At 48.2% G+C, this 244,637-nt stretch overlaps 8 protein-coding genes and 1 pseudogene across 35 annotated transcripts in view; 3 read left to right on the top strand and 6 right to left on the bottom strand.

The window, feature by feature from the left end:
* Window positions 1–9,273: 9,273 nt before the first annotated feature.
* Window positions 9,274–24,620, top strand: LOC116874183 (trehalase-like). Of its 3 annotated transcripts, none has more exons than XR_004383945.1 (15): window positions 9,274–9,371; window positions 19,545–19,645; window positions 19,781–19,925; window positions 20,006–20,093; window positions 20,861–20,961; window positions 21,106–21,198; window positions 21,317–21,433; window positions 21,541–21,663; window positions 21,873–21,922; window positions 22,020–22,214; window positions 22,775–22,992; window positions 23,267–23,373; window positions 23,771–23,883; window positions 24,149–24,202; window positions 24,447–24,509. XR_004383945.1 is itself a non-coding variant. In XM_032868657.1 (15 exons), exons 1-15 carry the CDS (start codon window positions 9,289–9,291, stop codon window positions 24,609–24,611), a joined length of 1,758 nt encoding a protein of 585 aa, XP_032724548.1. In that variant the 5' UTR covers window positions 9,274–9,288; the 3' UTR covers window positions 24,612–24,620. The 3 variants fall into 3 exon arrangements, 2 of the variants coding, with proteins under 2 accessions (XP_032724548.1, XP_032724549.1); XM_032868657.1 differs by having other exon boundaries at window positions 23,262–23,373; window positions 24,447–24,620; XM_032868658.1 differs by lacking the exon at window positions 9,274–9,371 and having other exon boundaries at window positions 19,843–19,925; window positions 23,262–23,373; window positions 24,447–24,620.
* A 236-nt stretch (window positions 24,621–24,856) lies between these two features.
* PHLDB1 (pleckstrin homology like domain family B member 1) lies at window positions 24,857–69,860 on the bottom strand. Of its 16 annotated transcripts, XM_032868642.1 has the most exons (28): window positions 69,734–69,860; window positions 69,125–69,193; window positions 62,912–62,992; window positions 62,164–62,287; window positions 61,048–61,218; window positions 53,899–54,024; window positions 51,103–52,451; window positions 48,359–48,631; window positions 47,797–47,937; window positions 47,545–47,682; window positions 44,800–44,928; window positions 44,280–44,435; window positions 40,951–41,061; window positions 40,681–40,770; window positions 39,964–40,107; window positions 38,211–38,381; window positions 37,656–37,796; window positions 35,729–35,869; window positions 35,472–35,574; window positions 34,992–35,036; window positions 34,125–34,419; window positions 33,954–34,044; window positions 32,200–32,346; window positions 30,262–30,378; window positions 29,901–30,003; window positions 27,086–27,171; window positions 26,920–26,952; window positions 24,857–26,220 (listed from the first exon to the last, which is right to left on the bottom strand). In XM_032868642.1, the coding sequence occupies exons 2-28, from the start codon at window positions 69,173–69,175 to the stop codon at window positions 26,080–26,082; spliced, it is 4,698 nt and encodes a 1,565-aa protein (XP_032724533.1). In that variant the 5' UTR covers window positions 69,176–69,193; window positions 69,734–69,860; the 3' UTR covers window positions 24,857–26,079. The 16 variants fall into 16 exon arrangements, with proteins under 16 accessions (XP_032724533.1, XP_032724531.1, XP_032724532.1 ...); XM_032868640.1 differs by lacking the exons at window positions 69,125–69,193; window positions 69,734–69,860 and adding an exon at window positions 68,543–68,638; XM_032868641.1 differs by lacking the exons at window positions 69,125–69,193; window positions 69,734–69,860 and adding an exon at window positions 68,543–68,638 and having other exon boundaries at window positions 51,103–52,448.
* Window positions 69,861–73,612: 3,752 nt separating this feature from the next.
* Window positions 73,613–98,461, bottom strand: ARCN1 (archain 1). Its single transcript, XM_032868659.1, has 10 exons — window positions 98,310–98,461; window positions 90,634–90,897; window positions 89,944–90,123; window positions 89,608–89,813; window positions 88,591–88,755; window positions 83,719–83,884; window positions 80,565–80,712; window positions 79,946–80,054; window positions 77,301–77,505; window positions 73,613–74,879 (listed from the first exon to the last, which is right to left on the bottom strand). Exons 1-10 carry the CDS (start codon window positions 98,310–98,312, stop codon window positions 74,790–74,792), a joined length of 1,536 nt encoding a protein of 511 aa, XP_032724550.1. The 5' UTR covers window positions 98,313–98,461; the 3' UTR covers window positions 73,613–74,789.
* A 2,859-nt stretch (window positions 98,462–101,320) lies between these two features.
* On the top strand, window positions 101,321–102,122 carry LOC116874319 (annotated as a pseudogene).
* A 1,981-nt stretch (window positions 102,123–104,103) lies between these two features.
* IFT46 (intraflagellar transport 46) lies at window positions 104,104–119,764 on the top strand. The gene is made up of 12 exons (XM_032868639.1): window positions 104,104–104,259; window positions 104,940–105,036; window positions 107,848–107,927; window positions 112,163–112,287; window positions 114,478–114,552; window positions 114,698–114,791; window positions 115,228–115,356; window positions 116,800–116,921; window positions 117,255–117,321; window positions 118,727–118,787; window positions 119,050–119,135; window positions 119,608–119,764. The coding sequence occupies exons 3-12, from the start codon at window positions 107,883–107,885 to the stop codon at window positions 119,701–119,703; spliced, it is 900 nt and encodes a 299-aa protein (XP_032724530.1). The 5' UTR covers window positions 104,104–104,259; window positions 104,940–105,036; window positions 107,848–107,882; the 3' UTR covers window positions 119,704–119,764.
* Window positions 119,765–129,052: 9,288 nt separating this feature from the next.
* TMEM25 (transmembrane protein 25) lies at window positions 129,053–133,361 on the bottom strand. 2 transcript variants are annotated; one of them, XM_032868637.1, is made up of 9 exons: window positions 133,183–133,361; window positions 132,974–133,067; window positions 132,392–132,703; window positions 131,659–131,949; window positions 131,327–131,458; window positions 130,985–131,015; window positions 130,731–130,831; window positions 130,512–130,601; window positions 129,053–130,385 (listed from the first exon to the last, which is right to left on the bottom strand). In XM_032868637.1, the coding sequence occupies exons 2-9, from the start codon at window positions 133,041–133,043 to the stop codon at window positions 130,312–130,314; spliced, it is 1,101 nt and encodes a 366-aa protein (XP_032724528.1). In that variant the 5' UTR covers window positions 133,044–133,067; window positions 133,183–133,361; the 3' UTR covers window positions 129,053–130,311. The 2 variants fall into 2 exon arrangements, with proteins under 2 accessions (XP_032724528.1, XP_032724529.1); XM_032868638.1 differs by having other exon boundaries at window positions 130,512–130,598.
* A 436-nt stretch (window positions 133,362–133,797) lies between these two features.
* Window positions 133,798–138,272, bottom strand: TTC36 (tetratricopeptide repeat domain 36). Its single transcript, XM_032869009.1, has 3 exons — window positions 138,059–138,272; window positions 136,739–136,927; window positions 133,798–134,092 (listed from the first exon to the last, which is right to left on the bottom strand). Exons 1-3 carry the CDS (start codon window positions 138,171–138,173, stop codon window positions 133,830–133,832), a joined length of 567 nt encoding a protein of 188 aa, XP_032724900.1. The 5' UTR covers window positions 138,174–138,272; the 3' UTR covers window positions 133,798–133,829.
* A 2,375-nt stretch (window positions 138,273–140,647) lies between these two features.
* On the bottom strand, window positions 140,648–215,984 carry KMT2A (lysine methyltransferase 2A). 10 transcript variants are annotated; one of them, XM_032868634.1, is made up of 38 exons: window positions 215,538–215,984; window positions 213,331–213,429; window positions 188,369–188,438; window positions 183,102–185,755; window positions 181,101–181,278; window positions 179,973–180,207; window positions 178,333–178,397; window positions 177,540–177,917; window positions 177,114–177,187; window positions 175,797–175,928; window positions 175,114–175,227; window positions 171,392–171,538; window positions 170,625–170,720; window positions 170,272–170,392; window positions 169,037–169,159; window positions 168,228–168,412; window positions 166,915–167,088; window positions 165,886–165,996; window positions 165,513–165,586; window positions 164,711–164,904; window positions 164,282–164,388; window positions 163,017–163,154; window positions 161,823–161,981; window positions 161,457–161,574; window positions 161,272–161,350; window positions 160,072–160,232; window positions 159,691–159,873; window positions 156,882–159,481; window positions 155,239–156,083; window positions 154,062–154,142; window positions 153,175–153,233; window positions 151,754–151,924; window positions 149,655–149,729; window positions 145,743–145,917; window positions 145,469–145,576; window positions 144,948–145,031; window positions 144,375–144,504; window positions 140,648–143,868 (listed from the first exon to the last, which is right to left on the bottom strand). In XM_032868634.1, exons 1-38 carry the CDS (start codon window positions 215,967–215,969, stop codon window positions 143,593–143,595), a joined length of 11,205 nt encoding a protein of 3,734 aa, XP_032724525.1. In that variant the 5' UTR covers window positions 215,970–215,984; the 3' UTR covers window positions 140,648–143,592. The 10 variants fall into 10 exon arrangements, with proteins under 10 accessions (XP_032724525.1, XP_032724517.1, XP_032724519.1 ...); XM_032868626.1 differs by having other exon boundaries at window positions 155,239–159,481; XM_032868628.1 differs by having other exon boundaries at window positions 155,239–159,481; window positions 169,046–169,159.
* Window positions 215,985–242,639: 26,655 nt separating this feature from the next.
* Window positions 242,640–244,637, bottom strand: part of ATP5MG (ATP synthase membrane subunit g) — a 7,182-nt gene continuing 5,184 nt past the window's right edge. The window contains exons 2-3 of the mRNA XM_032868625.1: window positions 244,090–244,250; window positions 242,640–242,842 (exon numbers count right to left, since the gene is read on the bottom strand). Of these exons, the coding sequence (XP_032724516.1) occupies window positions 242,744–242,842; window positions 244,090–244,250 (260 nt within the window). The 3' untranslated portion in view covers window positions 242,640–242,743. The remainder of the gene's footprint in view (window positions 242,843–244,089; window positions 244,251–244,637) is intronic.

Genomic DNA, 244,637 nt, shown 5'->3' with positions numbered 1-244,637 from the left:
GACAGCTGCAGTAGGATAGTGTTGGGGCCTTCTGTCTAAACCAAAGCCATGAATTACTGAACTTTGCAGAAATCGTGCTGGGCTGTTTTTGAAGGCTGCCTATGAAAGGTGCCTGGTTTGACTATGACCTTGAACACAGAAGGACTTGGGACTTTTACCCATTCAGGCACACCTCTTTTGGGGACAACTACTCCTGGGTGTCGTGGACACTGGAGGTGAGGTGGGTAAGGTGAGGGGGGTAGCAGAGCAGGCTGGTATAGAGGACAAACTGCTCTCTCCTAAGTCTGAGCTAGCGACCTCTGGCAAGTGACAGCCAACACCCTCCTTTACCCCTGGGTCTGAGCCTGCTGGTCCCGCCGAAGCCACCAGGGGGCAGCTGTGAGCCAAGAATAGAAAGCCCAGGAATGGGGACATCTGGCTGGAGGAGGGCCAGATGTCTCATGGAGCCCGCCCCCCACAGTCCTAGAAATGTCTGAAACCTCCTAGAACAGCCAGATCTTGACCTACCAATGCAGGATTCTGCCCTCTCCGAAGACAGGCCAGCAGGACTTCCCCAATGCCTGGGCCCCCCTGCACGACCTGGTCATCAGAGGTAGGGAGTAGGGAGGCAGGGATGGGGCTTATCCCAGGACCTCCCCCCCCCCCCCCCCCCCGCTTGCATCTGGTCAGCCTGGAGGGTCAGCCTCCTGGTGCGGGGGAGGTGTGAACAAAGCAGGTGGGGTCTTTCTCTGGCTCTTCTGGTTTCTCAGCTCCCCACTCAGCAGACATGTGTGTCCACCCCCACCTGTCAGGGGAACCAGCCCTCCTTTCTCCCTCCAAACCCAGGCCCTGGGGAAGGAGCACGCTCGCTGGCTTTTCACAAGGCTCATGATGGAGGTCTTAAGGCCCAGACCTCTTTCCCTCCCTGAGGAGAGTAAGGCTCAGGCATCTGCTCCCCTTGGGATGGGGACTTAGGAGATTCAGGGTCCTGCCTGGGCGGGGGGGCGCATCTAGGTCTGGCCAAGTCTCCTTCACCTCGGGCCCAGGAAGTGGCTTTCCAGCTGGCTCAGAATTGGATCCGAACCAACTTTGAGGTCTACTCCCAAAAGTCAGCCATGTTTGAGAAGGTGAGCTGCTCCTGAGGACAGAGCCTCCTGGGCTCTTCCCCATGGTGGGCTGGGGGGGGGGGGGGGGGGGGCAGGGATGAGTGCCAGGCTTTGCCAAGCCCAGGGACAGTGGTGACGCCCGGTGGCCATTCTTGGGCACTGCAGGGGTCAGAGCTGCAGGCCAGAGCAGCCTCTCCCAAAGGGGCTCTCATCTCTTGCTCCCCTGGAGGGCTGAAGTAGGGAGCCTGGGGTAGTGCCCCCTGAGAGCCTGTGCTTTTGTTCCCAGTATGACATCAGCAATGGTGGGCAGCCAGGTGGAGGAGGGGAGTATGAAGTTCAGGTGAGTGGGCCCACACCCTACTGGGAATGACAGGGCTGTGTTGTCCCCACACCTGGCCATGACCTTCCCTGCCTAGGCCTGTGTTTTCTCCCATGGATGTGGGTCCACGGGAGGCTGACTGGAGCTCCTCTGCAGCCCTGGGGCTAGGCAGTTCTAGAGCCTCTGGGTGGAGATCTCACAGCCCCTAAAAGGCTGTGGGGCCTTTCCCCAGAGATCCTGGTCCACTGGTCCTGTCTCTCTCCAGGAGGGCTTTGGCTGGACCAATGGAGTGGTCCTGATGCTCCTGGACCGCTACGGTGACCGGCTGACCTCGGGGACCCAGACAGCTTTCCTGGAGCCCCACTGCCTCACAGCTGCCCTCCTGCTCAGCCTCCTGCTCAGCCTCCTGCCGCAGTGATGGGCCTCCCTGCCCAGTCTGCCTCATTAAACTTCTGTGTGAGTCCCTACCTTCTCCATTGCTTCTTCATCCCCCACCCCCAGCCAGTCCTTGGAGTGGGGTCAGAGTAGGGACCTAGAAGTCATGGGTTGGGCCCTTGTGCCTCCTGGAACATCAATGAGGAGGAAATCCTGTTTTGTGGGGACACAGTCCCATACCCCATGTGACCTGGCCTCCCAGAAATGTACTCCAAATGGTTTATTATTCTGTTAAGATGCTTACAAATACTGAAAATCACCTGGTCCTGGTTTCCCAGCTACAGTGGGCCCCAAGTGCTGTGAAGGAGTGCAGGGAAGTGGGATCAAACACTGCCTCTGTGAGCTATCCTTTCAAAAAAGTCCAAATTTGAATGTATTAGTCTAGATCATTTTATGCCCCTGAGCACTTTTGAAAACAATACAGTAATACTGGCACTTACTTTGTGAGCTTTGTGTGCTCAGAGAGGAAGGGAGCCCTGCCAAGACCACTGTCATCCCGGGGTGAAAGTATAAAATTTGACAGAATTGAAGGAACAGGAGTTCTGTGTTAATAGTTGGAGGCTTCCGTGCCACTTTTATGGATAGAACATCTAGACAGAAGATCATAAAGGAAATAGAAGATAACACCATAAAACAATTAGACCTAATATATATAGAACTCCATACCCAACAACAGTAGAATACACATTCTTTTCAAGTGCACAGGGAACATTCGTCAGGATAAATCCTATGTTAGGCCACAAGATAAGTCTTAGTAAATTTTAAAAGATTGAAATTATAGAAAGTATCTTCTCCGACCATAATATAATGAAGCTAGTAATAACAGAAGGAAGGCTGGAAAATGTGGAAATTGACATTTAAACAACCAAAGAGTCAAAGAAGAAATCACAAAGAAGGGAAATTAGAAAATACTTACAGGTGAATGAAAACAAGGAAACAACATACCAAAATTTATAGGAGCAAGTGTCTACGTTACAAAAGATCTTAAATCAATAACTGATTTTATACTTTGAGGAATTAGAAGAAAGCAAGCAAACCCAAAACTAGAAGAGTAAATAAAGATTGAGCATAAGGAAATAATATAGAGAATAGAAAATCAAGAGAGAAAATCAAGCCAGAAGTTTCTTCAAAAAAAAAAAAAAAACAAGAAAATAGATCTTTATTTTTTAAATTTCTTTTTTAAAAATTTATTTAGTTATTTGACAGCATAAGCAGAGGGAGCAGTAGGTAGAGGGAGGGGTAGAGGCAGATCATGACCTGAGCTGAAGGCAGACGCTTAACTGAGCCACCCAGGCACCCCAGGAAAATAGATCTTTAGCTATGGAAAAAAAAATGACAAAATCAAAAAGAAGATACAAACAACTAAAATCAGAAATGAAAATGGAGACACTACTATAGACCTTACAAAAATAGAGAAAACTGTGAACATTATATGCCAACAATTGGATAACCACTATGAAATGGACAAATTCCTAGAAACACACAAATTGCCCAAAATGATGCAAGAAGAAATAGAGAATCTCAACAGGTTTATAACAGGTAAAGAGATTATAATAAAAAACCACCCAACAATGAAAACTCCATGATGGTTAATTGTATGCATCAGCTTGGCTAGGCCAAGCTACCCCAGTATTCAGTCAAAAATTATTCTAGGGGCACCTGGGTGGCTCAGCCGTTAAGCATCTGCCATTGGCTCAGGTCATGAGCCCAGGGTCCTGGGATCAAGCCCCACATTGGGCTCCCTATTTGACAGGAAGCCTGCTTCCCCCTCTTCCACCTCCCCACTTGTGTCCCCTCTCTCGCTGTGTGTGTGTGTCTCTCTCTCTCTCAAATAATAAAATCTTCAAAAAAATTATTCTAGATGTTTCTAGGAAGGTATTTTTAGATGAGATTAACCTTTAAGTCAGGAGACTTTAAATTAATCTTGTGAGCCTTAATAAAAAGAGCCAATTAGCTTACAAGAAAATGAGTTTATTTGGAAATAACAGAGGAATTGCAGTTCAGGGCATGCAAACCAGAGGCAAGTCCAGACAATAAAGGAGGAGGAGTGTTCTTTTATAGAAGAAAGAAGGAAGTTGAGAGGGGCAGTTTGGAATGAGACTCCATTCCAAATAGAGCAAGAATTCATGGTTGTAGGGACTTTCCGTTGGCTGAGCTGTGATGGTTCTCATTGGCTGGGCTGCTGGACAAAGAGAAAAACCTTTCCTCCTGCTGGGATGTGGAAAGTTAGCTTTGAAGAGTGGCACCTCTGTGAACATGCCCCCTTCAGGACTGCCCAACTGTATTTTGAAATGAGATTTTCCTTTATTCATTTCATACCCTCCATACTATAAGTGGTCTTCGTCCGATCAGTTGAAGGCCTTAACAGAAAAACACTGACCTCCCCAGAAGACGAGGGGATTCTGCCCAACAGACTGCCTTTAGACTCCTCTGGGTCTCTGGCTCACAGATTATGGACTTGCGAGCCTCCGCAATCACGCAAGCAAAAATTTAAAGATAAACCAAATCCAACAGCATAATAAAAGGATTATACACCATGTAAGTGAGATTTATCCTAAGAATGCAAGGATGGTTCAGCTTAAGAAAATCAATACAATGCACTGCATTAATAAAACAAAGGAAAAAAAAACCCTGCATGATGATTGATGTAGAAAAGATATTTGACTAAACCCAACACCCTTCTATGATAAAAACATTCTAAAAACTAGGAATAAAAGGGAAGTTTTTCAGAGCAATTTAAGGAATATATGAAAAAACTTACATGTAGTATCACACTTGATGGTGAAAGACTGAAAGCTTTCTCCTTAAAATCAGGAATGAGACAAGGATGTCTACTTTCACCTCTGCTCTTCCACACTCTACCAGACGTTCTAGCTAAAGTAACAGGACAAGAAAAAGAAAAGGCATTTAAATGGGAAAGGAAGAATTTATCTATTTACAGATGACATGATTTTATACATAGAAAATTCCAGAAGATCCACAGCAAAGCTGCTAGGTCTGGTAAACAGGTTGAGCAAAGCTGCGGGCCGAAGATTAATACTCAGAAATCCGTTGCACTTGTATACACCTGCCGAGAACAATCTGAAAATGAAACCGAAGAAGCCATCACACGTGCAGACATCTGAGAAATCAAATTCCTAGGAATAAACTTATCCAAAGAGATGAAAGACTTCTACACTGAATGCTGCAAAAGTCACAGGAGGACACAAATTGTAGGATTCCGCTTACGTGAGGTATCTAGACTAGGTGAATTCATACACACAGAGGAGTGGTTTCCAGGGGCCATGGGGAGAGATGACTGAGGACTTACTGCTTGATGTTATAGAATGTATCTTTGGAATGATAAAAGTTGTGATGGTGTGCCTGGGTGCTGCAGTTCATTAAGCATCCATCTGACTCTTGGTTTTGGCTCAGGTAGTGATCTTAAGGTAATGAGATTGAGCCCCTCATCAGGTTCTGTACCAGCAGAGCCTTCTTAGGATTCTTTATTCTCACTCTGCCCCCGCACTTGTGTGCATGTGCTCTCTACCCACCCCCATTCCTCTCTCTCTAAAATAAATAAGCCTTTTTTTTTTAGAACATTTTATTTATTTATTTGACAGAGATCACAAGTAGGCAGAGAGTCAGGCAGAGAGAGGGGGGAAGCAGGCTCCCTGCTGAGCAGAGAACCTGGTGCGGGGCTGGATCCCAGGACCCCAGAATCATGACCTCAGCCAAAGGCAAAGGCTTTTAACAACTCAGCCACCCTGGCACCCCTAAAATAAATAAATCTTTTTAAATTTTTTTTTGAAAATAGATAGTGGTGATAGTTGGGAAATATTGTGAATATAATGTAAATTGAATTCTGTTCTTTAAAATGGTTGAAATGGCAGATTTTATGTGATCTCTATTTAACCACAAGAAAAATATTTTTACGGGGCGCCTGGGTAGCTCAGTTGTTAAGTCCTGGGATCGAGCTCCATGTCGGGCTGCCTGCTCAGCGGAAAGCCTGCTTCTCCCTCTCTCACACCCTTTGGTTGTGTTCCTTCTCTCACTGTGTCTCTGTCAAATAAGTAAAATCTTTAAAAAAGAAAAATATTTTTAAAAAGGAAGGAAGGATGCTCATGGATTAGAAGAACAAATATTGTTAAAATATTTGTTACCCAGAGCAATCTGCACATTCAGTGCAATCCCTATCAAAATACCATCAACATTTTTCACAGAGCTGGAACAAATAATCCTAAAATTTACATGGAACCAGAAAAGACTCTGAATAGCCAGGGGAATGTTGAAAAAGAAAACCAAAGCTGGCGGCATCACAATTCCAAATTTCCAGCTGTATTACAAAGCTGTAATCATCAAGACAGTATGGTCCTGGCACAAAAATGGACACATAGATCAATGGAACAGAACACAGAGCCCAGAAATGGACCCTCAACTCTCTGGTCAACTCATCTTCGACAAAGCAGGAAAGAATGTCCAGGGGAGAAAAGTCTCTTCAACAAATGGTGTTGGGAAAATTGGACAGCCATGTGCAGAAGAATGAAACTGGACCACTTACACCACACAGAAAAAAAAAAAAAAAAAAAAACGCAAAATGGATGAGCTAGGAATCCATCAAAATCCTAGAGGAGGGGCGCCTGGGTGGCTCAATGGGTTAAGCCTCTGCCTTCGGCTTGGGTCATGATCTCAGGGTCCTGGGATCAAGCCCCACATCGGGCTCTCTACTTGGCAGGGAGCCTGCTTCCTCCTCTCTCTCTGTCTGCCTCTCTGCCTACCTGTGATCTCTCTCTGTCAAATAAATAAAATCTTTAAAAAAAAGTCCTAGAGGAGAACACAGGCAGCTAACCTTTGTGACCTTGGCGGCAGCAACTTCTTGCTAGACACATCTCCAAAGGCAAGGGAAACAAAAGCAAAAATGAACTATTAGTACTTTATCAAGATAAAAAGCTTTTGCACACAAAGGAAACCTCAAAACAGATTTTGTTTTGGAATGGGAAACAGAATGGGAAAAGGTATTTGCAAATGTCTTATCAGATAAAGGTCTGGTATCCAAGATCTATAAAGAGCTTATCAAACTCAAAATCCAAAAAACAAATAATCCAATCAAGAAATGGGCAGAAGACATGAACAGACAATTCTGCAAAGAAGACATCCAGATGGCCAACAGACACATGAAAAAGTGCTCCACATCACTCAGCATTAGGGAAATACAAATCAAAACCACAGTGAGATACCACTCCCACCAGTCAGAATGGCTAAAATTAACCAGTCAGGAAACAACAGATGTTGGCAAGGATGCGGAGAAAGGGGAACCCTCCTACACTGTTGGTGGGAACACAAGCTGGTGCACCCACTCTGGAAAACAGCATGGAGGTTCCTCAAAAAGTTGAAACTAGAGCTACCCTACGACCCAGCAATCGCACTACTGGGTATTTACTATAAGGATACAAATGTAGTGATCTGAAAGGGCACATGCAACTGAATGTTTATAGCAGCAATGTCCACAATAGCCAGACTGTGGAAAGAGCCCAGATGCCCATCAACAGATGAATGGATAAAGAAGATGTGTGTGTGTGTGTGTATACATGTGTGCACACACACACGGACATTAAACGGAATATTACTCAGCCATCAAAAATGAAATCTTCCCATTTGCAACAATGTAGATGGAACTAGAGGGTATTATGCTAAGCAAAATAAGTCAGAGAAAGAATTCTATGACTTCGTTCATATGTAGAATTTTTTTTTAAAGATTTTATTTATTTATTTGACAGAGATCACAAGTAGGCAGAGAGGCAGGCAGAGTGAGAGAGGGGGAAGCAGGCTTACCGCTGAGCAGAGAGCCCGATGTGGGGCTCGATCCCAGGACCCTGAGATCATGACCTGAGCTGAAAGCAGAGGCTTTAACCCACTGAGCCACCCAGGCACCCCTCATATATAGAATTTAAGAAACAAAATGGGATCATAGGGGAAGAGAAGGACAAATAAAATAAGATAAAAATAGGCAAACCATAAGAGATTCTTAACTGTAGCAAAAAACGGTTGCTGGAGGGGAGTGGGGTGAGGGACGGAGTCACTGGGTGATGATGGGCATGCAGAGGAGCACGTGATGGAGTGAGCGCTGGGAGTTACATGCAACTGGTGACTCACTGAACTCTACCTCTGAAACTAATAACACACTATATGTTAAGCAATTGAATTTAGATTTTTAAAAATACACCAAAAAAGGAAGGAAGTGTGTAGCATCTGGAGGCAGGGGTGGCTGGCAGGAGGGGGGCTAACAGGACAGAGGTGACCTGCTGGGGAGGGACAGGGCCATCTTGTCCTGTGGCAGACCGCACTCAGGTGCGGACAACAAGCCTGAGTCCTAAAGGAAAGATCCCAAAGTCACTAATCTCAGGGGGTGACCAGTTCACAGCACACCCTTTACGTGCACACTCTCCACCCCCACTCCTGTGTCATTTCAGGCCTGAGTCATCAGTCCACAAGCATGCGGCGACCTCCTCGAGTGGCCCGGCCTCATGCCACACCTGGGCCAGAATCGTGAGCCATTCTGTCGCTTCCTGATGGCGCACGGGAGAAGAATGAGGCACAAACAAGTCAGCTGCAAGAGAGAGGGAGCAAGGGATAACAGTAGAGAAGACTGTGGCCCCGAACAACTCCTCAGTCCCGCTTTTATTAGATAGAAACAGTAACCAACAGAAGAGCCGAAGAAGGCCAAACATTGGTCATATGCCTTGTAGATAAGAAGGAAGGCAAAATACGTCTGGTCAAGCCGTATAAAGTTTATAGTTGAGCAAGCACATTCAAAGGACTTACCTAATTAGCCGCAGGCGCTCTCGTGGGGGGAGGGGGGAGATAACGGAAAAATGCAGGAAAAATGCAGCAGGCGGCGGCGTTCAGCCCTGAGCGAGCCGGGCCTTCCCAGCTGCTCGGCTTCAAGGCTGTGTATCCGCCTCTCCCCTAGAGGCCTGTGGCCAGTATGTGTTTTTCTTGACGTGCTTGGTAACTAGTAAAATGTCCCATGGGTTATATTTTAAGTAATTCATTGCTCTGAGGAACAGTTACACCATTCTGTTTGAAATGTTAAAGGAAAAGGTAACACTCTGCAGTGGTGATCCTGGGGTCCTCTGGGTCATAGATGTGTGACCTAATTGTGCCCCTGACACTCCTGTGACCGCTGCCCCCACTGCCATCCCACCACATGACTCTGAGGGAAGGGCCTGTGCTGGTGGCCCCTGTGGAGACTAAAAGAGGAGAACAAGGACAAGGTAGGGGGCAGGGGTTGGCCTCTGTGAACTGAGCGCAGAAGCAGGGAGCTTCAGTGCACAGACCTGGCATCCAGCCCCTCGGGCTACCACACCCCACATGTGGACTTTGGCTGCCTCTGGTAAGTGGGTGAGTCAAGCTGCGCCTCAGCGCATAAGAGGTACCAGAGCTGACTCCTGTGCCACGGCCACAGCCATCATGCAGGGGAGGACCCGGGAGCTGTGTCTGCTGCTTCTGTTGGGGCTGGGGTCCCAGGGCACCCTGCCCCCACCCTGTGACAGGTAGGAGTGGGGAAGGCAGCTGGGGCAGGAAGGACAGGGTCTGGAAGTTGGGATCAGATCTCAGGTGCTGGAGTGTCATCCCTGGGGAGGGAAGTGGAGGGAAGAAATTAGCTTTCAGAGGGGTGGGGGGGCAGGCAGGCTCTGTGCCAGACACCACCGGACCTCCAGTGCTGGAGAAGGAGGGGGGCTGCCTCCTGATGCAGGCGCCGGCTGCCCAGCGTCCTCCCTCCCTCCACCCCTGGCTCCAAGCTCCTCCTCAGACCATGCAGGGCTTTCCTCAGATGGTTCTGGGAAACTTTCTGCCAGTTCTCCCGTTTTCCAGTTTCCCCAGCCAGGAGGTAAGAAGCAGTGTCAGGGCCCGAAAGCCCTCCTTAGTTTAACCTCTGACCTCGGTGACCTAGAGCCAAGTCAGACCTCTTTCCAGAGTCATCGTTCCCATCCCCAAATTAGACAGATGAGTGAGCCTGTCCTGCTTCCCAAGCTCACAGGACGTCATCCATTTCTCATCTAAATGGGTTTCTTTAGCTCTCACTGTGTCTCTTGGCCTGTAGCAACAAACAAGAGAAGGTCCCTGTCTTTGGGGACCTTATGTAATTAGCAAGGACAGTACTGACGGAAGCACACCCAGAAGTCAGAAGCAGTGGGGGAGCCACTCGGGGTGAGCAGAGGGGGTATCCGAGGGGATGGAGAGGGATGGTGTCTGAGGAGAAGACATTTGAGCAGAACCGTGGAAGGAACTGTCACCTCTGTGTGGATGTGGGAGACTGTCCAGGCAAGGAGTCAGGGAAATGGCCGTGCAAAGACTCTGAGGTTATGATTCAAGGAAGAAGGCCTCTGTGGCTGGGACAAAGGTGGGAACAGGCCACGGGAGAGAGGAGGCAGGGCTCGGGTGCCAATGGTAGGACCAGACAGGTAACAAGTCATTCAGGATGGGGTATATTTTGCAAAGGGAGCTGATAGGACTCGCTGATGAAGGAGTATAAAGGGAAAGGGATTACTCGGGATGATTCATAGATTTTATTCTGAGAAATTGTAATAAGGATTTCAGGTTGTGTGATCAAGAGTTTTGTCAAGCAGGAGGTCAGTTGCTGACAGGAAAGGCTGCTGTGTCAGGGGTAAGACCACCCGCGGCGCTGGTGATTTGCTACTCACCAAATAGTTATTCCAGTGAAGGGTTACAGATTAAAATCAAGAAAGGTAGAATGCACATAGGGCAGAGTCCAAGAGAGAAGAAACAACAACTCCAGCTGTCTTCTTCCAGTGGATTTATATGAATAGCACCTAACTTTCCCAGCAACCCGTGTGACATCATGCACAAGGTCACCCTGGCCTCACGTTCAGGGTTGTCACCCGGGGCCTGTGACCGAGGCGGGGAGTATCTGTGCGTCCGATCTTACTCAGTCTGCAGGTTTCTAAGCCTGAATGATACTGGGTGGCACTGGGTCCTTCTGTGAGTGGGCGCATTACTGAACCTGACGGGTTTGGGGGAACCTCCCAGTCTGTAGACAGTTGGTCCAAAGTGGGTGTAGCTTGGGGCCCCCCAAACCGGCCCCTGCTAGCTGGACTGAGGGCCATCTTGTGGGGGACTGGGCCGTGGCCTGAGCTCATCGGTTAGTACTGAGTTTGGATTATAGTACTGCGGTGGATGTCAGAAAATGTGTGATTTGCTGGGAGGACCTTGCCTGGTTGGGACATGTGGCTCGGGGAAAGCGAGATGGAAGGACAGGGGATGAGCACCCTTTGGTTCCTGCTTGGCTGAAGGGTCTCCCGTGTTTGGGAGTGGCGGCGGTGTTGTGGTCGGTTCCTGGAGGTGAAAGTTATCAATGGAATTTGGAGATGATGGGTCCATCTCCCAGAGTGTTGGCTCCCTGGATGCCTAAGAAAATGCAGAATAATAAGAAAAAAATCTAAAAATGCAATCCCTGGGTTATGATTGTCCTATAATAGCAAACATGGAAGTGAGAGATGGGCCATGCCTACGTTTTGGCCAGTCCAGACCTCATCCTCTCTTCTTGGGGCCCCTGCCTAAGGAATGTGGGGGACAGGATCCCATTTCTAACTGGCCTGAGGTATGTCCATTAACCTTAGAGCCATTTCCAAAAGAAAAAAAAAAAATTCTAAAACAACAAATAATGAAGCAGGCTAGACCGATTTCCAAGAGAATAGGATAGGCGGAGGGAGCCAATGGACTCATCCCAGCAGGGTAGAATCTTTAAACAGTTATTGAGAAATATGGTCAAAATGTGTTAATGCAGCACTTCTTAGAAATTGAATGGACCACTGGGAGCTCCTGTAGGACCCCCAAATGCAAGGGACCAAAATCTGTTTTATTCACCCTACTTTGGAGGAATTAGGAAAAAACGTTGCAAGGCAAAGATGGTAATGAGAAACCTGACCTCCCACGTCTTGAGGCAGAGGTCCCACAATTTAATCAAGATAAAGATTGGTAGGGCACCTGGGTGGCTCAGTGGGTTAAAGCCTCTGCCTTTCGCTCAGGTCATGATCCCAGGGTCCTGGGATCGAGCCCCACATCGGGCTGTCTGCTCAGCAGGGAGCCTGCTTCCCCCGCTCTCACTCTGCCTGCCTCTCTGCCTACTTGTGATCTCTGTCTGGCAAATAAATAAATAAAATCTTTAAAAAAAAAAAAAAGATTGGTGAAAAGCTTAGAGTCCCTTAGCTGTGTCCCTGCGGGGGGCTCAAAACGTTACGCATATGAGTGGCAAAATGGTCAGAGGATGGAGAAGATTCTTGACTCTGTGCTGTGGGGTCCAGTGCACCGTGGTAGCAGATGCGTGGTTAAAGCTCTGAAACGGGCAACAGTCGGGTTGGGAGGACAGAGAGTGCAAGAGCTGGTGGGTTTTAGGTGCATGTTTGGATGGAAATTGGAATATTTAGATAGACTTGATATCAAGGGGTTTCTCCTTTTCCTGAATGTGTCTCAGACGTGGCTGTCCCGTCTGGCCAGGGATCACTTACCCTTCCTAGTGTTGTAAAACCCAAACCTGTCTGCAAAGCCATGGTTAGGAACACCAGGGTCAAAGGGGCTGAGATGAAAACTGCTTTGGTGTTTGAACACTTTTCTTGTGAAGTGATTGCTTTTACTTTGCCTGAGTGCGTTACAGGGGTGGACATTGTATCCAAGCGAGGAGTGTTTCCAGTCTCTAGTGATATACAACAAAAGGCCTGTGAATTTGCCCATCATGCTCTCGCTTCTTGTATTAATTGGACATTCCAAATGGGCACCAGTAAAATTGCCTGAGGTCACACAGATCACACCCTTCCGTGGAGTGTAGAGGGCGGCTTAGAGCAGAAGCCTCGGGGCCCCTCCCAGTACTCCTGCCAGACTTTGGACTAGAAAAATGTCCATTTGAGAGGCAATTACTAGCTTGTTATCAGACATTGAGACTGCCCCTCTCTGAAGGACATAAGAATATCTTTCTTTTTTTTTTTTAAGTTTTTATTTATTTATTGGCATGAGCCCATGGGGTGGCAGGTGCACAGGGAGAAGGAGAAGTAGGCTCCGTGCTGAGCAGGGAGTCCGGCTCGGGGCTCAGTCCCAGGACCCTGAGATCAGGACCGGAGCCAAAGTCACAGGCTTAACCGACTGAGCCACCCAGGCATCCCAAGACCTAAGATAATCTTAAAACCTGAAACATCCATAATATCTTGGGTGATGTTGGAGAAATGAGCTAAGAGGGAGGGCAGGGCCCAGAAGAGTTCCATAATGCAATGGAAAGGGTTTATCCAGTAGCATGTTGCTGGGAGAATGTAGAGTTAATTCAATGACCTGGATGTGATAGCAGGAGGCTCTGTTCCCTTGAAAAGGTGCTTGGTTCATGGATGGCCGTTCCAAGGTGAACAGATAGCACTGGAGGGCTGCCGCTATGGCCAGGAGGGAGAATACCAGGGCGCCTGGGTGGCTCAGTCAGTTAAGCATCTGACTCTTGATTTCAGCCCAGGTCATGATCTCAGGGTTGTGGGATGGAGCCCCGCATCAGACTGAGCATGGAGTCTGCTGGTTCCTCTGCTCCTCCCCCTGCTCATGCTCTCCCTCTCTCTCTCTCTCTCTCTCTCTCTCAAATAAATAAATAAAATCTTAAAAAAACAAAAAACAAATCAGCTCAGTGGGCTGAACTGCATAGTATTTGCCATTGTGTTGGGGTTTCATCTACTCTTAGTGGCCACCATCCTGGCCATACGGTCAGGCAGAAGGGCGATGGGAAGGTAGTTTGTAGAAACATCGCACGTGTGTGGTACAGTCCTATGGAAGTCACTGGGAATCTGAGAAGTTCATTAAAGGAGAAGACTTTTGTTTTTTGTTTGTTTTTAAAGATTTTATTTATTTATTTGACAGGGAGAGAGAGCACAAGTAGACAGAGCGGCAGGTAAAGGGAGAAGCAGGCTCTCCACTGAACAGGGAACCCGATACAGGGCTTGATCCCAGAACTCTGGGATCATGACCCGAGCCAAAGGCAGCCCCCAAACGAGCCATGCAGGCACCCCAGGTAGAACACATTTGATACCCATCAGAGGAACCCCTGTCCTTGATCAAAAAGTGATTAGAGCCAGCAAGTAGGTATCCCAGTGTGTTCATGTGAGGTGGCCACGTGGGGTCGTGAACCGATGGGATGTTGGGAGGTCGTAGCCATGCAGAGGTGGGCCAGATCTAGATGCACCAGCTGAGGCACAAAATGCCAGTAAGAGCTATTGTGTCAACAAAAGAGATGGGCTACAGGGCAGGTTCCCCAGGGGAGAGGACATGCGTGGAGTTGGCTGGTGAGACCCCGGCGGGAGCAGGTAGTCTGACCTAGGTGTCGCCATGAATGCGGGGTATACTGTTAGAGGACCGGACCAGGAGATGTTGCACCTGTCTGGACCCCTGGGCTGTATCTTGTCACACCAGGGAGCACACTCCCCCTCCGAGCCGCGGTTCCATAGGGAGCTAGAACCGGACCATAACAACACTGGCTGCCTGAAAGGGCAGATGCGGACGTGAAGGGCCGGCTGTAGGGCCGGCTGACACAGCCTCCCAAGTGTGCGCTCACACTCAGGCGTGAGGGGCTCCTGGGATTAGATGGGTCCACCTCTATGGGGGCGGGGCGATCGATGCGGGGGAGGGAGTGGAGGGCAGGCTGGTAGGACCCTGCGGCTCTTCCCACGTGGGAGGAAGACGACGGTAGACCGCACTGTTTTCTTTCTCCCCCAAATCGCTTCAGCCTTTTTTTCCTCTACCCGATGCAGAGATGCTGGGCCCGAGGCAGCAGCCACACGTGGCCGAAGCGGGGATGGTTCCTAGGTAAGAAGGCGGAGCTCTACCCTTAACTGGCTAGGTCTGATCCCCCAGGAGACTGATGCGGCGCATTGTGCCCGCGCCCCATCTGGCCAGATGCAGGGGGTCACTGGAAAGGGCTGTATTCAGGCCTCACGCAGGCCTAGGGGTAGGAATGGCCCGCTTGAAGTGAACCCACGTGGCCCCAGCCCCCGTGAGCGGGAGGGGACCGCGGGGAGGCACTCGCTAGACTAGCGTCGCTGCTGCAGTCTGGCCCAAGCTGGAACAGCTCGGATATAAATGGGGAGAAGGAGAAACAGCAGCTGAAGGTAAAGAACTGAACGCGCGGCTGACGGTCATGTGGCGGGAGAGACCCACTGTTACACTGACGCTCTGAAGGAGGCCCAGAGCTGGAAGGGAGGCCGCCTCTCCGTTTCGCGTGCCCGAAGGGGTGGCCGTATGTGCGGCCAAGACCTCTCCGGCTCTGGAGCCTGGCAAGGGCAGATGGAAGCCGGCAAGCCTGAGTGGCCTCGTCCGGAGAGGTTCTGGCCAGATGAGGCTGGACTAGACTAATCGTGACTGTATGAGACTCTAGAAATTCTGACTCTCCTGTTCCAGCTTATGTCTGCCGTAGTGTGAGATGGTGATACACCGCATGGTCGGTTAGAGAATTATTTTTTAAAAGATTGTATTTATCTGTCAGAGCGCTCATGCGCAAAAGCGGGGGGCGGGAAGCGGCAGCTGGAGGGAGAAGCGGGCTCCCCGCTGAGCAAGGAGTCCACGCGGGACTCCATCCCAGAACCTGGGCGTCATGACCCAAGTCAAAGTCAAGAGTCAGACACTCAACAGACTGAGCCACCGAGGTGCCCCCCGTTTGTGTCTCACCGAGAGGCTTACAGAGCTGCCTAGCGCAGAAGTTCGCTAAACCCAGTCCTTCCTCGGGCCAGTCGTTTCCCGTTGGCCTGACATTCTGAGGGGGCTTTCGCTCTGTCTCCGAACCTATGCAGGCATCAGTTTCCGTTCCCCACATGCCTTATTTACACAGGCTGGTGGAATCATACCCGTAATAGCAGTGTTCGACCTTATCCCGGTGCGGTCATAGTACAGTGGGGTCCGTTACAGAACGGACTGGAAGAGTTCCAGAGCTTCCTCTGCGCCTTCTCCGGGGACTCGATCTTTGCCCTTAGACCAAATATTGTTATAGACGGGTATGGTTACAGGTAGCTATGACTTTATTACTTATTACAACCACCTCCTCCCTAGCGGAGGACACGGTGGTCTTCAGAATAGTTCTGGTCCCTGCCAATTGTACAACAGGGCGTATCTTCTTATGATCTGTTCCCAGAGCAAGGGCAGTCATAGCGCATCAGGCTCAAGTACACGTGTCCACAGAACTCGGTGGGCAGGTCTAGAAGATTCCCACAGCCTTGGCTCTTGAGCCTCAGTCGCTAGTATGGAAGGCCATCGCCCTGTGGCTACTTCGGCTTCAGTCCGCATCAGAACAGTCAGGAGGCTCTGTTGGCTGACGGCGCAGGGCCCTCCCAGTGCTGGACCCTGGCATTCCTCAGCCTTACCTGTTGCCTTGGCCTGACCCATTTCACTAAAGCCTCATCATCCATCCAGCCTGACTCCTAGCCTTTGCCTCTTCTTGGAAGAAAACTCCTTCTAGTCTGATTCTAGCTAGTATTTTTTTTCTCTGAATGCCTCGCCTCATTAAAATCAAATTCAGTTTGTTCCACAATGGGGGACCCATCTCCCGCAAAGCCCCCCTGCCCTTTGTTTGAGGGAGAATGAGAGCACGTGGGAGAGAGGCAAAGGCAGAGGGAGAGAGACTTCTAAGCAGGCTCCATGCTCAGTGCTGAGCCCAACACGAGGCTCAATCTCACGACCCTGAGATCATGACTTGAGCTGAAACCAAGTCGGATGCTTACCTGCCTGCGCCACCCAGCCACCCCACAGCCCTTGTGTGGCTCATGGTCCAGTGCTGCTTAATCTACCATGTATGTTGTTGCCATTAGGTACTAAAAGCCCGAGTGCCTCTGGGAGACGGGTTTGGTGTCCAGAAATGGCAGGTGCCCCCTACTAGGCTGAGATAAGGGGTAGTCACGCCTGGATCCCGTTTACTGTGAGTACGCCGTGAGGCCTCCCATGGCCTTCCTCATCTTACGGTGGGGTTATTCCCCATGGGGATCTGGACGGACTGTATGATGCCTACTGCTTTCGTGCCACAAGAACCCCATTGTTTCTGTGCTGTGGACTAGTTTTCTGTTCTCAGCACTGCACGTGCTGCTGTGTTCTGTCCACTAAAATTGGGAGACGTTGTTTTTAAACCAGGCTCCACATCCAGCATGGAGCCCAACTTGGGGCTTGAACTCACGACCCTGAGATCAAGACCTGAGCTGAGATCAAGAATGAGACACTTGGGGCGCCTGGGTGGCTCGGTCGGGCGGTCATGACATTGAGCCCCGCCTCAGGCTGCGCACTCAGCATGGAGTCTGCTTGAGATTCCCTCTCCCTCTTCCCCCTCCCTGTGTTCGCACTCACGCTCTCTCTCAAAGAAAAAGTCGGGTGCTCAACTGGCCGAGCCTTCCAGGCACCCCAAAATCAGGGGCCTTTCTAAGTATTTGATTTACAAGGTTTATAGTTCCAGGGCAATGAATCTGCCAAGAGTTGTAGACCACCCAGTCCAAAGACCCAGTAGGGAGTAGTTCCAGGAAATTCCTTCCCAAATGACATCTAAAAACTGGAAGTCGAACGACACCGGCCCATCACTAGGGTTGGCTTCAGGCATCAGCAGGTGGCCCAGCTCAGCATCCTGTCCCGAGACCACAGTGTCTCCCAGAGCCGCTCCAGCTCTGTCTGCAGGCTTCCACTCAGTGCTGGCAGGTTCCGGAGGCAGGCTGGGTGCGGCAGGCGCAGGGCCCCACCGTTTCAGGCAACCCGTACGACTGTGCCGAGGACGGCGGTAACCTCTCGCTCTGTCCGGGCACTTGTGGTGCGCCAGATCTCCCATTTTCCTTAAAAACTCTCATATTCCTCTCTCTGCCCTCAGCTGCCATTTCTCCTCTCTGTGTGGCACTGCTCTTCACTCCCCCCTCCCCACTGTGGGCGGGACGTCCGGTTCGGGTACTGTTACCGTCCAGGTCGCCGCCAGCATGTCCAGTTCTGCGAGGGCCTTAGAGGATAGAGTTAGGATAGGGTTACACGGCCCGGAATGAGGGGGGTATTCCTGCCACTGGGCAGCATAGCCGCACTCACTGGGAGCCCCCGCTTAACCATGTGGGCCGTGGGCATACCCTGCCCCACCAGGCCCTTGGGGATTGTGGCATCAGGATTGGAAAAGAGAGCTACAGTCTCTTACTAAAGGAGCATTCATGCTTCTGACACCACGGTGGCAGGTCGGGTCCTAGTAGGACGATGTGGGGAAAAAATTGTGTTGTCCTGCTCTCAGCCTCTCCTCATGTCCCCCAGAAAAGCAGATGAATCTAGCCAGCGGGGACCCTCTTCTTTATATATAGATACCCACCCCGTATTGAGTGTGCGCGCACACTTGTGACACTGTGTAAGCACGCCCCTCATGCTTTCTCTCTGCCCGTTTCAGACCACAGATGTGTCGTTGCCTGTTGCGGGTCTCTATCGAGCCAGTGCTCAGAGGGTGACACAGAGCACGTTGTGTCCATTTGACACGTCTCTTGGCCCATTGTGGGAACCATGGGCTGACCCAGTTGGCACCGTGTCTTCTGTTCCAATATAGTATTTTAAGTGTATTCGTCTACAGTCAGGAATGCCAAACTACCTTATGGACCCCTTGAGTTTCTGGAGTGACTTCCTGAGGTTCATGCCCCATGCGAGCACCCCCTTTCCTAGTCCAGATTTTCCCTGCCCCTGAGTCCATAAACACCCCAACTTGGGTGCCTGGGTGTCTCAGTCAGTTAAGTGTCCGACTCTTGATCTCAGCTCCGGTCATGATCTCAGGGTCGTGGGTTCAAGCCCCATGTTGGGCTCTGTGCTGGGCACGGAGCCTACTTAAAACCAGTGTGGGAGCTTTTCACGTTCAGCGTCCATCGCTGCAAGGGAAAGAGCACACAGTTTAGCCCACTGAGCTGGTCTGTTCTTCCATTGTTCAAAGATTCCCGTCGAGGTACCGTCTGTGCGCCTTGGCAATGCCGTCGATGGCCAAGCAGCTCTGTCAGTCGTGGAGAGCCGCCGCAGGGCTCTCCTGTGGCTCCTGGGGTGCTTCCTGCTGCCCTGTGGGAAGAGGCCCCCTGCCCGTGCGGTCCCCGTGTAGCTGTTCCCGGGTAAACCCTTTCTGTGTATGAAGGAACTCTTTGGGGGCACTGCCTTCTTCATCAGGGACGGTACCCAGGACCCGGTAGGGACTCCGGTTGCAGGAATATTTACTGTGCTCCAGGCACAGAGTTGGTTCCTATAAACACCCAGTAGCAGGCTAGTCACTGCCTCCTGAATGATGTGCATCCCGCGCGGCCTCCTCCGTGGATTTCCCGCTGGAGGTCTCGGCAGCTGCCACTGGGTGTAACCTACAGGCTTTTGCCTTAAGCCCTAGGGTCAGTTTCCCCCAGGGCCGCTGTGCAGAGTCGGTCCCACCCCTTCTGGAGTGTCTCTGATTCAACTGGTCCTTTCCTTTTGTTCACTGGTACTGTGCCAAATTACCAACCAGGGTGGCCTTGGGCCCTTGTTTAGGTCGTCTGCTGCAGAGGGCCCTCCTCATTCTCTCAGCGGGATGTGTCCCCACCCCCCACACGCCCCTGCCACACATGGGCGCACACACATTCCCCGGGCATACTCACACGTAGCCCCAGGCCAAGAAATGTGCCCAGACTCGAGCCTTTCTTCCCCGCTAAGGGTGGTGACCTGAACTGCCCGCCTCCCAACACTGTCCGCAGCCAGATTTACTGCCATGGGGAGCTCTTGCACCAAGTGCAGATGGCCAGACTCTACCGGGATGACAAGCAGTTTGTGGACATGCCACTGTCCTCGGCTCCAGGTAGGGCACCAGGGGACCCCACCGCCTGAAGCTCTTGCACCAAAGATGACAGAGGGCAAGACAAGGCAGAGAAGAGCTTCTATCAGGGCAGGGCTCCTCGGGTCCACCTGACCCCTCCTTGCCGGTGGACCCCAGACCAGGTTCTGCAGGACTTCCGTGAGCTGGCGGCCGCCCACGAGCACCGCATCCCCCCACAGCAGCTGCAGGCATTCATCCAAGAGCACTTCCAGGCCGCGGGGCAGGAGCTGCTGTCCTGGACTCCCGAGGACTGGAAGGACAGGTACCACCTGGACAGGAAACAGGAGGGGGCCTTCGGGCAGGCCTGCCTCCCCGAACCCCACGGGGTCCGTGTTCTTCCAGCCCCCGGTTGCTGCAGAAGATCTCGGACCCCAAGCTGAGAGCCTGGGCAGGGCAGCTCCACCAGCTCTGGAAGAAACTGGGAAAGAAGGTATCCACGTCCTGGATCTCAGCCAGGGGGATAGAGCTGGGAGAAGGGGAGACGAGCTTGGGGCCCCCACTGCCCTTAGATCACAGACTGGAATGCATTTCCTGAGAAGACAGCCCCACACCCACTGGGTCCGTGAATGCAGCTCTCTAGAAAGAATTTCTGAAGGGAGAAAAGGGAACATCTACTTCTACCTTCTTACCTCCCCCTTGAAGCCCTCACCATCCTACGCACCCCACCCCCCTGCCACCCCAACTGCTGCTTATGCAAAACTAACCACCTGCCACCTCCAGGCCACCCACCTAGGCTCTCTCTCCCCAGAGCTAGTCAGGTCAGGATTCTGCCCAGAAACAATTGCCAATGCTGCTAGTGGGCCGTGGTCAGTACAAACTGTTAGACACTTTCTCTCCTTTGAGGCTCAGAGAGGGCAGTGCTTTGCTCAAGGCTGCACAGCACCGTCCTCCCAGAGGATGGGAGCCCTGGGCCTCTGGGGCTGGCGTGGCAGCCGGGATGGGGGAAGGGGAGTGGAGGAAACAGTCTCCGACCTGGTCCTAATACTGGCCACTGCTGGCTGAGGCCCTGCCAAGGCCGGGCTGAGTTAGGGACTCCAGAGGCCGGCATGTGGGGGCCAAGCAGACCTGGCTCCCAGCGGCTCTGGCTTGACCAAGGCCACGGCTGACCAGCAGCAGAGCCCGAACTCGTGCACCCGCTGCCAGGGCATCCACACCGAGGGGCCTGTGGGCTCCCTGTGCCCTCTCTCCCGACTGCAGGTGAAGCCAGAGGTCCTCAGCCACCCCGAGCAGTTCTCTCTCATCTACTCGGCCCACCCCTTCATCGTGCCCGGCGGACGCTTCGTCGAAGTCTACTACTGGTGAGCGGCCAGAGCTACAGGGCAGCAGGCGGGGAGCCGGGCCGGCGGGCTGTCCTGAGCAGAGGGGGCACCCTGACTGGCCCGGTGCGCAGGGCGGGAGAGGGGTGGTGTAGGGGTTGGTGCTCAAGCTGTCCCTTTCCCCAGGGACTCCTACTGGGTGATGGAGGGGCTGCTCCTGTCTGAGATGCCCCAGACGGTGAAGGGCATGCTGCAGAACTTCCTGGACCTGGTGCGGCTGTAAGCGGGGCGGCCCCTCAGGCTGGGGCGGGGAAGCGTGGGCCTGGGGCTTGGCGCTGGGTTGGCCTTGGCCTTGGCCGCTGGGCAGATGCACCTCAGCAGGTGTCCCTCTCGGCAGCTATGGACACGTCCCCAACGGGGCCCGCGTGTACTACCTGCAGAGGAGCCAGCCTCCCCTCCTGACTCTCATGATGGACCGCTACGTGACCCACACCAACGACACTGCCTTCCTCAGGTGGGTCCCCAGTCCCCCTGCTGCCCCGCAGGCCCCCCTACCTGGGCCCTCCCAGGGCGGGACTGAGGGGTGTGCCTGGGCTGAGGCGGTGCCTGGCTCCACCCCAGGGACAACATAGGGACCCTAGCCTTGGAACTGGACTTCTGGATGGAGAACAGGACCATCTCTGTGAGCTCGGGGGGCCAGAGCTACATCCTGAACCACTATGCTGTCCCTTACGGGGGCCCCAGGTAAGGAGCCGCTTCCAGCCTCTCGGTCTCTAGCTCCTCACTCTGGTCTGAGGGCCATGACAGCCCCGCCTCTCGGATGCTGATACTGAAAGCCCTGGGCAATCCAGGGCCCACCAAGGGCAGTCCAGGGGCAGCTGAAGCAGCATGGCTCAGCCTCCAGCTTGGCCGTGGAGCCTCCCGGTGCCAGGATGCCCACTTTCCTCTTCCAGGCCAGAGGCCTACAGCAAGGATTTTGAGCTGGCGGACACGTTGCCAGAGGGTAAGCAGCAACAAGTGCAGGACCTGGGGTGGGGCAGGGAGTCTGGTGTTGGGTGTCAGGTCTTGGCCCCTCATTCCCTGCCCCATTGTCCTCACAGAGGACCGGGTGGCTCTGTGGGCTGAGCTCAAGGCTGGGGCTGAGTCTGGCTGGGACTTCTCTTCACGGTGGCTCGTCGGAGGCCCAAACTCTACATCGCTCAGCAGCATCCGGACCAGCAAATTCGTGCCTGTTGACCTCAATGCCTTTCTGTGCCAGGCAGAGGCGCTGATGAGCAACTTCTACGCCAGGCTGGGTGAGCAGCCCCGTGGGGGGGTGGGGGAGGTGGAGCTCACCCAGCTGGAGTCCTACCTCAGCCTTGGCTGTGGAGCTGGAAGTAGGACCCTGACTGAAGGGCCTCCAACCTCCTGGCTGGCTCCGGACCTCACCTCTAGGGCAAGAGTACAAATGGGCCCCCTTCTCCACACCCCCTCCCTTTCTTACTGGGAGGGACTATGAGGGTATGTGAGAGGACACCTGAGTCCATGCTTTCAAACTCCCTCCATTCTCTTTCCCCAAAAAACTGCCCTCGGACCTCTCGGAGCTAGGGAAATGCACATGGCCGGTGCCCTCCTAGGATGGACCCAGGAGCAGGCAGATGTGGGTCTAGAAAGTCCTACAGGGCCATAGCTCAGGAACTCTTAGCTCCTAGAGGCCAGAAATGTGGGCTCCAGGTCTGCACGTCCCCTTGGTGTCAGGACTTCTAGCCCTCAGGGAGGACAACAGGGGGAGGCCAATTTTGGCCTCTTTCTTGAAGGCATGGGACCCAAGGTCAGGGCCTCCCGGTAGCTCAGCCTAAAGAGAGTTTCACCCCAGGGAATGACATCCAAGCCACAAAGTACAGAAATCTGCAGCAACAGCGCTTGGCTGCCATGAGAGCCATCCTGTGGGATGAAAAGAAAGGGGCCTGGTTTGACTATGACCTTGAGAATGGAAAGAAGAACCTAGAGTTTTACCCATCCAACCTCACTCCTCTCTGGTCTGGCTGTTTCTCTGACCCGGACGCCGTGGACAAGGCTCTGAACTATCTGGAGGTGAGGGGGCAGCAGGGCGGGCGGGTTACTGGGGGCAGCACGACCTGCTCTCTCCCTGCATCAGAGCCAGGGATCTCTGGCAAGTGGCAGCCAACCCTCTCCTCCACTCCCAAGTCTGAGCCCGCGGGTCCCGCTGAAGCCACCAGGGGGCAGCCCTGAGCAAGAAGAGAAAGTCCAGGGCCGGGGACACCTGTCTTGAGGAGGGCCCAGCCTCTTGGCTCCTCATCGAGCCGCCACGCACAGTCCTGAAAATGTCTGAAACCTCCTAGGAGAGCCAGATCTTGACCTACCAGTACGGGATCCCGACCTCTCTCCAGAAGACAGGCCAGCAATGGGACTTCCCCAATGCCTGGGCCCCCCTGCAAGACCTGGTCATCAGAGGTAGGGAGTAGGGAGGCAGGGATGGGGCTTATCCCAGGACCTCCCCCCCCCCCCCCCCCCCGCTTGCATCTGGTCAGCCTGGAGGGTCAGCCTCCTGGTGCGGGGGAGGTGTGAACAAAGCAGGTGGGGTCTTTCTCTGGCTTTTCTGGTTTCTCGGCTCCCCACTCAGCAGACATGTGTGTCCACCCCCACCTGTCAGGGGAACCAGCCCTCCTTTCTCCCTCCAAACCCAGGCCCTGGGGAAGGAGCACGCTGGCTTTTCACGAGGCTCATGATGGAGGTCTTAAGGCCCAGACCTCTTTCCCTCCTTGAGGAGAGTAAGGCTCAGGCATCTGCTCCCCTTGGGATGGGGACTTAGGAGATTCAGGGTCCTGCCTGGGCGGGGGGGCGCATCTAGGTCTGGCCAAGTCTCCTTCACCTCGGGCCCAGGAAGTGGCTTTCCAGCTGGCTCAGAATTGGATCCGAACCAACTTTGAGGTCTACTCCCAAAAGTCAGCCATGTTTGAGAAGGTGAGCTGCTCCTGAGGACAGAGCCTCCTGGGCTCTTCCCCATGGTGGGCTGGGGGGGGGGGGGGGGGGGGCAGGGATGAGTGCCAGGCTTTGCCAAGCCCAGGGACAGTGGTGACGCCCGGTGGCCATTCTTGGGCACTGCAGGGGTCAGAGCTGCAGGCCAGAGCAGCCTCTCCCAAAGGGGCTCTCATCTCTTGCTCCCCTGGAGGGCTGAAGTAGGGAGCCTGGGGTAGTGCCCCCTGAGAGCCTGTGCTTTTGTTCCCAGTATGACATCAGCAATGGTGGGCAGCCAGGTGGAGGAGGGGAGTATGAAGTTCAGGTGAGTGGGCCCACACCCTACTGGGAATGACAGGGCTGTGTTGTCCCCACACCTGGCCATGACCTTCCCTGCCTAGGCCTGTGTTTCCTCCCATGGATGTGGGTCCACGGGAGGCTGACTGGAGCTCCTCTGCAGCCCTGGGGCTAGGCAGTTCTAGAGCCTCTGGGTGGAGATCTCACAGCCCCTAAAAGGCTGTGGGGCCTTTCCCCAGAGATCCTGGTCCACTGGTCCTGTCTCTCTCCAGGAGGGCTTTGGCTGGACCAATGGAGTGGTCCTGATGCTCCTGGACCGCTACGGTGACCGGCTGACCTCGGGGACCCAGACAGCTTTCCTGGAGCCCCACTGCCTCACAGCTGCCCTCCTGCTCAGCCTCCTGCTCAGCCTCCTGCTCAGCCTCCTGCCGCAGTGATGGGCCTCCCTGCCCAGTCTGCCTCATTAAACTTCTGTGTGAGTCCCTACCTTCTCCATTGCTTCTTCATCCCCCACCCCCAGCCAGTCCTTGGAGTGGGGTCAGAGTAGGGACCTAGAAGTCATGGGTTGGGCCCTTGTGCCTCCTGGAACATCAATGAGGAGGAAATCCTGTTTTGTGGGGACATTTGGTCCTCCTCCCCTTGTATCCCAGCCCCATCCCCCACACAGCCTGGCTCCCAAACACATAATCCAAATGGTTTATTATTCTGTTGAGATGCTTACAAATACTGACCATCACCCAGCCCGGGGCCCAGCAGCCATGGCCCAGTGGTGGGCAGGGAGGTGGGCTTAGTGTTAAGGCGTGAAGGGCCGAGGCCAGATAGCTGGTGGCCTGGTCCTCTGCTCTCCATTTCTGTCACCCTTCCAAGGCTGAAGGGAGGGCAGCCAGACCTCAGGGTCCTCTCACTCTGCCTCCTCCTCTCTTGCTCAGGTTCCCCTTGGGGGTGTCTGAGCAGCCCTCCAGCCCTATTAGGAACTCAGCCTGTGCAATCCATCTAGCCGCCTCTCCCATCTGCCTCCCTCCTCCTCCAGTCTGGATGTCCGAGCTTCGTCCCTTCTGGCTCTAAGCAAGGCACGAGTGGAAGGGAGAGGGCTGGACTGGGGGGCCAGAAGGCTGCACACCGGGGCCTGGAGCCACAGGCAGGGGATGGCCGGGGCGGGGATTGGTCCTTCCCCCCGCCCCAGCATGAGATGCACAAGGTCCTGGGCTGGAGAGATGGCAGTACGTACCCTCAGATGGGCCCACGGCTGAAGCATGGGCAGAGCCACAGAGCCGGGGCCATGAGCATGTATGTAACCATGGCGACGAAGCAGTCACTGTGGAGATCAGGGTTTGGGGTCTGCAAAAAGGGGACGGGGTTGGGACCTCAAGGATGACACTTGAGGTCTCTGGCCCTTGAACAAAGTAATAACAAAAATGCAGGAGAGCAGGGTAGAGCGGGGTTTGAGAAGTACACCGCCTGAGCTGTTACCCCACTCCGGATGTGGCTGTCCTCAGCCCCCAAAGCCCCTGCAAAGGGGAGGGGGGCGGAGGCAAGGAGGGATCTTTGGCAGATTCTGGTACCATAATTTGTCCTTTGCGAAGGAGAACTTAGGCTAGGGGAGCGCTGGTGCCAGGTCAGAGCTGGGCCTGCTCTGCCAGCTGCTCAGCCCTGGCAGCCCTGGGGCCGGACCGTGAAGGGTTCTTGCCAGTTCTGAGTCCCCAGTAGCCTCCCCACTTATCTGCTGGCGGGTTCTTCAGGGGCCCTGAGCGCGGACATTCCCAGGACCAGCTCCTTACAGAAAGGTACGAAGTCTTGTACAAGAGCCCTCCCAGGGCCTCTGGGAGCACTGCCGCGCGGCCTGGGGCCCAGAGTGCGACTCTGTCTCCCGGGCAGTGCAGCAGGCCCACGCCGGGACCGGTACGGTCAGTTCATGAACTGTGTGTAGCCCTCGGCTCCGGTGACGATGACATCCATCCAGATGCGCATGGCCTCCGCTGACGGCGCCACCATGTAGTACAGCCGGTCGTGGGTCTTCACACAGAAGGTGAGGGCTGGGTTCGGGCTCTGCCCAGGGAGAGAGGAAGGTCTAAGACAGGGCTCACCTCTGACCTTCCATCTGCCCTTTGCCCCCCACCCCCCGGCTCCAGGGTGCCCTGGAGCTCGAGACTGAGTCCCCATCAGTCAAGGAGGCCCCAGGCCCCCGGGCTGTCCTTGGACCTGGGCAGGGCCATACCCTGCCATGTAGGGGCCCTGTTTCTGGGCAGCCCCAGGCATAAAAGTGAGTAGCAACAGAATCGGACACAGAGGGCCCTGCCCGTGAGGACCAGAGCCTCCGCTCGGCGTCAAAGCGGCAGGTGGAGAGAGCTGTGAGTGGGATGCTGGGCCCAGGACCCCCAGACGAGTAGAGGTCAGAGCTGAGGCGGCACCAGAGGCTTGGGGGAGGCTGATCTGCGTGACGGCAGAGGGCCCAGGCCTCAAATATGTCCCCTTTACTGATCCCCTCAGCCCCACCCCATCCCTGACAACCCCTTCCTCCCCTCCAAGCCATCCGGGCCCGCCCACCTCCCCACAGGGGCCCAGCCTGCTGTCCTCTCAGGAGGGGCCAGCAAGCCCCTTGGGCTCACAGGGGCTCCCTGCAGCCCCTGCCGCTCCTCCCTCGGGCCGGGGGAGGGGGCTGGAGGGGAGAGTGAGGGGTCAGGGACCAGTAAGGGACAGGAGGCATTAATGTGCAGTAGTTCTGGTTAGAGGTCGGGGGAGGGGTACCTCAGTCACCACAGTGAAGCTGAAAAACCTCTTCTGGGAAGGGGAGAGGGAGAGAGGGAAAGAGTTTACACGGAGATCAAGGAAGGGGTCCAGGACTCAAAAAGATGGGCTGGAGGTGGCTGTTCCCAGAAGCCCGCCGCCCCTGGTCCCCGCGGCCCGCCCTCACCTTGGCTGCACTGCGCAGGTGGTCATAGTACACTTCCTCGATGGCCTGGAAGTAGATGACCCCCTTCAGCTTCGTCTCGTGCTTGTCTACAAAGAAAGCAGGGCCGGGCTGAGGAGGCCTGCCGTCCCGCAGGTGAGGCGCCCGCGATGGAAATGGGCAGGTTCCCAGGACTCCAAAACGGAGCCTGGCACGGAGCCCGAAGAGATGGTCGGCGCCCAGCCTTGCTTGGAATTAGAGAACGCAAATTACAGCTGCACAGCCATCAGAAGGGCAAACAGGTGAAAAGGCGACAGCACGCTCTGGGCAAAGCTGGAGAAACAGCTGGTCTGACCGACGACAGGCATACACAGCCTCAGCCCTACAGGAGGATGGGCCGGGTCTACCGCAATGAGGAAAGTGTTTGCCCCCTGAGCCAACGATCCCACTTACGAACAATTACCTCACAACCAACAAACTTACGGGACTGTTCACCACAACCGTGTTCGCAGTTTGGAAACAAACCAAGGGTCCATCAAGTAGATGGATTTATTGGTTAATAAATCAGAGTTTAGCACGTGATGGGACGCTAGACCTCCGTTAATGATACAGAAATGTAGGGCGCCTGGGTGGCTCGTGGGCTTAGCCTCTCCTCTGCCTTCGGCTCAGGTCATGATCTCAGGTCCTGGGATCAAGTCCTGCATGAGGCAAGGGTTCTACAGAGCAGAGGGCAGGACCCCATTCCCAGTAAGGCAGGGCCAGGGAAGCCTTCACAGAGGTTGTATCTGATCTGGACCCTGTGGCAGAGACGGGTTCCACCAAGTCAGTGGGAGGAGGGGCCAGGCCAGGGCAGGAAGAACCACAAGCTCGAAGGCAGGAGCAGCCAAGTCACACTCAGGGCCCTAATGAGGCCCCAGGCCCGTCTCCATCAGACACTTCTGCTTCAGACAAGGACGCAGCCCCACCCCCGCCCCCAGGCCTGGCCATCCCTCCAACAGCGGCTGCTTCCCACCTCTTCCTTCACAGAAAGTCTGAGCTCTGCAGCCCCCCCTTCCTGACCACCTGCCGCTCCTCATCTTGTGCAGTCTGGCTCCTGCCCTGGATGCAGCTCCAATCCCTGGAGGGGCCTCTGGGTCCATGTTGTTCTTGGCCTTTCTGCAGTGTCCCTCATTGCTGGGGACACTCCCTGCCTACAAATGTCTGCTCCTTCGGCTGGCTTCCCTCCCCGTTTCCACCCCTCATCAGGACGTGATCTTCCTTCATTTCAAAAATATTCAGGAAGGTCATGACTGCCCAGCACCAGCCCAGCACCTGGCCTGTGGCTTCCCACTTCCTGCCCGACCCCTTTGCCAGTCCCTCCTCCTACCCCTTCCCCAGCGTACAGCCCTTTCCTTCTTCTCTGCTCTGAAGTCCAACCACCCCAGTTCAGTTTTAGCTCTGGCGCCTCAGCAGCTGTGAGACCTTGGGCAATTTACTTAACCTCTCTGAACCTATGTTCCGTATCTGTAAATGGGTGTAAAATAGTGCTTCCTGCACAAGACGATGAAAAATCAATGAGATGATGCACGCAGAGTGCTTACAGTTCGCGCAGCACTCAGCAGGTATGATCTGCTACAACTGTTACTCCAGCACAGTCAACTTTAACCCTGACCTTTCGCCTAAATGGAGATGGCCCAGGGGCACTTCAACCTCAATATGCCTAAAACGGAGCTCTCCCCCCACCCCCACCGTCTCTCTCTATTGCCCACAAAGTCCCTTCCCAGCTCAGGTGGAAACATGGGGACACATGTGCCTCTGGCCTCTCCTGCCTCCCACACCCAGGGCCCAGGCAATCAGGGAAGGCTTCCTGGAGAGGGTGGCACTTGGTCAGGGACCAGGTTAGACCAGAGGCAGGCACTCTGGGCCTGGGTGTCTCTGCCACCAGACACTTCAGCCCTCTCCTTCCAGGCTCTGAACAGGATTGCTCTTCCCCGCTTTACGGTTGGGCAGAGCTGGGTGACTGGCTGAGCAGCCCCACTAGCGACCTGAGGACAGACCCCAGCCAGGGCATTTAATGCCCATGCAAGGCACAATTAAGCTTCTCTTTACCCTCTGCCACCGTGGCCAGCAACGTTCTAAAAACGCACGCCGTCGAACAAAGGGAACACTGACGCAGAGGGGAGCAGGGCCCCACCGGCCCACAAGGTACACGGACACGTATCGGGCAGGAAAGGAAACTGTGGTTTTGAGCCCCTGGGATCTGAGGACCGGCTGTCCCGCAGCGCAGCCTGGCCTCTCCAGGCCGGTGTGCCACACGGCGTCCTGCACTCAACGTGGGAACCGTCCAGACGGGAACCCCAAGGGCTGGCAGCGACGCTGGAGGCAGCGGGGAGGGAGCAGGACGCACCAGGGGGCCTGTCCCCAGGGCCGTCCCGAGCGCTCCTGGTACCGCTCAGGGGCTCATCAGAGTCTCCGAGGGAACGTGCCCGGGGCAGAATCCACAGGACTCCACATGCCCACGGAGCCTGCGCGGCCCCTACAGCATGTCCATCCTGCCCGGCCTCCCCAGTCTGGCCACTACCTGCCTCCCTGACAGCAGCTGCAGGGACAGCCGCAGCCACCCGGCTAGTCACCAAGGCCTCCGGCAGGGCCCAGAACTCACCCCACGCTCGGGGATGTCGCCACATATGTGAATGACCACGGCTGAAGGCGGACCAGGTGCAGCCTGTGCGCCGTCAGCGAGGGGGGGACAGGCCCCGCTCAGGCCCCCCCACGCCCCCACTGGGAAGCCTGGTGAACACCAGCTGCCCTGGGGGACAGCCCAAGGGTCCCGGCTCCCAGACGTCTGACGGGAACTCACCCACGTAATAGGAAAGGGTGCGCTTGAGCCGGTCGAAGACAAACCAGCGCTTCTTCCACGATTTAATCTTGCCGCCCATCTTGACCAAGTAGCCGCGGCAGACCTGCCAAGGAGCAGGGGTGAGGAAGGACCCAGAGCGAAGCCCCTGGACCCTCTCTTCCTGGAACGGTACCATAAAAGCCATCACCTGTGCCTGGATTCTGGGGGGCTGCAGCCCCCACTGCTTCAGGCCAGCAAGCACGCCCCGGGACGGAGACCTCCAGTGTTAGTGCAGGAACTGGGGCCACTATTCCAAGGGCCCAGGAGGTGTCTAGGCTACAGGGTCCCCTCCCCAGTGCCGGGGGCCCCACAGGCCACACACCTTGCTGCTGAGCACCACGTGCAGACAGGTGTCGACGCCGTGGCCCGAGGACTCGATGTGGGTCTTCAGGTCAAAGTCCTCCTTCCGGATCGGCAGGTAGCGGGTCAGGGGCCGGGCCTGGAAGCAGAGGGCAGTGTCAGCAGTCTTCTCTCTCCCCCATGTCATTGTCCTGTCCAGGTCCCTTGGCTTCAGTCCCAAACCCTCACTGCTGCCATCATGCCTCCCACCCCCGGGGCTACCACTCGGGTTTCACGGTGCTCCTGACAAAAGCAGAGACCTAGCAGGCCGGCATCGAGGCAGCCCCGGCCTGGGCAAACTACTGAGTGGCTCCATGCCTCAGTTTCCCCACCTAGGAGCAAGACGCAGCCGTCCCTGCCTTCTCCCTGCCCCTCGTCTCCCTCCTGGGCTGAGCAGAATAAAGCAAGAGGCCTGAGGTGGGCACGCTCTGGGAAGGAAAGCCCAACAAGCCATCTGGCCTCAGACTCCTCATGGGACCTTGTTTGGATCATGTGGCCTCTCTGGGCCTCCCTTTTCCTTAAAAGTAACACAAGGGCTTTGAACTAGATGATCACTAAGGTCTGTTCCATCTCAAAAATTCTGATACCAGGGGCGCCTGAGTGGCTCAGTGGGTTAAGCCTCTGCCTTCGGCTCAGGTCATGATCTCAGGGTCCTGGGATCGAGCTCCGCATCGGGCTCTCTGCTCAGCAGGGAGCCTGCTTCCCTTCCTGTCTCTCTGCCTACTTGTGATCTCTCTCTCAAATAAATAAATTAAAAAAAAAATTCTGATACCAGCTAGACCCCTCAGTCCACTGGAATTTTTTTCCTACTCTTCCTCTATATTAGAAAGGCCAGAAAAGGAAACACCATAAATTATTTAGAGAAAAAACAAAATGCACAGCTTCCAGGAGATGCCCCCGAAGACAGGCTGGCTGCACCCACTCCCACAGCAGACACCGCTGTCCCTGGAGCAATGTCTGAGCCCCACGGCAGGGGCGAGGGGAGACATACGTGAAGCGGCCACTGAAGAGGCCGGAAAGGGGAACTGGATGCCTGACAGAGATCCCAAGCATGGAGGGAAAACTCAAGAGTTTCTGATTATTTCATCTGTAGTTTTTTTGAGAGAGAGGGAGGGAGTGTGAGGGGGCAGGGGCAGAGGGAGAGCCCCAAGCCAGCTCCACACCCAGCGCGGAGCCCGATGTGGGGCTCAATCTCATGACCCCGAGATCATGACCTGAGCTGAAACTGAGAGTCAGACGCTTAACTGACGGAGCCACCCAGGCACCCCCTGGTTATTTCTTAATTCCCAAACCCAATCCAGGTGGCCTACCCCCTTAGAATTCATGTTGTTGCGTCACAGGATGTCAGGGAGCTGTGTTCACTGGTCGCTGCTGGGGAAGATCCCACCGGACCCCCCACCCTGGAGCGGAGCTTGTAAGACCCAGCAGGAAGGACTAGCCTGTCTGAGTCCCACAGGCTCTCGCAGTCGGGGGCCAGGATCTGAGACCAGAGACAGCGTAGATCTCCCTATACAACCCAACTTCTTCTGCCTTCAACTGTTCTACTCAAACCTTCTGCGTAAAGAAAAAGCTCAGGATTCCCGTCCCAGAACGAGTACAGTTCTCTCCCGGAGAGGCAAACCGGAAGTCAGGGTGACCCCACCTGCTGGGAGCGGGGGCGCCTGGAGCTGCTGAGTCTGGGGCAGCGAGGGCCAGGACAGCCGCGAAATACAGACGCGCACACACACACGCGCGCGCACACACACGCAGGTCTCTGCTCCTGCCGGCTGAACGAGACTCAGAATTCTGCTCGTACGGAGCCAACAGCAATCTTTTCTGGAGGACAAGCTGCATGACCCTGCAGGACCAGCCCAGGGCATCCCCAGCCCTCCACAGCCCCGCCCTCAAGCCAACCACCCAGCACACCCCAGCGCCCACGCACCTGGGAAAACTGTTTCTCCCTCATCTTGACCTCCTTCTCCACCAGCTGCTGCCTCCTAGCGCTCTCGCTCTGCAGCCTCCGTTCCACCTGCTCACGCCGCCTCCGCTCCTCCTCGAGGGCCTGCCTCCGGAGCTCCATCTCCCGCTCCTGCCCCCAAAGCCAGGGGTCAGCGCCCACGGCTGCCCCCTTCCCCCGCCGCCCCTCCTCAGGCTGGGGAAGAGCCACAGGCAGCACACACCTCAGGGGGCAGCCCGGCACCAGAGAGCATCACCCCCAAAACCCACCCTCTGCAGGCACCTCGCCAGTCAGGTTAAATGCTTTGATGTGAAACCTCCTGGCTTTGGGGGCGCATGGGTGGCTCAGTGGGTTAAGCCTCTGCCTTCGGCTCAGGTCATGATCTCAGGGTCCTGGGATCAAGCCCCGCATCAGGCTCTCTGCTCGGCGGGGAGCCTGCTTCCCCCCTCTCTCTTCCTGTCTGCCTACTTGTGATCTTACTCTGTGTCAAGTGAGTAAATAAACAAAATCTTTACCAAAAAAAAAAAAAAGAGAGAGAGAGAGAGAGAGAAAGAAACCTTCTGGCTTCAGATTCAGATCTGCTGCCAGGATGAGCTCTGCAAGCCTGACAAAACCACTTAAACCCCCTTGTCCTCTGCTGTCTCATCTGTAAAATGGGGCCGAGCATACCTCCCTTCAGGGATTAGAGTGACACTTAAACGAGGTCATGTAGCTAAACGCCCATCACAGATGCCAGCAGCACAGAAGCGCCGGATAAACGGGGTTCGTCACGCTTTACCTGAGCTCCTAGCACACACGCGACCTGACTTGCCCTAATATTGAGTATATTCCATAGTCCCTCCCGAACCACTAAGGCCCTTTGAAAGCAAAATACAAACATTCCTAGTTGAACTTTGAAATTTCTGGGGAAAAAAGACACGAACTTACAGAAGCCATTCTTAAAAGGGTTTAAAAGTCATTAGAACAAATCCTCAAACACAGAGCCCGTCCGTGGCGTGCTGTGTCCTCATCAACACTGACGACCTTAGCACCATCCACTCCTGGCTGCCATTTCTCCCCAGCCCCAAACTGACCAGAGTCTCCTTTCTCTCCGTCTGCCAAGCTGCTTGCAAATGTGCCCTCCTTCGATGGGAGTACCACTGAGAGGCCTTCTTTTCTGGCTGGCCCAGTGGAGGCCTCCTGCCCCCAGCCCCACTCACCCCTCCAGAGACACAGAGCGCCCAGCAGGTGAAGACAGAACAGCCTCTGCAGAGACCCCCACAACCCCCTTCCGCAGGCCCAGGCCCCTCAGCCTGGCTGTGCCTGGGACACCGCTCTGGTCCCACCTATAGGCCTGCAGGCAGGAGCCACGGCCTCCCTCTGCCCCACCCCCACCCCTCACACTGCCCACAGACCCTCCACCAACACCCCTGCTCTGGCCTGGACACCTGCCTGCTCTTCTAGTCCGACCCCTCAGGCCCCCATTCCCACCTTTCCTGCCCCTGGGGGAGACCAGAATCAGTTCCCATGGTGGCCAAAACACCCCCGAGCCAAACACACAGGGGCCGGAAGCTGCTGTCCGGGACATGCCTGGCAGTGACCATGCTGCTACCCCTTGTCCTGAGAGCTGGGACACCTGCCATGTGGCCAGGCCTCCTCCACTTGAGGAACGTGAACTTTTAAACCCTTTCTCCCTCAAGGGAAGGTCTCGAGGCGCTGGGGGCAGAGAGGCTGGGGTCGCCGGAGCGGGTCCGCCTCACCCTGGACTCCATGAGCCGGCTCTTCTCGGCATGCGCCTCCTTTAGCATCTTCTCCATCTCCTCGATCTTGGCCACGTCCAGGCCGCTGGCGCTGGAGGGAGAGGGAGAGCGGGGGCATCAGGAAGCTGGAGGCGGCTGGCAGAGGCGGGGCCGGCCCCCGGGGGCAGGTACCTGGACATGGTGTCAGGCGAGCAGGCTGAGTTGCCACCCGTGGAGATGCTGGTCTCCATGCTGTCCGAGCTCTCCAGGCTCAGCGTGTCGTAGGCGTGCTCGCCGTCCTCCCCGCGCTCCCGGCCGGCTGGCAGGTGGTGCAGGATGGAGTGGTGCATGAGCGGGGGGAAGCCGGAGGGGCCTGGCGGGAAGGGGGCCGCCCCGTGCAGGGCGTCCCACTGGCACTGGGCCTCGGCCGCCGCCTTCTGCTTCAGCTCTGCCAGGCGCCGCCGCTGCTCCTCAATCACCTGCTGTCCTGCGGGGGGGGGGGGGCGGTGTCACAGCGGGCCCTCTGGGGGACACGGGCAGCATCACAGAGGGACGAGGTGAGCCCAGCCCTCGGCCCCCACCAGCTTCCCTAAAGCCCCGCCAGCACTGCGGTCGCCTGCACGACTGGACACGGCCACGTCGTGTGGCTTCAGCGCTCCTTCTGCATCCTGGGCCCAGCGGGGCACAGACCCTGCCCGGGCGGTGCCTCCAGCTCACCATCATCACCTGGAGAGCAGGGCAGGACACATGCACCACCCGCCTGCTGGGGAGGGGAAGGGGAGGGGGGCGAGGTCCGTGAGCAGGGTGTCCATGCAGCGCCCGCAGTGACGCACAAGCAAGAGCGACACCAGCAGCGAAGAGGAGACGACGCAGAGCACAGCTGAGGCATGGGCCAGTCCAGCTCAAGGGGTGCGGCCAGCTGGACACCCCATCCCAGCTCAGCCGGGGAGGCCACAGGGGGCCAGGGCGGGGCAGCAAGGACCTGCGCAGGACACGTCATGCAGATGCCCAGGTGGGGCCGCCTGACCAAAGCAATGCCCCCAGTGACCACCGCTCTACCTGCTGGGCTGTCGGCTGGGGGGGGCTCGGCAGGAAGCGACTCGCCTGGTGTGGGGGCCCCGGGCAAAGGGTAGGGTAGAGAGACACAGAGGGGATGAGACGAGGGAGAGGCACAGACATGGGCTTTCAGAACAACCAAGATGCACACAGGCAACCAGGCCTCCTGGGTCCCCAGAGCTGGTATCTCAAAGAACCGGCTCTGGAGGCCATCAGGTACCCCACCCCCATCTCCAGACAGGGTGACGTCCATCCCAGCTCAGGCCGACAAGCATCTCCCTTCTTTGCTGAGCTCTCTGGGAAAGTCTGTACGGCCCCCAGCCCTCAGTCTCTTGATAAATGTCCAGGAAGCTCTTCAGATACTCAATCTAAACGTTTCCTGCGCTTGCCTACAACTCCATTAAAGCAAAGAAACGCCGTGGCAAGTGTGGTGTAGGGGGCTCGGGGCAGATATCCAGGGCCCCTGGGAAAGCAGCCACTCACCCTTCTGCTGCAGGGCAAGCTGGCGCTTGGTCTCGATGTCCTGCAGCGTGGCCGCCAGGTTTCGAGGAAGGCTGCCTGTCCCATTCTGGGCGAGTAGAGCACTCTGGGGGTGGGGGAATGGAGCACTGGGACCCGGCTCTCGGAAGACCCCGCCTCCCAAAGCTTTCCTGGGTGGCCTTGACCTCTCCCCCGTAGCATACCCTCCCCGTCCCTACCCCCGCCATGCCACACAAGGAGCCCACCCAATGTCCTCAGACCTTTGGAGAGGGGCTCCGGCCCAGGGTAGCCACGCTGAGCTGGGAGGAAGAAGAAGAAGAGCCAGAGGAAGAGGGGAGGGGGCCACTGCGGGTCCGGGGCAAGGGGCTGGTGGCCTCACCATCCATCTTGGAGCGGTAAACCTGGAGGGAAGAGATCCTGCCTGGTCAGCTCTGGCTTGCCCACCGGCTGCCAACCCCATGTCACCTAGGCCAGCTGTGATCCAGGTCCTGCCCTGGCACCAGGACTCCCAGGCTGTTTCACTAGACAACGGCATCGAGCTTCTTGGGCCAGCCCAATGGACAGGTGCAACAGGTGGGACAGGTGTTATAGGCAGCCGCCAAGCCTTTTCCAGGCAGCTCCTCTCTGGGCCAATCCCAGGCCCCACCCCAGGTCTGAGAGAAGATCCTTGGGAGGAGGCATTCACATCTGTTGGGCAGGGCTGTGCTGGAGACCAACAGGAGGTCAGGCTTCCTTCAGGTCCTGCCTGGCTGCTAGTAGGCTCTGCGACCTTGGGCTGTGTACCTCCCAGCTCTGGGCCCTGGCTTCCTTATCTGCAAAAGGAGGGAGTGGCACTAGCCGAAGGAACTGCCCAGCTCCCTCCCGGCCTTCACGCCAGCTGAATACGGGGTCTGGAGGCATGAACCCCGACTCCCAGCACCAGCTCTGCCACTTCCTAGTCGTGGGGCCTTGGGGGGGATGACTGACTTCTCCGAGCCCCAGTGTTGGCTCTGTAAAAGCAGAGAGTGAACTGATGGTCACATGAATCAAAACACATACAAATCTCGGGGTTCCTGGGGGGCTCAGTCGGTTGAGCGTCTGCCTTCGTCTCAGGTCATGATCCTGGGGTCCTGGGATCGAGTCCGCATTGGGCTCCCTGCTCAGTGGGGCGCCTGCTTCTCCCTCTGCCTGCCTCTCCCCTCTGCTCATGTTCTCTCTCTCAAATAAATAAAATCTTTAAAAAAACAAACTTCTGGGACGCCTGGGTGGCTCAGTTGGTTAAGCAGCTGCCTTCGGCTCAGGTCATGATCCCAGCGTCCTGGGATCGAGTCCCACATCGGGCTCCTTGCTCGGCGGGGAGCCTGCTTCTCCCTCTGCCTCTGCCTGCCATTCTGTCTGCCTGTGCTCGCTCGCTCTCTCTCTGACAAATAAATAAAATCTTAAAAAAAAAAAAAAAAAAAAAAAAAAAAAAACTTCTAACCAGCTGGACATGAAGTACAGCTGCCCCACACGCTAGAAGAATCCAACTCCTCCTAAAGGGAACATGAAACTCGAGATGAGGCCACAAAGACAGAGTGCAGTGCCTGCACCCCAGGAGGGAATCTTGAGCACTAGGGTCCTGGGCACAACCACAGGTCAGCACCCTGACCCCTTCCCCACCCACCGTCAGCAGCTGGCCACAGGCAGGCCCATGCCCTGCACAGAGATGCTGAGGAGGCCCGGGCACGTCTTCAGGGCTGTCACTTCATTCTCTGCCCCACCAGTACTGCCCCTGCCTGTCACTCATGGGGAGACCCGGAGAGCAAAATGCCGACCACACTAGTTCCAGCTGCAAGAGGCCCAAGAGGGCGTCAGAACCCCTAGACCGAGTGAGAGACTCCTGGCCTGAGGGCAGCCGGGGACAGCAGAGCCACAGTCTGCCCTAGCACGAGGCACCAGAGCCACCCCAACCTGACCGCTGCTCCTGAAGGTCCTTCTGCTGGACTGGCAATCCTGCATCTCGTCCGTGGACTCACAGGCTGGCCCTCCAGCTGCCCAAAGGGCTGGGACGGCTGCCCATGAGGCGATGTCAGGACCCAGAGGCCCCTTGCTGCCCTGACTTGACTGACCACCACCTCCCCACCCCATCTGAGGTGGCGCTGTGTGGCCGCTGGACCAGCAGGAGGTACCCAGAGCAGAGGGAAGCAGGGCTCAGAGAGAGGGGGTTACCTGCAGCTGCCGGGAAGCTTTGGCGGGCAGAGGCGGGGGAGAGGAGCGCGGGGAGGCTGCAGCGGGGCCAGTCCCCAGCCCGGCCATCAGCTCCTGGTACCACTGCTCTAAGTCTACAGCAGGGGGCAGCAGCTCCTCCATCTGGAGTGGGGCGCAGGGGTGGGGGGAGGGGCGTGGAGAACAGTCGAGGAGGGGAAGGGAGGGGAAGGTTGGAGGAGGAGTAAAGGCGGGCCACAATGGGAGGGGGGACAGGAAGGTGAGGGAGAAGGGAAGGGAGGAAGGACAGCGTAAAGAGAAGGAGAAAAACAGTGAGCCAACAGTTGCTGTGAACACGCCAAGGGCAAAGAGAAACAGTCAGGACACAACTCCCAGACCAGAGACTCGTGCTATGCCAACCACGATGCCAGCCAGCAGCGCCCACCGGCACGGAGCACTCCCGGGGGCTGGCCTGGAGCTCAAAGCTGGGAAGCAGGGGTGGGACACAGACACACTCACACTCACACACAGCCACTCCGGCAGCGCGCTGGGCACGGCAGGAACACACAGACCACCAACCTTGGGTGAAGGCGTGAGAGAAGCGGAGGAGGAAGAGGGCAGCACGGGAGGAAGGCAGGTGGTGGGAACCAGGTCCCGGGAGGCAGAGACCCAGAAAGGCAGGCCTGGCGCAGGGGCTGTGGGCACGGGCGAGGAGCCCCACATCGCCTTTAGCTGCTCAAGCGTCACGTACTTGGGGGCAGGCCAGGATGCGGGAGGGAATAGGAGAGGTTAATGGAACTGCGGCCCCAGCCCTGCCCATGGGCAAGGGAAGGTAATCACAGGAAGCACACAGCGGCAGAGGCGCTCCTAGCCCCGCAAGGCAAGTCCTCTCAGTTGGCCTGCCCCGCTTTGAGCCACCAGGAGTTGATGATCCCGAGGCCCCCAGGAAGGGAGGAAACCACTCCCAACCCCCTTATGCCAGCGGCCCTTCTCCCTCACTGCTGAAGAGACCCTGTCGTCCCCCAAGCCCCACCCAGGCCAGAGGCACCATCTGGGCACCCACGAGGAGGCACCAGTGGGCTCCCTCCGTGGCTGGTACCTCACTGTCAGGCAGGGGCTGGGCGAGCGCGCCGGGGGAGGCGGCAGAAGCATGGGGGTCCAAGCGGAAGCACAGCTGGAGAACCTCTGCCAGGCTCACATACTCCTAGGGGGCCCGGTGGGCGGGGGAGGGATGGGCAGAGAAGAGGTTAACAGGGTACAACCAGGTACCCAACACCCAAACTCCATGCCTTAGGGCCATCATTCTAGTCAATGCAAGATCCAGAGCAGGGGCGGGGAGCTCAGTGGCCCACTGTGCCTGGAGACAGCTGTGGCCGGGCGGGGGACCAGAAAAGGGCAGGGGACCAGAAAAGGGCAGGGAGAATGGTCTGAAAGCTCTTCTTGACCTCTACCTTTTGAAGCTGCCTTGGCATCCAGGCCCTGCCCCAGGCAGACCCTGAAGGCCCACCCCTGGGTTTGGTCTGGGCTGGGGACAGGAGAAGCCGAGAGGCCTTCCAAGAGTCCACTGAGGATCAGGACCCAGCCCCCAGACAAGCCTTCTGTCTCTGACACCCTGGGCATCCCCCGTGGGGCACGCACACACACACAGCATGGACACGGCCACCACTCCCAAGCATCTCCTCGCACCCCATCTGCTGGGGCAGGAGCTGGAAGGGGAGGGATGGAGACACCACTAGGGGGTGAGCTAGATGGGCTCTGAGAGAGAGACCTTAGCAGGGAACAGCTCAAAGCCCAAGAAGAAACATGGGCTCAGTGCCCATGGGTTAGTACTTGGAGAGATACTAGCACGTGAGCTTGTGGGGCAGGAGGTCAGGGCCTGGCATAGCCCCCGAGGAGGTCCTCAGCGCCCGGGGCTCCTCTAGGTGCTGCAGGCATGGCAGGCATCCAGAATGCATGCGGAGTGCACGGGAGCCTGAGCCTGCCCTACCCAGAAGGATCCCCAGCCTGGCCTCGCTCCTGAGGGCAATTGTCCTCCAAGGGTCAGGGAAAAGGAAAATGAGCTGGGGGGTCCAGTGGGTTGTGAGAACTGATGAATGGCATGCAGAAGGCATGCAAATTAATACACAAATCGGTGCTCTGGTTTTGCATGGGCTTCCCAGGCCCCCTCCAGAAGAGTGGGATGGCACACTCGCTCAGACTCTCACAAGCTCTGGCCAGAGGGTAACGGCCACAGGCCCTGCAGCCGGGCCCGCGGGAGAAGTTGTAGGCAGGAGCTCGGCAAGCAGGCAGGCAGGCAGTGGGCATGGCAGAGCAGGCAGTCAGCTGTGATTACCTCTTGTGCTCTGGGGCAGAGCTGAATGGAAGCAGGTGGGGTTAGGGGGACAGAGGAGGCCGCAGGCTCTGACGACCCTGGGAAAGGGACCAGAGTCGCAGACCCAGGCCCCATCTCTGAGGCCGCGGAGATGAGCAGTTCAGCCTACAGAGAGGGTACGTGGTGAGGGGCCTCTCCCCTCACACAGCCCAGCCACCCCGCCCCGGGCCTCAGTGGCTCATGCAGGGAGGCGGGGAAAAGAGCTTGGGAACTGGGGCACGTCCTCATTGGGCCTTACACCCCAAGCGTGCAAGGCCTCAGAAAAGAACGGCTTCAGGGATGTCAGTGCCCACTTCTCGGCCAAGAGCCCAGCTCTAGACTGAAGCCCAAGGAGCGCCCAGCTCAGGCCCCCTAGAGTCCTGTGCTCCCCATCAAGGGGATTCTGCCCAGCCCCCGCCCTTACCAAACCTGCCGGCTGCCCAGCCTCCCCAGTCAGGCTGCCTGACTCCTCCAGGTGTATTTAATCCCCCAAATGGTAGTATCAGGAAGATATCTGAAAAGCAGCAGCTGGTAGCCACAGAGGGTCAAATCCCAGACGTCAGGGCCACCCCCACTCAACCTCTCCAGTCTGCGAAAATGTCCCCACACTCAACCCAGGGGCGAAGGTGCCCCCTGTGGCTCCAGAGCCTCCCGAGAGACCCACTGGGCCTGAAGCTAGGGCTGAGCCCAGCTCGTTACCTCTTTGAGAGTGGACGTGGTCTTCGGGAAGGGCCTGCCTCCTGTGAGCGAGTGGTATCTCCCCTCCAACACAGTCAGTCTTTCCTTCTCCTGCAAACCCCAATGGGCAGAGTCAGCACAGGGTGGGAGGGTACTGCGGGCGGGGAGGGGGAAGGCCAAGGAAGGGGGTCCCGCGTGGCCGGCAAAGTGTCCCCCCGTGGCCCCTCCACACCCGTCCCCCACCATCCACCCCAGCCCTGACCCCCCACCCCGCCACCCTGACCGGGGTACCTTCTGCAGCAGCTGCAGAGAGGCGTTCTTGTCCCGCGCCAGGCGCTCGGACTCCTGCACGGCCTGGGCCCGGATCTGGCCCGCCTGGTTGTCCAGGACTGCCAGACGCTCCTAGAGGACAGGGGAGTGGTCGGTCGGGCCTGGGTGACCACAGGGTTGAGCCCACGGGGAGACCCACGTCTTGGGTGGAGGGCACCAACCAGCTCTTGCCCTCGGCTTCAACTCACCCCGGGGAAAACTGGCAACTACAGTCAACTCCTCCCCTCAGTCCTGCCTCAACCAGCGCCACCTGTGCCACTAGGCTCGCCCGCTAGAAGCCGAGTCCCCAGACGCCCCCGCCCCGCCGTCAACAAGTCCAAAACCCAGGGCATACTGAAGAGTTCTCCACAGCCCTCACGCCCACGGCCATCCCCCAAGTCAGCTGCCTCCCCGGCTGGGACCTCTTCACCAGCCTCCTGCTCCCACTCTCGTGACTGTCTGGTGCACCCCCCCACCCCCCACTGCCACAAACACCTTCTTAAAATGGCTTTGGAGCTTTGTTTTTGTTTACTTCTCTAAATTTTCGAACGCTTCTAAAAACATATACGTATTACTTGAAATTTTTTTTTTTTAATCCACACATAAGGTTAGGTCACTCCTCTCCCCAAAATCTTTTGAGTGACCCCTCATTACTCACAGGCCAGAGCAGGGACTCCGAAGCCAGCATTTGAGGGCTCCCGGAACGGGGCCTACACTCTTCAGCCCCCGAGTCCCCCCAGCCTGGCCGTGGGGTACAGTAAGCTGTGCAGCCGCATGCTCTCAGGCCTTCCTAACACCTCCCCCCTCAATGCAGCAGAGCAGCCCCGACTTTCCACCCTCAGAGCTCGCTTAGCTTCCAAGGCCAGCTGAACGCTACCTTCTCTCCCAACACCTTCCTCATCACCACTCAATTTCTTGGCTCCTCCTTCTGTGCTCAGATGACTCTGTAGCGCCCTCTGCCTCATACTACTGGTACTTGTCAACACGTGTCTCCATCACCACCCGGCCCCCTTCTGTCTGATCCAAGGGCAGGGTCACTGTCCCCATATCCCCAGCAGGGCTTAGCCCAGTGCCTGGCTCAACAACCAGGTGCTAAAAGGAAACGAAAAAAGAGAATCACGTGAGAGAGAAGGATGGGGTTGGAAAAAACGGGCTGGGTTAATCCCAGGAGGGCTTCCTGAAAGAAGTGGCCTTAAACCAACACCATTAAGAGTTAAAACCTGGGGGCGCCTGGGTGGCTCAGTGAGTTAAGGCCTCTGCCTTGGGCTCGGGTCACGATCCCAGAGTCCTAGGATCGAGCCCTGCGTTGGGCTCTCTGCTCAGTGGGGAGCCTGTTTCCTTCTCTCTCTTTCTGCCTGCCTCTCTGCCTACTTGTGATCTCTCTGTAAAATAAATAAAATCTTAAAAAAAAATTTTTTTTAATTAAAAAAAAAAAGTTAAAACCTGAACGAGGAGGGAGGGTAGAAGGGAGCTGCCCCAGAACTGGGGTCAGCCCAGGGGGTAATCCCCACAGCAAGATCTGTTGTTTACTGAGAAACTGTTAGTACCCACATGATCTCAGGGTCCTGGCATCGAGCCCCGCATCGGGCTCTCTGTTCAGTGGGGAGCCTGCATTCCCCTCTCCCTCTACCCCTCCCCCCACTTGTGCACACACGTGCCCACACTCTCTCAAATGAATAAATAAAATCTCTAAAAAAAAAAAAAAAAAAAAAGAACACTGATATATTTAGGAGCTAATGAGTGCTAGAGCTGGGATGACACCGAATCTGTTGGGACTCCAAAACCAGTCCTCTGAACCACTCTGCCTCACAGCAGAGATGACAGGGGAGCACCTGACGCCAGGACAGACGGAGTCTGGCATGGGTGGGACACTGGGAGCTGAGGGAGGAGGGGAGGCTGAGTAGGTCAAGAGAAGGCAAAGGGAAGAATGTGACCCCCAGAGTCTCAGTGGCTGAGCTTGGTTCCCAGAAGCCAACATGGGCATGAGGAGGAGAGAACAGGAGTCCAGTCCCACTGACCCCTCCCAAAGTCCCTGGAGCTTTCACCCACCAGGACCTCAAAGGGATGGGATGAGCTGGTCTAGGGCTCCCTGCTGCATCCTCTCCGAAGGGAAGAGGAAGAGGCTGGGGGAGGGCAAGCCCCTGGCCCCAGGGCAGTACAGCGTAAGGAAGAGAGATTTCCAGGCCAGGCAGGTCTGGGATGCTGACTGTGAAGCTTATAAGCTGAGGTGTGGGGCAGACATGGGGCTTCTTGGAGCCCTTGTTTCCTTGTCTATGAAACAAGGATAAGAGCACTGGCCTGTGAGACCACGAGGTTGGCATAAGCTAACCCAAGAAAGCCTCCTGGCACACACCCTTGTGCTCGGGAAATGCTCACTTCCTTCCTTCCTTCCATCTGTCTCCCATCCAGAAGCAGATGCATTTGGAAGGCAGAGAAACTCAGGGACAGGGGCAAGGGATCCGGGCGCAGGGGGAGGTCCAGGAGCTCCCCACATACCACCAGGCTCAAGCTAGCCCTCAAGACGCCAGCCACCACTTTTCGACACCCCTCCCCGATCTCCCTGCCCTCACCTCCCACCCACTCACTTCAGCTGTCTCAGCTTCAGGCATGTGAGCTGCTAACCATCCTCCCTATTCTCCTCCCTGATTTAACAGCTTCCTCCTCCCGAATGTATTATACACACACACACACACACACACACACACACACACACACCCCTGCCCCATCGCCCTGCTCTGGTCTGGCTGAGAGCAGAAGCAGAGGATCACCGCCTCTGGAGCTCCAGAACCCGTGAGGACACCATCCACAATCCCCTTGCTTTCTGGCTCATCAGAGCTAAGGCTGAGCCACAGCTGGAACCTAGGGGATACGCTTCCTAGAACCCCTGGCTGGGTCAGCATCCAGATCCCAGGTCCTTGTATGTTTCCCAGCATGCCCACCAGACAGAGAGACCTGCAAGGGCAGCAGCAAGCCTCCCCCTAGCCTCCTCCTCCCCCGTCTGAACCTCTCATTTCTCTGCCCAGCCAGGGCCAGCTCCGAGCGGGAGCCCCGTCCACTCTCCACTGGGAGCCCACAGTCGCTGACCAGCTGCTGTTGCCCACCCTGCCCGCTACCCTCAGAGCCCGTGCTGTCCCCACACGCTGTCCTGCTGCATTCTCTCCACAGCCTGTTGTTTTGCAGAGAGGGAAACTGAGGCTCAGAAAGGTAAAGTTAGCTTTTACGGGGGATCATCAGCTGGGATCCAGTTCTTTGGCCTCCAACCACCTGGCCCTAAGGTGTCCCTCCCCCCCAGGGGATGGAGCGGGACACACCTTCCTCTTGGTGATGCTGCAGAGAAGCTCGGCCTGGCTCCTGAGCAGCCCCTGGCCCGCCAGCTCCCGCTCCTCCTCCACTCGGCTCTCCCGCTCCAGCTGCTGGAACTCCAAGTCCTCAAACAGTTTTGTCTCCGTCTCCAGGGCCTCGGCCTCCTTGAACGACAGTGACAGAGGGGTTCAGGTGGTGCTCAGGATACGGCTCCAGGCCTGGAAGGCCAGGCCACAGAGGTGGGAGCTCTGAGGGCTGGCCCCAGGGAAATCAGGGAAGGGACCTGCCCCCCCACCCACCCAACCCCCTTTCCTCTGCTTGGCTCTGCCCCTTGCTGGGGTCTCAGCGTCTGGAATAGCAGAAAGGAGAGAAGCACTCCCCCCATCCTGCCCTGTCCCCTCCAAGCCACAGCACCAACCCTGGTGTCCGGCAGGTACTGCAGGGCCCAGGTGGTCCCGTCCCACCGCTCTCCTCTCTTCTGGGTGGGTGGCCCTCGGGGGCCAGGGAAGGGGGGCTGGTGAAACTGACCCTTCTCAGCTGCTCCTGTAACTGTTCCCGCACTGACTCGGGGCAGTTATCGACCTGCGTCTGGAGCTCGGCGTAGAGCGCCTGGCGGGCCTCCAGGTGCCTCCGTCCCGCGGCCAGCTCCGCCCTCTCCTGGTCGGCGGGAGGTGGGGGGAGGGCGGGCACAGGGGAGAAACAGAACACACACTCCTCAACTCCGGCCCGCGGGCTGTGCGGCCGTGGGGGGTGGGGGGTGCGGCTGGGGCAGGAGAGAGAGAGCCAGCAGGGAGAGGGCGGGGGAGGGGGAAGAAGCCAAGGAGGAGCAGAGGAGGATAAGCCAGAGGAGAGAGGAAGAGAGGGGGGAAGGCGCGTGGAAGAGGTGATGAGCGGGAAAGGCCAGGAGCTGCCGTGGGAGACAGGACACTCGCAGGTGCACGGGCCGCGTGAGACAGCCAGAGGAGCGGGTCTCGGGCAGAAATTTTGGTCTCTTGGAGTCCCCTGGACTAAAAACTGTTTGGGGGGGTCCGAGGAAAAGCCCTCTGTTTTCTCTCCAAACCCGTCACAAACACCCAGCCTCTGGCTGCTGTTTCTCCCCCTGCCGCCGCTTGGAGACCAAAATTTCAACCTGGGGCAAAGGGTAGAGCCAGTGAGGGTTAAGTCGTGACTCACAGCGGGAGATGTTAAAGCTTGGGGCAGTGCAGGGCATCAGGGACCCCAGCCCTGGGCCTCCCTGGGCCTCCCTCCCTCCTGCCCAAGGTGGAGGTGGGGGGCTGGGGCACTGCAGGCTGAACTCCAGCGGGATGAGGGTTGCAATTAGTTCGGCCGTTGCCGTGGCAACAGGAGCCCCAGGAGTGGGTACAGAGAGGAGGTACATAGCTCTGTCTGGGGCGAGATGACACCTCTGAGGGCGGGAAGGGGGACGAGGGGTGGATCTGGTGAGTCACCCCTCCGAAGGACAGGCAGAGGAGAAACTATGATTACTGATTCCAAAACCAGAGTGGGGCCATGGGCTGGGGAGGAAAGCCGAGTGAACCTTCCCCACAGCCACTACCTCCTCCCCCTGCCCCCCACCACCACCTCAAATAACTGGGCCCAGGAAGAAGGCAAAGTCCTAGACTCCAGGCAATGCCAGATCAGTGAGACATAAAGTTATGCAGCTTCCCTCGGAAATGCTGAGCTTACTTGAAGTAAGTCCCTCTGTGGGATCCTGCCCCGCCCTCCCAACCCACCCACCCACCCCCCCAACTAGGGAGAGGAGGACCCAATCAGCCCAGTTCCTGGGGTCCAAGCAATTCCCCCTCCTTGGACTCAGCCTTTACAACACCCTATGTTCCAGATGGCTCAGGGGTGGGAGAAGGGGAGAGGCCTACCCGTTCCTTCCCTCTGGCTGGGGTATTTCAATTTGGGAAACCCCAGTGGGGGAAGCTAGGAAGGGCAGCCACGGTGTGGCACAGGGAACCTGTCCAAGCCCTCCACAGGCCACGTTACCCCAGCTGCACCTCCAGACCCTCGGCTGCTCCGGAAGAGAGGGAAGGGAGGCGGATGGCTGGCAGACAGCCAGCTTCTCCCTGCTGTGTAGGAAACCACCCACAGTCTATGGAGGCAGTGCCCAGGGGCTCTTCCAAAGGGGGGCGCTCTTCAGGCTGAGGAGCTCTCAGCCAGGCATTTCCCCCAAGCTTTACCCCTCCTGCCAATGCACCACCAAGTAAAGTTGAGCTGTGCCCCTGTCCATTCCTTTCTGATCAAAACCCTGGAGTCCCACACCAAGAAAGGAAGGAGGCAGAATTAGATGGGGAGAGGTCAAGGGCACAGCGGTGCCCCTGGAGTTAGTACAAAAGCAGGCGTGGCTCAGCCCTGCCTGGGTGGCACTGGCAGTTAGGGGCATGCGGAGAACCCAGGACAGTGATTAGAGGGGGCGTTAGTGCAGGCCTGCTTGGTAAGCATGGAGTTAATTTTGGCACAGAATTTGGGAGTGTGGTTTTGGGGGCCAGAACCAAAGCTCCAAAAAAAAAAAAAAAAAAAAAAAAAGAAAGAAAAAGGAAAATGGGGGAGGGGGCGGTGTCAAAGAATTTTTAAGACTCTCAAAACTGGGATAGGAGGAAGATGCTCTCAAAAAATTCAAAAGGAAAATTAAATCTTGGAAAAAATACTGTCCAGTCCAGAAAGAGGTGACCCCTCTCCACACTCTAGCTTCTGGTACGTGGTTGGGCATCTGGGGCCTGGCGGCAGGGCCGCTATGGGACGGAGCACCCCCTGCAGGCTGGCACGGACTCTGACGGGGCAGGGGCGGGAGCTGGGACCACCTGGGACAGGAGGCTGCAGATCCTGAAGGCTCCGGGGAAGCAGAGACTGAGGGCCATCTCCCAGAGATCACATCCTGAGCACCCAAGGCATGCCCGGAGGGAAATGTTCTCTTGATGGAGGGACCCCATCCCGAACCACTTCCCAGCACCAGTCCCTCAGGCTGTGCTCACTGCCCCAGAAGCGGCTTTGGCACTGCCTAGAAGGGCCACGAAGGACCACAAATGGCAGGTGCCCAGACGTAGCACAGAGACCCAGACAGAGGAGATCCCAGACCCCAGCCCAGCCCCTGACAGTGCCCTTCAAGCTGGTACCTTCCACAGAAGACAAGGCCCCCTGCCCTGGGCAACACAGGGACCACCAGGTCTCCAGGATGGCTGATGAGGGGGGGTAGGAGGCCTAGAGGAGGCACTGCCCCGCTCCCAGGCCGCCGGGAGCCAGCCCTGGGCCAGGCCAGCTGTGCGTTACCTTGTCCCTCTCCTTCTGGATGCCGGTCTCCAACGTCACCAACTTCTCCTGCAGCTGGTCCATTGCCTTCTGCTCCTTCTGCAGCAGCGCCCGCTCCGCCTCCCTCTCCCCCTGCAGCAATGCTCGCTCCATTTCGGCCTGGGGGTGACACGGAGGTCCCCGGCAAGGCCCGTCAGGGCGGGTGGACTCGGACCGCTCCGGAGGCCTTCATGCTGCGTGGGGAGGAGCGCGGCCCGGGCCCTCCTGGCTCACCTCTCGGGCCGACTCCTGCAGCTGCTGCTCCAGCTCCTTCACGCGGACCTTGAGCTGCTCCACGCGCCCCAGCACCTGGGCCCGCTCCTCTTCCAGGGCCAGCACCTCCCCCTGGAGCTTCGTGCCAGGGGCATCTTCATGCTGGGGGGAGGGAAGCCATCAGCTGCGGAAGCCTGGAGCCTTCCCCCATCAGACTCCAGGAATGGAGCCCCATTCCTCAGGGCTCTTGGAAGGGGTAGCTAGACCAAGAAAGGAGGCCAACTCCCCTCCCTGCAAGGAAGCCGTACCCGCTCAGGTAAAGGCAGCGGCGGTTCACCACTGAGGGCCAGGCCTGGAGGACACCCCAAGGAAAGGTGGGTCAGAAAGCATCTCTGTAGCCTGGGAAATGCACCAGGACGGCCTCACTTCTATACCTCTCCTACCCAGTCTCTTCCCAAACCTGCCCCTTTGGTTACCTCCCCCACACTGAGCCTTGGCCTCCACCACTGTGGCCTCCTCTGCCCCCCACGGCCCCCCAGTGGGTCAGACCCAGCCCCTCTCACCAGGTGCCCTTCCGCCCCACCTCCTGCTGGGTGCTCTCCGTGCTGCTACACTCCTCCTTGAGGTTCTCCTCGTCTGACCGCTCCACACACTCCCACAGGCGCTGGGTGGCCACTCCAGGCTCCTCGGCATTCCTCCCAGTGGCCCCTGAAAGGCCCCGGGAGGGCCTCCGGCCTGCCAGCGCCAATGCTGCAGTGGCTTCCCCAATGCTGGGCAGCTCCCCAGCCTCAGGCCCCGCATCGGCCCGGCTGTACTCGGCACACAGGTTCAGGATGGTCTCCAGGCGCTGGCGTTCCTGGGAAGGGTGCACAGAGCAGGGCATGAGAGGGAGGGAAGGAGGGAGGCTGGGTCCTCGCGGAGCTGCAGCCAGGCTCAGCGAGCCATCAGGAGAGAGAACTAGGACTCTAGGTTCTAGGGGCTCAGAAGGAAGTCAAGAGAGCACCAAACCCAAGGCTGGAGGAAGCAAAGGTAAGGAGGGTGTCCCAGGAGCAGGCAGGAGGAACCAGGCCACTGTGCCACCTGCCCACGTGGCTGGCCCCTCCCATCTTCCTGTTTCCTTTCCCTTTTCTTTCTGTCCCCGAGGGGGCTTCCTTGTGGACACCCAGCAACCCAAGCCAGGGAGCAGGCTAAGGACCACAAGGCAATGCTGACAAACAAGCAGGTGCTCGGGCTGACTCGGATCTACAGCCGTCTACACACACAAAGGTACACAGACCCCCCCCCACACACCAGTCCTGACCCACAAGGACACAACACGTGCGTGCTCTGTATATACACTCAGGCAGGCCCACACAGACACCAGCCCTGGCATGCACGGACACACGCCGGCACACACTCACGCAGATAAACACAGTCTAGCGTGCAGACAGGTGGGCACAGACCTAGACGGGGTGGGAAAACAGGCCCACAGGCAGCTGGGGAGCTCAGGTTCCCTCAACGCTGCGCTCAGCCTTTGTACAGCAGGCCAGACAGACCTGGGACATGGTCCTCCTCCTGCCCACCCCAGCTATAAGGCACTCAGGCAGCCCCCCACGTCTTACCAGCCAGGTGAGTTGCTGCCTGCCCTTGAACTCCCAGGCCCAGCCATGAGTGCTCCGAGTGCACCATCCACCCTCACCCCACAAACAGCCCCAGCCGGATACCTCTCAGGGGCCCAAGGGGTCAAGGAGGGACCGTGCAATCATGCTCACGATCTGTGGCTCCCTCTCTCATCCACAGCACTGGAGTTGTGAACTCCACCCCCTCCAGGTGCCCACAGTTCTGCAGGGGACCTCAACCTCAGGGGTCTCTCACTGCACAGTGTGGCCGGGTCCCCAGACACGTACCCAGCTTCCCTCCTGCTGCCTCCTCAGGTCCATATCAAAAACAAAACCAGGAACAGAGCCTCAGCACCCGGGGAGGCAGGGCCAGTGCCCCGCCCCTGCCCCAGGACCCAGATAAGCAGCTGGCTGGAGGTGGGAAGGGCTGGGCTGACAGCCTCCAAGATTTAAAGTGGCAGGTGGGGCAGGTCCCGGCTAGCGATGAGGTGTGCACTGGTGCCTGGGCGTGGGGAGGCTGGGGCCCTCACTCTGCCTTCCCAGACTCACTGCTCCTATTCCATGCTGAGCCCCCAGGGTGGTCCAAGCACCCTCCTCCAGGCCAAGGCATCAACAGTGAAGACGAGATAGAGCGCCAGAAAACACTGGGGATCCGGCCTCATTGATCTCATCTCTTCCCAGACCTGACACAAACACACTGGCCCGCGCCCTCACCTCACCCAAAGCGGTCCCAACCTCTTCTGAAGAGCCCTCCAGACAAACCTCATTTCTGGTTCTCCTCCTCAGACCAATCTCACGGTCGCTGGGCCCCCCCAGCAACCCCGCGCTGCTCACAATCCATTCTCCTGTCCGCGTGTAGAGCCCCCATGAGCTCCCTGCACTATCCGCTATCCGGGGAATCCTGGCCCCCACCCAGCTCAGATGCCGGCTCCAGGACAGCTGCCCAGAGCCACACCCGGCCCCCAAATGCAGCCACATGGCGCACGCCAATGCACATGATCACAATCGCACAGGCCTGGGGCTGCCCTTCCCTGCTTCCCAGATGATCCTGCCTGGGCCACAGTGAGCAGCTCCCACCCATTTGAAAAAAAAACAAAAAGAAGAAAGAAAGAAAGAAAGAAAGAAAGAAAGAAAGAAAGAAAGAAAGAAAGAAAGAAAGAAAGAAAGAAAGAAAGGAGGAAGGAAAGAAAGAAAGAAAGAAAGAAAGAAAGAAATTTTCTAAAGAAAAAGGGGCTTTTCTAAAAAAAAGAAAAATAAAAAAATAAAACAAAAAAAACAAGCCTTGGAAAGACAGGAGATTCCAATTCCCGCTCTGCCAGAACTTGCTGTGTGACCTTGGACACACTTATTCCCCTCTCTGGGCCTCAGCCTCGTCATCATTAAGACCGGCTTCTCAGACTGAGAGGTGCAAGGCCTCACCAGAAATATGGTGCGTTTTCCTATAGCTTTGTCATAGGTCAATAACACAAAATTCAATTTATACATTAAAACAAATGCTGTGTTATCAAAGAAAAGCAAAATTAACAAGAACTTAAAGCCTTTGAGACTGCAAGCAAAACTCTTCAGGGCACCAGACCCTGGAGCTACAGGTCACTAAGGTGCCCCCTGGAAGTAGAAAAGCTGGAGAAGCCCAGGCCCTTCCAAGCAACCCCCAACCGGCCAGCTGGCCTGCCCGCGCCCTGGCAGAGACTCCGCTGTGGACAGTGGTGCCTCCGCGGCATCCGCTCACCAGCCTCTCCATCTCCTGCTCCCAGAGCCGTTCTTGGCGCTGGCGCCGGTGGTACTCCAGGAGGTCGTCCTCATTGTCACTGATCTCCGTGATGCTATTTTTCCGCTCCCGAGTGACAGGCACCCGCAAGTCCCCACTGGACAGCTTCCTCTGGGCGCGGGGGCTCTGGCGGGGCGAGGCCCCTGTCAGAGAGCCCAGACTGTAGGCTGGGCTCAGCCTGCCGCTGAAGCTGCCCTTGCGGGGTGCCAGGGACTCCCCAAGTGTGGGTGAGGGGCTCCGTGTCCTCCGGCCCCGAGCCCCCAGGGTCAGTGAGAAGTCCTCCGGCGAGGCCCCGTGGGCGGCCCAGCGCCGGGGCCGGGGGCTGTCTGCTACTTCTCGGGGGAGCTTGGGATCTGGAGCCGTCCTGGTGGGCATGGGGGAGAGTGCCCGTCGGGACAGAGAGGGGCTCAGCGGAGGGAGCTCTCGCATACTGTCCAGGCCGCGCCGGCCCAGGCGGGGACTCTCGGGAGGCTGCAGGGTGCGGGCGGCTGACCCGTCGGAAAAGGTTCGGCCCACCAGCTGGCGCGAGGGGCTGGTCGTCAACACCCGATCGGTGCCCGGCAGCTCACGGAAAGGGCTGGGAGGGCGGTCCTGGAGTGTGCCAATCTTGTTTCGGGGAGCAGGGACTGGAGGCTGGAACTTGGGGCTGCCAGGAATGCTGGTGGGTTGGCTTCGGGCACCGGAAGCCGGGTACTCACTCAGGCTGATGGCCACCACGGGCAGCTGTCCTCCCAGCCGGGGGCTCTCGGTGGCTCTGCGGGCCTCTGCCAAGACAGTGGCTGCAGGGCTGTCTGTCAGCAGACCTCGGAGGCCAGGACTCGGAGGCCTCTCATGACTCCCCTTCCTGCCCAACCGGGGGCTCTCAGAGGCGCGGGCACCACTCGGCCGGGACTGTGGGGGCTGCAGGGCCAGATGGTAGCTGGAGGAACGGGCGGGAACCAGCGGGGGCATGGAAGGTGCTGGCTCCTGCCCGCTGGGTGAGTGGCTGGCGCAGCTTCCACTGCTGGCCGGTGAGGAGAGTGGAGAGAAGGCTGGAGAGGTGTTCTCATAGCTGGAGCCCACAGACATGGCACCAGGGCTGGTTGGGGGGGACAGCAAGTAGCGCCCACCATTAGCCATGGGCGACAGTGGGGAAGTCGCAGCAGGCTTCTTGCCAGCAGCTCCAGGCTCCTCTAGCACCAGTGAATCCATGATCTCCTGCAGGTCCTTCTCAATAGAGCTCACCAGCGAACTGTGGCTGGCACAGGCGGAGGGTCCCCGGGTTGCAGGCTGTGGGGCGTGGTTCCCATTCACCAGGCTTTCGGACTCTGCTGGTGAGAAATGCAAAGATGCCTCAGACCCTCATCTTCAACTCTGGGGAGCTACAGGTGCACAAGAAGGAGGGCGCTCTCCGACCTCCTCCTAGCAGGGGCCAGGGGAGACAGGTGATCTGGGTGCTTCTCTGCCCCTGACCTGCTGGGCAGCCTTAGATCACCTGCCCTCAGTTCCCCTTTCTATAGAGGAAGGGGATGGGGGCTGTTCTGCTGGCTCCGACATTGCCTGACTCAAGGCAGGGTTGCTAACAGTGCCAGGCACTCCCAGGCCGGTGGTGGTGGGCTCACCCCAAGATGAGGGTCCTCCCTGCCTTGGTTTCCCCAGCCTCCCAACCCTCTCCTTCAGGAAGGGCAGGCGGACATTCTGTAAAGGGGCCGGGGGCACGCTGTGGAGCTGGCCAGAAGTCTGGGGTGGGGGGATCCAGTCTAATGGGACACGAGGGCCTCCCAGAACAGCAGCGGAAACCCAGGGAAAAACACAAATGGAACCTTCGGCGCTGGGCAGGAGGCGTGCCCCACACCCCTCTGTGCAGTCAGAGGGGAAGCCAGGCTGGCCAGCAGATCAGCGCCTGCAATTATCAGCCCGTTAAGCCACGCCAGCAGGAGCCTGACTTTGCCCCGCCCCAGGCCTCGCCAACCAACCAGAAGTCCCTGGAACCGCTGCCCCTAAAGTGGGCGTGGCATGACAAAGGGAGGGTGAGAGCCCGGTAAAGCCAGCCAGGGTGTGGACTGGGAACCCAGGCTCCCAAGGGGCTCACCTGACAGACACAGGTGGACACCTATCCCATTACCACACTGACACTTGCCATCCCACAGCCCTCTGAATGCCCGTGCAGAGTTTTGGGTGCTGGGCTCACTGGCGGTCTCCTGGTCTCCATCCAGCCCCACCCCCTAGGCAGCTGGGTTCAGTGGCGCTGGTCCCCTGCAACAAGCACCAAGTCTCCTCTGAACTTTGGCAATTCACACACCAACTGCAGCCGGTCCGCTGGACAATCGGCTGGCTTGGTCTGGGGGAGGGGCAGGGCCCACAGACCTAATCACCAGCAGGTGGGACCCACCTGCACCTGCACAGGTTCTACCTAAGGCTTCCTTCCTCCCCCTAAGGCCACCGTCAAGGGTGAGGTTCCCGGTGGTGACACAAGAGGCACCTAGTGGTTAGGGTCCCAGACACTGAGGTGGCATCTTCCGGGGCAATGGGGGTGGCAGAGCCCTCTGTCCCTTTGGGCACATGATTCCCCAATCCCAGCCAAGCAGCACTTCTTGGATCTCTCCCAGTAGCCAGACTGCCTGGCATCCTCCTCCAGTGGCCCAATGGCAGGTGGCAGCAAGCCCAGATCGTGGGTATTGTCCTGCCCTGACACCACAAGCATGGCTGGAAGGGGCAGGGAGGAGGACAGTCCAGGAGGACCGCCAACCCAACCCCCGGCCCCAACTGGGCGTCTACCTGAGCCAGGACTGTAGGGGGGCCCTGGGGCCCGGCCCCCTGCCGGAATCATGCTCCTCATCCACTTGGCTTCGGCTGGGTGGTTAAAGCGGAGGAAGGTGGACTGGCCCAGGCACAACATACAGCCTACAGGAAAAGCAAATGCTGAGAAGGGCAGGCAGGGCTGAGGCAGCGTCGCCCCAAAGCACTAGCGGGCTCCGAAGAGCCCCGCCCCCTGCACTGTGCGTGCCACAGTGGCAGTGTGTGGGTCCCATGTCCTAACTCTCGTTGCTAGTGGTGAGATCTTCGGGTGAAGTCACGTCCCCTCCGAGTCCGGTTCTCTCGGTAGGGAAACGAGGACAGTACCATGGACCTTGCAGAGTTAGTAAGACAACGTATGAGAGGGCGTCCTGGGAACGGAGGTTCTTCAGAGAGCACAGATGCCCACATCCCCCCTAAGCTGTACCAATGATCCATCCATCTGCCCCTTGGGTGGAAAAGTCAGTCTGAGAGCAGCAATTTCCAGGATCAAAAAAAGCTCTGAGACAGGGGACAGGGAAAACCCATGAATCAGTTAGATGCCCCCCGAGGAACCAGAATTTGCTTCCTGGCTCCCACTCCTTATCACCCTCCTTATCACTGCATGGCCTAGGGAGAGCCATCACTCTCTTTCTCTCGGACAAAGCACGCTCTGGCCTGACATCTTCCCGCTCCTTGGTCTTCTCTGGAATCCAGCCAAGCCGAGGGCCAATGGGCCCTGCCTCAGCCAAGCACATTCCCAGGCAGCAGACACAAGCCCAGTCCTGCCCAGTAAGTGTGACTCCATGGAGAGGGGAGGGTGTGTGGGCGCCAAAAATGTAGCCAGGGGCACCAAGAGTGTGCACAGCAGCAGGTGTGCCCGCGGGCACCTGAGCCTGGCTCACAGCACTCCTTCTCCTGGACACGCTACAGGATTCCTGCAAAAGATGCTGTGTTGGGAGACACCAGAGCCCAGGGCCCTGTACGACCACCCTCCCAACTTGGCCACACCCATGCCCCCAGCCTACGGACCCAATCTGGTGCCACTTGGCACCCCCGAAGCTTCATGCCAAGTCTACATTCCTGGACGCTGAGACGGTTCCGCTCAGGCAAGCCACAAGGGCAAGGGGCACCCAGGCCAGGTGGCGACCGTGGCAGGCCCCCCACTGAGAAGCTCAGGAGCCCGCCCTCGCTGGTGGGGCAGGCGCCAGCCAGCTGAGCAGTCCCTAGCACATAACCGGACTGGGCAAAGCCACCCACTGCTCCGGCACGCCCAGAGGCTCTCCCAAGCGGGCGGGCACCAACAATTCTAGAGACTGATGGGTGGCTAGGCGAGAGGGGAGCCTTCCCCACCAAGCCGCCCATCAGAGGAGCTGATTCCAGAGTAATCATAATCGGAATAAATAATAGCCAACCACACTTACACCTAATTACAACCACAGCCGTTTCAGAAAGAGCCCTGCTGGCCCCTCCCCCTCCTCTCAGCCCTTTAACAAGGTAATTAATAACGAGTTCTTCGCAGGGTCTAGACAGACCCACTCAATTCTAGATTGACGGGGGTGAGGAGGGATGGGGAGGGGTGGGGAGAGGTAGGGTGGGGCAGGGTGGGGGAAGATATGGGAGCCTGATCACACAGCCCAGTCTGGACACAGGTGTGGAGTCTGAGCGGATTCCGGCCTGTCCTGCCAGGCCCACCCAAGGAGGCGGTGGGCACCCAGGGACCCTCAGCCCTGGCTTCTACAGCTGAGAGCTCCCTGCCCCCTCTTCTGCCCCTCAGCCTCCTGCACTGAGGGGGTGTGGCCTGGCTGCCTCTAGGCTATAAATAGGTGATGTCAGGCAGCAGAGCTGGATCTGTATTAATAGAGCAGGCAGGAGGGCAACAGGCCTCAGAGCAGCTCCCTCCTGCCCAAATTAACTTTCTATTTGAACTCAGGGGCCCCAGGCATGGCCTCAACTCCGGTCTGTCCTGCCCCAAGGGCCTGCCTAGCCTGTTTCTGGAAGGAAACCTCCTTGGGTCCACTCCTGCCCGGCACCTCCAAGGGTCGCCACTCAGGGAACCCCAAGAACCTCTCCTCCCCGTTAAAGTTGAGGTCCAAGCCCCCATCCCCGAAGGGCCCAGCTGTGTGTGTGCAGGTGGGTGGGTGAGAAGCTGCACATCTGGTTGGGGGGGTGGAAACCAGGGCAAAGGAGAGGGCGGATCCTATCTCTGAGAGACACGGAGGGGAAACACCACACACAAACACACTCTCCTACAAGCTCGCACACATACCCGCTGCTAGAAACACCCAGAGAGGCATACCGGCTCCCGCACTCGCGGACTGACAGGCACGGCTCAGCTGCCACACAAACGAATGGACCCGCCAAAGGGAGGCTGGGGTGCGGGGAGATGCGAGGAAGGGCCCCCGCCCTTCCACCAGAGACCCCTCTGGGCCCCAGCACGGGCTTCCCCGTCCCCATCAGGACCCCTCTACCCCTTCCGGAGGCGGGTCCATGGAGGGGACTTCCGAGCACGGAGGGAAGACGAGGTCTGGCTGGCCGAGGGATGGCCCCGAGCCCAGACCTCCCACTCACATGTTCAGGGCACACATGCCACCGAGTCTCACAGCCCCCCAGCTCCCCAAGGTGAGCCGGACCCCCCCACCCGCGGTTGAGTCCCCCCACCGCAGCCCGCAGACGCCCCTCCCAGCCCCCCGCCCAGCCCCTCGGCGCCCGCAGCCCGGGAGAAGCGGCCGGCCGGGCGGAGCACTCACCGGCGAGCCCGGACCTCCGCAGCGCCGGCCCCCCGCTAGCTCGGGCCCTCGGCGCTCCCCACCCGCCCCGGGCCTGCGAGGGGGCGGGCCGACCTCCCGCGCCGCGGGCCCCGGGCTCGGAGCAGCCAGCCGCCAGGCAGCCAGCAGCCGCCAGGGCCCGGGGAGGGGCGGGCCGGCCACCGGCGGGGGAAGGGAGCCAGGGAGGGAGGGACAAAGGAGAGGAGGAGGGGAAGAGGAAGTGATGGAGGAGAGGAGAGGGGAGCGGGATGGAGAGGGCGGGGCGGGAGGGTGCAGGCGGCCAGCCGCCAGGGGACTCCGAGTCGGTGGGTGCGGGAGCAGAAGTGAGACCGGGAGGAAAGGTGCGGGGAGATGAGGCAAGGAAAGGTAAGAGGTAAGTGGAGGCCCGAGGGTGAAGCGTCGTCGGGAGGCAGGAGTGAGGAGAAGCAGGGTCTCACTGAGAGCCCTCTGTGGCTGGCCTCCCAAGAGGCCTGGGAAGGGGCCAGCCCCGAACCCAGCTGGCTGGTCACCTGGGGCCAATCACACCCTCTGGCCCCAGATCCCTTATCTACCAATGGGGAGGTTGTCCTCTTTGACAGCAAAGGTTAAGCTCTGACATTCCATGGCTCCCAGGGCTCCAGCTAGGTCACTAGGTTCAGCTCCTGCACTCCCTGTGCCACTGGGACAAGGTCACTCCTGCGCTGGGAGTTCAGGCCTGCGCTGGGCAGCACTGAGCCTCCCTCCCGTCTCCATCCTAAACACCTCCTCTTCTGCCCCTGCTCCCCACACTCCCAGCAGCTCAGCTCACCCCCAGGCTGGACCAAGGTGCTATCCCTTCCCAGCCAGCCTACTCCCCTGGGGCTCCAGGAGCGAACCTCACCTCCTCCCAACCCCTACCACCAGTTGTGCTAGTCTCCTAGAAGAGCTCTCCCACCCCAGTGAGGCACCCTCCCACCTGGAAAACACAGTGCCACCTGCCTCTGGACACCTCATTGTCTTCCAGAGACCTGCCCTCTGGACACCAGAACCTTAAGGGACACACTGTCTCAGACATACTCTATACGCTCAGAGCTCCCACGCCTCACACACACCAACACACGGACACCACACCTTGGCTGTGCACACTGACACACACAAACACACCATCTCTGACATGTGCTTATTCTCACCCCCATAATACCCCTCTTGGTTACACACTCATTCAGGCACAGACATCCTTTCACTCAGTCCCTGGAGAGACTCTGGAATCAAAAGCCAACCTCCTTAGAGAAAAAAATCATTTCTCCACCCTTGCTAAACACCTACCCACGTTGCCATACTCCACACATGCTCACGCGCACATGCGCACATGTATCTCACTCTCCTGAAGGAAATGGGAGAACCATGTAGGGTTAAATGCAAAATAGGGGGAGGCTTTAAAAAAAAAAAAATTCTCAGGAAGAATGATTCATCGGTCTGGAAACTGTGACAGCCAGCTGGACAGACCCAGACAGACATGGAGGATACCCGCCAGTGAGAAATAGGGCAGGAGGCAGGCACAAAGAAGGGAGCAGCTAGGAGCCTTTGCTCTTTCTCTCCTTCTTTTGATCTTTATCTTCTCGCAGAGCATGGTTGGAAGCTTCACTCCCATTTCACAGAAGGAATGAGAATTGGGTGGGAGAGGAAGAGGCTCAGTGTCCTGGATCCCAGAGAGAGCTGGCTGGATTACCCAGAAAGCCCAGCTCCCCGGCCACATTCCAGGGGGCTTCCCCCCCCACACACACACTTCTGGCCTTCACACAAGCCCCTACCCACCAATGAAGGGCTTAGGGAGTGAAGGAGACATGGAGACTAGGCTGGCAGTGAATGCTGGGAGTGGACAGGGACCTACTGTCTAGACAGCCTGGGCCCCAAGCCGTGTGGCTTTCTGGGTCCTCCCCTGATCCGTCCCCTCCCAGAGCTTTCATGTGGTCTGGCGCTATGGTCCCAGGGTGGGGCAACCTCAGCCCGGTTGAGATTCCTTCTTATTTTCTCGCTCACATTCCCATCTCCAGCTCTTGCTCCGTAAAGAAGAGGGCAGCACGAGGTGTGCCAGAAAACCGGGGTACGGAGGTGGAATCGGGCTTGTCCTCGCTTCCCTCCTGTCATGCTGCAGTGTCCATGGCTTTAGTGAGAGCCAAAGGCCAGCTTCTGCTTTCTGCCTGCCCCCCCCCACCCCCGGGCCCAGGCAAGGTCCTGCTGGAAGAGCCTGTCACCGCCATCTCTACTCCTCCTGACATGTGCCTGTCCAAGTTGCCTCTGGCTGGCACAATGCCCAGAATGATGCACCTATGGACGGCCTGGCCCAGCTAGAATGAGCTCCTTGTTCTTTGTAGGGTAGCCCTCTGTTTTCAAAGAGGAGGGTCCTCCTATGCGCCTGGGTTGGGGAACGAGACAGGGAACCCGATCCTCTTGTACATATGCCCATGGACAGGCACGGGGCCAGCGAGTTCTCAGATCCACCTGGAACTACGTACATGGATACTCTGGTACCCTCAGTCCCGAGTTCACCCCCGTCCCCCACGTGAACACGCTGATCCATAAACACAAGGAAAGGCACAAACAGTGATACACAAGCCCCAAATCACAAACACATCCGGAGATATATAAACACACTCCAGTTACACAGACACACAGAGATAGCACACGCACACAGCCCCCACCACCCAGTTTCCAGGGAAACGCACTCCCAAGAATGTCCGGAGTGGGGCCAGGCAGGGCTGGGCTTGGTGCCTTGCTCCAGAGATGAGACAAGGAAAGCCTCAGCTCCCGGGAGTCCAGGGGAGGGGGAGTGCTAGGGAGAAGAACACCCGTTCCTTTGTGCCTCTGCCTACCCCTCCCGGGGCTGCCAAGCTCCTGAGACAGGCAAGCCCAGACAAGGAGGCTGTGGGAGTGGGAGGGAGCAAAAGGGAAGGGGGTTTAGGGTCAGAAGAGAGTGGGAGGGTACATACTTGGCAGGGTGGAACCTTGGCTGGGGAAGAGTTAGGGGTCACCGGGGCCACAGGAAATGCCTAAGAATTCCATCTTGACCCAGGCGCTCCCTCTTCTCAGGGAGCTAGAGGATGCTCTGGGCAGACTGCCCAAGAGGGCCCTTCAGAGCATCCGTTCCTGCACCCTGCTCACAACACACATGTGCATGCCCATGAATGCGAGGGATCTGGGGCTGGGGGAGTGAGGTCCGGGCTCTCTCTCCAGCCTCCTTGAACTCTGCCCCTCCCTCTCCCTGCTGCCAGACCAGCTCACTTCCACACACCCAATCTTGGGGGAAGATGTTCTCTGGGAGGTTGAAAGGGACTGTCAGGAACCAGACGGCATCACAGCCAAAGCCCCAATTTGTGGGGGTCCCCCCCCTCAGCTGGAGGTGGAGAACTTGAGGCCCTAGAAGAGGCAAGGGCCTGCCACTGCTGCTGGTGGACCTGGGTCCCTGAAGTCACGTGGCCCCCTCACACTCCCAAGGGCAGGAAGAAAGGAGTAGGGCAAGGTTGGGTCTCCTGGGTGAGCTGTGAAGGGAGCAGCATCTAAAGAGAGCTTAAGGGCTATGAACAGAAGGACAGAGGGAAACAAAGGAATGAGGGGGATTTCTACTGCCAAAGAGCTTTCAGCTAGTAAGACAATGGCGGACATTAGTCCTCCCGCTCAGAGTCAGGCTTGGCCCACAGCTCCCATCCTCACGTCAACCCCACCTCTGCCCCCCACCCCAGGCCTGCTCTCTCACTCCCCTAATGTGACAATTTGTTGTATAAATGGATGCCCAGGGCAGACACACCCGGTCTGTCAAAGCACCACCTGCGCCGACCCCTGAACTGCCCAGTCACAAGAACAAGGGGCCCGGTTTTCAGAGCCACCTGACACAACAGAGTGGCCTGTGGCTTTGGGGGACAGGGTGCTAACCATATTCATGACCCCAGAGCTACTGTGGACGCTGTTTTAACGGAGTGGCCATGTCCTCGGATCTCACCTTTGCTCCATCCCCATCCGGTGGGAGCGGCCTCCTTCCCCACCTCCCCACCTCTTTTCAGAGTGACCCCCTCTTGGCATCATGAAACAACCCCATGGTTGTCCTGTCGTTCCAACTGCCCTCCCTTAACCATCTCACTAATGACCTGACCGCTGCACCACTCCATCTGCCCTTTGAATGAGGTCACCAGGACGTCTCCCCTCCCCGCCAAGAAGTGACCAGAGAAGAAAAGCAGGCTGAAGACAAATCGGGATCCTAGAGGAGTTGGGGGGTGTTCTTGAGGCACATGGAGAGGCCCCTGAGCCTCCCACTAGCTCTGTGTTACCATGGCAACCGCCACAGCAGGCTCCCCCTCCACCAACGCCCCTAGCCCAGGCTTTTCAACAGAGACTGTCGCCTCCGCCTCCCGCTGGGGGCAGCACACCTTACCCTGAGTGAGCCGGGTGGGCTGCCGGACAGGGAGCCCATCGATACTGCAGATGTTGCCACAAGGGTGGAGGGTGAGGGTGCCCCGCACATTCTCGATGTAGCAGTGCTCTGGGGCCAGCCCGGGACCCTGCAGGGAGATGTCCCTGGCCGCGGAGCCAATCACCGTCTTCCCTGAAGACAGAGGGCAAACTGAGTCCCAGGCTGGGCCAGGAGGGAGGCCAAGGAGACAGAAGCCCACCTCCTCCTGCACAAAGGATTGCTGCCTACCACCGGCCACCCTTTTTGGGCCCCTTTGGTGTCCCCCTTTGGTGGAGAAGGTCAGGGGGAGAAGCTCTGGGCAGGCAAAGAAAACTGGCTCACAGATTGGGGGGACCCAGAGGACACAGAGCAGCCAGGCTCTACCGACAGAGAAGGGGAACTTCTTTCCTGCAGACCTTCCTTTAGTCCCTCCACCTCCTCATCCCCAAGTCCTCTTCCTCCTTCATCCTGCTCTCCTGCTCCCCATCTCTCCCCCTCCAACTTCTGCATCTGCACCCCTTGCTCTCCCTGGCTCCCCTCCGTGCTAAGGCTTACACAGCTCTCCCCCTGGCAGAGCCCCTGGGACTGGTATTTGGAGAATGTGGGGAATGTAGAATCACCCAGGCAACAAGTGCAGCCAGGGGAGAAGTGAGGAGGCCAAGGAGGCCAGGCAGAAGCCAGCGGGGAAGGGGGCCATGCCAGGGCCTTATCTCAGGAGGTCGTTCCCCCACTTCCCAGCCCTCCATGCTCCACAGGTAGCTGCTCCCACACCAGGCATAGGCCTGGAATGGGGCCCCTTCCTTCTTGGCCACACTGGTTGCTAAGAGCAATGGGCTCTCCTGTTTCAGTGCTCTCCTCCTTGTTTCTAAACTAATCTTTAATCCCAGTCATGGAGCCAGATGATCTACCAAAGGGGGCCAGTCAGTCCAGGGAGGCCAGGACAAGGGGGGCGAGCTGGTGGCGCAGCCTCACATCTGGGGGAGGCGAACATGGCTGACAAAGGGCAGAAGGGCCCCCACGCGTGCCTGGGATCCAGGGCAGGAATGTCTTTAAGGACCAAGGGGTGGTGGGGTGGAGGGGCCGTCCCCCCAGACTTACCTTCCTCCAGAGGCAGAAGGGTGATGGCCGTGCTGAGCCGCCCACTGCCCAGGCTCACCAGATGTGGTTTGTCCGTCTGCACTTTCAGCCCCTTGCCTGTCTCAATCAAGTCCAAGGGCCCCTTCTGCAGGTGGTGGGGGTGAGGGATGAGCATCATGAGACCCTTCAGGCCGGAACCTGAGCACCCGAGCCCCCGTCACACCGGCACTCCCTCCGGCACCCGCCCTCTCCAAAGGGCTCTGAGGGTGTCGAAAATTGAAATGAGATCTGAATCTAGGCCACTAACTCGTCCCACTGGATTTCTCAAGCCTTGGCTTAACTGCCCCCTTTGTCTATTAAGACACAAAAAAGGAGAAAGTGAGAGGAGCAGGTGGGTGCTGGAGAGGAGAAGGGGCTGCTGCGGAGGAGGGCCAATGCAGACTTGTCCGTGGCCATCCCCTTGGCCACTGCTTGCCTCCGTGAAACTGAATCACAGTGGAGGACAGAGCCTGGGATCCAGGAGAGAGACACAGCCCGGGGTCGGTCTGTAAACCGGCTCCTGACTTCCAAAGGGTATATTCTGGGTGAACCAATTAACCTGATTCAGATAACGCCTCAGCTGTTAATAGGCTTGGGACCTGGGGAAGGGTGGAGAGGAGCTGCTGCTCTCATCCCTGGGCTGGGGCCACGACTGGGGCCACGGGTGGGGAGAGGAGCCAAACCCACCCTCTCCAACAGCCTTCTTGCCCCTTGGCCTTGACCTGCTCACCTTTATCATTGCTTGGGTCTTGCATCCGGAGACTCCCTGGTTCCTGTTAAGAGCGTCCATGGTCCTGGGGCTCCACGGCTCCTGGGGACACAGCAGAAGGCAGGTGTTGGCGGGGAGGCGGGGGTGGGGGTGGGGGAGAGAAAGGAATAGGGTCCCAGGGGTGGGGGCGGTACCAGTCACCCTCATTCCCAGCAGGCTCATGCAGAAGAAAAAGTGGAGGCAGCTCAGAGGCAGATACCCAGCACACTGTCCTCACCCTTGCCACCATAAGCCAAAGACCCCTAGAGGCCCCGCCTGTATGTCTATGCTTCCTTGCCTCAGAAATCCAGGAGCTAGTCTTCTGCGGCAGAGGACGCTCAGACATCTGGAGCCAGAGGTAAGGTGGGGAAAATCTACCTCAGTAAGGGAAGCTGGGGTCCAAGAACTCCCCAGGGGACACTGGTAGCCAGAGACACCCCCCCTGGTGGGTGATAGAGCTGAGGCACTCCCTCCCCCGTACCCTCTCTTGCCTTTCCCTTTGTCTCTTTTCCCCAGGGGTCTCCACAGGGTGTCTGCTTAAAGGAGACACCACAGGAAGAACTCAGCCATTCCTGCCTTCTGTATGTCTCAACTCCTACACCTTCTCTTCCCCAGAAAGCAGTCTCACCCCCAGACAATCAGTGAAAAACCCCTCAGTGGTGACTAATAACAGGAGTACAGTTTTCTAGGTTCTTCATCTGATCTGGTGTGGTAGGAAGCTTAGGTCTTTAGAACCAAGGGTAAAATAGATTCAAGAGCCAGAACTGTTTAAGCTCTTTCCACGGATCCCTTTCTCCCTCCCTCACGGTTTTGGTACCTTTGGGTACAAATGTGGGCCTGTGTGCCCGTCCCTTGATCATCTTGTTAAGGTGACAAGCTTCCCATTCGCTGCGGACATGGGGCTGGGGAAAACTGAGTGGCTCCAGGTGGGAGGGAGACCCAGGAAGGCAGGGTTTCCCTCCACTTTCTCTTCCAACCCTCGACCATGGCCTAGTGACCTAGGAAGTAGGGGCAGGAGCCAGCATTCCAAGGAGAGCCTAAGCCCAGCTGTGGGGCCCAAGGGCCTCAGCCTTAGAGAGTTACTAATTTTACCCTCCCAGCTTCCACCCTTCCGGACCTAGACGACATCATGTCCGTCACTGTGTCCACCCAAGCTGGCGGAAGAAAAACCGGAATTCGGCCTGGGGCCCACCCCAGCTCCGCCTGGGAAGAGGGAAGGCAAAGGCAGTTAACCTACACCAAGTTCCAAGCTGGCCTGGCACCTCCCCAGGAGATCTGGCTGTGGGGAAGAATTTCCAGGGTTAGAGCCTGCCTGCTGTCCTGTTTCCTTACACTGGGGGAAAGCCCTCAGCATTCTCCGAGGAAAGGGAGGTGAGAGAGTGGGTTGGGAATGGGGAGTTTACATAAAAGAGGGAGTAAGAAAAGAAAACAAAAAAATAATGGGGAAAGAAACAGCATCACCATTTAGTGGAAAGAGATTTAGGCTGGAATGCAATAGCCTTAAATTCTCACCTTGACTTTATTATTTATTAGCTGCGAGATCTTGGACAAGTTACTTAAATTCTCTGAGTATCAAGTCATTCTTTATAAAAGTGGAATAGTGACTTTTTCACAAAAGATTGTCTGGATTAGTGCTTGCCTGTGGCTAAGGGTAGGATGGAGAGTGACTATAAATGGGCACAAGATTTCTTTTTGGGGTGAGGGAATTGTTCTCAAACAAAACTGTAAATATACTCTAAAAAAATCACTGAATGCGCACTTTAATTAAGTGAATTTTATGATATATATGTTATACCTCAATAAAACTGTTTTTTTTATTTTTTTTAAAGATTTTATTTGTTTATTTGACAGACAGAGATTACAAGTAGGCAGAGAAGTAGGCAGAGAGAGAGGGAAACCAGCTCCCCGCTGAGCAGAGACCCCCATGCGGGACTCAATCCCAGGACCCTGAGATCATGACCTGAGCCAAAGGCAGAGGCTTAACCCACAGAGCCACCCAGGCGCCCTATTTTTTTTTAAAGATTTTATTTACTTGAGAGAGAGAGCGCAAGTGAAAGCATAAGTGGGGTGTGGGGGAGGGGAAGGGAGAAGCAGACTCCCCACCAAGCTGGGAGCCCAAGGCAGGGCTTGATCCCGGAAGGGGAGGATCACAACCCAAGCAGAAGGCAGACACCTAACCAACCGAGCCACCCAGGTGCCCCAATAAAACTGTGCCTTTTCTTTTCTTTAAGATTGGAGAGTCAGCTCTTATATTAAATGACACTGTGTGAAGCACAAAGAAAGCACCGTAAACATGCCAGTTATGAGTATGGGTTTCAAGATCTAGAACAAGTCCCTTCACCCTTTTCTATCAAATTCGTCACCATTACCCTGTTCATGTATTTACACCAAAGAATTTCAAGCGGAGATAAAGATCGTAACGGAACAAGGTTGATGGGGCACAAGCCTGATGCGAGGAGAGGAGGAAATAATATGTGAAGGAGAGGGGGAGACCAGGAGGGGCGTGTGGGGAGAGACGGAGAAGATCGGGAAAGACGGAGAAATCAGCATGTTCGAGGCCGTGGCCCCAGCTCAGAAACCTAACCCAGGTGAAGCGGAAAGCTACACCAGACCGACGCGTCCCAGTCGCACCCGGGCGGCGCTTTGACAAAGGGGCTGTCCCGCGGCCACCTGGGGGCGCGCTCTCCTCGGACCCCACCCGGGGCAGGGATAGCGAAGCGGCGCTGAGCCCGGGCGCCCTCAGCGGCCAACCCGCTTCTGTGGACAGGGCTACCCAGCACCTCCGGCAGTAATTACCCACTCGGAGCGCCCCGCCCGGCCCCGCTGCCAAAAAAAGGCCCCTGCGGCGCAAGGCCGGCTCCCGGGAAGGAGGGACGCGAGGGAGGCGCCGCGGTCAGCCCCGGCTCTCCGGAGCCCTCCCGCACCTCCCGGGGACAGGGCGGCGGAGGCCTGGGAGCTGGGAGCCGCCGTGCAACAGGCGGGGACCCGGTGGCGGGCGAGGCCGGGGCTCCCGCGGGTGACCCCGCTAAGGCCCGGGCCCTCCGTCCTCCTTGCCCGGCGGGGACGCGTGGGCACCGAGGCCACGCGGGATCAGCCTGTCCCCAGACCTCTCCGCCTAATAGGTGTCCAGAGTCACCGCTTGGGGTCTTGGAACCCGAACTAGGGTGAAGGTAGGCCCGAGGAAGGGCCGAAAAGGTCTGTAACCAACAGGCGGGGGAGGAAGTCCAGGCTCCAAATCGGGGCCCTGGCCAGAGGTCCCAGGCGAGTCCCCGAGCGGTGCCCTGCTCCTGCGCTTCCCGGAATCCCGCGGGGCCGCTCCAGCCCTCACCTGTGGCCGGTGGGGCCAGCCGGACCCTCGCCCCAGGCGTCGCATAGCCGTGGCCGGAGGCCTGCGTGGCCGAGCTGGGACCCTCTCCGCCCGCCGCCGCCTTCGCTTTCCCGACGCACATCCGCCCTCAAGGAAGGGCGGCCGGCAGGGGAAGGAGTCGGGACGGGAAGGAAACTGAGGCTGGGAGCCCCGAGGGCGGGGGCCGGGGAAGGGCGTGGAAAGGCCGGGTGGAGAGAAGTGGAGAAGGGGGGATAGGAGGGCTCAGCGGCGGGACCAGGTGGGTAAGGGGAGACGCAGGGATGGAGGGGCGGGATGGAAGACGGAGACTGAGGGATAGAGAGAAAATGAGAGCTGGGGAGATTGTCAGGAGGGGAAGAAGGTGTGGAAACTCTCCGCGGGACTCAGAGCTGGGTGGAGACGGAGGGACAGAGAGGTGGAGGGCCTGGGGGACAAAGAAGGGGATGGCGAGACTGAGAACACGGAGGTCTTCGAGTAAAGGGGACGACGGCCAGGGGCAGCCCTAGAAGGTACAGAGGGCAGTGGAGGGGGAAACGGAGGGACGGGGAGCCAGGGGAAGGGAGGAGCAGGGGGGCTGAGGGCAGCCGCGGCCCTGAAGTTGGGGCGGGACCGCAGGTGGGCGGCAGAGGCTCCAGAGGGCAGAGCCAGGGAGAGGCGGGAGTGTAGAGTGGGGCTCCGGTTCTCCAGGGGAAGAGAAGGGGGTGCTGGCGAGCGCCCCACTCCGAGGTTGCGGGCGGGGTGGGACTGCCGCCGGGGCGCGGCTCCTCGCTGGCCCGGAGCCTGTGCTGCCTAGGGCCGCCAGGTGGGACAAGGCCGCAGTGTTGGGTCGCCCCGCCCGCCGCGCACGCGGGACAAGCGGCCTTTCTTTGGCCGGGCGGGGAGAAGGAGCCGCTTGTTTACGCGGCCGGGGAAAGGGGCGGCCGCTCCCACACCGCCCGCTCCCCGCGGGGCAGCTGCGGGAAGGGGGCCCCGAGGGTGCACGGGAGGTGCGAGTGTGAGCGGCAGGGTGTGCGGACGGGAACTGCGTGAGCGCGGCGGGCCCCGCGTGCGAGCGCCGGCTTCGGGGTGCCGGGAGCGCAGCGCGTGCGGACTGCGGGCGGAGGTCCCGGCGTGCTGGAGGCTGCCCCACGCGCGACGGCCGCCGAGACCCGGGCTGCGCGCGCGGCCGGAGGGCGCGCGCGTGGGTGACACGGGGTGGGGCGCGGTGCGTGTCCGCTGCGTGGGATGCCTGACGTGATGGGGAGCTTCTATTTGTGTGCGAGCGGTCGGATGAGTCAGCCCGGGAGCCTCCGGGACGGTTGAGCTAACGGGACCAGAATGCAGCCCCGCCCCGGCTCCCTGGGTCCCCCGCCGGGCCGCGCGGTCACCCGCCAGTCCAGGCCCCCGCTCATCCCAGCCCCGGCGGAAGCGTCGGCGGGCGCCTCGGCAACCCCGCGCGGGGCGGCCCCTCCCTGGCCCCGCCACCCCCGGCCCCCAGTCCCCGGCCGCCGGCCCGCCCGCACTTCCCCATCCCGGAGGAACCCGAATGGTTGGCTCAGCCCCAGCCTCGGGGAACTCCGCTAGGGATAAGAATCCGGACCCTACGGGCGTGGCCAGAGCCTGAGGCTCCCTCTCCTAAGCGTGCCCCGTCCGTCCTCCCGGACCCCTAAAGATGCGGGGCCTCGGAGGAGAGCTGGGGAGACCCGGGACGTGCCTCCCGTCACCTAAACACACCCAGGGGTGTCTCCCGGATTCCCACCGCCTCCGGGCTGGACTCCACACACATTCCTCGTCCATAGAGGCGGCCTGGCCGGGGCAGGAGCGGAGTTGGCCCAGGAGGGCCCCCTCGCCCGGTGCAGGGCTCTCTGCCTGCAGTCGGCCAGAGAGTGGGAGGAGTGCGGCGCGGGCGGACGAGACTCCGCGAGTATCCCGCCCGGCCCGCCATCTGGGTGCCTGCAGGAGAGTCTGGATGGGGCAAGGACCAGCGTCCCTCCCGGGGAGGAGCGCGAGGGCCCCCTCTGGCGGCTGCGCGGACGGAGGCTCCGGAGGGCAAAAGCAAGCAGCTGGCAAAAAAGCCGCGGAGCCGGCTCCCCACAAAGCCCCTTTCTATCGCCCCCCACCCCACTGCACACACCTGGGGCGCCCCCTCCTCCCACACGGTTTCTTCTGGGCCCTCCAGCCCTGAGCTGATCTGAGGGCTCTCGCCCAGGCCCTGGGACTTCCCCTTATCCAGTCCCAGCAGCGCAGCCAGCGAGACCCACGGGCCTAGTGGGAGAGAGCGTCCTTACCTCGCGCGGGGAGAGGGGGACACCGGTTCCCTCGCCTTGCTCGGCCGCCGCGGCCTGGGGCTCTGGAGGACACTGTTGCTTTTCCCTGGGAGCCCGCTGAGTGGGAGGAGAGCGAGAAGGTCCCGCCCCCAGTCCCCGCCCCCGTCCCCCGTCCCGTCCTGCCAGGCTAGCCAAAGACGCCCTTGTGGAACTGGAGCCCAAGGTCCCCCCACCCCCCCTTTCCCATCGCAGCCCCCCCCCCCAAGGCCCCCCCCACCCCCCGCCTGCACAGCGCCCGCTTTGTTCCTCTCTGCAGCTGGGCTCTCCACTACCATCAACACACGCACACCCCTCCTCCCTCCTGCCCTCCCCTTCCGACTCCCCTAGACCACCCTCCACCCCTAGGCCTTAAGGCTCTTCTGAAAGGGTGTTTTTGACAATTTCTCACTCTCTCCCCCTGCACGCCCCCTTTTTTAAAACCTTAGGTGCCTGAGTCCTCCGTAGCTCCCAGGAAACCTCATGGTCATAGAGCCCTCCAACATGGTCTCAGTATCTCCAGAAAATACCTGCTGAAGGTACCCAGGTACACCGTCTGGTGCTCACCTCCAAGCCCTGCCATGAAGAGCTGTAAATGGGGTTGATAACCCTCCACATCCGGCTTCACAGACTTTTCTGAGAGGTGGAAGACATGTTAAAGTGCCATGGAAAGTGTAAAGCACAGAAACCTGAACTGAATCAGCATCTTGCCCCCATCCATGTAGGTCCATCTTACTACCACCTGCTGACTTACAACTGGGGCGAGGCAAGCTATAGGCAGACAACTGGGCACACCATCCTAGAGCAATTTGGGTCTCTGTAGGAGTAAGGGGTTAATATGGAAGAAAAGGAGGGACTCAGGGCACCTGGGTGGCTCAGTCATTAATTGTCTGCCTTTGGCTCAGGTCATGATCTCAGGGTCCTGGGATGGGGAAGCCTGCTTCTCCCTCTCCCACTCCCCCTGCTTGTGTTCCCTCTCTTGCTGTGTCTCTGTCAAATAAATAAATAAAATCTTTAAAAATAAAGAAAGAGAGAGAGAGAAAGAAAGAAAAAGAAAGAAAGGGAGAGAGGAGGAGGGACTAAAAACCTAAGAGGAGTCTAGAAACTGAGCCTGGTTGAGGTCATTCCTCATCTCAACCCCCACCCCGAAATCCAGCTCGGACAGTGGATCCTCACCTTGCAAAGCCAGCTCTTGCCCCAGGAGACTGACTGGGGAGACCCTAGGGAGCTGACCTCAGCTAGGCTAGACCTCTTCAACCTGCCCTCAAGGGAAGCCCGAGACTCCTCCTCGCTGAATGAGGGAGGAGACTTCTAGCTGGGGCAGAGAGCAGAAAATAATTTGCCCTCTTTGGGATGAACATATCTAGTTCTGACTCAGTGGCTTCAGTTTGTGCCCTCTTTCCCTAACCCTGGAACAGCAGGAGGCTGAACTGCATGGTCTTTGGTCACTCATTGACAGGGCCAGCATTAGCAGGGGGGCCCCCCACTGCTGGAGGCTGGGACTGACTGGAGCCAGGCAGTGGACAGGAGGGGGGAGGGGAAAGGCACTTTGCACTTACCAGCTGTGGCTAACAGAGGTCAAACAAGCAAGGTTCCAGCAGGCATCGTGGGTACCAGGAAGTCTCAGAATTTGGGGGATGGGGAGGAAACCTCTTATTCTTCCTCTCTTCATACTGTTTGAAGCTCATGAAAGTGTTTTGACTCTGGCCACCTTTCATGAGGCAGATAACAACAGTAAGTTTCAGACTATTCTGGTAAAAGAAAAAGAAACAAAACCCAAACTATTGTATCCTAGATGCCAAGACCCGGCATCTGAGGGAAGGGGCTCTGACTGGGGTATCTCAGTCTTCTCACGTAACTGTTTCACAACTCCCCGATCTTTACCATTTCGGTCGGGAGGAATTTCAGGGAAGGATGGAGCCTGCCACAAGGCAGCTGATGCTGAGGAAGGGGGTGAAACAGCACCCACCTTCTCTGTCCTCCCACTCAGGGACCAGCTAACCCCAACGCTCTGTGCAATGTGTCCTCCTGCTGGGTTGAGGCCCTATGTTCCCACAGTTAGAGCACTCAGGGGACCGGGGACCTACCGCCCCACCCTCCACCCCCACCCGCTGCACATCTGGAGCCCATCAAAAAACTCAGTGCTCTCTCACAATTACGCAAGAGGTCGAGCAGCTGGGAGCTCAGGAAAGGGGGAGGAAGAGAGAAGAAAGCAGAAAACAGCTTTCCAAGCATGCTTCAGACTTTCCGAAGTGGAAGCAGCGGGGAGAGGGCAAAGGCTGGGTGTGGAAGGAAGAGTGGGTTTGCAAAGGCTCTGCACTCGGCTATGAATGTCAGGAGTCTTATTTCCACATCCCTCCTGCCTTCGCCTAGGCCCTCTTCCCACCTCTGTCCCTCCTCTCGGACCACGCTCCCTCCAGCCCCAGGAGGAGGCAGCTGTTGCTGATTCCAGCAGGCCAACCCTGTAGAGTCACATCTTCTCAAGTTCTCCTTTCTGGCATCTCTGGGTCCTGAAGTCAGGGAGCATTGGTGTTGATGCGGTGACAGCAATGACGCCAAGTGACTCCTCCCTGCATCAGACTTGGGGAAAAGTTCAAACCTTTCTTCAGCAGGAGGTCTCTCCTAAAAATTGCACAATCCATACTTAGACCCAAAGCTGAGAGACACGGGAGCTGAGTGGGCAGTTTGGGTCATGGGGGAAGACTGTCTCATCTACATCCGTGTAGGCTCAGGACCTTCCTATGAGCTAAATAGAACAAGCACTGATTTGGGCAAAAGAATGGGAAACAAGACCCATTTCCACTTCCCTCATTGCCTTGACATTGTAATGCCTCTTTTTCAACTAGCCCGTTTGGTTAGCAACCTGATCACACCAAGTTCGATTACGGGAGCTTTTGAGAATTGGACTAAGCCCTAAATAACCATTTAGCCCCTGCCCTATGAGCAGCAAGGCAAAAAAATGTGTCTGTGGGGGGCGGCGGGGGTGAGAAGTGACCCGAGCTCCTGAAAACTTGGATTGCCTGACCTCGTGTCTGAGTGGGCAGAAGCTTAGTTTGGAAGGGTACAGTCTTCCTAAGGTCTAGCGCCACGTAAACCCCTAATTCCCGAGGGTAATACGGGAGACCGACACTTGGGGGGAGGCTTTCTAACCTTGGGTAAGAGCAACGTACAGCACGCAACTGCTGTGGAGCTTCTAGAACTTTCAAAGCTCTGTAGCCGCGAACAGATTTACCAAAGGGGGCGTGGGGGGAGGGAATGGAGGGAGAGGATGGTTGCAATGAGATGTGCATAGTAAAGGGGAGTTAATTCGGAGTTTTTACTTTCTTTTGAGAGATTCCTCTGAAGCCTACCAGGCAGACCCCTCCCTATTCCTCACCCTCACTGAGGCCAGCTGTGGTCGGATTCAGCCATTGCTTCCAGTTAGACTTTCATCTTCTTGAGGATAGGAGCTTTTTCTATTTTTCTGTCTTCCTCCAATGAGCCTGACCAGATGTGAACATTTTAAAGAAGCTACTCTGTATCAACCCTAGAAATCTCTCAGGCACTACTCAGTGTGAACAACTTCCCATTAATTGGAGGGCAAAGCTTCCCGAGTCCCAGATGCACGGGCTGATAGATCCAGGGGTTAGAAACTCCTGTGGGTAGATGAATTACAGATCTTTTTAAAAAGGAATTCCTGACCACGAGGTGTGTTCCCTACCTCCTCTGTGTGGAATTAATTAATTCAAAGCAGGAAGCACAAACCTCCTACATTAAACAGAATGCTCAGTCAGATCTAATTATTTTGTTAGTCTCCCTCACAGGAGGCCAACAAGAAGTCCACTGGACGCGGTGGTGGGACTTAGCTACCAGTCAGGGCCGTCGCTCCGCCCTGGTAAGCTTCCCTGGGCTAGGGTTACATTGTCAGAGAGCCACGCCACACTGCAGCGACAGGGACCGGAGACTTTCTTATTTCTCTTAAGGAAAAAAAAAATTCTCTTGGCTTTCACCATGGCGATAAAAACTTCATCATTCCCACTCATTATTCACTACAGAGAGTAATTTGTCTTCCAAAAAATCTGTTGACAGTCAATAGTTCTTTTAAGTTAAATAAAAACAAAGTTAGGATGAAATCTTCCCTGAGGGAATTAGCAAAACTCCCTAAGCATCTATCCCCCCCACCACGGGATCACTTACTTCTTATCACCGTTGCTCTAATGGGGAAGAGAATGCTTTGAGAGATCACCGATCATTGGTATTCTTTAACAGATGAAGCCTCATGTTTCCGACTCTACAAATATCCCTGACAAAATTAAAACCCAAAGTCCCTAAATAGCATCAACTTCAGAAGCTCCAAGGACCAGAGCACACGTGTGTACGTATGTGCGTGTTCAGAGAACACACGCAGAGGCATCGTACCTGTAATGTAGGGGAAGGCAGTGAGTACTCTCGGATAGAGATTCTTTTCTCTTAAAAAAAACATATCATTAATTTTTAAACTTAGATCCCATTACATTATCTCGAATTAGCAAGGAGACGTCAGAGGATGAGACAGCAAGAATCTAATAAACATTCATTTTATAATACTCTTTATTTGATTAAAGAATTTTCCTTCTTTGTGTACACTGGAATGTTATATTCCCTATGTATTTTACAGGGTTACAAAACATCTCTCATTTTAAATATTACCCCAAAAGTAATTTCAGAAAAAAAAATTGTGAAACTAAACAACTTTAAAAAAATCATATGGACAAGCAACTTTCAAACAAAACTGGATTAATAAGATCTCTTGCCTACTTAACTACATGACAGATTTCTTGTCCCAGTCCCCTTCCTCAAAAAAAACCTCACGTGGAAACCAAGCCAGAGATAAGGATTCTTCCCTGATGCAGTTAAGGGAAAGGGAAAGGCCAGAAATTTCTTTGGCAAACAATTCCATCCATGGCCATCTGTGTGTGACTGCTTTGCTTCGAGGACAGTACACTCTTTGCAGGGGAGGCCCGATGTCATCCCAAGTGGGAGTGGTCCTCTCCAGCCAGCTGGAAGTGCAGCAGGTCATCTCGTCATCTGCCTCTCCCCCCCGCCCCCGCCCTGGGGCCGCAGCCTAGCAGTAGCCCCAGCAACCCTACCGAGTGCAATACTGAGTTAGAAAGCCAACGCTGGGCTGCCTGATGCAGCCTTCTCCATTGCACAAGTAATGGATGAGAGGGGACATGAGGACACTCATCAAAGAGGGCTCAAGGGACAAAAATGAAGGACTTCAGAGACAGGAAAAGACAGGAAAGGACTGAGAACACAGAGAAGAGCCAGGAAAAAGGAGGTGGTGAATTCAAGGACATGTGAATGGATTACAAAGACCATGAGTTTTTATGTTTTAGCTGAAGTACCCAGAGTGCAGAGAACCAGAAGCTTGGGTAGCACCAGCAGCAGACAGGATTACCTGCAGATGTGAAAGCCCTCACTGGACATAACGGGGCTGTGCCATCCAAAAGCTGCTTCTCAGTGGTCTTTACTACTGGCACAAGTGGGATTCACAGTACTGTTCTCAACTAGAGGGACACAACTGGAAGGAAAATAACATGCAAAGGAATGGAGGGACGAGTAGACACAGGAAAAGGACAAAGTATACCCTTATCTGTTCACTTCTACACCTCATAACCTTTAAGCAGTTCACCTATATAGTCCAAAGATCGAGGATGGATTAGTTCAACCAGTTCCCAGGAGTGCCAAACAAATACAATGCCGATATGCGATGATCCTAGCACTTGACTGAGGTACAGAAAGAGAAAAACTGAAGGTAAAGGAAAGGAGTAGGAAAGATTAAAATTTGCAGAGAAAAAGAGAAAAAAAAAAAAAGGAAAGAAAATTTGCAGAGAAAACTTTTTAAAAATGAAGTATGAAATGTAACCATATTTAGGGATTAAAACAAAGGAGCAACAATGAGGCAAAGGAAGAGAAGCTGTTTAACTGGGGGGCTTTCTCTGGAAAGCTTGCTTTCCTGCTGGCCAGTAAAATCTGCCAAAGAAATCAGCAGCCTTTCCCTTTATGTTTGTGTCTTTCTTTGCCAAAGAACGTCTCTGTGACACTTGAACACTGAGGGTGAGTTGAGGGTCCTTGCGCGCAGAGAATCGTGCATTGTACCAGAAAAAAAGGGTCTCCAATGGCTTGTAGATTTGGAAAAAACTCTTCAGCCACAGTTGGCTTCTTCTTTATTAATTTGAAAATTTTCTTTTCTGGTTCCCTCTTCTTGGTATTACAGGATTTCATACTTATCCACTAGGAAAGTGGTCTCTGTGGAAAACCTTACGGGGCTGTTTCCATCTACCTGGGTCACTTTGGTAACCTAGGGAAACAAACAAAGAGTGAGGTAAAGCAGCAGGAGAGCGAGTCTCCACGGTGCTGACTATATTCTCAGGACAGAACAAACTCCCTTACAGCAATATTAATAATAACACAAAAACACGAAAAAGTTCAATTCACAATTGTGGCTTACAGCATCACTCTTCCCACCAACAGGAGTAACTTACTTTCGGCAGAAAAGGCAACCGTTTGCATGAGATGTACAGTGCTATCAAGTAAAAGATCTAGAATGAGTGGCCACTACTCAGGTCCTGCCCCAAAGGAAAGTTCACAGACATTTAATTAGGCTGATCGATTAATATTTTGACCCAAAATGCAATATTCTGACTCTTCAACTTCATTTGCCTGATTTGCTCTCCAAGTCTCACTAAGCTGCCCTATCACACTTATTTCTAGACATGGCTGGATCCTTCTATGAGATCTTGTTTTCTCTTTTTCATTGTAAATGTCTAGTTTAATGAATTACCTGTAACACTAGTGCCTGTAATGGCATCAGTACAAGCTTGAACCACTGATTATATTTTCTAATGAGGTTTTCAGAGAGCCCTACTCTTCGAATTGTCCCGAACAGGAAAATGTACCCATTTCTATCTCATGTCTTGGTTTCAAGCCTGTACTCCCAATAATCATGGGCTTATGCCAATAACTGAGAGTGGAGAAGAGAAGTGCTTTTTGGAATTACCCAACACAGGAAGGAAACTGTAATCTCCTAAGCACTTATAGGAGAGATAGAGACCATCTGGGAAGACAAGATAGTGCCACAATCAGCAAATCAACAAGTCAGAGGGGAAAATGAAAACATAAATTGGGTCCTTGTAATGCAACTTCAAAAAAAAAGAGGAGCAATGAGTTAAAAATAATGATCTAAAGAAACAGTTCACAAATATCCATCACTTTGCTTATCTAAAGGACAAGGTCTGCAACAGAACTGGCTCATGATTTTCTGTATTCATGAAACTGCAACATAAATAATCCAAATACTGTTTTGGTTTTTTTTTTTTTTTTCTTAAAGATCTTTATTTATTTATTTGACAGGCAGAGATCAGAAGTAGGCAGAGAGTCAGGCAGAGGGAGAGGGGGAAGCAGGCTCCCCGCTGAGCTGGGAGCCCCATGCGGGGCACGATCCCAGGACCCTGGGATCATGACCTGAGCCGAAGGCAGAGACTTTAGCCCACTGAGCCACCCAGGCGCCCCTATTGTGAGTTTTTTAAAAAAGATTTTCTTTATTTATTTCAGAGAGAGTGCGCGCATGAGCGACGAGGGGAGCAGAGGGAGGGGGCAAAGCAGACTTCATGCTGATCATGGAGACTTGATCCCTAGGACCGAAATTATGACTAGAGCTGAAACCAAGAGCTGGATGCTTAACTGGCTGAGCCACCCAGGTGCCCTGAATAGTCCAAATATTGTATTCATTTGTACTAGAATCATTTTTGCAGGGAAGTAATTTTACCTTCCAAATAAAACACTTTCTTGGGGACGCCTGGTAGCTCAAGTTGTTGAATATCTGCCTTCAGCTCAAGTTGTGATCTCAGGGTCCTGGGATCAAGGCCCAGATCAGGCTCCCTGCTCAGTGGGGTCTGCTTCTCCCTCTCCCTCTGGCCCTCACCCCTGCTCATGCTCTTTCTCTCCCTCTCTCTCTCAAATAAACAAACAAATCTTTAAAATAAATAAATAAACAAATAACAAAATGAAACAAAACTTTCTTTCCATCCTTGGGTTCAAACCAAGCAACATATACAAGACGTTACAAAACAAAGCACAAACAAAAATTTAAAAATTAAAAAATAGGGGTGCCTGGATGGCTCAGATAATGATACCAGGGTCCCAGGATTGAGCCCCACATTGGGCTCCTTACTCCATGGGGAGCCTGCTTCTCCTTGTGCCTGCCACTCCCCTTGCTTGTGCATTCTCTGTCAAATAAATAAATTAAATAATAAATAAATAAATAAAATTTAAAAATAAGAGGCATTATAAAACCATGGGTTGGCTGTTTTGGTAAATAGCTTTTAAAATGCATGAGATTATTTCTTAAAAATAGGCAACTAAGATATACAAATCTTACACAATCCATAAATACTTTTATATGTATTCACATTCAATTTCTTTACCATGTCCAATCTAGAGAAGAAAACGGAGCTAAAGCAGGAAAGGAATTTGACTAAGATCACACAATGAAATTCAGTAATGGAATCCATAGGGAATACCAGCTTTTCTGATTTTTTTTTTTTTAAGAAAAAAAAAAAAAAGCTCTCAGCCCAACACAGGATTTGAACACATGACCTGAGGGTCAAGAGTCACATGCTCTATGGAATGAGCCAGGCAAGCGCCCAGCTTTTCTAACTTTTGATGCCTTCTATTTATCTGGCATCCGTCCTACCATGTGCTCTTGATTAAAAGGGAGTACCTGTATGTTACAGTAGTTTCTTTTAGAGATGAAGGAGACTTGAACAGGGAAGAAGTCGTTGGGCTGCCCAGCAATGCTGAACTCGAGGCTGCCACTCTTATTTTTGGCATCAATCACTGGCAGGCACCACTCCAAGGTGTTTCGTCGGCTGTCGTGTCGATACTCGCCATCAATCTCCCCAATCACTGGGGCACCCACCCCAGATCTGTCATGAGAAACACTTGTGTCACCTTAGCTGTTCAAAGCTAGAAGAACTCTGCCAAGGAAAATCAGCCCTGAATTTGATTATGTTCCTCAAATTCTGCCTATTTTTTTATGGCTCTAGAAAAAAAATGAGGCTCCCTAATAACTTCAAGGACCAAACAAAGTCCTAGCACCTTGGCCAAGGATCTCACTCACTGCCTTTACGGATACAGATACATGCAACCACAGTTAACTGGCAGAGAGATCCATGGGTGGCTCCAGCTTGTGGATTAGATCCAGACCTAGCAGGGGACTAAAACTGACAAATGTGTGAAGTGGGATATATTTTCAAAAATTCTGCACCAAGGGTTTGTTGCCTTGTCAAGAAGGAATTTTACCATACTGCAGCTCTCTTTATTGGTGACCATGGGGGGAAACAGGCTGATAGTAGCAGGGCAAAAAAAATACATCATTATATGGTTAATTAAAATGGAGATGAATTTGGGCTTGTGAGAAGATGTCTTCAAAAGATTTTAGAATGTTTCAAAACCTGCAGATGACGCCAGCGGGTCTGAGTTACAATCCAGTAAGTGGACTTTTATGTGATAAGTGAAAACACAATCAGACCTGCCCAGTATGTGAACATGATGGGAAAAAGAGACACACAGCTGTCCTTAATCTGCCAGAGAACCAGGGCTAGTTAGGATGTACTCTGCACCCTCACATGTGGCTGACAGGCAGTGTCACCCACTCCTACACATTGAAAATTTACCATCTTTTCATTCACCAGTGCCATTCAGTGCTTGTATTAGGGGCAGAGTAAATAAGGAAGACAAAGAGAAGAATTTAACAACATGATCAGCTCTTCCCTTTCAATTCTATGGTCCCAATTGTACATATGTTTCTTCTCTCTGCTGTTCTTCCGATTCCGATCTCTCAAATTTGATCAGTTCTAGACAACAGTTCTAGACAATAGGGTAAAATGTTGTGTAAGGAAGGGTCTCTTCTGGAGACTATTGCAAAAGTAGACTAAGACACAGGAAACCACCATAACCACAATTATAGGGTAGATGGAGAGGCCTAAAAATTGTGGAATCCTAAAAATAGCCTAGTAAAATAAATCTTGACAAAACAAAACCCGCACCTGTTAGCAATGCCCAAGCCCTACAATGGTTCAAGGCAGCCATCTATTGTTCCGAAAGAATAACCAAGCTGTGAAGAATAAGACAGTTACTCCAATCAAGGACAGACTGATAACAGAGCATATTTTTTAACATGGAAAATTATGACGAAAAAACCAGACCTGGCTGTGTAAATGGCTGAATTATCAACAGTGAAACAAAATGACAAATTAATATCATTTTCTCTGCAATAATAATTAAGCAATAGAACAGTAAAGATACACTAAGAATACATTTATTGGGTGTTCATAATTACACCTTGTACTTAATCGTGGGAGGGGCAGGTGCTGAGAGGTGGAAGAAAGGAGCTGGATTCACTGGTGACATAATAACAGGGCCCAGTCACTGGAAGTGCTAGTGAGATAAACTTTAGGGAAAGAGTATTTCCAGATGATCCTAGAAAGTAGGCCATTTAAGCACACCTTAAAAACTTAACTGGAACTAAAAAAAATAATAATAATAAATAAAAACTTATTAGAACTAATCCTCTGGGGGATGTTGGACATTTTCATTATCTTAACAGTGGTAACAGTTTCACAGGTGTATACATGTCAAAACTTATCAAACTGTACAACTTAAATATGTGTAGTTGACTGTATGTCAGTTACATCAATAAAACTGTTAGAAAATTTATGAAAACTAATGTAAATATGTGCTCCAGCAAGAATCAATAGTTCCCTTGAAAACATATTCTCATCTTTAGCTGAAAGTTTAGTGAGCCAAGTGAAAGAGAAAAAATTCAGTCGACAGATTCAATTTCTCAGTTGCAAAACAAAACCAAGACCTTTTTTTTTTGGACTGAGAAGTGGCTCCTCCTTCTGGAAGTCTTCATTACTACAAGAACAAACACAGGCCCAATATCTGGAAACAAAGCTCTACTAAAATGGGCTTTGAGTTGGTTTTAAAACCAGTAGACTCCATTCCTTTTAGCATGTACAGATCAACACACTTTGACAAATGTGTGTAACCTTGTAAATACCATCATAGTCAAATCGCAGAACATTTCCCTGTCCTCGAAAGTTCTCTTGTGCCCTGTTGCAGTCAACTGCCTTCCCCTCCACCTCCTGATTTCTGTTCCAAGAGAAAAACGTTGTCCCAATGTCATAGGAGCATATGGTACTGTGGACTTTTGTAACTGGTTTCTTCTACAACTGGACATTTTAAGAAGCAGATATCTTAGAATGGAAGGCCAACTAAGTGTTGCCTCCAAAACAAGTTCCAAAAGACTATTTCTATGAACTCAGTACAGAAAAAAAAGATTATGTAGGGGATACCACTTACGGGAGCGGGATGGTGATAATCACATCATTCAGTTCTAAATTATCTTCTTGTAACTCATATTCTATGTTGACATCACAGCCATTTCCACTCTCGGAGGGCCAGCAATTAACTGAGAAGAAAAGCAAAGCAGGAATACTCGAATATTAGAAAAAGAGTGGAGAGTGGGGCGCCTGGGTGGCTCAATCGTTAGGCAGCTGCCTTTGGCTCAGGACATGATCCAAGGTCCTGGGATCAAGCCCCACGTCGGTTTCCCTGCTCAGCAGGAAGCCTGCTTCTCCCTCTCCCACAGCCCTTGCTTGTGTTCCCTCTTCCCTGTGTCTCTGTCAGATAGATACATACAATCTTTAAAAAAAAAATGGGGGGGGGAATTAAGATGGCAAATGAAAGCTGACAGCTAACTGCAGGCCTAAACTATTATAAAAAACTTTCAAAATTAAAGCTATTAAAAAATGAAAACTTGTGATTAAAATACACAAAATGCAGCACTGAGCCCATTTTGAAAGAAAGCCATTTCGTCAACAAGAATTTGGCTACAGCAATGAAGATAAGCATGCACAAGGCCAGGCTATTTCTGTTCTCAGTGCAGAACAGCTTAGTGGGACCGACCAGAAGCACTTACTTGTCAGTGGAATAAAGGATTCTTCTGTGGTTTGTAGCCTCCATTTTAGCACTCCTACGTCACTGTTGACTGGAAATGACTTCTCTGGATTCTTCAAGCCAATCAGAGATTCTGCAGTGAAAAGTTTTTTATCTACATTTGGATGGGTCTGAAATGAAGAGTAAAAGAAAAACTTCTGAGTTCAGACATGACAAGATAGGAAACAAACTCCCTCTGGTCCTGCATGGTCCATAATCTAAACATCTAAAATAGAGGACCATGGGGCACCTGGCTGGCTCTGTGGATGGTGGAGCACGCAGCTGCTGATCTCGGGGTTCTGAATTCAAGGTCTGTACTGGATGTAGAGATGACTTAAAAATAAAATCCTGGGGGCTCCTTGGTGGCTCAGTGGGTTAAAGCCTCTGCCTTCAGCTCGGGTCGTGATCTCGGGGTCCTGGGATTGAGCCCTGCATCGGGCTCTCTGCTCTGCAGGGAGCCTGCTTCCTCCTCTCTCTCTCTGCCTGCCTCTCTGCCTACTTGTGATCTCTGTCAAATAAGTAAATAAAATCTTTTAAAAATAAATAAATAAAATCCTGGGGTGCATGGGTGGCTTAGTGGGTTAAAGCCTCTGTCTTCAGCTCAGGTCATGATCCCAGGGTCCTGGGATCAAGCCCCACATTGGGCTCTCTGCTCAGCAAGGAGCCTGTTCCCCCCGCCCCCCACCTACCTCTCTGCCTACTTGTGATCTCTCTCTGTCAAATAAATAAATTTAAAAATCTCAAAAAAAAAAAAATCCTTAAAAAAAAATAGAGTACCTAAAAGAATGTCAATTTCTTTTGATTTAAGAGAGATGTCCCTTCTTTAAAGACTTTTAAAAAGATTTAAGACATTTTGAAAATAGGAACTGGGGGCACCAGAGTGGCTCAGTTCACTGAGTGGTTGACTCTTGATTTCAGCTCTGTTTATGATCTTGGGGTCACGGGATCAGGCCCTGCATCGGGCTCTGTGTTTGACAGGAGTCTGCTTGAGATTCTCTCTCTCCCTGTCCCTTGTCCCCACCCCCACCCTGAACTCTCACAAGTACACTCTCTCTATATAAAATAAATAAATAAAATAAATCTTTTAGGGGCACCTGGATAGCTCAGTTGGTTAAGCATCCGCCTTCAGCTCAGGTCATGATCCCAGGGGCCTGGGACAAAGCTCCACATTGGGCTCCCTGCTCAGTCGCGAGCCTGTTTCTCCCTCTCCTACCCCCTAACTTGTGCTATATCAAATACATAAAATCTTTAAAAAATAAATAAAATAAGTAATCTTTAAAAAAAATAGTAATTTAAAAAAAAGTAACTTCAACTCTAAGGCGTTTTATTTGTAACTGAACAAGTTAATAATTTTGTAATTTAAAAAGCTGAAGACCTGTAACCAAGTCCTTTCTAAAAATACTTCATAGGAAGCAACATCCTGGTAGGGCCAAGCAAGCCAAGTAGAAGACAACTGATCAGATGCCTGGGTCACAGAGCGTCCTGGCCTTACAGTCAGAAGGCAGGAGAGGGAAAAGCTCTGTGGAAAGTTATTTGCAATTCTGTGCACAGCAATAAATTGTTCAACGCAGGCCAACAAGATGGACTAATCTTTTAAAAAGAAGTCAGATTAAGAGAGAAAAGGGAGGGGCGCCCAGGTGGCTCAGTCACTTAAACGTCTGCTCATGTCATGATCCTGGAGTCCCAGGATCAAGTCTAGTGATGGATCCCCACTCAGTGGGGAGTCTGCTTCTCCTTCTTGTACCCACTTGTACCCTCTCTTTCTCTCTGATAAATAAAACCTTTAAAAAAAAAAGAGAGAGAGAGAGAACAACAGACAGACAGACAGAAAAGGGAAAAGAAGTAACTCCTGGACAGTAGCCTATATACACTTTAAGAGCCAGCAAAGCTGTTATCAGAACTATAAAGCAGTACTTCCAAAAGGCAACTTTGTGCTGATTATGGGGAAAAAACAGACAAAAAGATATTCTTCCCTGAAAATGATTTTTGTGACAAGAAATACAAGATCAACCATTTAAATAAAATGTGACAAAACAACTGCAATAATACAAAGAAGCTTCATACATATCCAGGTAGAAGAACATACATATTTATTTTGTAAGGATTTTTATTAACTTTTCAAAAACACCACTAGATATTGCCCTTCAGGGCCACCTGGGTGGCTCATTTGGTTAAGCTTCTGACATCAGCTCAGGTCATGATCTCAGGGTCCTGGGACTGAGACCCAAAGCATGCTCGGCACTCAACAGGGAGTTTGCTTCTCTCCACCTTCCTCTGCCCCTCCCTCTGCTCTCACACGCACTCTCAGTAAATAAATAAATCTAAAAAACTTTGCGATTTTTAAATAACTGTATTTCAAGCAATATCCTGAACTACTTTACTCTTTGCATAACAGTAACAAAAAAGCATCTATCTGTATCTTTCTTAAAGAGTATGAAGTCATTAATTCAATTTCAAAATGACCTTTCATTTATTTCTACTATTAAAAGTGTATTATAATACAACTGTCAGTTGCTCTCAACCCACCTGGTAACAGATATACTGCCTCAAGGTATCCACTGTATATAATAAATTAACTTCTTTCCTAGGCATCTAGAATGGCACTAGCTACCTAAATTAATTTTCTGAGTTCTACGGTTCACTTGAGAAACTCCAGTTGAAAAAGACTATGCTAGGCAAATAAACTGAAGTCGTTGTTTTTTGTTTTTGTTTTAATTTTATTTAAGGCCACCCAGGCAGCTCAGTGGTTAAGCCTCCCCCTTTGCCTCAGGTCATGATCTCAGGGTCCTGGCATTGAGCTTGCATTGGGCTCTCTGCTCAGTGGGGAGCCTGCTTCCCCTCTCTGCCTGCCTCTCCTCTTGTGATTTGTCAAATAAATAAATAAAATCTTAAAAAAAAAAAAAGATTTTATTTACTTATTTGAGAGACAGAGAGACAGCAAGAAAGAGCACAGGTGGGGGGAAGGGCAGAAGGCGAAGGGGAAGCAGACTCCCTGCTGAGCAGGGAATCTGACACAGGGCTGGATCCCAGGGCTCTGAGATCATGACCCGGGCTGAAGGCAGACACTTATTAGCCCGAGCCACCCAGGCATCCCAGACAAACCGAAGTCTTAATACTTATCCCAAGCCTCTACACACCTGTAGCTGCACCCCTTTCTTATCTTCATTTTCCACATGAAGACGAATTCGGCCAAATTTATCATCTGAGATCCTAAGCATGATCATGCCATGCAATTCCATATTCTGCAATCCTCCATCCCGTCCACAAGTCAGTGTGATCTTTTCCTCAATCTTCATGTGCACACTGTAGAGAAAAAGTAATAAATTTGTTCATAAAGGCAGAAACCAGAATTCCCTTTCTCCAGGGTTTAACAGTGATTAGCCATCAACAACTTATTTTAAGGTGCTGTTGCTGTATACCCAGAATTTAAAGCATTAAATGGGGCTCCTGGGTGGCTCAGTGGTTAAAGCCTCTGCCTTCGGCTCAGCTCATGATCCCAGGGTTCTGGGATCGAGCCTCACATCCGGCTCTCTGCTCAGCGGGGAGCCTGCCTCCTCCTCCTCTCTCTCTCTGCCTGCCTCTCTGCCTACTTGTGATCTGTCAAATAAATAAAAATCTTTAAAAAAAATAAATAAATAAAGCATTAAACCTTTGATCCCACGGAAAAGTTCCCACCTGGAAAAGTTCCCACCTGTGCAAACAGTAATAGTTATTCACTGAAGAACTGTTTACAAGAGAAGTTTGGCAACAGATGTCCGTTAATAGGGAGCTGCTAAAATACATAAAGGTATATCCACAAAAATGAATCCTAAGCAGTTGTGAAAAGAGGTTAAAAACTAAAAATGCTTTTCATTTGAAAATAATTTCAAAAACTAAAAAATTAAAATTAAACTAGGAATACATTTATACCTTTTAAAAATGCTATTAACATTTTATCCCACTATTTGTTTTATCATTTGCATACTCTCTGCAACTACTATTTTCTTCCTAATCCACTCACAGGCAGATTATACACCTCTTGGCCCTTTACCCCTGAACACTTCAGAGTACATCCTATGAGAATAGGGATATTCTCTTATGTAACCACAGCACTGTTACTAACTTCGCAAACTGACATCGATACTTTCTCTACTTTACCATCCATATGCCAGTTCTGTCAGTTGACCTAGTAATGTCCTTTAAAGTAGTACAAGATCCCAGGGCGCCTGGACAGCTCAGTCGGTCGAGCGTCCGACTCTTGATTTCGCCTCAGGTCATGATCTCAGGGTCCTGGAATCGAGCCCTGCATTGGGTTCCATGCTCAGTGCAGTCTGCCTGGGATTTTTTCTCTCTCTCTCTCCCTCTGTTCCTCCCCCCACTCAAGCATGTTCAGTGTCTCTATGAGATAAATAAATGGGTAAAAGCTATAATAGGAGAAAAAGCTAAAGTAGTACAAGATCCAATCTAGGATCAAGTATTATTAGATGTCATGTCTTTATAGCTTCAAATAAGAATATTTTCATCTCCAAAATAAGTAAGTGAATAAAGTAATTGGGAAATGCGTCTAGTATGCTACCACTTAGGTATAAAAAAAAAAGAAGAAGAAAACATGTTTTTGTTCACCTACATATAGACTATACTCTCCAAAGAATATACCAAAAAACTAGTTAATACTAGTTGCCTCCAAAAAGAGAAACTTGCCGGGATGGGTGGGAGAAAGACTTTTTGTTGTAATACTTTTTCTCCCCTTAGATTTAATTTAATTAATTTACTTAAATAGGGAGGGGGAGGAGCAGAGGCAGAGGGACCAGCAGACTACATGCTGAGCATAAGCCTGACACGGCACTCAGTCTCACGAGCCTGAGATCACAACCTGAGCCGAAATCAAGAGTTGGACAATTAACAGACTAAGCCACCCAGGGGCCCCTGTAATACTTTTTGAATCTTTTAAATTTTGAACTATATGAATGTATAACCTAATAAAAAATCAGTAAAATGAAAAGTGTTACTGCTCTGGGCAATTACTCAGTACAATCTATCCCTATTTTTTTTTTTACTAAAGCTATTTTTAACTGGGTGAACTGCAGACAAGACACTAAAAAGAACACTCTGGCATCCTACTTCATTCCAACATATAAAAGTCTTCTCAGAAACAAAGGCATGATACATAAGACCACAAAGGAGTGTATCTTTTTTTTTTTGTTTTGGTTTTTTTAGTGAGTAAAGCCGCAGAAGTTTATTAAGTGGAAATACAGAAAAAGCTCTCAAGAGTGAGAGTCATCCCAACAGGACTGCCCCAAAGGAGTGTATCTTAAAACAACGCAGGGTTGGGGCACCTGGGTGGTTCAGTCAGTTGAGCCTCCAACTCTTGGTTTCAGCTCAGGTCATGATCTCAAGGTCATGAGATCGAGCCCCATACTGGGCTCCACATGGACCAGCAAGTCTGCTTACAATTCTGCCCCTCTGTCTCCGCCCCCTCCCCTGCTCACGCACACACAGGATCCCATTTACTTTCACAAGAGTTTGCTCCATGCTCAAGAAACATTTCATCATTCAAAAAGAGTCTCAAGCGGCACCTGGGTGGCTCAGTGGGTTAAGCCTCTGCCTTCGGCTCAGGTCATGATCCCGGAGTCCTGGGATCGAGCCCCGCATGGGGCTCTCTGCTCAGCGGGGAGCCTGCTTCCCTTCCTCTCTCTCTCTGCCTGCCTCTGCCTGCTTGTGATCTCTCTCTGTCAAATAAATAAATAAAAATCTTTAAAAAAATAAATAAAAATAAAAAGAGTCTCAAGCCCTCTCTGATACATGATGGTTTCCAACATTTTTTATTTTTTTTTTTAAGATTTTATTTATTTGACAGACAGAGATCACAAATAGGCAGAGAGAGAGAGAGGAGGAAGCAGCTCTCCCCGCTGAGCAGAGAGCCCAACGCAGGGCTCGATCCCAGGACCCTGAGATCATGACCTGAGCTGAAGGCAGAGGCTTTGACCCACTGAGCCACCCAGGCGCCCCCCAACATCTTTTTTAAACAGTGTCAAGCCTCTGTCTCACTCAAAGCCACTAGGAGCAGCAAGGGGCTGTAATGACTTCAGATGTGTATCCATGCAACCCTGTTCATCTCATACAGAACAGGACATACGAGATAACCCTGCACACATCTGATAAAAGTACCCTCTCAGACTCATCTTTTTTTTTAAGATTTTATTTATTTGAGAGAGAGACAGCCAGGACAAACAGAGCAGTAGGCAGAGGGAGAAGAAGAGGGAGAGGGAGAAGCAGGCTCCCTGGGTAGCCCGACCCCAGGACCTGGGATCACAACCTAAGCTGAAGGCAGCCGCTTAACTGACTGAGGCACCCAGGCGCCCCTCAGACTCATCTTTCACTTGACCCCAAAACTATCAGCAACAGAGAAGCCTGGGCTTCAAGTGAAGAAATCTGAGTCATGAATATGTGAACTTGGTAACTAAATATGTTATGAACCAGTCCTGACATAAGAGACAAATCAAAATATTCTAAACTCAGGATGCCTGGGTAGCTGTCAGTAAAGCATCTGCCTTCTGCTCAGGTCATGTTGGAATCATGGGATTCCTGGGATCGAGTCCTGGGATCGAGTGCTGCATCAGGCTCCTTGTTCAGCAGGGAGCCTGCTTCTCCCTCTGCCTGTCAATCCCCCTGCTTGTCCACTTGCTCTCTATCTCTGACAAATAAAATCTTAAAAAAAAAATTCTCAGGGCACCTGGATGGCTCAGTGGGCTAAGCCTCTGCCTTCAGCTCAGGTCATGATCTCAGGGTCCTGAGATTGAGCCTCACATCGGGCTCTCTGCTCAGCGAGGAGCCTGCTTCCCCCCCACCTCCCTACTTGTGATCTCTCTGTCCAATAAATAAATCTTTTTTTTTTTAAAGATTTTACTTATTTATTTGACAGACAGAGTTCACAAATAGGCAGAGAGGCAGGCAGAAAGAGAGGAGGAAGCAGGCTCCCTGCCGAGCAAAAAGGCCGACACAAGGCTCGATCCCAGGACCCTGGGATCATGACCTGAGCCGAAGGTAGAGGATTCAACCCACTGAGCCACCCAGGCGTCCCCCAATAAATAAATCTTAAAAAAAAAAAAAAAAAAAAATTCTCTACTGCGTTTAAGTACTGAAAAGGCAAAAGATAATGTTAATTTGCTGTTAGAGATATTTATAAATTTTGTATTAAAGACTGGGTCCCCTTAAAGTTTAATTAAAAGAAGACTTGCCAAAATACAGCACAGAGGACACCACAGCTCTAGCGCTCTAATTCAAGTACACTTTAAGAGAACAGGCATACACCTGGCATAAAGACAAATTACTTTTCTTTTTTTAAGTTTTATTTTATTATTTTTTTATCTCAAGTTTTTATTTACATAGTTTTATTTATTTAAGTAATCTCTACACCTAACACGGGGCTCAAACTTACAACCCCGAGATTAAGAGTTGCGTGCTCCACCAACTAAGCCAGCCAGACGCCCCACAACAAGTTACTATTAAATTTACCCAGCACACTTGGGGACCTGGGGTGCTCAGTCGGCTAAGTGTCTGACTCTTGATGTCAGCTCAGGTCATGATATCACGGTCCTGAGATCGAGTCCCACCGTGGCCCCCCATGGGGCTCTGCACTAAGTGCTGAGCCTGCTTGAGAGTCTCTCCTTCTTCCTCTGCCCTTCCCCATGCTTGTGCCCATGAACTCTCTCGCCCATAAAATCTTAAAAAACAATTTCCTTTTCCCTTTGCATTCCTCCATACACATGTCAAAAAAACAAAAACAAAAACTTAGCCAGCAAAGACTTAATGAAAGGTAAGTTCTAAATTCCACAGAAAATAAATAGCTGAGAGCCCCCCAGTCATGGTAATGGGAGTAAAAAAAAAAAAATTCCATGTTAAATCTAGGATATACTCTAAGTCTTTTAAATCAGGAAAAATTAAAAGACACACAAAAAATTTATAATGCACTGAAATAAACATTTTTACACACTATGTGGTATGTTCTTATTGAAAGAGTTCCTGCTTACCTTTCCATATTAATGGGTGGAGCATGCACTTTGGTGGCTTCAGAAGTGCGCTTGCCCATATTGGAGGACATGATAGTTTCACCTTCAGATTTCAATTTGTCCACGAAATTATCTACTTCCTTCCCTTTGGCTCCAAGTTTCAAAGCCTTGCTGGGGCCTGAAGGCCTAGGTGAAATAAGAAGAAATAACAAAATAAGAAAAACATCACAACTAACAAACATTAATTAATAACCCCACAGCATTCATTCAAGGTTTCCCTGAAACTGTTCTTTAAGACGAAAGTGAAGATATTAAAGGAAAAACTCAAGCATCCTAGGGTTTAGTGGAACATTAGACTATTCCCTGCCCAAACTGGCAGCTGAGTCACTATTAATACGTAAGCTTCAGGTGCCTGGGTGGCTCAGTCAGTTAAGCGCCTGCTTTCAGCTCAGGTCATAATCCCAGGGGCCTGGGACTGAGTCCCACACTGGGCTCCCTGCTCAGTGGGAAGCTTGCATCTCCCTCTCCCCTCTGCTCATTCTCCCTCTTTTTCTCTCTCTCCTTCTCTAATAAATAAATTAATAATAAGTTTCAAAGACCTAAAGACCAAAGGTACATTTATAAAAGCATGCATGATTGGATGAAAACTTTGTACTTTCCATCCTGATAAATATACCCGTGCATTAAAAAACTCTTACATATACTTCCAAGTAGTTGACAGATTCTCCCAGAAATCTATTCACACCAAGATTAAAAAATCCATTTTCTATAAACAATTAAATATCCCCTCTTCTCCCAAAATATATAAGCCAACTCTCATGGTATAATCCATAAAGGAAACCTCTTTTACACAAAAAATCCCCCACCACATTCAGATTTCTCCCTTATCCCGTTATTATGTAGCCAAATTTAATATTACATCTTACATCAAGTCACTCATTATTTTCAACTTGCCCAGAAATCAGGTATCACTCCAAAATAGACACATACAGCCTTCATCTGCCTGTCTAGGGTTGCCAGTGATACACTGAATTATACCTGGCTGGTGCAGGTGCCACTTTCGGTTTATCGGTTTCAATGATGGTCTCTGTGATCATGGCAGCTGTGCTGCCTCCAGATACTGCAGAGCTTCCAAATCCTCCAAATCCTGGTGCTTTTTTGCCCTGTCTCTCTGCATCTCTTCTGGCCTGTTGTAATTCTTTCGCTTTACGCCGCATCTCAGCCTTGGCTTCACGTTCTTGGGTCTACAAAAAGAGACATCCGTGGACGTGGCTTTGAGTACAGTCTGGACCAGCAAATGAGAACAGGAAAACAGTAAAGCCTAAAAGAAAGACACACAAACAAGAAGTCCCAAAGAAGACCCTATGTATTTACCTCTCTAACCGCTCTGAACACCTTTTCCTCATGAGAATCCATTTCCGTGAAGGTTCTGATCTGTGCCAGGTTAACATTCTCCCGGTATCCCAGGGCAACAATTTCATCAAAAGCAAAAATTAAATCAAAACAGTGCTCTGATATCTCATTCTCCTCTAAGGCTCGGCAGTACTCCGGGATCTAATTGTGGGCAGTGATGGAAAAGAAACATTTAAGACTTAGTAGCCTTTATGTTTCCTAAGTCTTATCCTTTAAAATACAAAAATTTCGAATAAAATAAAATACACAAATTTCAAAGAACCCAAATAGCAAGTTAGCACGACTTTGGCATAGAGAGAGAGAGAGAGAGAGAGTGTGTGTGTGTGTGTGTGTGTTGTGTCTGTACTAATACGGTTTACCTAATGAATATTATCTAAAAATACGGACAAACAAGTGTCAGAACCACAAAAACAGACTGAAGCAACAGCTTAAGAAATGAAAGGTCAGTTCACACATTCTCTTTTGGGGTACCCTAGCCTAGGAGGACACACAGTGTCTGCTGAACGAATAAACAGCTGTAACAATAAACTGTTGGGGCGGGAAGCATACAGCAGGCAAACTGGTAAGCATCAGCCGCTTGGGGAAAAAAGAGTTTCACAGTGAAAATTTAAAGCAGAAAACTATGACCCACGATTACAAAAAGACTCTTACCACTCTTGAGAAAAGCCTTAGGGTCTCCAGATCTTCTAAGATGTTACTGTTTTTGGTAGTGATCAGCACCATGTATAGCTTCTCCATAGGCTGGTAGACGTATCTTACACTCTCTGTTTCAACAAAGGTATGTTGTTTTCCAGTGTTCATGAGCTTTGGAAAAGCTGCTAATAAGCCCTCAATCCGAGTTCGGGTCATCTCCACAAACTGTCGAGAAACAATAGCCTTTCCTGCTTTTGTGCAGACCGCAGCTGCCAACAGCACCTGCCAGAAACATACGTCTAAGTAAGTACTAATTATTTCTTCACATCTGTTCTCTTTTAGCACCCTCAGATCTTCCAAAGAATGACACACGCAGTTACTTAGTGATATGACTACTAGAATGCTGACTTTCAAACTCTCCTTCATTGCTCTTTTAATTCTAGTACATAATTCATAAAATAAAACTACAGTGAAGCAAAATGGAACTATCAGTCCTATTTTTCAATAACTTACCTTAAGAAAAACCTAGTTTAAAAAAAAAAAAAACTTTTGCCAAGTTTACAAATACATTTGTTAACAGATTTCCGATGACTCAGAAATGGGTTGCTTTCTGCTTTGGCAGACCCATAAAGAATAGTTCTAACTTTTTCTTGGAACAGAAATCTCCACAGCAAAAAAAGAGGTCTGACCAGACAGATTAAAGGTTCATATATAAGCCCCTGATCTTTCCTTTTTTTTTTTCCCTAGAACATGGAACTAATTTAGCATGTCCAAATTTATCTTTTGTTCTTTAATAAACCCCATCCCACTATCTTACTTCTACATATGTAAACAATCTATAAAATGAAAAACTAAGTGACTCAATGTTTCACACAGGTTTTGACACTGGTCAAGGATAAAGATGAACTGCCTTTTTTCTGGCATTTATTAAACAAAACCAAGCACCCGGGGAGCCTGGGCAGCTCAGTCGGTTAAGTGTCTGTCATTGGCTCAGATCATGATCCCAGGGTTCTGCGACTGAGCCCTGCATCAGGATCCCTGCTCGACAGGAAGCCTGCCTCTCCCTCTGCCACTTCCCCTGCTTGTGGGCTCCTGCTCTCTCTTCTCAAATAAAGAAATAAAATCTTTAAAAAAAAAAAAAAAAAAAAAAAAAAAGAAGCACCAAAGGAAGAACAAGAGACCTCAAATGTCATTAGCAAGGGAGTAAGGAAATTAAGTACAGTGTTATCATCTCTGCAGTATAGGATCCCAAGAATTCACAAATACAAGCAACATTTTGGAAGCCTCAATGCTACAATACAACCTCTGAAATATCAACATCTCACTGGTCAGGCTTCTCAGCTATACAGAAACCTGTCCTCTACAGGTGAACAACTGGAAGAAAAAACAAGTTAGTCAATTCAAATATTCTTATAATCTAAGTACATCAAAATAGTTCTATAATAATAATAGGAGAACACGATGTCCTTATCCATCAAGAATAGGTAACCAGGTATTTGGGAGATAACTACCATCATATTTCTTTCCAAGCAGCCATGTAAAAAACAACTTATACCAGGCTGCCTGGGTGGCTCAGTGGGTTAAGCCTCTACCTTCGGCTTGGGTTATGATCTCAGGGTCCTAGGATCGAACCCCACATCTGGCTCTCTGCTCAGCAGGGAGTCTGTTCCCCCTCCACCGCCCAGCCTCTCTCTGCCTACCTCTCTGCCTACTTGTGATCTCTGTCAAATAAATCTTAAAAAAAAAAAAAATTTTATACTGGAAATGTGATCTGTATCTTGTACAAATAATTCCCTCTATCAAATGGGATTTTTATTTTTGCTACTATCAACTCTACACAGAAATTTAATTATCCCAGCTTAAAATTACTTTTATGCTGCATAGAATTAAAACATTTTTAGCTGTTCCCATAAGCGGCCTGAGGTGATCTCTGAAAATGGTTCACTACTCACTTGACCCAGACAACCCTACAAAATCATGGAAATCAATAGGTTCACATCTTTGTGTTCACTTTAAGAACACATGTGAAACCTTTCAAGCCATCAAGGGTATGTGTATCTGAAAGCCACAAAGTACCTGAAGGAAGTCACTTTACAGAAGCAATGTGTGCCATCCCGTCACTATATTGGTGGAGTTGGTAGATGTGCCCAAGCCAAACAGTGGGGCTGAACACAAGGTTGGTGGCCCAAAGAGTGCTGAATTTTTACTGCAAATGCTAAAAATTGCAGAGTAATACTGAACTTAAGGGTTTAGACACAGATTCTCTGGTCACTGAGCACATCCAATGGAACAAAGCCCCCAAGATGCAGCAAGAACTTAGAGAGCCCATGGTCGGATTTACCCAGACATGAGTTCACTCTGCCCCACTGAGATGATCCTTACTGAAAAACAGGAGACTGGGTGCCTCGGTGGCTCAGTGGGCTAAAGCCTCTGCGTTCCGCTCAGGTCATGATCCCAGGGTTCTGGGATGGAGCCCCGTGTTAGGCTCTCTGCTCGGCTGGGAGCCTGCTTCCCCTCTCTCTCTCTTCCTGCCTCTCTGCCTACTTGTGATCTCTGTCTGTCAAATAAATAAATATAAAATCTTAAAAAAAAAAAAAAGAAAAGAAAAGAAACCTAAAGAATTAGGTTTCTGTTCTGCCTCTATCACTGTGTATTGCATAAGTCACTTAACTGCTTCCCCAAAATAGAGATTAGTTCATATGAAATCTAAAGTGATTTCCCGGGGTGCCTGGGTGGCTCAGTGGGTTGGGCCGCTGCCTTCGGCTCAGGTCATGATCTCGGGGTCCTGGGATCGAGTCCCGCATCGGGCTCCCTGCTCGGCGGGGAGCCTGCTTCCTCCTCTCTCTCTGCCTGCCTCTCTGCCTACTTGTGATCTCTGTCTCTCTGTCAAATAAATAAATAAAATCTTTAAAAAAAAAAAAAAAGTGATTTCCCATCTTTATGATTTTACAAGTTAAGCATCTGAAAACTTTACAGCAACTAAAAATGTACAGTACCTCCACTTTACACCCACTGCTCCAGTGGCGACTACTTTGGAACAGTATTTTATATCAATACTAAGCTGCTAAAAGGCAAGTACCTCATCCAAACAAATCATGAGTGTGCACACTAGGTGTGTGAGACAAGCTGCTGTACCATTCCTTCATCCGCACTAGTGACAGATATCCGAAAATAACAGGTAGTAATTCAGCATAAACATGCATAATTCTCTAAAGAAAAAAAGCCAAAGAGTTCCTCGAAGCTCTAAATACGTTCATATTTCTCACTTTCAGATTTAGGCAGTCACTTTTTCCTTTGAAATTCACTGTAATGAGGATATATATATAAATATTGTCATATATATGTATATTCATATATATATGACTCATGATCATATTAAGGGTAGTTTCTATAAGTCATAGAGGACCATTTTGTCTTTCCTTTTTGCATGAGAGCAGAGGGAAAATTACAATAAAATCTAGATCACATACAAAACCTAAAACTTGGAAAGTTACTCAGTGAGAGTTTTAAGCTCATCACAAGTTTCTTGTAGAGAATAAAAATAAAAGGACACTATTCTCAGTTTCTGCAGTAAACTCTCTATTTGGAGAATAAGTAGATGGCAAATCAACGGAAACTCAAGAAACTCAAGAAAATCATTTTCATTCTTTGCTGTTCTCTCAAAAAGAGACAACAATCAAAAAGATACATAAAGAAAACAAAAAGCTGTGCAGCTGCTGTATTATATACAGAAGAAAATAAAAGCAATAATAACCCCCTAATTGGGGACTGCTATTACCATGTAGGATTTCAGTTTCTCCCTCAGTATGTACAGATCACCCACACAAACCCAAATCTAGCTTTCTAATAACTAATGACTTTTGGAACTGAATACTATTATTTATATTGAATGTGTCCACTCTAGTTCATTCACTGTTCTACTGAGTGAATAAGAACAGCATTCTGTAGGTAAGCAAAGATCTTACAGACTGTTGCTACCATGAGACTTCATGTCATTTATTCAAATTTAAATTTATTGGGGCGCCTGGGTGGCTCAGTCGGGTAAGCATCCAACTCTTAATTTCAGCTAAGATAAGATCTTAGGCTAAAGCCAAAGGTAATTTATTTTTCAAAAATCAACATGTATTACATCTGGCTAAATTTTTTTTTTTTTTTTTTTTTTTTTTTTTTTTTTTTAAGATTTATGTATTTAAGGGACACCTGGTGGCTCAATAGGTTAAAGCCTCTGCCTTCAGCTCAGGTCATGATCCCAGGGTCCTGGGATCAAGCCCTACATCGGGCTCTCTGCTCCATGGGGAGCCTGCTTCCTCCTCTCTGCCTGCCTCTCTGCCTACTTGTGATCTCTGTCTGTCAAATAAATAAATAAAATCTTAAAAAAAAAAAAAAGATTTATGTATTTGCAAAAGAGAGAGCACAAGCAGTAGGGAGCAAGAGGAAGAGGGAGAGAGAGTCCCAAGCTGACTCTACAATGAGCACAGAGCCTGACTCAGGGCTCAATCGCAGGACACCAAGATCATGACCCAAGCAGAAACCAAGGGCTGGACACAACCAACCACACCACCCAGGCTCCCCCATTTGAAACTTATGCTATAAGTTATAAATCTGAAATAAGGACACGATATAGCTACAAAACAAAAACCCACACACAACATTTATGTACTGGTATGTGCAATTTACTCTGAAATGCATTTAAAAAAAAAAAAAAGAGAGAGGCTTGGCTGGCTAGATGATTAAATGAGTGATGGAACAACCATAGTGAAATGTTACAGAATCTCGCTACTCCTAATATGGGTGTTCACTGTGAAGTTGTTTCAACTTTTCTAGATGTTTGAAAAATTTAGGGTGCCTGGGTGGCTCAGTCTAAGCGTCTGCCTTCAGTTCAGATCATGATCCTAGGGTGCTGGGATCAAGCCCCACAACCGGCTCCCTGCTCAGCAGGAAGCCTGCTTTTCTCTCTCCCACCCCCCCAGCTTGTGTTCCTGCTCTTGCTATCTCTTTGTCAAATAAATTTTAAAAATCTTTTTAAAAAAATTAAAATTTATGGGACGCCTGGGTGGCTCAGTCGGTTAAGCGGCTGCCTTTGGCTCAGGTCATGATCCCAGCGTCCTGGGATCGAGTCCCACATCGGGCTCCTTGTTCGGCAGGGAGCCTGCTTCTCCCTCTGCCTCTGCTGCCACTCTGTCTGCCTGTGCTCTTGCTCTCTCTCTATCTCTGACAAATGAATAAATAAAATCTTAAAAAATATATATTAAAAAAAAAATTAAAATTTATAATACAATGTTGAGGAAAAATCAACTTTCAGAAGTTTTATTATTATTCTTTTTCTAGGTAGGTTCCACACCCCAATGTGGGGCTTGAATTCACCACCCGAGACTGAGTCGTATGCTCTACCGACTGAGCTAGCCAGGCACCCCAACTTTCAGAAGTTTTCACACAACTTTTAGATCCAAGAAATCTTACAAAATGTCACCCTATTTGGACAATTCCACTATCCAGGGATCTCTCTGTAAAGGAATAAGACCCAAAAACATTACACAGAAATAATACTTAGTAACTTTTAAGACTCAACAGAGCAGAATGTACTAAGTTTTTCTCCAGAATACACCAATCTGGGTATCTGGGTCAAGTCCCATATAATTTCTTAAAAATGCATATTTATATATGACACAACCGTATGTATATGCACAGGTATCCAAATGACATGCAAAACATATTTTATGTTTATCACTTAACAACTACGGCTTTACCATCTCTCAGTTATCAATGAATTAAAAATATTAAGTTTAAGAACTTTTCAACAAACAAGATTTTTGTAAAGATTATATCTGCTTTATATAATACAAGGGTTTAATTTTGCTATTAAAATTATAATATCCTCCAAAATGTACTACAAATACAACCAGGATGTAAACAGAAAAGGAATTAAAAAATCACCATCCAGGGCGCCTGGATGGCTCAGTGGGTTAAAGCCTCTGCCTTCGGCTCAGGTCATGATCCCAGGGTCCTGGGATGGAGCCCCATATCCGGCTCTCTGCTCAGCAGGGAGCCTGCTTCCTCCTCTCTCTGCCTGCCTCTCTGCCTACTTGTGATCTTTGTCTGTCAAATAAATAAATAAAATCTTAAAAAAAAAATAATCACCATCCAAATACTGAGACTCCTAGTGGAAATGAACAAAGGAGTTTTTGGAAAGTTTATGTCCAACAGTAAAGTTTTATGAGGCAAACAGTCTAGATGCAGTTTATTTGCCTGAAGCTGAAAACAAAAACCTTTCAGTGGTTGAAAGACCAAGTTGAAAGACCACCATCCCATCTAGAAAGGTTGTCAGCTGGGGCGCATGGGTGGCTCAGTGGGTTAAAGCCTCTGCCTTCGGCTCAGGTCATGATCTCAGGGTCCTGGGATCGAGCCCTCCACCGGGCTCTCTGTTTGTCGGGGAGCCTGCTTCCCCCTCTCTCTCTCTGCCTGCCTCTCTGCCTACTTGTGATCTCTGTCTGTCAAATAAATAAAATCTTTAAAAAGAAAAAAAAAAGGGGGGGGTGTCAGCAGAACTTAATATGACCGGCACCAAATTACACGTCATCTCAAGTATGTAGGAAGATGCTTTAAATCAACTATTAATCTATTAACTAGAAAATAAGAAAATCCTTCAAAAGATTAAAAGGCATAAAATACACTAAAAAAATAAATTACTGGCTCATTTGAAACCGAAGAATTTCTCCTACTTCATAGATACCCGCAAATTGTGATAAAGCAAGATTTCGTGGAGTCACCACTGTGTTTTGTCGGTCCCATCCTCACACACATTAATTTCTCCCCCTCTACCACAGATGAGAACACAAAGATCACGCATCTGAGGGCAAGTAACAGGTCCCCCGGTATAATCCCTTCTTACTCCTCCTCCTCCTCCTCTCTGAGACTTCTGATAACGATATGCCAACAACACATCTGACTTCACCAGAACCCTAAGTTCCCTGAAAACAGAAAGCCCGTGCTCTCTAGGACTCGCTCACCTTTTCCCGACGCTCCATACACCGCAGATACTAACACTGACAAACGGACACACCTAAATTCTGTAGTAGTGGAAGGTTTCAGGGACACCTGGGTCCTACAGATTCGTGTTAGAAGTTACTCCTTCCTGTTCTACGCCTCCTTTCGAACTTTCCTCTATTTCCCCCTTCCGAGCAAACAAAAGAAGCCCTGAACACCAATGGATTTGGATTTCGAGTATCCCGGGCCTACCAAACACCGGGGATGAGAGGAGAGCGGATTCCCTAAGACAGGGAGCCCCCCCACCCCCACAAGAGAAGCCCAATCGGCCGAGCCCGGCGCCCATAAAACCCGCTGGACACTAGCGTCGAGGTGCGAGGTCTGCAGCGCGAGGGTCCAAGCCACTCCACCAAGAGGTTCTCGAACAGCAAACACCCCGGGCCCAGCAGAGGAGGGTGCCCAGTTGGGTACGGGGTGGGTGGGGAAGGGGTGTGGGAGCAACGGGAAGAGGGACTGCAGGCAGGTCCCTCGGATCTCCCGGGAGGTCGGACACAGGGCGGGGAAGGCCACACTGCTTGCCGATCCCTGAGGGAAGCGCCCGGCTCCAGGCCCTCGGGGCGGGACTCCTTGTCTCCAGCACCAGGCCGTCCGGCAGGCAGAGCGGCCGACCGAAGCCAGATCCTCGGAATTCGGCCTGGCTCGGGTCTTACCATGGTTAGGACGGTGGGGGGTTCACCCGCGCTTCCCGCTCCACTGGGGCTGGGGTCAGGGGAAGGGGAGCACCGGCCGCTCCAGACCTGCTGCCCCCTGTCAAGAGCCGCTACCGCTTTGCCTTTTGCCAAGATGGCGGCCTCGAGCCACGTCTCCAACCGGAAATGGCGCGGGTCAAAGGGCGGAAGGCGGGACTCCGTGGGGTGGGGAATGTGCCGGTACCCGGCTGCTGGGCAGGTTTTGCCGAGGAGGTATGGGGGCTCGCTCTATAGCGGTGGGACCTCATGTTGCTGTCCTTTCACTGTCTGTAATCACCTTCGTTTAATTAGTGACACCTCTTACAGTTTATAAAGCTCTCATAGCCACTATATCACTTAATCTACAAACAAACTGATGTGCCTAAGGGACTAGTATCCAGAATATATAAAGAACTCTTAGAACTCAATAATAAAAAGATAAGGTAATTTTAGGGTGACTGGGTGGCTCAGTGGGTTAAGCGGTTAAGCCTCTGACTCTGGCTAAGGCCATAATGAAAGCCCACTGTGGGGCTTCCCACTGAGCAGGGTGTCTGCTTGTCTCTCCCTTTCCCTACTCATTCTCTCTCTCAAATAAATAAGTAAAATCTTTAAAAAAAAAAAAAAAAAGCTAATTTGAAAATGGGCAAAATAGGAATGTCTGGCTGGCTGGCTGAGTCTGTAGAGTATGTGACTCTTGATTTTATGGTCCTAAGTACAAGCCCCATGTTGGTTGTAGACATTGCATACGTACATACACATATTAAATAAATAAATGAATAAATGGGCAAAATAAACGTGTCTCCAAAGAAAGTATACAAATAACCAAAAAGCACATGAAAAGATGCTCAACATCCTTAGTTCTTTGGGAAATGCAAATCAAAACCACAATGAGATACCACTTCACACCCAATAGGATGGCTATAATAATAAGTGTTCGTGAGAATTTGGAGAAATTAAAACCCTCTCACAATGCTGGTGGAAATGTAAAATAATGCCGATGTTTGGAAAAATAGTTGGGCAGTTTTTCAAAAATTAAACATAGAGTTTCCATATGACCTATCAATTTCACTCCTTGGTATATATCCAAGAGAATTAAAAACATATGTTTATACAGGGGTGCCTGGCTGACTCAGAAGAGTATATGACTCAGGTGGTGAGTTTGAGCCCATGCTGCATGTGGAGATGACTTATAAATAAACTTTTAAAAAACATAGGTTCATACAAAATTTTTACAATGATGTTCCTAGACACATTATTCATAATAGCCAAAAAAGTGAAAACAATGCAAATGTCCATCAATAGATGAAAGGAAGACAAAATGTGGTATATCTGTACAGTGGAGTATCAGTCATAAAAAGATACTGATACATGATACAACATGGATTGTCCTTGAAAATATTATGTTAAGTGAAGGAAGGCAGTCATGAAAGACCATATCTTATATGGGAGGACTTGCTCTGAAACTGTTCATTTCATTTATGTCAACTGTCCACAGTAGGCAAATCCATAAGATAGGAAATAGAGCTTCAAGGCACTAGGAGAGGGAAGGAATGGGGAGTAAGATTTGTTTTTTGAAGTGAAGAAAATGTTCTGCAATTAGAGGTGAGGGTTGCACAACTTTGTGACTATACTAAAAACCACAGATTATACACTTTAAAAGAGTGAATATTTATGGTTTATATCTTTTTTTTAAAGATTTTTAGGGTGTCTGGGTGGCTCAGTCGTTAAGTGTCTGCCTTCGACTCGGGTCATGATCCCAGAGTCCCGGAATTGAGCCCCACATCGGGCTTCCTGCTCTGTGGGAAGCCTGCTTCTCTCTCTTCCACTCCCCCTGCTTGTGTTCCCTCTCTTGCTGTGTCTCTCTCTATCAAATAAATAAAATCTTTAAAATAAAATTAAATTAAAAATAAAGATTTTATTTTTAAATAAACGTAGGGTTTGAACTCACAACCCGGAGATCAAGAGTCATATGCTCTACCAACAGAGCCAGGTAGGTGCTCCTAGACTGAGCCAGGAAGGTGCTCCTAAATTCTATACCTTAAAAAAAAAAAAGGATATTTTATAGATGAAAAAGGTGATGACAAGTTTAAGAAATTTACACAGGTGCCTGACTGGCTCAGTCAGTTAAGTGTCCACCTTCAGCTCAGGTCATAATCCCAGGGTCCTGGATTTGAGCCCTGCATTGGGCTCCCTGATCACTGGGGAGTCTGCTTCTCCCTCTCCCTCTGTCCAGCTCACACTCTCTCTCTCTTGCTCTCTCTCAAATAAATAAATAAAATCTTTATTTTTTAAAAGATTTTATTTATTTTTTTGACAGAGATCACAAGTAGGCAGAGAGGCAACTGGTGGGGGGAAGCAGGCTCCCTGCCCAGCAGAAAGCCGGAATGGGGGCTGGATCCCAGGACCCTGGGATCATGACCTGAGCCGAAGGCAGAGGCTTTAACCCACTGAGCCACCCAGGCTCCCCATTAATAAAATATTCAAAGAAAAGAAATTTACACAAAGTTCTAAGCCAGTTTATAATGGAAATAAAACTCAGATCCAGTTTTCTGATTCTGTTGGCAATTCTCCAAAGCCAAAAGTCAGACTGAATAGACCTGATTAAGCAGTTCTTTCGGACATCCTATATCATTTCATCCCGTACCATTGGCTCGGCTCTACAGCACACATCCACTGCTGAAATGGATAAACAGCATTCTTTTATTGAGTGTTTATTTTGTGTCAGGTACTTTATACGTTATCTCTAACCCTTTATAACAATCCAGATAAGGACACTGAGGATCAAAGAAGTTAAACACCTCTCCAGTCTGTAAATGGTAGGGCCAGGATTCAAAGCCAGCTTTTCTCCTGATGACACTCTTTTTATCTCTTATATATTCCTTAATGCTTACTGAACACTTAAAATGAGTCAGGCATTACTCTAAAGTAATGCATTATCTCATTCATGGATTATCTCATTAGTTCCCCTACAAAACTCCCTCCAGCCATTCAAGATGACAAAAGAAAGGGTGGTTAAGGGGAACAAGGTGGTCCCAGCCCCTGCTGTTGTGAAGAAGCAGGAGGCCAAGAAGGTGGTCAATCCCCTGTTTGAGAAAAGGCCCAATAATTTTGGCATTGGACAGGACATCCCATCCAAAAGGGACCTCACCTGCTTTGTCAAATGGCTCCACTACCTCCGGCTGTAGCAGCAAAGGGCTGCTCTGTAAATGTCTACAAGCGCCTCCTGTGATTAACAAGTTCACCCAGGTGTTAGGCCACCAAACGGCCACTCAATTGCTTAAGCTGGCCCACAAATACAGACCAGAGACAAAGCAAGGAAGAAGCAGAGATTGTTGGCTGGGGCTGAGAAGAAAGCTGTCAGCAAAGGGAATATCCCCACTAAGAGGCTGATTGTCCTTTGAGCTGGGGTTAACACTGTCACCACCTTGGTGGAAAACAGGAAGTCTCAGCTGTTAGTGATTGCATATAGTGTGGATCCCATTGAGCTGGCTGTCTTCCTGCCTGCCCTGTGTCATAGGATGGGGGTTCCTGGCTAGCATTATCAAGGAGAAGGCCAGGCTGGGGCGTCTGGTGGCACAGGAAGACCTGCACCACTATTGCCTTCACACAGGCTAACTCAGAAGACAAAGGATTCTGGCTAAGCTGGTGCAAGCCGTCAGGACAAATGACAGTGACAGATATGACGAGATCTGCCGACACTTGGGAGGCACCGTCCAGGGTGCAACAAAGTTGGTGGCTTGCATTGCCAACTTAGAAAAGGCAAAGGCTAAAGAACTAGCCACCAAACTAGGCTAAGTGGATGCTTTTGAATTTTCTGTACATAAAAGTAACAAAAAGTTTTCTTTCAGTGAGTGTCCCAAAAAAAAAAAAAAAAATCCTCACTAGAACTCTTGGAAATAGGTACCACCAATATCTCTTATTTTACAGGTGGGGAAACCAAGACATAAAGAGGAAACCTAGGGGTATCTGGGTGTCTCAGCTGGGTAAGCATCCGACTCTTGATCTCAGCTCAGGGCTTGACCCAGGGTGGTGAGTGCAAGCCCCAGTTGGGCTCCACAGTAGGCGCAGAGTCTACTTAAAACAAAATGAAAACAAAAACAGAAAGAGGAAAACTTCTATCACAGATGTCAGGGTTACAGAGTAGCAAAGCCAGGATTCAAACAAAGGCTATTCAACTTTAGAACCTGTGCTCTTAAGCACTGCATTATAGAAGCTCATATATTTAAAAACTTGGCATGTCTGGGAGGATATATGTCAAACTGTGTTTTATATTTTTGTTATAAAAACATCTTGTAGGGTGCCTGGGTGGCTTAGTCTGTTAAGTGTCTGCCTTCAGCTCTGGTCATGATCCTAGGGTCCTGAGATGGGAGTCCCACATTCTGCTCCCTGATCAGGGGAGTCTGCTTCTTCCTCTACCCCTCCTCCCTGCTCTCATGCTGATCTGTCATGCTCCCTCTCTCTAATAAATAAATTTTTTAAAATAAAAATATTGTAAAGAAAATACTGTAAAAAAGACAAATTCTTAATTTAAAAAAGTAAAAATCTTGCCTGGAATTATCATTTTTTTGTGGCAGCTTCCAGGGGCCTTTGATATGGACCACCAAAGCTCAGCCAAGACCAACTGATGGTGATTCTTATGAAATAAGACATTAGCTAAATTACACTGCATAAGAACAGCAACCCGTAAGTACTTTCTCACAAGAGCCTTATAGGCGATATGTCATAATGGTTAGAAGCCAAGACTTGGGCATTAGACCTGTGTTGGACTTCCATTTTGCCCACTTACTAGCTGAGTGACTCCAGGCAGGTAACTCTTATCTAATCTGTCAATTGTCAGGAACATATATCCCATAAGGTTGTGAAGTTAGATAATATATTAATAAATAAGATTATATCATCTAAGTGCTCCTGCATAGTAAGTGCTCAACAAGACGTATGCATTATTATTAGCAATAACAGGTGACACAAAAATTTGAAAGTTTTGCAGTTCCATTTTTAACGCGAAATATCTCAAAAGAGGTGTCTCTCGTTTTCCTTTTTAAAGCGACATCCCATTTTCCTCTGGCAGGTTTTCAGGGTTAAATTTCAATACTTTGTTTCTTTGTTTTTGTTTCTCTCTCTCTCTCTGACTCCCCAAATTAACTATGCCTCTAGTTTTGAAATATTTGTTCCTTACATCTTCATTCACTTATTCCCTCATTGCCCCATCCAACAAACATGAAGTGCCTAACTTACGCAAGGCACTGCTGCTACAAAGAACTTAAAAATTAGACACAGACCCTGTCTAGAGAAGCTGTCTTCCTCAGCAAATAAAAATATAGGAAACTAAATTAAATTTAAATCTCAAATAACGAATAATTTCTTGGTATAACATGTACGACATGTCCCAGACAATGAGACAGCGTGAAAGGGACGGACTATAATGTAACAGAAATGCTGTAAAGGGACATACGAAGGGCTGTGGGGATGCTCCCTCGAGAGTCGGCCTAAATTCTGATTGAGGAAAAACTCCCTTATCCTGGGGGAGAAACGTGCACCGCATTTCCCGATCGGAGGGCTTCATCAGCCGGCTTTGCCAAGACGTGGTCGCTAGATGCCGCCACAAACGCATTTCCTGAAACCATAGAAAAACAGGGGACTAGACTGCCCCGAGAGGCTTTATCCAAACGCCGCCAGATCCTCCTCGGATCCCTTTGCCGCTGGAAGGGACGCAAAGCGCGAGTGGAGAAGTCTCACGAGACTGAAAGCAAGTCTCGCGATTTTTTCTTTCTTTCTTTCTTTCTTTTTTTTTTTTTTTTTTTTGCCTAGCGACTGACAACAAGGCCTGTAGCTCCACGTCGAAGCCCCTCAAGTGGCCTAATACTGGAGTGAGACCCCGGCCCTAGGCTGGGGTTCTTCCCATATAGAGGAGACGGATTCAGAGGGGCTACAGGTAATTCGTACTCTCCCTAGCAGAAACAGCACTGCCTTTCTCCCTCCCAAGAGGAATCTTAAGGGACTCCCCTTCCCTCCAACACTCCCCATCTCTTCCCATCTCCTTGACAACCGTTCCTTCTCCTCGTCCTTCACGCCACCAGCAACCGTTCTGCTTCCTTCACTCCCCCAAGAAACTTAAGTGGGATCCGACCCCCAAGACAGGGGGTGGAGATGGGGGTGATGCTCTTGGAGTTTAATGGATGGGACCGAGAGACTGGAGTTCATCCTCTCCTCTGGTAAACAAGGTGACTCCGGAGACAGAACTCTTTCTAGAGCCTCTGCAGCTCCCTCTCACCCCACCGCCAATCCCGAGAAACCCCAGCATCCTTGGGAAAACTGACCGAACCTAAGGAGAGAGCTGCCCTCGAAGACGAATACTGTAGCACCCTTGCGCGTGTATCTACAGCTTTGGGGAGCTGCTGCCTAAGTTAGCTGTCGTTTCCCTCCACGATTCCCTCCTTCCTCAGCCAGCCGGCCGGCAGTTGCTAAATAAGAGCGGCAGCAGAATGGTTTGAATGGGGGGTGAAGGTTACATGTAAAACCAGTGACTTGGGTAAGGAGGAGGAACCAAGGCTGGTCAGGAATCAGCTCATATCCTGTGATATGAGCTATGTAGTCATGTCTCCTTTCATTTAGACCAAGATTGTTGAAAACCAGACGTATGATGAGCGTCTAGAGATTAACGACTCTGAAGAGGTTCCAAGTATTCATACTCCAACCCCAAGACACACAGGTAAGAGAGGAATCAAGAGGAAAGAAGAGAAATGGTTCTCAGAACAAGGAACAGGATGGATCCGTGATAGTTTCCAAGAAGTCCCCATTTTATAATAGCAAATGTTGGCTTTCAGAGTCCAGTTTGGCAAACGCTTGCCATTATTTGTGTTTTCTAACTAGTTAAGGGGGGAGAAAACACAGGCCCCCAGATTCAGGATTTTCCTCCAACCTGACCAGTGTTCCCTGTTACCATTTGCTTCATGATACTCTGCTCACAATCTGCCACGGATTCATGGTTGGTTGGGCTGGTTGATTGGTTGGTTTGAACGTATCAAAACTGTCTTGCTCAGTTTTGAAGATGCTTCAGTAACCTGCCCTTGCAATCCCAATGAAAATCTCAGTAGAATCTTTTAACAGGACTTGACACGGTCATTTATTCAGCAGACATTTCTTGAATACCTACCATGTGTCAGCTTTATGTGTGGCACTAGGTATACAGTATTAAAAGAGACTTTGACCTTGCCATCCTGATATTTGTAAGAGACAAGCATCGATGACAAATGAGTAAACAGACATAATTACAAATGTGGGAAGTGCACTGATGGAGGCAAAGGGTTTGATGTGATGGAGAATAATGGTGAGGCGGGGGATCTACTTTTAATGGGATGGTCAAGGAATATCTGAGGAGGTGACACTTGAGACTGGAAGATAGGAAGGATCCAGACGGACTTTGAGGAGAAGTAGGCCAGGAAAAGGGAGCAGCAGTGAAATGTGAAAAGGACCTCAGGCCAGAAAGAACTTGGGTTCGTTTGAGGACTTTAAAGAGACCAGCATATGGTAGGAAGGAGTGGTATCAAAGGCAGGCAGGCAAGAGGTAGGCAGGAGGCCTAACAAGAGGAGCTTTTGAGGTCACGTTGCTGGTATGTGTGTCTTGGATTGAAAGGTGCAATGATGAAAGTCAGGAGGCAGTTGCAAGCACTGTTGCAATGGCTGGGCTGAGGTGACAGTGACTTGGATATGGTGAGGAGGGTAAGAATAGAGAGTGGAGGCAAATACAAGAAATGTATTTGGGTTGTAAATGGCTGATGGGTTGGGTTTGGCTCTTGAGTTAGGAATCAAGGATGACATCTGGGGTTGCTTGTTTATTGCAGTAAGTATACCCAGCATAAAATTTGCCATTTTACTTATTTCTCAGTGTACAATGCAGTGGCATTAGATGCCTTCATATTGTTGTGTAACTATCTCTACTGTCTATTTCCAGAGCTTTTTCATCATCCTGAACCAAAAGTACTCATTCAACAATAACTCCCCATTCTCCTGTCCCTGGCAGGCCCTGGTAGCCTCTGTTCTCCTTGGTGTCTATGACTTCATCCATTCTGTGCTCCACAAAAGTGGAATCATACAACATTTGTCCTTTTGCCTGGTTTATTTTGCCTGGCTTATCTCACTTAGCATAATGTTTTCATGGTTCATCCATGCTGTAGCCTGTGTTTGTTCCCTTCCTTTTTGTGGCTGAATAATATTCCATTGTATGTATAACCACATTTTGTTTATCCGTTTGTCTGTTGATGGATACTTGGGTTTTTCCACCTTCTGGCTATTGTGACTCTGCTGCTATGAACATGGGCGTACAATCTGTTTGAGTTCCTGCTTTCAGTCTTTTGGGGGAGATACACACACACACACACACACACACACAGAGACAAGGTTTTTGATTTGAGCATGCATATGATCTTGCTGGCCATGGACATTATCATTTGTTTTCAGTTTGGGTAACGTAGTAGGCTGAAAAGTGGTGTTTAATTTGCATTAATTTGATTTAGAATTCATTGAACATGGGGCGCCTGGGTGGCACAATTGGTTGAGTGTCTGACTCTTGGTTTCGGCTCAGGTCATGATCTCGGGATCATGAGATTGAGCCCCAGGTCGGGCTCCACGCTCAGCATGGAGTCTACTTGGGATCGTCTCTCCCTCTCCCTCTGCCCACACCTAAAATAAATAAAATAAGTCTTTTTTGAAAAGTGATCATTGAACATGGTTTTCTTGCAGGTTACTATCTTACATCTGATTATACTTTTAATTGTTCAGAATATTTTTATTCCTCTTATCATATGGATTCAGATTTATACCTGTGACTATTATTTGCCATTTGCTGGGTCAGTTCTTTTCACTTGAGTTTTGTCGTTTGATCCTCATAGCAGTTCTGAGTGATAAATATTAGTGCCTCCCTTCAGATGTGGGAACACTGAGACTCAGGTTAAGTCATTTTGTACATGTCAGAGAATTGTTCTTTTTTTTTAAGATTTTATTTATTTATTTGACAGACAGGGAGAGTGCAAGCAGGCAGAGTGGAAGAGGGAGAAGCAGGTTCCCCGCTGAGCAGGGAGCGCGATGTGGGGCTTGATCCCAGGACCCTGAGATCACGACCCAAGCTGAAGGCAATCGCCTCACTGACTGAGCCACCCAGGCACCCCTAGAGTTATTCTTTAATCCCAGTCTTCTGACCATCAATCCAGCCCTCTTGTCATTTTATTAATTACTAACCTTATCTTACCAATGTGTAAACTAAGGGAAGATTTTATATGATTTATGTAATGGCAGATAATCGATAAGTATAATGTCTAATCTAATGCCTTACGCACAGTAATACTTAGTAAATGTATCCTGAATTGAGTTGACAGAACCATGGTTAGAATTCAGTCTCCTTTCCTTTAACTAGATGTTCTTAAAGACACTGTTCCATAAAACAGAACATAAAATATTATAAACTTAAAAATATTTATCTTTAAAAATCATCTTAATAATCTAATGGGAAAACTTGTCTTCTAAGGACTTCTTCATTCCACTGATCTTCCTAACAAGACTATGGCTGACAACAGCAGTGATGAGTATGAAGAGGAAAACAACAAGGTATAGTACAAGCCACAGCTTCTCGCACTTTCTTGCTTTGAGCTATTGGTAGTTAGTTTGAGATGACAGTCGTTCAGTAGTAAACATTTCTTGGATCCTCACCTCCAGGGGCAGGGTTGGGTACCTTTGAGCTCATGTAGGAAAATCAGGAGCAAAGAGTCTTAAGATTTTGATTACTTCAGGAGTAAAGCCTACTCTTACAGCTAACTTTTTGGTGAGGAATTTCATATAATACAGGCCAGTGTTTTGCAACCTTTACTGGGCATAAGAGTCAAGTAGGATACTTATCTTTAACAATACATTCTCCAGTAGTTCCCACTTGGAACTACTGAATCAGAATCTTGAAAAAGCCTGAGAATTTGTATTTTTAGCAAGCACTCCAAGTAAGTCTTATGGTAAAGCAAGCTTGGAATTATTGGTCTAGCATCTGTTCATTGTCAGCATTTGGGATACTGCCAATATTTTGTGAAAGAGACTTTAATTTTGAAGTTGTCGCTTCATTGTTGTTCTGTGAACCTGGAGGATTACTGAACGAAAGATGGAAAGATGTCTACAGCTCTAGGCAGGCCCTTGAAGCTGTGCACGTGCTCTGTTTAACTGCCACTGTGTTCGGTCTTAGCACGTAATCCGGGGATTACTTTTTTTTTTTTAAGATTTATTTATTTGAGGGGTGCCTGGGTGGCTCAGTGGGTTAAGCCTCTGCCTTCGGCTCAGGTCGTGGTCTCGGGGTCCTGGGATCGAGCCCCGCGTCGGCCTTTCTGTTCGGCGGGGAGCCTGCTTCCTCCTGTCTGCCTGCCTCTCTGCCTACTTGTGATCTCTCTCTGTGTTAAATAAATAAATGAAATATTTAAAAAAAAAAAAAAAAGATTTATTTATTTGAGGGGGAACCTGGGTGGCTCAGTCGTTAAGCGTCTGCCTTTGGCCCAGGTCATCATCCCAGGGTCCTGGGATCAAGCTCCCCATTGGGCTCCTTTTTCTCCCTCTGCCTGCCGCTCCCCCTGCTTTTGCTCTCTCTCTCTGTCAAATAAATAAATAAATAGCATCTTTAAAAAAAAAAAAAGTTTTATTTATTTGAGAGAGGGGGGGTCAGAGGGAAAGGGAGAAGGAGAGAAGCAGACTTCCTGCTCACCAGGGAGCCCTAGACAGGGCTGTATCTCATGACCTTAAGATCATAAACCTGAGATCATGACCTGAGCCTAAGTCAAGAGGTGGAGGCTTAACGGAGACACCCAGGCGCCCCCAATGGTTACATTTTAATTGTCCTTCAACAACAGGAGCTTTGCAAACAAGTGAAGAAGGATATTTGAAGTAGTGCAAAAAGCTGTAGTAATGTAGACTGATAGCATAAAAAGCCTAAAAGGTCACATTTTAAAGTAGTCCCACTTTGGAGTGCCTGCCTGGCTCAGTGGGAAAAGCATGTGACTCCTGATCTCAGTGTCCTGAGTTCGAGCCCCACATTGGGTGTGTAGAGATTACTAAAAAATATAATAAATAAAGTATTTTTAAAAATAGTAGAGACACCTGGGTGGCTCAGTCATTTGCGTGTCAGACTCTTGATTTTGGCTCAGGTCATGATCTCCGGTTTGTGAGATGGAGCCCGGCCTCCACCTCCTTGATCAGCAGAGTCTGCTTCTCTCCGTCTCTCTGCCCACTCCCCACTCATGCATATGCATGTGCACTCTCTCTCAAATAAATAAATAAATCTTTCTTAAGAAGTAAGTGGGGGCACCTGGGTGGCTCAGTTGGTTAACCATTTGCCTTTAGCTCTGGTCATGATCCCGGGTCCTAGTTTTGAGCCCCACATCGGGCTCCCTGCTCAATGGGGAGCCTGCTTCTCCCTCTCCTCCCTGCTTGTGCTCTCTTTCTTGTTCTGTCTCTCAAATAATAAAATCTTTTTTTTTTTTTAGTAAATAAAGTATTCCTCCTTTGTGACTAGTGTGCTGTTTTAACACCTTACCCACAAAGTAATTTTTTAGGCATTAGTCTATGGCATATAAAGCCTTTAGATCAGAGATTTTGCAAAGCACAGTTGTGAAGAAGCAGACAAAAAAAAAAATGAGTTTTCCTAAATTGACCTAATTTTGCATATTCACCCTAAATTTATGTAGTCTGCATCGTGCTGTGGCCAATATTCAAGACTCATTTATCTTTCTAATTCAGTGTGCAACCAGAATCAGCAGAAAGGATATATTTTTGGGTTTTTTTGTGTGTGTTTTCTTTTGTTTTATTAAAGATTTTATTTATTTATTTGTGAGAGAGAGAGAGCGCGCATGAGAGGGGAGAAGGTCAGAGGGAGAAGCAGATTCCCCATGGAGCTGGGAGCCTGATGTGGGACTTGATCCGGACACTCCAGGATCATGACCTGAGCCAAAGGCAGACGCTCAACCAGCTGAGCCACCCAGGCACCCCGAAAGGATATATTTTTGAATGACCTTTAAATTGACCATCAGTATTCTTAAAAAGCTCCCTTTGCCAAACAAGGATAGCTTTGGCAGATTTTGAATTGAGAAAGAACAATTTGGGGCACCTGGGTGGCTCAGTTGGTTAAGCATCAGACTTCATTTTGACTCAGGTCATAATCTCAGGGTGTGAGATCAGAACCCCGGCCACCGCCGCCTGCCCTGCTCTGGGCCCAGGACTGGGCATGGAGTCTACTTAAGAGTCTTTCTCTCCCTTTCCCCGTGCTCCTCCCCACTCTTCCTCTTTAGGGAAAAAAAAAAAAAGGAACACATTAAGAGATTCTTATCAATGTATACCAGTAGGTCATAGTCACTAAATAAATTGTGTAACTTTTTGTCACACACATATTACAGATTAGTTAAAATGTATTTTTATCCATGTATAACAAATCTGTTACGCTTAGAAGAACATGTGACCAAAAGCATTTCTGATGTCCTGTAATGTGTCACATTTTTGAAACATTAAATAATTTTTAAAACTAGAACCAAACGTCTACTAACCTCAGTATAAGTCATATGGTATATGGAAATCAAGCTTTCAAAACCTACTTTTATTTTTTTAATCTTTTGTTTACTTATTTATTTTTAGGTAAGCCCTAAAGAGGGGATTGAACTCACAAACCCGAGACCAAAAGTCCATGCCCTATCAACTGAGCCACCCAGGGGCCCCTCAAAACCTACTTATATTGAAAAAAACAAACCTACTTACAAAGGGGGCCAGTTGGCTATTCTTCAGGTCCTAAGTGAGGGCATGCCACAAGCTCCAGGCCACAGAGGCAAAGACATGGACCCCGTCCCAAAAGCCCCTGCAAGTCCCCAAACCAGACTCCTCATACACTTGAGAGGAGAAGATGGTACTTAGAGACCCAGAAAGGTCAGGATGTAATGCCAAGAATGGAAGAGTCTCTCATCTTGAGATAGAACATGTAGTCACTACATTTAACTGATGGGGCAGGGAAGGGAAACACAGGCAGGGCGGCTTCCCACCAAAGAGAAGTATCACTGAATGGAATAGAAGACTCCCAGGTCCTGGAACTGCTGGTCGGAATTCAGGCACAGGGTTCGTTATGCACCTTCTTCTGAGAGTTATAAGCAGCTAACCCTGGGCTATCTTGCAAATTAAATGCTAGATTTCTTGTGATCCTTGTGAGTGTGAAGTTGTCTTCCAACTTCATGTTCCCCCATCTCCTTCCAAATAACTCATGCCAGGTGCCTTCCTCTTATGCAAAATCCCCTAACTTTTAGAGTTGAAGCTGATTGGACAAGTTACTCCTAAGTAATAGACAAAATGGACAATTGTTGGATAAAATTTATACTGAAGCCTCAAGGAGAAAAATAGAATATGGTTATAGAAAGTGAGGACCGGGATGCCAGGTGGGGGGGGGGGGGTGCTCAGTTGGTTAAGCTGCCCGAGCCTTCGCCTGAGCTTATGATCCCAGGGTCCTGGGATCAAGTCCCACATTGGGGTCCTTCCTCAGTGGAGGAATCTCCCTCTCCCTCTGCCTATCTCCCTCCTTGTGCTCTTTCTCTGACAAGTAAATAAATAAAATCTTAAAAAAAAAAAAAAAAAGAAAGAAAAAGAAAGTGAGGACCCAGTTTGTAGCTAAGCAGGAGTAGACAAAAGTTCTTGCAGCCTTTCTGGGGAGCATGTTTCTCTTTCACTAGAAAGTGGTGCCAGGTGGGAGGGTAGCTGTGGGAGCAGCGGGAGGGACGGGCATAGGTATACTAAGCTTCTCTTCATGTGGCGCCTTCCATGCCTGCCCTGCCCCATCTCAGGAGAAGAAGACCTCGCAGCTGACACCTCAGCGGGCCTTCAGTGAAAATGATGATGACGACGACTCATCTGAGACGGATTCTGATGAAGATGATGATGACGAAGAGCACGGGGCCCCTCTGGAAGGGTGAGGAAAGCCCCCTGGCAGGGAGGAAGACACTGGCCTGGGAGGAGATGAGTTGGGAGTGAAATTCTAGCATCTCTTTTGATCTCCCTTACTTAGGATTTTCAGATGTCTCAGAAACCAACAGAATGAATTTTCCTTCTTTCCTGGCTACACTGCCTCACTGAGTTCTGTGATGTCACTTGCATTATCTGAAATATTTGTGGGCTCGGGGGGGGTTCATGCTGATTTGCTGAATAAATCTAAAAGGTGGTCCCTGCCTTCGGGGAGCTCTTATTTTGGGAAAGGGAAAATAAAATTTATATACATACCCAAGCAATTCTGTTTAGCAAGGAAAACACATGCACAGGGAACATTTCTGCTTTAGGTTCAGCACCTTTTGAGAGAGTGGAGAGTAAGTGCTTCCGGTGCCCCACATGGAGGCAGATGTCCCTGGTGATGCTTTGGTAAAAAAAATCTTACCCAGGTGCCTTGGTGGCTCAGTCAATTAAGCTTCTGCCTTCATCTTAGGTCAAGATCCTGGGGTCCTGGGACTGAGAGCCTTCCCACCCCCACTCATGTTCTCTCTCTCTCTCTCAAATAAATAAAATAAAATCTTTAAAAAAAAAATCTCTGGGATGCCTGGGTGGCTCAGTCAGTTAAGCATCTGCCTTTGGCCTAGGTCATGATCCCAGGACCCTGGGACTGAGCCCTGAGTCAGGCTCCCTACTTCTCCCTCTCTCTATCTCTCTTTCTATCAAATAAATAAATAAATCTTTTAAAAATATCTCCTTAGAGCGCTCAGTCATTGGGCATCTGCCTTCAGCTTGGTTCATTATCCCAATGTCCTGAGATCGAGCCCCACATCGGGCTCCTTGCTCAGCAGGAGGCCTGCTTTTACCTTGCCCACTCCCCCTGCTTGTGTTCCCTCTCTCGCTGTCACTCTGTCAAATAAATAAATAAATAAAATATTTGAAAAAATCTCCTTACCCTGTTCCAGCCCTTGAGCTAGATGAGTCATGACCCACCCCTAGAAGTTGTTTTTTTTTTTTTTAAGATTTTTATTTATTTATTTGACAGACAGAGATCACAAGTAGGCAGAGAAGCAGGCAGAGAGAGAGGGGGAAGCAGGCTCCCTGCTGAGCAGAGAGCCTGATGCGGGGCTCCATCCCAGGACCCTGGGATCATGACCCGAGCCGAAGGCAGAGGCTTAACCCACTGAGCCACCCAGGCGCCCCAAATAAATAGAATCTTAAAAAATAATAATTGTTAGAATTAATGTGTTCTACTATTTTTTTTTACTGCATATATTTCCTGTATCAATACAAATACTCTTTAATAACCATACAGTATCTGGGACTCCTGGCTGGCTCATCAGTACAGTGTGTGACTCTTAACCTCTGGGTTGTGAGTTCAAGCCTCATGCTGGGTGTAGAGCTTACTTAAAAATTAAAAATAATAATAACTATACAGTATTCAATTAATATACCTAACCATCTTTTAAGTATTGGATATTTTGTTTCTAATATTTTACTTTTATAAATACAACTATTAAAAACATTTTTGTAAAAATTCTTATTTCTCTTGAGGCAAACTATTCTCATGTCAGAAATTAAAATCTTGGGGCGCCTGGGTGGCTCAGTGGGTTAAGCCTCTGCCTTCGGCTCAGGTCATGATCTCAGGGTCCTGGGATCGAGCCCCACGTCGGGCTCTCTGCTCAGTGGAGAGCCTGCTTCCCTTCCTGTCTCTCTGCCTGCCTCTCTGTCTACTTGTGATCTATGTCTGTCAAATAAATAAAATCTTTAAAATAAAATAAAATAAAATCTTGGGGTGCCTAAGGGCACCTGGGTGGCTCAGTGGGTTGAGCCTCTGTCTTCAGCTCAGGTCATGATCTCAGGGTCCTGGGATGGAGCCCCGCATCGGGCTCCCTGCTCCATGGAACCCTGCTTCTCCCTCTCCCACTCCCCCTGCTTGTATTCCTTCTCTCACACACTCTCTCTCTCTCTGTGTCAAATTAAAAAAAAAAAAAATCTTTAAAGTTGCCTTGCCAACCACGCAGGAAAGGCAGATGTCGGTGGGACCCAAACCAGGTTCAGAGTCACAGGGTCTGTGGTCAAAGTTCGGCAGTGGGGGGCCACACTGACTGATCCTGAACCTGGGCTTGGCCACATCTGCTCCACCTTGCCACTTTGCCGCACACTTTCCTTTCTCCAGGGCCTATGATCCCGCAGATTATGAGCATTTGCCAGTGTCCGCGGAGATTAAGGAACTTTTCCAGTATATCAGCAGGTGAGCACAAGGCCTTCCTCACGTGACCCGCACCCCTTTCCTACCTCTAGTCTGAAACAAGCCTGTTCTTCCTAGATTTTTTCAGCCTGAGCGGTAAAGTCCACTTCTCTGACTTTCTCTACCTTCCCTTGGCGATGTCTCCTAGGTACACACCTCAGTTGATTGACCTGGACCACAAACTGAAACCTTTCATTCCTGATTTTATCCCTGCTGTTGGGGATATTGACGCATTCTTAAAGGTACAGTTGGCACATCCTAAAAATGACCTCTTAGGTGTTTCTTCTGGCCTGTCTATTACTGTTAACAATCCAACTAATTCCCTTGGCTAGCATTGGTTACCTTTATATATGTTCTTCATTTCATTGGTGTTCTCAATCTGGTTTTCCTGATTCTACTCATTGCTATTTAGGTAATACTTGATTGAATCATTATATATTAAAAACTTGTCATTCATTTACCTCCTAATTATTAGCTTTACATTTAAGGCACTGAGGATCATGTGTTTTTTTGTAGATAGTGCTTTAGTACTGCATGATAGACAAGCATGCCTTTTAATACCAGTAATTAACGATGAGTGGGAAGAGGTCTTCCTCTTTGACTTATTGGAAACAACAGGTCTGACCTTTTTATGTGCCCCCTCCCATTTTTTTCTGTCTCTTCCTTTCTCTTAACCAGGTCCCACGTCCTGATGGAAAGCCTGACAACCTTGGCCTGTTGGTATTGGACGAGCCTTCTACAAAGCAGTCGGACCCCACAGTGCTCTCGCTCTGGTTAACTGAGAATTCCAAACAGCACAACGTCACAGTAAGATAATGGCCCAGGACAGGCTGGTATCTGTGCACTTGACTTCCTGCCCATCAAAAGGGATGGCTGTGGTTTCAGGCCAACCCTATTTTTAAAAAAAAATAGTTCATTGAGATATAATTTACTTACAATGAAGTTTGCCCTTCTAGATTGTACACTTCAGTGATTTTTAGTGTATTCACAGAGCTGTACAAATTATCACTGCTGTCTAATTTAAGAACACTTTCATTATTCCAGAAAGAAATCTCATTAGTAGTCACTCCTCATTCCCCACTCCTCCTAGACCTTGCTAAGTACTTCAGTTCCTTCTTTTTTCTATTTGAGTACAGCTGACATACAATGTTACGGTGGTTCCAGGTGTACAATACAGCGACTGGACAAGTTTGTACCTTGTGCTGTGCTCACCGCAAGCGTAGCTACCGTCTGCCACTGCACAGCGCTATTACAGCACTACCGACTGTAGCCCTTAGGCCGTGCCTTCTACTCCTGTGACTCACTCCATAACTGGAAGGCTGTATTTCTCACTCCCCTTTACCTTTTTTGCCCATCCCTTCCACCCCCTACCCTCTGGTAAACACCAGTTCATTCCCTGTATTTGTAGGTCTGATTCTGCTTTTTGTTTATTCATTTTTTTTAAGATTCCCCATATAAGTAAAATCATACTTCACTCCTTTTTTTATGGCTCACTCATATTCCATTGTGTGGACATACCACAATGTGGCTATCTGGTCTCCAGTTGTTCCCACTTTTACTAACATGCTGCTGTGAGCTTGTGTGTACGTACAAGTTTTTGCTTGGGCATATATTGTTATTTCTCTTGGGTATGTATGTAGGAGAGGGATTGCTGGGCTGCATGCTAACTGCTTAACGCTTTGAGGAACTGCCACACTGTTTTCCAAAGCAGCTGAACCATTTTACAATCCCACCAGCAATGAACGAGAGTGGCAGTTTCGCCAACACTTGTCACTGCCTGTCTTATTTATTCCAGCCATCCTAGTGGTGTGAAATACCATCTTGGTGTGGTCAGTCCTATCCTGTTGAGCTGCCCGCTTTGCATGGCTCCAGAAAATTTAGCAGAGTTTCCTCTCATCTCCATTGGCTGCCATCACGCTTCCCCATTCATCAGCTACCTGCTATATACGAAACAGCAGCAATGATGAGCCATCCCGTTAAAATAAGAGCTACTGGGATGCCTGGGTGGCTCAGTCGGTTGGGCAGCTGCCTTCAGCTCTGATCATGATCCTAGGGTCATGGGACTGAGTCCCGCATCAGGCTCCTTGCTCGGCGGGGAGCCTGCTTCTTCCTCCGCCTCTGCCTGCCGCTTCCCTGGTTGTGCTCTCTCTCTCTCTCTCTCTCTCTGACAAATAAATAAATAAGATCTTTAAAAAAAAATAAGAGAGTTACTTTAATCCCATCAGCCAGGGTTTCCCCTTATTTTTATAGCAACATATGAAAGTAAAGAGCCTAGAAGATGCAGAGAAGAATCCCAAAGCCATTGACACGTGGATCGAGAGCATCTCGGAGTTACACCGTTCTAAGCCCCCTGCGACTGTGCACTATACCAGGTAAGAAGTACTACCCTCCCCACAGTAACCCCCGGAAACCTTCACCACCCGCAGACCCATTGCTTCTGAGAGGAAGGCCCACAGGCAGAGCATATACTGGGTTAACCTGATGTCCTGTCGATCTTGACAGCTACTGGCTGAAATTGCAGACATAAAGATTGTGATTTATCTGGTATTCCTTAACCATTCTTCCAGACCCCCAGACCCTGGATACGTCGGCCCAGTCTGTGTTCTCAGACTGACCACCTCCCTTCATCCTACAATCTCCTGACCCAGAGGTTGCTGATGTCATTGGTCCATGTTTCTTGCTCATACTTACTTCTGTCCATGTAGGCCCATGCCTGATATTGACACGCTGATGCAGGAATGGTCCCCAGAGTTTGAAGAGCTTTTGGGCAAGGTAAGTGGAAGGAGCAGGAGCTAAAAAAAAAAGTGTCATTTACTTGAAGGCCCTGTATTAAAGTTTTTTTTAATTGACCAACTTTAAGTATTTATTTATTTATTTATTTATATTTATTTGAGAGAGTATGTGTGAGCACCAGCACCAAAGCATGAGAAGGGGCAGAGGGAGAGGGAGAGAAGCTGATTCCCCACTGAGTGCGAAGCCTGATGTGGGGCTCAGTCCCATGACCCTGAGATCACGACCTGAGCTAAAACGAAGAGTCCAACACTTAACCAATTGAGCCACCCAGGTGCCCTTTAAGTTTTTCTTTTTTTTAGATTTTATTTTTAAGTAATCTCTATACCCAATGTGGGGCTCAAACTTACAACCCTGAGATCAAGAGTTGCGTACTCTACTGACTAAGCCAGCCAGGTGCCCCTTTTTCCTGTATTCTTATTATCATTTGCTTTTTAATTGTAATATAATTCACGCTCAGAGACACACACACGTTAATTTTCAGCAGCCGGACACCTTTGTATAACAAACACATCAGATCAAAACACAGAACATCACTACCATCTTGGAGGCCCATTCATGCTTCCACCTCCCAACGTAATCACTGTCCTGATTTCTAACAGCCCAGACCAACCTGCCTATTTTGTGTGCTGTCTAAATCTAATCATCCTCTTTTGCATCATATTTCTCTTACTTTTAAGAAAATTAAAAGTCAGAGTGGCTGGGTGGCTCAGTCAGTTAAGCATCTACCTTCAGCTCAGGTCATGATCCCAGGGTCCTGGGATCGAGTCCTGCATTAGGCTCCCTGCTTAGCGGGAAGCCTGCTTCTCCCTCTTCCTCTGCCCCTCGCCCTTCTCGTGTGCACTCTCTCTCTCTCTCTCTTGCTTGCTCTCTCAAGTAAATAAAGAAAAAAAAATTTTTTTAGAAAGAAAGTTAAAAGTCATAGTGGGAAAAATGTGACAATTTAGATTCAAAAATAGAGTTCTAAGTACCAGCAGTTACTGTTAAGCAAACAAAAGAGTGATAGACTGAAAAAAATTATTTAAATATATATGTATATATATATACATATGAAACAATTACTGTCCAAGCAAAGAGCTCTTCAATATCAAGCAAAGGAAACTGATGGAACGCCTGGGTGGCTCAGTGGGTTAAGTGTTTGCCTTCGGCTCAGATAATAATCCTGGGGGCCTGGGATCGAGTCCCTCATCCGACTCCCTGCTCACCAGGGAGCCTGCTTCTCCCTCTGCCTGCCGCTCCCCCTGCTTGTGCGCGCGCTCTCTCTCTCTCACAAATGAATAAAATCTTTGGAAAAAAAAAAGAGAGAGAGAGAGCGAGAAAGACAGAGGTGCTGGCCCCACTGAAACTTCAGTCTTCGAACTCTGGTCTGCCCCGCGTTAACTTCCAGGTGAGCCTACCCACGGCAGAGATCGACTGCAGCCTGGCGGAGTACGTTGACATGATCTGTGGTAAGCTCTTCCGTCCCTTCCTGTCCCCGTCTCTGGGCGAGTACATCGTGGGCTTTTGAAAAAGCTCATTTGCTCTGGGAAGATAGTATCTTGAGTTACACCCCACACTCCAAGCCAGTTTGCTGTTTGGCAGCCCTGAAGGTGTATTTGGGCTTATGCCCCCAGAGTCACAGCGACACATCCCATCTGGGAGGGGCATGGCTTTCCTAAACGTTAGTGCCCAGTTGCATTTGGTTCTGCTCATGCAAGCTCTTGATTTCAGCCATCCTAGACATTCCTGTCTACAAGAGCCGGATTCAGTCCCTGCACCTGCTCTTCTCCCTCTACTCGGAATTCAAGAACTCACAGGTAAGACCAGCACAGAGTGTCTTCCGCTGTAGTGAGCAGCGCTCCAGTCTCCACTCTTCCCAGCCGGCTGGGATTCGTCCTTCGACAAGGAAGGATGTTTCTGGTAACTCACCCTTCCCCGTCATTCAAAGAACAGCAAGCAGGAAGGGTGGGACTTGCACAGGCAGGGAAGCAGAAGAGCTGTGGGCCTTTGGAGGACCAGGCCTGTGAGGGTCCAGCAGGGACATTCCCTCCTGTGGGAGAACCACAGGGCTTAATGAATGGACACAGGGCAGAAGGAAAAAAGGGGCTCATCTCTGAAGGAGGTGGGGCAAATTCCTAGCTGTTTTTCAAAGACAACACCAAGGAATTGTTCTGAAAGTAGAACTGGGAAAATACTGGAGCTGAACGGGTTGTCGAGAGGTTAGTTGTTGCTCAAATATAGCCGCTAGCAAGCCAAAATACTCCAGGACCCTCTCCTCTCTCCTCACAGCATTTTAAAGCTCTTGCTGAAGGCAAGAAAGCGTTTACCCCTCCATCCAACTCTGCTTCCCAAGCTGGAGATGCAGAGACATTAACCTTCAGCTGAGACACGCTGGGTCTCTCTGCTCCAAGGCTGAGCTGGCGCCACTGCCCTGGCTGAGAAGAGATGGTCACCAGCCTCGTGGCAACCGTGCCTGCACCACAGCCTGATCGGACACCGAAGTCCGCTGCCCCCTCTGCCAGAACGTACTGTGCGGCTTCTTTAAACAGCTTCTGCCTGTTTCCGGCTTTCTTCCCATGGGAATACGCATCTACACCGCTGTGGGGACTTGAGTTAGAAGAATAGAAAGACTGGAATGTCTGGGATTCTGGGGTGCTCAGGTTGGGAGGAAAGTTTCAAAGATGTTCTTTTTGAGACAGCCACAGAATTATTTTCTTCCATTCTTAATGTTATTGGTAAAGATTTCACAAATAAAATGCTCTTTCAGGTTGTTGTGCTGTTCTATAATATGAAAGAGACAAGACAGACTGATCCTTATGCAGGCTGAGATAAGGATCGGGCCCAATAATGGCATTAAGTGAATCATATTCTCCCGGAACTGATTTTCCTGGGGTCTCTCACCAGTTACTGCTGCCGCCTTACGGGTTTCCCTGACTGTCTAGCTCCAGACCTGTGTGGTTGTGGTCTCCAGACAGCTGAGCTGGTGCACCATCCGGGTGAGAGGTGATTGTGCCCCGGATGAGGGAGGAAGTAGTGGTGGAGGTAGAGACGGGGCAATTCAGGAAATAATTTGGCGGCTACATCAGCCATGCTCCAGTCAGGAAGTCAGAAATCATGCTAGTCCGTCCGCCCTTCCTTCCTTCCTTCCTTCTTCCTCCTTAACTCCCTCCCTCCCTCCCTTCCTTCTTCTCTCCCTTCCATTTCCTTCTCTTCCCTTCCCTATTCTTCCCTTCCCTTCCTTCTCCCTTCCCTTCTCCCTTCCCTTCCCTTCCCTTTCTTTTCTCTTTTAGAGGGTGGGGAGGAGCAGAGAGAAAGAGAGAGAGAGAATCTGATGCACGCCCCACACCTAGCATGGAGCCCTGTCTCCTGACCCTGAGATCATGACCTGAGCTGAAATCAAGAGTCGGACACTTAACCGACTGTGCCACATAGGCACCCCCATGCTAGTTATTCTTTTTTTTTTTTTTTTAAGATTTTATTTATTTATTTGACAGGGAGAGAGAGCACAAGCAGGCAGAGAGGCAGGCAGACAGAGAGGTGGAAGCAGGCTCCCTGCTGAGCAGAGAGCCCTATGCGGGGCTCGATCCCCGGACCCTGAGATCATGACCCGAGCTGAAGGCAGAGGCTTAACCCACTGAGCCACCCAGGTGCCCCCATGCTAGTTTTTCTACCATGGGGTGTTAAATGTGGGAAATCGGTCACAAAGCGTTGGAAGGGCTGACAGAGCAAAAGGGAGATGGGAAAGTGGACTGCAGGAAGGAGAGGTGCAAGGGGAGGTATCTGCTGCAGGTGCTGGGGCAGAAGGGGTGCTGCAGTGGTCTTGAGTGGCTGAGGGGGTGCCACACCAAGGCACCAAAGTCCACACACCTTCACCCCACTACTATGGCAACTGTGAGTAACAGCTGCTGCTTCCTGTCTCCCACCTTCTCATAGCCTGCTGGCGCCTCCCACTGGCAGAAATCAACAGGTGGCAAGGGGATCTGGAAAACCCAGCAGTAGAAAACAGAAGGGAAGGGAGGGCATGGGGCTGAGAGGCAACAGGTAGATCCACAGACCTTGCTGGTAGACTGGACGCAGGGGACAGAGGAAGGGAATTAGGGATGACACCCAGGTGTTTGGCTGGAGCAGCCAAAGGGGTAAAGGAACCAAGAACGGATGTGGGGGCAAGAAGTGACTGGAAGGGAGAATTACATTACAGTGCTACCCTGTCAGCCTAATCTATGCACAGTAAACACGGAGATGGGAGGGGACTGTTTCCCACAGACTCTTTCACCAGGCGTGAGGGGCCTATCATGCTTCAGTCTGAGGAGCCGGAACATCCACGCTCAGGCCTCACTGGGACATCCCACTGGGACATTTAACTCATAGGGGAGAAGTCAGGCAAAGCACGACAGGAGCTCAAATTCTCCATTCCTTTCTCAGCGAACACTCAGACTGCTTTCTTCAGCTAGAGCCGAGAGTCAGCACTAATAAATACCATTGATTCTCGTTATCCACAGTAGTTGTGCTTCGTTTTGTTTTAACCAGGCTCCACGCCCAATGTGGGGCTTGAACTCACAACCCCGAGATGAGGGGTCACAGTCTCTACGGACCGAGGCCGCCAGGAGCCCCGTTATGCACAGCGGTTCTGTTCTTCCCAGTCACAGCAAACACCCAACCAGCAAACACTGAACCGCTGCTCCTCGGGGAAATGCAAGGTTCGGTTTCTATGAGCCCCTGGTCACACCATGTTCACCAAGCAACCACGGATTCGCTGAACTCAGAACCACCAGCCCTCTGAATCGTGCCGTACCGAAGCTTACCTGACACACGACACGGCCTTATGACATGTAGGAGCGCTGGCCACCACGTCAGCGCTTAGGGGTCATTCTAGTGCACTAAATCACCAGCGATCAGAAAACATAGTAATACATAGAACGTGTTTACAGTAGGAGAGCTGAAACCAGGAGCCAGAATGTCCCTCTTTTTTTAGCCTCAGCAGGGAAGGTAGGTGTCGGGTGACAAATTTTTCACTGCTCTGAGCATGTCTGCAAATAAGTGAAAACACTGGCAGTACTGATTTGGGATAGTAAACACATTTAGTGAGAAAGTGGATTCACAAAGGCAGAGTCTGCACGTCACACAGATCAAGGGTACTTCCTGCCAAAGGCACTGTTAGGCCGCAGCCTTCGCTTACCTCCCTGTTCCAGCACCACCGTCCAGCGACCGACCCAGACACGGCTCGCCTGCACACCTCGCTCCACCTCAACGCCTGTCCTTCCTCCCCGTTGGCTCCTTGCTCTGTGGCCCTAGAAAAAAGCCAATAGCTTCCATACCTCAGTTAACCTAGCTCTGAAACAGTTACAATAAACACTAATTAACTGTGAGGCTCGTCCCATGGGTAAAATTATGTGAAAAGATTAAGTGCCCCAAAATGTCATATGTAGTAATTATATTACTAAGTATAAATTTTCAACTAGGCCTCTGAAGACTGCATTTGGCAACTTTCTCCCTACCTGTAGATCCTCATTTTCCATAATCCCTCAAGGCAAACTGCAAAACCAATCTGTTTGCCAGGCTCTACCCGGGATTCAGGAAGTCCTCCTTCTAACTAAACTTCTATGCTGGCTATTTCCCCAGCTGGAAGTGTCCTCCTCCTTCTCTGCTGATCGTAGGCTCTCAACACTTCGAAATAAACAAACATTGAACATCGTATTTACATCTTCACTCCTTCCTTTAACCCTATACAATGACGATGTAAGGATAATTTTTTAAAAAGATTTTATTTGACAGAGATCACAAGTAGGCAGAGAGAAAGGGAAGCAGGCTCCCTGCTGAGCAGGGAGCCTGATGCGGGGCTCAATCCCAGGACCCTGGGATCGTGACCTGAGCTGAAGGCAGAGGCTTTAACCCACTGAGCCACCCAGGTGCCCCAAGAATAATAATTTTGAAAAAGATACAGACCACCAAGGACAGATAATAGGAAAGGAAATGACAGGAGACTAGGCAGCAACAATTTTGGAAGATAGATAAGTGGTAACTAATTTAAGGGGGTGGGGGTTCTGAAATTTACCTACAGAGGAGAGAGACAGAGAAACTGGTAAGAAGTGAGCCATGTCACACTGCAGAACCCTATCTCTTCTATCCCAACAGAAGATAGTCACCTTTGAACCAGGGAGGCTCTGGACATGAGAACACCAAGACACTATGAGGAAAGCCGTAAGCGGCCATATTTAAAAGAAATGGATAAAACAGAGTGAGCAATGAGACAGTCACCCTTTCCCATGCTTATTTATACCTCCAACGCAGATTATTGCAAAAATCCTCTTGGCAAACGGATCAGCCAAAGAGAAAAGACCTTTAGATATTGACATGGAGTCTTTAAGCATATGTCCAGATCCCAACCTCCCCATCAGCTTCCAATTGGTTTTCTGGTTATCTCATTCTTGTGTTTGTACACCTGTTTGCAACTCTCATTTTAAACATGGATGTACAACCGGGGATCTCTGGACTTTGAAGAAAGCCAGAAAAATAGAGACTAAAACTGGCAGAACAAAGTAAATCAGAGAAACAAAGCAGGTAAGCTAAGGGGGAAAAAAATTAATAATACTCATAGACCAGGGGCGCCTGGGTGGCTCAGTGGGTTAAGCCTCTGCCTTCGGCTCAGGTCATGATCTCAGGGTTCTCCTCGAATCGGGCTCTCCTCTCAGCAGTGAGTCTGCTTCTCCCTCTCCCTCTGTGATCTCTTTTTTGCTCTCTCTCAAATAAACAAATAAAATCTAAAAAAAAAAAAAAAAAAGGCAGAACATGATCTCAGAGTCCTGGGATCGAGTCCTTTATCTCTTATCCCTCCCTGCTAAGCAGGGAGCCTGATTCTCCCTCTCCCTCTACTGCTCCCCCTGCTTGTGCTTGCTCAGTGTGCGTGTCAAATAAAAAAATAAAATAAAAAAGAGAGGTTTCCTTTCTCAGACGACACACCAGACTAATTTAAATCACAATCTCTGCAGGTGGGGTACAGGAATCCATATTTTTCCTCAGCTCTTCAGATTACTTCAATATGCAGACAAATTCGAGAACTGCTGTTACAGATTTCCATGAAATCAGGAGATCTACAAAAAGAACAATGAACACAGCAAGAAGCTATAAAAAGTATAAACATTTACACACCTAATAACAGACCCTCAGAATATATAAAGCAAAAGTTGACAGAATGGAAGGAAGAAATAGTTTTACGATAATAGCTTGGAACTTTAATACCACACTATCAGGACGCCTGGGTGGCTCAGCGGGTTAAGCCTCTGCCTTCAGCTCAGGTCATGATCCCAGGGTTCTGGGATCCAGTCCTGCATCAGGCTCCTTGCTTGACAGGGAGCCTGCTTCTCTCTCTCCCTCTGCCTGCCACTCTGCCTGCTTGTGCTCTTTCTCTCTCTCTGTCAAATAAATAAATAAAATCCTTTAAAAAAAAATACCACACTGTCAAGGGCACCTGGGTGGCTCAGTAGGTTAAAGCCGCTGCCTTCGGCTCAGGTCATGATCCCAGGGTCCTGGGATGGAGCCCAGCATCGGGCTCTCTGTTCAGCAGGGAGCCTGCTTCCTCCTCTCTCTCTCCGCCTGCCTATCTGCCTACTTGTGATCTCTATCTGTCAAATAAATAAATAAAACCTTAAAAAAAAATACCACACTGTCAATAATGGATAGAAAAATGAGACAAAAGGTAAATAAGGAAACAAAGGGCTTAAACAGCAAAGTGAACCAACCAGCTCTGATGGACATGGGCAGAACAACCTGTTCAACAGCGATGGCATACTTCTCAGGTGTACATGGGACATTTTTCAGGACAGATGATATTTTAGGCCACAAGTTAAAGTCGCAATAGATTTTAAAAGGTAGATATCATACAAAGTATCTTCCCTGACCACAATGAGATGAAGTCAGAATCAGTAACAGAAGCAAAATTGAAAAACTCACAAATCTGGGGAAATCAAAGAATACAGTGTTAACCAATGAGTCAAATAGGAAATCACAAGGGAAATTAGCAAATACTTAGGCATAAATGAAAATGAAAACAAAACATACCAAAACTTACAGGATACAGCAAAAGCAGTGCTCAGAGGGGGAATTCGCATTTAAAGAAAAAGAACTCAAATAGGGGTGCATGGGTGGCTCAGCTGGTTGTGCATCTGACTCTTGGTTTCAGCTCAGGTCATGATCTCGGGGTCCTGGGATTGAGCCCTATGTTGGGCTCCCTGCCCAGCAGCAAGTCTGCTTCTCCCTCTCCCTCTGTGATCTCTCTTACTTTCACTCTCTCAAATAAATTAAATCCTTTTTAAAAATTAAAGAAAAAGAGACAAAAAATAACATTTAAAAAAAATTGAAAAGCCTTAGCCAAATTGTCTAAAAAAAAAAAGATTCAAATAACTAAAATCAGAAATGAATGTGGGGATAGTACTATCAATTCCACAGGAATAGAAAATAGAGGAGTGCCTGCGGGTGCCTGGGGGCTCAGTCATAGTCTGCATTTGACTGTGGTCACGATCCCAGGGTCCTGAGATCGAGCCCCACATCGGGGGGAGCCTGCTTCCCCCTCTCCCACTCCTCCCGTTTGTGTTCCCTCTCTCACTCTCTCTCTGTCAAATAAATAAATAAAATCTTAAAAAATAAATAAGAAGTAGAGTACTATGAACAACTGTGTGCCAACAAATTGGATAACCATTGAGTAATGTATAGAATTGTTAAATCAGTATGTCGTATGCCAGAAACTAATATGCCACTCTCTGTTAATTATACTTCAATTTTTTAAAAAAGTACCTAAGGGGGGTGCCTAGGAGGGCTCAGTCAGTTAGGCATCAACTCTTTGATTTCAGCTCAGGTCATGATCTCAGGGTGTGAGGTCAAGCCCTGGTTCAGGCTCCGTGCTCAGCAGTCTGTTCTCTCCCTCTGCCCCTCCCTTCATACTTTTTCTCTCCCTCTCTCTCAAATAAATAATTAAAAATTTTAAAAAAGTACCTAAGTGGGGTACCTGGCTGGCTCAAGTCAGTAATTATGAGACTTTGGATCTCAGGGTTGTTAGTTTGAACCCCACAATGGAGTAGAGTTTATTTTTATTTTTAACTTTTTAAAAAATTTTATTTGAGAGAGACAGAGAGAGAGAGAATACAAGCAGGGGGAGGCACAGAGGGAGAAAGAGAAGCAGGCTCCCCACTGAGCAGGGAGCCTGATGCAGGGTTTGATCCCAGGACCCTGAGATCATGACCTGAGCTGAAGGCAGAAGCTTAACGGACTGACCCACCCAGGTATCCCTATAAATCTTTTTTTTGGATACATCCCAAAGGAAGTTGCAGACATCAATGCACTTTACCCCTAAATACTTTGGCATGCATATAATTACCTGGAATTCAATATTTATGTTTTGTCAGGTGAAATTTATAGTGAAATGTACAAATCAAGTTACCATTGATGACTTTTAAAAAAATATTTTATTTATGGGGTGTCTGGGTGGCTCAGATGATTGGGTGTCTGCCTTTAGCTCAGGTCATGGTCTCCAGGTCCTGGAATTGAGCCCCAATCTGGCTCCCTGCTCCCTTTGTCTCCCCCTCTTCTTGTACTCTCTCTGTCTCTCTTTCAAATGAATAGATGAAATCTTTAAAAATATGTTTTATTTATTTGAGAGAGAGCCAGAGAGCACTAGCGGGGATGGTGCCATGTTGAGGCAGAGGGAGAAACAGACTCCCCACTGACCAGGGAATCCAATGTTGAACTCAATTCCAGGACCCTGGGTCAGGACCTGAACCAAAGGCAGATGTTTTACCAACTGAGCCACCCAGGTGCACCAACCATTTGATGGTTTTTAAAACTACAGCTTTATTGGGGTGCCTAGCTGGCTCAGTTGGTAGAACATGCAATTCCTGACCTCGGGATCATGAGTTTCAAACCCCATGTTGGGGGGTGAGTACACTTAAAAAAAAAGTACAGGGGCATCTGGGTGGCTCAGTTGGTTAGGCATCTGCCTTTGGCTCAGGTCATGATCTCAGGGTCCTGGGATCAAGCCCCGCATCGGGCTCCTGCTTGGTGGGGAGGCTGCTTCTCCCTCTCCCTCTCTCAAATGGATTAAAAAAAAATCCTAAAAAAATTAAAAGATAAAATTTTAAAACAAAGTACAGCTTTATTGAGACATAATTTGTACTTCATAAAGTTCACCCTTATAGAGTGTATAGTTAGTTGGGTGGTTTCTGATCTGTTGATAAACAAGTTATCAACATTGTGCATCAATCACCACTAATTCCAGAACATTTTCATCACCCCCAAAAGAACCCCATATTCATTAGCAGCCATTCCCCATTCTTCCCTCCCTCTAGTCCCAGGCAACATGAACCTATTCTGTCTCTGCAGATTTGCCCATTTTGGGCATTTCACATAAATGGAGTCACAAACGGTCTCCTGGATTTGGCTGCTTTCATTCAGCAAGTTCTCAAGGTTCGCCCAAGTTGTAATTTGTGGGCTTTGACCTGCAGAGTGAGCAGGCCTTCTTCCTCTGCATTTCTCAGAAAGGAGTCTTTACCTTTCATCAAACTCTCCAAGGTGTCCGGGACCCGACAAAGGGACAAGGATTCTGATCTAAGGGAGAACTGGAACACTAGTTTCAAAGTCCACCCCTTTGCAAACAAACACTTGCGAGGATGGATTTGCCCGAAGAACCCACCTTTTTGCTGAAAGGTGGGAGCAGCTGAGAGGAGCACAGGGCTTGTAGCCTTGCCAAAGAACCACCAAGGAAGGGGCTCCAGGACCTCTCAAAGGAAACAGTGGACGACCGTCACCAGAGAGGCACCCTGGCTTCTAAACGTCCTGGGGCCACAAAGCCGCTTACATGCAAAAACCAGTAGAGACTGGGGCAGTGGCCTCGGCCACTTCCATGGAGCAGACACCCTACTGAACAAGAGAGAAGCCAGAGAGCAGGGAAGAAAACCCAGAGCTATGCAAGGCAAGCCGACCTGTTGCTCAGAAAAGGATATAAATTTGTCCTCAAAAATCTCCTCTCGGGGCACCTGGGTGGCGCAGTGAGTTAAGCCTCTGCCTTCAGCTCAGGTCATGATCTCAGGGTCCTGGGATCAAGCCCCTCATAGGGCTCTCTGCTCAGCAGGGAGCCTGCTTCCCTCTCTCTCTCTCTGCCTGCCTCTCTGTCTACTTGTGATCTCTCTCTGTCAAATCAATAAATAAAATCTTAAAAAAAAAAAAATCTCCTCTCGGGGCACCTGTGTGGTGCAGTGGGTTAAGCCTCTGCCTTCAGCTCAGGTCATGATCTCAGGGTCCTGGGATCAAGCCCCACATCGGGCTCTCTGCTCAGCAGGGAGACTGCTTTCCCCTCTCTCTCTGCCTGCCTTTCTGCCTACTTGTGATCTCTCTGTTGAATAAATAAAATCTTTAAAAAAAAAAAAAATCTCATTTCTAGTCTTTTTTTTTCCCCGTATGATTCTCCAGAATTTTTTTTTTTTTTTAAATCACAGCCTAGTCTGAGCCTTCTGTACCTCTAATCCTGCTCTGGCACTCCCGAAAACGAAAACGCCAGCCCTGCCACCGAGAACAGTGTAATTAAAGAAACAGCATTATTCTTTTTTAAAAATAAAAGTTCTGGAGCAAACAAAGTAAAACGAGACGATTCAACAGAATTGAGTAGTGGGTACACAGGTGTTTCCCCTACTTTCTGTAGGATACAAAGATTTTGTTTTAGAACCATCTATGAAGAAATGAAACAGACATATAACATTCACTCAGCCAAGTTTATTAAATTTATTGTGTGCTCAGCACTGTCCTAGGCAGTAACATGAAAAAAACTATAAAACAAGTTATCAACAAGGGAAAAATATACTCTGCACTATAATAATTTGCTATTTCCAAGTTGCTTTCCAAAGAGTTCTTACATTGTTTTGGGGTATGTGGTTCCCCCCTCTTTTTCCATGTTGCCCTAAAAGCTTCTAGCTATGTCAAATAATGGGCCACTATCACCAGCCCCTGAAGAACCAACGGTGGGACAGGAAGAACGGGGCTTCCTGCTGATGAGGCAGTTAGGGGCTGGTCAATGGGGTCCCATGGTGGGGGTTTGTGAAGATAGGTTGAGGGCTCAGGGCACTCACAGTGAATCAGAGGAAGGCCAGACTTGGGGAAACCACAGAGAAGGCCCTGGAGTGCTCCCTAACCCCCTACCTAGGGGATGTGCTTAAAGTGCCAACCAACACCGTAAGAAAAAGATGCATAGCTACGTGCTGCTGGGGGTGCCACTGGACTTCGTGCCTCCCTCTTTTCCTCCTGACTTGTGCTAACACCGGGCCCTGGCACTGCCAGGCTTAGGTCGATGGAGAAGTCCAGCGCCCAGTGGAGAAATGCAGAAGGTCCAAAGTATAATGTACAGTGCCCCAGAGGAGACGAAGACAAGAAAAGGGCAGAGAGGTATGCAGCAAAATTTGTGCTTGGCCCCTGCCCCCGGGCCAGGGGTTGGTTCCCATGCAAAGGGCAGTTTGGTTCGATAAAGCTATCAGGGTCCTAAATTTTCCCTGAGAGAACAAAGCTGCACAGCATGGAGAGGAAACTGAAGACATGCAGGGCCCTCCCTGCCCCCACACCGGGAATGCCCCATGCCTGCTGTACAAAGTGCTACGACTACTGGTGTGTGGCCCAAGCAGGCCCAGGCCAGCAGGGCCAGACCACACTAAGAGGCCAGACCACCGCACACACACCTGCACAAAGAGCTCCAGCTGCCGGGGTGCACGCGCCTGAAGGCCCCCCTACCTGAGGTAGAACAAGGGGCTGAGGTCCAGATGGAGGCTCTGCCAAGACACCTGTGCCCCTGAGGGTCAGATCCCAGTGACAAACGTCATGTGGATGACACAGAGGGTGCTTCAGCCAGGAGGGCAAGCCAAAGCAGCAGGGGCATGACCTCTTCCCAGTGGCAATAGGGCCAGGCAGAGGTGGCCGTTGGGGGGGTGCCCAGGAGCCAAGAAGTTACCCCCCATCTTGCCCCACTCAGAGCCAGATCTCATCACTGCTCACACTGGACACTCGATAGATATAGCCCAGCATGGGGAGCCGGATGAAACCTGCAGGTGCAAAGATGCCCATGAGACGCAGTGAGACTCACCGCCTGGAAGCTGCCCATGGAGACTCAAGAGGCCTCCGGCAGAAGCATCAGGGCTGGGGGTGGGGGCGCGCCCATGTCCCAGTACCTCGGCTGGTGAGGAGGCCGCCAGGCTCCGGGTCCAGCAGCTCCGGCCGGCTGTTATTCGGAGCCATCTGCCGTTCCACTGGCTTCCCTGATGGGTGACACAGGGTGGGTGCCCAGGATGAGGAGTGTGCCTGATAGGGCCTAACCCCTCAAGTACGAGGTTCTCTCTTTGCCTCAGAAGCACCTCTGAAGGTAAAGTTGGGGCAGACAGAGGGTGTACCTCTGAGATCCGGAGTGAGGTCATTGAGCTGAAGGTTGGACGGGAGCGACATGTTCTCCCGTGGCAGCCGCACGTTGTTGAGTTTCAGGTTGTTGGAGTCACTACAGGGCAGACAGAGCCTGGGATGTGCCCTGGCTCCAGCAGGCCCAGATTCCTGCTTTGGGGTCCCTTCCAGAACTAGGGAGACCCGCGGTTTCCAGCTGTCCCCATGCTGTATCTCAGTCCCGCCCAGCCAGCCAGCCCCAGGAAGTTACCTAGAGATCAGGGATGGGCGCCGGGAGGGGCCTAGGGAGAAAGAAACCACACACTTTCTTAGGGAGCCCACCCACTCGGGGCTCTGCCCCATGCCCTTTCACACCCAGGACCCTCAGGCAAGGGATCTCTCCTAGATCTGGGACAGACTGGGTCCCCAGTGCCCAGGCCTGCTCTGAGTTGCATCAGGTTTTCCCCGGGGACATGCCCAGGAAGACCCGTTCTGCCACTCGTCAGAGATGACCTGACTTGCCAAGCCCCACGTGCTGCCCTTGCTGCTTCTCCCTCTCCTTCTCCCTGCTCCTCAGCCACCCTCGCCCCCCACCCCACTGCTTTGGCCCTACCTTTGGTCTTCTTCTCTTTCCTGCAGACCAGGCAGGCCACCAAGGTGCTGAACCCCACCAGGGTGCCCAGCGCAAGCCCTCCAGCCACAACGATGCCTAGCAGTGGCACTTCCACTCGGGTGGCCAGAAGCCCTGCAAGGTGTTCTCTGGTTAGGTTCCAAGTGGGAAGGGGCCCCCACCTCAGAGATGCCACAGGTACCATTCTGTCCTTGCCCGAGGTGGTCAGCACAGCCCGTTCACAAGACTCACCAGAGGGCAACAGTCTTCTCATTTCTGTACTGTGATCATGCCCCACCCGAGGCTGTGTTGGGCCAGTTGCTGGCAATGCTCACCCGGGGCCGGAAGCGAGGCGCTGGTGACACCCACATCATTGGTGGCCACCACAGAGAGGTTGTGGGCCAGGCTTCGGAGCTGCAGCTGCACAGTGTGGTTGGTGAGCCAAGGGTAGTTCTGGGCGTCCAGCACCAGGAAGTCGGAGGCGTTGACAGTCACCGGCCCATCCTGGTCGATCCAGGTCACATTGGCAGGTGGGTTGGCACGCACCAGAGCAAAAAGGACAACCAGGAGGCCTGGACCCTGAGCTTCCTGGTACTTGGCCCCGACCTGGGCAATCTCTGGTTTAACTGGTGCAAAGGAGAAGCCAATATACTTTCACCACAGCCCTCAGACTCCTTGCCCTTTCTTCCCAAACCCAGAAGGGAGCCAGGAGCTTGGATCTCTTCTCAAGGGGGCACTGGGAAACAGGATGGCTGGGTCTCCCTCAGAGGCAGCATTTCACAGTGATTAACAGTAAAATCACTAAAACCGAAATATCTGGATTTGAATCCTGGCTCTGCTTACTAGCTGTAGGACTGCAGACATAATACTTAACCAATCTGTGGCTCAGTTTTCTCCCTTGTAAAATGGGGTTAACCATAATAACTACCTCACAGGAATATCCTGAGGATAATGTGAGTTAATACTTGCAAAGTGCTTATTAAGGGGTCTATCAGACCACCTGCCTGGTGGCTGCTGGGGGTCTTCAGGCAGGGAACCTCTGTCCCTGCCCACCTCAGGGGCACTCACATTGCACATTGAGGATGACGGAGGCATTGGCTGACCGGCCACTGCCGGGGTCCTGCAAGGAGCAATTAAGCTCATGCTGGGCCCTCTGGGCAGTAACGGTGAAGGTGCTGGTGCCTCCGGAGAAGGCCTCCCCGCCCACGCTCAGCAGTCTCGAGGTGCTGGCCTCCTGCAGCTGTCCATCCAGGTACCAGGCCAATCGGGGGATTCCAGGCCCCCCTGCCACCCGGCAGGTGAAGGCGTGCCGCTCGTTCTCCCGAAGTGCCAGCTCGGCCCGGGTCTGACCATCAATTTCCGGTGCCAATTCCCCCCAACCTGGAACACAGCAGGGGGTTCTGGGGAGAGCTGGGGGAGGGGTGGAACTGGTCTGTGACCAGCATGACATCCTGTTACGGAGGGGTGGCTGCCCAAGAGCCGGAGCACCTAGGTTCGCTCACGAGGAACTGGCTGGGCCGTGGGTGGGTGGGTGAGGGGAACCCAGCTCTGGTGCTCTGCGGCCTGAAGTAGGTATCCAAACCCAAGGTGAGGGGAGAGAGAGTGGCTTGCCCCCAGAATGGCTTCGCCAAGGGGTGAACGGGGGTGTACCTGAGCTCAGAAGGGCTGGCAGGAGCAGCAGCGTGTGCGGGAGGGCAGCTGGGCCCGGGGGTAGTGCCATGGTCCCTCAGGCCTAGGCCCCAGGCTGCCGAGACAAGGGGGTGGGCCTGGTGACCGCAGGCAGGCTCGGGCATTCCTCTAGGAATTTTCTCTCCAAAAACAAAAATAAACCGTGCACCGACACACAGATGGAGACTGACCCGCAGTGGCGAAGCCAAGGACGCCCAGGCAAAGGCCGGAGCCCAGCCAGCACACACCGACGGGCGCAGAACCGGGCGCCGTCTCCCGGGGGCAAACAGGCTCCGGCCCGCTGGCGCAGAGACTGCGCGCCGCCGCGCAGCCCGCACCGGGCCCGACACTCGCACGCACACACGCAGACTCGCGGGGCGACGCGCCCCCGCCAAGGGACCGTCTTCCCGGCCAGTCCCTCCCTTGCTCCTTCCCCCTGCCATCCAGCAGCCCCACGCCCGCTTCCCACCCTCCCGGGACCAGGCGGAAGCGGGCCGGAGCAGCGGGGGTCCTGGCGGGGGGGCGGGTGGGGGGGGGAAGCGTGCGGCAGGCCCGCCCCCAGCGCGCCTCACCTTAAGCCCGCCCCGCGCTCAGCACGAGCGACTGCTCAGGTCTGCGGGGCGCTGCGGTTCGCGGCGGGACGGGGCGGTGCCAGGCGGAGCCAATCAACGCCCGAGCCCGGCTGGCCAGCCCCGCCCCCACAGGCACCGCCCCGCCCCCGCCCCCGCCCCTTGTCTGGACCACGGCTGACCAAGGAGTGCGCTGCGGCTGGGGGACCGGCGGCTGGACGCAGACACCAGCGAGAGTCGGGGAGAGCAAGTAGCTTTATTGGTGCGGCTCAGCGGCCGTTGCAGGGCCCGCGCAGCTGCCTCATCACGTCGGCCAGCATGCGGTTGCACAGCGCGGCGTAGGGGTTGAGCAGCACCAGCTGGCGCCGCGCGAACGAGCTGCCCAGCCGCGCCGCCCGCTCGAAGTCCTTGCGGGCGTCGTCGTCCCGGCCCTGCAGCCGCGCCAGGAGCCCGCGCTGCACGAAGCCCTGGCGTGCGGCGCGGCCCCGGCCGCCGCTCAGCGTCACGGCGCGCTCCAGGTCCTCCAGGGCGCCTGCGGGACAGACGGGCGGGAGAGTCAGAACGGCGGCCCCGGGGCTCGGCCACCTCCAGCCCGCCGGCTCTTGCTCCTCAGTATCCTTGCTCCCATCGCACCGATGCAGACTGCAGAAGGTGGCAAGACTTGCCCTGGGCTGCACAGTCTGTCTATAGTGGCAGAGCTGGGACTAAAGTCCCTACTACTTTTCACCACCCAATACACCAAAACACGACGGGTGCTGGGACGGTTCTGAGTGGTCACTGGTTCATGAATCTGGCCCATGGTCCCGCAGTAGCAGGCAGTGTATTCCACTCGTACGCTATTGAGCATCTACCCTGTGCCAGGTGGCTGACTCTGAATCTCAGAGTCTTAAAAAATGATAATGTGCTGATAATCATTTCTCACGAATACAATAAAATTCATTTCTCTTTCTTTTCCTTTTGAAGGCGTTTCTCTCCTTTCATTCATTGTATGCTTTAAACCTGTTCTCCTTCCGACTGCCTTTCCTCATTCATCATCTCCACGATCTTCATTATATTGTATCCAAATTTAGTATTCGGTATTTCATTAAAGGAGCCAGAGTTGGCCCTAGACATGGACATTTTTATGTTTATCATTCTCATAAAATACTTGGATTTGGCATTAGAACTCTGAACTCGATCTCAGGCAGCCAGCTGGTGTGTGTGTAGCTTAGAGCCCAGCAGCAATTTTGGGCTCTGCCTGAGTTCACTCATGCTCTCCTGTTGGAATTGCTGTCAGGGCTCTGGAGGAACTCCAGCATCATCCTACAGAGACACCCATCTCTGTCCTGCCTCTGTGTATTTTGAGCCCAGAACCCAGCAGGGGCTGTGCTCCCCAGGCCACCCAGATGGTTAAGAAGCTCTCTGATGGCAGTGTTCCTGGGGGTCCCTCTGAGGAGCTGGTCTGGAGGAATCGAAAACTCTTTGCAGGAAGTATCAATCACCTCTGTTCCTGTCTGGGGTTTTGTCTGCAGACTGTCCTTGGCTGCTCTTAGAGCCTAGCCTCACCCTGCCCTCACAGCCAGGGAACAAAGCTTGGAAAGGGGGGTCCTTGATTCCCCGCTGTTCCCGGAGTGGAGTCCACTGCCCCTAGGCTGGCATTCCTTCACAGTATTGTCGCCAGCATGGCCGTATCTCATTGTCCCCATTCCAGAGTAACCCAAGAGGAGCAAGTTTGATCCAGTTGCTCCCCAGTTCGAATCCTTTAATGATTTCCCATGTTTTCAAGGCACGGTGCAACCTCTGCCTAACTTTCCAGGTTCTTCACCATCAGGCCCCTATTCACTTCTGCAGGCTCTACGCTACCCTTCACCCTCCCCGTTCCAGCCAGCCTGGAGATCTGAAGTTCCCTGTACCTTTTCACTGGTCTGACTCCATGACTCTTGGTCTCTCTACAGGCTATGCCCTCTCCCACTCTGTCCCCTCCATCCAGCTACCTCCTACTCACTCTTTCAAACTCACCCCTTGGGGTACCTGCGTGTCTCAGTCAGTTAAGTCTCTGCCTTTGGCTCAGGTCCTGATCCTGGGGTCAAGCCCCCCAACAGGCTCCCTGCTCTGCAAGAAGTCTGCTCCGTCTCCCTCTGCCCCTCCCTGTGCTCTCTCTCACTCAAATAAAATAAAATCTTTTTTAAAAATGAAAAATATGGGGCGCCTGGGTGGCTCTGTGGGTTAAAGCCTCTGCCCTCGGCTCAGGTCATGATCTCGGGGTCCTGGGATCGAGCCTCACATCGGGCTCTCTGCTCAGCGGGGAGTCTGCTTCCCCCTCTCTCTCTGCCTGGCTCTCTGCCTACTTATGATCTCTGTCTGTCAAATAAATAAATAAAATCTTTTTTAAAAAATGAAAAATATGAGGCGCCTGGGTGGCTAAGTCAGTCATTAAGCATCTGCCTTCGGCTCAGGTCACGATCTCAGAGTCCTGGGATTGAGTCCGACAACAGGCTCCCTGCTGGGTGGGAGGCCTGCTTCTCCCTCTCCCACTCCCCCTGCTTGTGTTCCCTCCCTCGCTGTGTCTCTCTCTGTCAAATAAATAAATAAAATCTTTAAAAAATTAAAAATAAAATAAAACTCACCCCTCAGGAGTAGATACCATGCTGAACCCTCTCAACTTATTAGACACATAATCAGAGTTATGTGTCTGTCCCACGGCCCCGGATTGTGAGCTTCCTGAGAAGTGGTATCACAGGGCAGTCAGAGCACAGAATCGAGCCCAGCCCTCTGGAGTTCAAATCCCAGAGCTCTGCTCCAGTTTCTTTGTCTGTAAAATGTAGGTTACAACAGCACACACCTTTTGGGGTGGTAGTGAGAATCAACTGAGTTACTATAGCTCATGTGGAAAGTGCTGGATGCCTTGCACGTAGTGCTTGGTCTAAGCAGTCTGTCTTGTATTCTTGTTCTCAAGTGCCTTGTCCACTGCTTACAATAGTAAACTCTCATTAAATGTTTGTTAAATAGACAAATGGAACTCAATCTCTTCTTTCACAATTGCCCCAAGAGATTAGCAGGGCCCATAAGGTGTCTCTTTTTATAAGTAAGAATATAGGTTCTAGAACAGTTTAGGGATTCCCCAGCCCCACAAGGACTTCTGCTCTGGTCTGTGGACTGCAGGGCCCCCCTGCAGAAGCCCTGGACCATCTCCTCTCACCTGCCACATCTCCTTGGAGGCGGCGGGCCTGGGCCCGGTTGTTGTAGGCAGAGGCCCTCTCTGGCAGCAGGCTGATGGCTTGGCCAAACCTCTCCAGGGCTGTGCTGAGGTCGCCAGCCTCCGCAGCCATCACCCCCTGCAGCTCCAGGGCCTTGGACTGCTCCAACTGTGCTCTTGGGAAAACTCCATCTGCGTGGGGGAGGGAGGCAGGAGGGACAGGTAGGCGGTGGAGAGCAAGAAGCCAAAACCCTCTGGGCTTTAGAAAGCTGAGGCCCAAGCTGGAGCCAACAGGGCTGGGATGTGAGTCCCAGCAGGAGTCGGACGCAGTGTCATAGGCAGAGGGAGCTGAGGTCACCAAGGCTGAGAGGTAGCACTAAGTTCCAAAGGAACTTGGGAAAGGGACTTTGGTCGGCTCCTTGCCAAGAGAATGAAGCCCAAACTCAGCCCATGGTTAAATGACTTACTCAAGATCACACAGCTCCTAAACGCACAGCTTGGATTTGAACCCGGGTCTCCCTGGCTCCTTAACCTGGCCCCTTTTTGTTCTACTATACTGCCTCCAACAGGAAGACCACCAAGACATACTTGGGTCAGGAAAATCATGTCCGACATATCCCTCAGCTTTTCAGACTGAAGTTTCCTTAAGACCTAGGCTTCTCTCCTTTAGAAACAAGGGTCATTAAAAACTCCTGATGGGGGTGGGGGGAGGGTGCCTGCCTGGCTGGCTCAGTCGGCAGAGCATGTAACTCTTGATCTCAGGGTCATGAGTTCAAGCCCCATGTTGGGCATAGAGCCTACTTAAAACAAAAACAAAAAACCTCAAAAATTCCTGGTGGGGATATAAGGCCCCATGAGAGACTGAAGGAAGGGCCGGGGAGTGGATTCACTCTGTGGAGGGATTAGGTCCGGGCTGGGCTTGCTTAGGCTCTTCATTCTTAGGTCAGAACCATTCAACCGAAACACCCCTGCCCTTCCATTCTGTGTGGAGTGAAATGCCCTGTTAAGACAAAGATGGGAGTTGAGCATCCCTCCACCCTCTCCCCCAGCACAGCTGAGCTTGGATTACGGGGGGAGTTAAATGGCGAGGTTAAGTTCAGAGATAGGAGGGCTGAAGGACAGACAAACCGCGACTTGCTTCTTTTGGCAGAGTAACTCTTGCCAAGCCTCCACCAGTGCACTACGGGTCAGCAGACCTCTCGCACTCCAGCCTCAATCACCGTCCAGGGGTCATGGAACAAGGGGGCCTTGTGGGACCACCATCCTCTGCCACCCCCCCGAGGCCAGCCAGTGTAGAGTGCTGTAGTCCAAGGTCTAACTCACCGTCATCTATTTCCTCCTCCACCTCCTCTCCCACGTCCAACCCAGTAAGGTCTCCAAATGGGGTGTCAGGGTTGAAGATGGCCTGCAACACTGCCTGGTCATTTGGAGTCCCCATGGTGCTCAACTCCCAAATCCCAGAAGGTGAATCAGGCTAGAGGAGGGAGGAAGAAGGGGTTGGGGCTGAGCCTGGTGGCCAGTTATCTGGAGGGCAGAGGTTCTGTTTGAGGTCCATCCCCTGTGAGGAGTGTCTTCTATTCCTTGGCTGTAGTGCAAACCCAACCTCATTTGGCTCAGGGTTAGCAACCCTGGCTTGGCAGAATATTCAAGAATAGTCCTCAACTGTCTTCCCGCCCCCACCCCAGTGTTAGATGGAACAGAGTAAATGAATCCAATTTCTGCCTCAAGGTGGAGTGAAGCAGAGAGGGTGGTGTTCAGGTTCTCCCTTTAACATATTCCTAGATGAAATCAGTCAGAGGCCTCTTGATGGCCCACAGGATAATAAAAGGGGGAATATGTGGGAGGTGAAGCTGCTTGTCCTCCTGACCCCTTCCTCATATTCAGGATTAATTAGGTCTTGAACACAAACTAGTGATAAGCAGGGGAAGAAGACCTGGTTGGGAGAGTCATTGTGGGGTGGGCCGGGGAGGCGAGGCAGAGTGGTTTAATGATTCCACCTTCAAAGAGAAGGCGTTGGCTAGTGCTGGGCGATCAGGCCACAGACCACTGGCGGCTGCTCCCCCTGCCCTACCCCTTTCTCCACCCTACCCAAAGCCAAAAGAAAGCTTGATGGTGTGCAGCAATAAACTTGACATGTTTATTAATTAAACTATCACTTAAATAAAAAAAAGTGCATAGAAAATAAACATGTTTAAAAACTCCTTTTTTTTTTTTACAACTATGTACACTTTTTACTTTTACATTCAGTCTTTCGTAGAGAGCTTTCAGCATTATTATTTTTTGAACTATTAAAGTATTTTCCTTCATCCCTGTCACAGGGAGTTAACACTGATGGACTTTAGACACATTTTTTCCTTTTTTTTTTTTTCTCTTTTTCTCTAACCAGAAGCTTGGAAGAACACAAGGAAAAAAACCAAAAGATCTGTTATACATGATAAAGTTGTCAAGAAATGTCTTATTTCTAGAAAAGAAGCTTGTCCTCTGTTGAGCTTTTGAAACAATTATTCAACTACCTGTATTTACTAAAGAGACTGTTAAAAGTTCAATAAAAGAAACACCACAAGTCTATTTTCTTGGTTGAAAGACAGAACTAGAGTACCTCAGAACAAGATACCAGGAAAGCACAGAACACAATTTTCCCCTAAATGCAGGTGGTAACCCCAACATTCATAACCAAAAATAGAGAAACAAGGAGTACAGGTACTGACTGGCAACATTCATGGGCAGAAAAAATCCGGGTGACACCACTTACGCGTTCCTCTCTGACCCTGGGAACAGACCGTGTTACCGTCCCTTGCGGTTTGGGTCCCCCCACAACTTCGGAGGATCCGAGGAGCGCCAGACTGATGTTTTCCTGCCACAACTAGCAACTGTAACACAATCCTTATCTATAGTGTTAAGAGAATTAAAAGCCATGGACTGAACTAGGCTTTGTTACATGGTGCATTACTATATTAGTTCCTATATATATCATATTTATATTTATTTGAAAACCAAAACAAAAAAGTTGCAAGTTTTCAGAGTGTGAGACTTGACTGGTATTCATGATTCGGCACAAAACCATCTGCTCAATAACCTTGTATTGCTTTAAAATGAAGGAAATGAAACATAAAATTACACCCAGCCCTTTGCAATGACCCGCTTTTCCTTTAAAAAGAAAAAAACAACAAAGAAACACCCAAACTTGATTTCTAGTTAAAAAAAAAAAAAAAAAAACCCAAATCAAACTTAAGAGTTAACATCTGATAAGGTTTTGACCTTTAGTTATTTTCAGATATTTGATTGAATGTCAGTCCTTTAGAAAGATACATTCATTAAAAGATTTTTTTTTTGTTTTATTTTTTTTTGGCTTTTTTTTGTTTTTTTGTTTGTTTTTTTTTTTTTCCTTAATGTTGTTGTTGTATATTTTAAATCAAGGGAGCTGCATGGTGCTCACTGCATTGGCCGGGGTGGCTGACAGAGGCGAGCGGGGTGGCGGACTGTATCCCGGCAAAGGAATCTGGTTGAAAACTTCTAGAGTATAGCTGCCAGGGCTTCCCCCTTAATTCTGGTGATTGGTCTAAAAACCGGAGGGGCTGTGCTGGAGGTGGTGGACGGTAACAGAGGGAGCCAAGGGACCAAGTTCCGGCCGTAGGGTCAGCGCCATGCAGCTGTTCTGGCTACACAGTTGTCACTGGCCACCAGGAAATGCGGCCACAACAGGTTCTAGCAGCAAAGCTCTCCGGAGCTGGCTCGCTCACGGAGAACTGACCAGGCTTGCAGCTGGGACTCCTTAGGGATTCGGGATGCCCCTTGGGGGATTCCTGGGAATGACCCACCACAGTTCCTCGGTCTGCACTTATGTGCGGAGATTCCCTTGGTCACTTTCAAAACAAACTCAGGTGTTTTGGAGACAGATATGCCGGTTTGTTTTTGTTTTTTTGCCTTCTTTCCCTCTGGTAGGGAAACCTTAGCTTATTTCCCAAGTTGCTGGCAGGTATGCTGAATTTTGGCAATGGACTCAAGGCTGAGCTAGAAGAGGAATTACTCATTTCTATGGTTGACAGGGAGTGAAAAGGCAAGGCAAACCACCTGCAGCTGGAAAGAGAGGGAGAGATGTGGGTCCCTCCCCTGGCCTCAGGGTTCGGGATTGGTAGAAAGAGAATGAGGAGGGGGCTCACAGTACAGCATGGCCTAGCAGGGCAGTAACTAGGTCTATTTAGCTGAGTTTCCCCCACCCCGACTGGCCTTTGGGTCTTTCTCAAGGTGAATTCATGACCCATCAGTGCATTAATCATTTCAGTAACAAATGCAGCTTAAGGTTTTTTTCTTAAAAAAAAAAAAAAAAAAAAAAAAAAAGGAACAGAAGGATTTACAAAAAAACCTCACACAGTGCAATAATAAAGGAAACCAGACACTAGTGGAACCCCTAGGGCCACTGTATCTTGTTCACGGGCAAAGGAGGAAGGGAGTCGAGGTCTGGGTAGAGTGTTTTTCCCCAGTCCCCTGCTGGCACTTCTCCATGATGACAAGGAAGTCTCTGCCATCCTGGCCACAGTGCTGGGCTCCCTGCATGACAGCAAAAACAGTGACAATGTTCCAGCAAAGCCACCAGACACAGTTCTTAAGGTCACGGAAGAACAGGAAGCCCAGGGTGGAAGGCACAGCAGAGCCATGAGTCCTGGGGCAGAGAGCGCAGGGCTGAGTCGTATTGCTTTGCTAGACTTCCATAGGAATGGGCTTCTTGTGGGAGAAAAGGGCGCCCTGCCCTCTACTGGACTGCACTGCTCTGAAACCCAGTGGCCGACAGAGGCAGAGAAGAATCTGCGTTATCATGAGTGGTCAGACTGTGCTTCAGTTTCAACGGGCTGCCCCACGAGAGGGCACGGGGGGATCCGTGGGTTCTTTGCAGATATGAGGACTTGGTGGGCAGAGGGCAAGGGGACGAGGTGACCGATGAGGCAGATGGTGAGGAAAATGTCAGGGTGCCATTCAACTTGGTTGCTATCTCGGAAGTAGGGCAAGATGAGGGAAATGGAGTATACAGCTCTCGCCGCTCCGAGCTAGTCCCAGAAGGGAGGGAAAGAGGGCAGGGACGGAGAGGGGACACTGCTGTGCCAGGATACGACCACAGCCTTCTGAGGAGCTTCAACATGGGAAGGAGGGGAGTGGCCCAGCGGAGTAGGGTGACCTTCCTTGTCCATTTATTGTCAAAGAGCAAACCCAGGACACGTTTATGTCAACAGGGCACAAACAAGCTACACATTAAACAACAAAAGTACACCTTCCAGGGGGAAGTTGGGCAGGAAAAACCAGACTTTGTGTGTACAGCTGAATATTTTTCTCTAACTTCATCCTATGAAAATAAAAAATTATTAAAAACCGATCTTCTTTTAAATTAGGATAATACCGCGGTTTAAAAAATAGCCTCGTCGTAAGTGCTTCTCCCTATGAAGTGCTTCTCATAGAAAAATATACAAAATATATTTACATTTATAAAACCTTAAATAGTAAACTGTAAACAGAACAGAGTAAAATCCAATGACTTAATTTAACAGGTTCAGGACACCATCTTGGGGAAAGGAAGAGAAGAAACATTTGATGCTGTTTTGACCACATCCTAAGGAGTAATCAGGGCAGTAGTGTCATTTAATTTACTTAACCTATGGATTTTGCGCAGGTGGCAGAGGTCCCTCGATACAAGGTGGTCTAGTCCCCAAGTTTTGGGCCTTGAAATCTGATTAGTGTTCTGCCGTCAACTGGACACCGACCATTTAAAAATGAAGTCTTCTTATGTCTTAACAAGGGGAAAATAAAGTTACCATGTCCTGGGATTGGGACCCAGGGGTCATCCTGGTTGTGATACTCTGGTTGTTGCATGATTCAGATCCTATTTAAATAATCTTTCTCCTCCTCTAAAAAAATCATGCTACATATATTTCTTTAAAACTCTCCGTGGAGCTTTAATAAAAACTCCGTATTCTGTCTGGTTATGGCCAATGGCTCCTGTCCACTTCCCCCCGGGCGTGCTCACAGGCTCAGGGGTTGTTCCGCAGGCATAGACGATGCCCGACAGGGAGTGTCCTTGAGCAGGCAGTCACTCCCCTCTACCACCCAGAAAGACGGGAAAGCAGTGGGATGAAACAGGGGAACGAAGAAATTGGAGGGGGGCTGGGGAGGAATGAGAGGGACACCGCTCCTATTGTCAAGAAAGGTAATTGGCTGAGATAAGGCTCATGGGGGCAACACTCCCACTTAAAGCCCACAGGCTCCATGTTTGGTGATTCATTGGCACAACCCCAAGACAGCCTTTTGACACCAAAGGTGCTAAGAATCCTGTCTCCCAACCAGAAGTGAACTCTCAAGTGGGAGGATAGTAGGGAGAACCACCAGACCTTCTCTGTTCAACAGACGGCTACAGCTTGAGCCCGGCTGGCAAACTATCAGGTGTCCAACCAACTCTGAATCAACCGCCCCGGCTGACCCCTCGCCTTATAGTGCTTGAGGAAGGCCCAAGGCGCGGATGGCAACTTCTCTCAGACGAGACACTCAGGCCCCGTCTCCCCGCATGACTAACCCTCTCTAGGATCCTTCCAGGCAAGTCTGCTTGCGACCCCATTTACCACTCTGTAACAGCACACAATCAGAGGGGCCCCGGTACAAAGCCGGTCGCGGATCTTGTCTTCGAGACCCCATCTCTCTCTCCAGGACTAGGATCACATGTGTAATGCGAATACGGGACGTAAGGGAGCGCAGCCGTCACGGAGGCCCCTCAACGGCGCCCGCTCCATCCTGGATCTCCTAGCTGTGGGCACAGGCCCTCGGTGCGGCTCTGGGCGCCCCGTCCCAGCGCTCCCACCCGGGGAAGGGAAGCGGCTCTAGTTGAGGAACTTCCGGCACTTCTTGGCGCCGCAGTTGCAGGGCAGCTTGTTGCTGGCGTCCTCGATGGGGAACTTGTAGTCGTAGGTGAGCTCCTCCCCCCGGTAGATCTTGCGCATGGCGAAGATGACGATGTGCTTCTGCCCGTCGATGTTGATGACCCGCGAGTAGCAGTTGGGCTCGCAGGAGTGGTTGATGAAGCGTGCGGCGTTTCCGTGCATCGTGGCGTCCACCACCTCGGAGTCATCGATGCGGAACATGTAGCAGCCGATGCCCTGCGCGGGGGGAGAGGGAGACCTCGTCACTCGGCACAGCTCAGGCCGGACGACAGCTCCCAGCCTTTCTCTGAGGGGGCCTACAGCTGCTGACGAAAACAGTTTCTTCCAGTAAAACGTCCAGACTTCTCTCAGCTTCCAAGATGCTTCCCTAGGAAATTCCTACATTACAGTGACTAGAGGTTTCTTAATGTCTCCACAGGAAAGAGAAACCTAAGACATTGTGTCATTAGGTGCTTCTGATCCTGGGATGCACTCAGACAAATCTTTCAAAGAGCAGTATCCTTATATACTAATCCTTAGGGTGGATTCTGAGCTGCTCGTGGGCCCACCAATTTTAAAGATGTCGAAACATTATAAAAAAATTTAAAAAAGGGAAAGGGAAAAAAAGTATGCTTGAATTCATAAAATATACTATTTCTTTTGGGATGTGGGGATCATACTTTTAGTTCATGGCCCCTCTGTACAAATACTGTCAGAACCGGGAAAATGAAAGTGAGACTCACCTTGCTGTCATAATACTTCTCTCGCTTGTCAGTCTGGATGGAGCGGATGACGTTGCCAGCATACTCAATCACCATCTCACCTGCATCGATGTTTCTCTTACAAAAAAGACCCCGGCCGTGGATGGGAGACCTAGAACATAAAGAAGGAAAACAGATCAGCCATCGATTTTGCAAATCAGGTTAAACTGTGTGAATACATGAATAAATGAATAAAACCTCCTGCCCTATCAGTTCCCCAGGAAGGACAGACTCTTGGAAAGCAAAGGAAAAAAAAAAAAAAAAAACAAAACCTGGACCCACTTGATTTGAGTATATTACTTACTCTAACAAATGGCCAAGAATGAAAGATTTCTCCAATCGGGAGCCCACCAGAAGTAGCAACATTTTAATGTTTACTATGTTAAATTCCTTGTTCAATGCAAGGAGGGGCAGGATCCTAGGACATCAGGTTCCATTAATAGCAGCTAGAAAAACCTCACTTACTGAATGAAGGAGGTCACTCCATGATTTGGTCCACTTTAATTTGGGAAAACGATTAGATTTCCATAATTCCTTCTGAAATTTTAGCCATACCTGTAGACACCAACTGCCTCCTTGGAAGTCTTTTTTAAGTGCCGGAAACGCATGGGCATTGGCAGGTCCATACTAGTTGCCCTCCTAAAGAGACAAGGTGTATTACTCATGAATTCTCTTCAGGAAATAATCAGTTTTGAGTCGTAGATCAAAGGTTTCTAGAGAATATGACCATAGTATTCCCTTTGTTCGATGCCAAGTATAATAACAAGTGTCTCGTAAAATGAGGCCTATAATAGACACAGTCCTTTCTGACCGCGGTAACTACGGTGGTAGGGATACGTCCAAAGCTGACAGAGTTTAGTTTAGTTAAAGAAAATAAAACCTGCATGTTATAGTTATCTGAATTTCTCCTCTCCTCTGCCAGCCAGCTATTGCTACTTTAATACAAAACCACAGTTCAGTGTTCTTAAATGTGACCCGGGAAATTGTGATCCAAGTGAAACCGCACGGGGGCCTGAACAGCCAGAGCAGAGGGAAGCAAAGAGGGTTCCTAACGACCCCCTCCACTCAAGACTTACCGAGCTGACTTCAGCTGTACCTCCTCCTCTTCCTCATCATTGGGGTTGTATTCAGGAGGCTGCCGGTGTTTGGAAGCCAAGAAGTTAAACATGTCAAATGCTGACTTCCTGGAGCCAAAAGATTGAAGCACGCTTTAATAGAAAGGCTTTGAACAGAAGCAGCGAAGGACAGCTTTGACCCTGGAAATCTCAAAGGTGACGTGGGGAAAATGACTGCGTCATCAGATAATAAAATCGGGACCCAAAGCTGCTTAGGAAAGAGAACGGAACTTGCCTCAGGTGAACTTCAGCCCTGGCTGAGCCATGAGGGTTCAGCGGGGGTTCGTTGGCCTCCTCTGGTTTGTGGAAACGGAATTTGTAATTCCTACAGTGCTTGGCACCAGAGAGCTGCTCAATCAGGAACACGACCGCATCGTGAAGAATCCCCAGCATCCTCAAACCATTAACACCTGTGGGACAGAAGGCACCAGGGTAGCCATCGTGCAGCCAACGGGAAACTGCGTGGTACAAAGAAACGCCTGGGCGAGAGAAGAACTCTGCCAGAGGCTGCTCACGGGGAACCGCATTACTGTGTGGCCAAGAATCAGCAGCAGTGAACCATTAGACGACGTGGACACAGGGCTATCAATATGGAAAATGTTCATGGTAGACTAAAAAACAGCCACATCACCGAACTATTTTCTATGTTCTGTATGCACACAGACAGGCTATACGTATTATTTAATTTCATGGTCACAATGCCCATGTGAGTCAAGAATTACCAGCTTTGTTTTCAGGTCAGTCAACTGAGGCTCAGAGAATTTAAATACCACACCCAAGGTCGCACAGCTGGTGTGACAAGGTTTGAACCTTGGGCTCTGGAGCTCCAGTCATGATCCCATTTTCATTTATAGGTTAATGGGGTATCTGGGCTCTGTAACTTCATACTCACACAGGTACCTCACTAAAATTGAAAAGAATGGTTAGTAAAAACCCCCAGCAAAGAACTCTCTTTTGTGCTGTTACAGTGAATGTGTGGAATAATTCACTCGACAGATGCTGTGTTTTACTCAGTCTCATGCCATTAACGAGCATTTCCGATTCTTTTTTATTTTCTTTTTATTTATTATTATTTTTTAAAGATTTTATTTATTTATTTATTTGTCAGAGAGAGAGAGAGAGAGTGAGACAGAGTGAGAGAGGCAGACAGAGTGGCAGGCAGAGTGGTAGGCAGAGGTAGAGGGAGAAGCAGGCTCCTTGCTGAGCAAGGAGCCCGATGTGGTACTCGATCCCAGGATACTGGGATCAGGACCTGAGCCAAAGGCAGCCGCTTAACCCACTGAGCCACCCAGGCGCCCCTCTTTTTTATTTTCTAAAAATACACTTATGTAAGTTGCTGGCAGAGATGATGAAAGGCTTTCTGAAATGACTGGCTTCTTTCATTAAAGGAATGGGGCATCCCAACAACCGCCAGCCCACTTTGACACTAGAAATAGCAATGTTTGGGGTGCCTGGCTGGCTCAGTGGGTATGGCAAGACTTTATTTGAGAGAGAGCACACGAGCAAGGGGGAAGGGAAGAAGGAGAAGCAGACTCTCTGCTGAGCGGGAAGCCTGATGCAGGGCTCGATCTCAGGACCCTGGAACCATGACCTGAGCCGAAGGCAGAGGCTTTAACCCACTGAGCCACGCAGGTGCCCCTGAAGGCAGATGTTTAACAGACTGAGCCACCTAGGCACCCATCAGGTTCATTTTTAAAAAATTTTTTTGATTTGACTATAGGGTGACACAACAGGTTTATTATTTAATTAATCCTCACCACAAATTCTGGAGGTCACATTTATATATTTATTTTTATTTTTATTTATTAAAAAAATTTTTTTAACTTATTTATTTAACAAACAGACACAGCGAGAGAGGGAAAGCAAGCAGGAGGAGTGGGAGAGGGTGAAGCAGGCTTCCCACCAAGCAGGGAGCCCAATGCAAGGCTCGATCCCTGAACCCTGGGATAATGACCTGAGCTTGAGGCAGACGCTTGATGACTGAGCCAGCCAGGTACCCCTATATATTTCTTTTTAGATAAGGAGACTGAGACTCAGAGAAGTCAATTAACTTGCAGTCAATGTAATATTGATCACAAAGGGCAGAAATGTAGCTTGTACTGTTTTTTCTAACTCCAAAGCTCATAGTTGCTTCAGTAAAGGACATGGATAAATCAAAGAAATTTCTGTCCTGTTGGCAAAAACAAAGGGCGGCTCCTCAGGGCGAGGCTGAGAACACGGAGTTCAGGACACTGGCTTACTCTAGCCGCTGGACTTTACACAAATTATCAGTAATCAGTTCAAAGTGACGACTGGGAAAGGCCATGTATGACTGTTCTTTCTCAGGGCGCCTGGGTGGCTCAGTCGGTTAAGCATCTGCCTTTGGCTCAGGTCATAATCCTAGGGTCGTGGGATCGAGCCCTGAATCGGGATCTACGCTCAGTAGGGAGTCTGCTTCTCCTCCTGCTTTCATTCTCTCTCTGTCAAATAAATAAAATCTAAAAAAAAAAAAACAAAACCCAAAAACAAACAAACAAAAAAAAAACCAACCAGATTATACTTTCTTGTCCCCTAAATATCTCCCTCACCAATCTTAAAAAAAAACAAAAAACAAACAAAACACTATCCAAAGTTAAAAGGCAGTCCTTTTCATCTCTCTGATTAATATCCAGAATATATAGAGAGAACGTCTGAAACTCACCCATAACAACAACAACAACAAAGCCTGATTAAGAAATAGGAAAAGGCCCTGAACAGGTATTTTTCCAAAAATGATCTATGAATGATGAGTAAGCATGTGGAAAGACGCTCAACATCATAAATCATTAGGGAAATGTAAATTAAAACTATAATGAGATACCATCTCACACCCATTTGGAGAGTTTCTATCAAAAAGGCAGGGGATGTGGGGAAATTAGAACCCTTAGCACTGCTGGCAGGGATGTGACATGGTGCAACCACCGTGGGAAACGGTATGGCAGTTCTCAAAAAATCTAAAAATGGAATTACTATTTACCAAAAAAAAAAAAAAAAAAAAAAAAAAAGGAATTATTGCATGATCCAGCAATTCTACTTCTGGGTATCTGCCTCCCCCTCCAGAAATGGAAAGCAGGGTCTTGAGATATCCACACTCACATTCACATGGGAGAATTATTCACGATAGCTAAAATGTGGAAGCAACCCTAGTACCCACTGCTGGATCAATCAATAAGCAAACTGTGGCCTATAATACAATGGGACATTATTCAGCCTTAAAAAGGAAGGAAATTTTGCAAAATGCTACAACATGAATGAACCTGGAGGAAATTATGCTAAGTGAGATGAGCCAGTCCACTTACATGAGGTACTGAAAGTAATCAAAATCATAGAGACAGAAAGAATAAAGGTGGTTGCCAGGGGCTGGAGAAAATGGGGAATAGCGAGTTTTAGTTTTACAAGAGAAAAAAAGAGTTATGGGATGGATGGGTGGTTGGTTGCTCAACAATGTGAATGCATTTAACACCACTGAACTGTATAGTTAAAAATGGTTAGGATGGGGCGCCTGGGTGGCTCAGTGGGTTAAAGCCTCTGCCTTCAGCTCGGGTCATGATCCCAGAGTCCTGGGATCGAGCCCCGCATCGGGCTCTCACTCAGCGGGGAGCCTGCTTCCCTCTCTCTCTGTCTGCCTCTGCCTACTTGTGATCTCTGTCAAATAAATAAATAAAATCTTAAAAAAAAAATTAATCTGTTTAGGAAAAATAAATAAATAAAGTCCCAATGCAATATTACAGCAGATAGGAAACCTGAAAGCATTACGCTGAAGAATCCAGGCACAAAAAGCCCTACATTGTGTGATTCCGTATAAATCCCTAGAGACACAAAGTAGTTTAATGGTGGCCAGGCACTGGGACTGAGGCACGACTGCTAATGAGTGGGGTTTCTTGCAGGGATGATGAAAATGTTCTGGATTATACAATAGTGATGGTTGTACAACTCTGTCAATAGACTAAAAACCACTGAATTGCATGTTTGAAATGGGTTAACTGTGTAAGAATTATAACTCAATAGAGTTGTGAAAAACTATTTCTAAAAAAGGTTGATGCTTTTGTAGAATTAACTCTATAGCTTTAGACCAACAAGCTACCAGACTACTCTGAGACGGGGGTAAAATTACCTCTGTGGCCATTACCTGCAAATGAGAGCTGCTTTAGGCGGGCATTTGACCGAGCTTCCTGGACTTTGTCTGTCAGGGACTTCCAGGCATCTGTGAGGAAAGAAAATAGTCCATCAAATATCTCTAACACCAGTGACAAGCAAAAGCACTGAGCTCAGAATCGCTACAGGGTGAAAACACCCTGCTAAAATGGCTTTGAGTTGTTTTCTTAGTTTCAATGAGTCCATGCTAAGAAAGCAGCTGAGAAGGCGCCTTATCCAACAGTTAGACAGGAGGGTCCCACCTTCTGAAAATGAGCCCTGGATCCCCAAAGTATTCACATCTCTCGATGGAAGTCTGGGTCCCAAACCTGCATGTTGGGTATCACTTCTATTCCTCATGCCCCTGAACAAGACAACACTAACGTGAACGACTTAACCCAGACTGTGGGGAGACCTAACCTCTGTTCCATAAAACTAAGGGGGTGTGACTAGAAAACCTCCACTTCCAGCTCCAACTTAAGACTCTAGGATCTCTACTGTCTGGTGGGCTCGTGACGACCACTTCACACTCACTGTGTGGTATTTGCAACTCATACACTCAATATAGTCTTTTCTTCCCTTACGTATCTTTTTTTTTTTTTTTTTTTTTTTTTTAAAGATTTTATTTATTTATTTATTTGACAGAGAGAGAGAGAGAGCACAAGTAGACAGAGAGGCAGGCAGAGAGAGGGGGAAGCAGGCTCACTGCCGAGCAGAGAACCCGATGCGGGGCTCGATCCCAGGACCCTGAGATCATGACCTGAGCCGAAGGCAGAGGCTTAACCCACTGAGCCACCCAGGTGCCCCATCTTTTTTTTTTTTTTTTTTTTAAGTGAACCAGGCCTGAATCTGCAGTCACTGTGGACTCCTCTCTCCACTCTCCATATCCACACAGTCCTGGAAAGTATTCGTTCCTCCCTTTTCCTGCTGGGAATGGGCTTTATTACCGACCTCTCTACTATAGCTATGCTCTCATTAGTGACCTCTTGTCACCTCAGGTCTCCAATTCAGTCCACCTTAAAAGGAGCTACCACATTAAGGTTCTTGAAATTCTGCCTTTATTCCACTTCCCCAGATTTTCAAAGGCCTCATGGTTCGGCACTGAAGGCCCTTTCAAAGCCAGTGCCCGATCCACCTTCGCAATTTTCTCTCTCACTACTACCTGACTAGGATCTCGATGTCCTCTCCCACCTGAGGACACTCTAAACCCACCACATGCAATTCTGTCTAACTTTGCTGACGTCCCTTTTTAGAAAGTCTTTCTCATTCCTCTTTTCCTAGCACAAATTCTATCAACTCCTTTAATAGAATCATCTATTCTACCATTCTTTCTGGGTTTGATAACCCTAACTGACCCCCAGGAATCTTTCCTTCAAATTCAACAGCTAATGAACACCTGACTGCTTGGGATACAAAGAAGAACAAGAAAATAAAATGCCAACCTTACTAGGAAGTTCTCTATTGAGTAAGACGTAAGAGTAAACAGACATTTATAAAAACAAATTTTAAGCTCTAAGAAAAGCATTTAAGATTCTAAAGCAAACAGAAAGGAGGGAATGGGAGTGCCTATTTGCCTCAGAAGGTCAGGGAAGACTTTCCAAGCTGAACCCTGAGGGACAAGGTAGAGTTCACCAGATAAGGGAGGGTAAAAGAACATTCTGGGCAGAGGGAAGAAACAGGTGAAGGCACAGGAGTGAGAGAGAATGGCATCTGAGGTCCACAAAGAAGTGGCAAAAAATAAGGCCAGAGAGAGAAGACACCCCACGTGCTCTGCTAAGTTATGGACTATTTCTCCAGGAACTCCAACTTCTTGAGGACAAGTTAGATTTTATGTCTAACTGGATGTGTAATGCCACTGAGTATCTTCTGTAACACCAAGCACACAACCGCCCACATCAACGGTACTAATGTAAACAAGCGTGGCTCTGGCTGAGACAGAGCCTGCACTGGCAAGACAATCCCATTTTTTTTTTAAAACTTAAAGTAATCTCTACACCAAATATGGGGCTCGAGCTCATGACCTTGAGATCCAGAGTCAGAAGCTGTACCAACTGAGCCAGCGGGGTGCCTGCCAACCTCATTTAATCCACTCACCTTCGATACTTTCTGCACAGATCTGAAAGCCATCGTCACTTGAAATTTCAAAAACAAGTCCTTTCTTGGGCTTTTTCTCAGCAATGCTTTCCTTCCTCTTCTGTTCTTGCTGGAGCCAAAGCATCAGTGGAGAGCTGAAGTTACTTTCTTCTTCTTCCACTGTTTTAGGTTCTGCGAGGGAGAAGACAGATAGGGCCCAAACTGACTACATTAGCAAACACTTACTGAGCACTGATACATTCTCTCCAAGCCTACCAACATTCCACAGTTGGTATGATTATTCCCATTTACAGGTAACAAAACAGGCTTAGGGCGCCTGGATGGCTCAGTGGGTTGAGACTTTGCCTTCGGCTCAGGTCATGATCTCAGGGTGCTGGGATCGAGTCCCGCATCAGGCTCTCTGCTCAGCAGGGAACCTGCTTCCCCACTTCTCTCTCTGCCTGCCTGTCTGCCTACTTGTGATCTCTCTGTCAAATAAATAAAATTTTTAAGAAAAAGAAACAAAACACGAAACAAAACTGAGGCTCAAAGCCGTGGAACAACTTGCCCTGGGTCACAGCTAGAAAGTGACTAAAACTAGATTTTTTTTTTTTTTTTACCTGAAGTCATGCTATCTCTGTGGTAGTTTCTAGTATGACAATTTGATAGTTTTTCAATAAGCAATTGCCCTCAGTAAGGTCAAAGGTAAAAAATAATGATTAATACGAATGAAGCACTGTACATGAGGCACTTTTCTAGGAACTTCCTGTAAATTAAAGATAAACCTCACAAGGACCAGTGAGGTGTTACTATCACATACACTTCAAAGTGTACATGAAGGTGTGAAACCTGAGGCAGAGAGATGGTAAATTAATTAGCCCAAGTACATACAACCATATGTTCTGACAGAAAGAGGCGCCTCAGTCCTCCTAAGGAATCAGCCAATCAGCAGAAGGTGATTATATCCCAAATGTTACTCCTGAGCCTTTTCTACACCTGCTTCTCTTCTGGGAAGTTACCTTGATGGAAACGGGCGAAACCTATATCCAGATCTCTCTAATCTTGAAGTGGCCAGTTCTTTACTGATCATGTTCAGTAGTCAGATAGAAAGTGCTATGGAGGGGCGCCTGGGGTTGTGACCAGATACGTGGTTTTCTTCAGCGACAACTAAGGGATGAGATCAGGTAACCACTAGCTATGAAGACCACACTGATGTTAAAGCAAGCAGAGCAGCACAATCGACAGATGTCACAGACTATACAGTGGAAGGGTGCAAGACCAGGGAATAGATGCCCTGAGGGTTAGTCTACACCTCTGGCCAATCACTTAACTTCTCTGGAGCTTAAATTTTTAAATTTAGAATATTCGTAGATAACGTAGGCCATTTTTATAGTACTTTTGACTTTAAAATTCTAATGCTAACCTGTTACCCACCCACATACCTGTACTTTCTTGCTCATTTGCTGGATTTTGTGTTGCCTGAATCTCAGGAAGAACTTGCCTAAATGGGAAGAAAACCCAATGTAAGATGTAACATCAGCTACTATTCAATTCAAACATGGAAACTGTCCACAGTCGGCCACAGCGCCGTCGGTTACACAGAACAACTACCAGAAACGGACCATAAGACGTCTTGCGTATAAACTGTTGGATAAACACCACCCTACTGTATGATATGTAACATAAAATGCTCTTCTAGGAGATTCTTTCCCAAATACTGGCATTAAGTTTGGGCTTTGGAGTTTGTAGATTATGTCCTTGAAATTTTTCTCATACCCTCCGTGTTAGAAAAAATTAAAAGGACACTCGTTAGAAGCAGTTCTGGAGTTACTTAAGTAAATTAACTGATTTAACCAAAAGCAAAAGCAAGCTTAAGGAGCCAGTAAACCACCATCAATTTTCATTTTTGAAAATTAAATCATAGAAACAACCCAAATGCATATCAATAAGGGGCTATTTAAATTAAAAAAAAAAGTACAGAACAGTATGTATAGCATTACTCATTTTATATAAAAAAGGAATAGAAATATATATTCATATATACACCGTGTGTATCTGTATTTGTATAAAAATGAGTGAATGGATGAAAACAAATTATTAGCAGCGGTTGTTACTAGGGAACAGAAGGGGAGGAGGGTAGGCAGGATGAACATAGAACCATTTATTATTTAAGTAATTATGCATTAAAAAAGTTACAAGTATGTATTACTTCCATTAAAAAAAAAAACAACTCCGGCAACAAGAACAATGCAAATGAGGAAGAATTATGTTTTAAATGAGGTGGACAGAACTGAGGGCTTAACCTTAGAGAAACGATCTTTCTATTTACCCTGTGGGCTGCCCGCACTCCTTCTGTGATGACTGTTCCACCTTAGCTGTGTCCTGCGGCTCAGCCTCTGCTCCCTGAGACCTGGAAGAAAATCATTGCATCTTTTCAAGAAAAACCACCAGGGACTACGTACTAAAGGTGGAGGACAGAAAAAAAAAAAAAAAAAAAAAAAGACTCTAGACTCTATCAGGATCCGATAAAATTTTACAAGTTGGGAAAACTAATCTATGCTGAACAGGTTAGCGGGTGGTTACCCTGAGGGCATTCTGTCGGAGAAGGCACAAGGAGCCTCCTGGAACACTAGGGATGTTTTATCTCCTGATCTTGATGGGGCTACATGGGTGCACTTCACTTGTGTATTCCAGGCATGTTACACCCAACACTAACTAAAAAGAACTTCGTCAGGATCTATGACAGTTGGCTTTGCGCTCCAGACAGGAATAATCATTGTCCCTCAGTATCCTAAGATTCAGCAAAAAAAAAACCCCAAAGCAACATCAAAACCCCAAAAGCGACAGAGCCAAGACCATTGTTTTACATCAGAGCAAAGGGGGCCTGAGCTTCTGACTCTTGATTTCTGCTCAGGTCATGATCTCAGGGTCGTGAGATGGAGCCCCACGCTATGCTCTGCTCTGGGCATGGAGCCTGCTTGGGATTCTCTGTCCCTCTGCCCCTACCCACCCTCCACTAAAAAAAAAAAAAAAAAAAAAAAAAAAAAAATCAGGGACTCCTGGGTGGCTCAGCTGGTTAAGCGAATGCCTTCGGCTCAGGTCATGATCCAGGCGTCCTGGGATCGAGTCCCACATTGGACTCCTTGCTCAGCAGGGAGCCTGCTTCTCCCTCTGCCTGCCGCTCTGTCTGCCTGTGCTTGCTCTCTCTCTCTCTCTGACAAATAAATAAATAAAATCTTTAAAAAAAAAAAATCAGAGCAAAGAGTAATTAGAGATGTGGCTCTCTCCAAGAGACAAACTGCCCATGGAGGGAACTAAATTTTGCTCTATAAATCACCACTGTGAGGAGGAAAAAAAAAAAAATCAAAGTCAAAACCCGGAACACCCCCGAGTAATGCAACGTGGATGGAAGAGTGTCCTTCCCAGGAAACTGCCAGGCCAGCAGCCTCTCGTTCAGAGCAAAAACAACCCACCTCCCCAGGGTAGCTAGTATTTCAATCTCTCACCCTGTGACTGAGGTCAGGGACGCGGTGTTGGCTTCTCGGTCTGGAATGTGTGCTTCAGAAGAACTGGTCCGCAAATGGGTAACTTTGTGCTTCTTGCCATTCCCTTTGTCCAAAGGCAGCGGAAACCGTTTGATTTTTGGTTTGGTTTTAGTGGGGGCCGGCACTGAGGGGCTGGCTGACGGCTGTCCAGGGGACGGAGAGCCCCCGGGAGAGGCGGAGCTGGCTTGCAGAGCGGAGGATAGAGCCTTGTTCGGCTCCAGCCCCATGCTGTCAGGGGCATCTACTGTCTGGGTGAAGTTGGATCCCTGGGTCCCTGGTGCGGAATCAAGTTCACGCTGGGAAGGGAGAATCCCAGTCTTGCTGGCAAGGAGCTGGTTCACGTGCTGAAGCTGATAGTGTTCTTCCGCTTCCCCAGAAGGCGAAGCAGCTGTCATGCCCGCAGTCTGAGCAGAGGGGAGCACGCAGATGCCAGACGCCGCTGTCATTGTAGCAGCCGGAGCCTGTGAGGTGCCCAGTTGTGGAAACATTCCTGAACTCGGCGGCAAGGCCACAGGCTGCTCCTGCATCCCCAGGCTCTGCTGGCTAGCTTTGATCAGAAGGTTGCTTATTGAGCCGATATCCGGGGTACCGAGCAACCTGGGGTTGGCTAACGCGACATGTCCTGGAACGGACGCGCTACTTGTAGGGGCTGCTGTGGTTTGCATGGATACAACATTCAAGACGGAGGAACCGGCTGCCAGGCCAGACACAGGCCCCGCGGTGAGGTGGCCAGTATCCTGGCTTATTGTAGACGCGCCCGCCGCCGCGGCTGCTGTGCCGCCCACACTCTGTGGTAACAGGGGTGCCTGTTCAAAATACATGATGCCAGATTTAGACCTTTTTATGATGTTGGGGACAGTTCGGTGAGATGAAGTATTAAGTGACCCCAGCTCTAACAGGTTGGGGTGGTTTGGCAGCTGAGAGGGTGTGAAGTTAATCAGGGTCATGTTAGAGACCACATCGGAAGGGGCAATGGTTGAAGGGGTGCTAGAGGGAGCGAGTTTTTTATTCTTTCGGGTGTGTAGACGAGATATGGGTCTTTTCTTGAGTCCAGAGGATGGAGTGGCTACTGTGGTACTGAGGTCTGTCCTCTGGCTGGCTTCTGAAACCAAAAGTTGGGGATCTGGAGGAGGCTGAACCCCAATAAGTAGGCCTGAAGGAGGACTGCTGATGTTAGGTGGGAAACTACTTTGAGCAGCTGCAGGGAAGGAATGTAAGTGCTGGTGATGAGGCATGGGGAGCAATCCTTTGCTAGCAGGAGGGAACAGAGATGGAGAAGTTGGCAAGCTTGGATTTAGTCCCGTGGCTAGGGTGAGACCACTTCCCATGGGCCCCAAGACTGAAGTATTTGTCTCCATCACATTGGGTGTAGAGCTAACAGAAGAGGTCAACTGGATTTTTTGGGTCACTCCATTTGGAAGAGTTTGGAGAACATAAAGTGGCTGCATGTTCTGGTTAACCACAATGAGTTTCTCAGTGGCTGGTTTCAGGTGGGGTGGAGTGGTCTGGACAGCTGCATTAGAAATCTGAGATGGGCCAGGACTCTCGGTAGAATTGGGCACATATTTCTGGTTCTGGATAGGAACAGTAGGGGAAACAGGTACCTGAAGGCCGGGGGTGCTACTGTTTCTAGTTAAATCCTGATTGTTGCCATGACCTTGCTCCACTGAACCACAGGGAGGGCTGGAAATGTGGTCTGCGTCCATGTGTCCTTGGATAAAATGATCGGGAGTCATGTGGCCTTCGGGCGTGGGATCCACTCCTGGACTCAGCAGTGCTGAGTCGCCTTCGGAGGAAGCCACAGACTTCTCTGTGATGGTTACTCTCTTCTCTCCTGAGTCAGAGATCACAGCCAGTCTACTGGGATTCTGGCTGGGGACAGTGGGACTCCGGGTGGTCAGGACAGACAGGTCGGACGGCAGCTCCAGAGGCAGCTCAAACTGCTCCTCTGCCGAGATGGAGGAAGAGACGCTGCTGTCCACGGGCTCTGCTGTCGGCAACTGCTGGGAAAAGACCTCGAAAAGACCCATGTCCTTTTCTCGATTACTGTCGAGACCCAAACCTTCACCCAGATTCAGGAGTTCCGACGAAGAGGACTCTGGGCTCTCGCCCAAAGCCTGCATGGAGGGAGTGTTCTTCAGTACAAAGTCCATAATGTCCGAGGGCAGGATGTTCCCACAGTCGTCACTGTTGTTGTTATCCGAGTCCGACTTCAGGAGCTCAGTATTGTAGGTGTCCAGGAGGTTCTTGTCTGATGGGGTGCTTGTGTGGACCCGGCGGCTTGACTCCAGTGAGCTGAGCTGAGCCTCCAAGGAATCCTGTCCCTGGGTTTTAACTCTGCTTACGGAGTGGCAGTTATCCATCTTTGGCTCGTTTTTGTGGCCAACGGAACTCTTAATGACGTGTTCTTTCTCACTGGGATCTTCAGGTCGCTCGATCTTTAAGTTCTCTGTTCCGTTTTCTTTCCCATTTCTTTTCGGAATCTGGCTGCTCTTCCTCGTGGTGGCCGTGACGCTAGTATCGCTCTCTGTGCCATCATCGACGCCATCCAGCTGGGAAATTTTGGGAAGGTCACACTGCTCCTCCTCCCGAAATAAATTATGGGATGCCAGCCGCTCATCTCCACCTGAGGAAATCACTGTTCTGGTGAAATTATAATAGTACAGGTCATCTTCGTCGGAGGTGCTCAGGTCGTCAGCCCCATCCACCTGTCCTTCGGCTGATCTCTTGCCCCGCTTCTTCCCAGTGGAGCTGCTGTAGAATGGAATGTCTTCTTCACCGTAGGATCTCACTCCGTACAGCGGGGTGAGCCCGAAGAACATGTTGGAGCGTGCCCGGGCACTGCGGCGGGGGTATCTCCTCTTGAAAGCACCGTCCTCCTGAGGTTTGGGACCGTCTGGAAGCATCAGGTTTCTGTCCTGTGCCGGCAGATTCTGGTAGTTGTTACTCTGAGGATCCTGGGATGAGGTGTTCTTGGGGCTTGGCTGGGCCACTGGACCATCTCCCGGACTTTCAGAGGCTGCAACTGGTTCTGTGGGAGAGGCGGACTCTACGTGCAAAGGGGACACGGGGTTCCCTTCCTTCGGTGTATTCTTGGACTGGCCCTCACTTTCCATTTTGAGAGGTGTCAGAGTCACCTTGACTGTGCGCTTCCGGGGTGTCTGTACTTCCTTGGCAGGTCCCTCTACTTGCACGGACGGAGCTTTGGGGACTCCCGGAATGGAGAGGCCTTTGTCTCCAACCTTATCAGAAGAAACGTTATTACATGGCCGTTGCCCCATAAACTCAGGAGTCAAAACCTCATCCATGAACTCCGGCTTTAGGGTTCCCTCTTCACCAGTTGTCACCTGACCCGGTTCCAAAAAAGATTTACTGGAATGTTTTTCTCTGAAAGTTTCTTTGCAAGACTTTTTCCCTTTCTGTCTCCGGTCTCTGGAACTAGATCCCATGTGTTCGTTGATGATGGACGATCTGCTGCTCACTCCAGAGAGCTTCAAGGTTTTGACTCCCGCATCTTCGTCGGGAGGGGGGTTTACCGATTGGTTAGAATCTATGTGTTGGTCCCGATCGTTCCTCTGCCCTCTCAGATGGAGTGGGGGGAAGGAGAGGGCCTCTTTAGAAGAATACGGCCCTGAAGAGAGTTCAGCAAAAGTGCCGATCTGGCTAGCGTTTAGTTCTCCAGGTGCTGTATTATGAACCTGTGGGGCCAGTTTGGGAATGCCGGGATAAGCCCCGGTATGTGCAGACCCATCTGAGCTCTTGGAACTTGGCACTTTGGTCTTCTCTCCTTTCAAAGAGGAGCTCTTGGATCCCAGGTCTGAAGCGCTGGAATGCTTCACTTCAGAAGAGGAAGACCCATCCAAGTGGCTGGTTTTAGTGCCCACTGTAACTACTGTCCTTTGCAAATTTGAAGAGGTGGGAGTGTTTTGCCCTAAATTAGTATTTGAATTCAGTGGTCCTAAGACATGATCAACTGCTTTGGCACTTGACTCAAGATCTGTGGCAGTCCCGATGGTGGAGACTGAGGAAACACTATTCCTGGAGTAAGTACCCCCAGTTCTCATTGGAGACATTATCCGGAGTTTAGACCGCTGGGGTGACAAGGAAGAAGTGCTGTGACGCCTGGAGCCAATGCTTCGGAGTCCAGAGGAGAGTAAAGGGTCACCCACTGTGACTATTTCATGAGTGGTTGGGGTAGGACTTCCTGAACAAGAGAGAAAAAGTAATAAAGTCTATTACGGAGAGAAAGAATGTGGGGTGGCCATTATTTTCAATGACTTGGCAGTGGCTTATAACTGAAAGCTGCAAATCAAGATTTTCAATGAGCAAAGCCACTAAGGCCTGGAAGAATGACAAGCTCATCTCTGAGCTGACCTTTTTGGGGCAAGTTAGTCAATGAGGTAAGTCCTTTACCTGCAGAAGGCAACGGCCGACAGCCAGGGGATCTCTGTGTCGGAGAATAACTAGGTGTTCGAATCCTAGGGACCTTTGAGATGACGTGGTAAAAACAGGAGCCAGAGGTTTGCGAGTGAGGTCGGTCTGGTGAGGAAGGACTTATAATTTCAGCCGTGTTTTGACTTTCTTTAGATGAAATTTCTGTGATAGGAAAGAAAAACTCTTACTTTAAAAAAAAAAAGGTCCAATTAAAGTATCAAATGAACCAATACAAAGCAAGCTGTTAAGTAAAGATCAAAATAGAAACAAATGAGATCTCCCAGAGAGACGACTTTCCCCACCTTCAGTCACAGTATTCTCCCAAATCTAATTCGAGTCCCACCTTGATTAAAGACTCACCTGCAAAAGACGTGGGACTGTGAGCGATGGTCCTGTTTTCATCATGCTCCACGGTGCTGTTGATATCCGGCTCCACCACCGGGGGGCGGCACTCCACGATCTTGCACGTATACACACAGCGCTTGCGAGCGTCCGTGGTGCTCCAGTAAACCCTGGAACACCTGGCAAACAGACCCACACAAATCCCTGTGAGTGACAGGACAGAAGCAGAGACGGACATCTGCCAAAGCCTCTTCTCATCCTGGCTCCCCTGGTCTCCTTGATTTACAGAATTTAGCTTTACATCACCGATTCTTATTCTAGGTCCCCTTGGCTCGGATGTTCCAGGGTTTCTGAAGTTGTTGGTTTTTCCTAGCCTCTCAGAAAACAGCACCAAATCTTTTTTTATTGTAGCGTAAGCAGGAGACAAAAATAGTAAAATATCCTAAAAATGCAGAGAAAGGAAAATACTAACATCTACTGCAAGATATAGTTATTGGCCTTCAGGAAGGGACTACCATCGCCCCCAAGGTGTACACAGAAGGGAAAAAGCAAACCTGAAGTGTCCCCTTTGGGAGAAAAGCCCCATAAGACAAGGGAAGTGTAATTGCTTCTGATCTGCTGGATGCTGACGGAGCCTGGTTTATACAAAGAACTGCCAGCTCGACATACAGACTGTGTTGCCGGAATTGGAATGCAAAATAAACTGGTGTAGAGATAGCAAAATGAGACTCCAAAATGGGAGAGACAAAAAGGGAGTTTTAAATTTACACTGTCAGCCCGCTAGAAGTTTAAGCCATTTGCTTCACGTAGGAGAGAGGATAAATGTTCACTGGACAATATGATCATTATTGTGGGGGGGTTCTATTTTTAGCTTGAGGACCGAGGCCTGAGGTGTTTGATCCACTACAACAATGGGGACCTTTAAATCCAGATACGTGGAACTCCAGTGGAATCTTAAAAGAGACTGACCTTGTGATTTTTTTTTTTAATTTAGGTTTTATTTGGAAATGATTCTGAAAGTATGCCAATAATACATTCCTTTTATAACTGGATTTAGTGGACATAAAAAGATACTTTAGTCCCAATCTACAAAAAAGTAGCAAAAAAGTAGTGAATTTTAGGTGGCGATTAAAAGCAGCTCTCCCTTCAACGAGCTGCTCATTGTTCAGGGTGCCCCAGCTGTGGGGGCTGGTGTCTTGGGTCCATGCTGCTACTTACTGATATCCAATAGGAAAAAGCTTATCTTCACAGTCAGAGAGATCATTCAGGATTCCCAAGCAGTCAATTGTCATGGAGCCTGATCAAGGAAAGAAGAACGGGTGAGAGGAGGTAATGAGAAGGCTCACTTTATACCCAAAGACTAGGAAGTGCCCCAGAGACAGAGCCAGGGGCCCGCATCATACCAATCATCATGTGGATGTTCTCCGGCTCCAAGCCATTGAGAAACTTTCTTCTCAAGCTGATTCCTTCAAAGTCCACAAACACTCTTCTAAAAACTTCAAATCCATTCTCAGGAACCACCTAAAACAAAACCCAGCTGTTAACGACAGCCTATTCCTTGACACATTCCATGTGATACTGACTGTCCCTTAGGGCAAGTGCAAAGCCTCTCAAAATCACCGTGCTGTCTCACAGGAGGACTGCCCTACTTCTCAGAAGGTGATTCCAGGAACACACAGTAGGAAGGTGAAACAAAGCTTACCATCTTGCTGTTTCCAGCCTATTTCCCCTGAGCTCCTATAGAATTTGAAAAGCAATGAAGCTCTCACCTCGCCTTTAATCAGATCCCGATGTCGCTGGCAATACACTTTCTTATCATCCAGGAAGACACAGTTCTTGGCGCGAGAACACATGAAGTGATAGTTGCTGGTGCAGGATGTAAGGCAGCAGCCCACGGTGGCTCCTGGCTTTTGGCAGAACTCACATCGCTAACCATCCAGAGAAAACAGGCCCAAGTCAGACTTTCAAATGTTTTAAGCCACTTTCCTTCTCCTCTGTAGAACTACCCCATTCTGGTTTTCCTACAAGTCATTTTTTTTTTTTATTGGTAATCAGCTGAATTACAGAGAACTAATACGAACCCTAAAGCCTCGTCTACAAATCCTCTCTCTCCCATTGTCCCTGGGGCCCTGTAACTATTAAATGTAAAGACTACACTTTGATTTAGAACTTAAACAAAAAGTTTTGTTTCTAGGATGCACGAATGATTTATAGAAGATAAAACTTTGAGGACTGATTCTAAAAACATCATCTTACTAGAAAGCCACTATATCCAAAAGAACTCAGTTCTAGAAAGATTATACCAGGCAGAAACACAAGGGTTCTCTAGTTACTAGATTTAACAGATTACAATTTATTTCACAATTCAAAGATCGCCTTCAGCGAGCCTGTACGTCACCACCTTATTCTGTCACAGTCACAGTCTGGGCTCCCCTCTCCACAGAAGACTTTTTGTTTGTGCTCGCCATACAATCTACATGGGCTTTTGTTTGCTTCTCTCTCTCTCTTTCTTTCTGATAATTCTTCATCTTCTCCCCTCTTTCAAAGTATAGCTTTTAAAATTTTACTCCTTCGTGGCCTTTTCTGACGACTCTCAGCATCTACTGATCATTTCCTTCATCCTTTTCCTGTTGAGTGTATTTATGTGGGTTTTTCCTATGGAACCACAGAGTGCTGATTCAACTGGGACCTCCAAGATCATTTTGTCTAAATCACTTAATAAAGTAACACCTTTCTTGCACATTTAAATTGTCTCCCAAACTAGGTAATACTCTGTCTTCTATTTCTTATGCACCAACCCCCAGAGGTCAGAGTAGCAATTTGCCTACAGAAAACACCAGCGTTTGTCGCTGGCTAACCATTCTGAAGGCAGTGTAAAACCTCAATGAAGTAGCATGAAGCCACAGAGAGAACATGTGGAAACTGAGGGGAATCTTTTCCGTAACATTTACACCAGGTCTTACCAGCTGCTTGCCCCTGATCACAGCCATGTGCACATTCTTTAGTGATCCATCATCGTCTTCAAACACTTCTGCTGACCACAAAGCGCAATTTACATGTGTCCACTCATTTTGGCCAATGTAAAGCAAACGGCCAGCATCCTATGAAATCAAGAGATTTCTTTTTTCTTTAAAGAATATAATGTCAAAGAAGGTTTTCCTTGGTATTAACTTTACCTCAGTCAAGATAACATCAATAATAATTCTTTAACTTGGGGATGTACACAAAAATCAAAACTCACTTCTCAATGTTTTTCTGTTTCCACCTCTCACCCTTCTAGAATCCATAAACGGGAAATATTTTATAAACATAGAGAATCAAAACACAAGCAGTATGTGGTAAGTTTATGAAAGTGTGCACTGATTTCTTCAAAACCGTATTTCAAAGACAGTCCTCTTAGTTTGCATTAAAAAACCTTTTTGGGCGCCTGGGTGGCTCAGTGGGTTAAGCCTCTGCCTTCGGCTCGGGTCATGATCTCGGGGTCCTGGGATAAAGGCCCGCTTTGGGCTCTCTCTGTTCAGCGGGGAGCCTGTTTCCCTCTCTCTCTCTCTGCCTGCCTCTGCCTACCTGTGATCGATCTCTCTCTCTCTCTCTCTCTCTCATAAATAAATAAATAAATAAAAATTAAAAACCTTTTTTATTATGCGCTTACTATGTGACCAGTACTAAATAAAGCTTTATAAGCATTATTTCCTTTAATCCTCATAGATTTAATCCTCACAGAGCACAGAAATGAATCCAGGCAGCTGCCAGAACTGGAGATCTTAACCATTCTGCCTGCCTACGTTAAACACAAGTCTTTCATACACAAACTTATATATTTTACTGACTTTCACAAAATCTTTTTGAGAAATCTCCTGTAGAAATTACTAGACATCAACAGGTTAATTTAAGGCAACTCATCTTTTTTTTTTTCTTTTTTTAAATTTTAAGTGGTCTTCACGACCAGTGTGGAGCCCAATGTGGGCTTAAACTCACCACCCAGAGATTAAGACCAGAGCTGGTATCAAGAGTTGGATGCTTAACCAACTGAGCCACCCAGGTGCCCCAATGTAAATCATCTTTTAAATCAACTAAATCAGTTATAGAAAAAAGACCACAAGTGCTATAAGCTAGGTGACAAACATTCATTAAATAAATGGCACCTAGTCATCGAATTAAGACACAAAGGACCGAACAGTTCACATAAGCATCTGCTACGTAGGACTCTGTTCGCCAAGGTACTTACGTTAGCACTGTCATCACCATACGTCAAACACAATGCACATTGTCTATTATCTTCTATGCCTGGGGGTGGGTTCAGTTCTGGACTATCTTCTCGACTCCTATCAGTACCTTGAACCCAAAAGACATCCAGTTAAAAGCAGCAATACTAGGTCTGATTTCCAGGAAGAAAAAAACAATTTGGCTTAAATAGCCTGTGGCTTATAAAATAAACACCTTCAAAAACTGTTCAAAGTTATGCTATCTCACCATCTGTTGAGAGTATTTATGTCGATTTGTTACCAGGCCAAGCTAGGCAAAAATAGTGATTTTATTACATTTAAGGATGGACCTGAAAATTTCTTTCCAACATGCAAGTTTATTAAATTTATGTTCACAGAGTTAATCAGCTGCATCTAGAGAGAAATGGATAATGACTCATTTGGTGCCTTACTCAGAATTGGTGGTGTAGGAGGATGGAGAGGAGTTGGAGAGTCTGGTTCCCCAGGCCCTTTAGGTTTGGGAGCTGGAATGATTTTCTTCATTAGAGGAGGCTGCTCAGTGTGGCTGTTTTCCTCTCGCTCCTGCCACTGAGCATAATTATGGTCAAGTGAAGGTGGAAGCACTGCGTTTGGTAACATCCCACTGCTGAAAATAATTGATTCAACAAGCATTTATTGAACTCCTACGATATACCCGGAACTATACAAAATAATCAAATTCTTGATATCATCAGGTCACAGCCCCATGCATAAGCCATTCACAGATTATAAGGACCAGCCACAGAATCTGAAAACTGTTTAAATATACAGAACTTTATTATTTTAAGAAAACCATATTCTTGATATATGACTCTTGGTTAAGCTTCCAGAAGCAAGTGATAACTTTCCCAAAGAATCAAAAGGATTTACTGGAATAAAAATTTAAGGTTAAATATGGAGAGTCAAGAGCAATAGTAAGCACAATTTGAACTGAGTAACACAGAGCCCAACTAAGACAAGTCTGAATACCGAGCTACACACAGAAGCACATGTATTGTACATATGCCCCAAGTTAAGCCAAGCTGCAGAAAACATAATAAAAAGAGGGGTGATAGACTAAAATAACCATTAAGTATTAGCTCTAAATCAGCACTGAAAAGGCATTTCAACAGACTAATTTTTAATCTTAAAACCTAGTCTACAGAAACCTTAATCTAGAACTCTGATTTCTAGCTGATGAGGTAGGAAAAAAAAAGTAATACCAAATTTACTTACTTGCTTGATACTTTATTTGGCTCCCAAAACCTAGACTTTTTGACACTGAACCATGGAAAAACACGTTCCATTTGCTACCAAAAAAGCAAACAAACAAACAAAATGTAAGCATGTGAACTTTCATTTGGAAACCACAGAAAACCAACAACTTCACACCAGCTTCTAAGTCAATGATTTCAGGCCACCAAGGGAAAGATCCACCCACTCTGGTGACCTCACCAACTTCTTCCCAAAGAATCAGAGGAATGAGTTAAACCAAAAGATGTTTTACACATACAGCAAAACAAAACGGAGAAGAGAACAAATCCGTTCTGTTCGTGGAGTAATTACCCATAGATAAGCATTAAAAACATGAACTATTAATATCATTCACCCGAATAAAGAAGGACTTGACCATGCTGTTGGCTTTTTTAATCTCTGGCTGCCCTCCATCTGAATTAATGGCTGCTTGAATGATCTTCACGATATCATCACTGAATTCCAACTGTATAAGAAAACAAAGTATTAATTATTCATAAAAACAGTGTGTTCTCAAAACCACTTCCTCTTCCCTCCTAAATCACCCAGCCCAGAGAGCCAACAGAAAATGGACACCCTATTTTAATGCAGTGTAATGTAATGTCTCTTTACCAGAGGTCTCTATAAGTCAGTTCACAATTAACTTGGGGCAGTCAAGAGAAGCCAGGCTAATAAGGCAAGCATGCAAATAAACTGGTTCTATCACAGTAAGTAACCCAAAGAGAGCCGTAACTTTTTATTTGGGTTAAAATAAACAAATGAATAGCAAATATGGACCATGAGATAACAGATAATCATTCCCATAGATTCTTAAAACCGTAACTTTAAAACATACCTTTTATAAATGAGTATCTTATATAGAAAGATACAATATTTAGACGTGATTTTGAGAGGGGCAAACCAAGTAACTTCACATTAGCATCTTTCCACGACAGTTTTTTTTTTTTAAAGATTTTTATTTATTTATTTGAGATAAGAGAGCAGAAGCAGGGGTGCAGAGGGAGAGGGAGAAGCAGGCTCCCTGCTCAGCAGGGAGCCTATTGTGGGGCTCGATCTAGGACCCTGGGATCATGACCCAAGCTGAAGGCAGACACTTAATCGAATGAGCCACCCAGGTGCCCCTCTATAAACAGTTTTAATAAAAAATAATATTCAGAGAACTCAGATGACAGCCAAATTAAAAAAACCTTTTGAGACACTACCTTCCCATCTTCTGAAACACAGAGCTAAAAGAACTCATATATTTTTAGGTATTTAAATCCACACGACATTTCTAAATATAATACAAACCATCTCTTGGTGCTTACTCCCAGCCTCGTCCCCCAAAGACCCAAAGGAGCTAAACTGGCATTTGAAACATTGGTAGTCTGAGGTAGAGACATACCACAGATGTGTAGTTCCCTTGGTCCATTTTCCTCTTGACTCCCTCCAGATCTAAGGGCTGCTGATCTTCCTGTTTGCTGACCTCAGTAAGCACTGGAGGGTCCGGTCCTTCTGGGGAGCTGCGGGAAGGTATACTCTCCTCTGTCTCAGGATTTAAGTCTGGAGGCTTGGCAGCCTGTTGCCAGGAAAGACAAGTTTCTTTTATCTAACACTGAAAATGAGGCATCAGTGAAAATTCTATTCAAATTAATAAAGATGGTACTGAATGATACATATTATAAAACTTGAAGAACATGAAAATAAGCACAGATTTCTTAAATAATAGAAAAAGGGCATCAGAATGAGCCAGTTCTGTAATCATTTGACCATGTAAACTTAGAAGTTTGTAACTTCCAAATGGAGTATGAAGACATAGAAACTGTCCAGTTCCTTCTGAGGGAGACAGAGATGGCAAACTTTCCTATTCAAACGATGGAGCTCTATGAGGAGATAAAGCAGCAGCCTAGCTCTGAGTTTGAGTTATCCATGCATTTTTTCCAACATTTTACCTTGTATTTCCAATGACTACTCCATAGATGTACAGTTCACAACTTCAATGGACAAAAACTAGTGGTTTACAAATTCTGCCCTGAGGAGCCCTCGGGATTTCCCAGAGTGATAGTCCACGACTGTCAGAGTAGGCCACCACTCTCCCTCTCATCCAGATTACTCCAACTGCTTTCTGACCACAGTTCCTGCCTCTAGCTTCCGTCCTCGCCAATCCTTCCTCCCTCTCCAGTCAGAATCTTTTTTTTTTTCTAAAAAACAACTCTGATCAGGTCATTCTTCACTGAAGCCTTTCATTGCTATCCCCCCAGAGCCCTCAGAGTATAAAATACACATTTCTTATTAGTAACAGCAAAGAAAATCCCCAGAGAAGGTCCTACTCTTGGTATTAAAGGTTTTTTCTTTCTTTCTCTTTCTTTCTTTCTTTCTTTCTTTCTTTCTTTCTTTCTTTCTTTCTTTCTTTCAAGATTTTATTTATTTATTTGACAGACACGGATCACAAGTAGGCAGACAGGAAGAGAGAGGGGGGAAGCAGGCTCCCCGCCGAGCAGAGAGCCTGATGCGGGGCTTGATCCCAGGACCCTGAGATCATGACCTGAGCCGAAGGCAGAGGCTTAACCCACTGAGCCACCCAGGCGCCCCCCCCCCAAAGATTTTCTTAATGGCTGAGAGCCAAAGCAAGTAAGTCTATAAACTAAATGAAGAATGGAGCAAACGAACGCTCCCTCGCTGGGTGAAGCCGCCCAAGAATGAACTCCCAGGGCCGACCTGTCGGTAGCGAAGCAAGTGGCTGGTGGTCCGAGAGTTGAGCAGAGCTGTCAGAACCTGCTTCAGAGAGATCTGCAGCTCCTTCTCCAGGGCCAGCCGCCACTCTGCAGGGTGCCGCTCGGTGCAGTTCACACAGGTGTAGGCCACACTCTCTGGCAGGTTAGACAGAATCTCATACATCTCATCTAGAAAAACAAAACCCACAATGCTGAGGGGCTCCGAAGAATGGCAGAGAGGGAGAAGAGGACACTACTCCCCTGAACTGAATACAAAGCTGTACCCTGAGGACGGCAGCAGGACTCTTGACGTCCCCTAGGAACCCAGCACATATTGATCTCTGAAGGGACACTATTTTTTTTTTTTTTTAAAGATTTTATTTATTTATTTGACAGAGAGAGATCACAAGTAGACAGAGAGGCAGGCAGAGAGAGAGAGGGAAGCAGGCTCCCCGCCGAGCAGAGCGCCCGATGCGGGACTCGATCCCAGGACCCTGAGATCATGACCTGAGCCGAAGGCAGCGGCTTAACCCACTGAGCCACCCAGGCGCCCTGAAGGGACACTATTAACGCTAGCCCAGGATTTGGTTACTGGAGAACCAACAGGTTAAGTTACCCGCAAAAAAGAGCAAATACATACTTTAAAGGGATACGTTCATGATAAATGAGCACAACTTGACAAGAAGGTGCTTATAGAGGTGGAAATTTGAGAAGACTTCAAGCAACAACACGGCCATAACTTTACGTTTACAAATTACTTTGGGGGCTATAAAGGTACCAAGCAAGAAAAAACTGTAATAAAAAGACTCCAACCTTCTGTACCTGAAAGATTCTCACATTTGGAATGGACCCAGCGATCACACTTTCCACACTGCATCATCTTACTCTCATAGTCATCGTCATCGTAACACTTATCACAGAGAGGGCAGAAGTTCCCTGAAAGCAAAGCACACTTTTCAGCAGCGCTCTGGCTTACACACCAGTGCCTCCCAGGCCCTAGCTCCGTGTGCCAGCTCTCCTCAGCAGCTGCTCACAGGTGCCAGCAGGGACCTACTATGCAACGCTCACACATCTGTCAAGTGTTCAGGTTTTCCTGAGCTCTTAGAACATGCCACTGATTTTATCGAGACTCATTTTTTGAAGGTCACGAGGTAGAGTTTACAAAGAACACAGGAGAGAAAGAATGAATGTTCTCTCTTACACATTCCAAAGAAAGGTTTGTATTTTCAAAAAGAGGTGAAGAGGCGGGATTTAAAAAGCAGTTAATTTACACTCTCTCCTTATTCTTAGTGGTTTAAGTTAGAGCTCAGAGCAGCAGTTCCTAAAATTCAACACAAATGACAGCCTTCATCAATTTGCTTTATCCATGCACCCCCACTACTCTTTTTTATTTTTTTAAAGCTTTATTTATTTATTTATTTGACAGAGAGAATGAGCACAAGCAGGGGAGCAGCAGCAGGAGGCAGAAGCAAGCTTTCCACTGGATGGGGAGCCTAACACGGGACTCTATTCCAGTACCCTGAGATCATGACCTCAGCCATAGGCAGATGCTTACCCAACAAACAGAGTCACCCAGGCGCTCCCCCTCTGTTATCCTTTACTTAATAGATTACTTTAAAATAAATTAAATAGTAAACTCTGTATCATTATTATCATAAGTCAGTAAAATGAGTTATTATATACATTTTTCTAACGTAACTACTAAAATGTTTGACTCAGTACCACCTAAAATCATTCCTGGAACAATCAAATGTCTATATACCTCACACTGGGAAATACTAGCTTAGAGCATTTCTTCTGTGGTTAGTTATTACAAAAAGTCCCCTTAATTCTTCCCATATAAGTTAACAAAGCATCTCTAGCTGCTGTAATACTCCACTATAAAGAGCAAGATCAACTATAAAGAGCAAGATCAGGAACTTAGTAAATGGGTCTAGATGGTGTCCCTGGATAAAACTTTTTACTTCGTTGCACTGGAGTGTCCAGTTCTCCTTTAAAACACCAAATACAACTTCTATAAGTTGACAAAACTCGCTTTTTTAAAGTACCTTTAGCAAAGAGTTTGGCACAGTCGTGGCACAGTGAGAAATCGTGAGACCACTGTGCATCCCACCCTTTGCCTGGAGTTGTGGATCCACAGCTCTTGCAGCGAACACACTTGGTGCAGATCTAGAAAAGGAAAAAAATTCAACGGGAATTCCCTATTTTTAAGAGCTCATCTCATTTAAAGAGACCTCACACGCAATCCGTTTCTCAAGCTGAACTCTTTCCTGGGTTGGCTCTTCCTAATAATGAGACCGAAAAACAGTCACAGGGACATACTCCAGCAAGGGGATCCCCGTTACAAGCCCAAGAGCCCCAATGTCAGTTCTCTCTGCAACAGCGTCATATGGGTACTCACCCAAACTTTCTTTTTCTTGGTGGGCTTGGTGGGGTAGTTTGGTCCCAGGCACTCGGGGTGATAGCTGTTTCGGCACTTATTACACTCCAGCAGCTGCTGTAGGGAACACAAAGGCAAGGGATGAAGAGGTACACGCTTCCAGTTATGAAGTAACTAAGTCGCGGAGATGAGAAGTACAGCCAAGGGAATATAGTCCGTGAGACTGTCATCACGTGTGACACGAGACGGGGACCGTGCGTCTCGTGGTAAGCACTGAGTCGCACACCTAAAACTCACATCAGATTGTATGTCAGCTATACGTCAATAAAAAAAAAAAAAAAAAAAAGGAAGAAAATATGAAGGCAAGAAAGTGGGTATCTCTCTCTCTCTCTCTCACACACACACACACACACACACACACAGATGAGCATTTAGTGCCCATTTCATATTCACCTTCAAGTAAGTATCGCACGTCACTAGAACAATTTACATTGTCTCCTAAATTATTTTACTCTCAAAGAAAGCAGTGGGACTTGTGTCCTGCCAAAGGCACCCAGATGAATATTCTTATCAGGCAGATTGGAGTTTTTGGGGGGGATTTTATCTAATGCCACATTTTCTCCTATATTCCCCAAATTAAAACATAAAAATAGGCAATGAATTATACCCAATTAAATAGAACAGACTAAGTCAGCAGAGGAAAAATATAGATACAAAACCCTAAACCAAAACGCAGAAACGGAGATAGAGAGTAATGCTCTAAACAGTTCTGTTACTTAGTTTTATACCTTGGTAGCCTGATGCTGCCTTCCACAAACATGACAGAACTTGCAGCGGCGACAACACCAGTTCTCCAGCTGGTCCTCCAGGGGGCGCTCGTTCTCCTCTAAACAAAACTTGTGGAAGGGCTCACAACAGACTTGGCAATACACAAACTAGGGTAAGACCGGAACATAGAAGTTGTCAAATAACATGTAGAGACATCAACCAAATGCTATTTACAGACTTCAGGCTTTAGGAGTCCAATGGGGGCGGGGTGTGTGTGTGTGTATGTGTGTTTTTTTTAATTTAACACATAATCGTTTAGCAATGTCTATGAAGAAAAGCACAAGATTAGGCACTGCAGGAGACGCAGGGGCCTAAAGTAATAATGGTAGAATTTAAAAAGTAACAAAATAAATATAATCCCAGATTTACCAGAATGCACTAAGTGCCAAAGGTGAGGTACAAGCAAGAGCTATCGGAAGGGGGAAAGAGGGAGGGTTAAAGGCTTCCTACAAGATACTAAATACAGTTGCAAGCTCTCGTTTGTCCTTTCCATCTCTAATTGTAGAAATGTTATTTTCATGTTAAGAAGTTTTTTAAAAATTTAAATGAGGATGGCCCAGACTTTTCTTTTGCCATAGCAGAATTATTGGGACAACTGGTCAAAGCTAAATAAGGTTTATAGATTAGGTAACAGTAACTGTTAATTTCCACACTTTGACAGCTATACCGTGATGATATGAGAGAATGCCCATGGTTTTACAAAATACATAGTAAAATATTTAGATGTAAAAGGACAGGTCTACAACTTCCCAATTTTTAGAAAAAAACGTGTTATATATATAAAATGTATGTATATATTTTATTTCTCACTTTGTAAAATACAGACACACAAAGAAAAGGATAAAGCAAATAAACATATGAACATTTGGGAAATGTGGGTGAAGGGTATATGGGAATTCTTTGTACTACTCTCGTAACTTTTCTGCAAATCTGAAATAACGTCAGCATAGAAAGTTTTTAAAAATTCTAATGTCTGGGGATCTGTAGGTGGCGCAGTTGGTTAAGCACCTAACTCAGTTTGGGCTCAGGCTGTGATCTCATGGTCCTGGGACCGAGCTGGCATCAGGCTCTGCACTCCGCGAGTCCGCTTGAGAATCTCCCTCTCCCTCTGCCTGTCCCCACTGTGTGCCCCACCCCCCCAATAAATAAATAAATAAATCTTAAAACCAACAAACAAACCTCGAATATCAGAATTCATGAAACACTGGTTACACTTTAGCAGGAGTATGTTGCAAGCAGTGAGCTAGTCATTCTCTAGCTCAGTTTTTAGGAATCCTGTGGGGTTGCTGTGCACAACTACACAATTTAAATTAAAGCAATTACACTCTGAAAGAAAAAAAACCGTTTTATCACAGAAGTTGAAGGACTGGAGCTACAAGTTATTCCTGTGGGCAGCATGTGTGTGGAGGGAAAGCATTAAGATTATGGGCAAAAGAGATACAGTAGACCCTGACATTTGCGAATTGAATATTCTTAGTGTCAGTATTATCTAAAGCAGCCCCACCACTTGGAACACTGTTATTGTTCCTAATAGTCACTAAAATATTTGCTTAATGATTAAATACCATAATTTATAATGGTATATTATACTATATATATAGTATGTATATGTATATATATATAAAATATAATATATATGACATACTATATATTATATTTTACTACCATACAATTTAACATAGCAAGTGGGCAGGACTGAATCTCTTAGCTAGTGAGTCTGCCTGATAGCTCAATACGTACACGATAATCTGGTCTTGGAATTTCTTCATGACCTTAAAACACATGTGATCAAGTAACAAACTAAGGAGGTATTCTGGAAGTGAGGACTGTATGAGTGACAAGCTACTGCTTCCGATTTAAAATCGTGCTTTTACTTCTTTATTGCAGAGGTGGCAAATACTCACTGCAAAAGACTCGAAAGGATAAAGAAAAATAAAGAGAAAACAAGGCATTCCTAATCCAATCACATTTTCAAGATTTTGGTGTAAATCCTTCCACAATTCTTTCTGCATATACATTTTTAAAACAATGTCCAATACCCAAAATGGGATCACGCTTTACATATACTACTTTGTAACCTGCTCTTTTAACTCAGTGATGTGTCATGGACGCGTCAATATCCATCTATATTATTATTATTATCTTTGCTCTTATATGCATATCCTATGATTAAAGACTCCTGCCCCTTATTGACAAACTTTAGGTTGTCTCCTATTTATTATCATCATGAACAGTACTGAAATAAACCCTTGTGTTTACCATATATAGAGACAGAAGGGTTTATCACATATATGTATGTATGTATTGTACACACACATATAATCACACATACCTACACATGCATATACTACTTGTTGATTTCTCTAATTATATCCTTAGGATAAATGCCTTGAGTGCCACTGCTGGGTTAGACAGTATATTCATTTGAAGGATAAATATGTATTTCTGAACAGTTTCCTCAGAAAGAAAAGCTGCCAACAGGAAGTCCCTATTTCCACATGATCCTTTTCCCCCCGACATGATTTTTTTAAAAAGACTTTATTAATTTATTTTCGAGATTTTATTAATTTATTTACTGAGGAGAGCTGGGGGACAGGAGAGGGAAAGAATCTCCCTCCAGCAGACTCGGAGCTGACGGGAGCTCCATCTCACAACCCTGAGATCATGACCTGAGTTGAAACCAAGAGTCAGACGCTTAATCAACTGTGCCAACCCAGCGTCTCTAAAGATTTTACTTTTTTAAGCAATCTCTATGGTCAATGTGGGGCTCAAACTCACAACCTCCACCAAATGAGCCAGCCGGCACCTCTTACCACATGATCTTTTTAATCATGCTTTAACGTCCAATTTTCGGTTATCAGAAGGCTTAATGACCCCTGCTCACCATGTTTTTATTTCTCATTTTGTGAATTACATATTCCTGTCCACAGCCTATTTATTTTTACTGGGCGTTGTTCCTTTTTCTTATTAATTGCTAAGAGCTCTTTATAGACAAGGGGATTTTGACAGTCAATGTAAGATAGCTATTTCTTTTTCTAGAAGTGCACTATATCATTTCTGCCATGTTTGGACATTTAGCAGAACTATCAGAACTCTAATAAAGAGTGCATTTAAGAGATGAGACCATTAAAACGTTCACACTCAGTAATTCTGCTCCTCTACTAAGAAGCAGATTCCTTCATGAAATCTATAAAAAACTTCTAAGGCATTTCATTAGCTGGATTAAAGTGAGGCCAGTTGGGGTGCCCGGCTGGCTCAGTCGGTGGAGTGTGACTTTTGCTCTCTGGGTTCTAAGTTCAAGCTCCACACTGGGCATAAAGATTACTTAAAAAATTTTTTTTTTTAAAAAGATGTTATTTATTGATGACAGAGAGAGACACAGCGAGAGAGGGAACACAAGCAGGGGCAGCTGGAGAAGGACAGGCAGGTTCCCCACTGAGCAGGGAGCCTGATATGGGGCTTGATCCCAGGACCTGGGGATCATGACCTGAGTCTAAAGCAGACGCCCAAGCACTGAGCCACAAGGCACCCCAAAGATTACTTTAATAAAATAAGAAATCAAAAATAAAGAGAGGATAGTACCTGCTACATACCAACAAGACAGAAGAAATGATTTCTTTCATCACAGCAAAATCATCTACCATTCAACTGTCTGGGGGTACCAAGAAGCAGCTTCTCTTACCTCTACGTGCCCACTGCTGGCACAGAGAAAGCAAACCACTCTGGGTGTTATAGGGACAGAGGTCAAGATTCCTAAGCCTCCCATCTCCCACACATTTTCTGCTTCACAATCCTCCTGTGGAGAGAGAGACGGATCGTTTATGCAAGTGTTCTGGAGACACAGCTTTGGATCGAGAGCAAGGCCAGCAAACATCAATTCCGAGTGACACCGGAGTGGCAAGAAGACTTCGTTTCAGTGGGTTCAAGAGTTAACTGCTGCTTTAAAAAAACGGTTCGTTTCAGACACAAACTGTTAAAATGCTCACCTATTGGTTTAATTCATGTTAACGAGAATGCAAAGATACCCCGGGAGTGACTTTTCCTTAGAGCTTTGCTGATTCAAGCAATCATCATGGTTGGAGAATTCTCACGTGAAAGAATTATTTCCTCAGACGCTGTTCTCATCCAAATGCACTTTTTCGCTCAGGCTGATGCCAGCGTTCATTTATTTGTCCGCTCGTAAATGGTGACCTCACGACACGGACCAGAGCTCTCGCACACCTGAACCGCCCTGCCAACGGGGAGCTCTCACTCCCTGACTGGGTGCTGAACTCCCCCTCTTTCATCAATACCCTGGATAACACCATTTTTCTGATTTGAAGCCCATCACACTCGACATGCTACATGGTCACGAAACACTTTTACCTTAAAGTCCACTCTGATCCTGTGGACTCCATCGGCGGGGATTTTTTGCTTCGAACTATTGCCATTGGAGAGAGTGCTGAGGATGTTCAAAGTGCCTGTGTTCTCCTGCTTACTGACTGGAGGTGGCTTTTCCTATAGAGATAGAAGATGGATAAAGAACAAAACCGCGTCCCACTTGCCCACACTTTCACAGCAGGTAACAATGCAAACAACCGATCTACTTAGGAGCTCTGGAAACCACGCTTCCAACACACATATCCCACAGACACAGAGAGTTAATCTTCACATTCTTTTTTTCCATGGAGGCATTTTATGTATGCATTACAGCCCTAGAAGAATTCCGGGACTTTCTCCCTCTTGTGGGTTCTTGTCTTGCTCTTTCGTGGTCCATGATGCCAGCTGAGGTTGTTGGCACAATAAAACCAAAGAGACAGCATGGGAGCAGTTTATTCTGCCGTTTTCTCGATCATTTTTCTAGATCTTTGGGCTGCACGTCGAACCTGGGGCTGATCATTCCACTCTTGTTAAAACGGATGGTCACAGCAGTGTTTGCAGCTCTGTGACCATCAGTGATTTCAACTCATCAGGGTAACCATGCTTTGTCACCACAGTTAGAAGCCAGACAATGACCTCGGAGCAAGGCTTCCTAAGACCCTGGTATCTGCCTCTCTTTCGCATTGCTGGTGCACTAGCAAGGATGCTCACCACACCATTATGGGGGCACAGAGAGACGGCAGAATGAGCCAGAAGAGTCTTTCTTTTTTAACTTTTTTTTTTTTTTTTTTTGAAAAATTTGTTTATTTGAGAAAGAGAGAAAAAAGCACACGTTCTCACAGAGAGAGGGGCAGAGGGAAATGTGGAGGGAGACTCTACGCTGTTTGGTCCCACTACCCTGAGATCATGACTGGAACAGAAATCAAGAGTCAGACAATCAACCGGCTGAGACACCCAGGCACCCTGAGCCAGAAGATTCTTAAAGACCTCTCTCTCCTCATAATAAACATAGTGGACATAGGGAAGGGTGACTGCTGTAGACCAGTATCACTAAAGCATGCTCAGGGCAAAGAACAGTCACAGTAAGCGCCCTGTGGTGTCAGCCGAAGCACGGAAGGCCACAAAGAAGGGGAAAGACAAAAAAACAAAATGAGCTAAAGCCTAACCGGAAGTTCGTTCACTTTAAGGAAGTCCACTGCCATCTACAGAGAAGCAGATCCACGGGTTCACTCACTCAGTCACGTAAATGTCAAGGATAATACTATGTCCCTGCAGAATGGAACACATCCCTGAGCAATGGCTGAGAAACAAATCTCTCCTCACCTTTTCTTTTGGTTTTTGTTTTACAGGAATACTTGGGCGAGGAGCCACTTTTTTCTGCTTGCTTTGCTCTGGACCTAAAGAATTCAAAATAAATTGCAGTCAGATGCCACTAAACTCAGAGTTCGTGCTAAACAGCAATGACCACCTTAGGACTTACTGGCCTGTGAAGAAAGGGGCATTAGAAAACACAAAAACTGACTTAAACTCTAGGCTTTACAGAGGAAATTAAGACAATACCTCCAACTTAACTGGTTTTTTGTTTCTATTTCTTTATTATTATATAAATAGCTTAAAAGAGAGCTAATTTTCCTTAACTAAAGGCTCAAAAATATACATTTTGGGTTTCCAAATGCTGTTTAAGAAAGACACTGGTGTTCTTTGCTGCTATTTCTGGCTCAGCAACTTCTTCTTGCTTTCTTCACTCACCTGATTCTGGTGGTGGAGGCTGCTTTTTCTTGGGCTCACTAGGAGTGGTCTTGGGAACTTCTTTTCTCGGTGGTGCTGTGCTGGATGGCTGTGGAGGGGTGACTGGCACTGGCTGGGAGGCCTGCTTGCTGGACTTCCTGGAAGCTGGCGTGGTAACTTGTTTGGATTCAGGAACTGGGACAGGGGTGTTCCCTTCTTCGCTCTTCTCCTCAATGGGCTTTCGAGGCGGAGGTTCGCTATTGCTTTTCTTGGGGGCAGGGTCCTCTCTTGCTGACGGGGCAGGCTTCTGCCCAGAGTCCACCACACTCTTCCCAACGCTGCTCTCCTTGCTCTCTTTCTTTTCGCTGGTTTTAGACTTTTTCTCTTTCTTTTTCACAGCTAGGGGGGAAAAAACCAAGATGATTTATCTGTAAGAAGTGAGAAAAACTCTTTTTAAGACAGAAGCAGAGGGATGTAGTACAATCATGTTCATAGTGCCCTACAGCTGAGTCGACACTGGAAGGAGCGAGCTGGTCAGGTGAGACAGGGGTATTTGTGTCACTCTCGGAAACGGAATGGACTGGAATTGTTGCAGGAATTTAAAAATTTTTTTGATTATGGAACATTTCAAAGTAAAGGGACTAGTAAAATGAACCCTCATGTAACTGCCACCCAGCTTCAACCACCACTAACTTGCTGGGAAGAGCAGTCAAACAACAAACAAATGGGCAACTGGCATTCTATTTACACCAGATGTACATGACTCTGGCATTAGAGCAGGAAGCATTTGGGGAAGATCTTCAGACAACGCTACCTTTTGCTTGCTTCTGAAGGTAGGCTTTGGAAGGCATCCATTGTAGATTCTGACATTTTCTCATCCTAGGATGACAAGGGACACCATAAAAAGTAAACATTTAGAAGGAAAGCCATTGAAACAAGTGTTAATTTGTCTGCAAAAATCAGTGAACCCTCAATTAGGGTTTATTTTAGAGCTGAATAAAGTACTCAGATTCAGTCTGAGCCTCCGAATGCTTCGATCAGCAGTTTTACCTACCTTTAGGGTCTAAAAAGAATAAATATCAAATTATATTTAAAATGGGAATCAAATTTCTTATAACCCAGTACTAACTTAGCACCACACACACAAAATCATCAGCTCGTGTTTCTTAAAGGCAAACTGGTTCTGCTCCCTTATGAGATTAATATTCATATAGTAATCTGAATAAAAATGGATGAAAATTAACCAACAAGTCCTTTGTTTGACACCACGATGCAACAGATCTATCTCAGGGGGCTTTGATACACATTTCACTCCTCAATTTAACTAAGAAACTAAGACTTACTCTGAAGTTTGAAACTGAGCTGAATACATTTCAACCCCTAAATTACAGTGCAGGTTTATCCTGCAATCATGTACCTTTCTGCTGGTCTGTGATTTGTCTCATTTCTTTCCACTAGTGGGACTGAGACAAGATTCTTGCTTAAGGCCAGACTAAAGCAAAACCCAGAACTACTTACTGTCTCCTAGAAACTGTCTCCCCTGAACTAACTTCTCCCAACCACATTTTCTATAAATCACTTTCATGTTACCATTCATTCAGCAAATACCTATTGCTAATATGTCCTCCATGTGGCAGGCACTTTATAAGATGCTCTGTCACTAAAATTTGTTTGCGTAACTTTCTTGACCCATTTAAAACAAATTATCCCAAAGAGCAGAAAGTGAATCCACAAACTGACTTAAAAAAGGGAGAAGAGATCGAGTAATCAAAACTTTCAGATCAAAAACTCCATGTGCATGAAAATACTCTGGGAGTTAGAAACCGAAGGGCCTTAGACTAAGATATCACCACTTTTTTCCTCAATGCCATAAAGATTAATTTCAATTGACCTGAAAAATTATAATATAAATAGATATAATAATATATACATTAAATATAATTACAGCTCAGTTATATGTAAATATTTCATTTACATGTGACTTCTATATAACTGATATAACGTATAAAATATAAATATATAAATTCGTCAGTGTTTACATGGAAGCCCTCCAGAGCTGCACTGATATGGTAGCCACTAGGCACATGTGGCCATTTAAGTTTAAATTAATTGAAATGCAGTGCAATTAAACAGCAGTTCCTTGGTCACACTAACCACACCTCCAGTGTTCTACAGCCACGTCCGTCTAACGGCTACCACGCGGACTACGTAGACAGAGACTACTTCCACCACTGCAGGACTTTCTCCTAGACAGCGCTGCCCGAGTATTTCTTATTTAAGGACAGCCCAAACCTGGCCACATCACAAAATCCAACTCTGCAACTAGCCTTGCACGTCAAGGAGACACGACACCACCACACTCAGCCTTCGGCTGCATCCCTGCAACAGTCCAGACACGAACACACAACCGCCACGGCTGAGAGGTCCACACCTCAGAGGAAGACACCCACTCACTTGCAGCACTGCTTCTTTATATTTCGGCCACCAAACTTGGGTTTGTCTAAGCAGTTAGTACAAACACCACAGTCCTCAGGCACCTGGCAGCCGGGACACTGCCCACACCGCCTGGATCGTCGCCCTTTCTTCACGGGAGGTTCCTGAGGCGCCTTGTTTCTGGTGACGGGTTTAAGTGGTTTGATGGGCGGAGCAAGAGGTTCAGCATCTTCTGAGCCAGCAACTGATGACTTGTCTGTAAAGAAACGTGTCATTAGCCTGGAGGGAGTGTCTAATTCCTTCTTGGGAGCAGAGGCGGAATTCCTCAAAATCCATTCATATCATTATATACATGCAAGCCTCATTTTAACTGGGACTCCAAAAATGAAATACAGCATAATAAAAATATTCTTAGGCAGAAATCAGAGCCTGTTTTAAATAATTCTTTTAAAATTTTTTAAAAACGCCTGTAACTTGCAGCTTGATGGAAGCAGAAAGCTGAACACTGAGAACAAAACACAGTCTAACCTAAAACCAAGAATGTGAACTGAATGCTTCCTAAGATTCTCTGAACCTCTCCATTTTAGATGAGCAGTCACCTAGCATTTAAGTCATCCAGCATCAAAATGCAACCATGAGAATGTGCCTCCCAGACCTCCAAGCACGGGGGACGGAGCTCACTGACCAAGGGTCAACGGCTGTGCTCTGAAATCCAGCAGTACGTGGAGGCCACACTTACCACAGGGCTGCTCCCGGGTGGTGACTGAGCACAGCAGGGATACTAAGGCGGGCCCGTTCTTGGGAGACAACCGTCAGCTTTTGCTCAAGGACTCCCTGAGAGCCTTGCCAAACTCTCTGGGAAAACAGTCTGGGAAGATTCTGCCCAACCCTCCCTCCCTCTCTCTTTCCTTGGGGTCACACTTGCACAGCAGCCTGACTGTTACCCCAGCCTTCCCCAGCTCCCTCCCATTTTCTCTCTTGGGCACTTTCTCTAGTGTAACCCTTGCATATTTAATACACCCTTGCCATTTGCGTTTTGGAGGACCCAGACTAACACAAAAAGCTATGAAGAGCCTACGAGGTATCCCCAGAATGACCAGCAAACTAATCAAATCTGCTCAGACTCCAAGGCTGACACCCCTGACCTACCATCATTCCCCATGGAAGACAAAATCTTCTCTCGTTCTTCCCATGGTAAGGCACTCAGGGTGGGCATGTCATCAGGAAACACAGCTCGTTTTCGGCCAAGGGCAACGGCAGCTCTTCTGCAGACATGTTTAATGCGGGGTCCTCGCACAGAGGTCTCTGATGAATCACTTTCTTGACCCTGAATAAGAGGCAAGGCAAAACGAACAAGAGCAAGCACACATGTTGAGAATGTAAATAAATGAAGCCAAGGTGTAGCTGGTAGGTTACTACAACCTAGAGCCAACATATACAGTTCTAGCTCTTCCCAGATGGCAGGCCATGACAATCTACAGAAATCGATTAGCTCTGTATTCTAAGATTGGCAGCCAAAAAGGGGGGGAGGGCTCTTAAAAAAAAAAAAAAAAAAAAAAAAACAGAAATCAACTAAGTTTTTATTTGCCATTATACCACTGCTTTAAAACCCCCCTCAAAACTCAAGCTGCATTATGCAAAAGTTTGGCCTGGAGTGAACAGGGCTTATCTAATCACAGACTATTTCTTCTATTTCCCCGATCAACAGGGAAGTAGGGGAGATGACTTATAACTGTACGCGTGACAGGCTACAGCTCGGCACAGAAACGTCTCGCATTTTAAAGAGCCGCTGCTCCTATCGCTAGGAGGCTAACCAAAAAACATCCAAAATGGTATCAGAAATAAATCCCATCATACTCCTGCCAGAACTCTCAACTGGCAAAATTACTAAATGTAAATATGGCCCTAGGTTGAACAACATGAAAAACCTAAATGTGTGGTCATCCTAACCTAACCTGGTATGCGGGCATAAATACGTTATCTGCTACGGCAATTTTTAAAAATTGGTTTTTAAAAGCAGGTTTTCTCAGAAGAGGCCAGTGTCCAGCTACCTTGTTAAAAAAAATAAAAATAAAATAAATAAAAATAAATAAATTAAATTAAAAAAACCTGTTCTTTGTAAAATTTGTCATCATCTTACCGAACTGAATTCTACAGCTTTTCTGCCTTCAACTTAAGGCTAAGTGCTTCTCATCTGTGTTCTGCCAATGCTTATTACCTACTGCTCTAATCACTTGCTACTCAGAGGAAGAGAAGCCCCTCCACAACCCTGTTTTTTTTTTTTTTTTTAAGACTTTATTCATTTATTTGACACAGAGAGAGAGACACACAGAGAGAGAGGGAACACAAGCAGGGGGAGTGGGAAAGGGAGAAGAAGGTTTCTCGCTGAGCAGGGAGTCTGATCCGGGGCTCCAACCCAGGATCCCGGGATCACGACCTGAGCTGAAGGCAAATGCTTAACACCTGAGCCACCCAGGAGCCCCCTCCATCCCATTTTCTATAGTAAACGACAGTAAACCAATTTGACTACAAAAATGCATCTTCAACATTAGGTCACAGATTCCACTATACCAAACCCATGAGGTACAGACTACCTTTCAGCCTAAAGTCACCACCTTCCTGTGCAGCCCAGTCCAGCCATCAGCCATTCCTCTCAAATGTGTCTCATACTTTTTCCTCCACCCACACTGTGCCCTCTGTTTAGAATGTTTTCCCTATGGCACCTGGGTGGCTCAGTTGGTTAAGCGTCCTACTCTTGATTTCAGCTCAGGTCATGATCTCACGACCAAGCCCCGAGGTGGGTTCTGCGCTAGGCATAGACCTTAAGAATCTCTTTCCAGGGTCATCTATCCCCACCTGCTTGCCATCACATGCAGGTGCGTTCTCTCTCTTAAAAAAAGAAAGAAAGAAAGAAAGGAAGAAAGAAAGAAAGAAAGAAAGAAAAAAAGAAAAAAAGAAAAAAAAAAAAAGAATGTTCTCCCCTGTCAAAATCCTACCAGTCCTTGAAGGACCGCTGTAAATGCCACCACGTCCTCTGCCCTTCTCCTGATTCCTGGAAGTAGGTGTCACTGAAACACCTCGTCTAAAACTCACTCACAGAAGGGGCTCGATAAAATGCTGAGTTCTAACAGGCAAGATGGAAAAGAGTACCTGTGCTTTGGGCTGGTCGGTTTGTTTAAGACTCTTACTCTTCTCAATCTTGCAGAGCTGGGCTTTGGCCTTTTTTAGGAGGCTGGCAACCCTCTTGTCCGTCATAGGAAGCTTGTCTGCCTGAGCCAACATGGAGCCTATGGAGGAAGTGGAATGTTTAACAGTGCTAGATGAAGGAGTGGAAAGGCAGAGGGTTTTCTCCTTCTCCAGGGATGGGGCAGTTGGGCCGAGGTCCAAGTTGTTTTTTTCCAGATTTCCTCTCCCTTTCTTTATAAGTATTTTGGTTTTGACAGCTGTTGTATCCCCAAGAGTCACAGAAGCAATATCAGTCCCAGAATCAAGTGATGAAGACTTCTTCCGCCCTGTTGCTTTTTTGGCAGAAGATGAAGCGGCAACATCTTCACCGACAACCTTGTCTTTGGAAACCCTACCCACAGGATACAAAGCAGAACTACTCTGAATTTCTGATCCCTTTTTCCTTTTCTCTTTCCTTGACTCCCGCTTATTCTCTTTTTCTCTCTCCCGGTCTCTCTCTCTACTCTTGTCCTTCTCCACGCTCTTGTCAGCATCTCGATCTTTGGACAGCTCCTCGGGGGCCTTGTCTTTATTTCTCCCTCTCTCAGTCTGAGAGCCTGGGGTAAACCAAGGGAAGAGAGGAGTGGGGCTGCCAGATGAAAATGGCTCTGCTGGAGCACTAGCCTGCTTCCTTGGTCTCTGGCTTTTCTCTGCAGATTCCCCAGACTGAGTCAGGGAATGAGAAGGAAAAGTAAAAGTCGGGTTTAAGGCACTAGTGGCAAGAGGACTAACAGATATGCTTAACGAGGAAGAGACAGAAGACGGCGGGGTGAGCGGTGACAGCTCGGCAGTACTAAGCCTTCCACTTCGTGTCCTCATGGAGTGAGAAGGAGATCTTGGTTCAGATCGAATAGGGCTAAAGACTTTTCTTTTCCTTTTTCTGTTGGATACTCCTGAAGAAGATGTTCCAGCAGAAGTTCGATTACTAGGCAAGGTGACAGACTCAAAGATTCTAGAATGAGCCTCACTTGGAGTAAATCTCGGAGCTCTCAGAAGAGGGCTCCTTTTGTGCATATCGAACCTTGTTCCAGAGTGGAGTGGTGAGAACAACCGTGCTGAAGCAGCAGGACCGGATGGAGAAAAACCGGACGCGAAGCCGACATCCTCAGGAGTTAGTGGAGGGGGTCGGAAATTATCAAATATTGGTTTGCGAATAAGACCTTCTTTGGCATACTTTGCTGAGGAAAAGTACTGTGGCTCTGACCTAGAATGCTTTAAAGAAGTCCACCTAAACGTCGGTTCTCGCAAAATAGACTTGCGCTTCCCTTGCATGGGAGCAGCGGAAGCAGGCAAAAATGGTGATGCTAAGGGGATCGTTGGAGGCATGAGCCACGGTGTGTGGTCAGCGATGCTGGAGGCTGGCTGCAGCGGCGGGGGGGGCGTAAGCAGAGGTGGGGGCGGAGAGGACGAGGGCTGCTGCTGGGGGGCACTTTGCAGCGTCGACAACTTCTTAGTCGTTCTAGATCCAAAACTTCTCTCGGACACGGAATACCTCCTGCTTCTCCTGTCAGTACTATCGTTCTCTGGGGACTGGGCAATAGGCAGTGGAGTATGAACTTCGGGGGTCTCGCTCCGCTCTTCAGGAAGTACCTGGATCTCCTCAGAGGCCTGAGAATCTGTGGAGGTATCAACGCTGGGGCTGCTAGATCGGGAGGAGTCTGAAGACATCTGAGAGGAGTGCTGAGAAGCTGCACTGGATTTTTCAGAAGATCCACAGGACGTGGCACTGAATCTACTGTTCGGTGTCGACTCTAGTCGGGCAATTTTAATTGGAGGATCATAATCCTCATCCTCTATAAACCGCCGGGGGGTTTTAATGATCCGTGAGGAGATGGCACTGACGACAGGCATAATGAACTGTCGGATGTTTTTGACCTGTGTCTTCACCTTTCTTCCCTGCAGCTGAGCTGCTTCTTTCTCAATTTTCTTTTGAGCCCCCTTTTTTGCCCTCTGCAAGAGCTGCTTAGCAATTGTGGCATCTGTCCTTTTAGAAGAAGGAATAATCCTAACCGGCTTAATCCTTCGAGGGCTTTGTCTGACTACTGTCTTATCTTCTTTTGTGAGTGGAGGTGTTCCTTCCTTGTCCTTCCGGACCTTCTGGGGCTTTTCCAGTTCAGAGTTAATGAGGAGGCCTGAAGGGGTCTTTATCCTTTCTGTCGATGGAGGCCTTCCTCGCCGTCGGACAATCTGTACCCCCTTCCTTCCTATTTGAAGCTTCCCTGTCTTAAACTTAGACTTGAGAGGAGAGAGTTTACCTGCTCGTAATTTTTTAATCTTTGTGGCCTGCTGAAATGTAGCAGAAGGTGTCCGTTTAATCTTTTTCAAGCTATCTTCTTTGCTTCCCTTTGGTAGCTCTGAAATGTCCTTTCCATGTGTTATTTTGATTTTTACTCCAGGGAAGGTGGGGGGTCTTCCTCTCTTCTTTTCTATGCTTTTAGAATCTTTCTTCTTGATCTTATCTCCAGATTTGGTCTCTGATTTACTTAGAGGGGAAAACACAGACGGATCTGAGAGGATAGCTGAATTTCGGTCAGAGCCACTTCTAGGTCTCCCACGAGGCTTTCGAGGGCTAGTTTTAACTGTGTATAAAAATTAAACAATGAAGAGCATACATTTAGCTTTGTAGTTCACGTCGTGACTAAGCTGAATATATTTTAGCACAAGCCATTTTGTACTGACCTCTACCTGGGTCTAGTGAGTCAATAAAATATCTTAATTGGGCTTAGTTTCTTTTCACCAAAAACTTGCCTCAAAGAAACTAAGTTAAGTAACATTCCACCTAGAACATCTAACTTTTGGAACAGAACTAAGATAATGGTAACAGATTTTCAACCAAGTGATTAATATGCAAAACTGATTTTTCTACCATTTCAGGTGAGCGAGGGAGTTTAATTAAAAAAAAAAATAGGTTTACCAAAAAAACCTATGCCACCTTTTTTCCATATCCTAGCCACCAAGATTAATATTTGAGAACATGTTCATAGTAAGTCGTCCCATCTTTTCAGTGCAATTTTGGCTTTAATAAATTCGAACAAGGAGCTCTTTAATCGGGAACATATCAACTTTTGTCAGGAAAGCACCTGGGCAGCTCAGCTTCCTACAGTTTCAGTCTGTTTTGTCAAAGTAAACTAAGGAAGATTTATTGAATAGAAAAATGTCCATTCGCAAGACATCAGAATAAGATCACTGAACTCAGTGGCATGTGAACTCCTCAGTTCAAGGGGCATGTAATTAATCTACTCCTCTACTTACAAGTTCTTGAACTAATTAGTCCCAGGTTACAAAAAAGATTTAACCCTAATTGATGTCAAGAGTGAATCAACAGTTTATTAAACCAGACTTCTGCTATTCTAAATAAAAGGACTTTGCCAATTTAAAAAAACAGCTCAATTTGCTACTTTATCAAGAGACTTGAGAAAACAAGGCTGTTCTCTAAAATTCTTCCTATAAACCTGGATTTTCTAAATGGATTAAGAGCTCCCTGGTCTATCACATCTTCTCTTAGCTCACGACTTTCCAACCTCTGATATGACTCAACGTTCTTCTGAGACTAAAACCTCCCCTAACAGGAATCAAAAGAGATTTATGCCAGTATGTGAACATTTTGGACAATGGAACCAACTTTCCTAACAGAACAGAGATCAACAAAGGTCTTACTCCTTAGCTTCCTAAATGTGTTTTTCTCACCAATTAACTTGAAACTTCCTTTAATACATTAAGGATTCATAAATCCACTCTCAATATATGCTAATTACAACTAAGTAATAGACAGCAGGAAAACTAAATTTCATTTCTTCATTAGTGAAGCATACCCAGATAGTTTAAAAAACAAAAAAACGAGACAACAAGACAACATTCAAGGTAGATTGATAACCATTCAAGGAAGAGTTGTGAATCACCCCTACCCAGAAGTGTATCGTAAGATTCCTGATCATCATGCTATACTTGAGCCTAGCCACTCATAGGACTTTAGGAAAACCTCTTTTATCCAATTTTTAAAAGAATTTTTTGGTGGACAAGGAGAAAAACCAGAACGGAAAAGAGTCCAGTTCTGTTAATCTACAACATATTCAGGGAACTCACAAGTCTGCTATGAGTAACCACATCACATATTTTCCCTTCCTTATTCTGTCACCTAGAAATGAAGGGTCAGACCACATGATCTCTAAAATCATGTTCCATATGAAGTTTTCAGATTCATCACATCTTCAAGAGAATGTAGCTACTAAGTGGCACAGACACTGGGGTACTACTGGCTAACTCCTCCCAAGTAGGATGGCAACATTCCCGCCACATGGGAAAAAAGATACTGTCAACTTAGTATTTGAATTAGATTACTATACAAATATGATGACTCTTAAGAGAACACCAAATGCTAACGGACATTAAGAACTAAGTCGCTATCAAAGAACAGAACCACTAACGACATCATACTTAACTAGACTGCCCATCCAAAGCAAAGCAAAGCAAAGCAAACCACAGGAGAAGTCAGAAAGGCAGCACTGATGGGGAATGTCTTTTTCCTCAGAAGATCCCTCTCCTAAGCAGACTAGAATTCTGCAAGCCATGGCATGTTATTCCACTGGGGGCTCTCTCTCCGGAAACTTCTCCAAGTCTAGAATTTCAAGACATTCTAGATATTTTCTTGGCAAGAACAATGACAAATATTGCTTAAAAATGGAAATACCCCATATCATTTTTATTTTCTTTATTTTAATACAGCCTTTCAAGGATCAGATAAAACAGTTTCGTACAGTGCCAATGTTTTGTTTTTAGTTCTTTGACAACAGCAGACCAAATTTCATCTGTAAAAAACAACAGTCAGATTATTCCCAAAGTTGCATATACTACTGTATCATTCGAAATCTATGAATCTGAGGATGCTCGGAGCAGGTTACCTTCCATTCCAACTACCAGATCTTTCAGTCATTCCACGGAAATTGACCACACTCCCACCATGTCCCAGCTAGCTCCCAAAGAGAAGCATTATAAAGAATAAAAGCATTAGTGGCCTGACAAAGAGCCCCGTAAAGAGGTCTAGTTCATAAGCCATCTCCTACTTAGTGCGAGAGAAAAAGAAGGAGGCAACCCCACCCCCCAAGTATTTAAGATCATCCTTTATATGCAAAGAAAGCAAGGGGAAGCCATGTCTCTTAACAAACAAAAGGCACCATGCACTTGACTGGCCATACCTGAAGGAGACCTTGTGGGACTTCGTACTCGGACTTCTTCATCTGAGCCAAAACCTAAGAACTGCTCATCCTACAACAAAGGAAAATTATTTTAAAATCAGAAACAAAAACACAAGTGTGAACATATCCCAAAGAAATGCCCAGAGGAGACACAAATGAATTTGGAAAATTAGACTCTATATATTAAATGCTATCATTTATATGGATAATATAAAACAAATAACATTGAAATAATGATCCAGTCATACAACTTCATTACAGACAAATAGGAGCTGTGTAGTAATTGAACAATGCATTGAAATGTCATCTTTGGTGCATAGTACACAGGGGACAGTCCTAAATTTCAAACTATAGATACAGCCCAAAACAATTAAAGAATGGCTTTAATTCAAGTAAGCAAATCAGTGCAATGAAAGAAATATACAGCCCCAATAAAACAAACAAATCTTTTCAACAAGTAGATAAGTTTACACACACATAAGGAATAACATAAACTATATTGTAATCTCTTGTCTACTAAATATTAATAGAGACTGAAATTGCCATAATCGTCAGTTCCTTAACTCAGGAATTGACATTTAGATGTGATTTCTATACATTTGAGATCCAAAGATTCTCAACATGCATTTTATGGCATCATTTTAAAATGCCCTGTGATAAGAGACTTAATGGTGGGCAGCAGCATTTGTGAAAGGGATGATGAATGACCGCACACAGGATGAAATAATGCATTCAAGAAGACCTTAGGGAAGCATCTTATTCTCTGTTATACTTGGAAAAGCCAAAAGGCAAAAACTTCCCCTTACCTCTAGCTTTTAACTTGCCCTTTCAAAAAATCCTTAAGGATTTAACTTATTTTGACAAGTTCTCAGGTGGTCTATTTAAACAAACTAACAGAAATTCACTGATTCAGAAACTAAGCTCTTTCCAGAAAGAGATGAGAGAGACAGAATTTCAGATTCCTGAAACAAAATCCACATACAACAAGAATAAAATAAGGACTGAAAGACAGATTTCCTTGAACCTCCAATTTGTACTGATAAGCCAAGCCCCAAAGTACGTTCCAACAATTAAAGCCCCCAAGTTTTCCTCTCAAGAGCAACAACCACATGCATATGGACAACACGTGTGGATTTTCTGAAAAGTTGTTTCCCCAGTTAGTGTCAAGCTACAGTCAGGTGCTAATCTGTTCAACCACTTATTATTCAGGAATATATGAAAAAATACATGCAACCTTTTAGACAAATTAGCAGATTCAGCCCTTAAATTTAAATGCTTTGAGGAGCAAAATGTTTGAGTCCAAGACTTTGCAAACTATGCAACTGACAGTTCTTAGAATCTAAGGTTTTTATTCTGAGGTTCTAAACATTATTAAAGCATTTAACTATTTAAGAAAAACCTGAAATTATCCTCCTCAAAGAGATTTGTCTGAAAAGCACTATAATTCCAAGAATGCATAAAACCTAAATTTAAAGAATACAAGACTAGGGTACTTTTTACAATCTCTTCTCTCATCATTAAATTAAATTTAAATTCTGGGCACCTGGGTGGCTCAGTGGGTTAAAGCCACTGCTTTTGGCTCAGGTCATGATCCCAGGGTCTTGGGATCGAGCCCCACATCGGGCTCTCTGCTCAGCGGAGAGCCTGCTTCCCTCCCCACTCTCTCTGCCTGCCTCTCTGCCTGCTTGTGATCTCTATCTGTCAAATAAATAAATAAAAATAAAATAAAATAAAATAAATTTAAATTCTTATTATGAATATTATTTATGAATAAGAATAAACCTACCTCTTCATCTTAAAACAAGTCAGGACAACCTCATCATGTGGGACTTAACCCTAAATATATTTCTGGAATGATTTCAGGGTTTACAATCGCAAACTGCAACATTACAAAAAGAGAAGCCCAAACTCAGAAGACCCAATTAATCCAAAAACCTGTCACAATAATGGGAATTCCATACTGTTAATTTTTTTCTTTTAAGTAAGCTCTATGCCCAACATGGGACTTGAACTCATGAACCCCAGATAAAGAGATACATGCTCCAGGTGCTCCCATAGTGTTAATTTTTTTAAATATACTTTTGGGCAGGAAAAAAGGACATTTCAAATAGTAATCTTACAATGTACTTTGAGAAAAAAAAGCAGGCAAGCAGGCAAAGAAAATAGCCCCATGGTAAGTTGCCTCAAAGGATGGGAAAAAAAAAAATCAAAACCAAAAAAAATGACAATAACCTTGGAATTTTAGAGGGGCGCAGTTCACCGCTCACATGTCAGCACATGACAGGACTAAGGAGCACCCAGGACTCACTGAGGACTGAGTTCCAGCACTCGCAGGCTATATATTAGACAAGTCACTTATTATTTTTATGTCTCAATGTCTTCGTTTACTGAAGTGTTGTAAGGAGTAAATGAAATAATTTATGTAAATTATGTAATTATGTAAAATTACTCAGAAAAGTATAAGGCAACACCCATCCTGTAGTTTATTTATATTTTTTTTTTTAAAGATTTCATTTATTTATTTGACAGAGAGAGATCACAAGTAGATGGAGAGGCAGGCAGAGAGAGAGAGAGAGAGAGAGAGAGGGAAGCAGGCTCCCTGCTGAGCAGAGAGCCCGATGCGGGACTCGATCCCAGGACCCTGAGATCATGACCTGAGCTGAAGGCAGCGGCTTAACCCACTGAGCCACCCAGGCGCCCTGTAGTTTATTTTTGATGTGGTTTTAGAAACTGACTCTGGAGGAGCCAAATGACTTGCCCAAGATCATACAGTTAGTTACAAAGACTTCCTACCAAAATAGTTACAATTTAAAACTATAAATATTTGAAGGAATCAAATAACTCATCTCCAGTACAAAATCTGCTACTCTTTCAGGTCCTGTGAAAGTTAACATGATGCCCATTTTCAGATCCTTGAAGTCTGATTTAATTCATCCTTCTCCTCCATTATCCTCATGGAACGACATGCTACTCTAGACACTTCACAAAGACATCTGGAGGCTTCCCAACACTTTACTGAGGGACGAACTACACTACTACATGCTGAGTTTTATGCTCCCAGGGCTGCAGGGAGAGAGTTCTAGCAATTCTACACAGAATAACTGACAGGTGAAGTATCCAACAGGCGAGGTAAAGAATGATTATTAATCCTTAAAAGAAATGGAAGAAGGGGCACCTGCGTGGCTCAGTGGGTTAAGCCTCTGCCTTCAACTCAGGTCATAATCTCAGGGTCCTGGGATCAAGCCCCTCATCCGGCTCTCTGCTCAGCAGGGAGCCTGCTTCCTCCTCTCTCTCTGCCTGCCTCTCTGCCTACTTGTGACCTCTGTCAAATAAATAAATAAAATCTTTAAAAAAAAAAAAAGAAAAAGAAATGGAAGAGATCCACACTGCTATGCTCACCATCAGCCACCTTGGTGAGTCACTTTTCTCCCTTTCAAGCTTTCACAAAATGTAACTATACAATCCTAATTGCCATGCACTCCAAAACAGAGTACTACTGAGCTGTCAAGCGGTAATTGAACTAACTGCCAAGGTTTAAATTTCACAAGTACTTTCCAACAAGACAGAAAGCGTTAACTCTTTCCTTATGATCTCGAAGTTGCACTAAGAAAAGAGTGAGCAGTCAAAAAAGACTCTACTTCCCCCAAGAACTTTTTCACTTGAAATATAGGTTGACTTCTTCAAACTTGCTTAAAAAAATAACTACCTATTGGTTAAGTAATCCAGACAGTTAAGGCAAAAACAAAAGCCTGCATTGTTATGGTAAAGAGCTCTAGCCTTCTGACTCTGAACTTCCAATTCTAAGTAAGAGCTGAGAGAAAGGAAGAAAGGAAAGAAAGAAAGGAAAGGAAAGGAAGGAAGGAAGGAGAGATAGAAATCCAAGAGAAGCCTAGTCTAGAAAGTGCTGGGAAAGAGCTACTGCAAGAGGGTGCTTGTTCAGTGGAAGTCCTTCCTGCCTCCCTCTCATCTCGCTCCCATCACCCCCTTTCATACGTGGGGTTCCTGGAAGATGTCACAAACAAGGTAACAGTGCTGACCTCCCAAGGATTTAGACTTGTCTAAAAATCAAAAGGCTAAGGCAACATGTCTACCAAAAAAAGCCAACAAAGGGAGCTGCAATTAAATCCACATTTGGCACTACAGCACCATCAGCCTGGACAGCCCTGAAGAGAGAAAGGACAGGAGACACCCTACACATGATCAAGGATTCCTGGGAACTGGGCCCAAACAGCCATTCATCACACATACTTTTTCTTTCAGTATGGCTTTCCCTGATGAGCACTGCATTCCAAGACAGAGTACAGGGAAGAGCCATCAAACCACTGCCTTCTCAACAGTGATGTCCTTGGAGTCCAGGTTGCCAAGATTTTAACATTTTCTTTCCTCCAAACATAGAAAAATATCCTTGCCAAGTTGAGTACTATAAAATACTGTTATGTCATATTTAGCTTCCAGTGATCAAAAATGCAATGAACCTATCTATGTCACTTCCTAAATCAAATCTAACTGTAAAAATAATAAATGTGTAGAATGTCTGTCGTTATGACCCATACCCCTAACTGTAGGGTAACCAATTATTTGAGAACTTCTGCCATACCTTTACCAGATATACCTCTACTAAATTCTACTTTACTTATAATATCCTTAACATTTGAGGATTTTTATTTTAATGGAAGAATTTAATTCTTTAGTGTCTGGTTCCATTTGTAAATGATGGGGCAACAGGAATATTTCTTTTTGCACAAGAGAACCTATGTGAACCCAAAATAAGTATTAGATTAATAATGTTTACATATAAAATATAAAGAAAATATTTGAGAAAAATACATGAAATTCCGTGTTTCAAGGATTTATGGACTACCAAGCCAACTTTTCAAACAAAGCACTATTTCTTTTATTTGTTCATTCATTCAAAAACCACTTATATGCTTGCCATTTATATGCTATCCGCTCCAGATGCAAAGGTAAGACATGATTCCTGCTCCTAAGAAGTACCTGAAGGCAGACAGGCAGGTGCACAATTTCATTCTTCCTTTCAAAAAGTAATGCCAGTGAAGGATGAAATATTATGTAACTCGTATTCTGGAATAAAAAATTGGCTTACATCTTGAACAGTTCATTCTTCCTCTTATATTAGCATTCGGTTCATAGAGAAACATTCAACAAATTTCAAAATCCTTCCAAAGGACGGCAACGTGTATTTCCATCCCTCAGTACTGCAACTAGGCGCCACTCCAGCGTTAGCAATCAGAGTTTAGGTAATAGAGACCTAAACCATCTGCACTGATTAGATGTGACACAGTTCCTAGTAACACCAGTGATCTGATAAACTTTCAACTGATCGACCTCAACGCCTTTTTTTTCCCTACCCCCAACTAAAATACATAGACTTTTAGTTCCTCCCTTAAATTCTTCCCAGTTTACCAGTCAGACCAATAATCACTCACCTGGCGTTCTTCACCTCCCGGGCTAAGGTGGAGGTTCCAAAGCTAATTTGAAAACTTTTCTATTGAATAAACAATTTCAGCCACTTCCATCCTCAGGTGCAAAAGGTCCAAGATAAAAGTCTGCTCACATTCTTTCTTTTCTAGCAAGAGAATCCTCCGCACTTTGGAGCACTGAATTAAGCGTTAGGTTTCTCAGACATGCCCCTTAACAACCGTATCTTTGCATATTCGGTCTCCAAAATATTTAGTCTGAAGAGTTTGAATAATCAAATTTCTTCAACTGCAAAGGTTTACAGGTGAATCAACTGGAGATTAACATCAACAATCACAGATAGTATCAAAATCACCCCAATGCTCTAATTGTTTGAAATTCTTTGAAATTTGAAGCTTCTAAGTTTTGGTATCATATATGGCTTCATCATATGAGGAGGCCGTGGGAGAACTAAGATCATGAAGAACCAAAGAAGATGAAGAAACATGGCAGACGCATACGATGTACCTCTGTTCTAGTTAGAAAGGAGTAACACGACTCCCTGGGGAGCTTAGGCCAGGTAGCTATCACTTCTGCTGGCACATTTCCCTTTGTGTTTCCTGCTTCAAGCTCTAAAACACCAAGGTCTTGATGTTGCATTTTAAAGACATGTACACATAATTACTAGCACTTAATTAGCACAAGGGATTTTTTTTAATGTGTTTACATGTTTATTTCCTTCTCTAGAGTGTTCACTCTTTGAGGATAGGGACATTGTACTTATTTTTGTATTCCCAGTATCTGGCACAAACTTGGCACTCAATAAATGTTTGTAAAATGAAAATAAAAGAAACACAATTGTTTATAAAACATTAAGTAGCTACTGTGGTAATAGCACTGTAGCAGAAAATACTGGTGGATGCCAAAGAATTAGACAAAATGATTCTTCTTTTTAAGAATGCTGTGGGAGGGGCACCTGGGTGGCTCAGTGGGTTAAGCCTCTGCCTTCAGCTCGGGTCATGATCCCGGAGTCCTGGGATCGAGCCCCACATCAGGCTCTCTGCAGAGCGGGGAGCCTGCTTCCCCCCTCTCTCTCTCTGCCTCCCTCTCTGCCTACTTGTGATCTCTGCCGAATAAATAAATAAGAATCTTAAAAAAAAAAAAAAAAAGAATGCTCTGGGAGAATGTACTCAGGCTAGTAGGACAGACTAAACCAATTCACTCACTGATTCAATCATTCATTCATTCATTCAAATACATGAGTCCATTTCTGGGTTAAGGGATGAGGACAGCTCATCTAAACATAAGACAGCTGCTTCCTTCAAGGGCCTGCTAGTCTGTTATGAAGAGATGATGAGGGATCCTGAGTGGTTCAGTCAGTTAAGCGTTCGCCTTCAGCTCAGGTCATGATCCCAGGGGTCCTGGGATCAAGCCCCTAATTGGGATCCCTACTCCTTGGGGAATCTGCTTCTTCCTCTTTCTCTCAAATAAATAAATAATCTTTCTTTAAAAATAGATGATTAAATTAATGAATACCAGTGTGTTGCCTGCTGTGCTGGAGGAATACATGTGCCAATGGAATGAATACAGCGGCAGAGCAGCAGAAACACAAACCCAACCAAGGAAAAGGGTCAGGAAAGCCATTAGAGAAAACACAAAAACTTAATCTAACTTTTGAAGGATGAGAAATCAGGGTCAGGGAGAGATGCAGTACACAGAGAGAAGAGTCAAACAAAGGCACAGAGGGACAAGAGCACATGGCCTGGAGTGAAACAACAAACAGTGTAGAATGGCTGAGGCCCTAGCTAATGTGGGAAAGGGGCGCAGGAGGCTAAAGCGGGGATAAAAAAGACAAACGCAGGTCATGAAAGGTGTTAAATGCCTTCATGAGTTGGAAGCTGATCTTCAGGGATGCGTGGGCCTCATTTTGAATGCTCTACGGCTCGTCAGCAATGTTTTCAGGTGGGCAGAGAAGCATGATGGATTCGTATTTTCGAAAGATCACTATGACAGCAGTGGGTAAGTAGAAATCACCTTTACAACCGCAGGCAGGAAGGCAGTTGTAAAATGACAGCAGTAGCACTGGGGATTGAGGGAAAAGGGCAGATTCCACAGACAGGAGGCAAATGGACAACATTCTGATATGCAGGGTTAAGGGAATGGAAAGAATCAATAAAAACTCGCAGGTTGATTGGCCTAGGTTGGTTAGGTTTGTGGTGATATTTCCCAAGATTGGGAATACAAGAAAGAAGAAAGGTTTATAGAAGTGGGAAAGGAATTCACTTCAGATATTTGAATTTGAAATGTCTGTCCAAATTTTAAGATAGGATAATGATCTGGAGGGAACACATCTCGTTCCATGAAAAAGTACACACAACACACACAAACACACACACACACACACGAATACTAAAACTACATATAAATGCAATCACCCAAGGAGAGAATAATGAGAGAAAAGGAGGGTCCATGGCAGATGCCTATACCTCCACCCAACAACATAAAGTTGAAAGCCAAGGATGGAGATGGAGATGGAATGGCCAAGAGAAAGGTCATGCGTGGTAGGCACACATAGTCAAGAGAAGAATATATAACAAGGGATGGTCAAGTTGAGTAAGGGCAGGGGAGCAAAACTGGGAGGTCACCCCTAACCTTAGCACAGCCAACTTTAATGTAGTGTTAGAAGCAGGAAGAGCCAAACTGCAGTGGGTAGAGATGTGATTAGAAAGTGACAAAATGGGGGGCACCTGGGTGGCTGTCAGTTGAACCTCTGGACTCTTGGTTGAGGCTCAGGACGTAATCTCAGGGTCCTGAGATTAAGCCTAGAATCTGTGGTAGAATCTGTGCTCAGCAGCAGGGTCTGCTTGAGATTCTTTCCCTCTCCCTCTGCCCACTTCCCCTCTCCTGCCCCCACCCACTCACACACCCATGCACACACTCTCTCTCTCTAAAATAAATAAATAAATAAAATCTTTTTAAAAAGTGACAAAATGGAAATGAGTATAGCCTAGTCTTTTGAGAAAACTCAGTTACGTGGGAAACAAAAGATAGGGCACAAGGTAGGGAAAGACCAGCTTGGGAGGATTATTTCTTGAGTAGAATATGTTTATATGGGGCGCCTGGGTGGCTCAGTGGGTTAAAGCCTCTGCCTTCGGCTCAGGTCATGATCCCAGGGTCTTGGGATCGAGCCCCGCATCGGGCTCTCTGCTCAGCGGGGAGCCTGCTTCCCCTCCTCTCTCTCTGCCTGCCTCTGTCTACTTGTGAGCTCTCTCTCTGTCAAATAAATAAATAAAATCTTTAAAAAAAAAAAAAAAAAAAAAAAGAATATGTTTATATGCCAAAGGGGAACACAGCAGCAGGAAAGAGACCGAAAATCCTCAAAAGCAAAGTGGTCATAAATGGAAAAAGCACTGGGAGGAGGCATCAGCACTGGGAGGGAATGAATACAAAGCACAATGGAGGGAAATTCTCTTCTTTTAGGAAAGGGGTTAAGCAAGGATTTAGTTGCAAATAAGTTCACAGGCAGGAGCAAGCTGAGAAATTTCTCTGAAAGTACAGGCGTAAGTTTGTTTATACCGGCTCTGTGCTTGGTAGGGGGTGGGGGTGGGGGTGGGGTCTGCTTGAATATTCCGTCCCTCTGCCCCTCCCCCCACTCGCACAAGCACTGGCTCTCAAATAAATTAATCTTTTTAAAAAAAGGGAATAAATGGAAGGGCACCACAATGGGGAGAAAGAAAAATCAGATGCAAGGATTAGTAAAAACTGATCTGGTTGGAAAAGGCTAGCCACAACAGGGTCAAGATAAGAGACAAATGAAGTATATCAGAACCTTATTAATTCTAGGATGGTACAATCAAAGCTGATATAATCATCAGCAGGGAGCTACCACTGGTTCTCAAATGTAGAAAAAGGCACAACTCTAAAGTTTACACTGAAAAGGTGTACACACACACACACACACACACACACACGGAATTAAAGTAGAAAAGAGAATGAATAAAGGGAGACCAGATAGAGGTCTACAGCTACAGTCTGAATGGGACTGGCATTCGTTCACTCAGCAAGTATTTACTGAGAACTGCTAGGCACTGTTTTAGACTCTATAAAGATACACTGACAAAACTCCTGACCCATGAGGCTACACTTTAGTGGAGACAGAAAATAAACATATAACAAATAAAGAGACCAAGGCAATAGGATCAATGGGAGTTAGCTGTGGGGGTTATTTCCTATGGTCAGGAAAGGCTTCTTTAAAGTGATGGTTCACCAAGGACTGGAAAACTACGGGTCACTGGCTCGATCTGGTCTGCCAACTATTTTTGTTCAGTTTTTAAATGGTTGAAAAACAAATGAACAAAGAATACTATTTCGTATACATGAAAATTATATGGAACTCAAATTTCAGTGTACATAAATAAAGTTTTATTGGAACACTCCATGCTCATCCGTGTCTATACTTTCTACGGCTACTTCTGTGCTCTGACAACAGCAGAAGGGAGTGCTACAACAGAGACCATCTGGCCCTTCACAGAAAATACTTGCTGAACCCTGGCTTAGCCCTGAAAGATGAGGAAAAGGCAGACAGGGAAAGACCTAGGTGGAGCAGTATTCTTGCTTGATAGAAAGCGCAAAGCCCCAGGGACAGCCATAAGCCTGGGATGCACAGCAGACAAACAGGCCAGCCTGGCTCTGTAGCAGGAGTGAGAATGCCAAGAGATGGAGCCAGAGAAGCAGACATGCCCAGCAGCCAGAGCCTGGATGGCTCTGATGGCCACAGGAAGGAATGTGGATTTATTTTGGCAGTGGGGGGATGGAGGGTAAGGGGAGAGCCACTGGCAGATCTAAAGAGAGGAACAATAAGATTCAACTTGTTTGCACTTGGAGCACATGGCTGCTGTGTGAAGCACAAACTTTAGCGAGACAAGAACATAAGCAAGGAGACCACGGAATAGTCCAGCCAAAAGACTGTAATGGAAAAATCAGGGGTTTGGGTGGTAGAAATGAGAAGTTGGATTTAAGGTATTTTGGCGGTAACGCAGAAAGAATTTGCTGGTGGGTTATTTGGGATATGAATAAAAGAGAGAAATCAACGGTACTCTTAAATTTTAGGCCTGAGCAATTGCGTAAATGGCGGAGTCATTCCCAAACACAGAGAAAGGAGAAAATCAAGACTTTTTGGCTATGGTTTAAGTTTAAGACACCCATTAGCTGTCCAACTGTTTTAACGCATACCTGTTTTCTTGCCTGGGAATAGTGGCTACCTCAGAGAGGGATCAAATTAGGTAAAATAATCAATGTAAGGTACTAATATTGCCTGGCCCATAATAAACACTCAACAAATGCTAACCACTATTATTATTACCCAAATGGAAATGCCAACTGGGCATTTGGTTAACAACCCTGGGACTTGAAGAAGTAGTCAGAGTTAGAGACAAAGACTTAGTAGTCCCTGGGCATGCAGATGAGGCCTGGGTGAGAACACCTGGAAGAGGGTATAGACAGAGAAGGTAGCCAAAGGCAGCCTCCTAGACAACACCAACATTCAGGAAAGTGAAGCAGAGGAGGAAAGCCATACAGAATACTAAAAATTAATGACCAATGACTTAAGAAAAGAGCAGGGGAACGTAGTGTTACAAAATCCAAGAAAAGAATATTTCAAGAAGGGAGTGGTCAGCCAATTCAATGCTGCCCAGAGGTTTAACAGGATGAGGACCAAGAACTATCCATTCAATCTGGCAAGACTGAGCTCTTTGAGGACTCTGATAGGAGCTATTCCAGTAGAACCAAGGGGAGAAAGCCCAGCTGCGGTGGCTGAGGATGAGAAAGAGGTGAGGGAGTGGAGACAGGACGCGAGAGAGACAGAGAGAGAGGGAGAGGGAGAGGGAGAGGGAGAGATGAGGGAGTGGAGACAGCAATGACACCCAGCACTTTCAAGTTTTGCTGTGAGAAGGAACCGAGAACTGGGTAGTCACCGGAGGAGGACATGAGGTTAAGGCTTCTTTCTCTTTTTTCTTTTTTTAAGAAGGATTATATTAAGATACTTAAGTGCATTTGGGGGCTCTGTCAGTAGAGCATGGGATTCTGGATCTCGGGGTTGTAAGTTCGAACTCCATGTTGGGCATGGAGTTTACTTAAAATTAATTAATTAAAATATTTAAAATTTAAAAAAAAAAGATAGTTTTATATGTTGATAAGACCAATCCAGATGTGAGAGAAACACCATGGATGCATGAGAGAGGTGATAATTGCAGGAACAACCCTGAAAATACGAGGGATGGAATCCAGAGTACAGAAAGTGAGTGGTACTTCTTTGATCGTAGAAGGTGGCAGAGGAGGTGGTAGTACTTATGTTCCCTTTTAACAGGAAGGGAAAAACTATTAAACACCTTGAGAATATTTAAAATATCTCAATCCATATATTATACTTGGTATAGCTGACTCAAGAATCAATCAGTAAATGAAAAACACCTACTTGAACTGCTCCCAAGGACAATTCTGTTAATATTAGTTGTGAGAGCTTCAACCTTCAAACAACCAATTTCCAAAGTATCTTGCAAAGTATTATAATTTTAGTACTTATGTTCATGCTGTATTTTAAGCAGAGCTCAGGACAAAGAAGTTACGTAGTAAGTTCCATGAGAGAAGGGACTTGTTCAATGCTAGTGCCCCAGCACCTGATCATCTCTCTGGTGCATTAAAGATGTTTTTTGGGGGCGCCTGGGTGGCTCAGTGGGTTAAAGCCTCTGCCTTCGGCTCGGGTCATGATCTCAGGGTCCTGGGATCGAGCCCCGCGTCGGGCTCTCTGCTCTGCAAGGAGCCTGCTTCCCTCTCTCTCTGCCTGCCTCTCTGCCTACTTGTGATCTCTCTCTGTCAAATAAATAAATAAAATCTTAAAAAAAAAAAGATGTTTTTTGAAAAATGAATTAGAGGGACCTCTTGGAAGGTTAAGCATCTGACTCTCCATTTTGGCTCAGATCATGAGTTCGACTCAGTGAGGAGTCTACTTCAGATTTTCCCTCTCTCTCTCCCCCTCCCTCTCTGCTTCTCCACTCCCTCACATGTGTGTGCTCTCTCTCTCTCTCTCCCTTTCTGTAAAGTAAATAAATGAATAAAAAATCGAATTAGATTTTCCAATCTCTCTCCATTTCTCACGTGTACAGTGATCCATTTACGAATGCCGCTTAGGGGGAAGGTGAACCTCCTTGCAAGTACTTTTTATCATTTCTAATAGAAGAAAATAGAGTGACGTCTCTAACTCATTTCCAAAAAGTAGAATACAACAATGATGCTGTTGATTCTAGAAGAAGGGAGAAGGATAATATACTCAAGCATGGTCAAATACACAGACATTAAGAGACAAACTTCCTAAGCCAAGATGGTTTCTGAAAGCAACTGGTCAAGAAATGTATGCAGTTACTGAACTAACATCATAGTCTTTGTCAACTGATTGTCAGGGGTATGGCCAAGGCCAAATTTCCTCTGGTTACTGCTGCATTAAAGAGAACAGTGGTTATCTGAATATATAACAGCTAGGAAGAGAGTCAAACAGTTTTAGGGGCACCTGAATGGCTCAGATGGTTAAGCAGCTGCCTTCGGCTCAGGATCATGGTCCCAAGGTCCTGGATCAAGCCCTGTATTGGGCTCCCTGCTCAGCAGGGAACCTGCTTCTCCCTCTCTCCCTCTGCCTTCCCACTGCTCGTTCCCCACCCCTCAAGCTGTCTCAAATAAAATCTTAAAAAAAATAAAATAAAACAAACTATTTTAAATATATGATCTCTGCCTGATATTGAGAAATGTTAACGCAAAAAAAGTCACCTAGGATTAAAGAGTACAAAGCCAATAACATACTCTTCTTCAATAATAATAGCTGGTAAAATTTTCACCCACACAAGAATGAAATTCAGTTTTCAAATATTTAATTCAATTCTACCTAGCAAATGCCACCTGAGAAACAGAAATATCCACTTTGTCATTAGAGAAAGAAGCAGTACCCTCCATCCTCATTCCATGTCAACAAGAGCAAGAAGCAAAGATACTCAAAACAGTCAAGCAAATGAGACAGGTGAACCCCCACCCATCCCGCTTCAGAAAGTAGTAGTCATAAAGTAGCTCACTGGTGAAAGAAAAGAAAAGAAAAGAAAAGGAAAGGAAGGAAAGGAAAGGAAGGAAAGGAAAGGAAAGGAAAGGAAAGGAAAGGAAAGGAAAGGAAAGGAAAGGAAAATGAAAGGAAAAGAAAAGGAAAGGAAAGGAAAGGAAAGGAAAGGAAAAAGAGAAAAGAAAAATGACGGCAAATAAACACACACATTCAGACAGTAAGGTATACAGATTCTTGGCAATGTCCCAAATTACTTCACAGGATCTTAAAAAGCCAACCCAAAACAAATCAAGAGAGATGTATTTCCAGACTCCTAGGTTTCAAGTCTGAAGCAGAAGAAATAAGCCTGATATACTGCAGAAATCAAGTTGCTCCTCATTCACAGGGTTCATTTTTTGTTTAACAGCAAAGTACCACAACATGGCCAGATCCATCTAACAGGCTGGAAAAATTAAGCCAACAAACACCAACACTGTTTTCAGAGATGGTCCTTTTTATTACGAGAAGTGTGAGTTCCCCAGATGCCAACTTTAAGTAGTTAATTTCATTTTGAGTTATATGCTCATTCGATTACAAACTTCTACTACAAAACTTCAACTTTCTTCTTCCAGCTTGTTGGTCATATCTTGATACAAAAGGTAGGGTGCATCCTTCCTTCTGGGAGGACAGATGCGCTGCTGAGTGACCAAGAGCAACTCCGTAACACGAGGTTTTCACAACGTCCTTCTTTCTGAAGGTAAATAGGGTTATCGCTCGGTAAAGTCACTTTTCTGAAGGAGCAACGTGAAGTTAGATATGAATGTGAAAATTTTCCTTGGCAAAACAAAGCTTCCAAGTAGGCCAACATCATTTTGACCTAGTATTTTTTAGGAATTAATGTTCGATGTAAGAGTTGGGAAGTTTGGGGCACCTGGGTGGCTCAGTGGGTTAGGCCTCTGCCTTCAGCTCAGGTCATGATCTTAGGGTCCTGAGAAGGAGCCCCGCATCGGGCTCTCTGCTCAGCAGGGAGCCTGCTTCCACCTCTATCTCTCTGCCTACCTGTGATCTCTGTCAAATAAATAAATAAAATCTTAAAAAAAAAAAAAAAAAGAGTTGGGAAGTTTTGTGTTCTTAGTATCTTGAAAAACCAACTCACTCTCCTCTGACTCCCACATCATATTTGAAGTTTGCCATCACATTCTGAGAAGACCACATTATGTGGCATTAACCTATTAAAAAAAAAAAAAAGTCCCTGGTATTTTTTTTTTATTACTCCAGCTCTAGAGTTTCTCAAGTAGAATATGGTATCATGACAATTATTCTTTGCCTTCATAATCACTTGCTTTCCAAATTTAAACCTGTATGACTAGCAATTAAAAGTTCCAGGAAAAGGGGTGCCTGGGTGGCTCAGTCGGTTAAGTGTCCAACTCTTGATTTTGGTTCAGGTCATGATCTCAGGGTCCTGGGATCAAGCCCCATATCAGACTCCCCAGGGATTCTCCCTCCCTGTCTCCCTCTGCCCCTCCCTGACCACCCCCCATCCCGGCTTGTGCTTTCTATCTCTAAAATAAATAAATAAATAAAATATATATATTTTTTAAAGTTCCAGGAAAAGCATGAATCTCTTACATTTCCAATTCCTGGAGTTTCTTAAGTGACACCCAATTTCCCAATTAGGGAATCCAAACTGCCCTTGGCTTTGCCACCACTTGCAGAATTCCTGCAAGAACCCAGCTACACCTGTGAACTCCAGTTATTTAATGAGATTGTCTGGTTAAGAGTGGACAGCATTTACTATATGAAACTTAGAAAATTCATTATATGTATATAACCTTAAATAAATTTTATATCACTTCACCAAAGAGAAGGAATTCATATATAATTCCAGTACTAAAGTGTCAATAACCCAATAGAGGTTTTGGAACTACAAGTTGGTAGGAAAAAGAGCTGGTGTTAATATCAGCTCTGCCAGACTCTTAGTAATCTGTATGAATAATCCCAATTCACGGTTTTCATTCTGACTGTACAGGAAATGCTTTCTGCAACCCAACATATCTAAAAAGGTTTCATTCTGAGTGATGCAAGCCCTCCACACAGCCTCAAAAGCCAAGGGTCAGAGGCCTTTGTAATCCTCATTCACACGAAGCAAGCTTGTATTAGATGGGAAAGGATTTACAAAGCACTTGTTGTAGTATGTCCACAGGCAGTGATAACCCTACCAAGGGATATTTTGCAGCACATCTCTTTAAACTACAACTGAAAATGGACATGAAAGCTACAAACACTTATTTGTTTCCTACAGTAAGACCACACCTACTGTTTTCCCTGGTTTCTCTTGATGTTAAGATTTCTCTCTTAGCTTCATTTAGTACATTTTTATTCTCCTATAAAACTACTATAATATCGTTTCATAAAGACATTTCTCTGGAGCTTACTACTGAAAGTTAATTACTGCCACAAATTGACAATTCAAGCCAAACACTTAAGGAGCCAGTAGGGCCCCAGGACCCCTGGGGGGAATATTAAGAAGTACAAAACATGACCCACACCCTCTAGGATCTGAATGAAAATATACTTTTTGACGCCCAGAATGAGAGGGTAGCTCCCGAGAGGTCATTTTATACATATATAGGTAGGAGAGTATTTTAAAAATTCACCTCCAGAGAAGATGATAACGTTATTCTGGTAACCTTTTCAACCATCACGATGACAAACATGATTAGTAACGAGTTCTTTATGTAACTACCCTTTGCTTCAGTGTAGACCTATTTTCGCTTACTCTTGGACCCATGGGACTGGGAAACAGCTGGTTACCATTCCTAATAATGGACCCTTTCATGTCTTTGGAAGAGTTATTAAATTGCCTCTTTAACCTTTCATTCTCCCAACCTTTCCTCACAGGACTGACTTCCAATCATAAAATCATCTTTTGAGTCTCCTCAGAACCGCCTTCAACGCGTCCTCATCCCCTTTAAGTTGAGGAACCTAGAAATGGAAACAACACTCAAGTAAGGGGATGGTCAGCGCTGGAGTTATCTACATAAAAGATGATGGTTTCCGGTCAGGACACCTCAACATCATTTGTAAAACCCCACTCGGTACTATTACAGAAATGTCCTTGTCCTCTGATGGCTCTTAGATGTTCCTTTGCAACACCTGAGTTAGTTTACTTTTTTTTTTTTTTTTTTTTTAAAGATGGGGGATACGGGACAGAGGGAGAGAGAAAATCCCAAGCAGGCCCCCATGCCCTGTGGGGAGCTGGTGGGGGGACTCGTTCTCACAACCCCAAGATTATGTCCTGAGCTGAAATCAAGAGTCAGATGGATGCTTAACCCACTGAGCCACCCAGGCACCCCAGTTTACTATTTAAAAAAAAAATCACTCACAATTATCCTGCTCATAAGTCTTATACAACATAATAGGTTCTGTAATGCTCTCCTTGCAAGATATTCCTAAAAGTTTAATGTGGATCAAATTTTCAATTCAACAGTCATTCACTGATCACCTTCTATGGAAAGTCACCACTATATATAAAACATAAATGGTGACTTAGAAATGGAAACGATCCAAGTCTTAAGAAAATCACAATCTAATGGGGGAAAGCACACACAATCAAAGGTATTTATACCAGGGGTGCCTGTGTAGCTCAGTCCATTAAGCATCCGACTCTTAAGTTTTGGCTCAGGTCATGATCTCAGGGTGGAGATCAAGCCTCATGTCGGGCTCCACGCTGGGGATGAAGCCTGTTTGGGATTCTCTCCCTCTGCCCCTTACCCCTTTCATGTGTGCTCTTTCCCTAAAAAATAAACTAAAAAAAAAAAAAAAAAAAAAAGTACTTATACTATAAGGTAACCCAGAGTAAATTCTTTAAAGGTAGATATTAAGTACAGTCAGAAAACGGGAAAGGAGAAGTTGAGTTTCCACTAGCAGTGGCATCTGTAAAAAGCTTCTTGAAGAGGTGGGATCTGGGGATCTGAGCTGAGCCATGAAGGCTATAGGCAAGGCAAGATGGGAAACACTTTAAGGCAAAGGAAGCATTAGCAAAGGTGTAAAGGCAGGTACACACAGCCTATGGAGAACACCTAATAGACTAGTAGTCCAACATGGCCGAAGCATGTGAGAATGTGTGTTCAGGAGATAATGTTCAAAATGTAGAAATGTAGGCCAGATAGATTGTGAAGGGCTGAGAATTTTAAATCTTATTTTATATTCAGTGAGGAGGCAAAGGGTTTTAGGAATAAAGTGACATAATCAGATCTATATTTAAGAAAACCAATGGCAACACTGTATATAGTGAAAAGGAAGGCAGGGAGACTGGTTAGGAGATTACGGTAATAATCCATGCAAAGGTAATGGAAATTTCGAGTAGGATGGTAAAAACAGAACAGCAGGGACAGATTAAACACTGCAATAGTATCACAGACAAGCCTCACAGACTGACTGGAGGGGGTGCAAAGAGAAAAGAGGGGAAGAGAGCAACTGAGAGTATGAATGAGCTTTCCGATGGATACGGGTTTAGATTTGAATTCTAGCTCTGCCGCTTACTCGCCATGATTTCTGGAAAACTAGCTCGCCTGTGCCTCAGTTTCTTCATCTGTAAATGATGGGGGTATTTTGGGGCGCCTGGGTGGCTCAGTGGGTTAAGGGGCTGCCTTCGGCTCAGGTCATGATCCCAGGGTCCTGGGATCGAGTCCCACATCGGGCTCTCTGCTCGGCAGGGAGCCTGCTTCCCTCTCTCTCTCTCTGCCTGCCTGCCTCTCTGTCTACTTGTGATCTCTCTCTGCCAAATAAATAAATAAAATCTTAAAAAAAAAAATGATGGGGGTATTTCAGCAAACCTTTTTTTTTTTAAGAGAGACAGAGTCGAACTGTATGTTTCCTCCTTAAAGTGTACTACCTTCTACTGGTTATTCTTAAACTTTAATCTGTTTTTGACTATTCTAGCTGAGGTTCTTTTTTATTTCTCAAACTAAGTGCCAACCCCCAGGAACTGTAACCTAGCATTTCTTCTGTAATTAAATTATTAATTGTGTTGATCTCTGCAGACCAACACTTAATTCTCCCCGCACTGACACTTGAGAGCAAATGTCAACTAGTTACCAAGTATAGATGAATGGAACTGAACGTGGGGGCCGGGAACCATGAAGAACCTCGGAATCATTGCAAAGGATCCCCGAGTACTTATACGTAAAAAGGTAAGGGCCACCAGTTATCGAGACCAGGAGTAGCAACCCCAACATAGCTGCCTTGGCCTGATAACTATGCAGCTCCTGGAGGCACTGAATTCCTCGGTGTCCTACCTGCCTATTTACTGTCTTGTTCTCTCTCCTCCCTTTTCTGCCTCACCTCTAATTACGTTCTCACTGGACACCAATGGTATTCCCTGTTGCCGAGATGCGTGGCTGGCCTTCAGTTTGGTTACGCCTAGCTTACTAATGAACTTGACACCCAGACCCAAATCAAGAACATTCTAAAGTCAAGATTATAGCTCTCAAATAGGTATGTATGTGTACACATAGACATGTACACATCAGAGTAATAAAACCCAGTTATCTTGATGGAAAAAAAGAAGATTATAGCCCTCATGGCCTTTCAAACTTTGAGTCCTAATAATAATTAGGGATTCTTATGTACCAAGCAAATTGCTAAGTACTTTGCATGCATAATTTCAATTAAGCCTCACAATAATTTCACAAAGCTTGATTACTGCTAATTTACAAATGAAGAAACTGAAGCATGGAGGGGTTAAGAAACTTTTCCAAGGTCATTTAGCTAATAAACAGGGGAGCCAAGATTTGAACCCAGGCAGTCTAAATCCAGAGCCCGTGGTCTTAACAGCTCTTAATTACTGTGCTATACTATCTCACACTATTACAGATTAGATAATGAGATTCTCCCTATCCTTTATAAAGGTATTTATATATGCACAAATAAAAAATCCTAGCCGGAGAGATTACAAAAGGATTTCCTCATTAGCTAAGCTTAAAGAAATGTTATCCACATGGTTTTACTGCTTATAATTAAAGGCAATAATCTAGGAACAATGTTTATGTTCGCATTTGATCTAAAAATTAGTCAATACTCATGGATGGACAGAAGATGAATACAGACATGTGTAAATATTTGTTCCTCTGGGTGTAGATATTTATTGTAGAGATATTTGTGATCAACTTCTCAGTTTTCAGAACTGAGACAGTATAAAGGAGAGCTTTCTGAAAAAAGTGCTCTCCAACAACACTCCTCACAAGTACTGTTACTCTCCTAATTCAAGGCAGAAAGCGACAGTTACTTTGATGTTGTAAAAGGAGAACGAAACAATGATGTTTCAACAAAGCTAAAATCTGGATCTGGCTAAAATCCTTCCAATGTCAGAAAGGTTCATGGCTCTGGCTGCTGAAAGACATCAGAACATCTACACCCAAGCATTCCAACCAAACACCAAGAATGTAAGAAAAGAAATAAAATAGATGAAAGAAACTCCAGCTCTAGAGACAAACGCCAGTGGAAGAGATCCGCCCCACTGGTGGGACTCAAGGCACTGCCACAGTGATAATTAAAGGTAAGTTTTCTGGGGAAATCCCTTCAGTCTATTTGTCAAATAGAAAAACAACTACTCATTTCAAAGGAAGGGGAATTTTCATAGCTAGTGCAGAAAACTGTCAACTAACTCTTACATTTTTATCTCTAGTCCCTTAAAACTAAAACTCATTAAAGATGTCCCACATCTAAAAAGTGAAGCCAAGTTTGGCCCCTAAGAAGCTTCGAACTAATCCTACAAGGGGACTTCTATCATTCCGAACAACTACAACGACAAAATTCGTCTTTCAAATGCCTTAGTCTTTAAAAAGCAAATGTCTGGCAGTGGTTATAGCCTCATGGGTTGGCTTCCCCTGGTGTGTAACCTGACAAGGTACAAAGCTCATTGAAATATTTAACAGTGCTGGTATGGATTTCTTTGGATAGGTCAAGAAAAGCAGCTCATCCTTTTTAAAAACATAAAGAACCATTTTATGGGATGTCGTTCCCTCAGCTCAAGTGTCTGTGCATTTCCTTGGGGCCTTCTCAGAGATCTTATTGAGGGGGAAAATGAAAAGGCCAACAAAAGGACCCCTTTTCTCTCCCTATTCCCAACATAATCCACCTCGGCCACAGGGCCAGTAGCATCCCCACTGTCATAAATGCCAGCAATTTAGAGAATTAGGCCATAAAACCACCCACTCAGGTATAAGAGTGCGGGCCTCCAGCTTTATTTAATGCATGCCATAAAGATCCTGTACTTCCTTCTTTCAGGCCTTCTTCAACCAATGAAATGACAACAACAACAAAAAAGTAGCCCTTTGTCTGCCTGCCTCATACTGATGTGATCAATGAAACCATCTGGGCCCAGGTGAAGGATTTAAGATTCCTTTTTCCTAATAAAGACTGCATTTCCTCTAGCATGCCATGTTTAGATCCATTAAAGAACAGGCTGCATTTTGGGCCCTCGTATACTAGAAACTAAAGTGAAATGACATTTTCCAATTATTTTGCCTTCTTCTGAAACTACTCTAGAAGCCTAGCCAATTCCCAAGCTTCGCAAGAAAAGCTGGAACCTACAAGAGTATTTCTAATTAACTCAGTAATTTCTAGAACCTCCCTAAGTCTTCTCTAATGAAAAAAGTTCATTCAAATCTCAAAGTTAATGTTCATTCAGTCTGTGTCTTAAAATTTGATACAATTCAGGAGCAATCAATAATTTCGTTTGATTATCTTCACAATCTACCAGTCCACAAAAATCGGGAGTCTGTGATTTACTCCATGATAAAGCTTTAAACCAATCTAGGCAAGACCCAAAAAAGCACTTTTTAATCTCGAGCTCTTTCCTACCAGTGCCCACAGGGTTAAAAATCTGATTAAAAAGTACAGGTAGGTTATGTCAGACTCATTAGTAATTTAACCTTCCTTATTCCCCGCAAATAATATATGCAGACAACAGAGGTTCCCATCCCAGTAATCATGGAATAAATTCCTCCCAAAGTAGTGACAGTCACATAGCTTCCCCCTCTCTCAAAGGTTTACGCCACTGGGCTCTCCACCTTGGCAGAGGAAGAATGGAAAGACAAGATATTCACAAAAGGCCCTACCGAAGGCCTTCAAGTTAAGTGCTAGAAGGAAACTGAAGTCCTGTGCCAACACTAGTGGAATGTGGGCAGGCACAAAGAGATCTTAATTAGGAGACCTACAATTAAAACAGTGAGTCTCCAGAAGAGAAAGGCACTGCAGAGTATTACACCTCAGAGAAAGCAAAGCACCCTCGCCACCCCCTCTCGCTGCAGGGCAAGGAAGGCAATGCCTATGGAGTCGGCATCCACACAGATGCTCTACGGCAAGGACAGCTTCAAGGTGAGCACAGATACGGAAATGGAGTCAAGATGGGAGTATTTTCTCATCTTCTGATCAGAAGGCAAATCACTATTTTGTGAATGATGATCTCCTACAGGAGGAGCCCTGTGCCTTAAGATAATCAAATGAAAGGAAGAGATGGGAACATGTCATATGGTTCTCAGCAAGAATGAAGAAAAGTTCTAAAGACTACATTTCTGATGCTCAGGATAAACCAAAGTCCTACATTTCAGAGCCTATTAACAGCTGCTTCCTGCAACACACATACTGTCACTTCGGATTCACAAATTCATTAATGCACAGAATCTTCTTTTCATTTAAAAGCTCACACACCTAAAGGCATACACCACCTAGACTGAAAAATAACTTCCCTTTAGCAGTTAGGAATCTACGACATGGAAAAATGAAACAAACTTGGTTAAACAGCAGGGCTTCTCAACATAAGATAATGATTTGTATTTAAAATCTGATCTTCACTTTTCTTATGAATGAAATTAGTCAATTCCAGCAAAGAACTTTTTCCATACTCTTCAGTCCTTATACTTTGTCCATGCAATGAAAACTTTCCCACTAAGTTGAACTTTCTCTTCCCAACAATTACACCAATTAAATGGACAAATGTAACAAACTCATATTAAAAATGACCAAATAGAGAGCGCCAGGGTGGCTCCGTAGTTGGGTGTCTGCCTTCGGCTGGGGTCATGATCCCAATCCTGGGATTGGGCCCCATGTCGGGCTCCCTGCTCCACGGGGAGCCTGCTTCGCCCTCTCCCACTCCCCATTCGTATTCCTGATCTCGCTGTGTCTCTCTCTGTCAAATAAATAAATAAAATCTTAAAAAAAAAAAAAATGACCTAATAGGCTCATGGACTCTGTTTAAATGAACTCAGAAAATAAATAAATACATAAATAAATAAACAAACTAACTCAGAATAAGAAGTTCTGACCTGAACAAAAAAAATTATATAATAGAAAAGAATCAGAATCCTGGAGCAGAAAAGATTCATGAGCTAATATTTAGCCCAACGTTTTCATTTTACAGATCAGATAGTCAAGGTTAAAAGTGAATTGTCCAAGGTCCCACAACTGGTCAGAGAGAGATGAGTGCAAGGAGAGCCCTTGTCCTCTGACTTCCACTCTGAGGTTTCTCCTATTCCCCTTGTGTTCTCTGCTCCATTTTCCTTGTCAAGCTCAGGATTAGCTGTGAAGTCCATGAAGGAACAACTGCCCCTCTTGGTACATATGCCCAGTGAACATTCAAAACAAAACAAAAACAAAAACAAAAAAATCACAGATACTCGTCAACTGCCTTCTGCCTACAGGAACAACATCTCTTCGGAGGCGCAAACAAGAGTGTGCCTTAGCCTGCCTCAACTAAACTGCCATTTCAAATTAAAACAAACAGAGACCAATGCTGTCATTCAGTTTCATCTACCTAAAATGTGCCACATTATGATCAGGCTGGAAATTCTGCTTTGAACATTTTATGAGGTGGTGAGGAGGAATGTAAGTGGATTATGAAATTAATGAGGACCAACTGCTCATACATAAACCACTTGTGGAGCTGATATTAAAAACAGCTCAAATTCTAGTCAACAGAGAGAATGCTGTGCCATGTTTATTGAGATGGCAAAGGATGGCGGCATTAACAGTACCTGCGACAGTACTCAGAAGAGTACACAGTATGGAGGGGAAGAGGAAGATGAAGAAGCAGACCTCTGTGATTTCCTACTGTGCTCAAGTAAAATCAAACTTCAATTCTACTTCCTGACTGTCAGGGAAAAGCCCCAATAGAGGAGACCAGCAACACCTACATATTTTTTAAAATAATCCCATTCTGACAGAATTTGGTCATGAAGAACTCTTACACGTAGCTGTTACCCAGAGATATTCAGTCCAAGCGAGGTTGGGGACTGGTGACCGTGAAGGACAAGTCTCCCATGGCTAAAGGAGTTTACAACAGGTAAGTGATCTGTAAGTTCTACCACCTTTCAACCACCTGAACTTACTAGTTCTGTAAGTATTAACTTACATTTTGTTATAGACAAATACAGTCCTCATTCACTTAAAGCAAACCAGAATCTAAAGAGGCTAGACTCATTTTAAGGTCACAAAACTATTTCTTCATGAATCCAGACAAGACCTGATACAGATCTGTGAGTGAATTCTGAGAAATAATCTTTAGAATTCTGTAAGTATGTCAGCCCAAGGGAACCCTGAACTTCCCTTTTGGAACCTTATCATTGATTTGTGAGACTGTAACAAAATGCTTCGTTTCTACACTGAAAACTACCAGATCAGAGGAGCTAATCACTACTAAGTGATTTAGTCCTAAGCCATACTACGGGTTAGCGTTAATCAATGCATACCATCAGCCCATACTAGACGGCCTCCAACTACCACATAAAAAGCTCACCAATGGAACAACAGCTCATTCAAACCCAGTCAGAAAAAAAACTGAAGTTGAATGTAAGGAGTCAACCGCTCTTCTCAGAGTAAAGTATGTTTAGGCGAAAGTTTTAAAGAAAAAAACAACGTACTAACATAATCTTATTTGAATTAACTGCAGTTCCTTAACAGGCTTGACACACTACAAACCACTGCTCAGCAAAATAACGCCAGTGGATAAGGAAGTGCTAGCACCTGATTAAAACTTTAAAGGTGATTTGTCAAAGACCAACAGATAAAATATTCTGGTGCCCAGACATTAGGTCCCTGAATCCAGGTGGCTCTCTTTCTAACCAGTCTCTTGAAAAGCTACGATTGCAAGCTGTCAGCATAAAACTTTGCTTTTGAATATGTGATAACAGCATTTGGAATGTGAACACTTCGTCCTTCAATACAAAATACATAAGCATGCTAAACAAGAAGAAAATACTTCTCAGGATCCCCTTAAAATAGACTAACTTCTCCTAATACAGACTTTCTTATTATACTCAAATATACATGGGACTAAAATTCTACATATAACCAGGCAAGTCTCAATTTCGAAAATAAGCAGGTAAATGAAATGTCAGTAAGCCTTTTTTTTTTTTTTTTTTTTTTTTTTTTTGCTGCTGTATCTTTTAAAAAAGCAAAATCAACTCACATTTAAGCACCAACTCCATGCAAGTAACCTGAACGGTTCAGTCTTTTTGTCATGTATGAGGCCTTTGGTTCTCCAACTACATGGGATCTGTGTTGTTAGCTTAAAAAATACAGAATTGGCCTTTCAAAAAAAAATAATAATCTACAGCAACCAATAAATAGTCTCAATCAACCCTGCTGACCGCAGCTGCCTTCTGAAGGCTGGGAAAAGGAGGTGGAGAGAGAGCAGAGAGAGGCAGGGAAGAGGGACGCTGCAGTTAGCTAGCTACATAGCAAGGAACACGCCCCCATCATGTCCTCCTTGCTCTGTCAGAAGGCGGGTTGTTGTCAGTCTCCTGATCCGGCTGCCTTAGAAACGATTTTAAAAATGAGGCAGGAAGACTAACAACTAAAAAATGCCAGCTCCTTGAAAGGAGGGGCCAGGGTCTCTGGGACCTCCTCCCTCCCCTTCTTCCCAGGATCTTTCCGTATATCTAGAGGGGTGTAGGGCACAATGGGGGACAAGGGGTTTGCCCGGGACCAACGGCAGAGCACGCAGGAAACGGCTGGTTGTTATCTTTCCCTTTCTGTTTCAATCAAGAGCACTCCAGAGCAGCAACCCCCTACCCGCCCCCCCCTTCGCTTCAGCCCCTAGCAGCTGCTCTTCCTCCTCCTAGCATCCCCCATCTCATTCTCCCCCCTCCCCTACAATTCAAACTCCCCCTTCTGCATCCAATGGAAAACAAATGCGCAACGCCACTGGCTGAACCTGAACTCAACTTCCCTTCCCAGGGCAACTTTCCTTTTTGCTGAAGGGGCCTGAATAAGGCTCATCAAGGCATCCCCATTCCCGCCCTGGTACTAATGGGGAAGGAGCAAAGTTCTTGACCTCTTCATCCACCTCGGGTCCCCCTATAAGAATCAGAGAGATAACCCCAACTCCTCCTTCTAAGGAATAACTTTGCTTCATATCCCCCCTTTTTCTCCCAACCAAAAGCAACCACCACCACCAGCATAATAAAGTAAAACTGTCCCTTATCTACTCTCCTCACCCCAACCCTGCTTCCCCCACCCCTTCCAAGCCCCAGGATTGGCCTAGGAAAAGGTGGATCAATAGTGAAAATGACGGAGAAGAGAAGAAGGGCGGGAGGGAGCTAAGGCTGGAGACTGCGTGCTCTCAGGCGCAGTGGGTGGGGTAGGAGAGCAGCTGCTTCCCCTGGGAGGATGCTGCCCAAGTCCCCCCACAAACACCTCCCCTCGCAGGGGCCCCCTTCCCCAGAGCTGGAGGGAAAGCCTGCCTCCTCTCCAGGGGGAATGGTGGAAAGCTGCTCCTCTCTGAGCCTAAGGGACAGTGGACTATCTGCCTCTCAAAGATGCCACTAATCCTTCATTCTAAAGGAGGGAAAGGGTGGAGCGAAGGTAGAGTAATTCCCTGCTACCAGCAGGCTAGAAACTGTAGCTCTGTAAAATGGGGGAAGCAGACTGCTGTACGAGGAGATCACCGTTATCTCCAGAGGGAAAGGAGGGGAAGGGAGGCAAGGGGGAGAGGAAAGTAGATTTTTCCGGGCGGGGTAGGTGAGGAGGAGGGAGGATCTAGCTGCGTGGGGGGGGGGGTGGAGGATGGAGGGTGGAGGTGAAGGAAGGGGGAGTGGCTGGTAGTGCAGGGACCTGGCCCTGGGATGGGGCGAGGGTTCATCAGGTTTTCGGAAGCAAGGTGCTGGAAGGGACATCGGTCCCCAAGGGGTAGGAGAAGAACGTGGCCCTGGATGAGGCCGTCACCCGAGAGATGCCCAAGAGGAAAACTGCCCCAAGAGTAAAACATCTGCCCAGAGAGGGAGGCGGGGATGTGGCGGGATCAGGTCTCTAGGAGGGAGGGAGGGAGGAATCTTGCTCGGATGAGGTAATCTGTGAAAGGGAGGAGGGGTTCAGTCCCGGGATGGGAAACCCCGGCGAGGGGTCTGTGCCAAGGGATTTGGGGAAGGGTCAGGGGAAAGAAGGGGCGGGGGGGGGGGCAAACGCTCTTAGCCAAATGGGTCCAAACCCTGGGGTGGGGGCGCCTGGGGGTCTGCACCCATATACGGGGGTCCCAAGATGGAAGGGCCGTTTGCCCCGGGTCAGGGACCCCAGGAGGGTCCCGGAATTGGGATGCTCCTCAATCCCGGATGGGGGAGGGGAGGGGGCTCCGCAGAGGGTCGAGACCCCGGACCTGGGGGTTCCTCGCCCCCTTACCTCTCCGCTGCCGCCTCCCCCGCCGCTCTCCCCAAACACAGCCCGGAACCGGCGCAGGTTGGTGCCGATGGCGGCCGAGACCTGCAGCGCCGCGTCGAAGCCCGGGCCCACCCGGAGCAGGGCCGGCCCAGAGGAGGCTGAGGACGATGACGAAGACGAAGACGAGGCGGACGACGAAGAGGCTGCTGAGGCGGCGGCCGCTCCCCCTGGAACCCCAGCCCCGCTGCTTCCCGCCGCCGCCGCCGCGGCCGCCACAGCCGGGGGGGAGGGGGGCGCCCCGGGGCCGCCGCCGCCGACCGGGGGCCCGGGGGGAAGCAGCAGGGCTGGGACGCGTTGCCGCGGGGCGCCCCCCAGGCCCCGGCGCCCCCCGCCGCCGCCGCCCCCGGTGGTCCCGGGTCGGGCGGGGAAGCGCCACCGACAGCTGTGCGCCATGTTCGCCCCGTGAAGTGAAGCAGCGAGAGGGAGAGGCGACAACACAGGGGGGCGGGGAGGCGGAGGGGGGGGGCGAGGGCCCCGGAACCTGCTTGAGAAGAAGGCGCCGCCCGGCGGCCTGTGCCCGGCCGGCAGCTATGCAGAGCGCCGGGCCGCTGCCGCCCGCCCGGCAATCTGTATAGCGGGCCCGGGCCTACGCTCGCGACGCCGGGCCGCAGCTCCGCCAGGCCGAGGCCCGGGCCGCCGCCGCCCGCCCGCCCGCCCGCCCCGCAACCTGGATAAGTGCATGCCCCGCCCTCCGGGAGCGGCATTGCTGGGGAAAAGGAGGGGGGAAGGAAGCCCAGGAGCCCGACGCGGAGCGCGGGTTCCGGGGAGAGGGGGAGGGGGCGAGGACTACGGGGAGGATGGAGGCGGAGGGAGCCCGGCCGCCTGCAGCCTCGAGAGCCGAGAGGCCGATTACACACGTTCCCGGGATGCGCTGGGAATCGAACCGCCCGGGAGAGCCGCTTCCAGTATAGCGCGGCTGCCGGGTCGGGGACGAGTAAGCCTTCTCTGCCGCGAGGCACGGATACAAGATGGGTTAGCCCTCATTTAACGCTTCTGGAATAAAAGGGCCCTTATTGTGCCATATGCAAAACGGAAGCGTTGCCCAGTTTACTATATGCAAAATAGAAAGGCCCTCAATGAACGCGCTTTCAAAATTAAAAAAAAAAAAAAAAGAGCCCCTCCCATTTTTATGCTGGAGCTCTCTCCAAAATGCACACACCAAGTGGCAAGTCTCCCGCCACCTCCTCGCCCTACTATGCACTCGGGGCTGAGGAACCTCTGGCTCTCGTGCCCTTCTGCAGAGAGTTGGGTCCTGTTTCTCCAGCCCGGGCATTGGGGCCACGGCGTGCTCCGCTAACGAGGCGGTGTTACAACGAAGCTGAAGCTGGATGGCTAACGGGGCCTGGAGGGAAGAGGCGGGCAAAAGCGCCCCCGCCCCTTCTTCCTCAGTTCTCTGCCTGCCGCTGCATGCAAAGCAGACCCTAATGTATGCATGTAGAGGGAGGGGGGGCTAGCGAGCACGTTTCTGATTAAGAGAGGGGGAGGAGAAGAGCGTTGGGCATTATGATACACGGGGTGGAAGGGGCCCGCCGGCAGCGAGCTCTGTGCGCGGGGTTAGTAGGCTGAGGGGGGAGGGGGAAGGGGGAAGGAAGGGGGGGGTGAGGGCGGGGGATGAATATCCACCCGGTTTACTTTATTGCGGGAAAGAGGGGAGGGCGCCTCAAGCTAGGCGTTAGAAGCCTACGAGGCTGGGAAAGCAGCGAGGGGAGGGAGGGGTTTGTACCGGGAGAACTTGTGTTGGCTGTGGCTGGGGGATCGATACGCAGCCTGCAGGCCCCGGGGCAGCCTCCATCCCCCCAGCCGAGGTGGAGTTCGCTGGAAGGTCACGCAGCCTTCCTGGACTCCCGCACGGGTACAGAGCACACTGCTTGTAATATTACAGCCTGGGGCGGCGAATTTGGGAAGGAGGGGGAGGGTCGTGGTGAGCAGGTTGCTCCGGCCCTCTGGAGGGTGCACTGCACGCCTCCAGAGAAGGTCCACGGCCTCTTGGTGCTGAAAACATACGTCCCTCCGCGGGCGAAACGTTAGTGCACAGCGAAAGGTGGGGTGGGGGCTAGAGGGGAGCAGAGAAAGGGAGGAGACACAGGCAAGCTCCAACTCCCCCAACTCGTCCGGGATCGATCGTCGTTCCAACCGCGCAGGATGGAGCCCAGATGGTTTGCAAAGCGCACACTCACAGCGCGCACACAGAACCAGATTCCGTTGTTACATCGCGTGGTTTACTGGGTGCAAAAGGGGTGGGAGTAGCGGGAGAGTCTCTTGAGCGGCAGCCCCAAGACTCTGCTGAGGATATAGACACCCCATTGTGGACGGTTTCTCCATTGCAATATATTTGGCGGTAAGCGCTGGGGGTTTTGCTTCAGTGTAGCTGCTCTGATCAGTTACAGATTGGCGACCACGTGGATTCCCTCATGCATCCTGATTTGTTCACTCTCTCACTCTTTCTCGCTTATTTTTCTTTTGTATTTGCCGCCCCCCCTTCTTTAATATGCATAACGGTCTGCAGAGGTAATAGGCAGGGGACTGAGTGACAGGCTTTACATAACTGTGTCAACAGGATTTCTCTCAGTCCTCCCTCCCTGAGAAAACATAAACTGGCTAGGTTCTGAGTACCCTTACTTCAAGCTCACTTCATTTGGCACAGGTGGGAGGTCTGCAGGTGGGGGGGGGGGAGCGCAGGAAGGAAGAATGTCAGTGAAGAATGTATGAAGTCCCCCAGACTCAAGCCCCTAGGTAGGAAAACTCCCTGAGAAATCTAGTTTGTATCTTTGCCTCCAGACTAGTCCAAAAGGAGCCAGAGCAAATCAGAATTTGGTTTATTGTTGGAGCTTTTAAAGCAGAAATTATAATAACTTATATTTGTTGGGTGCTTTCTGTCACCTCAGTGTTTTTATGTGCATTCAATTCTCGCCAGCCCTCTGAGATAAGTCTGATTTTACAAATGGGGAAACTGAGGCCTGGGATAATGTCCAAGGTCGCACAGCTAGTAAGTAGCACCACTCAAAGTCATGGGGGCCTGACACGGATATCCAGTAGCCATACTGCTAATCCCCAAAGACATACTATGCAACCTTACATCCATTAGGATGGCTACTATAAAACAAACAAAAAAAAATGAGAAAACAAGTGCTTGTGAGGATATAAAGAAATTGGAACCCTTGTTGGTGGATGTAAAATGGTACCGCTGCTGTGGAAAATAGTAACAAAACATTATGATGGTTCCTCAAAAAATTAAAAATAGAACTACCATGAGATCCAGCAATTCCATTGCTGGATATATACCCAGAAGAACTCAAAGCAGCATCTCAATGATTTATAGATCCTTGTTCTTTGCAGCATTCTTCACAATAGCTAAAACACGGAAACAACTCATGTGTCCATCAACAGATGACTAGGTTACCAGAATGTGGTATATTCATTTACTGGAATATTAGTCAGCCTTAAAAAAGAAGGGGAAAAATAGGAAGGAAATTCTGCACTATGCTACAATACAGATGAATTGTAGGCATGGCACACTGAGTAAAATCAGCCAACTCACAAAAAGACAAACACTGTATGATTCTGCTTGTGTGAGTTACTTAGAGTAATCAAAATCATAGAGACAGAAAATATGTGGTTGCCAGGGGCTAGAGTGAGGGGAAAGGGGAGTTATTGTTTAGTGGGCATAAAGTTTCAGATTTACAAGATGAAAAGAGTTATGGAGATGGATGGTGGTGATGACCATACAATGTAAATGTCTTAAAAATGCATGTGGTCAGGGCGCCTGGGTGGCTCAGTGGGTTAAAGCCTCTGCCTTCAGCTCAGGTCATGATCCCAGGGTTCTGGGATCGAGCCCTGCATTGGGCTCTCTGCTCAGCGGGGAGCCTGCTTCCTCCTCTCTCTCTGCCTGCCTCTCTGCCTACTTGTGATCTCTCTGTCAAATAAATAAATAAAATCTTAAAAAAAAAAAAAATGCATGTGGTTGGGGCGCCTGGGTGGCTCAGTGGGTTAAAGTCTGCCTTCGGCTCAGGTCATGATCCCAGGGTCCTGGGCTGTCTGCTCAGCAGGGAACCTGCTTCCTCCTCTCTCTCTGCCTGCCTCTCTGCCTCTCTGCCTCTCTGCCTACTTGTGATCTCTGTCTGTCAAACAAATAAATAAAATCTTAAAAGAAATGCACATGGTTTATTTTTAAATTTTAATTCAGTTTCTTTATCTTGAATACCTAACATATCTGTATGGTTAAAAGTTTATTTTTTAACTGTTTTTAAATATTTTATTTATTTATTTGACAGATAGAGATCACAAGTACGCAGAGAGGCAGGCAGAGAGGGGGGCAGGGGAGCAGGCTCCCTCCTGAGCAGCAAGCCCAATGGGAGGCTCAATCCCAGGACCCTGAGATCATGACCTGAGCCAAAGGCAGAGGCTTAACCCACTGAGCCACCCAGGCGCCCCCAGTTAAAAGTTTAAAGGAATAAGAGGGCTCAGATGGTTAAGCGACAGGTAAGCGTCCCACTCTTGACTTCTACTCAGGTCATGATCTCAGGGTAGTGGGATGAGCCCCAAGACAGGCTCGATATTGAGCCTGCGTAAGATTCCCTCTCTCCCTCTCTGCCCCTCCCCCAGCTCATGCTCTTTCTCTCTCAAAAAAAAAAAAAAAAAAAAGTTTAAAGGAATTAAAGTGTTCGCTCTTGTTCTGAACTCCCCTCCTCCAGTCATATCACACCTTTTCTTAGGGGCAACTAATGTTAGCGGTGTCTCAAATAGTCTTCCAGGGATAGTTTGTGCCTAGACAAGCGAGTCCATATAGAAGTTATCTCATCAATGAGAGTAGCGACCACGCTTCCTGGATCTTGCTTGGAAATCTATATCTTGGAAATAATTCCTATTACTGGATGGCATGTCCTCATTCTTAGGACCGCGATGTTTATTCGCATAGTTTATTTAACTTGTTCTCCAGAGGTGGTCACTTAAGTTGTTCCAAACTTCTGTGATTTCAAACAATTTTGCAGGGCATTACTTTGACCATTTTGCAAATGTGTAGATATCTCTGTAGTATAAATTTCTAGAAGTGGAATCACTGAGTCAAAAGATACGTACACTTCAGAGCGCCTGTGTGGCAAAGTCGGTGAAGCATCTGACACTTGACTTTCGCTCAGGTCATGATCTCAGGGTCATGAGACTGAGCCTGACATTAGGCTCTGCACTCAGTGCAGCGTCTGCTTGAAATTCTCTCTCTCTCACTCCTTCTGTTCCTCCCTTCCGCTCATGGCTCTTTCTCTCCCTCTCTCTCCAAAAATAAATAAATCATTTTTTTAAAGGTACCATATGTTTGTAATTTTAATAGATGTTGCCAAGTTATCCCCCATAAAGATTACACTAATTCATAACTCCCACCAGCAATGTTTGAGTGCCTCTTTCCCTCCACTCTTCCAGAAAGGATTTTTAACTTCTTGATCTTCACTAACCTAATGGAAATGCACATATTTGACATTTTTTCCAAGTGACAAAAGGGAAAATTTAAGACAGGGACCCCAAGTTGTGCCCCTTTTTGCAAGCTTATGAATTACTTCTGGTTTGAATGGACCTGTAATTGTTCACTCCCTTTTCCCCTCTCCAGAAAGACTTTTCATGGGAAGACAGTATTGTGGTGGAACTAATGTGGGGCTCAGAGTCACAAATCTGGGCTTGAATTGCAAGTTCTGTAATTGTAGCTATGTGATCTTGAACCAGGTGCCTAGGCTTATTACACCTGTTTCCTAATTTGCAAAAATAAAGATACTAATAGCAACGTCAGAGAGTATTATGAAGACTGAATGACATAATCTAAGTAAAGTGTCTTCTCTCTCATTCAGGTAGACACATTTTACCCCCAGGGATTTTCTTAGGCATTGATGAAGATGCTCTCTCTCAGACCAGCAATGTCCTTTCTCCAAATAGGCCGTCAACGGAAAACATTGTATTAGTAGTCCTTAAAGTCATCGAACTAAAAAAGAATAGTGCCTGAGTCATTTAAGCTTGCCCGTCGGATGCCTTGATCATCACTGAACAGAAGACAGTTCAGAATCTTAATAATTTTTTTAAAAATTTTATTTATCTATTTTGAGAGAGACAAAACAGGGGATGGGGGAGGTAAGAAGCAGAGGGAGAGAAGCAGACTCCCCACTGAGCACAGAGGGATGGTGGGGAGGGGGTGCTCAATCCCACAACCCTGAGATCAGGACCTGAGCTGAAATCAACAGCCAGGCGCTCATCCAACTGAGCCATCCAGATGCCCAGACAGTTCAGAATCTTTAGATGCTACTGTCTTCTGGAGAAGGAAGGGCCAATCCTTATTACACTTCTACACAGGCACCATTTTATTATAAATGAAGCGATGGTTACATTTTGCTACTGCCCTGAATCCATGAGTTTCCATTTCTGAGCTCCAAAATATTAGGTATAACAACGCCTATGGCCAAAAGGTCTTTAAATACTGACCTCAGGGTCACCTGGGTGACTCAGTTGGTTAAGCGACAGACTTCGGCTCAGTTCATGATCCTGGGGTCCTGGGATGGAGCCCCACCCTGGGCTCCCTGTTGAGCTTCTCCCTCTTCCTCTGCCCCTCCTCCCCCCTTGTGTTCTCTCTCTCTCTCTCAAATAAATAAATAAAATCTTTAAAAATAAAATAAATAAATACAGACTCCAGCATGGACAGTTGACTTTCTGTTAAGGATTAAGTATATAGTCCTGGCCAAAGGTAAGGGCTAGCTGATTTGGGGGCCATGAGCTCTTTGAGAACAGGAGTCATGTATTACTTATCTTCGTATCCCCTGTGCTAAGCAGTATCTGTGCCAGCCCAATTAATGTTTGCAGAATAAATGACCCTTCCCAGCTAAACTCTCAGACCTTGAGATTCATACCCAAAGGGTCTTGTTTTATCAGGAGATTTTGGCAGCAACATGTACTGGGCTACTGGTTTGATTAAAAAAAAACATTTTATGTAAAGTCAGTTTAATTGTGTCCTTTTGAAATTGTACCAATGATGGGGTGCCTGGGGGGCTCAGTCAGTTAAGCCTCTGACTCTTGATTTCAATTCAGGTCATGATCTCAGGGTCATGACATCCAGCCCCTCACCAGGCTCCATGCTGGGCTTGGAGCCTGCTTAAGACTTTCTCTCTCCTTCTCCCTCTGCCCCTTCCCACCCACTGAGCATGTGCTCTCTCTCTTTTTCTTAAAAAAAAAAAAAAAAAAAAAGGAACCGTTGACTAAAGTTCATATCTCTCAAAGAGAGAAAAATGAGAGGAAGAACTATTATTTGATTATTACGATCTTACTTGTAGACTCTTGAAGCAAGTGTGGCACCAAAGCACTTCCTTTCCCTCTCTTCCTAGTTACCTCTAAAGTGTACTCCTTGAACACTTTACCCCTTTGTGTTCCCTCCCTCTTTTGTTCCCAGGTTTCAGCAGAAAAAAAAGTGTACTTTTTTTTTTTTTTTAAGATTTTATTTATCTGGGGCACCTGGGTGGCTCAGTGGGTTAAACATCTGCCTTTGGTGCTCAAGTTATGATCCAAGGGTCCTGAGATTGAGTCTGATGTCAGGCTCCCTGCTCCACCGGAGTTTGCTTCTTCCTCTGCTCATCCTCCCACTTGTTCTTTCAACCTCTCTCTCTCTCTCAAATAAATAAAATCTTTTAAAACAAGGATTTAAAGGGGCACCTGGGTGGCTCAGTGGGTTAAAGCTTCTGCCTTCGGCTCAGGTCATGATCCCAGGACCCTGGGATTGAGCCCCGCATCCAGCTCTCTGCTCAGCTGGGAGCCTGCTTCCCTTCCCCCTTTCTCTCTGCCTGACTCTCTGTCTACTTGTGATCTCTGTCTGTCAAATAAATAAATAAAATCATTTCTACTTATATATCACCTTTTATTTTTTAATATTTTTAAAAGATTTTATTTATTTACTTGAGAGAGAGAATGAGAGAGAGAGAGAGAGAGAGCATAAGGGGGGGAGGGTCAGAAGGAGAAGCAGACTCCCTGCTGAGCAGGGAGCCCAATGCAGGACTCCATTCTGGGACTCCAGGATCATGACCTGAGCCGAAGCCAGAAGCTTAACTAACTAAGCCACCCAAGCGCCCTATATGTCATCTTAAAAAAAAAAAAAAAAAGATTTTATTTCTTTATTAGAGAGAAGGAAAGAGAAAGCACAAATGGGGGAAGGAGCAGAGGGAGAGAAAAAGAGAGAGAATCCTAAGCAGACTCCGCGCTGATTGCGGAACCCGGCAGTGGGCTCAACTTGGGGTGGAATCCAACGACCCTGAGATTAGGACCTGAGCCAAAATCAAGTCTACCACTTAACTGACTGAGCCAGCCATGTGCCCCTAAGGTGTACTCTTGCAATAGTCGTCTTCTTCTTCTTCTTCTTCTTCTTCTTCTTCTTATTTTAAGATTTTATTTATTTGACACAGAGAGACAGTGAGAGAGGGAACACAGCCAGGGGGATGGGAGAGGGAGAAGCAGGTTTCCTGTGGAGAAGAGAGCCTGACACAAGGCTCGATCCCAGAACCCTGGGATCATGACATGAGTGGAAGGCAGAGGCTTAACAACTGAGCCACCCAAGCACGCCTCTTATTAGTCTTCTGATTGGTGTCCTAAATCCTCAACTTTCTGTCCTTTTACTTACTGTAGGAGTCTTTATTGAACTTCTGCTTTGTACCAGGTATTGGTTTAGACCTAGAAATACAGTGATGTCATGTGACAGAACTTTCACAGAAACATGCAAAGGAAAGAGGCCTTTGAAAAACAAAGAATACCTCAGTATTGCTTGAACATAAAGTACATTGGGGAAGTGTCAAAAAAGGACTAGGCAGATCAAGCAAGGATTTTGGATTTCACTCAAGAAAGGTTTAGAAAAAATGGAAAGATTTCAAGGAGGGACTGACGTAATGGGAGTTTGTGCCATGTCACTGTGACAACTGAGTGTAAGAAAGCAGGCTGACAGCGAGACTCGAGGCAGAAAATGCAGTTAGAGTATCTCTGAGCTCTTCCTGGGACTTAGATGCACATATCCACATGCAATAGTCTGGATTGTGAGTGCCACGACAGTGGAGATGTGGGAACAAGGACAGATTCCAAAGATATTTAGCAGATAGAATGACTTTTAGAGGTCCATTTAGATGTGGAGGGTGAGGACGAGGAGTTTTTCTCAGGTTGTAGCTAGATACCACCAGCTACGATAAGAACAACAACAGCAGGAGGAGGATATTGTTTGGTGATGATGAGTGTGGTTTCAGAGCAGTCAGCTCTGAGATGTCCGTGAGATCTGCAGGTGGAGCTGTTTAATAGGCAGCTGGGTATACGGACTGGAGCTCGAGAGCAGGTTGGAAATCTAGATCGCGGACTTAGCAGCATAGAGAGGGTTTCTGAAGGTGCAAGCCCAGATGAGACCAACAGAAAGAGTGTATGTAGTGCACAGAGGCAAGTGGGTCAAGGATAGAACTAGAAGAAACCCAAGTCTGTTGGGTGGGCTGATAAAAAGTAGCCAGTGAAAGCGATCAGAGGAAGAAGTTTCCATGAGGTCAAAGTGGACAAGTGGGGAGCCAAAAGGGAAAGCATTTCAAGGAGAAGAGCTGTCAACAATGTCAAATGTAGCTGAGAGATGGATGGAGAAGCAAAAGGACTGTGGACGGTCGCTGAGAGTCCTGGAGAAGTCACGGGCGATGTCTGTGGGAGTAGTAGGAGAACAAAGGTGAAGTCCGAGGTCAGATTGTATTTGGTTGAGGAGGAAATGGAAAGGACAAGGAGACGCGAGTGGAGGCCACTTGTGGTTGTTTTTTAAGCTAATTATTGATTATTATAAAAGTCATGTATGCAAGGTGTGAAACAATATAAAGTTAAAGTGGTATGAAACAATATAAAGTAGTATGAAACAATATAAAGTTAAAAGTCTGCATGTCCCTTCCCTCCCTCAAAAAGTAATCACTGTTGAGTTTGTTTTCCAGTATTTCAGAATATCCACAAGCATATACGTATATAATGTATATATCTAAATACAAATGGACACACACATTCCTTTATTCAGTGTGATTAGCTAATATGTCTGATCCCTTTACTTATTTCACTTATGTGAAATATTTCACTTCTATATCCTGGAAACCTTCCCATATCTTTCTGACCTTGTCACCTGCCTCTCTCTCTCTCGTTCCTGGTGCTCCCCCTGCACTGACCTCCTTGTAGTTCCTGGAACACACCGGGCAAACTCACACCTTAAGGCTTCTGCACTTGCCGTGCTCTCTGCCTGGAATGTTCTTCCCCCAGATATCCTCTTGGCTCCCTCTCTCACTTCCTTCAGATCTCTACTTCCATGCCCCCTCCTCCCAAAGGCAACCACCTATCATTCACAAAACTTTACCCTACTTCATTTGTCTCTGAGCCACTTATTATCTTTTATTTTTTTAAAGTACCCACCACACCCAATGTGGGGCTTGAACTCATGACCCTGAGATCAAGAGTCGCGTGTTCCACCGATGGAGCCAGCCAGACCCCCCAAGCACTTACTGTCTGCCCTGTCTGTCTTGCATCAGCTGACTTGTTCAGTGGCTGACTCCCCCACAAGGATGTGAGCTCCATGAAGAGAGGGACTGCCTTACAGGTCTACATCCGGAACCTAGAATATCTGACCCTTAGTAGGTACTCGATAAAATAGGGGAAAAATAGAGAGAGCCAGCCTCGTATAGGACAGTGGATAACAACATAGGGTTGAAGACTGCTTGGATTCCGATCTTTATTTCTTCGTAGGTGGGTGCACTTGGGTGGTGAACGTTTTCTCTGTAAGATCGGGTCATACCAGCACCTCACTCCTTGGGGTTTATGTGCGAACATATGAAACATACTTAGAGCAGTAGCTGACGTGTCGTGAGTGCTGAGGAATGATCCTGGCTTGATCATTAGCAGTATTCTGTAAAGGCTCTAGTAGCGCTGATGTCAGTGGCTCATTCTTCCAGCTCTTCTTCATGTCTTTGATTATTATTATGTCTTCTTGGCCTCCTTCCTCTGAACTTCACCCCTTAAATACCGGTGTCTCCTGAGTGCTTTTCATTTCTTACATTCTCTTCGGGTGAGCTCACGGTTTTAACTACTACCCAGCCTGAAGAGTGCCCCAAACCGCACTGTTCCCCAGGGCCTCAGACTCTTGCATCCAACTCTGAGCATTTCCATTCTAATTACTTGTTAGGTTGGATGACTCACTGAAGTGTGGGTTCCTCAAGGGCAGGGATGGCTTTCTTGGTTATCTTTATCTCCGCTTCTCCAGAGGAGGTGCTCTTGGAAGGCATACTTTGCAGGTGTTTACAGTCTAGTGAAGGGAAACAGACAATAAACATATGACTATAATAGGTCAGATGGTGACAAGCGCTATTGAGCACGACAGAGAGAAGAGAGAGCTGGGAGAGGCCGAGGTGTGATGGTCTATAAAGGACGGCCAGGGAAGACCTTTGGATGTTTGAACAGAGTGCTGAAGGACTGATGATACCTGAGGGAAGAGTGTTCTGAGCACAAGCCGGCAAATGTAGAAGGCCTGTGGTGGAGTGTGTTCAGGGCACAAGAGGGCCCGTGTGGCTGATGTAAAGGAGGCTGAGGGGAGTAGTGGTTGGAAAGGAGGTGAGCAAAGTAATGGGGCGAGGGTGTCTCAGATCATACAGGGACTTGAAACGAGACGACAGATCACTGGAGGCTTCTAAAGAGAAGACTGACAAAATATGACTTAGTATTTGGAAGGGTGCCTCTGGCTGCTGGTGTAAGAATAGACAAGAGGGAGGGGCACCTGGCTGGCTCAGTCAGTTGGGCATGCAACTCTTGTTGGGTTTGTGAGTTCAAACCCCATGTTGGGTGTAGAGATTACTCAAAAATAAAATCTTAAAAAAAAAAAAAGAATAGACAAGAAGGAGGCAAAGGGTAAAAGCAGGGAAATCTGTTGGAAGGTTATTGCACTGGTCAACGTGACAAGATGATGGGGCCTTGGTTGGCAGTGTGGAGGTGATGAGAAATAGATTCAGGATATATTATGAAGATTGAGTGAAAATGTGCTGATATATGAAGTGTAGGGCTTGAGAGAAGGAGACAGGAGGATGAATGGATAAGTAAATGAGTAAGTGAAGAGGACATACACATACATCCATTATAGAGTGGTGGCTTCCAAGGGCTGCCTAGGTCAGAAAATAAATAAAGGGGAAATATTGCCTAATGACGATGCAGCCAAGATTCTGAGAAGAATATTTACATTCACAGTGCCCCCCCTCCAATTCCTTACCATCTTCCCTGCATACTTCAAACCACAGTCATCTGCTTCCCACTCCCATTGATACTGGTAACAGCAAAAACCCCAATGACTTCCAAGTTGCTAAAACTAATGGTGACTTTTTCGTTCTGTTGTTCGTGGTATTTTGGTAGCATTGTTGAACTTCTGGAAGTTCTCCCGCCTTGGTGTCTGTGACCCCACTCTTTCCTTCCTGCTTTTCCTCTTACCTCTCTCAACTTTCTATTTCAAACCCCTGCACCGGCTTCTTGTCACATATCCATCCCTCAACATTGGTGTTTCTTAGAGTTATGTTCTTAGCCCTCTTTTCTTTTTAATATTTCATTCATTTATTTTTTAAAATATTTTATTTATTTATTTGACACAGAGAAAGAGCACAAACAGGGGGAGCAGCAGGCAGAGGGAGAAGCAGACTCCCCGCTGAGCGGAGAGCCCAACATGGGGCTCGATCCCAGGATGCCGCAGTCATAACCCAAGCCTACGGCAAACATTCAACTGACTGAGCCACCCAGGTGACCCGCACTTGTATGTCCTCTTTACAGTGAAGTTTGCCTCTCTCTGTATCACTTCTCCTAATGGCACCACCATTCTCCTGCAGTTGCTCACTTTTCTTCAGGATTCCTGCAATGGTTCCCAGGCTAATCATCCTCTGCTACAAAGACTGAACTTCCAAAAATGCAAATTAGACCATACTTTAATACTTAAAATACTTTTAAAATTCCTTATCATCTTTTTTTTTAAAGATTTTATTTATTTGACAGAGAGAAACACAGCAAGAGAGGGAACACAAGCAAGGGGAGTGGGAGAGGGAGAAGCAGGCTTTCTGCCTAGCAGGGAGCCGGATGCGAGGCTGATCCCAGGACTCTGGGATCATGACCTGAGCTGAAGGTAGGCGCTTAATGACTGAGCCACCCAGGCACCCCTAAAAATTCCTTATCATCTTAAGATCCTTTATTATCTGGTCCAACTCTTCCCTGGCCTCTTACCTCCAAATACACCCCTGATTCCTTATGTCCTTGCCTCACTGAACTTGAATTTTCTTGTATGGTTGTGCTTTGGTGTATGTCATTCCCTCTGTTTAAAATGTCCTTCCTTCCCCACTTATCCTGTTGGCTAACTCCTAGACCGGCTTCATGTGTTACACCCTCCACCCCAACCTTCTTCCACTTCTCCCGTGTATACCTCTGTAGCATAATATGCAGACACCTGTCGTGGGTATTTACATACTGTATGGTCATTGTGTGGTTTGTGCTAATGTATTCTGCTACCTCTTCCACTAGACCATGAGTCCTGTGAAGGTAGGAAAGTTGTCTTTCACTTCAGTGTCCCAAAAACTTAGTATGTCCTATAACAAGAGTATAAGAAATGAACACATAAAAAATGGAGAATGGATAGGAAGAGATGACTGAAGAGTAGAAAGGAAGAGAATCAAGAGCAAATATAGAAGGATAGTTTTGGAAAGAAAGTCCAAAGTGTCTCCCTCTAGGACAAGAGAAAAGAAGGAAAGGGATAGTTAGAAGCAGATCAGTTTGAGGGTAAGAGATCGAAGGAGTCCGTCTTGGACAGTTTCTAATTTCCCCTTAACGCAGTAGGAAAGGCATAGCTCTTTCCTGGAAGACTTGCGTGTGTGTGAAGCTTTGTAACAGCTTCTTTGAATCTCACCTTTCACACCTGCAAAACACTTGATTCTATTCTGTAAACCTCATCTCTTGCAAAGAGCTCTTTGGGTTTTGAGCTCTTTAGATATGTAGCAATGGACCTACTGATGATCATTACTTAAGTATGACTTTAAATCCATGCAGGTAAAACCTGCTCAATTCCAAAGCCTCTCCCATTTGATCACCCCTTTTCATTCTTTCTATGTATTGTCAATGCTGCAGTTCCTAGAACTGGAGACATTGCTTGCCTCCAAATTACTCTGAAAAAATTCACTAGACCTAACATTACCAAGTGATTTCTTTTTCTTCCTTTCCTTCCTTCCTTCCTTCCTTCCTTCCTTCCTTCCTTCCTTCCTCTTTTACAAAAGAGAGAAAAAGGATAATATTATCCTCTAACTGAGATGTCTAGCTTTTTTTGAGCCATGCTTAAAGTCTAACTAAATGGTCTAAAATTGGTTTAGGATTCCTTTCAGCCACCAATGCCAACTTAGGCTAACAGGACCAGAGTTCAGTTGATATAAATTAGAACAAAATTTTATCCATAGTCGGGATGGAAAATCTAGGTGAGGATTAAGGTCATGGCCAAGGTACAAAAGGAGGAGGAAGTCTGAGTTAATTATAACCTAGGTTCTGCAGTCCTAATTCCAGGAAGCTGTCCCTTAGCTATGTGGACAACTTGTTGATTGAAGAATATTCTCAGAGGAACTAGATGCTATAGCTCCTCATTCTAAGATGAATTTCCACAAGTGAAGGTGTTAGTATCGAAAGACTAGAACTTCTTGTCAGTTGAAGAAGCCCTTTGAGTAATGAACATTTGGTTATTTTCTATCCAGCAATCGTGACTGGCCTGGAAGATTTCCCAAAAGTTATCTTTCTCAGGGCCAGTTGGGTAAGGTTGCTTTGACATGTTCTTGAATTTACATTACAATGCACGCATTGTGTTTAGTTGTTTATTCCTAGACACTTTTGGTAGATAACTAAAGTAAAAAAACAAAACCCCCAAACCCCAGGAGAATACGACCGTCATTGTACCAGGCAAAGATCTTATGATCTCTGAGGCAAAATGCAAGCCTGAATTAAAAGCTACATTTATTTTTCTTAAATATTTTATTTATGGGGTGCCTGGGTGGCTCTGCCTTCTGCTGGGGTCATGATCTCAGGGTCCTGGGATCCAGCCCAGTGTTGGGTTCTCTGCTCCCTGGCAAGTCTGCGTCTCCCTCTCCCTCTGCCCCTCCTCCCCTGGTTTGTACTCTCTCTCTCACTTGCTTTCTCTCAAATAAATAAAATCTTAAAGGAGAGAGAGAGAGAGAGACACTGCACCTTGTTTACACACTATGAGTGAGGGGAGGGGCAGAGAGAGAGGGAATCTTAAGCTGATTCTTCTCTGAGTGTGGGGCCCTACCTCCTGGATCCCATCATCCCAGCCGAAATCAAGGTTCAGATGCTCAACCGACTGAGCCATCCAGGTGCCCCTAAAAACTACATTTATTAATGTTTCTCGTATGTGAACTCATCTGAGCTGACATCAAGTTCAAAAACTGAGAACTTATTTTGAAACATTATGGGTAGAGAATGGGTGATTAATTATCATCACTGGTTCATTTAACTTTTAAGATGTTTAGGATTAGGTTTTAGCCTCTCCTCTTTCACCTTATTCTCATCTCTATTTTTTTTAAGATTTTATTTTATTTTATTAAGATTTTATTTATTTATTTGACAGACAGAGACTACAAGTAGGCAGAGAGGCAGGCAGAGGGAGAGAGAGAGGGGAGGAAGCAGGCTCCCTGCTGAGCAGAGAGCCGGATGTGGGGCTCGATCCCAGGACCCTGAGATCATGACCTGAGCGGAAGGCAGAGGCCCCAACCCATTGAGCCACCCAGGCGCCCCAAGATTTTATTTATTTGAGAGAGAGAGAGAGAACACAAGCAGGGGGAGTGAGGGAGGGAGAAGTAGGATTACTGCTGAGCAGGGATCCCGATGCGGGGCTCGGGGCTCGATCCCAGGACTCCGGAATCAGGACGTGAGCTGAAGACAGAAGCTTAATGACTGAGCCACTCAGGCGCCCCACTCTTCTCTATTTTGAGCCTTATTCACACCTCCCAATCCTATTGCTTAAGACCAAGGAAAAATCATGTCCGAGGCTCCGATGCAAATTATACGTTAGGAATCATCATAGATTCCTGCTAGAGTTTAACTGGCATGTCTTACACGTGGGTTAGAGGTCAGATTTCAGTAATTTTCTAAATAAAAGCATAAAATCAAACCATCCACTTCCCCACCCCTGCCCCTCACAGTGCAAAAAGCAACCCCGGCCTAGTGAGGATGTGGTTAGGGTTAGGAAACCAGGAATCAAGTCCTACATTCCAATCCTTTGCCCCTGACTCACTCACCTCTGGCAAAGGCTTCTACTTCATCTCATTTTTGCAGGTGGAAAGTGAGGAGAATAACATTTCATTTCAAATCTTCTAGACCGGGTGACTTCTGTTAACCTTCAAGAGGTCTTTGCTGTCGCAGAGAGGGACAAATAAGGAAAACGTGTAGTGACAGATACTGTCTTAAGAGAGATTAGAGATGGGTTTTGTCTCCCATTTGTGTTTTTTGCACTGATAAGTGTGCGAAGGTTTTATTGAGTCTTCATCGGCAGATTTATTCTGGGATGGAGAGTCAGATGGAGATGGTAGAGCAAACAAAGTCAAGGGTCCCAGATCAAGGGCCATTTGGCTGCGGTATATAGCCCCAGTGCCGTGGGGGTGAGATCTGGAGCCTTGGGTGAAGTGGGTAATAGTTTCCCCCATGTCGTAGTAACACGGGCATCATGTAATAAAGTCTTTCTACTAGCATAGTCAAGGCAGACAAAACCCTCATAGGGTCCAAGTTCAAGCAGGGATGATCAAAACACCACTTCTGACTTAACAAGTATTTGGCTGATATCACTTGTTTGTTTAACCAATCCTGGGCTTACGTGGCTTTCATTCCTTTCCTCCACCTGAATGAAGGTCACTAAAATTGGGAACTAATTTCCTATCATCACCTTAGGACTCACTGTTATCTCAGAACTATATTTATTCACTTGTTCTATTAAGTTCCCTACCCCCCTGAGACCCGGAGTGTGATGACATCAAGGTAAAAATGCAGGCTGTCCTTAGGGAAAACAATAGGTATTTTAACAAGCAGGCTATAATTCAAAACCGCACAACAGTGTTTTAATTGCTTTTGGATCTGACAATACTGGAATGCATTAAAACTCAAGAGCTTCTAAAGATCACCTTTCCTACTTTGCGTAAGGATCCAACATGTAATTCTTACAAAAACCCATCCATAGTTTGCATGTGTAAATCTGTGGAGTAAAAATGTGGGATTACAATTCTGCATATGCTGTGCTTCTTTCAGTTCTGCTAAGGATATAAATCCTGAAATGCAGGCTTGGCAAAGACAGGAGTTAAGATGGTCAGTTCCTTAGGAATTTCGGGGATTTTTCAGATTTCAAGCAAGGTCTTCTTTAAAAGATCTGCTGCCCACGGGCTCATTCTTCTCTCCCAGGCCTTACGCGAAGGCAGCTCTGCGCTCTCACCTTGTACAGGAAAGGGCTGTTAATCAGGGATCCCCATCTCTGCTTCAGAGTGAGAGGCTGAGCTGTGGGAGTGACTCAGCGGGCATCAGCTCTCCCTCTCCGGCAGCCCAGCACGCAGGCCTCCAGCAAACGAGTCCCCCAGGCCTGCATCTCCCTTTGTGGCAAACTGCCACCAAACTCTGCTGTGTGTCAACACCGTACCAAACACGGTAAGGACAGTTTGCTGTTTCATTGTTTGAAAACCTACTCTATACAAGCCAGAGAGATGATGTGATAGGCTAGGGTTCCCAAGGTGAGGTAGATCTTGTACCTTCCTTAAAAAGCTTACAGTCTAGTAAGGGAAAGAAACAAATGTAAATGTATCATTAGAGTACAATGAGAGGTGTTAGAAGAGGCCCAAGAGGAGGGCCAAAGGAAGCAGCCTGGGAAAATCCGGAGACTTCTCCAGGTGGAACAGGGATGTGCTGGGTCCACAGAGCCAGGGTAAAGGCGGAGGGAAGAGCAGTTTGGAAAGGCATGGAATCACTAATGGGCGGTTTATTCATCACATCTGTACTGAGTGGCTTCTATGTGCTTGGAGCTTGGAATATATCAGTGAACAGAACATCTATTTTTTTTTCATTTTATTTTATTCATTTATTTGTCAGAGAGAGGGAGAGCGAGAGAGCGCACATGCATGGAGCTGGAGCAAGAGCGGCAGGCAGAGGGAGAAGCAGGCTTCCGGCTGAGCAAGGAGACCTAGGCAGGGCTGGATCTAGCAGGGCTCGATGCAAGGACCCTGGGATCATGACCTGAGCTGAAGGCAGGTGCTTAACTGACTGAGCCACCCAGTCATCCCAAAAAACAGGTTTTAAAAATTTCTGCCTTTGTAGACATTGCTTTTTTTAAACCAACTCCCTTGCTAAGGGCCTTGCATTTATTTTAGTAAGGTAAAACAATTAAACAAAAAACATCATAAATCAGTAAATCACACAAAATGTTAGAAGTTGATTTTGGGAAATTGGGGTGGGCGGGGGTGGTGGTGAAAAAATAAGTATTTGGAGAGAGGTTTCTTGGAATGATAATTAGGGTGGTTGGGGAAGCCCAAGTGAAAAACCTGAATGAAAGGAGGGACCAGCCCTGGGGATGAGTCCGGGAGGAGCAGTCCAATCCTAGGGGCCAGCCAGGGCTGAGGTGGGTGGGGTTGAAGAAGAGGAAGGAAACCCAGGAAGCCGGAGGAGAAAGGGAGGGCAAGAGTGCGGGAAGGTGAGGAGGTCAGATATGAAATAGAAAGCCAGATCTTGTTGGGTTTTGTAGTCTACTTAAAGATTCTAGCTTTGAATTTGAGTGAGGTGAGAGCCACTGAAGGGTTCTGAGCAGAGGACTGACGTGGTCTGACCTACATTTTGATGGGATCGCTCTGAGCGGCCGGAAGAATAGACTATAGACCTATAGATGGGCAAGCTTGGAAGCAGGAGGCCCGTCAAGAGATCATTCCAGCAATCCCGGTGAGAGATGGTAGTGCCTTGGTGTTAGCAAGGGAGTTGGTTTAAAAAAAAAAAAGGTTCAGGGGTGCCTGGGTGGCTCAGTGGGTTAAAGCCTCTGCCTTCAGCTCAGGTCATGATCCCAGCCAGGGTCCTGGGATCGAGCCCCATATTGGGCTCTCTGCTCAGCAGGGAGTCTGCTTCCCTTCCTCCCTCTCTGCCTGCCTCTCTGCCTACTTGTGATCTCTATCAAATAAATAAATAAAATCTTAAAAAAAAAAAAAGGTTCAGATTCTGGATATATTTTGAAGGTAGAACCCGCAGGACTTCTTGATGGATTGATTTAGATATGAGACTAGTAGTTGAGGATGACTCAAAGGTTTTTAGCTTGAGCAACTGAAAGGATGGAGTTGCCAACAGCGGAGAGGGAGAAAACTGTGGAATGGGTTTTTGGTGGGGAAGAAAATCAAGAGTTGGATTTGGACATGTTAAGTCTGAGATGTCGATTAAAGGAATGCACGAGGGGTGACCGGGTGGTTCAGTCTGTGAAGCCTCTGTCTTCGGCTCAGGTTGTAACCCTTATCTGGCTCCCCTCCTCACGGGGGAGTCTGCTTCTCCCTCTACCCTCTCTCCCCCTCATGATCTCTAACTCTCTCTCTTTCTCTCAAATAAATAAATAAAATATTAAGAAAAAAAAAAGGAGTGAAGGTTGTGGAGATATCAAAGGGGCAGTTGCATCTATGTTTAGAGTTCCAGGGAGAGGTAGGACCTAGAGATAAATTTGAGAGTCATTGGTGCGTAGATATTTAAAACCACACGGAATGAGATCATCCATGGAAGGAGTACAGAGAGAGGAAGGACTGAGCCTTATCTCTGATATTCCAAAGATACCGAAGCCGGAGTAAGGAGGAACTGGAAGAGGAATCTGAGAAGTGAAGAAAAGGAAGGCAGAAGGAAGGCCGCAGGAAAGCTGGGGAAGTCAAGTGTGTCGTAAGGCGCAGCAAATGGGAAGGGATGTTCAGGGGAGTCAAATGCTGCGGAAAAGTTCCCGTAAAAGGATTGAGAATGGACTCTTGCATTTCTTGTGTAAGGAGAGTGGTTCCAGTAAAGTGGTAGGAATGAGCACCTGACTGGAGTTTGTTCAAGAGAGAACAGGAGTTGGGGACAGTAAGTGAATATTCGTAACTTTTAATCTTTTTTTAAAGGATTTTATTTATTTATTTGACAGAGACAGAGACAGGGAAAGAAGGAATACAAGCAGGGGGAGTCGGGGAGGGAGAGGGAGAAGAGGGAGAGCAGGCTCCCTGCTGAGCAGGGAGCCAGAGGCAGGGCTCTATCCCAGGATCCCTGGATCATGACCTAAGCTGAAGGCAGATGCTTAACAACTGAGCCCCCCAGGCTTATATTGGTAACTTTTTAAAAAATTTTATTTTATTTCTATTTTTTAAAAAAGATTTTATTTATTTATTTATTTGACAGAGATCACGAGTAGGCAGAGAGGCAGACAGAGAGAGAGAGGGGGAAGCAGGCTCCCCGTCGAGCAGAGAGCCCTATGTGGGGCTTGATCCCAGGACCCCAGATCATGACCTGAGCTGAAGGCAGAGGCCCAACCCACTGAGCCACCCAAGTGCCCCTATTATTATTATTTTTTAGGATTTTATTTACTTATTTGAGAAGAGAGGAGAGGGCCAGAGGAGGGAGGGAGAGAATCCCAAGCAGATTCTGCCATTGAGTCTGACGTGGGGTCCGACTTGGGGCTCGATCTCACAACCCTGAGATTGCAACCTGAGCCAAAACCAAGAGTTGGATGCTTAACTGACCACCACCCTGGTGCCCCGAGTATTGGTAACTTTTGAGGTGTTTTACTGCAAAAGGGAGCTGGTTTAGTAAAAGATGGGCTAGGTAATAGCATGTGTACACACTCATAGGAACAACAGAGTATGGAAGAAAATTAATGATGTAGGAAAAGGGAGAAATCACAAAGACATAAAGTGGAGGGAATGGCTTTAAAAAAGAGAACGACGGGGTGACTGGTTGGCTCAGTCCGTGGAGCATGTGAGGTGTGATCTTGGGAGTTGTGAGTTTGAGCCCCACGCCGGGTATACAGATTTGAAAATAAAATCTTAAAAAGGAGCATGAGCAACCCAGTATAGGCAAGAGGGAGCATACACATGAGTGCAGACAGTAGGGAGTAGATGAAGTCAATGGCAGTTCTCCAATTTCTTCAATTTTCTTAGTAAAATAGGAGGAAAGGTCATCTGTGGACAGAAAATAATCATGGGTCGAAGAAATAAAGTATGCTTGTGAGGTAGTATTAAATGCTTTCTTTCTTTCTTTTTTTTTTTTTTAAGATTTTATTTATTTATTTGACAGAGAGAGATCACAAGCAGGCAGAGAGACAGGCAGAAGCAGGCTCCATGCTGAGCAGAGAGCCCGATGTGGGGCTTGATCCCAGGACCCTGGGATCATGACCTGAGCCGAAAGCAGAGGCTTTAACCCACTGAGCCACCCAGGCGCCCCTATTAAATGCTTTCTTAAGGTTCTGTAAAGGAATTTCTATTCTTACAGTGAGACTAGCCAAACTTCGTTGTTTTCTCCAGCTACACCAGTGCAAGGGCAGAGCACGTAGACTTAGCCGAGGATGTGGTTTGGCAAATGAGCACAACGAAGGGAGTGAGAGGCAAGGATGTTGGGGGGTATATTCACGGGCATGACCGTGGAATATATGTAAGGTGGGTGAGGAAGGAAAGAAGGACATCAGGATGGTGAGGGAGATGGTAGCATCCACTTATCGGTGGTCACAGGGATTCCAAATTAATGTATGAGGGGAAATGGGCTGGCAAGACATAGGCAGTCAGAGAGAGGGATGCATGAAATTCAAACTATGGAGTGGTTGAAAAGACTGGTAATGACTTGGGAATGAGTGCCCAAGGAAGGGGAAAGATCTAGTCAATGGACTTTAACAAGAACCAAGAGCCTGGTTTGTTGTATCATTTATGTCAGTGGTTTTCAGACTTTAGCCTGTGTCAGAATTACACGAAGAGCCAATAAAAACACAGATATCCTACCCCCAGAGTTTCTAGGTCTGAGTCTGAGAATTTTTTTTTTTTTTAAGATTTTATTTATTTATTTGACAGAGACAGAGAGAGCAGGAACACAAGCAGAGGGAGTGGAAGAGGGAAAGCAGGCTTCCTGTCGAGCATGGAGCCCAAAGTGGGACTCGATCGCAGGACCCTGGGATCGTGACCTGAGCCGAAGGCAGACGCTTAACGACTGAGCCACCCAGGTGCCCCTGAGCCTGAGAATTTTCATTTCTAAGTTTCCTAGTGATGTTGCTGCTACTGTGGTCCAGGGAACACACTTTGAAAGCTACTGATCCACGTGTATGTTGAAACTGCCAATTATTAAGATGTAAGTAGTTCTGTAGAATAACAGTGAGCAGGGAGAAAAAAAACTGTCAAGAAATAAAGAATGGGGCGCCTGGGTGGCTCAGTCAGTTCAATGTCCCGCCTTCAGCTCAGGTCATGATCCCAGAGTCCTGGGATCAAGTCCCACATCAGGTTCCCTGCTCAATGGGGAGCCTGCTTCTCCCTCTGCCTCTGCCTCCTGCTCCCCCTGCTTGTGTGCGTGCTCTATCAAACGAATGAATAAAATCTTAAAGAAAGAATGGTTGGGGTGCCTGGGTGGCTCAGTTGGTAAAAGCGTCCAACTCTTGGTTTTGGCTCAGGTCATGGTTTGGGGGGTCGTGAGATAGAGCCCCGACAGGGAGTGGGGCTCTGCTTTCAGTGGGGAATCTGCTTGAAGATGTTCTCCCTCTGCCGCACCCCGCCTCCTGCTAATGTGCGGGCTTTCTCGCAAACAAATAAGATCTTAAAAAAAAAACACCTTAAAAAAATGAAATAATGATCTGGTGACTGATGAGCTGCAACCGTTAGGGATAGTCGAGCAATCATGTGATTAAAAGCTGGCTTTTATGGGGCTGGTTGGAAATTGGGGGGCTGAAGCAGAAGCTGGTAGCAGCACGAGATTAAAACAAAGCTACAGGCTTCATGGCAATGTTTTGTTGCGGTAGGTTCACAGGTTGGTGAGTTCCTGCTAAGGGACTCTGGTGGAACTGCTGCTGTAGTTACCTTGAGTGATCACAACTGGCCCAGTTCATTTCTGGTAGAAGTAAAAACTATACTATTTAGGAAATACTAAGTCTCACAAAGCTGGATATCACTTTACTTGAGATTAGGTGGGATGACAGCTGATGGGACAATAAAGCTTAAGTAGCTTGGTAGTAGGGCAGGTAAGCCTGAGAACAGACAGAACAGTAATACAGAATGGAACTGTGGAAATGCCACACAGGGAGGTCTCCAAGGTGGTCAGGCATGAAGTCAGGGCATAGATGACAACATGGGGTCATTACCTGGGCCCAGTTTGGGGTGCCACTTACTACTCATGGGGTCCTAGCCAAGTCATTTAATGTTTCTGTTGAATTCCTGTCAAATGGGTGTGTCATTGATGCCACCTAACTCAGGGGAACGTCAAGGATGAAATAAGTCAGTGCACATGGTTTGAAGATGTTTGAAATGCTGTACAAACATGATGAAAGTAAATTGCATTGAGCTGTCCTTAGAAATGAGAGCAGAAGAAACTTAGGAATGTAAGAAAGGGGTGGAAGAGAAAGGAGAAACTGTTATCCAAGGAGAGCGTGAGGTACATAGAACAAAGAATTAAGTGTGCAATGTGGACAGTTTCACATTCAATGTGATCCCTCATAAAAAGGGTCTAATATTTATTTTTAGATTTTATTAGAGAAAGCAAGCTCAAGCAGGGGGATGGGCAGAGGGAGAGGGAGAAGCAGGTTCCCCACTGAGCAGGGAGCCCTGTGACAGGCTCAATCCCAGAACCCTGGGATCATGACCTGAAGGCTCTGGTGTTTATTGACATTCATGTGGAGAAATTTTTTTACATAGTTGTTTCCTCAGAAATCCTACCTTCAGACCATAGTTGCTGACATACATGAGTAATAGGCTTGAACTTGAGCAGCTGTCCTCTCCCCTCTTTGTTGTCACCTTGTGCTAAGAATGTCTGGGCTTCTACATAGTGAGCAAAGGGCGGGGGCGTGGGGGAGGGCGGCGGCACCTGTGCTCTCAGATGCACCCCGTGCAGGTTTCTGTCATGGCTTCTGTTACCTGGAATTGAAAGTGCCTGTGCTGCTAGACCAGCCAGATGGAGGGGAGAAATTGTGCCTTGTCAAAATCTTTCTATGGTTTTCCATGCACGGGCCTTAAGATAGCCCAATCCCTGGTATGGCAGAAAAGACACTTCATGATCTGCCCCCATTCTCCGACCTTACATCACTACTCCCACCTAGAGATTCAGCCAGATGTTCTTTCACAACCTCCAATGTGTCTGATTTCTTCTGACTTGATAGCTTTTTTTTTTTAAAGCTTTTATTCGATAGAGAGCCAAAGAGCACAAGCAGGGGAAGCCGTAGAGGCAGAGAGAGAAGCAGGCTCCCCGCTGAGCAGGGACCCCCCCCCCCGCCCCCATGCAGGGCTCAAACGTAGGACCCTGGGATCATGACCTGAGCTGTAAGGCAGAGGGGTGACGACCGAGCAAATGAGGCACCCCTGACTTAATAGCCTTTACACAGGCTGTTCTCCCTGCCCAGTGTACCAGGTTCTATTCTTGGCTCTTACTTTTTTGATTCGCTTTTGATACTGGTTCTCGGACAGCCTTCTTTGAACCCCCCCCTCACAAGTCTGGGTCAGACGCTTTCGAGCATGCCTTCCACTTCCCTCATTATAGCACTTTTCACATAGTAACTGCACGCTGAATTACCTGTCTCACCGAACACTGAAACAGTTAACATTGTCTTGTCCATGAACGTCTGTCTCTACTCTCCAGCACAGTGCCTGGATTTAGGAGTTACACAATGAGTATCTGAGGGATACTGAAATCTTCTGCTGATGACTCAGCACCCACAAATTCAGTGAAAGCCAGCCTCAACAGTTCTTCACTAGGAGAGAAAAGACTTTTGGGGTTCAGGAGGGCAAAAGGTAACTGGCTAGTGAGGTGAAGTTGCCACTTTGAGGGGCCTGCTGCTATTTTAACTTAAGAAAATACTGTACGTGCACTATTAACCACCACACACTGGAGATGTGCTGGATGGCAGAGGAGGAAGTTGCAGTGGAGTGAGTAGTAAATGTTTATTTTGAGGACTTTTTGGGGGTGACCAGATGGTTACCAAAAAAATTACATGTCATGAATCAACTAGGCCTTGTAGGTTATTAGTGCTAGCTGATCTCATACCTTTAAATTTAATTCTCACTGTATGAAATAGAGAAACCCTTAAGATTACTAGGACTGTAGTAGTAGTTTTCAGTCTTTTGCTATGCATATTTTAAGTTACCGAATGTCTTTTGAAGAGGTAGTTTCAGTTTTGACCACCTGTGATTACTGCAAAAAGCAGTAAGTTAGGCGTGACTTCATTTCAGAAAAGCAGCAGCCGCTGTGGAGACTTTCCTGATCACTTAGGAAAACTTCCCTTGATTAAACTAAAGCAGTGGTTTTCTAAGTGGATAAATCTGGGACTGACTGGAGAATGTTCAGTACTGCTAAAGGATTAATACTGTACTGTGAGCCATAATGCTTTTCCAGTATGCAGTTAGCTTTGGGTCATCAGCTGGTAATGCATGTCTTGCCCTGGCTGCAGGAGTTATGATGGATTTAGAAATGTACCAATAGGGGTGCCTGTGTGGCTGTCGGTTGAGCCGCTGCCTTCCGGCTCAGATCATGATCCCCATGTCCCATGATCCGCGTCGGGCTCTCTGCTCAGCGGGAAGCCTGCTTCTCCCACCCACCCTCTCTCTCTGCCTTCCTCTCTGCCTACTTGTAATCTCTGTGTCTGTCAAATAAATAAATAAAATCTTAAAAAAAAAAAAAAAAGAAATGTACCAATAAACCATTCAAAGATGGTAAAATCCCTAGAAAAGCCAATGAATGATTAAGTCTCTCCTACATCCTCAATAATAACAGCTCAAGAAGACAGATAGCAAGCATTTGTATTTATTTCAGGACATAATGTACTATTTAGAACAATGGAGAATACGAAATTTTTTAACTATTTAAATATCCATAGGGTATTTTATTTTTGTTAAGATAGGTTCTAAAAATCATGAACTGAACAGATTAATAATTTAACACACTTCAAAATTAGATTTAAAAAGGAGGTGGTGGGGGCGCCTGGGTGGCTCAGTGGGTTAAGGCCTCTGCCTTGGGCTCAGGTCATGATCCCAGAGTCCTGGGATCGAGCCCGGCATCGGGCTCTCTGCTCAGCAGGGAGCCTGCTTCCCTCTCTCTCTCTCTGCCTGCCTCTCTGCCTACCTGTGATCTCTGTCTGTCAAATAAATAAATAAAATCTTAAAAAAAAAAAAAAAGGGGGGGGGGTGGTGGCCATTAGTAGCTCTGTCCTGGTGTTAAAGATGGTATAAAGATACTTACTTAGAATACCACAAAGTACTCTAACATTTATAAATGCAGGTGTTATCAAAAGGTTTATCTCTGGGGTGCCTGGGTGGTTCAGTCGTTAAGTGTCTGCCTTCAGCTCAGGTCATAATCCCAGGGTCCTGGGATGGAGCCCTGCATCAGGGTCCCTGCTCTGCAGGAAGCCTATTTCTCCCTCTCCCACTCCCCCTGCTTGTGTTCCCTCTCTTGCTTTGTCTGTCAAGTAAATAAATAAAATCTTAAAAAAAAAAAAAAAATCTCTGTAGCAAAAAGAAACCATCCAAATTTTATTCTTTATATTATGGACATGATTTAACTATATCACTATGGCATGTGGTATTACTATTTTTCTTACTGTAGCAAGTCGTAGTTTTCCCAAGACCTTTTCCCTGACTATTCTGGAAATAAAATTATCATGTATTTCAAACCTTCAGGTTAGAATGTTATCCTCATAAATGTATTTGCCAGGCTGGTATTATATCCTTTCCGATTTTAGGCTAAGCAAAAGACATGCCCTTAGAGCTGTATTAATGTATTAAAGCAAGACAATCCATCTTATTATCAAGAGAAACTGTAATCCTTCCATGTAGTGTCTGACAGAGAAAACACTGATTTTGACACATTATCTTCTTTTATTCAAGTACCAGTCTGATCACACATGGTCCAAGAACCCTCAAATAATAAGCCACATATAAACAGATGTTAAAGATTGGTCTTCAAACATTATAGCCAATGATGCCACGCTTGCCTATGATCTCGCCGACATAAAACCACATCCACACCTCGGTGGCCACCAAACCATTCAGCAGAGCTTCCTGAAAAAAGCAGCACAAATTTTAATGTACATTGTTTTTCTTATGTATTTAAAAGTACTCTTCTCCAGGATCAAGTAACAGAGAATGTAAGGATGCTATTCATTTAGAGAGCAGTTTTAGCCAAAGTCAAGGTTTACTGATGTTAACTTTGTTCAACTGCTGAGACACTTGAACTTTCAATTATGTAAGGTAAGTAGTCCAGAGCTTATAAATTCTTTCAAAGCATTCTTTAAAGACCTGAACTGACTTAACCCTTTCATTATTAGTTTATGAGACACTTTATGAGCCCTAGAACAACCCACATCCTGGAAATAGCTGACATATTTAGACAGGGCATTCATATGAAAGGATGGCCATAGTAAGGTAAGTCTCTGAACAGACATTTCTGTCTGGCCAAAGAGAATTTGTTGACAGATGAAGAGCTCTGTCTTCCCCTTTCTTCATTTATTATTTGGTTTAACTCTTTCCAAGTATTCAGTAAGGACTCAGTTTCACAGATCAATGTTTTACTGCCCTGAAAAAGCACGCTGTGTGCAAGTGCAACTAAAGATCTTGAAACTCCAGCTGAAGTACTCCTCTACAACAAAACCAGGGCTTTCTTTTTAGCACCTGGATGTGAATTTTAATCTTCCCCTTCAAACTAGACCAGAAATACTGGAGGTCTGAAAAACAACTGTATTTTCCAGGATGTAGATTCTAAAGCCAGAAATAATTTAGTTGTTTGGCTCAAGCAAACATAAAATCCAAGTTCCAGTTCTTAACAGCCTTTAGATTTTATCTTAATGCAATTCAGTAACCCTTCATATTACATGATACGCTTGCTAGGTTTTGATATTTTTATCTTCATGTAAGTGTTAGCTGCCTGAGAGTCCAAGAGATCTTTTGGCTAAACCGGGAGTATTTCCAGGCCTTCGGATGAAAAAAAGTACAAAATCAGCAAAGTAAGCCATCCTATTTTAGTATACTAACCAAAATAGGAGAGGGAAAAAAGTTGCCCAGAAAAAATGCTCCTTTCTTTGTTATAAGATTAACACGAAACAAAGACATAGAATAGCTGAATTATTTCAACCCAGATGACAACATTAGAAAGGTAAGTATCTTTCTCAGCAGTCAAGAAAGAAATTATCTTTCATTATGTAGGTTTTAGTCTCACTGGAAAATACATATATTAATCAAAACAATCAGAAAAATCCCAAGGGAAGACATTTTCAGTTACGCACATACGTTTTCATTTAGCCCGTAGTTACCTTAACTGTGAGCTGTTTGAAGCTACCAGTTTGAGCACTCTTGACTATTTTTTTCAAGCTCTGAATAGCTGTAGGGATCTCAGCAGGGGTTGGAGGAACCAGCTCAACTTTGGCATAGTGCCAAAATGTGGCCAATCGAGGCTTCGAGTAAGTCACAGCAGCTGGAAAACAAAACAAAACAAAACAAAAAACCAGGATGAACTCACAAGAGACCGAAAGAAGCAGATGTGTGGGCTGGACACAAATATTTATTCATGCATCACATTCATTCACTGCTTGTACCAAATGTGCACCCGGTGTGAAAAAGTCAAAGCTGCTCCCTGGTAACAAGAGGCTTTTAAAGAGGCAGAACACCTGTGTCACAGGGACGTTCAATCAGGCAGGAAGCTGTAAGCACATTCAATTATGTCAGGACTTCACTAGTGCCCAGCCAGTACAGTTACTTCATTTAGGAATGGCAAATTTGGTTAACTGTAAAGTTATGAGAAGTTGGATTCAGAAGCAAGAGAACAGCAGCAATGTAGCCGTATTTTCTTGGTAGAGCGAGC

This window comes from Lontra canadensis, unplaced genomic scaffold, assembly GCF_010015895.1.
Source record: "Lontra canadensis isolate GAN:19392208 unplaced genomic scaffold, GSC_riverotter_1.0 scaffold36, whole genome shotgun sequence".
NCBI classification, from domain to species: Eukaryota; Metazoa; Chordata; class Mammalia; order Carnivora; family Mustelidae; genus Lontra; species Lontra canadensis.
Note: the sequence above shows the minus strand (reverse complement) of the source record. Positions and strands in the feature narration are given on the sequence as shown.

Coding starts and splice junctions, on each gene's coding strand:
- TTC36 (XM_032869009.1), bottom strand. CDS start 138,173: ATGGGGACTCCAAATGACCAGGCAGTGTTGCAGGCCATCTTCAACCCT. Junction 136,928..138,058: donor GGAGGAGGAAATAGATGACG/GTGAGTTAGACC, acceptor TCCCCCACGCAG/ATGGAGTTTTCCCAAGAGCA. Junction 134,093..136,738: donor CCTCCAAGGAGATGTGGCAG/GTGAGAGGAGAT, acceptor TCTGTCCCGCAG/GCGCCCTGGAGGACCTGGAG.
- LOC116874183 (XM_032868657.1), top strand. CDS start 9,289: ATGCAGGGGAGGACCCGGGAGCTGTGTCTGCTGCTTCTGTTGGGGCTG. Junction 21,664..21,872: donor GTCCCTTACGGGGGCCCCAG/GTAAGGAGCCGC, acceptor TTCCTCTTCCAG/GCCAGAGGCCTACAGCAAGG. Junction 23,884..24,148: donor AGTCAGCCATGTTTGAGAAG/GTGAGCTGCTCC, acceptor TTTTGTTCCCAG/TATGACATCAGCAATGGTGG.
- KMT2A (XM_032868626.1), bottom strand. CDS start 215,969: ATGGCGCACAGCTGTCGGTGGCGCTTCCCCGCCCGACCCGGGACCACC. Junction 170,721..171,391: donor GGCAGCATCAGGCTACCAAG/GTATAAAACTAA, acceptor TGTTCCCTACAG/CAGCTGCTGGAGTGTAATAA. Junction 164,389..164,710: donor TCCTACACCACCAATTCTGA/GTAAGGCACCAA, acceptor TTTGGGTTCAAG/GTACTGATAGGAGTCGAGAA.
- IFT46 (XM_032868639.1), top strand. CDS start 107,883: ATGGCTGACAACAGCAGTGATGAGTATGAAGAGGAAAACAACAAG. Junction 107,928..112,162: donor ATGAAGAGGAAAACAACAAG/GTATAGTACAAG, acceptor GCCCCATCTCAG/GAGAAGAAGACCTCGCAGCT. Junction 116,922..117,254: donor GCGACTGTGCACTATACCAG/GTAAGAAGTACT, acceptor CTGTCCATGTAG/GCCCATGCCTGATATTGACA.
- ARCN1 (XM_032868659.1), bottom strand. Junction 83,885..88,590: donor CCACCCATTAATATGGAAAG/GTAAGCAGGAAC, acceptor TTTTCTCTACAG/TGTGCACATGAAGATTGAGG. Junction 80,055..80,564: donor ATCCTTTATTCCACTGACAA/GTAAGTGCTTCT, acceptor TTTTCTTCTCAG/TTAATTGCTGGCCCTCCGAG.
- PHLDB1 (XM_032868642.1), bottom strand. CDS start 69,175: ATGTGGAGGGTTATCAACCCCATTTACAGCTCTTCATGGCAGGGCTTG. Junction 62,993..69,124: donor CTTCATGGCAGGGCTTGGAG/GTGAGCACCAGA, acceptor CTGTGTCCCCAG/GAGCCGTGGAGCCCCAGGAC. Junction 54,025..61,047: donor GCCCACCCGGCTCACTCAGG/GTAAGGTGTGCT, acceptor CTTTTCCTGTAG/GCTGTATGTTGTGCCTGGGC.
- TMEM25 (XM_032868637.1), bottom strand. CDS start 133,043: ATGGCACTACCCCCGGGCCCAGCTGCCCTCCCGCACACGCTGCTGCTC. Junction 131,459..131,658: donor CGCCTCGCTTCCGGCCCCGG/GTGAGCATTGCC, acceptor AACACCTTGCAG/GGCTTCTGGCCACCCGAGTG. Junction 130,832..130,984: donor CGCCCATCCCTGATCTCTAG/GTAACTTCCTGG, acceptor TCTGCCCTGTAG/TGACTCCAACAACCTGAAAC.